The sequence below is a fragment of the Takifugu rubripes genome, chromosome 3, assembly GCF_901000725.2.
Source record: "Takifugu rubripes chromosome 3, fTakRub1.2, whole genome shotgun sequence".
Classification (NCBI taxonomy): domain Eukaryota; kingdom Metazoa; phylum Chordata; class Actinopteri; order Tetraodontiformes; family Tetraodontidae; genus Takifugu; species Takifugu rubripes.
In genome coordinates, this window is record NC_042287.1 from 7433176 (window position 1) to 7717061 (window position 283886).

The 283886-nt window shown below is 46.7% G+C and overlaps 15 protein-coding genes and 1 long non-coding RNA gene across 40 annotated transcripts in view; 7 read left to right on the forward strand and 9 right to left on the reverse strand.

The window, feature by feature from the left end:
- Positions 1-18133, reverse strand: part of prdm16 (PR domain containing 16) — a 142424-nt gene extending 124291 nt beyond the window's left edge. For 4 of the 7 annotated variants that reach the window (XM_029833458.1, XM_029833453.1, XM_029833452.1 and 1 more), the window contains exon 1: positions 17815-18133. In XM_029833458.1, the coding sequence (XP_029689318.1) occupies positions 17815-17851 (37 nt within the window). In that variant the 5' untranslated portion in view covers positions 17852-18133. The remainder of the gene's footprint in view (positions 1-17814) is intronic. The other 3 variants (XM_029833456.1, XM_029833454.1, XM_011602386.2) reach the window with 1 other exon arrangement.
- A 110-nt stretch (positions 18134-18243) lies between these two features.
- Positions 18244-28694, forward strand: LOC105416252 (uncharacterized). 2 transcript variants are annotated; one of them, XR_964452.2, is made up of 4 exons: positions 18244-19001; positions 24780-24864; positions 27225-27344; positions 27984-28694. It is a non-coding gene; the product is annotated as an uncharacterized lncRNA (long non-coding RNA). The 2 variants fall into 2 exon arrangements; XR_003887979.1 differs by lacking the exons at positions 24780-24864; positions 27225-27344; positions 27984-28694 and adding an exon at positions 19443-19808.
- Positions 28695-68932: 40238 nt separating this feature from the next.
- On the reverse strand, positions 68933-70510 carry LOC101074248 (chymotrypsin-like elastase family member 2A). Its single transcript, XM_011602385.2, has 8 exons — positions 70436-70510; positions 70256-70344; positions 70079-70176; positions 69871-69990; positions 69651-69787; positions 69427-69572; positions 69187-69339; positions 68933-69007 (listed from the first exon to the last, which is right to left on the reverse strand). The coding sequence occupies exons 1-8, from the start codon at positions 70473-70475 to the stop codon at positions 68990-68992; spliced, it is 801 nt and encodes a 266-aa protein (XP_011600687.1). The 5' UTR covers positions 70476-70510; the 3' UTR covers positions 68933-68989.
- Positions 70511-70728: 218 nt separating this feature from the next.
- On the forward strand, positions 70729-72613 carry LOC101074028 (chymotrypsin-C-like). 3 transcript variants are annotated; one of them, XM_029834491.1, is made up of 8 exons: positions 70729-70776; positions 71126-71269; positions 71417-71514; positions 71614-71736; positions 71808-71944; positions 72021-72166; positions 72259-72411; positions 72518-72613. In XM_029834491.1, exons 1-8 carry the CDS (start codon positions 70744-70746, stop codon positions 72533-72535), a joined length of 852 nt encoding a protein of 283 aa, XP_029690351.1. In that variant the 5' UTR covers positions 70729-70743; the 3' UTR covers positions 72536-72613. The 3 variants fall into 3 exon arrangements, with proteins under 3 accessions (XP_029690351.1, XP_029690352.1, XP_011600686.2); XM_029834492.1 differs by lacking the exon at positions 70729-70776 and adding an exon at positions 70870-70899; XM_011602384.2 differs by lacking the exon at positions 70729-70776 and adding an exon at positions 71030-71103 and having other exon boundaries at positions 71181-71269.
- A 99-nt stretch (positions 72614-72712) lies between these two features.
- Positions 72713-74431, forward strand: LOC101063941 (chymotrypsin-like elastase family member 2A). Its single transcript, XM_003963256.3, has 8 exons — positions 72713-72911; positions 73047-73135; positions 73211-73308; positions 73394-73516; positions 73592-73728; positions 73829-73974; positions 74047-74199; positions 74297-74431. The coding sequence occupies exons 1-8, from the start codon at positions 72839-72841 to the stop codon at positions 74312-74314; spliced, it is 837 nt and encodes a 278-aa protein (XP_003963305.3). The 5' UTR covers positions 72713-72838; the 3' UTR covers positions 74315-74431.
- A 103-nt stretch (positions 74432-74534) lies between these two features.
- LOC105416259 (putative uncharacterized protein DDB_G0292636) lies at positions 74535-78511 on the forward strand. The gene is made up of 3 exons (XM_011602424.2): positions 74535-74593; positions 77139-77389; positions 77999-78511. The coding sequence occupies exons 1-3, from the start codon at positions 74550-74552 to the stop codon at positions 78445-78447; spliced, it is 744 nt and encodes a 247-aa protein (XP_011600726.2). The 5' UTR covers positions 74535-74549; the 3' UTR covers positions 78448-78511.
- A 3103-nt stretch (positions 78512-81614) lies between these two features.
- LOC115249099 (putative E3 ubiquitin-protein ligase makorin-4) lies at positions 81615-83174 on the forward strand. The gene is made up of 6 exons (XM_029833413.1): positions 81615-81688; positions 81764-81871; positions 81962-82046; positions 82168-82210; positions 82876-82962; positions 83158-83174. The coding sequence occupies exons 1-6, from the start codon at positions 81660-81662 to the stop codon at positions 83172-83174; spliced, it is 369 nt and encodes a 122-aa protein (XP_029689273.1). The 5' UTR covers positions 81615-81659.
- Positions 83005-87256, reverse strand: LOC101063717 (transmembrane protein 51-like). Its single transcript, XM_003963255.3, has 3 exons — positions 87022-87256; positions 85552-85964; positions 83005-85080 (listed from the first exon to the last, which is right to left on the reverse strand). The coding sequence occupies exons 2-3, from the start codon at positions 85923-85925 to the stop codon at positions 84699-84701; spliced, it is 756 nt and encodes a 251-aa protein (XP_003963304.1). The 5' UTR covers positions 85926-85964; positions 87022-87256; the 3' UTR covers positions 83005-84698.
- A 2729-nt stretch (positions 87257-89985) lies between these two features.
- Positions 89986-190674, reverse strand: kazna (kazrin, periplakin interacting protein a). Of its 5 annotated transcripts, none has more exons than XM_029833551.1 (18): positions 190335-190674; positions 180097-180263; positions 159831-160017; positions 124637-124744; positions 109457-109648; positions 102279-102415; positions 101818-101988; positions 101246-101329; positions 100358-100547; positions 99010-99146; positions 98652-98763; positions 93219-93421; positions 93027-93145; positions 92029-92260; positions 91836-91937; positions 91211-91377; positions 90925-91066; positions 89986-90762 (listed from the first exon to the last, which is right to left on the reverse strand). In XM_029833551.1, exons 1-18 carry the CDS (start codon positions 190408-190410, stop codon positions 90604-90606), a joined length of 2685 nt encoding a protein of 894 aa, XP_029689411.1. In that variant the 5' UTR covers positions 190411-190674; the 3' UTR covers positions 89986-90603. The 5 variants fall into 5 exon arrangements, with proteins under 5 accessions (XP_029689411.1, XP_029689412.1, XP_029689413.1 ...); XM_029833552.1 differs by having other exon boundaries at positions 101818-101985; positions 190335-190654; XM_029833553.1 differs by lacking the exon at positions 101246-101329 and having other exon boundaries at positions 190335-190641.
- A 3408-nt stretch (positions 190675-194082) lies between these two features.
- LOC101063273 (PR domain zinc finger protein 2-like) lies at positions 194083-200778 on the reverse strand. The gene is given in 5 exon segments (XM_003963253.3): positions 194083-195508; positions 195672-197437; positions 197440-199766; positions 200330-200459; positions 200537-200778. Coding segments are annotated over 2 exon segments (3972 nt in total). The 5' UTR covers positions 199660-199766; positions 200330-200459; positions 200537-200778; the 3' UTR covers positions 194083-195508; positions 195672-195685.
- A 2734-nt stretch (positions 200779-203512) lies between these two features.
- Positions 203513-211262, reverse strand: pdpn (podoplanin). 2 transcript variants are annotated; one of them, XM_011602379.2, is made up of 5 exons: positions 210829-211262; positions 206270-206403; positions 205798-206230; positions 205562-205670; positions 203513-204970 (listed from the first exon to the last, which is right to left on the reverse strand). In XM_011602379.2, the coding sequence occupies exons 1-5, from the start codon at positions 210890-210892 to the stop codon at positions 204964-204966; spliced, it is 747 nt and encodes a 248-aa protein (XP_011600681.2). In that variant the 5' UTR covers positions 210893-211262; the 3' UTR covers positions 203513-204963. The 2 variants fall into 2 exon arrangements, with proteins under 2 accessions (XP_011600681.2, XP_011600679.2); XM_011602377.2 differs by having other exon boundaries at positions 205798-206403; positions 210829-211259.
- Positions 211263-213720: 2458 nt separating this feature from the next.
- LOC101063049 (forkhead box protein J3-like) lies at positions 213721-245674 on the reverse strand. 3 transcript variants are annotated; one of them, XM_003963252.3, is made up of 13 exons: positions 245343-245674; positions 236828-236945; positions 236056-236536; positions 226667-226741; positions 224941-225024; positions 222546-222647; positions 220407-220565; positions 218314-218539; positions 216320-216586; positions 215321-215422; positions 214306-214545; positions 214134-214235; positions 213721-213933 (listed from the first exon to the last, which is right to left on the reverse strand). In XM_003963252.3, the coding sequence occupies exons 3-13, from the start codon at positions 236431-236433 to the stop codon at positions 213815-213817; spliced, it is 1854 nt and encodes a 617-aa protein (XP_003963301.3). In that variant the 5' UTR covers positions 236434-236536; positions 236828-236945; positions 245343-245674; the 3' UTR covers positions 213721-213814. The 3 variants fall into 3 exon arrangements, with proteins under 3 accessions (XP_003963301.3, XP_029690077.1, XP_029690078.1); XM_029834217.1 differs by lacking the exon at positions 245343-245674 and adding an exon at positions 237058-237162; XM_029834218.1 differs by lacking the exon at positions 236828-236945.
- A 4885-nt stretch (positions 245675-250559) lies between these two features.
- On the forward strand, positions 250560-263786 carry rimkla (ribosomal modification protein rimK-like family member A). The gene is made up of 5 exons (XM_003963251.3): positions 250560-251307; positions 256994-257224; positions 258380-258466; positions 259267-259470; positions 259922-263786. Exons 1-5 carry the CDS (start codon positions 251145-251147, stop codon positions 260431-260433), a joined length of 1197 nt encoding a protein of 398 aa, XP_003963300.1. The 5' UTR covers positions 250560-251144; the 3' UTR covers positions 260434-263786.
- A 3448-nt stretch (positions 263787-267234) lies between these two features.
- Positions 267235-269795, reverse strand: LOC101073806 (epithelial membrane protein 3-like). 2 transcript variants are annotated; one of them, XM_029833096.1, is made up of 6 exons: positions 269670-269725; positions 269346-269422; positions 268855-268942; positions 268664-268766; positions 268455-268595; positions 267998-268173 (listed from the first exon to the last, which is right to left on the reverse strand). In XM_029833096.1, the coding sequence occupies exons 3-6, from the start codon at positions 268930-268932 to the stop codon at positions 267998-268000; spliced, it is 498 nt and encodes a 165-aa protein (XP_029688956.1). In that variant the 5' UTR covers positions 268933-268942; positions 269346-269422; positions 269670-269725. The 2 variants fall into 2 exon arrangements, with proteins under 2 accessions (XP_003963182.2, XP_029688956.1); XM_003963133.3 differs by lacking the exon at positions 269346-269422 and having other exon boundaries at positions 267235-268173; positions 269670-269795.
- Positions 269796-271022: 1227 nt separating this feature from the next.
- On the forward strand, positions 271023-281611 carry ccdc30 (coiled-coil domain containing 30). 5 transcript variants are annotated; one of them, XM_011602375.2, is made up of 30 exons: positions 271023-271129; positions 271804-271894; positions 272393-272575; positions 272665-272785; positions 272885-273069; positions 273266-273346; positions 273441-273512; positions 273611-273764; positions 274053-274168; positions 274260-274360; positions 274436-274628; positions 274721-274819; positions 274940-275071; positions 275181-275318; positions 275821-275981; positions 276300-276549; positions 276641-276763; positions 276863-276979; positions 277295-277453; positions 277683-277805; positions 278367-278483; positions 278564-278773; positions 278953-279110; positions 279194-279359; positions 279532-279611; positions 279692-279803; positions 279890-280017; positions 280202-280313; positions 280445-280497; positions 280572-281611. In XM_011602375.2, exons 2-30 carry the CDS (start codon positions 271877-271879, stop codon positions 280732-280734), a joined length of 3825 nt encoding a protein of 1274 aa, XP_011600677.2. In that variant the 5' UTR covers positions 271023-271129; positions 271804-271876; the 3' UTR covers positions 280735-281611. The 5 variants fall into 5 exon arrangements, with proteins under 5 accessions (XP_011600677.2, XP_011600675.2, XP_011600676.2 ...); XM_011602373.2 differs by having other exon boundaries at positions 271056-271129; positions 271804-272012; XM_011602374.2 differs by having other exon boundaries at positions 271056-271129; positions 271804-272012; positions 274943-275071.
- Positions 281574-283886, reverse strand: part of LOC101073435 (zinc finger protein 362) — a 7824-nt gene continuing 5511 nt past the window's right edge. For all 4 annotated transcript variants that reach the window (XM_029833094.1, XM_003963131.3, XM_029833095.1 and 1 more), the window contains exons 8-9: positions 283703-283861; positions 281574-283626 (exon numbers count right to left, since the gene is read on the reverse strand). In XM_029833094.1, coding sequence (XP_029688954.1) covers positions 283510-283626; positions 283703-283861 — 276 coding nt within the window. In that variant the 3' untranslated portion in view covers positions 281574-283509. The remainder of the gene's footprint in view (positions 283627-283702; positions 283862-283886) is intronic.

Below are 283886 nucleotides of genomic sequence, written 5' to 3' on the forward strand. Positions count from 1 at the left end.
TAGTTTGCTAAATGATGCCCCAAACTTAGCTCAAAGCAGGAAGACGTCCAAGGTTTCTTCTCATCCTCCTCATCATCATCATCATTATTCCTCGGCAAGCCCATGACTCAGCCCAAGTCACATTATTTGTTCCAGAGAAAACATCATTTTTTTCTTTCTGTCAAGCCTCTCCCTCATTCTGTTTTCTCCCTGGTTGACTTGGTGCTGGTTCTTTCCCTCCATATCTCCCTGCATCTTTATCTCTCCTCTTCCCACTGTAAATTACCCCTCATGTCATTCTTCCCCCCCTTCCCTCCCCATTGAGCCTCTCTTTTGTCCATCTCAAAGTCTCCTCTGCCCACTTTTAATTTCTTTTTTGTTTTTGTTTCTGAGGGCAGACCTTTTCTTTAAGGAGCGGGCCAAAGTAATTCAAACAACATGGCTCTAATTTGCTATGACATGTTTCATTTCTGACCTCACTTCAGATAACCATCTTCCTCCCTCACTTTCCTTCTGACTGTCTGTCTCTCTCGTGCATGCGGAGAAATGTTCTGGATGCGTCTGGCCTGTTGGGGAAGGATTCCTGTAACCGATCACTCACGCTAATGATGTTGCGGCTCGTTAAAACGATTCAAATGTTCGCTTTTTTCTTTGTAGGTTTAAACAACTATGTATAAGTCTTGGGAGCCAAATTTAGCTGAAACAACTGTTGCGCAATTTCTTACCTAGAATTCAATTCCTCCCGTGATTCTGCGTGTTTGTAGGGAAAAGACGCCGGCCGCGGTCTTTCGTACCCCTGCATGCGGCAATGAAATTTGACATTATTTGGGATTTGGGATGGGATATGGGAGGTGGTTGAGGGGGGATGACAGGAAATGACTGAACAGTTCAATTTGGGTGCTGGGCTAAAGTTGGAGTGAAAAAGCCTGACAGGCGCAGCATACTCGGCTGCCAACCCCAAAAGCCACAAATATGAGCGTGTTCCCTGAGAAGTCGGCCATGTGAAAACAAAAGTGCCTGGCAGTGGGCAGCAGGGAGAAGCGGGAGGAGGGAGGAGAGGGAACAAACTCGGGAAGTTTAATATGGGTGAGAGGTCAACCAAAAAAGCCGGTCGCCAGTGATGGGCGACCGTCCCACTCGCGCCTTCCATCCCTTCATTTCAAGTCAGAGTTGGGTTTCAAGATTCTCCTCCAGCTAACAGAAACGTGAATCTTACAGCCTTTAATCGAGTTTGATGGTCCCTCAGCAGTTGCTGAGCACAGGACAGATGCTTGATATCTGTCACACCCTCCATATTCTCCCCCCGGATAACTAGGAACACTGCAAATGGTTTGCAGCCCTAAAAACAAAACTGGACCCCCCCACCACCACCCCCCATCCCTTCCAGCACACAATCCACACAGAAAGTTTTTGAACTGTAGCGGCTAACGTCCCAGCTGCCGCCACTCGTCCCTCACGCGCACTGACAAGAGATGTGCGAGGGAAAGCGCGGGGCCTGGCGGGGGCTGCGTGCTGGAGCTTACTGCGCGCGGCCATAAGAGAGACTTCATTCACAGCTTCTGTGAGGGAAGTCAAAGGCTCACCTCACAAGATGTTCGCACTCCAGACTGGAGCCTATTGTAAACAGACTGCACTCTTTCTCTCTTTACTCTGAACCACACTCGCTCTCGGCAGGGTCCCGGGTGGAAACCCTCAGAGCTGACTCAGATTAGCGCGAGTTCGGATAACTTTTACGTTTAGCTCGGCTCAATTAAAATGTGTTTTGCGAGGATCACGCCACCATCTCTGTGTATCGAAATAAATTTACCAAAAAAAAAGCATCTTATCCACAGACGAGTTGCAGGGATTCACATTCATAAATAGTGTAATATATCCTCCCTATTCCAGACATTTCTTCCCTCATTTCAGCAACGGTATGTTAGTTTGCAGACAGCGGGCTGGCAGTGAACCAATGACCTCCGTGTGACCAGCCCGTCCGCTGGTGGCAGAAAACCTGCAGAGACAATTGGATTACGTGCCACTCTTTCTTCCGACACAGCCTCAGGTAAGGAATCATGGAAGGAGGGGAAGCCAGATGAAGTGGGGGCACCAGCAGAGGGCCAAAAATAGGAGAAAACAGACCCGTCAAACTTCAAAGCCTTCCGGCTGGACACAAAACACACATTTGGAGAAGCGGGGAAGAGGAGGGACCACACAAATCTAATTTCCAAAACGGGGACATACACCCACAGAGGAGGTGGTAAACTACTTGTGACCCTGACTTTTACCTGGTTACCCCCACTCATCTCCCCCAGCCCCCCCCCCTTCCCCTCCTCTCCAGATCTGATTAAGTCGCGGTGGAAGGGAGCCTCCACTCGTTAAGGAAGCCTGTCATGACAAATAGAAACAAAAAGCATGACCTGCCTTCAATTGGAAACGGATCCATGGCGGAGGGGCAAACACCAGTTTGGGGGATGGAGATAATTAAATCAAGGCAGGGGAGGGGGTCAGAAAGACAGATAAATCTCATTATTGATACTTCAGTTGAGCAGGGAGACAGAACAGAGAGCGGAGGGAGATCAGTCTCACGTCATTAAAAGGCGGCTCTGATCGCTGGAACACGCCTTTGTACACACAAATTTCTCTCGATGCTTCTCATCGTTGGTGAAAATGCCGAAGCGCAGAAGGATGGAAACTGGAGGTGAGAAGCAGGACAAATGTTGTCATTTTCCAGCCCTCCAGACCAACCTGCTGACGCGCTCTGCACAGAAATACCAACTCAAAGGTTTCGCTTAGCGTCAGTTTCTAGGTACAGTCGGTGTTTGTGTACAGTACACGTACTCGTGGGCCGTTCCATGTGAGCACTCTGCACCGTTTCACATGGCAGGAACAAGGACGGATGAATTCCTTTTTGAGTGCAAACTAATTTTGCCCCATTTTCAGGCAGGGTCTAAATCGCCACAGCAACTACCGGATGGTGTAAGTGCATGCTAGCTGGCAGAGCGTGCTCAACACCGGCACTCACTATTTTTAAAAGGCTGTGAAAATTCACAGATTGGGCTCATTCCGGAACATAGAAGCAAAGAGGAAGGGCGACAAACAGGCTGAGGCAATTAAATATGCATACACTGCGTGCGTAAACGTGCACAGCTGCATACAGCCATGCTCTTGAGCACAGGTTTGTGCATCGAGACGTGCACACGCCAGGAAAACGCAATCCAATTTTCCTGCAAACCTCACCCTAATTGTGACGTTGACCTTTCTATTCTTTAAAAGAGCTGCTCAATTAATATGTCACCAGGAGTAAAAACCCAGAGACCCTGCTAAAACAAACGAGCCACTTCAGCTCGTGCCCCTGGAGGAAGATGGGGGGGGGGCACAAATTGCCCTCTTTAGAGCAAAAGAGTCATCCGAAGAAGAAGAAAAAACAACCCAACAAGCTGCAAACGGGCACCTGAAAAATAAATAAATATTCCCAATGTTGCTCTTATTCCTTCAGCGCCACAAATGTAATGTTTGGAAAAATTGCATTTATTCTCTCCTCTGAAATCATCCAAAGCCAAGAAGGAAGTGGTTCCTCTCATTTGGTTGTTTTATCTCATCGGCACACTAATTACCACTAATTACCATCAATAAGAGCTGAATATCCGTTCATAGGAAGCTTATATTTGCTCACAAACAGATGATCGGGCCAGTGATTATGCGTGAACAGACTTAGTCCCCCCCTTAACTCGCTTTTTTGCAACACAAGCTTAATTAGAGTGAGACCTTTGAAGGTGTCTCCACTTTTATTCTCCTAAATTCAGTATTTCCTGAGACCGTAGCGGCGACGAAGCAGATGGCCTGGTACATTTGTTCATCAAGATAACAAAGGGTGACGCAGAGGAGCGCCGGCACTGAGCGATCAACATAACATGTGCTGCGTTCTTGTGATCTTTATGGGACGACTGCATGATAAAGTTGTTGACATGTGACAGGTGGTCACAGCGTCATGTACTTCAATAAGCCTACTAGCTTAGTGCCGCAGGGACAGGACGGGGACAGGGACAAGGACGGGGACAAGGACAGGGACAAGGACAGGGACGGGGACAGGGACAGCATGCTTTCTGCAGCTTAATCTTATTCTACCAACTTTATTATGCTAATTATTAATAAAGGACATACACACCTTCATTAACTGTATGTATATGTATAATCAGATCATTTTATAAATAGATCTTTTTTTCACTGACACGTGACTGCAACTTGTCGAAACCTTCGGTATCCCCTCTTTTGGCCGGCGGAGTTCATCACACACTCTGCAACTGTGGGTGATGAAAGACGAGAGGAGCACACCGCCGCTGTCACTGTCACAGACACCGCTGTGGCTCGCCGTTACACATCCCGTATTGTTCTCTGCTACACCTGACACTGGCCATTCCATCGGCGGTGTGTGTGTGTGTGTGTGTGTGTGTGCACATGATCTGAGCCTGAACACAATGAAGGCATGAGGAAAAGCGATAAAAGCATCCGATCAGAACTGCTAATTTAAAAATGACATGATGATTTCAGGCTTGTCTGAAGCTCCTGTGAAATCTAACACGCGTGTGGATGCACATGAGTTTTGCCAGTATGAAAAAAGGACTGAAATTTTACTCCAACACACTGAAAGTGAAGGCTTACTGCTGCATCAGCCCGTGGATGAAAAAAAATGTGTGAATGTTTTAATCAGTCATGGATTCATTGGATTACTGGTTAAATTATTCATCAGAGTTTATTCGGCTGCACTTATTTCCTCGTGGCGGACTTCAGGAAAGGAGCACAAGGTCGAGAAGATGGAGTCCAGCTATCGTGTCACATCTGTGTGATACTCGTTTCAAAGGTTTGCTTGTGAAAGACACAGGTTAGAGAGTTTGGAGTGTGTGTGTGTCTTGGCAGACACAGATGGCAGGCGGGCAAAGGGGAAGGTGGGCCAAGTGGACAGGAAGCAGTAAAGGCCAGTTCTGGTTACGAGGATCAGACTGCGGGACGAACCCAGCTCAAAGCCACTGCCGCTACCGTACACAGGTGTGGGTTACACCCCTCGACACAAGGGGCACACACACTCAAACCCACACAGTCCTGCATATTTTCTCCGCAAAGGCTGGTGCATGTGTGCGTGCGCGTGTGTTTGTCCTAATTAACATGTAAATTCAGTTGCAACAGTCATGTTTGGTTATTTAGGCCGCGTCTCTTCCCTGATGAGGACCAGACTGCTGAAAATGCAGCCACCCATTAGCCACATGTTGCTCCTAATGCTGACCCAATAAAATAACCCCCTCAACAGGCACACACACTCCTAACACTTGGCCCGCAGAGTTCATCTGGTTCGCCACACAGAGAGCTGAGGGATAAAGCCACAGGAAAATGCGGAAGGGAGGGATGGATAGTAAAGACGAGCTAGGGAGAGCGAAGAAGGCTCTCTCAAATAGAGACGCAACAGTGTTAAAAAACGACGGAAGCGCGCGGGCCTGCAGCTAATTTCCCGCCGTGAGTGCAGTAATCTGAGGGGAAGATTAAGGTGAAAGAGTTATTCTTGACTATTTTATTAAGAGGTGCTTTAGGCGCTGGAAGAAGGGGCTTTAGCACTCCTCCAGCAGCGTGCCATACAATACAAGACAAACATTTGCTGTTATTTCACCAAAGTGCTCTCAGATGTGCTGGGTCGGGGCCTTGCCTTGTGCAGCAGAGGGACTCGCCATCAAAGTTCTCTCCTGGCCCGAACCCGTGTCCGAGAGATAAACAGGGAGGTGTCAAACAGGGAGAAGAGGCAGAACTTTGCAGCACGGGATGGGATGGGATGGGGGGGGGGGGGGGGGGGGGGGGGGGCGTGGAGAACCAGATCACTCTGTTGGTTATTTTCATAATTGGCCCTAATTCATCAAATCATTATTAAACACTCATCTCTGAACCTGACCCATCCAGTGGATAGGAAATGAGTGGTTCTTCTCCCCACACACAACAAACACAACCGGCGCCACTCGGAAAAGTATGAAGGGGAATATAGCTGTTGATAGGCCGGCAGCCGCCTCACCCACCTGCCTCTTTTGTTTGCTTTGTCATTGCTTCACCGTGTCATTCTTATGCACTTGCTGCTCTGCCGGGCTGCTGAGAAACACGCACGCACGCACGCACGCACGCGCGAGTATCGTATCACATGAGCTTTTACTGCATTCAGAGAAAGTTCATAAATGTTCCAGGGCAAGGTCAGTGCGGCTGGAAAATAAAGTGGCGGCTGACCTTCGTGGCTCCAGTGGGCCTTAATTTAACCTGCAGTTTCCCGGAGCACAAACATTTGGTTGGAATCACATCTGCCCCAATTAAAAGAGCTTAATTGACATGTCTCAAAAACCTCAGGACAAAAACCTCAGAAGTGGCCATTTTAACCTCTCATAAAACACCACTCCGAAACCGGATCTTCCTCTTTCTTCCTCTGTACTTGATAGGGAGGATGTGCCATAACTCGATGAGGGAAGAGGGAAAGATTGGGAGAGAGAGAGAGAGAGAGAGAGCTGAAAACACTGAAATGAAGTCATGTTTTGAAAGCATCTGAGATTAGCAATAGCAGCTAGCAAACGCAATTCACTTCATGTGTTACAATCAAGATGTTCTTTTTTTAGGCAAATGACAGACAACAAAAACTTGATGCCCAGAACAAGCAACACTGGCAAGAAAAAATCTATCATTTAAAGGGGAAAAAACCTTGAACAGGACCAAGTTAATGTAGGGTAACGCTTTTGCTGATGGCCAGCCTGGTAAAGGAGGAGGAAAACAATAGACAAAAACATCTGTTCTTTTCCATTGGCAGTTGTAGAACATGTTGTAGGCAACAGAACATCTCTGCTCTTAAAGTAACTTCAATACGGTGGAAAGAAAGTGGGGAAAGTGCCCGTAGATTCCTAGATAACAGTGAGACGGTGACGAAAGTGCGACCTCTTGATTATGTTCAAAGAATAATCGACCTTTTTGATGCCAATCATGAAGTGGTCGGCGGAAACTCACTTTTCTAATCCATTAGTCCACTAGTCATGTTTCCTAACAAAGCAGGGAGGGGCGCAATCCACCCAATGGAAAAACCATTGTAAAAACCCAGCATACGTTCTGGGAAAGATTCGCTGATAAACTGCTAAGTGACAGTGTAAAAGGATCCGAGTGCAGAGCTTGAAGTTAATGCGTGAATGAGCTGATGGTCATTATGTTTGGGGCAGACGAAGAAGAAGCAGACTTCATGACATCATCGAAGTCCTATAGGTGATGATGTGTGAAGTGGCAGCTGTGGCGGGGACGGGGCAGCGATGGTGGGCGTATTTAAGTGGAGGTGTAATTCAATCATTTCAGATTCACAGAACTGGCGGCTACATCAGCGATTGGGTTTTCAGAGAAATCATCCAAAACCCTGAATCAGTCACATTTACCTTTCCAGTGTTCCTGTGACGATGTCAGCAGGAAACGAACAAGCGCTTCAAAAGCGCTTTTCCATTTTGTGCCGAATCTTAGCGGCGTTGTCAGGGCCAGGTTTGTCAACGTCTCAGACAACAAAGCCACGCTGGTGTAACTGGTCTGGGTGTGTACAGCTTCCTGTCCTTGCAGACGCTTCTGCCTGAGACAATGTGTCCTATCTTCACATAAAAAGATCCCAACAGACTGAAAGCCAAACATTCAGTCAGACAGTTTATAATTCCATTCATTTTGCTGTGCACAACATCTCTGATGGGCTCTGCAGGTGAGACGCGTGTTTGTCCTTTAAGTGGGGAGCGTACAATTAATACAGGCCAAATGTGTTGCCTTTGGGACACTGAGCATCGCGGGGACGCAAGCTGATAATAGAGCTATTTGTTTTCTTCAGGAAGCTGTCCAAACGGCCGCGCTGGGATCGCCAGGCTGCACGAGGCAAGCTATGAATTGGTGAAATCCACCGGGACGGAATATCGATTAGGCCGGCGGCTGTTAGAACGCAAATATGCAACTAAATTGGAGACCTGTGTGTGTGTGTGTGTGTGTGTGTGTGTGTGTGTGAGAGAGGGAGAGAGAGAGAGACAGAGAGACAGAGAGAGAGAGAATGTTCCTCCAACAACAGGTCACCAACTGTGAATCCAACAAAGATGTAATTTTAGAGCAGTTTATCTCTTGATATGATGCAACTGATGCAAACAGAATCCCATAAAATCCCATAATAAACTGGGTTTAGGAAATATTTGGGAGAATTTAGCAATAAACATGGCATATACTGTAAGTCTTTGTTTATTTTTGCTTTTTTTTTAGTCAAAGGCTGTTTTCTTTAAGTCCATTAAAACATCAAATACTTGACAGGAAATGTGATTAAGGAGTGAAGTTAATGATACTTTGATTTTAATGACGGCATTTTTCTTCAATTAAAAACTTCGGACGGGCTCGCTACCTCTGACAGAAGTTAAAATGGACCTCAGTCTCATACTTAACAACTTTCTCCTGCCTCCCTTCCCTTTTGGGTGTTTTTCTCTGCTCATATCCGCCACCCTCCCTCCTCAACAGCTCCCTTTTCAACAAGCGCAGTTTGTCAGGGTCAGACAGCAATTTAAAACCTCTAGTAATGAGAGTCAGTGAGAGAGGGAGATGTTAAAGGACGAGAGAAAAAGAGAGATGAGGTAGTGGGGTGAGGAGAAGAGGAGGATGAGGAAGGAGGGAGGGGCCGGTTGGGGTGTCAGCCATCAAAGCGGGCCAGGAGAAAAGAAGGCCAGGTGCTGGTTGTGGGAATGTGCTGTCCATGTTTCCAGGGAGTGGGGAGCTGGTGGGGACTACAAGGATGGGGGTAGTATGGCGGTAATTAGCCAAGCCTTCAGCAGAGAGAGAGAGAGAGAGAGAGAGAGAGAGAGAGAGAGAGAGAGATAGCCCTCCAGGGCCCACGGGGATAGCCCCTCCGAGAGGATAGCATTTGCACTTCTACAGGAGCCGCCAGCCCTGGGCCACAAAGAAGGGGAAAAGGGGAACTATGGCATCCTTTATCAGGCTGGACAAAGGCGCCGCATCTTTTCAAAGGAGACTCGAGAGAGAAACTCCAGTGTTGCAGAGAAGGAGGGGAAGAAGAGGAAAAAAAAGGGAAGAAAGAGTCCTTGGACCGGTCAGGAGAGAGACCGACAGAGAGATGCCAGTCTGAGGGTTGCAGAGCGAGACAGGAGGTTGCGGCAGTACCACGACGCAGTCAGTCCCCCCCCCCCACCACCGAGACATCAGAAGCGCACCCACATCCCACACCCACACTCTGAGATAACACACACAGCGCTGATGGAGGCAGAACATGAAGCGGCTCCGGCCCAATTCATTCTTTCTCAAATTCATCTGTGAAAACAAAGACAGCAAAATTGTGGAAAAGTGACGGCTTTGATGTGTCGGATAGACTTTGTAACTAACAGGATTAGCTTTGCACCCTATGTCCTTTATCGCTAAACGGTGGTGGTTCATGAGCCGGTAGGTCAAACTCGCTCCTTTTGACATTATCAGGGAATCTTAAGAGTTTTGCCCTCCTGTGGAGAGGAGGAAAGTGGAGGTCACTGACATTACTTTTACCTATTACCTTTGGAGTATGGCTGCGTGGGGGGGGTGAATAGCGGCCTTTGAGGCTGTGAGTCTGACAGTCTTTGCTGAGTGGGGGCAAAGGTCAGACAGGTCATGTGATAAGGCGTTTCAGACCTGCATATAGGGCCCCAGTCTGAAGAGTTCTGAAAACCCCCATTTCACTCCCCCCCCCATCTTCTCTATGTGTCTCTTCTTTTCTCTCCCCCTCTCTGTCCCCTCTTTCTCCCTCTCGCTGCCTCTCTCTGGACACAAAATGCCATTTGTTGTCCATCAGTCAGTAGTGCAGGGCCGGGGTCGGTCCCGACGCTGAAAGCTCCATTCACACACCCTCTCACCCAGGGATGTTTTTGCAATTCAATATTTTCACACGCAGGCAGCTTCGTCGTTACTTTGGAACCGTACACTTGGCAGGATGAGGCTGGGGGCCTCTGGGACAGAGGAGCTGAGAGGTGGAGGGGCGGAGCAGAGGGGGTCAGTACAGAGGAATCCTAGCATCGAGAGGGGATGGGCCCACGCCTGGTTAATGGGCCCATCTTGAAATGTTTTAGGCAGGACCCCTGCAACACCTTCACATATGCATGCAAGACGGGTTAGACGCCCACGCACTGGGCCCATCTCATCAGCTCACAGCCAATCTGAACCCGAGTTAATGAGGAGGGTTTTTACTTACTTTGTCAAAGTCTGACACTAATATGTATGGTCACATTACTCTGCCAACCAAGTCAATAGCTGGAATAAAATTCAACCAAAGTACAATCTGCTGAAGCTAATAATGTGTCAGGAGGAATCAAATGGACACAAAAATGGCAGTCTTGAGCTTCGGCAAACGTCACTTCATGAAAAAAGAGGCTTTGTGAGTAATTTCTAAGCAGAGCCAAAAGGAAAAAAAAAACATGAAGCGAGAAACAGCCACTAACATACGTTTTGACTTGATCTCTATCTTCAATCAAGCAAGTAGAAGATGCAGCCCCACAAGCTCCAGCTAACTGTCCAAAGTGATATGTACCACATAATGAGCAAAAACTAGAAGCTGCGGTGTCGCTGAGACGGTTTTCGTAAAGTATCAAACAAATAGTGGAGAGCCTGAGAGCCCCGTTCATGAGAACCCGGCAGGGTCGGTGCATAATGACAGCTCAGTTACGGTGAATCCACTTCTACAAACACCCACCTCCTCTCCTCTGCCCCACAACCACCCCACCCAGCAAGGCAAATTTGTCAAACTCACCAAAACGATGGGTCTGACAGTGTAATCGCTAACCGTCCCTGCTGACATGAAAGAGGTCTTTATCTGGCCAAATCAAAGGACCTGATCTAGGAGAGAAAGGGAGGTGGAAGGGGCGCGAAAGAAAAGAGCTGTCCCACTCTGCCCCTGTGAGACAGGGAGATGCCTCTAATCCTCCTTAATGAGACACTGCGTGCCCATCTCTGCGGTAATGATGAAACACACGGCGGAAGATGGTGGGAGGGATGAAGGAGCCGGACAGATAGAGGCGAAGATGGAGCGGATGCTTTGAACTGGCGGCCAGATGAAAGGACAGGCAAGCAGAGGGAGTTTAGAGCCGCGCTGTCGCTACACACCACTGAGCATTGGAGATGCAGACAGACAAACAGCCCTGGAGACAGAACAGTTTGTCTGCTTATCATATCTGGACAGGATGAGCCATCATCAGTGCTGTGAGTGTGTGTGTGTGTGTGTGTGTGTGTGTGTGTGAGAGAGAGAGAGAGAGAGAGAGAGAGAGAGAGAAAGAGCTGAAAACACTGAAATCTAGCATGAAACAAAAACATGCTACGTGTTTTCTGAGAATATTATTATCACATGATGTAAAAGGTTTTCTTGGTTATTTGATTTTAGTAATACAACATGGGGTAATATTAATGAAAATATTATTGATGTCAGTCAATGAAATATGACATGAGAACTGTCGTTATAGAAAAAAAACAAGACAAGTAATCCCCGGGAGGGACAATATAATCTTGAGTGGTAGGGCCCCAATTTTAAATGAAGAACTTCATACTTCAGCTAAACTTCCTTCTCACTGCTATGCAAATAGCAGCTCGTTTGCTAACTGTGACTAGCACCATGCAAAATGGCATCCTGGGATTGAGCGGCTTTGCTTTAACCAACAAAGAAGTGCAGTTGGCAGCACTTGTCATTTGTACAAACCTGATGAATCATATGATCACGACAAGAGCGATCAAGTTCAGCCTGAGTGAGATCGACCTCATCGCAAACACAGTCGAGATTAGAGAAAAGACTCATATTGGAGATAAAACAAAAGCATCTTAGCTCTACAGGTGGAACCTGTTCTCTCCTGCCATTGTGCAACTTACTGCCACAATGTTCTTGGATTTGTAAAAACTTCAAAATGTAAATAGCATGAAAGACCAGAAATAAATGCTACAAAACATTTGCATTCTAACATAACCTCAGAGCCGCCAGAGTGCTGGAACATTAGTTATGTGGGGTGAAAGACGCCCTTTAGAGACTCAACACATTCTGCCCATGTTTTGCAACAACAGACGTTGTTTAGCAGCAGGTGGTGTATAATCACGCAGACACACAAAGAGATAATCATTTAGTGTTAACTACAGCACTCAAGAAGCAAGAAAGAGGGGTGACTCCCGCACTCGGGGTGTATTCTTAGCCCCAAGTAGCTGGACTGGATTCTCTGGGCCCAGCCGCAGTCAGCCGTGACTCGATAAGCAGCCGCAGGTCAAGATAAAACGTATTTAACCGCAGTGTAATGGCTTTTCATTTTCTTAACCCTCTTTTTTTGGCCAACACTTTCCGCCGTTTGAGTGCCCCTCGCCTATTTTTAACAAGACCCTGCCCCCAACTGCAGGCTGAACACGAGGCTCACGAAGAGAGACGAAGAACAGGGGGACTGTTCAAAAAAAAAGGGAAAACATCAGGGATACGTCCTCAGATCTCTGGGGCACGCCACGGTCTCCACGGCCAAACGATCGGGAGATTGCTGTGTTTTTACAAACACGGTGAATGAGGTCATGGTGCAAACAATCATACTTGCCAACTGGATAATGTGAGGTCAATGTATCAATGGAATGAATGGGATTTAGAGCCATGTGCAAGAGCTTAATGCAATGGTCTTTGTATGTCAACTTAAAATTTTACTTAGCCAGCATGAGACCAGGCACAAAGCATGGGGCTGCAACGTGTGTGTGAGTGTGTGTGTGTGTGTGTGTGTGTGTGTGTGTGTGTGTGTGTGTCTGTGTCTGTGTCTGTGTCTGTGTCTGTGTCTGTGTCTGTATGTGTACAGGTATAACGACATGCCCGCCACTGCTGTGCCAAAACCAAGGTCAAGGCTCACAACAGAGACAGGACAGCCAAAAAACTGTACAAAATAGTGCACTGATCCCCACCCACAACACACACTCACACACACACACACACACACACACACTCAGCCAGCCGACACTGCCAGCTCCTGCTGTTTAGATGACATTTATGCTCAACCTTTCCAGTTTGTGATTGATTGGGGTTAAAACTGAACATTGCCCAAATATCTACCAACAAAAACGGTGTGTGTTCATGTGAATGCATTTGTGTGTGTGTGTGTGTTTATGTGTGAGTGTGTTTCCATAAAGATCCAGCCGGTGTACTCCAGGGAATGCCAGTCAAGTGTTTTCAGCCGTTCAATAAGTCTGAATTGACAACATTCTGCAAAACGCAAATAGAATTCAAACTCACTCCAAACAAATAATCAAGCGACTCGGCGGCGCTGTAGATTAACACATACACAAGTTCATCAACCTTTTCTAATCCCGAGCAGCTTGTCCTTTAAGTTTCAGCTTTTTTTTTTTTTTTTTTTTTTACTTCTGCATGCATGAACAGAAAAGATCCTGAACTTGGTCTTTGTTTGCTGTTTCAGAGATCCATGAATAGTACACAGCCTGCTGAATCGTTCAGAGGAAGGAGCCCACTCTCACAGCACATTTGATGAGACGGCAACCGAATCTGTTGGAGCCTTTGTAAGTCAACTAGTCTTCGGTGTAATGGGCCAACTTATTCCACTGAAAAGAGAAAACCCAGGAGCCTCGCAGCACATGCTCGCCCCTGTCCCACTACGTCCATGCAGGCTGGGATGAGGACGCGTTCCACAGTAATGTTCGTCTGTGCGCCGGTGCCAAATGTGGACTGATACAATTAGTTATGCTACACAATTTTTCTATTCCTCGTAATTATGCCACAATCAACCCAAGTGCTCAGACAGAGATTTTTAGAGCACGCATGAAACAGACGTGAGTACACAGAATCATCAAAATGGATGAAGGACAACAATAGCTTCCTCCTGCAGTGCCTGACCTATGTTCTCAACTTCCCCCGATTCACGTTTTTTTTCTTCTTCAAGGGCTGAAAAGCGACTGCTCAGGGGGTTAGAGGCTCTGAAACGTCGAGGTGGCGACTGTGGCGGTGAATTGATTTCACTGATTGGCTGACTAACATCATTTTCCAAATGTTTTCTGTTCGCCGGACATCGGTGCCTCTCCCAACGCATCTGTAACACTCACATATGTCGGGTTCTTGAGGAGCATCAAAGATTCATCATCTAGCATCGGATTTCCTTCGGCTAGACTGACTGGGCTGCTGTATTTGACTTTAAAACTCAGCTAACGCTAGCCAACTGAATGTAACGAAACAAACATCTGAAAAATGACGCTACACACGTATCTGTAATCACACAATCTGATGCATAACATGCAAGATGGACACAGTGCAACATAGTGGTAGACAGAGGTACTAATGCCAGTTATTTAGCCTTAGGCCATTTAGTTCCTGGTAGAAAAGTTCCAGTGGCTTTCTTTGGTCGGAAAATGCAACGATTCATGGGACTACAAGTCTCACAAATGGCTCCAGCTGCTTTACATTTCAATATAAAACTTCCAGAGTGCTGCTTCTTGATTCCAAGTGCTGTTAAGATCATTCACATCATCGCACATGGAGGCAAATTGGCTCCACAAAACCACAAGAGTCTCAAGTTTCTCCTCATGTTTTATCTCAGAGGGGGCTACAGCAGGAAGAAATAGATCTCATTTATATTTTTTATTTTCCATTCAGAATCAATATCACAATGTTTAAATGCTAAACAATTAGCCAAGCCTAAACTAGCAACCACATTAGACTTTTGAGAGGTTTTGGACTCACTGGAACCATCCGAGTGTCTTTTCCTGCAGGGCCAGGGTCTAATCTGTGAACATGGTGCCACTGCTATCTGACAAATATTATAACTGCTCCAAGATAATACGTGGGAGGCTACAGGAGACGCACAGTGTTTAGCCAGAAGTTCAAACACTGTTGCCTTTTAATGTATTATGGTTACATTTTATTGCTCCTGTCAAATATATCAGAAGCTGTTGAACAGGGCCAAGTTCATGACATTGGAGTTCATCTAATAAGAGGCGTTCAATGCACAGATCAACAGGGTATCTGGCAGCAGAGAGAGAGAATATTGGAAGTTGTGTGTAGTTGTTTAGCGAGACGGTCGGGTTTTTTTTGGTTTTCAACTCAGCAATAAAATAAGCAGCAACAAAAGCAATCAAAGTTGAAAAATCGAGGATATAATTATATCGTGATCGAGAGAAAAGGTTCTGAAAATCAATAGTGCGCGTGTGTTGGGGCAAAACCGGCGCAACACCTTGTTATTGGCCCTACTGAAAGCTGTTACATGGTTCTGCTTTAATTATCTTTCCTCTAGTTCACGCGTGCACGACGAGAAGGCAGCGTGCGTGCGTTTTCTGGTCTCACCTGCGGAAGGAAAAACACGGTTCGATCACTTGTCCAAACTGATCTAAATCCAGTTTGCACACAGTCACTATGAAATAAATATAGATTACAAAGGAGTCTAACTTTTCACGCGCGAACACATTTCTATGTTCTCACTTAATAAAGCGATATAAAATATTTGGGTTATCACGGATGTGGGCGACGACTATTTAATACTTTATGTGTATATGTTAATCCACTGTAACGATTTTGATTTAATTTTTTCAATCGACTTTGTTTTATTTTTATTTTTTTTACTTGATCTCACCTGAAATCAGACCTCAATAAAGGAAATCATATAATAAAGAAGACGTCAACACCTGAGAAAACACAGCTACAGGCCCACCCCGTGAGAACCAGATCATATTATAATCCAAACACAGAAAGAAAAATCAATTAATCCTGACCCGAAGCATATGTAAACAAAGCAGGACCACTGATCGATCAATCAATTTAATTAATAAATAAATGAAACGAGCGTGGAAACTGCGGTGTTTCTGTGTATGTGTATGTGTGTGTGTGTGTGTGTGTGTGTGTGTGTGTGTGTGTGTGTGTGTGTGTGTGTGTGTACAGTATGTCTGGACATGATGTCGGTGTGGGCCTTTTGCTGCTATAGCCTCAGAGACTTTTTCGTACCTCAGGAAAAAAAAAGCAGGGGAGGGGATTGAGGGGAAATCTACTCCCACGCGTCATATTCTAAAAGTTGTTGGCCCGCAAGCCTTAAATTAAAAAGAAATACATTTTTTTTACACTCAGCTTTTTTCATATTGAACTTGTGTTCCTGCTGCAACACAACAGACCCGAGGCCTGCATGTGGGCCGCGTTCGGTGGTCTGATGCGAAAAGTGCTACAAAGCCAGGTATTTGTGTCCATTAGCGCCGGGATCAACAGACTATCAAGGCAGAGATCAAGACCAAGTGCAATTACTGGGCCAGAAGCAGAATCCTCCACATGTTCAAGTGGTTTCACTAAGTGGACCAACTGCTCTTTTATTTTTCTTTTTTTTAAAAAAACATATTCTGGAACCTGAGCCCAAAGGCTACAAATTTAAAGGACATGGAAAAGTAATCAAGTAACGCATAAACGTTATCATTTTAAAGGTGTCAGTCGTTTTATTAAAATTGCATCGTTTAACTTAAAGCCGTTGTTTTGCCAGTTTAATTTAATATTTAAAATAAAATAAAAATAATGGCAGCATATTTGTGAAAGATATTTTCTTCCAAGCACAGCCTGATTTATGTAGTGGAAGCGATTTAGCTCGGTCTCAAATGTTGTGCACAAATATTTATTCCACTTGAGGTCTGAAATGTAAATGATATTTTTTTCCTGAATGTTGTTCGCGGTGGTTCGCATTGAATTAAAGTCAGGGACTTTGGCAAAGTTACAAAGCCTTTAAAAGGCCCGCATATGTGCAATATGGCAAAGACTGAGGGGGAAAAATAGTTTAAACCTGTCCTGTAATTTACTTCACATTTTCAGGTCAAACAAGGAGCCCCCAGATTGAATTAAATAAATCTGTTAATGCATTTAAAATAAGCGGCCACCGAGAGTTTCGGTGAGAGGTTAAAGGCTGAGAATGACGCGCAGCGAGCGAAAAACGTTTAAACGGGATTAAAAACAAACCCACCGATCGTAAACAAATGCCACATTTTTAAAATAATAAAAGTTACCAAAAAAAAATTTGGATTTTTCCGTGTGACAGGAGCCACAGTCCATTAAATCTGCGGCCGCTGTTTTTGCACATGCAGGACGCGTTATTGATTGACATTCCCAGAGGAGGACCCGGTCCACAGCAGTCCGAGTGGCCGCGCGACACAACTACATTTCCAGGCTGAGGTATATTTTTTTTTTGCATGTTCCAGTCAGGATGGAGAGTGGGCGCAAAATACAGGGAAAAATATCGCCGTTTCAGTCCAAATTCGCATCTCGGCGTCCCGATCTGTGCGCGCTGTGTTCAGTGGGAGCTGTGCAGCAGCTCGCAGCACTGTGCGGTGCCACAGCGCCCACTATTTTAAAAGCCGGGAATGTGATCTCCGAAACTTGCACGGCTCTGTAAAAAGTTACCCTCCGTTTCGACAACTTTTCTTGTAACTTTTAAAAAACCTACGCGCGCGCCGCTTCTGCCTCCGTCCCCCCAAAAAATAACAACTAATTTCAAGACGGAGCTGGGATTGTTTCTTCCTTTTCCTTTTTTCTCCTTCTTTTTTGGACGGCTGTGTCTGGAACTGGAGCGTAATCAACCCAAACACCAGCGCCGTTTCTCATCACACATGAAGCGTCGTGACGCCGGGAAGCAGCGAAGCCAAGCCCGAGACATGCGGGGAACCGCGAGCAGGCAGCCCGGAGCGGGACACGTTCTTTAGCAGAAGAGTTAACTCCGGACAAAGAGTGGCCCCCTCCTCTCTTTAAGGATATGACAAATGACAAGGACATGTAGAGACGCAGGAGCCTTCGGAGCCGGCGACTCAAAGCGAAGGACAGCGAGAGGGGAAAAGAACACTTACTTTTGGCCAGTTTTCTCGCCCTCGCCTTGGATCTCATCTTGTCGGCTTGTAGATTCCTCTCGTCGTCCTCCGTGAGCCCAGAAGCAGCAACAACACTATCTTCATCTCACCAGCATTGTCAGTTTGGACACCTTCGCACATGCGCACAGGCCATTCAATCTGACACCCTCGCCGGGGCCAAAAAACTTTCCAATGTATTCATCATCATCATCACTTTTTTTGTCCTATCGTCTCCCCTTTAGATCACTTATCTCTTCCCCTCCTCCTCTTCCTCCTCCTCCTCCTCCTCCTCCTCGCCTCACCATCTTACCCCCACCAACCTTGCCATCCCCTTACCCTCTCGCACCCCCCCCCCCCCCACCCCCCCCCCCCCCACCCCACCATCCCACCTCCCCCACCGCCACCCCCGCCTCACCCGGACAGCGCACACGCGCAGCCCGCTCCGCTCCGCTCCTGCAGGCACCTTCTTGGATTTTTTTTTTTTTTTTAAACCTCCGTATCAACGAGGCTTTTCTGCGTCCAGCGGCGGACCCAGTGAGGCAGAGAGGGGGGGGGTCAAGGTTGTACTAGGAGAGCAGAACTGCAGTGGAAAAAGGTTCTCCTCGTGTCAATAACTCTGATGTTGTGTCTAACGTTCATGGCGCGATTTTTCTGCTTCTGCAATATGATCTTCAAATATTTCCCGTTTCTGATTCTGCAGAGTAACAATGCCTGCGTGTGTGCGCGTGCGCTTGTGGCAAGAAATTCTCCTACTGCCAATGTTATTTTTAACTCATTAATGCACGTGCGAGCGTAAATACTTCCACGGCTCGATGAGAGTTGCACTTTACAAGCAACGATGTGTGTGTGTGTGTGTGTGTGTGTGTGTGTGTGTGTGTGTGTGGGCGCGCCCGCCCTCGGGACAAGCAGCGGCCAGCAGCTGTTTGACGCACGCATGGAGCTGTACACGGGGGCGAAATGCGGGCTTTTCTCCTTCTATTTCTTCTTCTTTGCTCCGATGTGTTGACGTTTGTAACAATCGCGTGTGCAGCAGGTTATTTCTGGGGATTTTTCTGCCGGTTTAGCGCAGCTGACCTGCAGGAGGTGGACACACGCCGCAGATCTCGCCGTTGCGCCTGCCTACACCTGGCTACAGGAGACGCGTTTGCGTTAATCCCTCATCCTGATACAGATCAGAGGAGTATAAGGTAATTTCAAAATCCCGTTTTACAAAGACGCCGGCACAAACACACACACATATTAGTATTTATATGTATCTATAAGTAGGCCTATGCATGTAAATTATAGACATATACAGCGACATATTTTACTCTCAATCAACTTTTTAGATTTTAAAAAAAAATCGATCTATATTATCTAAAACACAGTTATTTACATGACACATTATTTGAAATTTTAAAATAGTTTTTTTTAATTATGATACATTCAACAGCAGCAATAATAACGTTAATGCTATTAGTGATGAAGGTATTGAATTAAATTAAATTACTAAAAGACTAAATATAAGTAAATATAGGTACAAGCATTTAAACGTTTCTTTTAGAAAATGTTTTAATGCACTGGCTGCTGTTGGTCATGTTGGTGTGGGCCTGCAGCCTCCATGTCATATGGGAATGGTTTCCGTCCAGATTGGCTGAATAAAGGCGACTCTATGTTGGAGCCTATTAAATATCGGTGGTGAAGGAGCCACTGCAGAGCTCTGGAAGAGGGAGCAGCTCTGTGCACACTGAGCACTCAGCGTGGATTTGAAATAAGCTACCGGAGTGGGTCGAATCCAACGACGAATGATTAGTTCAGATATTGTGCATGATTTAATTAGTTATTGTTGCTATATTATTATTTTTTAATTGTAGAAATATGTTATTTTCATATTTACTGTGACCACATAAATTCCACTGCTTGAAATTCTTCTGAGTTTCGTTCCCGATGGATGTTTGCTCCAATTTCTACGCACGTTGGAGCAATTTTAATAAAGGCTCGATTTAATCAAACTCTGAAATTGCCCTGTTGTTTTTATACATAATGAATCCTTAATCAATAATTATCAGCCGCAATCAGCATATATTATCTAAATATTAGATTGTATTTGGCGACACAGGACTAAGAGGTTAATTTGTTGGCTCCCTTGAATCCCGAGCAGCGTGCGAGCTGTGATTACACACGAAGGGTCCGTGTCAGAGGGTGGCCAGGCACAAACCTGTTGGATTAACAAACACATTTCTTCACATGCAAATAAGGAATCGCCGTTGCAGTTTAAGTGGCCCAAAGAGGAACAGGCTTGATGAATTATTTGCGTAAAGGTGGTTGATTTCCTCCTTTGTGTTGGTGCAAGCGTGGTGACAAACTATCGATATGTTGAAATCGATGGCTGCGTTGGTGCAGCCAGCGAACCTAGAAGTCCCCCCTGAAATTCTTCCCAAAAGACACCTTCGACAGCTCAGGCCGGGCTCAGGATATTTCTGCACATCAGGTTGGACAAATGATTTCACGCGGAGCAGCACCTTTTTAAAAGGCGCAATTAACCGTGATTACGCCTGCAAATAGAAGTGTTGCTCCCCGACACTGGCCCGTTGGGAAATACTTTTATGCGTCATTTAAACATCGACCTTTAACAGGAGGAACTGGGAAAGCTGGCGTTAGAGCCGCGCGTGTGCTTTGCACGTACGGGGCTTTTTTTTTTTTTTAACCCCCCCCCCCCCCCGCTCCGGAGCGCGGACAGGCGCTCCCGCATCAGTCTCCGGGACAGCATGTCAGACGTCAAGGAAAGAAATCAGTCTGCTGCAAATAATAATGCTTATTTAGTATGGCTCTAAATGTTTTTGGTTTTTTTTAGATCTTTAGTGCGTAAAAACGGCGCACACAAGAAATCCATAATTAATCATTTATAGAAGGTGGAATTCTGCAGTCCGACTGGATTAAACCATGCAAATATGCTTTCTTGGAGACAAACTGGCATTTTTAAATGTGGTGACTGTGTGGCAGCATGTTCAATAAAGTCCATGGGATAATTCACTGTTTTCTTTTCTTCTCCTTTTCAAAATTATCCACAGGCACAGAAGAAGCTTCCTATATCAGAAGTTAAACCAATAAACAACACGAAGCGCGCCAACCTGAAACGAAAATCAGCCATAATAATTCAGTATTAACAACGTTTCATTTGGTTTTAACTGAGTATAGTTACAAAAACCGGGGTCAGAGATGTTTCTGCACTTATAAACGATGCGGGTCAAGATCAACACCAACATCAGGCGCGCACATCTCACGGTAGGTAGGTAGGTGTGCCCGTGCACGCCGAAGTTTACACCCTGTAGATTGATGTGGTCTGACTGCGGTGACTGTACACACCCCCGAGCCCCCCCCCCACCCCCCACCACCTATACACACACACACAAACAGACAAATGCGTGCACGCGCACACACGCACACTGAAACCCAAGCTTTATCCCCGCTGGAAAAGGCTCCGGGTCTGAAGATTAGGCACTGCGCACAGATAACATCAGCGCACGGTAGATATGTGAAATGGAGCACCTCGCGCTCCGGCCCGCAGATGAGCAGGACATCAAAAAGACCCTTTGTGAGCTCCGAGAGGATTGTAAATTTGCCAACTATAATTCTGTAATAGGAGAGTAAACACAGTAGGCCGCGACGGGGCGGAATACACGCGCTCAAGAACGCGCCCTATGCGTATGATGCGGCCGCACGGTCACGACGAGAAAGAGAATCTCCTTTTTTTAGGATATCGGTGGATTCGAATCCCCCAGGAGCTAATCAATGACAAATTGAAATAATAGCAAGTGGAGAAGGAGAGACGCGTCCCGCTCCGCAGCAGCAGCACCCGCCTCCCCTGCGATCAAGCCCCCAGGAGCGGTCATAGAGGAGTTGCCTTTGTAATTATTAGCCATTAATTGAGTTCAGGACCTCGCGGGTCTGTGGGAAATGGGAAAACTGACCGCTAATCCGAGACGGTTCTTTGGGGCCTTTTGCAGCGTTGTTAACATGCTGTCAGAGGAGAAGGGCGCTGCGCCACCGCTTCTGATAACACCAATACGAAGGTTAGAGGAGGGCAGTGGCTGTACACACGCACACACGGGGACGGAAGCCGCTCTGACATGGCGGAGCGCTGCTGCAAAATACGCACGTGTGTGCATGTGTACGCGCCGAATGCTGAGGATTTTATATGTGCATCTAAATCTACAGTTGCTGGATTCAATGTTTTCCTTTACAGTGATTTAATACATTAAATATGTTGGAATATTTGAGCGCGCTTTATTAATTTCTACTATATCAATTTACCCCAAAATCAAGCATCTTCCGGCTCAAATATACAACAACAACATTTTCGTTGGACAAACGTCCAACAAAGCAGGAAAACATGTTTCTAATTGTTTCGGTGACATTACTAAAAATAAATATATTTTGTTTTAACTATGCAGCTCCCAGATTACACAGGCATATTATTATGTATTTTTAAAATAAAAATGGCAGAAATAATCTAATAACGATGGCTGACGACTGTAAAACCTAATAGAATAATAATAATAATAATAAATTCAGGCGATAATGAACAAGAAATCTTTCAGAGCAAAGAAAACAAGCATTCCTAATATCATCAGTATTGATTAATTTATTTTTCATTGTTAATGAATTAACCGCTCTTTATTGTCACCAATCATCCCCGCAGATCAGAACAGCCGACCCCTCCAAACAAATACGCATCCAGATATCGCCCCCAGGCGCAAGCGAAAATTACCCCGTCGTAGAAATGACCTTAATATGATGTAATCAATCACGCTGTCCTCTGGGACACTGGGAATCATAATGTTAATCTTAGAGTTTGGAACGGGGAGGGGGATAACTTGTCATATTTTACAGCGTATAGAAAGTCTTGTTTCTGCAGAGACGGTTTGTGGCTAAAATACGACTTCGTGATATCGAATTGAAACGAGGCCGTTGGCTCGTCATTGTCTTCCTTTTGTGACCTCTGTAAATAAATGTGCCCATTTTGGCGAGGTCTCATCATTGAAATAATGTCAATTCAATTTAGCTACTTTGAAAACATAGAAATTAATTACATTATTCGGTATACATATTTTGAGAAAAAATATTTAAAATTTATTTGAGTTGAATTTGATGTATTTTCTCTTGCCACTATATGCCCAGTGCTGCCAGTTTGGGTGAGGTACGTGTTGGAGCTCATGAACTTCACAATAAAATGAAGCTGAGCTGCTCTATAAAAGATCATCACACAAATAAAAAGCTGAAGCCTCACAGCTCTTCAGAAACATCCAGAGTGTCACAGAGAACGTGCCAGAAATGCACCAAACATGGGCGCAGATTAGCACCGTGAACACAAACACAACTTGGCAGGAAGCGAGAGGATCACCAAGCGCCGGGGCTGCGTTGCCATTAACAACTGTGGACAGATCGAAGTGGCTGAGCTCGCCATTGAGCTGCTTTCACCCGAGGCTGGCATGGCAGTGCGTCAGGACTCCGGAGGGCTGTCTGCCAGCCTTTTAAAAAAGACTGCTTCAGCCATTTCTGCCTCTCATCTTTGAAGCCTTGCACAGGTCTTTCTTTAGCCTGATTGTGTTGTCACCTGCAGTAAACATCCGATCTGACGTTTTCTATTCATCGAACCAGCTTCAGTAATCTAGTAATAGTAATCTAACCTACGCATGCAGGACGCTGTAATATAACAATCACACGAGAATCTGAACAAAACCCCCAAACCTAAAACCTTCGCTGGCTGAAAAGTCTCCTCTGCCTCTGCTGAGGGAACAGTCATGCACTTTATTGCTGTATTTGGGGAGTGACATCACTGTGGTGGCGAGGAACACTGGGCCCCACAACACAATGCACACATGCTCCCGGTGCTGATGGGAATGGCTGCCGTCACTTTCAGAACCATTTCTCCTCCCAGCCCTGAATCAACGTGAACGCCGTGTGGACACCGAACACATGTTGTTAAGTATTTTCTGTGCAAATATTCATTCAGTGTATTGGAGAAAAGCGGCTGCCCCGCATTAGCAGACTTTTCATCTCTTAGCCCATACTTACGGGTCTTGTTGACATTCTTAAGCTAAATGGATCTACTTTTCAGTCAAATGTTTCCACTGCCAAGGCAATGCACACCCCTGGTCCAGGGGGCACTGTGTGGGATTCCAGTAAAAAACATATGCGTTCCACACACACACACACACACACACACACACTCAGATGGCCAATGGTGGATTGTATTCAGAGGCAAAAATGTTCATGTTTGACTGATTTCCCCATGGGAGTGGGCTACTTCCAAGAAGGGGGGGGGGGGGGGGGTGAATTTGGCGAAGCTGGACACTCCTGCCTGACACCGTATAGGAAGCTCACCATAAGACCCAAAACAGCGCTTTCCAACAAAGGGCAATAAAGTTTTCTACGAGTGCCTCGCAAACAAAGCCCGCAGCGCTCTTGTGAGGTTTCTGAGGGTTTTCTCATGGGTCCGTCCCCCTCCTGTTGCCTGGCAGTGATCAGTCACATTATTTATTTGTTTGTTTCATTTTTTGGTGGTGTTTGCCGTTGCTGTTATGTGTTGTGTGTGTGTCGCTGGCCTGACAGGATGATTAATAGAAGGTATGGGGGGTAGATGGCAATGGCGGCTGGAGGTAGGGGTGGGGGTGGGGTGGCACTCGGCACCACATCAAAAAAAACAAAATAAAAAAAAAAGCATTTCATGGGGTTTTTGCTGCCACTTCCCTTTGGAAGGATCACTCACCTCCCTGAATTTTGCTTACATGAAGGTACTAAACTGTAGAAACGAATGTCCGCAACGGAAAAAGGAGCTTGCAGGGGCAGATGGATTACTCCAGAATCAGGAACGGTGCAGTCAGAGCCCCGGGTTGCTGCAGGGCCACAGCAAAGGCTAAAATGTCAGATGGTCCTCGTGTGCAGCCTGAATAAAGATTGACTGTGGACTCGTTTCTTTTCAGAGCTCGGCCTCATAACATGACAGCAGAACAGGTGACTCACAGACGAACCTGATATCTTCCGCCAGAGAGACGTTCTATGGTTTTGGTGAGTGGCACAGGGACAAAAATCAAAGAAAGTCCATGTTACTCTGTTTCAGAGGCATGTTTGGCAACACTGAACAAGCTCATATGTTTGCATGAGGACCCACACTCATGGTTTTAGATGAAACGCTGTTGGTTTTGTACAAATCTTGAATCTGTGGATAGTACCAGATGCTAGCTCATTTACATCCAGAATATACAGTTATTTTTGACCCGATTATGGTTGACAAACCATACCTGGCTCAAATTAATCAAAACTTCCAAGCAGACAGTGAGCAGCCCTACTAACCCACAACTGTAGGGGGCGCTAATGTATGAAACAAGTTATCCTGGATCTTTAAATATTTGAGCTCAAGGTCCACGACATTGTAAAGTGGGCGCTGCCCAGAGATGGAGGACAGAACACAGCAGCCTTTAGCTAATCAGGGGTATCAAAAATGAGCATAGCAAAAAGCTGCTCTGGCGTTTATTTGTGTCTTTGTCCACCCAATCAGGCAGAGAAAAACAAAAAAGGGCATTGAAACAGGTTGCCATCTTTCACTCCTGTTGTTTCCCAGAGAGAACTGGCTGCCAAGTCCGTAAGCGAGTTTAACAATTCCATTACCAACGCGCGGAACACCCACACTACTCTTTTGAAGCCAGGGCTTTTTAGAGGAGAAGAGTTTATTGACTTCAAATTGTTACCACTTGGGCCTTCTCCTCTCATTGCTGGAAAAAAGAAGGGCGCACCATGACAGTTGCACAGTGGGACACCTCCACGAAAATGTCAGCCCGCACACCGTTGCTGATCTGTCGGATTTTATTCCGAGTGTGGTTCCCGTTAACATCAATTCTCTTGCTTTTACAGCAGAGCTCATCTGTGGACCAAATGTGTCACTCGGTAAGATGGGAAAGACTTTGTTTTTCTGGGGTCGCTAATAAAGCATGACAGATGATTGGATGGGTGATCCACCCCGTCTGTGCTTGGGTTTTTCCTAAGCGCCTGTATGTCACCCAGCGACATTTGCCATGTGGTGAAGCAGGACAGCCTGACACTCTGTTTTAAAGAATTTATTGTGACCGCAATGTCACGTCATACATATGCTGAAGCTAATGTTTTGTTCTGACCCGCGCCGCGATGATCTTTGAAGTTGTAAGCTGGAACGCGGCTACTGTGGGTTAGTTGGCAGCTGCTGGGACCTCAATGCCTGGACGACTGGGGTTACTGACACCTATAGGCCCAGGGTCAGGGTGGCAGCTCGTAGAGCGTGTGTGTATGTGTTCGTGCGTGTGTAGTCGTGCATGTTTCCCCTGTAACTCTAAACTATAACTACAGTCAATTGCAGACATGTCAGTAAATACAACTCAAAACTAAATTTCCTAAATCCTTCTAACCTAACATGGTTTTATTTTGAAATTTAATGGTCACTGTTGCCATCTGGACTCTATTTCCTTGTGGCTCTAACAAAATAAAAGGTTACTGCAATGTAAAACGGAGTTTTATCATGCTATGGAGAACCCCTTTGTGTTCACACCATCAGTCACCGCATGAATATGCTGTAGTTCCATCGACTCGACTTTACATTAATGCATTTTGCACCACTGTGCGTGACGTCAGCCAACTGTTGAGCAGCAGTTAACTTTCTATCCCCAGTGAGGAGGAAATTAAGTGACTGTTAATACCCACTGACATCATTGTAGTTCATATAAAGCGATTTTTTTTTCTGCTGTAGGTTTTTCTTTTAGGTCTTGAGAAGTGCATGTATACATGCTAACTAGCCTGAAATTGAAGTTCTGAAAAGCTGGACTAACACCCAGATAATGCGATCGAAGTCGATCTGCTCCTTCATGGACAAAGATCAGTCCCACTGGAATGTGAGCAGATGTTAATAGAAGCAGCTGGCTGAACAGGATGAAAACTGGAGTTTGTTTTTGGACAGATAACGCGACACACGTCATGCTGTCAGGTGCTAACCCGCTAGCTTGTGATGGACGATTGTGCTCTGTGATATCATAGGTCAGCCAGAACCTGTCCAACCCTAGCAAGCTGAAAGAGTGCAAATTGCCACTTAGGTTGCCAAGGCAACATGATTAAAAGCATAAATATGCTACACTTGCATGTATACCAGGATGAAGCCAACGGTCCAATAAAACAAGTAAAGTACAGATTATCTGGTGATTTCCAGTGAAGCTTCGATGGAAAAAGGAGGGAAATGGTTTTAGTTCAATAGCAGTATCAACTACTCTTGGACAGAAAACAGAATAAATATCAAACGCAGTCGTTGATTCTAGGTGTCGCAACTCCTGAGAGACGGCGGTAATCACAACCAACGCTCAGATCTGTTCCATCACATTTCTAATCAGTGGCTTTTCTGCTCCCAGCAGAACTGAAAAGGTGCCGTCTCAGCAAAAACAGTCCTTGTTCCATCTACAACTCAGCCTGCGATCAAGACAGAAGGGGACCAATGGAGTGGGGAGAAGCAACCACATGAGTGCATGTTTGAGGTGGGTGGGTGGGTGGTGGGATTCTCTGCCAGTGGGTGAGCTTATCCAGAGGATCTGTTCTGCCTCATGAGATGGGGAGAGAACTCTGATAGGAGCCGAGCTCCTGCACCGGGACCCAGGAACAGGCCGGACTTTGTCAGTTTTACCTACCACTGAGTGTATATCTATAAGCACCCAAATTAGTCTTTCAATAACAAACTCTGCCAGTTTCTCTGACTGGTCATGACAAATGTTCGCAACGGATCCGGTTAATGTCAGCCGCAAGGGGACTGACAGCCCGTCACCTTTATTGTAACGAAGCCTTACGGTACATTAAGGCGTTAACGTTGGTAATGTTTGTTGAGGCATCTGTGGTCTGACAAATAAGAGCCACAAATAAGGTCCGGCTATTAAAGCTGTTCTTTTGATTTAATTAAAAATGTACTTTCTCTTCACTGAAGTGGGCAGAGGGGGCGCGCTGGCTTAATCTTTATTCTGTCCGCCACCTTTTCACAGCGGAGAAAGCCAAACAGAAAAGCCTGTCGGATCATTATTTGAGTGCCAAAACAGCAGGAGAGGAAAAGGCAGCAGAGCCCGGTGATTAAAATTCCTACCACCTTGTTGACTGCGTCTCCCCAACAAGCTTTGCTTTCTTTTCAGGACTTGGATGCAACACGGCGGTTGAGGGAGTGCGAGCTGGCAACAGATAAGAGGGACGTTTTAAACTGCAGATGGAAACGAGCTCTAAATGCTACACGCAGAAGACAATCAGGCCGAGAGAACCTGCAAACCCGAGCTACTGTTATCTCTTGATGAGACTCTTCCATCAGAATACTGCATCAGTTCATGTGATTGTGCCCATAAGAAAATCCTTTTCCTTTTTTTTTCGGTGCGTCTGAGTCCACTAGGTGGTGACAACCTTTTTCCTGTTGAACTATTACATTACGGACAAAAATAAAGTCTTTATGTCCTCACTCTCTTTGGCCCAACATGCTTGCAGAGCATTTCCTTCATGCTATTGTGTGCATGCACTCGTAGATCACAGTTCATGACAATAATATCAGGGTGCTTGTCAGGGTTTTATGACTTAGACGGGTCTATTTGTAAAACTATATTCTGCAGTGGCCAGTGAGCAGCATAACCAGGTGTGTGTTCTCAATAGGATTAGTAGCAAAATATTGTTCTGCCAGTGTTTTAATTGTTGTTATTGCAGTTTTAACAAATCAGTGGCATTCAAATAGATTAAAATTTGATGTTTTCTAAATGATGAAAAATTTGTCCTCAACCACCACATAAAAGTAGTATGAATCAGTTATTGTTGTTAGTAGTAGATTGCTAGTTTGCCATTTTAGTGCATTAAATTACTAATAATTTGCTGTTTTGGACACAGATTAGCAGAAATCTATGGAACATATAACATTGTATTCAGTTTTTTTTGTACATGTACATTGTGTGTGTGTGTGTGTGTGTGTGTGTGTGTGTGTGTGTGTGTGTGTGAAAACCCACTCCGCCCTCAATTAGCCGCTGACGGACAGGTCAATGGCCCGTCAGCACATCCTCGCTGACGGGCGAACGGCGACACATTCCTCCTCCTGTCGCTCCGGCCGTTCCGTCCTCACCCCTCTCAGCCTCCCACTGCGGTAGGTCAGGTGGGGACGGGGGAAACATCAAAAATAGGCGTAGATGGCGCTGAAGGCACACCGAGTGAAAGAGGAGATTTTTATATTTTTTATATCTCCGCTGTTTCAAGTTCACTGATCCCCCCCCCCCCCCCCCCCCCCCCCCCCCCACACACACACACACCACCCCACCAAACCAGACTGCTCGGATGTCCTGCCCTTTCAACACACCTGAGCTCTCCCCTCTGTTCCACCACCCCCACCACCACCACCACACACACACACACACATACACACACACTTCTTTTTCTCAGCTATATCTCAGTGCTACAAATCCCTCCTTACCCCAGCAGAATTCCTTCCTTCCCACATTTGCTCCTCTCCCATTTCCACCTTCCCTCTCAATGGGCTCACACTGCATTTGGGGAAATTGGTGGGGGTGTGAGGGAGAGAAAGAAAGGAGGGGAGGGACAGAGAGCACGGCGCAGGCCTCTGGCTGTAAGGGAGAGTGCACCTGGATGGGCAGGCTTCCTGGACATGCTGTGAGGGACTATTGTCCTGCATGTCAGCAGCCCCTCTCTTTTAATGGGGCCCGTATATCATCATTCTGATGATGGCAGATGACTGGGACTCAGGGGAGAAGGGGTGGAGAGCGCCGATCTGGGAGCGACGTTCCCGAAGAAAGAAAAGGAGTGTCTTGGGGAGAGAGGTGGGATGAAGGCGAGGGGTTCGGGGACAGGGCTTAGAAACGTAGGGACCCCTAAATCCCCCATCGACTGAAATCCTAGCACTTAACCCCAGCTATGGTATTGTGTGCTGCTGTGGGGATTTTATCCCTCTTTTTCTGTGGCAGTCATTCTTTTTAATGGACTCTGGCTCTGCCCACACCTCCCTCTCCCCATTCAAACGGCAGATGCTTTAGCTGATTTGGGGGGGAAAAATTGCTTTATGGCCTATTTTCCTTTCACGGATACGACTGTAGGAGAGAAGGCTGGTCACCTGTCACGCAAACCAGAACAACCTAAAGGGAGAGGAATAGAAAGAAGACACTTCCTGCTTTGCTAATCTAGAGTGCAGATTATGTAAATCGAGGGGTCGTGGTCACAGCGATTCCTCCATGGTCAGCATGCTTTCACTCCCACCCGGGTCAGATACTGAAGTTCGGTCAGGTGCCTCGGGCCTCGCAGAAAACTGATACTATCGCTCCCTCCAGGGTCACTTTTGTTCAATACTTCCCGGTATGTTGCTAATGTATAATTACGCCGGCCGGCCCACACAGAGGCCACGGACGGGGTTAGGGTTACAGAGATGGCGTCAAAAGTTCATCATCAATCATCAAAATTCTGGTGGCTAAAATTACAGGCCCCAGATGGAGGACCTACAGCAACAATTCTATGACGCGTCAGGGTCTCACGAAGCTCCACCGGTTGCTTGTTGGGAGTGAAACCGGACCAATCCGGCTTTAAAGAGAGCAAAAACTCCCCGGGTTGACTGCTTATGGTGACGAGCTTTAAAATTGTTCTTCAAGGGTCAGCAATAACGCTGACACTCAACATTAGGAAATCACGTTGACTTGCAGTTTCAACAAATATTGCAACATCTCCTGCCATTTTTAAAATTATACTTATATGGCTTTGAAATGAAATCCTTTTTTTTTTTTTTACTTTTTTTCATTGTGACAACATAAAGGTGTATATCTTCCTAAAAAAATGTGTGGGTCAGTCTGGTCAGAGGGGATTTCTGATGTGTATAAACTGGGAAAGAAGAATAAACCTAATGGTACCATGAGGCTGTGCAGAAAAGCATCTTTATAGGCTGCATTAAGGTTTTGACCAACAGCAGCTAAGTGGCGTTTTTCAGTACTCATTGATGATGTAACTCGGCAGCGGATGGTGTGTTCATGTTGTGAGTGATTGAGGAGAGAGCCGGTCGTTCATTTCAAGGGGACAAATGGCTGCTAATTGAGTAGGTGTTGTAAGACCTTGTCTGGATACCTTTCAAATGAGTAAAGGGTCATTTCCCCCATAATTAGCTTTTGTGTGTGAGAGAAAGAGAGATTACTAAAACTCTTCATTTATGTAATTTACGTTCTTATATATATGCATTTTGAGCCTGTACCTTTGGACAGCCAGGTTGTGTCTAAATGTCTAGGTTTAAACACAACCTAAATGTATACATATGTGCTCATTTGCAGAGCTGATTAAATGACAGCGGCCATACATCACACCGCAAGCTGTGGCGCTGACCCTGGAACAAATATTTACATAGTTAGACTAAAGCAACAACCCTTTGTGCTGTTGCTTTTCCCCAGTGTTTTAAGTTTAACTACATTTTAATAAATGAGCTGAAGCAATAGATTAATGAGTATCTGACCTAAAATAGCAAATAATGCAGCGTGTGAAGACTTAAACTCCTCAGAAACAACCTGAAATTCACTTTCTAATCACACAAAACATGACTGACATGGCGTTTTTCAAGAACTAAAACAAAGTGGTAGATTTCCCCACATGAGATCACATCAGAGAACTTCCTATTAGGATAGAAATAGTCACGTAGTGGCCTCAAAGCAACGTATGATTTCTATGTGCTGTTTGAATGGGGTGATTCTTAAAACAGTGAGCCAGTGTCCGCTCTCTTCTCGGCCCGTCACATGAGAAGCAGTTAATGTGTCAGTAATTGGACAAGCGGTATATTTTGGGAAAAGCCCTTTATAAAAATATCCACCCACAGACTCTGAAAGTGAGTGTGTGTGTGTGTGTGTGTGGGTGTGTGTGTGGTGTGCACTTTTCAGCACGGAGAACAAGCAAACAAGCTGAAAATATGGAGGGAGCGAGAAAAGCAGCTGTATTCTCCAGGTTGTGTGTTTGGATGGCGCCCCCCCCCCCCCACAGGGCGGGGCTTGTGAGAGATGACATCACGGGCCAGAGCAGCCGATTATGAAACTCGTAAAGCGCCCTCCGGGTTTGTGCATCCGCGGGCCGGGTGCCAGGGCTGTGGATGTGTGGGCGGCAAGAGGGAATCGTTAGTGAGGTTTTATTGGAAGAGCGGGGAAGAACAAGGGTGCAGGCTAACAGGAAATCAGGATTCAGACGGTCTCGGCGGTGCAGCGGTTTGATTGCTCCCAGGCCTGATGGGCACGTGTGTCTGGGATAACGAGACAGAGGCGACACATCCACATTTCTGCTGTGGGATTGCTTGTGAGAGTCAGGCGTGCGTTGGTGAGATTGGTCAGCATTTGCGCGTCCTTCTATGTGCGCTCATACGCGTCTTTTCCTCTTGATGGAAACCAGAGCCGTCCGTTAGCCGTGGGGGCCCTGATCTGTGAGCGGGCAGTCTGCTGACGTTCACACTGGCTTTCCCATAAAAACACACAAGGAATTCCTTTTTCATGTCCACACCCAACCGCCCTCTCTTACCTCCTCGCAGCTCCTCCCTCGCCTCATTCTCCTTCTGAACATATAAAAGATGATTGTGGGGGCACCAAACGCCGGCCGATACGAGCCGCCTCCAGATGGAACCCAGCGGTAGCCAGCGGTCCCACAGCATCGTCTCACTCCATATAAAATTAAATCAACCACATATTTAAGGAGCAGTCATGTTCCGACAGATCTCTGAGTGATCTGAGTCTTCTGTAGTGGTGGTGGGGGGGTTGCGTAAGCCTGAAAGTAGCTAATGGGCCATGTGGTGTCCAGGCAGCGGTTGGACACAGTCTTTAAGATGGTCTCTGTCTGCACGTCTCGCCGCTGCCGGCCCGGAGGAAAGGCTAGAGGAACTGTATCCTCTTCATCATGCCACGGCAAGGAAATGAGCCATTCATTCTGACCGCTGCTGTCGGGCTGTCTGACCTTTCAGAGCTGGAAGGCCCACAGTGGTCTCATAAAAAACGCCAGTCATAAAACAGCCGGGGGGGTCACACTTGAGCTATTAGCCAGTGATACCAGATGAGATTTCAGTAGGTGTGAGAGTGTAAGACAGGACGAGGCACAGGCGCAAGGCTACATCTGAAAAATAATCAGGTTGAGCAGTGGGAAAATGGCGCATCACGCCGAGATAAACAGCAACAGACTTTTTACACCGATCTGCATGTCAAATTAAGTTTGCATTTAAGAAGGAAAACAACCTGTCTCACAGGGCTGAATGCACTTGCTGTCGCTGTTGGCACCTTTAATGGGCACACAAAATAAATACTGAGCTTTATGACTTCCGTTACCCGAGAACAACATGTGCTCGATTTCGGTTGTTCATGGTAAACCAAATAAAAGGATATGAGGCGAAGTGATACATGGACTGCACGACCCGTGAGCCACGTCGGGATGTCCACACTTCAAACAACAAACTCTTTTGACTTATTTTTCATCAGTCGTTCAGGTTTTAAGATAGCAAGTAAATAAACAAGTAGCTGAAGGTTTTAGTAGTCATGTGACCTAAGTGCAAGGAGGGCTACAATGCAGTGAGCATGTTAATTACCAGATTTAATTGGCACAAACTATTAAAATCTAGGCCTGAAATAAAGAACAGATGTGAATCTTGAAGCACTTTTTTCAGTCAAATAAAGTAGAAAATCAAAAAGTACATTTCATGCTGCGACATACGTGGAACTACAAGTGCTTATGAGATTAATGACTTTTCTTCAGGGCTTTGCTGCAAATGCATCTTTCCTCCATGCTGGATGTTACGGCGCCACCTACAGCACTGGAATGTGTAAGCCTCCTTTATGATTGAAAAAAAAAATCTGATTTTAAACAATTCCAGAATATTGCAATTACTGTTAAAAAATATTAATTATGATTTTGAATATTTCACTTTAGTGTTCACAACTGAACACACACATCGTGGAATGAAGACCTATTTTATATTGTTAAAGAACTACCAAAATATTACATAAATAGTGCATGAAGTTGTCACTACTTTTTTCCCAAGCTCTGCACTGCATAAAATTAACAATAAAAACTCACAATCAAATAGAAACTTAAGGTCTTCTTTCCCTCAGTGTAGAAACCATTGGTGATGTTTGATGGTGAGTTTTTTTAGGTGCTGAAACTTTTTTTAATCAACAATATTTATTTTCAAGATAGGATAAAGGAGACATTTACAGCAGGAAAAAATCTAAATGGAGGGATACTTTTTGTTTGGTATTTATGCTTTTTATGTTCTTATTCAAGTCTTATTTCTTTACTTTTGTTTTCAGTTCTTTGACCCCGATTTGGAAATACAGTATGTCCCCAACAAATTTCTGCAGGAAAAAAGAGATTTTACTGGAGATTTTACAAGAAGCTGTGTGTGTGTGTGTGTGTGTGTGTGTGTGAGAGTGTGTGTGTGTGTGTGTGTGTGTGTACAGTTTTTGCCTGGAGGAAAGACAGTCAAACAGTGCTGGCATTTATTCACCGCAGATTTCTGCAGCAATGAAAGAAAACGAGTCGGACTAAATGTTCCTCACTCTGCTGACTCAGCAGAAAACAAATGGTGCTTAGCTAGCATATCAGTCTGACCCTTATCAGACACACACACAAATCATTCTTGACACCCCACCGTCCTCTTAATCCCATAAATGTTTTTACAAGATGGTCTGTCACCGGGCGAGCCGGACACTGAGGTGTTTACACCACACCGGCGATGCTAGCGGCACTGAAGGCCGTATGGTCATCTATCACAGCGTGAGTGCTCTCGTAAACATACTAATTAGCCCGCGCTTTATTGTTGTTTAGCCCACCGAACATTAAGTCAGTGTAAACTAACACATTATCCTCTGATTAGGTTGGCTTTTATTACGCCGTGTCATCACTGCGCCACATTTGTCATGGCGCTCGCCAAAACATTTATCACAGGGTCAGTCACCCATAGCAGCAACCAGCGGCTCATTATTCACGCTGATTCCCCAAATTACAAGTCGAAGGCATTTTTGGTGGCAATGATGTTTGAATCGTGTTGAAGCCAAAAACATTACAAAAACAGTCGTGTGGCCAAATTACAGTCTTGACTGACTGTTGATGTTCAGATGGAAAAATATGAATCCATGTCTGGACCACAAGCTCCGACATTTTAATACTGGGGTTGCAACATTATATGATTTTCACTACAGAATGACAATTTATAAAATAGATTTTTTTAAGGCCACTTTTCAGCAAGTTGCCCAAAGTTATTTATTTATTTATTTATTTATTTATTTATTTATTTATTTATTTATTTATTTATATATTTATTTATTTAGCGGTTTAATAGGCTAATTAGATTTTCCTGTCAAAAGAAAAGAAAACATCACAAATTATTGGTCTGTAATTCCTCACAAGCCAAATGTGATGTCAGCAACAGACTATTGTAGTTCCATGTGAATTCAGCAACAGGTCAAAGGTTAGGTGATAAAAGCGTAGCTGGGGCCATCAGTTTGTGACAAACTCTGTCTGATCCACCTCAGGATCATGTGAATTCTACAGTAGATGAGGTAATCCCTTCACTGAAGTCTACCAACAATTTGATCTTCACTATGTTCAACCACAAAATTCAAATAATTTGGATTCTATGATCATGTGTCCAGTACTGTGTTTTTAAATTTCTAATACCTTTTTTTGTGCATGAGAAACAAACACACAGAATCATCGAGCACGAGCTAAAAATGTCAGCCTCCACTCGGCGGCAAACATTTTATTGATAATGTGTGTTTGCTGTTAGTCATTACGCCACAGGAAAGCCTGAGTATTTGAATCGTGAAAGGCCGGGAGTGAACCGTGCTGGTCTCCTGGAGAAGCCATCAACGAGGCTGCGTATAATTTAATTTGCTCTTGTTCCTCGTGCCAGAGACTTGCTTGCGAACAATTGGCTTGACTGCATCACATAACAAAATTTCTTATTGGGATTTTTTAGCTGTAAAGATATATCAAAATTGACAGGGTGCTTGTGTTTCATCCAGGACTCTGAAAAACAGAAGCATAAAACTAAATGATCTCCCGCTAAAGATCTTTCCACTCGTGCGCTTTCCAGAATATCGCATTTAGATTTTGCGTAGTCCCCACGCTCTACCGGCCCGTTTCTCCTTTTATGTACAGTCAATGGCGGCGCGGTGGCTCAGATGTTAGCAGAGTCAAGAAGGTTTTTCTTGGGTTTGAATTGTGTGAATGGAGTGAGCATGGTCTCCTCTGGTGATCTCCAGAGATTCCCACAATCCCACACCCAAAAGTTGACCCACGATTAAATCTAGTACAGAGATGGTTTGAACTGTAAATGTATATGACAAATAAAGTGTTTTCTTTAGTTTTAACGGATATTTAAGACATGGTAGGAACTGACAAAACACTGTCCTTTCCCCACTGAGCATCTTTTAAATTAATTGTGAGAGGTTTCACTCTCAGATGTGGCGGCATTGGCACCGCTCACATTTGTCACCAACTGGCCAGAGTTGGAATTACAGCCAGACCATAATATAATCAGATTCTATAATCTGGCAAAATGACGGTCAGCAGACTTTTTTTTTCTTCTTTAATCATCATGTAATTCAGTTTTAATGGAAAATATTTGCTTGGTTCGATGTCTGAGGGGCAGGGAGGAGCGTCTGTGAAGCCCTGGCGTGGTGTGATTGACGGTAGTGTGTAAGCTTTTGATGCGCTAAATTCCTGGTTGCCTGTGCAGCTTTCATGCAGATGTCCAGTGGGCAGCATGTGCTCATGTTTGGAGGAGCATTGAACATAATTGCGATGGTCTGCGCCATATCCCAGTTAATGCCGTAAGTATGCAGAGGGTCCGGGGAGGGGCACGACTGGGTCTTACAATTGTTGATATTTCTCCCTGACAATTTAGATCTCCATTTGTTTTACACCGAACTACAATGGAGTAGAGAAACGGAGCGAAGTGACACGGCAGTGGAGCGGCCCGGACGACCAAACAGCGAATCCAAACAAGCCCCTTTGCAGAAACATTATCAAGTTTACATCTTTCTTCCTCTAAACAATGAAATCCCCCCCCCCCCTTCCCCCCCGAAATATCTGCAGACAGATTATTGTAGATCCGAAGAATGGCTCGGTGATTACACTAATGACTTTAAATAACCCATAATGCAACACACGGCAGGAAAAAGGCTTGAGGGGAGCGGATATTCTGGGGAATATTAACAGTGCCACCAGTGCAGGCGGGGTATTTATTATTTTTATGGTTTGCTGGTGATATTAACATTGAGAGGATGGGGAAGTTACCCAAGTGTCTTCGGTTTTTTTAGCGCTTTTAAGCCCGTGAATGCAGTTGCATAAGCACGCGCAGGCAGGTAAACTGGGTTAATCTGCGTGTTTGTAAATGTGTGCATAAGGAAGAAAACTCGGAGGCTGAGCAGATCTTTGCGTGAGTCTCCATAATTGGGGGCAGAGGGAGAATCTGCGAGCAGACATCTGCAGTTGATTTTTTGGGGGTGATAATAAATCAGGTTTCTTTCTCCGCCGATGTGCTTCCACACGGCTCTGGCTCTCTCTCTCCACCGCTTGTCTCCACCTATTACACAGGCTCTGCTTCTTTCTTGTTTCCTGAAGCCCGTGGAAGCACGAAGACCTGCAGAAACAGTTCCTGAAAAACTTTGGACTCGACTTTGCTGTTTGGGTGGCCGCACGAGCTGAGTTGTGAGAGGCCCTTTCTGGCCCGGGCTGCAGCTGGACACGAAGGGAAGCAGCATAAAAAGTAAAGATGTGATTTGTGATCATGAACTCACGGAGGTGGATGGAGACAAAGAGGTGTGAACACACCACAAGTGATGGGTGCACATTAAACCTGCAATCACTGGGAGGAGTCAAATTTAGCTGACTGCACCTCCAGTATCTGCTCCGTACACAGCTGAGGGTTTCTGTCTACCTGAAACCTCTGCAGAAACAGTCTCACCTTCTTCTTTTTGAACGACCTCATGCGGGTCCATTTGCTGCTGGGGTCAATGCCAGTCGGACACCAGACACACCCAGATCATCGCCAGATACACAGAAAGTTTGTCACCAGACGCACCCATCCTTATCATCATCATCATCATCATCATCATCATCATCATCATCATCATCATCATCATCATCCTTATCATCATCATCATCATCAGACAGATACATCCTCCCCATCACTGGGCACACACATCACCATCATTAACAGTCACACAGATGGTCTCACATGCATCAACATCTACTCACACACTCACATCTAGAGGCAATTTAGAGTTTCCAGTCAAGACTGCGTTTTTTACTTTTTAATTAATGTGGTTGATGGCTCTGTCAATACAGCATGTTGGAGATGGTGTTGCTGCTGGAGTTATTCCAATAAAACCCCACATAGTGTGCGTTCTGCTGAAACCAACTGTAGAGACTGTTGTTGTGTTTATGCAATCATCTACAAAACCAGAGGGCAGCATCCTTCCCTCTGGAAACTGTAAACATTGGCCCTCAGCCTGTCATCACTGGTGTGCAGCGAGACATCTGTTTCAACCACAGCTTTGAGCTGATCGTCAGTATCATGTGACGGCAGCCTGGCGTTACATCCGCACACCGAAATATGAAATGCCGCCTATTACAACATTTGGATCTAATTCCAAAGAGTGTTTCGCGGTTTTGGTGGTGAAAGACCTATCATCTCTTGTTGTTAAGAAAATTTGTAAGCGATGGTTACCATGAGGGGAGGCGTGCGTTACAGAACTGTTTGGGCGCGTGCACGGAATGATATGAAGATGCCAGCGTCACTGCGGCTCAATTTTTAACATAGAATATCGCAAATGGGTGTCCTCAAATTCATTTTTGAGCTTCCACACCATGACAGGAAATGACTGACGAGCAGCACATCGCGCTCTGCTGGATGGCAGCCATCACCGGACCTTGAACTTTCAGATCTCACACAAATAAAGAAATTTATGACCTTGTCCAATGTGCTATTAAAGTGCACGTACTAATACCCAGTACCTTTACAGCACGTAGTGGCTGTGCTGCACTTTTATTGCAGGTTTACCGTTTGCTGGTGGAAAAACAGCTGCTTGTTTTCTTAGGTGGAAGACAGGAAAAGGCAGAGCGGCGAGAGACTGTGGACGAGGGAAGCAGGGTTGCTAAATGTGAGCAGGTACCTAAACGCCGGTCGTTAATTACTGTAATAACACCAGATTATTACAGGGAGTTTTGGGCCGGTTTTCCTGTTCCCCTCACTCACGTGTGTTCTCTCGTTTCTCTCCCCACCGAAGGGATAAAAAGGTTCTAAAGTTAATTATAGATACTGTAGATCACCGAGTTAATGCTGGAACTGTATATTTTGATGATGGATCTCACGATCAGCAGGAATGTTTTGATTCCCCGCAGTCTCACTTATTCACTGGACAAAACCAGAGCAAAACTGCATGTTTGAAAGTAAACAGGTGACCTGCACATGTCATTCTCTCAGGCAGCTGGTTGGAAATTCGGCGCATTAGTCAGATTTTGGAGCAGCATAAATCACAAATCAATTGATACGAGACACAAACAGGCAAAGACAAAGAAGATCGTTATCAGATCTCAATGTGAGCTGCTGACGATAATTGTAATCAGAATAACAGCAGTTGAGGTCCATTTGTCATAATCTAAAAACTGCTGAAAGAGGAGCTCGCTGCATGATTCCATTAGTCATTATTGGAAACAATAAAGCCGACACCACACATAGAGGAGTAATGCACCAGCACTTTCATACCTTCATAGTACTTTTTTATGATTCGGCCCATAATCTCTCCTGTGTGTTCCAGTCACACCAGTACCAGTAATTACCCACGCTACCATGTTAGTGCACTTCCTGTTTGGTTCAGATGTGCATTCCTGATATGGATACCCTGGTGTAATATCATCCAGTAATTAAAATGCTAATAAAAATCCAGACGCTGATTCTAAGATGACTCGGACGTGTGAAAGCGGACCTGGTGTCCAGCCTCCTGTATTGCTCTGCTCGTGTGACAAATAATCACATGAATCTCTCTAATGGCGACAGAGCTCACGTTACCGGAGCGACTTGGAAAATAATACCTGTTAAAAAGCTCCTACTTCCACACAATGAGGCGCTGGCACCTTGATCACATGATGGCGGTTGTTAATCTGCACAGACTTAAATCAATACTGGACCGTGGTGTGGTGGGATCAATTCGCCAGGCGGGAGTTGGCCATTGAACATGACACCGAGGGACGAGCGTGCCTAATGCACGTTTGAACTTTTAAGTGAGCGTGGACCGCTCTCGTCTTCACATGTCCCCTCCCTTCCAGCAGAGATCAGACAGCGCTGACGTGGCTACTCTGGGATCACATGTGAGAATCCAGCGGCCATGTGTGGGACCGGGCACACTTTTTCGGTTCTGTTCCCGGCCGTGCGCCAGCTCTCCGGCAGAAATGTGTTTTCGCTGCCCAGTTCCAGGTGTTTTGGTCATTAGTGCCCGCGGTCATTAGAAGCGCCGACGCTTGCTTAACGCTCCTAAGGCCGACCATCGTGCTCGGATCACACCTCCGCAGCTGTAAAGATCTGGCAGGGAAGAGGCGGGAGCCAGGGAGGCATGCCCGAGGGCGGAATGGACCCAAATGTCCACTTTGTTCTCTAGGGGCTCCGGTTACAACCCCCCCCCCCAGCACTCCTCGCAGCCTGTGTGACATTCGATACCGCAACTGTAAATTGTACATTAGGCGTGTGAAATCACAGATGCACATGTCACAGCGGTGTAATAAAATGAATTTACTTGGGCTGAATTCAGCACGCACCTTAGCTCTTTAGGTCTCTGCAGGGGGCAGTAGATGGTGGGGGGGGGGGGGTGCTGGACAATATAAGAGCAATTAATTCATAGATACCCCTCGCAATACGTGCATTCGGCATGAAGGCCTGCTCCTTTTCACCTCATTAACAGTTTGTCTTTATTTTTCTGGTGCCGCACTGCTTTAATGGCGTGCGAATGTGGATCATAATGACGGGTGAAAATTAACAGAGTGAGAACGACCTTTAACACAACGTAAACAACGCAGGAAGGGCAACGGGGAGCCTGCACTCGGCCACAAATCCCCGAAAACTTGATGTCTAAGTTGTCTCGAACGCACGGGTGGACGCTCGCTGGTGTCCACCTGTTCACTCCCAGATCATCCTCCCACTAAAAATACAAAGACACGCTCATAAACAGCAACGCAGAGACGCCTGAACACACAGCGTTCCCATACTGGCGTCAGACAGTGTGAGGAGGAATTACACTTTGATTGTATCATCTATAGATGTGTGCGTGTGTGTGTGTGTGTGTAAACTGCCTTATAGCCAATAAATTTTGAGAACACCCTGTGCCTCCTACCTTGTAAGAGTACTCCACCACTCCGAGGATACTGGTGTGTGTGTGTCTGCACGTGTGTGTGTGTCATTAAGATGGTCGCGGCTTGTAAAGTGAGCTGGGAAGTTTAATTGATCTAAAAGAATTTAATGTGGCGTAGTGAATGGCAACAGGCAGCGTGGATTTATACTGCAGCCCCGCAGAAACAAATATGAGTTTGCCAAAATTTTTATGACCATTTCTCTCCCTTTCTCTTTTTTTTTGTCAAACACGTTGCAACAACATTAACTTTGCTTTGCATAAAACTGCAATTGGTCAACACATCCGACTACTCCGGCTCAACAAATGCACATTTTGCTTCAATATTTCCAGCTAGTCTGATTAAAGTCACCCCGGGTTGGTGATTTATTTTTCCGACTGAAGCTTTTCAAACAGTTGAAAGCAGTATTTTGGCTCAAGCTGCATCATGTTGCTGTTGATCTGGTCCTGCATGGACCTCTGAGAGTGTGTTCCAGGGTTTAGAAGACAGATGTTGACCAGAATAGTACGGTGACCACACACATACAGATGCATTTCTATTATTCTGACATTCTGCTTTAAAACACTGTGTAGGTACATTAAAATCACACTTCCTATACATTACAGTATAGACACTTTTAAAGAGAGCATTGCACCACACAACCCTCCGTAACATAGAGAATATTGTAGACTTCAGTACGGTAGATTTCAGCTGTATTTTAAATTAATTGATCGTTAAATATATATATTTTTAAAACCTTTTAAAAGATACTGTAACTGTCACATAGTGAGATGCATGTTCAGCTTCTTTAACGTGTTTCCTGGTGCAGAATTAACACGTATCAATGCAATACTATAATAATGAGGGGTTCATTAGATACAAAACAGACATTTTAGAGGGAGTTAAGCTCAGAATGGCTTAGCATTAGCGTAGACTTGATTGAAAAAAAAAAAAGAGAGGCTTGTGGGAGGAAATAGTCATTAAACCAGGCCGACCTGGCTCAGACCAGATGGAGACCAGGCTATCCATCAGTCTGAGCGGACAGGGTTTACAGTGTGACCTGATCAGCCGTCATTTATTACTTTTACTGGTCCTAAGTGGAGCCAATCGCTGGCTGCTGTTTGTGAAAGATGAGACCCTCACCTGCGAGGGCTCGGCCATTAAAACAAACGTCAATTTCATTTGGGTTGGATGTCTCCGCGCTGAAGGAGACTGCGCGTTTTACTCCCATCCATTATGTATCAGCGCCTGGGCTGCTGGGAGGGGCGGGCAGAGGAGTTTCCAATCTTCAGCATCGCGGCGACACAAACAAAAACACAACTTTAAAGCTCTATAACAGGCCATCCATCACAGACCAGAGCAGCTTCGAGGTTATTTGCTTTCTTTGCTTCACGAAGTGGCTTCTGCCGCCCTCTTTAGCGATTCCACCCACAAAGATGCACAATATACTGTAGTTCAGAGATGCGTCTATGGCTACATTTGCCGTCATAATCAAGACGCTTCTTGAGTACTTCCTGCTGCCCCCACAGAGTCAAGCTGTGTTTCATTAAAGAAACACATTTTACTGCAGGTATAAAGTGGAGAAGGGATGCACACACACATTTGCACATTTAGAGTGATTACTTAACCATAATTTACATTTTGGACTGTGAGAATAAGCCACATTGTCCTTAATAAAAATGTCCATTGCAGTCAGGGGGCAGTGCTAACCTTCAGAAACCCTCCATGTTTCCCTTTAATCAAAAAAAAGGGGGAAAAAATAACAAAACAAAACAGGAAAGAAAAAAGCAAATGACTAATGACTCCCTGTTCAGATTCCTTGGAACCATGACATTTCTCATAGGAACGGTTTAAAGACCAGTCATCTGGCGCCCCATCAAAGAGGAGAGATGCGTAAGCTAATTACCATGCTTTAGCATTTAAGCGCAGCAATGAGGAGGAACTGCAGAACACAAATAAACCCTCGGACGCTCCAAACGAGATCTCGCTGTGGCCTTATCTCCTCCATCGGCCAGGAAAGATCTGAGAGAGCGGCTGAAGTGAAAACCGGCCATCAGAGCGACGGTATGAGCGCTGGCTAACGCACATCCCCCGGGGCTGTTGTCACCCTGGGGGGGTATAGGTAGCTTTGAAGTAGCGCCAATGTTGGCTTCTGTTCAGACCCATGACATGTCCTTCAGACGCTCCACTGGGCCTGATCACTCATTCAACCAGCAAATGCAAAAACCAAAGAGCAACAAAGAGGAAGTTGGTCATTGAAATAACAGGTTGGGACGCACTATAAAAAAGAGTTCACGGGAGGTCACGGCCCTCTGACCCAGGATGTAGGTGAACTGCGGGCCCGCCCCTGTTTAATCTTGCGCAGTAAAGCGTTTGGGAATAAGTCGGAGCCGAACATCTACCAACAACAGCTTCCATCAACGGTGAAATATTGCTCCTCTGATTTGAAATTAGTGATGAAAAGCCTGAGTGTGACGTCCGCGTCACCCCCGGGAAACTCTTTTTTTTTTATACGTTGTGGCATTCCAGACAGGTTCTAAATGCCAGGGGAGCATGTCCTCCTGGCTGGACGTAAAACAGCCTCACCGTCCGGGCAAATGTGTGGAAACCCAAAGCCACAAACTGGCATCACATCCCCGACAAATAAATAGCATTCCCTACCCCGACTCATCTAATTAGGCATGGTTTACCAGCTATGGCCTATTAGTGTTTCCTTTGCAAACAATAAAAAATAATGACATGATCTTTGTAGTTGCCCCGATTTTTTTTTTCTTTTCTTGCAATTTTTTCCACATTCTTATTTTTAGCTCAGACCAGCGAGAGTGAAAGGGCAACACCACCGTCTGCTTTCTCCCTGGGTCAGCATTTCACATCCTGCTGCGTTCCACTCTGAGTTTTAACATCCCCGCGGATGAATATTTGTCATAAAATAAAATTAGCCTGTTGGATTTAAGGGGAGTAGGGAATCAGAAGTATGTTTTCATACAGGAACGGTGATAAAGTTCAGAATGGATGATAAATTACTAAAAGAAAACAGCAGCGTGTCTTCCACAACCTGTCCTCCAGCCTGCACTTCTAGTAGACGTGCTCCCCCTAGTGGCAGGGGCTATTACTCCACTTTCCATTGGCGTTACAAGTCTGGAACATTAAACGTCTCTGGTATAGTTCACCCACAGCTTCTGTAAACATGTCTATGCATGATAAAGATGAATAGAACACATCTGAATGTTTCTCTTTAAAATAGATACGAGCACTCGCGATAATTGAACAGACACGTGAACAGACACGTGAACAGACACAGAACAACGATACGGTGCTTTTCTAACAACCTTTGAATCAAGTCTTTTGCATTCATTTATTCGGTTTTAGTAATAGACTGTTTAATAACTTTGTGATATAACGTGCTAATAAAATTCTAGATGAGTCACCAGCACATTTATCTCAATATAAAACGTGACTGAGAATGTTTAATTAATTTTTTTGAATGAGAATTCCTGATATTTATGATTTCTATATACATGAAACACCTTTTCAGTGACGTATCATAAACCTCAGACCCACTAAAAGTGCAGTGCAGTGTGATGCAGCTCTGTGTTAACACGCATCAAAGTGAATCTTTTCTAGATGCCACCGACCGTTTCACATTTGAAACTTCAGTGGTTAATGATCTGCCGGCAACCATGAAGCCGAGGCGGCGTTGGGACTGAACTCGCTCTCGGTTTTACTGCCGCAGGTCATGTTTGAGCTGCGCGTGAGTATCTCTGTGTCTGGACACTAAAACAGGCTTCAGTGACTTTAATGCTTGTCCTCAGGGCAGCCGTGTCGCTCTAACCTTCCAGAACCTTCGCCGACAGGCCCGGCGAATACTTTGCACGCATGTTTATTGAGGTTTGGTTCTGCATGGGTTGGGTCGGACGCAACACAATGGCAGAAAAGACGACTAAAGGTCAGCGGAGTTACACTTGAAGGAGAAATGCTTGAAAGGGACTTTCTCCCAACGGGGTTATTATTAGAGAGAATGTGTCCTGGCATCGTTTGTGTGTGCGCGCTCGCCTCCGACAGAAAGGGAGGCATGAATTTCTCATGCAGCGTTCACAGATGAGCAGGTTTCAGGTACATTAGGATTTGTAAAACGCCGTCGCTGAAAGTCACCAGCGAGCAAAACTGTCACAGAGCTTCTGTTCAGAAAACCATCCATTACCAAACGAACGCCACCGGCATCCATTAAACAAACGTCTTTGCTTGTTTGTTTACATGTCTATGCAGAAAGCCTTCGCCTCCTCACTCCGCCCAATCTGCACTCCTCCAATATTCACAATAATGTAAAACATGCGCATCTAATATATTATTTACTCATATTCCACTGTAATAAAACACATTCTTAGTTCTATCTGGTGTGATCCCGACATCGCATTTCCATTATTTTCTCTTTAAACATTAACCACGGCTTGGCTGATGTATTCCATCCCGTTCTTCTGCTTAAAGATTCAAACGGCCTGCTGGTCGGGACGGCCCGGCCTGGCCCGGCCCGGCCGGGCGTTTTAACAGAGGAAGCGGAGGAAAGAATGTTTTGTTTCAAATCTGCTGAAAGCTCACTTTTTTCCGCACTCTCTCTTTTTCTCTGCCATTAACACCGTTATGGCTGCCGCTCCGGGCCCGGTGGATGCTGGGTGGGGACCCACGCCTGATGAGAGCCCTGCCAAACTACAGGATGGATTTTTACTGCGCCAGATTTTCACGTCGCTTTTCAACAGTGTGTATATTTACATCCCTCTATGCTAGGTGTCATTCAAAAAAGTATTTTTAAAGTTTTCTTAATCTAAGCCAGAGTGTTTCCAGGATTGCTCAACGATGCCCAGGTCATTTTAGCCTCGCGAGTTGAACAGAACCTGCTGGACGAGCAAATCAAATTAAAAATGCTGAGAGTGAATCCTGAGTTTTGGTTAACTTTCTTCGGAATAACAGTCGCCTGATGGACAGGCCCTCGACCCGTTGACCTGTGAGCGCTGCGATCACAGCGTATCGTTAGCGTTCGTCTCATTAGTCTGGCTGAGAAGCATCTTGAATACTGTCACATTCCATTTTAGCTTCTTGAAAAAAGACATCATGATTGAAGGAATGGATTTATTATTTTCTAAGCAATGGGATGTACAAAAGATACCAAGATATAAAAAATGTGCATTGTGAAAGAGAGAAAAGAAAGAGATGGGGAAAAAACATGATTTCCTGAATGATTTGATTTCAGGTGGACCTTGCAAGTGTCAAGACCACCCTGCAGGTGGAAGAAAAGGACCTTGTTATCCTGAAAGTTGCTGTTCTATTTTAGTGATTCGAGCTCTCTGAAGTGCTCGGTGTCTCTTCTCCCTGCTAGCTGGCTGATTGGTAAGCAGCTAGAGGCCTTTCGCACATGGCAGCCTGGCTGTATCTGAATCAGATCCTGATTAGATCCAATTGTGGTGCGAAACCCAGGTCGCCCTGTGTGCCCACCAGTGTATCGCCTCAGTACCAGCAGTTAAATTGGACTTTTTGAAGGTAGGGGAGCTCTGTCTTCCACACCTAGGGGATATTGAAATCTATGGGGGTTTATGTCAGGGAGGAATTCAGACTTTGGGTGTCTCGCCACCAATCTCATCCCAGCAGAGAACAATATAGAGGGATGTTACAGCTCCACAAACTAGAAGCTCAAAATATTGCACATTTGGTTTCTGAGTCATTTTCTGAGATTTGGCCTGCAGTGGTTGTTGGTTCTTCAGTTCGGGCATTCTCACGTTATTCCAAGCTTGTTAGCCAGACATCCCCCTCCCTGTAGGGCTATCTCAGCATACAGTGACCATATACACAGTGTGTACATTATAATTGATCTGCAGGTTTGGGACGTATAGAAAATGAAGCTGAGGAATTAATAAGTCTGTATTTTACCTTTATTGTGGTTTATTAGCACAGTGATGATGCACAGCAGCATATTAAGGGACCAGGAATTATTTTCTGTGAAGTTACACATACAGTATATATATATATGATCCGATGTTTAACCATACAGAGCAGTTATTCAGGCTCACTATCATGGTAATAACACATATGCTACATAACCTAGATGCTGCTGTTGCCTGGCTAGCAAAGCAAAGCTGCAAAAATTTTCCTTTTTTGGCCATTTTTATATGGTTTTGTAAAAATAAACAGACGTGCACACAGGTCCTCCTGCCATTTCATTCCCTTGAATTTAGCTTTGAATCTCAAAAAGATCAGATAAAATGTCAGCGGGTCTTTGCAAATGTGCTGCGATGAAACTGCTAACCCCTAAAAACACACGTGCATTTCTGTACGTATGCAAAGCGGGCGAGGCGGCAGTGACAGGAGTGGAGGAAAAAAGATGACGATCATTAGCTTTTGATGGATGTAATGACCGGCCGGATTTATCGTGTAAAGCGCAGCTGGATAATGGGAGAGAGGCGAGAGGAAGGAGAAAATCATTTAGGGGAAGAGAGGAGGAGGAGGAGGAGGGGGAGTCATATCAGTGGCACGCTGAGGGGCTAACGACAGCAAGCTGAGGCATCGTGACCAAAGATATAGATCAATAACTCCTGCACTCTGAAGAACGCAGAGATGAGAAGAGGAGGGGGAGGGAATGGGGGAATAATTTGCTTGATAAGTACACAGAGGAGAAGAGCATGTAGGGTCACATCAACACGCTGCGGCATCGCTCCCCAGAGGACCGGCGATGATGAGGAGGAGGAGAAGCAGGAGGCCCCGATGAAGTCTGGAGGGGGGGGGTGAGCACGCTCCTGAAGCATCCCTCTCTTGGTAAACATAAAAATCAACAGGAAAAGGGCCGGCGCCCGGGCGGCGGCGTGATAGCTGCCATCCGTTACGGCTAAATTGAACTGTCAGCCCTTCGGTGTCGTTCCCATCGCCGGATGATCGGGAAAGGCAGAAGCAGAGAGAATTATGGGGGTATTCACCGGGTGATCACAGTGTGCAGCGGGAACGTTCCGGCAAATTAGCTCTCAATGGAGACGGGGGAACGATGTCAGGCCTGTCGGGGGAGATAGAGGGTCGGGAGGATAAACAGGCAGATGGGAGGAGAGAAAACATTTGCCAGCGTGTTGTGAAATAGACGCCGCTCCTATGGGCGCCGCTTTAGCACATCGGACAGTGGATGCTCTTATTTCATGTCAGCTCAAACACAGCTGGAACACACATCAATTGTTCAGCTTTAAACAGACCATTGTGTCTGATCCGAGTGCACAATGCGCCAGTGTTGCCGTGTGCAGTCAGGAGTGCGCGCAGCCCCGACCCTGCTGTCGCCTCACGCTTAAATATTTATAAAGAGCCCTATTATTGTATTAACTATTTATTGATTTATAATTTAAAAGATTTATGCCCAACGTCTCAACGACTGCGTTAGGGGAGAGGCTTCCCTGCAGGAGGGGAGCCGCTTGCTTGCTAATGTTAGCGGTGCAACATTTCAGCCCACTAACCTTTAGTTTGGATTAAAAAGGCTTTCAAAACAAGTCAGAAGTGGAAAAACCCAAAGAAGACAAAGGGTTAAATTCATCGCGGTTGCAGGTCTCAGGAGAGAGACAAAGGATGGCGGGAGGGAAGAGAGAAAAGGGTCTGAGGTGGTCAGCGGGAGCAAGGAGCGAAGGATCTGCCAGCGGCTGGCTGCTGCAGGACGGACGGAGAAGAAAGGAAGGTGTTGGGAGTGAAAAGCAGAGGGGGCTTTTATACAGTGCGTCCTGAGTGACAAGGAAACCATTAACGGAGCAGAGCCGGCCAAAGGGATTAAATCCACACATGCACGGCCATTATTCAAGCTAATTAAAGGTCCCCCGTTTTTTTTGGAGAGGCCAGGTTTACTCATACAACAAAGGCGACAGATTAAGAAGCAGGAAACAGTCCTGGCATTTGTGCTTAGCTGGCAAATCTTTAACATCCATTGATCAAGGGAGGAGAGGTGGGTGTGTGACTGTGAGTGTGTGCACGTACACGTACACGTGGCTGTTTCTAGTGTCTAGTAGACGAACAATTCCTGGTGAGATTTTCTTCTCTGGACATTTTATGGAGAGACTGAACTGCCCCAGGTGTGTGTGAGTGTGTGTCCTGTAATGGACTGGTGACCTGTCCAGGCTGTATTCCTGCCAATGACTGCTGCAATGGAGCCTCGAGACCCTGATTAGGAAGCAGAATGGATGACAGAGAAGCCTGGCGTTGTCCTCAAGGCTGTTGGAAGATGTCGCAAGGCTGCAGCTTCTTTATGTTACTGTATGTCACAGAGAAAACGGGGCTTTGAGCCCAAAATTGTGCTTCCACGACGTAAATCTCTCAATGTTCTCGTGACATGACCATATCAAGAAGGAGCTACTTCTGCTAAAGTTGTGTTTGGACCGACTCCCTCAGCTTCTACAGGATGCCCCCTCCCTCCCCCGCATTCCTCCCAAACGTCTTTATCCTGCAGTTGCCAAGAGATGTATTTAGATTAGCATTTCCAGTTGGATTGAATGACCTGCAGAGCAGCTTGGTACTCCCCAGCAACGTCGATCTGACACTGGAGTCAGGTTTTCTGTCCCTTGCGGCCTGGATGTCGGACTATCACGGTGATGGCTCCTTTGAGACTGCAGGGGGGCAACGGGGGTGCTTTCCTCTTAACAACCATTAGCTTTGGCAATGCAGACAGCCCCAGAACAGAGAGGGCGACGTGGAGGGAGCGGGCCACATTGCTTTGCTAGTTTTACACTCTCACACATGCCACAACAGATCAGTCGGCTGAGATTGCACCTGACACTCGACATGCAGCCGGCAGCGCAGACAAGCGCACGGGGATGAGAGCAGAGAGGAGAATGACAGGCAGCAGGCTGATAGGAAGGGACGGGTGTAATGGACTGTGAAGTGGAAGACCTCGGGAGACGAGGAGAGGGGCCATCTGCCTGTCAGACGTTTTTCTCTCCCCATCTTTTACCCTCTCTCTCTCGGTCTCGGGCTGTGACTCAGACACACTCGTGGGCCGAGAGCACTCGGGTCAAGAGTAATAAATTAGCAAGACAAAACCTATTCATCACCTTAACAAGCTGACACTTGTTGGGGAAAATAGGGGCTGCTGAGCAGGAACACCTGAGGCGTGGTGAAGAGACTGATGCAAGGAGATGGGCGACATTCGGCGAGCGGAAGCCAGAAATCGAGATTTATTCGAGGAGTTGTGAGGTGAAATTTTTAATACCAAGACGGATGTGAAAATACTGAATCTGCAGCTTACCCGAGGAGCTGAAAATTGAGTTTTCGGGGCTGCTTCTAGTCTTTCAACATGTCCTCCCATCAACATGGCTACATAAATCCCAGCAAATGGACCGTTGGTTCCAGCCTTCCTCTGCAGCCAAGGCAAGCCCGGAGGGGATGGTGGTACAGTGGTGGAGGTAGCTGCCTTCCACGCTGCTGAGTCAGGGTCTTCTCCTGTCTGTGGAGCTGTTTTAATCCCCCCGGTGTGGGAACCTTACGCAGCATCAGTGAAGCATGAAGTTGCTTAATGATGTGGCGTTTTCTCCTCCTGCTACGTTGAACCAGGCTGTATAATTAGATGGTTTCCTGTTTTTGTACGTTGTTACAAACGTGCCAAGTTTTTGGTTTTGTGATCTGTGACTTCACAATTTCTTATGAACCTTTCTTAAAAAACCTTCTCTTCGATGAATTTGCTACCGTGCTGCTGTAAAATGGGCCGAAAACGGCTGCATGGCGCCCACACACAACACATCAGCTTGTGCTTAAATACATATACAACAATCATATATGTTTGTTTAAAAGGGGCTGCTAACATTTGATGGATATTATGTCAGTAGAGCATGGAAACAGGCCTGGATGTGCACGGTGGCTGTATCTGGCACCAAGATGTTATCAGCATTAAATCCTGTAAAAGTTGCAGAATGGGACACTGTTGCCGTGACGATCGTTATTAATCTTCATTAATATTTGATGGCGATGATGAAAATAAGTGACATACTGTGTTTTTCATTTCAATCCATAGATCTGTTGGTCCCAAATGGACCCCAGTTCTATTCCAGAAGACTACCAGCAGTACTGCAGCAACTAGGAAAGATTTGAGGCTACAGAGAGCAGACAGACAAGAATATTACAACAGACAGGCAGACAGACAGGCAGGCAGGCAGGCAGGCAGGCAGGCAGGCAGGCAGGCAGACAGACAGACAGACAGACAGACAGACAGACAGACAGACAGACAGACAGACAGACAGACAGACAGACAGACAGACAGACAGACCAGTGAACCAGTTGCCATGGTGAGCACAATTGTGTTGTTGTTAGAGCATCTGTTGCCGCCGCACAGCCAGACACAAGTATTTAAAGAGGAGACTTTCCTTGGCCAGTTTCCTCGTCTGCCTTGTTTAACCATCCATCCACCCATGGCTTCTTCTGAGGGGTCTGTTTTTGCCTAATTACCTCTCCCTACCTTCTGTTTGCTCTCTTCATCTGTCTATCTGTCTCTGCGTCTGTAGCCGTGATAAAAAACAGTGACGTGGGAGGGGAAACAAACTGCTTCTTAATTTTCCCTGACAGCCACTTTTAAACACACAGGCCCGAATCCACACTGTAATTGAAAGCACATTCCTATTCCAAACAAATTAAGCACAATTAAGGGCCCTGAGTTATGAGTATGTATCACTGCGCGATGTTTTTTTAAAAATCACAGCACTCTGGATCAAAGTCTCGCGACCCCTCGGCTTAATTGCCTCATTAAGAGCTCCCTTCTTTGTGCTATGGGCTTCATAAATACAGGGTCTGCTCATTTCATTTGGGAATTACACTAAAAGACGCCCCTTAAACTAATCGCTTCCACGTTTTCAATAAAAGTTCATCTGTTTTTAGGTAGGGAGCAGAATGAAATTTGCCTCCATCATCTGAAAGGCCCTTTTAGTCCAGAGCGTGATATACCACTCAGGCCGCATCTGTGACACAGCACCAATGTTCGGCTACTTTACAACACGTGTTTAAAAAGGCTCCCAGAACCTTTCCTCAGTACGGGGGAAAGGAGAGAAAAAAAACTTTGTAGCCTTGGATACATTTGTTTTAGGGTTTCAGGTGGGGCATTTGACACATCCTGGCAGGTGACAGGAAGAGGGTGTCACCGCCTGGAACCAGCAAATCACATGACAGGAAAATGATTATGTGCAGCTGAAAGGGTTCCTTTCCTCCTCCTCACCACCATCATCATCATCACCACCATCATCGTCATCATCGTCATCATCACAAAATGCCATCCAAGCATGGCTGGCTTTTAATTTAATCTTATAAATGAGGTGCGCCCTCCTTGACAACATGCTGTTCCAATTTGAAATGGCTGCTTTATTGGAGGACAGCGACACAGGGCAGAAAGAGAGGAGGGGGAAGACAGAGGGAGAGAGGGGGGGGGGGGGGGAATTGGGACAAAAAAAAAAGAAAGCCAGAGGGAAGATGGTGGTATGGAACATTTGTTAGTAATCCAATTCCACATACCATATGGCTTCATTACCATTATGCGGGAGAGAAGACTTCAGTCAGTCTGAAAATAAAGACCTACTTAGCCCCATCCAAACTGACCCCAAATGAGACGTGTTTGTCTCCGTGTGACAGTGTTAGTGTTATTGCCCCGCTCTTGCATTCTTTGCGGTCGGTTTTCGGATCGAGGCTGCAGCTGCGCGCGGTTTTGCACTGCCGCGCGAGCACGCGGCCGCCCGCGTCTGGTCCGGGCGTGTGTGAGATAGAGATCGAGCGGTTTCCCGGTGACTGATTATTACGGAAGACAGTCTTTAGCCATTAGCCGGGAGAAAGAGAGGGCCCATGAGCCAGCTCCGTTCATATGTGAAGATGACTGATAACGCAGCGGCGGCGGGACCCCGTGCTGGGTTCATTGGCCCCTAAGTGTTCCTTTGCTGAATGTGTCCCTTATCTTGCCCTGACAGCAGTAATAGAATATGCATAGCTCTATTAGCATACAAGGTAATGGCACCCTTGAGGGAGGGCACTGACATAAAACTTTAAGTAGAAATCAAAACATCGGTGAAGGCAGAAGCAGAATAAAAGGGCTTATTGTCACCCAGTGCAAACATGGCCCGAGGCTTCCGCCGTGGCTGCGCACGAGGTATGTTCCCTTTACGCTTCCGTGCACATCTCTCTGGACTCATTCCCTCACACACACACGGAGACACGGAGGATCTAATAAGCCCGGTGAAACCGCACGTATATGTGTGTGTGTCATTTACACAAGATTACACGTCGAGCAAATGCACCCTGATGGTGAGAAGAGTCGAGAACGTATGGAAAGGAGGAAGAAGCCTTTGCAATTTTCATGAACGCCGTAAAGGCGGCCTGACAAAGCTCAGAGCGTCTGGGCGAGCGCCAGCGAGAGAGTCAGAAACAAAACAGTCCTCTTCGGGGGCCAAGTTTGGCCGACATGAGAGACCCACAAGAAGAGAGGCGGTGAGATGATGGGTAAAGGTGATAAGGCTTTTTTTTGGGGGGGGGGGTGTCCGGGTGCGTATTATCTCACTGTATTTTGGAGCAGACCCCGGGCCACAGCCAGAAAGTTTAAATCAAAGCAGGTCAGACAAACAACACAAGGCCTTCTGCTGAATGAACTTCCACCATAAGAAAGCAATTTACCGCTCGTCACACACACACACACACACACTGAAAAAAGAGACAGAGAAAGGCCAGGTCCGGTGAAAATTGTAATGGAGTCTTGTGGGACATACCCGGAGAGTGTTGGCTTTCCCTCATATTACCTTTTATTAAAGATATTAACCTTAAGGAAGAGACCGAGGAAGCCGTGTCAGGCGAGGCTAAGAATTAACCACACCTAGCAAAGCAGTTAAAAAAAAAGGTGTAATAGCGCTCACGTACGGCATGGCCCTTTACCTTCTCTTCCTCCTTTGAGAGAGAGAGCGCAAAACAAAATCAACACTAATAAGGCAATAATATGTGTAATTGCATCCTCAATCGTAATTACGGTGATTACGCAGTCCTCTTTGATACAGGGTGCTGCCGCGCCGTGGATACGAGCCATATGTGAACGTGGGACAATTATGCCAATCATTCCACTTCCAAGCGTGTAATTCTGAAGTGAAATAAAGTTCATCACCTTGAGTTGTGCGGTGAGGGATGCCCCTCCCCCGCCCGTCCACGTTGAACTCGGCCCATTAAGAAATAAAAATGTGGGTGCAGCCAGTCATCAGTGTAGGTCCGCGAAGAGGTAAATTTGAGCGCGGGTGACCAGTTATTGACTCTCTTATGCTAATTACCACTAAGTAGGCGAGATATCAAATATAAAGCAATGCTGGCACTTTTTGAAATAGTTAATATTCCAGGGCCGGCACATAATTAAGGACTGGCCCAACTTTTATGGGCTATTCTGGCCGCCGTGAATGGCTTTACGTTCGGACTGAAACAGACCAATAAACCATAGTTTAGCATTGTAGACACCATTAGGAGCCATCAAATCCATCTGAGAACGGGCAGCGCAATTTCTTCGCCGCGAGACTAAAGAGACAGCTTTTTCTAATCTGTGGTTTATTTAATGTGTTTATTGCATGGGTGGCCGCTTTAATGAGCAGACTCCGGGCTGCATCTCCTCAGCCGCCCAGGACATCCATTTCAGCAGGAATCCGCTTACAGCACAACAACTGCATCATGCCAAAAGTATTTTGTCTCCATAGTGACCCCCGAAGCTTTAATATACACAGACGATGTACACGGGTAGCGACTTTTTTCATTGCCAGTAAGTTTGGGAGCTCGGCTCAGACTGTGGGGTCCGGCTGGTAGGTTGCTCCTGCTGGTTGCTCGCTTTAGTTAAAGACGGACGGGAGCAGAGCGAGTAGCGGCTATCCTTCTGGCTTATACACATGGTTTGGCAGGGTGACAAGACAAACTGGGCCTGGCATCCAAACCCGACCTCTATTTCATGGTGGCTTAGCACGTTCGTTCTCAGCAGATTACACTTGCGGCGCTGCGGGGGCCAGCCCCTCGCGGCGATCCACCAGATCGACAGCCTGATCCATTTCCTGTGATGATATTGCAGAGAGCTGGTGACGGCAGACAAATAGCCCGCCTACGATGCAACTGCATTTAGTTCTGAAAGCACGGCGTTGGCGCCGAGGACGAGGAGTGGATCAGGACCACCAGTGGGAGCGCGAGCTCCTTTCAGAACGCGTAAGGCTGCGTAATGTGATATACATTGTGCAAATAACTGTGTGAGTATGAGCTACTCTTTACACGGCCTCCTTACCTCCGGGCCAAAGGCTGAGAGCTGTTAACACATAAAGTGGCCTCGAACACACAAAACACACGGAAAACGCATACACATGTCGTCTGGAGGCACCGGGGCCTCGGGTTTCCTGAGTTTCTCTGGAGGCCTCGTTGTTCGCCGTGCATGCGCATGCGGGAGCGCCATGCTAACCACATGTGCACACACGAGTACATGGACAGTTTCAGCCACTAAGGGGGCAGGCAGAGGAATGAGGTGACTCATACTGGTCTATTAAATGCAGTGGGTGGTAATGGTAAGTAATGGTGTCTCACTTCAGCTTCACACTGACCACAAGCCAACTGTGGATGTAGTAAAAATGAGACTGAAGGCTCATTTAAGCTCCTTTCACATCCAGAAGCGCAACCAAACCAACATATCGAATGCCAGTGGGGATACAAAACAGCCTGTCCACCAGGGGGCGCAGCCTCATCACCACGGCTAACATTTAGCTTCCTACTTTCTTCCTGTGTGTCATTGATCGTCATTGAAATGTTGATGACGGTGCTCGTTACTGCCTCTACATGTTCCAGTGGAATTGCAATTTTGGTGCATAATTATGAGCACTGGGAAACGGGAGAAATGGTGGGATTTCTCCCGTTTCTCCAAGTGATCGGAGGCTATGCTTATCTGGCATACAGCAAGTGGTCCCTTCACTGAAGTTTGGCCACTTGTCTACAGCCATGCAAACATGTTTAAAAAAAAAAAAAAAAAACATTCTGCATTTGAGAGGATTCCTTTTGTAAGTGTGTCATAATCGCTTTATGTTGATGAGTAACCCTTTCAAACACAAGAAAGCTTAACCATTATTTTCTTTAATCCTCTGTGATCGTATAAATTGAATTTGCGCACAACAACTGCAACAACTTGGATGCGAAATGTGCAGTCAAAAAAAAGTTCAATCGGTCTGAATTCTCAATTTGTCTCAGCAACTGTGCAAATGTGGGCTGCTTGTATCGCCCCCCATATTGTGTGTCGGCGGTTTCAAGCTTCACGTGGTTTTGCAATAGCGTTGTTTTTATTTTGTCTACCCTATATATCGTACGTTTGGATCATTTATGTCTGAGGGGGATTCCACTGAAGCACATCTAAGGCATCATCATGAGTGAGGTATGCATACACACAGACGGGACTAATTTGATTACTTATTACTTAACCTGTAATGTATTGGATCCCTTTTATGTCAAAAATAAACAAATAAATGGAAAATATTCACCGCCCAGGGCTACCGCTGAACTTCTCACTCTCTGCATCCAATTTGAAGTGGAGCTGCGGTGATGTCACCGGCGCATTGAAATGAGAGGGCAAGGAAGAGAGGGGAGGAGGACACCAGGGAGTGTTAAAGAGAGAAGAGCCGGCAACCTCCAGACCTCCGAGGTCACGCTTCTTAACCCCGCTGCTAAAAATCCAATAACACTTTATGAATGTTTTAGTTAGACGTCGTTAATGCGGCCCGAGCATCTGTTTCGAAAAGAATACAAATGAGGTGCCGTCTCGCTCGGCGCTCTCCCAGCCCGCCTCCGCGTCTCGCACATGCATGCACACTCACGCACACACGCTTGGCCTCCGGGGCGAAACGTCCCAAAGTTCCGGGAGAATGTGCCCCCTGGTTCCTGAAGACCACAATATCCATTCAGGACCATCTCCTCACTTCTGAGTGGCTGACACGTTTCTAAAGAAAGCCTCACCTGGCAGGTTAAACATCTGGCTCATACGCAGCCGTGCATAATGCTCCATATTAGCTTTGGCCGAAACAGTCTGCTGCTTAGTCTCTTTAATTAGCAGCTGTCGTTAACAGGTTAGTCCACCTGCACTTTGAAGTGGCGTTCTGTGCAAGTCGTGGGCTCCAGGTAGCCGGTCAAGGTCAAGGCGTTAGCGCGCCGACTTCTGCAGACATCCAAGCAGATTGAGCGTTAAAGCTATATTTTCACTCTCTCAAGCATTACTCAACAGCAAACAGCCCTCGACACACTCCAGGGGCTACACCCTCCGTCCAATTGCTCCAAATAAACTCAATACACCATACGAACAACTGCATTAAAGGTGGGAGTGAGTGTTTATGCCTTTGAGTGTGCACTTTGTACGAATTCACCAATGCTGAACTGAGGCGAGGAGGTTTGGTGGCTTAAATAACCGAGCCAGGTTGTGTACCCATTTATTTACCAGTGTGGGAGCTCATGGTCATAGGAGAAAAGGCTACAGGGGAGAAGGGAATAGAGGTGTCACGGTGGCAATGATCATGATGGAGTATCTACAAATATGACTCCAAACAGGGTCATTTTGATTTGCTGGCAATGCGCAAAGGCTGGCCCGTTAACTCCTGACCTCTCGAGTTTGACCTGTGGAGGGGGAGGTGGGGAGAGAGTCTACCCGCCAGGAGAGGATAGAAAGAAAGGGAGAAAGAGAGGCGCTGTGCAGTGTCAAGCCCATTATGACCCGCTAAAAACTTGGGCCGCTCTCTGGCGAGGAGCCATCCATCATCCGGGCCTCTCTAATCAGCATGTTTGTCACTGTAACTAAACAGTGGGCCGAGCCTCGTCGCAACGCTATTGGCCCTGACAAGGAGAAATAAATCTGCTGCCAGCCAATGGGCTGCAGGCAGCCGAGCGTGACAGGGAAGGTGACAGACTCCTGAGATCTCAACTAGTGCGAGATTAGGGGGAACTCACCCGGACTCTGGGGCGGAGGAAACATTCGAACAGCTTTGCTGGTCCTTGCAGCGGACGGGAGCTGAGCTGGGGCGCGTTCCGAAAGTGAGAACGTCTTTGTGCCCGCCGCATACCTCCCCCCCCAAGCCCCCCCACGTTAGACAGGTCCATTTGTTCAGTTAGGTGGAACCACGGTTGCCTTTGTAATAGGTAACAGATACGTGTTCTGTTTGCTTTCCTGGTGACATCTCAGAAGAAAAAATCTGCTCAGCAGCGGCCACACAGGCTCAGCTCTGATGAAGCTTCCAGGACAAAGCCGTCCCAAAAAAACGGTCGTATCGTATCGAGAATGGAAGGGTCAGGTTTCTTTTGCTGACACCGAACAAGCAAAGGCTAAAAATGGCTGATGATGTCATAAAAATGACCCAAACTCTCAGGAAATCCTAACTGGCAGTGTTTACGTTAAAGACTTGTTTCTGATACCGTATCGCTCTGCTTCTTGATACTCTGGTAGAGGTTCAGGACGCTGACGCAGACCCCTCAGCAACATTTAAACAGCCAACCCCAATAAAAGAGGGTCAAATCTAGATGTGGCTGAAAGTTGGAAAAATTCTCACAGCCCCTAACAGCAATACAATTTCACATGAAGACTGATTTCACGATTTCACTCAGTCTCTATGAACTTTATAGAAAAGTATGGAAATACATTGTTGTCTTAGTAGTTGGTCAGTAAAACACCTCAAAGCTGGGATCTTAAGCACGTCCTACTTTATATAAAACTTCGAACCATCATTTTAACAGGAATAAGTGCTTGAATCTATGATAGAACAGCTGTAACCTTTGATGTAATCCAGGGAGTTAAAATTCCAGCTATAAAATTGCATTTTCCATGTTCAGATTTGTCCCCATTTGCAGCACTCCAGCAACAAAGAAAAGCGCCTGTTGTTGGATTGTGCTGGCGCGCATTCGCCGCTATTTATTCTGGGCGTATCAGGCTTTGGGCCAGCGACGCTCTTTCAGTCATTCAGCGTGGCGACAATTTTTTTTAAACAAATGCATAAATGGGATGATTACCAGTCCTGGAGTCGACAGTGAGGTTTTCCCTCCAATTCTTAGTCTGTCTCATAATTCTTTGATGTAATTGCATAACAGCTGCGTAAGTGTAGGAGCTCCTTTGATGCTTTGATGCGTTTTACTGAAACCGAGCGCAGGCCAACAGTGTCGGTCGGAAATGTTTGTTTGTTGGTGTGGGTTTAGGTCCCATAATAATCAGTGTTCACAGATAATAAAGTAGAGTTGAATTTGATAATTGCAGGTTGAACATTCAAGAAATCCCAATATTAACCACGTCAGAAAGAAAACAGGATGAACAAAAATCCCAATATGGACAATATAAACGGAGAAACGTATCCACTTGTCCCGGGTCGTAGTGTTACATTTAAGAACATTAAAGACGTAATCTTCAAACGCCATCCAGCGCAGACAGCAGAAAATTATTTAATAACTTAACAGCACTAGTAATAACCCTGTGTCATATGTCACACGCCGTCTCCCTGGGTTACGGTGGTCGTGGCAGCCGGTTGCAGATTAAGGGAGGAGAGCGTGCATGTTCTCGTTTCTGCAGAGTAAAATGTCACTATATCAAATCAAGCATTTCCATATGTGGGCCGGTGCTGCCGGTGCGGCCATTCTGTGATCTCTGGAGCCTCCTGCTGCGAGAAAGCAAGCACTGTTCTCGTCCCCGCTGGGCTGTCCGCCGCAGCATATGTGGAGCGCAGCTCTGCTTGGATAATAATACACATCAGATGGTAATAACACAAACTGATCCGGACCCAACGTTACCGAAGCGCAGTCCGCAAAACTCGAGCGAGGCCCTCGCCGCCCCTGCGGAGCGGCCGCGGCTATTGTTAATCAAGAGGCTGAAATTAATGCCCGGGCGGACACAAAAGTGAGGGGGGACGCGGGGGTGGGGAGGGAGGGGGTCGGGGTGGAAGGGTGCGAGAGACAGACTTTGAAAAGTTAATAACTTCGACCATTAGACGCGGGAATTCAAGTCATAAATCTCGAGAGCACTCCAGACTTGTCTGGAGGCCGGCAAAGATAATTGGCCGGTGTTCTGCCGCGCTGGCCTTTCCGCCATAGGATGTGTTTCATGTATTAGCGAGCCACATGTTGTCAACTGTTGTAGATTAGCAGCAAAGGTCAGCGTGGCGTTTTTTGGGCTTTTTTTTTTAAAAACTCCAATCACAAGTCTGGATGAAGCCGGGGGGAGGAGGGGGGGACTTCAGGAGAACATCTGTACAGGCCTAAAGTTATAAGACGGGGGAGTTTTTTTTAGGGTAATAGAGACATTACAACCTCCTCCTCCCATTTACGTTGAATGGGAGGAAGAGATTTAAATAAAACAAATTCAATGAAACCGTTGCTGCAGAGTTGGTTAGCGGCGCTCGTTTACTGGAAGCTTTGCCAAACTGCTTTGCAGACGCGTGGTAAATTATCCCAGGAGTGTTGGCTAAAACATGTCAGGGGCCTAAATGAAGATTGAGTGATGAGGTCGAACAGGGAAGACTGAAGACCAGGAGGACCGGACCCCCCTCGTCCACATGCGCACACAAACACTAAATAAAGGAAGACGGGTCCTCCCGCTCCGCGAGCTGGCACATGGTGGAGCTCAGGAAGTCCAGGAGACGCCTCTGCCTGCCCTCAGAGCGAAACCTAAAACCAGTGACACAGCCAATACATGTCATATTCCTTCAGTCAAGAGGAGTTTATTTTTCAAGGAATTTCAACTCAAAACCTGTTCTTCATAATTACCCTGATTTGTTTAAAACCCAAGGTGGATACAGGTCTGACTCCACCGCCAACAAGAGGCCACTGTTACGTTGGAAACTAAACTAAAATATATACAGTAAACTATATTCTCTTTCTGCATGTTTCCAGAACAATGACAGAATGTCTCCCTCTGCTCTAAAAGCGGCAGGAAATGCCTTCACAGGCTGCAGCCCCTCACTCAAAAATGAAGAAAATCGGTTTAAAAACACTTTGGGATTGAAAGCGTTTTAGGGGCATTAGCATGCGCGTTGTAAAGGTTGTAAAGGGAACCGCAGACAGAACCATTCAGCGGCTGGGCTTACGGGTGTTTGGAGCTTTTTCAGGCGCTGCTGTCCATCGAAATAACCCAAACCAGAGAGACGCTCGTACACATGCTGGAGCTGCTCGTACACACGCTGGATCTATACAATCTGTCATTTTAAAGAAGGAGTCTTCATCGGCCATTGAGGCTACCGCCGTGTCTACGTGCACGCATGTGACACACAGATAAGCACTTCAGGCCTCATTCATATTTCCTAAAGCAGCTCTGGCACTGTTGAACCCTGTGTGAGCGTCACTGTCAGCAACACGAGGAGCTCGGATGCTCTCGGGCACCGTGTCTCATGTTTGACAACAAGACTCATCGTGCACGTTAATTCAGGCAGGTGGAAACACACATAACACAACACACACGGGTCACTTTGGAAAGCAGGCGCAAGAATACGTGTAAGAAATAAGAATTCAGATTTATTCCCATTATTGTGGGCGTATTATTTACTTTTTTCAATAATATCACAAAGTCAAAGTGCAGATTTTTTCTAAAAAATAAACTGTTTTTGTTTTTTCCATCCACCATAAAAATCAGTCAAAATCAGTAGAACAGCAGGGTGTTTTTTTGTTGTTTTTTTTAATTAAAAGGTAATTAATGTTGTATTGACTGGATGAGATTTGTTTTTACCGGCCTAATTTTTCCATCAGAGCATGACTGGATAAACGCCATTGCCATGGCGATTACCATGTTGCCATAAATTAGAATAAATAAGTCTTCGCTTCAGAATCGTTAAGGTTTGGGCCTAAATGAACTTAACACATTTGCTTCCTACTTCATCTTTGTTCAGAGTCATTAAGGAACGTGTCTGCTCCTTCAAAAGTTATAATTTCACCATTAATGCCAAGTTGGTGGAGCTTGGCGTATGGGTGTGTGTGGAGGGGGGGGAGGGGCGCCGCTCGTCTGTTTAAAAAAAGAAAAGAAAAAAACCCTGAGGTATTAGGGTGGACTAATCTTTAAAAGGTTAATTTATTCATAGAGATTTTGACAGAGATGTATGGCCGAACCAGCATCCCAGGCACCTCTTCCCAGGGGGAGATGACTTGCAAAGAACAGAGCAGGGAAAGGAGGGGAAAAAACATGGGGGGTGGGGGGTGGGGGGAGGAGGAGAGAGTGGGGGGGTGATATTGTTAGGTAGAAAGATGGAGTGCAGAGAGGAGAGACAGATGTGGAGGTTAACATACTCTAAACAAAAACACATAATTACCTCACAGGGGCCGACATGGGCTCAGCTTTCAGAGCCAGAGAGCGTCCGGCCCCAGCAAGAGCAAAGTTTCCCGTGTTCCTGAACACAACCTGAAACTGTGCACGTGTCATCAAACACTGGACAGAACAACTACTGGTTTTCATGGTTTTCTTTAGTTTCCCACTGTGGCATCCCCAGTCTTTGCTGCTTTATTTTGAAGGGTCTTTATTTCCTTACAGTCCCCGTTAGCCCCCTGGTATCTATATCTAGGTGTGTATCTGAAACCTACTCCTTGTTTTAGACAGATAACATATTTTCACTATTCATGACTGTTTCTTTTTAACGTTTTCGACTTCAAAAACTTCAAAAAAAACTTATTTAAAATAAGATGTGACACAATTGGGATACACTCAGCAGGCTTCTACATAAACAGAAGACAAGATTTCTGGGTCTGTGTGTGTGTGTGTGTGTGTGTGTGTGTGTGTGTGTGTGTGTGCGCGCACACAGGTGAAAAGGCTGCAGCTCCCACCTGCGTTGCCTTTGATGCAGCCATGAGAGGATGAATGTTTTATATTAATCTGATGATCTAATCTGGAGGAATGAAAGGCCGCCTCAGCGAGGAACTTAATGGTCCCTTTCAAAACGGAAGTAACCATAGCAACAGCCAAGCAATGAAGGAGTCAGAGCTGCCGCTTTGAGATGAAGAAACTAAACAGTTGTGTGCAGGAGGACCGTGGTGTAGGTCTGTGATACAAGCGCTGCCTTTGAGCAAGGCACTTAAATCAATCAGTCCAGCCACACAGGCGGTGGTGCGATGAAGCGACTGCAAGGTTTGGAGTATCGCTGCATGTTTTACTCCAACCCTTTACTCTCATTACCTTAAATACATTACTTTTTAAGTATAGGAGCTGATTCGGGCCAAAATGTAATTTTATTATTTTAAATGACATTAGGTTAGGTTTCTTTTTCTCTGTATGTGGTAAAATATTTCTATTTGAATTAAGATGCTGTTTTATTAGATTTTCTTACAATTTTAAAGATACATTTTGAAATAACATCCATAAAAGTTAAAAATATCGATACAGTTGGATGTTTTTTTAAACTGAAATCTGTTTCTGTTTCTATATATATACTAATTACACATCGACAATAAGAGAACCCACGTGCTTTAATTAGCATTATTAATGCTGTGTTCATTTAAAAGGTTTGTGAAAAGTTTTTTAAAAGTTCCTTTGATGAAATGAAGACGAATCGTCCTGATGTGGTCGTCACGGTGACGCCCCTGTGTAATGAGGACAGTGCAGAATTATGGAGGAGATCAAACTTCGCTTCTTTCACCTCCCTGTCCCCGCCGGCCCCGAGGAGCCTCTCGCCCTCCTCGTCTCCTGTGCACCTTTGCTCTGGGTGCATCTAATTAAAAGTGATATTGTGGCCGACAGAGTTCTGTTTCTTCTCTAATCCCTCCACCGGGGGGGGGGGGGGGCCACATGGTCCCAATTACCCCCACCCAGAGAACGCTGGGTCCCCTCGCTCTCTATCACTGGTCGGCTCTTCTGCCACGGCACCAGCCCTTTCTTTTCCTCTTCGGTTTACGTTATTGAGCGCACGCCGCAGAGTTCCTGTCCTTCACAGGGGCCTGGAGATGTTATCTCCCTCGCCACCGTATACAGTTACTTCCCAAATATACCATAAATCAGACTGGGAGCGGCGATTTGGAATCCAGCGGTGGATGTGGAGGTGGTCACGGAGAGTGTGGAGGTGGCGGCAGAGGCGAAGGAACAAGGAAGAGCAGGAAGACACGGAGAAGAGGTTCTCACATATGAACTCTTTTACTGCGTATCGCCACATTTATTATTATATGAAGAGGAATGCACGTGGATACCCCCCCCCCCACCACACACACACACACACACACACACACACCGAGCATGAAGAAAGCTCCTGGGTCAGAACATCCGCAGCTAAAACAGATTAAGTGGAACCTGTGAGGTCTCCAAACAATGGGTTCTTAGAGGATCTACAACAACACAAACATGGCCCCTGACACACAGCTTCAGGACTTCACAAGGAAGAATTACCGGTCTTAGTGGGAGCAGTTAAAGAAATCCAAAACTAATGAATTACACTGACCTTCTAACTGCACAGTTCAAGGTTGTTTGGTCTCCAGGAAGCACTTATAGTCAATAGAGAAGCTCATATTAGAGACAAATCATGGTGATATGGACATGCAGGTGTGTCTTAACATCTCGATTTATTGTCTAAATAGAACTGGTCCTATTCAGGAGCTGCCTAATTTGCAATAAGGATGATTGTATTGGGGAGAGTTCAGGGAGGACGTGTGTAAGTGGACAGGAATCCAGCATTGCATCGGTGTGAGGGAAAAGAGGGGTACCGGTTTGGGTCAAGGGTTCAGCTTTAACCCCGGGGCTCGACGGATCGAAATTCTGTTACAGGCTGGGCTCTATGCATGGCTAATGTAGAACACTGTCCCTTTAATTAGGGCTGACCTCCTGGAGAGGCAGCAGCACTATAGGATTTCAAGACAGCCCCTAATGAACCGACAAGGGCGGGAGGAATCAATGGGAAAATGAACCGCTAGCAACTCGCTAATGGCCAAAGTGGACATCCAGGAGGAGATTATTAACCCACAAACTTCAACTAAACAGCAGCGACGTGCAAAAGATCGACCTTCACATCAAACCGTTTTAATATCTGACCAACGAAGCCTGTTTAGGTGCCCTTTTAGTGCCGCCTTTCCAACTCTACGTCCCAACATGTTAATAACCTGTGGGTAGGTGATTACTTTACAGACAAAGGCCCCAAATGTTCATCACCAATGATTCAAATCCTTTGGTATGAAGAACCGTTCACCACAAGCACCCCTCTGACTGACAGAGCTGCCAGGCTAAACCTTCCGTATCGCTTGATCCTTTTTCCAGACACTTTGGATTTGCAGAGCATCCCGGGAGAACGGGCACAGCGTGTCGTAAAGCGGGTAATTCCGCCGACTCCGGCCTCCGCCGAGCCAAGAATCCAGGTGAGCAATTCCTCTTGATCCGCAGCCCTGCTCAAGACATCATCGCTGCCACGTGAGCGGAGCAGGGCGCATTGGTTTATTTAATCAAATGAAGACGTCTCGAAGCGAGACGGCGAATGATGTGTCAGGCCAAATTAAAGCGTTCCTCTTTCTCCCGCCCCTGCTCTCCTCACCCGACACCCATCTTCATCATCCTGCAGCATTCTTGTCAGGGACAATCTGTTCCTGATTTTGAGTTTCCTGATACGTATAAAAACGCCCCATGTTGAACGAGAGTGTTGCATCGGAGTCAAAAAGGAGCCCCCTGAGCCCCCTTGATGATAGGGGCACCCACTCCTGCAGTGGAGCTGCAGAGGCTGTCTGGGTTTGTCCGTCCTCCACTCTGGAACATGTGGTTTCAGTTACAGACTGTTTTACTGCTCAACAATGTTTCTGCCTCGGAGCTCAGCACACTGCATAAAGACTACTTTGTCCCGTGATGCCCACACGGGAAGAGTCGGCCTCGTGGTGCGCGCGCGCGTCGGAGCGCACACGCGCAAGGTGCTGATGACATCAGCGAGGCCGACGAGCCGGTGTTGATAAAAGTAATATTTTCCCTCTAAACGCCGAGGCTTTAATGGCTCCCTTCTTCCACTGCTCAACCAAAACTCAAATATTTTCAGTGCTGTGCCGGTATTTAAGCCCGCCTGTCCACACGTCCTCCGCTCGCATCACGGATCACTGCGCCAAGGCAAAAATCGGCCCAGATATGAAGAGCAACAGGACATGTGCATTTAATAATGGTACTCAAGCAGCAACAAAGGCTGATTACACATGTGATGGAAGTACCGGCTCTGCCTGAGCCCCCCCCCCCAACTGGTCAGGCTTGCAAGTGAGAGCACAAGCTTAACTGCAGCTTTCTTTAATTCACAGTGGTCTTTTACAGCACGAGGACGTGATTGTGATCTCATGGTCCTGCTCTCAGAAGGTGGTTAGCACACCCAAGAGTGCACAGCGGAGGGCAAGGGCGTGTTGGAGGACGCCGGGCATGATGTCACCGCGGTTGTCACTTGGCGCGGTGAAAACGGCCTGTTCGGAGACGAAGCGGCGCTAAACGCCGTTCGTGTGTGTTGATGGATCCGGTGCAAAGGGACTGTTTAACAGCTTCTTTTGACTACATTTCCCAGCAGCGATGCCAGGCCGGCCAGAAAAGCCCTGACCCTTTCATTTCAGAGACTTACAGCAGCCTTTGTAGACGTGCAGCGGGCTCAAGCGTGCGCACGTTTCAATGTTCCAGCAAAATCCGGGCACTCGTCTCAGCATCCGCCTCACTCGCCAAACATTTGGCGGAGACCCCGAGGCCAGCAACATGTGCAGCATTCAGAAGCGTGGTAACACGTGGATGAGAGCCAAAACCAAGTCAGGACGAGTTACAGAGTCCAGGGATTCTACAAAGGGAAGTGCCAAAAGTATCCCATCACACAGCAGAGCCTCTGTAAAGGTTACATTTGTTCAACATTAGTGTCTGTCAGGTTCAGGGCACAGACAGGAAACCTCACGCCTACTGTTGTCTGCAGCTCACACTCTTCTGTGGCAGCAAAGAAAAAGAGAGAAAAAAAACATGATATAAAAGATGTTAGATCTAAAAATGGATTTAAAACTAAACAAGTGGTGAATCTGTATGGTTAAGCCTGTACAGGTAAAATTAGCAACCCTGTGGATATAGCTCATCATCCACGGGGTTTTATGAGGGATTTTAGCTTTAAATTACTTGTGAAGCTTGAGACTGAAGATTTTTATGAAAGGCTGAATTCAAAAAAACACTCTCTCTCTTCCTCTCTCTTTCTATATATATATTTTATGTGTGTGTGTGTGTGTGTGTGTGTGTGTGTAATTCCAGCGGGATGGAGAAATGCAATGTTGTTAATCAGTTTTATAATCCACTGAGAGCTCATTTAGTCTTATATACATAACATATTCAGTCTGTTTTTTGTTGGGGTTTTTTTGGGGGGGGGGGTTTTGGACTAAAATATGGCGGTTTGTCGCCATCTAGCGGAAAAATAAAGCAAACGTAATCAAATGAGAGAGCGACGTCCCCTTTGGCTTTATTTTGTAGGAATAGACACATAGATTATACTTTAACATTAATGTTGGGTGATTTAGTATCTCAGAAGTTTTTTTAAAAGGAAGTTAAACTAAAGAATTAATGTTTTACTTGTTAATGGCCAGAGCAGTGGCTTCCTTCCAATGCCGCAGAATAAAATAAAGTTTAAAATTGCATTTCTATTTCCATATTATCCATAACTGTGCACTTACTACGATCTACATTTATGACATCCTGTTGAAATAAAACACAGTTTCTGCCGGAAATCACAATAACGATAAACAAGCAAACGCTTTGAAACAACTTCATGCGGGTAAAAATAAGAAGCTCCAAAAACAGAGAGCAACACAAGTATGTAACACTGCACTGATAGGGCAGAAATGAAAGATAAGGCTGCAGCAATCACTCGTCTTCCTGTCTTGCTAATGATCATTAACATGCAAATGAGCACTGCAAGTAAAATCGGGGCACTGCGGTTAAAAATGACTGTGGAGCATCGTGGTTATAAATGAAACCTTTCCAGGTGACACTAATTGGGGTTGTGACTAAAGAACCTGGAACAGCAAAAAATAGTGCTGATTGCGAGTATAATGACAGTTTTTCTTCCCGGGAGGGAGGGGTTTATATATGATCTTAATTAAAACTGTGTTCAGACATCAGTGAATCATCTCCGCTGACATAAAAAGCTCCGTTTTCCCTTTAAAGTTTAGATTCAGACATATAGCTATTCTTGCTGTTCTCTCGTGGTGCCATCAACCGCTCGTGCGATACCTCCACCTAGCGGCCGGATGTGGTCAGAGCACCATTATTTGTGAATGCGGTTTCTGCAATATGCGGTGGCCACTCTCAGATTTGCGGGCATGATAGGCGAGATTTGAGATTTTTTATTGATGATAATATCTGGAAACACGCAGCAGCCTTCCAACACCATAGACTTTGTATGTCTTTTTAAAAACTGCTACTTGAGAAGCCAAAAATTACCACTTAATATCTTAACTAGAATATAAATGTACACGTGGCGGTGCTGAGTATTATGTCATTTAGATGCACATAATCTGGTGCAGATGCCAGGGTGGGCAAAGACAATTCCTGATATGTGCATTCTCATTTATCATTCACAATGGATTAAATGTGGTGAAAATGTGGCTCAAAACACTTTCTGTACCACTCTTGATGAACCATGGAATGTCTGGAGGTAAAACAAGTAAACAATTAAAATAATCATCATAAAGTCAAACCACAAAGGACTGAAACAAGGCCTGTGGGGTTGAACGGTGAATCAGCAGATCTGTTTCTGACGTGTCGACATGTAGGCAGTGTTGGTGTTTCAAATCCAAAGAAAACTCCAGATTTTCTGCTAGAATCTATATTTATTTCAACGATGTAGAAGGCACAACAATTAACATTTTAGTTGCTGGCCATCACCTGCAGAGCAAAGAGGAAACATGGTGTGAGTGACAGCCACAAAGTCAGAAGATGTGTTTATAAATGTAGACCAAAGACACAAAAACATGTCCAATATTCTGAGTGACCGAATGAGCGAAAACAGCTAAATTTATTATTGTGGCCAATATTTCCGCGCTTTTGATGTCTTTTTTACTTACATTGTTGATCCAGTTGATGTAGGCGCTGACCCTGGTGAAGACGGAGGGCTTCTTGTAGTAGTTGCAGCCCATGCTGGAGCCAAAGCTCACCACGCCGTGCACGTCCCAGGAGCCATCGGCGTTCTGGCAGTTCAGGGGACCGCCAGAGTCTCCCTGAAGAATAAGAGAGAGAAATGTGCACGAGGCCGCTCGAATCGAGCTCTACGTACGTTTGTGAAGTACATAAGAAAAGCGACTCACGTTGCAGCTGGCCAGCTGGCCGTCTCCTCCGGCACAGACCATGCTGCTGGTGACCAGGCTGCCCCACCAGTCGTATCTGCTGCAGGTTTCGTGGCTAACAACAGGGAGGCGGGCCTGCTGCAGGATGTCAGCAATGGGTCCCCCAGCTAGAGAAAAGAAGAGGACTCATTTAGTCCCAACAGGACATGCCCATCGACCGACTCTTTCTGGTTTCGCGCGCTCACTCCAGAGACGGCCCCATCCGGTCACGTAGCAGGGAGAACTGTGGGGCAGGATTTCCCCAGATGCGGGAAGACAGGCGGGCATGATAGAGTCACTCCTCTGGACGGGAGTCGACAGCTTGATCAATGCAATGTCGTTGCTACGAGACAAGAAGGAGGACATTCTTGAGCGCGAAATGGTCGGCGGGTAGCACAGCGGGGGGTAAAGGTGCCAGAGGTCTACCGGATTCTATAAGAGTCCCAGGCCTCGTGGACGATGATCTTGGCGGGACTGATGGCAATGGCACCAGACTCATTGCTCCCCAGATTGTGTTTTCCCAGGTAGACCCTGTAGGTGTAACTGCTGCTTGGGCAGGAAAAACATGGGTCAGAGCTGCTGTAGGTTCAATTCTCTGCTAAATTCCAACATGTCCGACACATCGAAGGCGTACCCGATGCAGTGAGCAGCAGTAAGGACCCACTGGTTGGAGATCAGGGTTCCGCCGCAGGTGTGGTAGAAGTTGCTGCCACTCTTGTACTGCAGCGACGCCTGAGAAGAAGGCAGAAAGGTTTCTCCCACTCCTGAGAGTAGACCGAAACTTTACAAGTATTTCATGAATGAGTCTCACCTGCCAGGGCCAGCTGTTCTGACGGACATCCTCTCCACCGACCACCCTGGAGACCACGGGAGGGAAGGTGGGCACGCCACAGCTGTAGGCTAGGAACCACCGGAAGACGTTGATTTCATTACATGATGGAGACGATGGAGACGTTTGGACGTTTATGAAGATGTACAATTCAGAACTTACCGCCAGCGATGAACAAAGCCAAGATCAGGAGCTTCATCATGAACTGTCTTCAGCAGAAGCAGAGTGAGACCCGCCTTCCTTTATACAGCACTTTATCACAGCACATCGCACACCTGCAATCGTGCTGCAGCCAGGAAAAACAAACCAACCTTGAAGATAAGTGTCCGCAGATACCCTCAAAATACGCCTAATCTCCCCCGCCCTGTGCGACCGTGGCAGGTGTGGTCCAGTGGGTCGGCCTGGTCTCCACATAAGGTGTTTTCATTACTGGTCAGTGCAGTTAGTACTGGTTGAAGGTCTAGGATTGGATGCAGGTTTGCTGCACTTGCTGGTTTTGGGCTGTGAGTAGAAATCACAACTTCAAGAAAAGTGTTTAATTTTTTAAAATCACATTTCTGAAGATCTTGTAATCAGAACACGAGCATTGGGGTTTAAGGTAATCGGACTTCATGCGCCCACATTATGTAGGTCACACTTCAACTATTCAAGATTTAAAAACACTCCAAACTCTTTGACCTTGACCCTGTATTGACTTCCTGTCAGTTTCGATGCGGGACCCCTCCCCTGTGTCTGTTTCATAACAGCACAGGTATAAAACTGTCTCGCTTTACTGCAAAACTGTACAGACATGATGAAGTTTGTGGTTCTCACTCTCCTGGTTGCTGGTGGTAATTATCTATTCCACTCCAGTTCACAGGGTTTGATGCGTTGGCCGGCTCACAGGGGCAGTTTGTGTCTCCCACAGCGTACGGGTGTGGCCAGCCCACCTTCCCCCCTTCTGTGTCCCGGGTGGTTAACGGAGAGGACGTCAACCCTCACAGCTGGCCCTGGCAGGTAAAAGGAGAGGGTTCCCCCTCAGGTCGGGACAGCAGCTGTCAGACGAGTTCGCTTCAAAATAATCGATGGCAAACGTGGGACTTTGTTGCATTAGCAAGGCAAAGAAACTAATAATGGTGAACAGTGTTTGTGCGTCTGTGTCAGATTTCCCTGCAGTACAACAGAAATGGGGAGTGGAGGCACACCTGTGGAGGAACTCTCATCTCTGAGCAGTGGGTCCTCACTGCTGCTCACTGCATCAGGTAGGAAGCTACAGCCATGGTCGCAGGAATGCGCCGAATCCTCAAACACAGGTAAGGATGGAAGGTCACATCACAGCTTTTCCTTCTCTCACCGAGCAGCTCTGGCAGGGAGTACAGAGTGGCCATGGGCAAGCACAACCTGGTAGAGACAGAGGACGGTGCTGCCTTTATGGGCACTGCTGACATCATCGTGCACGAGAGCTGGAACCCGTTCTTCATTCGGTAAATAAACCAGAGTCTTGAATGAAAAGCCCCGAGTCCAAAATTCAGCGAGATTCCCGTGTCCTCGGCAGCAACGACATCGCCCTGATCAAGCTGGAGTCTCCTGTCACCTTCTCTGACACCATCATGGCTGCTTGTCTCCCCGCTGCCGACTTCGTCCTTCCACACAACGAGTCCTGCTACGTCACCGGCTGGGGTCGCCTCTACAGTGAGTCCCGTCTTTTACAAATGAAATTCAACTTGTGCCTTTTCCTCCCGCTTATCTCCATCTCTCCTGCCCACAGCTGGAGGTCCCATTGCTGACATTCTGCAGCAGGCTCTCCTGCCCGTGGTCGACCACGCCACCTGCTCCAGGTACGACTGGTGGGGTTCGCAGGTGACCACCAAAATGGTCTGCGCAGGCGGAGATGGGGTGGTGGCTGGTTGCAACGTGAGTCTAAAGTTGACTTAATGTCAGTAATCTAGCGAGAAGAAACCAAATCAGTGTGAGGTTTCTAAGATCTGTTTGTCTCGTTGAAACAGGGGGACTCTGGTGGCCCCCTGAACTGCCAGAACAGTGCTGGAACCTGGGAGGTCCACGGCATCGTCAGCTTCGGCTCCGGCCTCAGCTGCAACTACGCCAAAAAGCCCACCGTCTTCACCCAAGTCAGCTCCTACATGAACTGGATCAACTCTGTAAGCACGCTCCTCCTGTCACCTGCCCTGCAGTCATGATTGGAAAATCAATTTAGAAAAAAGGAAAAACAATTGGCATTTCGCTAACATTGATCCATTTCCACAGAAAATGGTGACCTACTGAGATGGACGAGTTTAGGGAATCGAAGACGCCGTTGCAGTTGTTTGAAGTATCAGAAGAAATAAAAGCATATTTACATCAGTTTGCGTTCCACATTTGTCTTTTCAAGGTTTATTCTCAAAAACAAGAGAAACTAAAACACAAACAGCAATGATGGGAAAGTCTCCTTGCCAACCACCTGTGACATGTGTCACATGTCCCAGTCCCCAGGTGTCCTCAGTCCCCACCACCAGTTTGCTTTTCTGCATGTGTCAGCTGTGGTTTGCACTACTTCACTGTGAAGTAGCTAACAAGTATAAATAGAGTATGAGCCTAAAGATGTGCTCACACCACATGGCAGTGAGAAGCATGCTAGTTCTCTATTTTCTGTTCGCTAGCGGTAAGAGTTTCCTACTTTATCTTTGCATGTTCAGCTGTGGAATAACTCACAATAAACTTTTTTTTTTGCTTTGATAAAAAAAGGGTTCAGTTAGTTGAGTTGGCAGTTTTCATTGAGATAGCTGTTTTATCCCAGCACACGGATGCGGTATTCCCAGTATCCCTCCAGTGCTGAGCAGGGTGGTGGCAGGGGAGGATGCCAGGCCTCACAGCTGGCCCTGGCAGGTAAACTCTCTCGTCTAATCTGCATTATCCTGCTCGCTGCTTCAACCACGGAACCCAGAATTGCGCTTTGCTCAGGTGTCGCTGCAGTCGGACAGCAGCGGGCGCTGGAGCCACGTCTGCGGAGGCACTCTGATCTCCTCTGAGTGGGTCCTCACTGCAGCCCACTGCATCGAGTACGACCGTCTTTAATGAGGATGAGTTGGTGTATACGTGCACCATATGCTCACGGTAATGTGCCGTTGTCTGCCATCACCACAGTGACGAGCACGGGCACAGAGTGTTGCTGGGGAAACACATCCTGGGGGCCAGCGAGGAGGCCTCCCAGTCCCGGAGCACTGCCCTGATCATCGCTCATGAGGACTACAACATCCTGCTGAGCCGGTGACAGCAGCAGCTAATGCTAACTTCGTGTTATCTCAGAGGTGACACCAGGTCTGTGTTTCCTCTGTGCCACAGCAACGACATCGCCCTGATCAAACTGTCCTCGCCTGTCAATGCCTCTGACACCGTCACAGCCGCCTGCCTCCCGGATCAGGGTCTCATCCTCCCCCATGGAGCCCCCTGCTATGTCACCGGTTGGGGTCGACTCTCCAGTGAGTGACCACAGCTCATATTTACATATTTAGTGACATTTGACCAACGTGCAGAGAGAAACATGAACTCAGAGATTCTTATCAGTGTTGCCATCCACAGCTGATGGACCGCAGGCAGATGTTCTGCAGCAGGTTCTCCTTCCAGTGGTCGACCATGACACCTGCTCACAGGATGACTGGTGGAGCGTCCTGGCGACAGACAAGATGGTCTGCGCCGGTGGCGATGGCATCGCCGCAGGGTGCAATGTGAGATTACTCAGGGCCAGTCTGAGAAAACGCTGTGACATTAGCGGATGATGTTGGTTCTGATGGTTGCAGGGAGACTCTGGTGGACCTCTGAACTACCAAGCGGCTGATGGCTCCTGGGAAGTCCACGGTGTGGTGAGTTTTGGTTCTGGTCAGGGCTGCAACGTCCCAAAGAAGCCCACAGTCTTCACGCAAGTCAGCTCATACATCAGCTGGATTAACTGGGTGAGGAAGCTTTTCATGTGGAGATTTGATGTGATGACAATAACAGAAGAAAAGAACTGAAACATCTGATGATATAAAATTGTCTTCTACGCTTTAGATTATGACCACTCACTAAGGAAACTGGGCTGCCTTGATCTGCATTTACAAGCATTGTTACATTAAATTTATAATAAATGCAGCTTCTTTGTGCACAGAAGACCACAGTGTGCTCAAATTAAAGTATCCATTTACTGAATAAGAAGTATTCCTTGGTTTTTACCTTCTTAAGCAATGATTTGCCCACACAGTTTTCTGTGTTGAGTGTGCATGTTCACCCTGCGTCCGTCTCAGTTCTCCCTCCAAAGACGTGCATGTGGGTGATTGGTGACCTGGAGACTCAAAATCAACCTGCAATGTGAGTGTGGATGTGAACGAGAGGTCAACAGTGTGTGTGTGAGCCGGCGACACTATGGGAGCGAGACGCCAAAAACAGGGTTCTGTAAACACAATTTAGCCAAATATGGCTAATAACTGACGTTCAAACCATGAAAATATAGTGGTCATAAACAATAATCAACATCTCCCATTAACGAGAGGGAATAATACCAGGTATTTAGAGGCTCACTGCCTATAAAAGAGAATTTCACCCTATGGCCAAAGCTCCCACTGCCACTACACCTATAGACAGATGGTAAATGGGAAAAACATCAAGTGGAGCTGCTTCACTTATTTAAAAATAAAGGTGTGATCCGTTACTTCAGCAGGAAATGATTCTCTAAGAAGTCTATAAAACTGTCAAGTGAGGGGCACAACCTGATAAAACAGTGACGGTAAAAGCAACCTGGTGAAATAAAAGGAATCTGCCTCACATCTTTCAAAGGGGAAACTCTCAGGGACAGAAATGGGCCTCTTGGAGGCAGAAAAGAATGGCTGGAAAGATGTTCTCACGTGCTTAAACAGACCAAACAGTCGTGGTCAGGAAGGGATCCAGCAGGATCTGAGGACAGACACCATCAGGGCCTGATGTAAATCTGTTGTCTGCTTCCTTGGCCTCAATCACCGTGGATTCAGATCCAACTACAGGTTCACACCGCTGGTTTTTACACGTGTATTTTATGTGTGTAGAACAGAATAAACAGTGTCAAACCGATTGTTAGTCTGTTCAGTCAAATAAGGATGTGGTAAATTCGCCTGCGGGTTTATGTTGAAAATAAATATTGTGAAAGGATTCGACCATTTTGTTTTGTCTGCAAACGTTAACATCACGCACGTTGTGGGTGCTGGGTGGGAAGTCGTGGTTGATGCTCATTGTGAAGTTCTGGGTCACTGCTTGACCCGGCCTGTACTTCCCCTACCACATCTAGCTTGACACAAATTAGGTTGAAACAGGTTTGAAGCCTGGGGATCAAAGAATACTTGATGGTCTTTGATGAAGGACCAAAGGCGTTTTGGTTGAAAGAACCATATGTTAAATACTGTGCTTTAACCAGGTTGTGTTGTATAGCAATGGTCTTATATGCTGCTTTCATTTTAATTTAATTTGAAATTAATTTACCTTTCTGACACCCGAGGCCACGAGAACGTGCACAATAAAATCAGAACATACAAGAAGAACACTACAAAATTAAAGGTTAAATTTTAGTCAGCAATTCCAACAAGATACGTTACTGAGTTAATGTCATACTAAATCCTACTACTGCAGCTGGAGCTGTGCGTTATCTAAAACCATTATACAGTATGTTTAAGTAATTTAAATTAAGGCTATATGGGCACTCAATGTGGACGTACTCTGACAGATAGGAAGGATGGGGACCTTTTATATTCGAGCTTTTGGTGCTCACAAATTGTAAATTGCTCTATTTTATAGTAAAGGAAAGTGCATTGTAGGTTTTTCTCTCTATATTGTGGATGTGATTTGTATCTTCTCAGCTCTTCTGTTGATCCAACTTGAACCTTTTTTTGCCCCTCTGTTTTAACACAATTTGCATCCATGCTTGAATAATGCCAAAGGGGTGATTCTCCTTAGTTGGTTTTGTTTGGTGTGAAGATAGAATCACATGTAAGGTGCGCTATGTGCATCTTAACCCAAGTATGACAAGTTAACTTGCGTGGATTAGTTGTGTATTTGTGACATAAACGACGCAATGACTGGGTTGTCGTGCATGACAACCCAGTCATTGCGTGGTCATGTGACCATGGTCATTGTGCTCTGTGCCTCTCCTCTCCCTCTCCCTCTCCTCTCCTCTCCTCTCCTCTCCCTCTCCTCTCCTCTCCTCTCCTCTCCCCCTCCTTCTCCTTTTCCTCTCCCTCTCCTCTTCTTTCCTCTCCTCTTTCCCCTCCTCCTCCTTCTCCTCTCCTCTACCTCCCTTCCACTCTACTTCTCCTCTCCTCTACCCCTCTCCTCTCCTACCTATCCTATCCTCTACCTGTCCTCCCCCTTCTCCTCTCTCTTTACCCAGCCGGCCATCAGCAGGAGGGTCCCCCTACATGAGCCTGGTCCTGCTCAAGGTTTCTTCCTGTTAAAGGGGAGTTTTTCCTTGCCACTGTTGCTTGTCTGGGGTCAGGCCCTGGGATTCTGGAAAGCGCCTTGAAACAATTTTGATTGTATAAGACGCTATATAAATAAAGATTGATTGATTGATTGATTGATTGATTGATTGATTGATTAGCCGATTAGCTACTTTGCTAGCCAGCTCCAGCCGGCCACCCACCCAAGTTAACACTTCGGTGTGCAACGATGTCAGGAAATGTCATTATTGTTGCTAACATTTAACCAATGTTGTCCGGTATCGGCTCCCCTTAGCAAATATTTGGCTCATATATGTTTTGCGTCGCTGCTGGAACTGAGTGTTCCCTGGCTCAGCCTTTGATAAATCGGCCCCTGGGCCCCTGCAGCACAGCTACAAGCTTCTCAGTGCAGCTTTATATTAAAATTCCACCCATTTTCTTTTTTACTCTAGATACGCTCAGACAGGTACAACCATGACTATTGAGATACCGCCAGGATTGACAGAGCTGCTGCAGGGCTTCATTGTGGAGGTTCTTCGACAAAGGCCACCGGACCTGGTGGATTTTGCAGTACAGTACTTCAACCATTTGCAGGGCACCGGGAATCAAGAGGGGACTGGTACAGGTGGCGCCACAGGGACGACAGGGGAGCCAAAGCTGACAGAGGTCAAGCGAGAAGATGATGATGAGTCCGGCCTTGAACGTGAGTTGATGCTTGTGTTCCATACTTTGAGACCTCGGAACAAAACATCTCTCGAAATTCGACCCCAAGATCTCATTTTAGGACTGGATATCGATTCAGACGATCCAGATTCATTCAATATTACAAGGTCCTGATTCAACTCTTGATTTGATTTGATTTACAATTCAGTCAGAGATGTTCCAGTTAAAGTACCAACTGTAACTTTTGACCTGGTCCGTTATTAAAAGTAGCTTTTACATCAAAGATTTGAACCCAAACCAGTTTGTGTACTATTATTCAAACATACCTGACCAACACAAAAGATTTGTGTTTGGCCTCTGCCCACTGTGCGTCTGGGAGATTTGTTGTGATTCCAGGTTATTTTCCCTTCCTGTTGCACATTGCTTGTGTTTTGTCTGAGGACGAGCATTTCAAGCAAAGGTACTATTCGATAATCCCAGGGGACACATTGACTATAGTTCCACTAATATCTGATGATATTAATTTTATTTTTATCTCTTTTGGCTGGTCGCACCAGCTAAATGTGTGGACATTGTTTGTTGTACATATTCCACTCTGAACACTGCATCAGTGTAGTGCATAAATGGACTGTACATGTCTTCTGTCCAGGGTGTGCAGAAGTACAGAAGCGAGATCAGGACAAGGAAGAAAAGGACGACAGGAAAGATGAGGACCACAAGAAGGACATGAAAGACAAGGATGAGGACAACAAGAAAGACGAGGATGAGAAGAAAGACAAGAAGGACGAGGATAACAAAGACAACAAGGAAGATATGAAAGGCAAGGAGGACAAGGATGACATGAAAGATGACGTCAAGGAAGAAGACAAGGATGACAAGGAAGACCAGAAAGATGACGTCAAGGAAGAAGACAAGGATGACAAGAAAGGGGCTGACAAGGACAAGGGAAACGTGAAGGACAAGGACGATGAGGAAGATGATGAGAAAGACAAAAAGAAAGGCGAGAATGACAAGGACAACAAGAAAGACAAGGACGACAAAGAAGGGAATGACACGGAAGACATGAAGGACGAGGACAGCAAAAAAGAAGGGATGTAAGGATTACTGGCATAAGGAACGCCATGGTTAGTATTTGGGATTAAATCCATGACTTTGAAACTCTCGTGGTGATTCTGCTCATTCCCAGGAGATGCAGCAGCATCAGGCTCTGCTGGACTGATCGGCTACATCCGGTCGGCCGATGTCTCTTTTTAGACAACTTGTACGATCGGCCGTGACGTCTAAACTGACTGATCCGATCGATGATGTCATCGTCACTCTAATTCTCCCGTTGCATCGATTACAGAGGACTTGTGCTGCCATCTGCCCGTTTTCCATCGAACACATTTCTCTGACGCGTTTGTAACAATATTTTTAAGCTAATCAGATAATTTTTTTTACAGCACAGCATTTAAAAAAAATGAAATGTGCTAGAAACACTAAAAACACTTGACCGCAATCTCGTACAATTTCATAGAAGAGTGGCGTAGTTACGCAGCTAGAAAACTTGAAAACATTTCTAAGATTGGTTATAAGTATCCAGTTAGATCACTGCGTCAACTGGACTTTCTTAAAGATGTTTGGCCTTCTCCCCAGAAGGCTTCTTCAGTTCAGAACTGAATAAAACTATGACCTGGACGGAGAAAGAAACGAGGTATCAGGTAACAGAATAAACACACCATCTTCATCATCGTCATCAGCTAATGGTGATGAGGTCTTAAACACAACATGGACCCCACTGACCTCAGGTCTTCCTGCTGTTAAGTAGCAACACTCCTCTTTGAAGGAAAGAGACCAGATTCATCCTCAAAGCTGCAGAATTCTTATGGAATTCAGAGTTTCTGGGAATAAACCAGCACTATTGTCTGTTGGGATGTGATGGTAATAATAGCTTCAACAAACAGCCTATTTGAAAATAAAATTGCTCGTTTAAAATCAAATATTTCAATTTACAGTTTTAAATTGAAACAAACATGTTAAATTGAAAAGGCATAAGCTGTAACTGATACTAAAGTTAATTACTGTCGCCACTGCTGACCACGCCCAGTAGAAAGATAAACACCCCCATCTAGTGGATAGAATGAGCAATTACATCATTATCCAAGACCAAACCGTTAAATTGACGTTTTCACTCTACCTATTTGTAAATTACCTTTATTTTATAATGTCATTTAAAAGAAAACTTCCCTTTAAATTCTTTCCTTACCGGAAGTAAAGGGTTGTTTTTTAAAGAAACAAATTGGAAAAACGACAGTGATGTTCAAGTACTCTCAGTTGCATAAATAAAGCATATTAAAAACAGAGCTGCTTGTATGTCAATCCTTTCATATAAAAAAAGAATGTGACATTAACTTTGCTTTGTTAAAGTCCTTTTTTTCTGTTAATGTCATCACATCAAATCTACGGGTGAAAAGGTTCCTCGCCGAGTTAATCCAGCCGATGTATGAGCTGACTTGTGTGAAGACTGTGGGTGTCAGCATTTTCTTGGGCTGGCCCTGAGTACCGGATAATATATGAGCTGTGGTCACTCACTGGAGAGTCGACCCCAACCGGTGACATAGCAGGGGGCTCCATGGGGGAGGATGAGACCCTGATCCGGGAGGCAGGCGGCTGTGACGGTGTCAGAGGCGTTGACAGGCGAGGACAGTTTTCAGAGGATGTGTTTCCCCAGCAACACTCTGTGCCCGTGCTCGTCACTGTGGTGATGGCAGACAATGCCGCAATTTACCCCCAACAACTTTATTTAACTCTCCAACATAACACGTGGCGGAGTACTCACCTGGAGCTCCTGCTCATTCCTCTCATCCAGGCCCCGCCTCCAGTATTTTCAAAATAAAAGCACAGAATCACTTTCTTCATGCAGAGAAACAGCAAAATAGTAATATTGGGACTAAAAAACAAATTACATCTCAAGCAATTATAATGAACTCAGTTTCTTATGAAATGAACATCATCCACTCTCTAAATTTCCCAGTCCCAATATCTGAGATTTTATCACCCGTCTGCCAAATGTGGTGTAAATGTCTTTTGACATTGTTGGGTCACTGGTATACAAAGCGTGTTAGCTGGATTGTATCCGCGAGACCATGGTGTATATCTATCATCTAAATAAGGACAAGTTGTATTTTGATGATATTTGTGGTCACTGATCTTCAAGGCTGAGTTGTTTTCCAACTAACTTTTACTAGCTGCAGCATAGTTTCCCCGATGGCTCCTGACATGTGCATGGTGGGATGAGTTTTGGCTCCAGCATGGGCTGCAACTACTGCAAGAAGCCCTCTGTCTTCACTGGGGTCAGCACTACATCAACTGGATCAACAAAGTGCAAAAGCTATCAAATCCAGTGAAATAATGGCTGTTTTTGCTCTTTCAGTCACTATTATTGGACAGCGCCCTGTCTCCATCCCCCCCATCTCCACTTTTTTGCCTCTGGTGTCTGTTGTGGATCCTTTAAGCAGGTATTAGGATTTAATGCACATCTCTGATTTGAACTCCACACCTGCGGCCATGTCTTGGAAAGCCATCGGCGGTCATAATAGTACTGTTAGTAACTCTATTATTAAGGCCACCGACCTTAAATGGCTCAAAGGCTCCTCACCTATAAATAAATAAACAAATTGGGCTGAAATAAACCTAAACTAAGGTTCATGAGCATGATATGAAGCATATAGAAAATGTTCAGAATTGGTGCTGCATAGCAGCACTTCATGCCTTGTCTAACCTGTTATTGAGTCTTTTTTTTCTATTGTCTGTTTTATTTATGAATACATTTTCCCTCTTGTTTTTAGAGATATTTTACTTCCTGCCATTGCTGCATGATTGTCCCTGAATGTTTACACCTGAACCTACAATTATATATAAATTTATCTGCTTATTCTTTTTGTTTTCACTAGGTACGGCCATGTTCTGGTCCGTAAAGCTGACCTGACACCTGACACTTGTGATGCTTCTACTCAGATAGCGAACCCAGAAGTTCATCAGGTGAACAACAAAAGACTTTGAGTCTTGTTCTCTTGCAGTGTGACCTTATCTTATTCTTTAACAACAGCTATCAAAACTGAACGCTACATTTCTCTCCCCAGGAGTTTGGTGCCAGAGTGTCAGGAGTATCCAGAGATGCTGCAGCTTCTGGTCAGGACAATCCAGACGAAACCTGTTCCATATGCATGGAAAACATTTATGAGAGGAAGCTCCCAAAACATAAAACTTTTGGGATTCTTCCAAATTGTGTCCATGCATTCTGTGAACCCTGCATCGTGACCTGGAGACGGATGGACAGATACCGTCCAGATGTTGTAAAGTACGTTTCACCAACATCTAACCTATGAAACTATGAAAAGAACTGATCACGAACCATCTTTTGTTGACCTCTCAGGGGTTGTCCAGTGTGCAGAGTCCGATCAGATTTTTATGTTCCGAGTGAATCCATGATGGAGGGAGAAGAGAAGGAACAGCTGATCATCAGCACCAAGCAGAGATGCAGGTTTGTTGTGAGCTTCAGTTTCCTGAGCAGCTGTATTCACTAGAGTTGGACTCCATGTTAACACAGATGCTTTCCTTCTTTTCCATGCAGGGAAGATTTCTGCAGCTTTTTTGATCAATCTGGCTTCTGTCCTTTTGAAGAGGATTGTCGATATTTGACAGCCCGGAGACCCGAGGTCAGTGGAGTCCATGTTGTGTTTAAGGGCTCAGCACCATTAGATGATGATGCTGCTGCTGCTGCTGCTGCTGCTGGTGTGTTTATTCTAATACCTGACATTTGAGTTTCTTTCTCAACAGCATCAAGAAGAGGAAGAAGGAGCAGAAGAAGATGATTCAGATGGTGAGGACGCAGAGGTTTTTTTTTACCTCTGTTGTAAGAATGGGTGAAGAGAACCTCGGTCGGTTTTTAGCTGCAGCACACAACAGGCCTGACGCCCTCAGAGAATTTATGATGAGATTTTTGTAACATCATTATTCTTACAGTGATATATTTTGTGTAAATTGTTTTAGAATTTTTTGAAATGTATTTTGCCAATGACAAAATGACAATGAATAGAAATATTGCATGTTGAGAAAAAAAAAGGAAATTTGGAAAATAACTTCATATTTCACGTGATTTAATTTAAGCACCTTATTTGTATCATGTCTTGTTAACAAATGAATTTATGCTACATGTGTATAATAGTTATCTTTTTAGAATTAAGATGAATCCGAAGCAAAAAATCTTTAGATTCATCATGAAAATAAAAAAAAATTAGCCCCCGAATCTTGATTGTGTTTATTCTTGTTTCAAGTGATTCAGTATTTTAGTCATATATTTAAACAGGAAGTTTACAATAAACATTAACCCCCCGTGCTGTAAATCTTTTATCTAAACAGGGTTGTGGTCGACCAAACATCTGCCTCATGACCGTTTGGTGCTCCGATTTCAGCTGAATCGGGATGAACAAGCGATTATTGAGCCCTGATTCTTAAACCTCCACCATCTTTGCTCCATGACCACAGCTCAGTGCGACACGACGGATGAGACTTCCGGCTTCTTCGTGACTGGCTGCGATCCAGCCGCGACCAAGCGCGCCACCACGTGGCCAGGTGGGTGTACTACACTTGGGAAACGGTAACAAACGTGCAAGGTGGTCATTTATCATTTTATTTCATATAAAATTACATTTTGTTTTCCGTCTTCTGAAAGAAGTTTTATAGAAAAGCATATTTTCACAGTAGATATAAAATAAATTCAGACACGAGTATGACAGCGATGTGTGAAACACAAACTCCGTCTTTCAGAGATTCAAGACTCCTAATTCCGTCTTTTTTCTATCCATGTAAAACCTGACGTAATAAAAATCAAGTTCTGTGGTCCTTTTGACAAATGAGGTAACGCAACAGCGATCGTGATGACAAATCAAAGACACTGCAGCCAGTCTCAGCTACAAATCCAGAGGAATGTAGACAGACTTTAGCCTCGTAGATTCCTGCGACATACCGAAATCCGCTGTCTGGAAACGTCTGCATCGTCTCCTTCGACCCAGCAAAACCACTGAGATTTTTCCCCCGTTGCGTGACATCAGCAAATACTTCAGCAGTTTATATCTAATTGAGTGCGTCTGGGTGCTTGTGGCTGACCGGTCAGAACCCCGGTGTCCGTCGGGGGGGCTGCTGGTCAGGCTGTGGTTGGAGGGAGGGTGATGAGTAAGCCAGTGTGCAACGGTTGCAGCTGCACACTCAAAGGCTCTCTCTGTTGATAATCTCGTCCCAGAACAAAACCAGGCCCAGAGAGGAGCTGACAGCGGCGCCGCAGTGTTCGCCATGGCTACGGGGAAAACGCTTGAAACCATTGAAGTGTTTCCTCTCTCGTGCTCTGGAGCGTCAGACCGCAGTCATTTACAGAAGGCTGGGAAAACAGCAGTCGGATCTAAAGTGCTTAGAGACACTGAAGTAAGCAGAGATAAAGAGGAAGGACTCGATTAGAATCTGCTGAAGTTACAATCCAAGATGTAATCTACCAGCCTGCTGGGAGTCTTTCACTCTCTTTATCACTGTTATAACGGATCTGACGGCTGATGTAGCATTTTAACATCAAAATGAAGCCCTGCTGGGTTTAAGTGGATTACTCTTGACTCTGGTTGGCCAGAAATATCAACACCCCCATTCAAATGTGACCACGCAGCTAACTGACATACAAACAATAAGAATGTAATACAAACAATACTAAAACTGAGAAAAAACACTGATATGGAAGCTTAAAAAAGACAAGTCCGTTCTTTCTCGTTAGTGTTGCGCAATTACATTTCCTAGCAGGCAGCGGAGATGAGAACATCGGGAATACGTGATATTCTTTGGTTACGTTGTCTAAAAAGAGAAGGACAATGCTGTGGAAGTAAAAAAAGAAACCACTCTTACTGAATCAACAAGTACAATGTCGATTCAGGGAAGGTTTCTGTGGACGCTCCAGCCACGCACAGAATGCTGAGTCACAGCCTGAGACAGGAGCGATCCAAAGCGTCCGTGCCAGCATTCCGTGTGGATGCCAACGCCAGTTGTGACCGGAGGAAACTGCCGAATCCTTGAAAGCAAAGTTCCCCCAACGTCCCAGATCGGCGAGGTCCAGCAGCCATGTTAGCGAGCTCCCAAATTAGAAACCAAACAAAGTGAGAAGAAAGGAAGAGCTGTTCTGCTGGAGCGATGGCGGCCATCCGGAGCAGCAGCTGGATTTAGTGTGTGTCACGGGAGCAGATGTTCAGATTTGGGTAGCTCCCCACCTAAAATGTGCCTGGCCCGTTGAGGAGAACCTGCAGGAGTTTCAGCACTTTTGACGCAACTTTCCGTTAAATTGGAGGCACTTTATCCTCATACTGCGGCGGCGGGGTGAGTGGCTCTATACTGAGTCCCGCTGCAGGCTGGGACGACTCAGCATTTTTCACGTGCGCCTTTTCCGACTTAATCCTGCGGATCTTGATGGGGAGGAGCTTGCGGCTATTTTTCCCAGGTCTGCGGTTTGGCGTAGCAGCGGCGGCGGCAGGAGGCCTGGTGGCGGCTTCCTCCGTGTCCTCGGACTCAAACTGCACTCCGTCGACCCGGACCAGGTCATCGTAGGAGGGCAGCTGTGAGACGCTGGGGCGCAGAGCGCTCTGAGGGGCGGGATACTGGCCGCTGCCCACTGCCTCTTCATAGGAGGGCACCGCGTAACGCTGGGCCTGTTCCTCAGCACTGCAGAGGACGGAAACAATCGGGTGTTATTGGGCTCACAGCCACTTCCTGGACTGAGCTATTGGGGAAAGGTCAAAGGTCAACCATCATGCCCCTTTATGCTAGAACAACTGGAGTTAGCATGAAGCGACAATACACAGTCCTGGTTGTGTGAGGTCACAGAAGACAGTTTGTTTTGCTCAGGAACAGGAAGCACCAGCCGGGGGGTAAATTGCAGCTGAAGCACTTATTAGTGTTGTAAGTATAATAAGTGTTGTAATAAGTAGAATCGCCGGGGACGACGGTAAAACGCTCCGATCATCTGGCTCATCAAACATTTACCAAATGCATTATTGAAATCTCGGCGATGCGGCCCACAAATTAGCGACTTGAATTACATTTCCATGCCTAAAAACCACCCTTGGAAGGACAAACAATTAAAAACAAACAAAAAAACCAGCCATCTCAAATGAACTGCTGCTCCGGACTCACCTTTCCCTGACCTGCTGTGCCCGAGACGCCTCTCTGCGGTTCTGGGCCTCCTGAAGTTGCAGCTGCTCCCGCTGTTTGTTCCTCATCCCCACGCACAGGGACAGCAGCAGCATGGCCACGCCGGAGCCCACCAGCACAAACGCCACCGACGAGGCTTTGTTCTTCCTGTTGCTGGTGTCGCCCGCGACGCTGCTGTTGCCGGACGTTTCCGCGGGCACCACGCTCCACACGATCATGACGATCCCGAGGGCCACCAGCCCCACGCCGAGGGCGCACAGCGCATACTGGGAACCCGAATTCCCGCTGCTCTCACTGCTGGTGTTGTTATTATCGCCGGCGTTCCCACTCTCTGGGCCGTTCTCATCCGAATGCATCCCGTCGGTCTGTCACACAAACTCCACAGACGTCACAACCTGTAAGGGATGAATAAAACAGATGTAAAATTGAACGCAACGGCGCCCGGTCTCAGCAGTGTCGCCTCTGCTGCGAGGGAAAGTACAACCCTGCGATCAAAGGTTTGGTCTTCATGGAAGTCCAAACCCATTTTTACAGGAAGGAAAGGTTTCTGAGAACAGGTGTGTTGCGTGGTAAAAAATTTACAGCGAAGTTACTGCAAGTCACCGTCCAGTGTCGATGTAGATGCAGATAAGCGCAGCTCTGACAACTGCAAAACAAAGCCTTTAATAAGGCAAACACACACACAGAACACAGATTCATACACACACCCCTCAGCATTCCTCTCCTCTCCACCTTTCTGACCCCCTCACCGGCACCGAGGGCCCACTTCTGGGATTAACCTTTACCCAACAGTGGCGCCCATGCAGTAAAACGTTTCTCTGAAATGCACCAAGTGTGACCAGATACTAGTGTTCCTTCCCAGCCTTTACTGGGAAACATGCCATTGATCACAAGGAAGGCCTGGAGAACATGAGAGGAGGGGCCCCGGGGGACTAGGAACCATCCCGTAAATCACCCTTAGTAGATCCTTTTAATCTGTTTCTACCACATTTTTCCTGGGTTGCGTCACCCCCGAAGCGTGTCGCCCCACAAACACGCTGGGACCTGCTGGGGGACGAGGGGCAGCAGGCGGACAGACCGACAGACAGACCGACCTACAACCCCAGGACAGCCAGGGGAAAGAATGCCTGGCACGAGACTTGACTTCCATGGCAACGGCACACGTTAGCATAGCTGCTATCGGCGATTAAAACAGAAGACCGTGGCTGGCGGAGGGGCTTCGAGCGCATCCCCCCCCCCCCCCCCCGGTGCAAGTTAGCCCGAACACACGTCCACGGAGGCGGGGGCGCGTGTGAAAAGTCGCGCCGTGGTCAGAAATAGCTCGACAAAGCAGCTGTTTCCTAAAACCGAGCACAGCTCGCCCAACGCGTACGCTTTAAACACAGATGTTAGGGGCTAAAAGACTCGGAAAGGCGACTCCTGCTCTAAAGTAACGTTGCCGAACCAACTTACCGAGGACAGACCAGGGGCTCCAGATTCCACATGGATGGACACTTAATAACCGCACAGACGCGTCAAACTTTCCTTCGCATTGTTTCACAACAAGAAATGGCGGAGTTAATGTTCGACCTCTTCGGTCAGACTTAAATGCGGCGTATTTCGGTGACAAATGCTCCGAGAAAGTGGAGCTTCCCCGAGGCGCGGATGGACCCGGGCGGGCAGATTCAGCCGGAGAGAGGGCGGGACAGGCGGGACGCATTAACCCCTTCACCCCCGACAGCGCTCTCTGACAATAGTCTAACTTTTTAGAAGCAAATACGTTTCCAAATTTACTAGTTTGCCTTATATTGCAATTAATGGCAGGTGATAAACGACGTGACTTTATTGTGGCTCATTTATTTACGTTGTCCAAAATAAAATGACATATTCACATGCCCATATTTTGACCAGTGTTAAATTTACCAATGATGAGTACTTTGTGCACAATTTTGATCCTCAAAACAGTTGCTGAGTTGTTAGAATGCTTGTAGCAGCTGGTCCTTTGCAATAGAACAGTCAGGTGAAGTAGTTCCTGCAGAACTTTAAAACAACAACAGCAAAAAAGCATGTATTAAGACTAGTCATTTGCACTACCATCTGGTAACAAAATCATTAATTGTCAGACATGCTGTTTCCCAAGTACATCAAAACCAATGATCACATCATTAATTTAAGGCCCAGTTCAATATTACCAGTAATTAAATTGAAAATGAAATGAAAGAAACTGTAGGCTCCTAAACGACAAAATTATCTATCTAAAATAATGTTTGGTTCTAGATGAGGCTCAGACACTAAAAGGGCCTAATCATGGAAAGTTGGTGCTATACTAGCCAACTTGTGGCATAGTAAAGTTAATATTTTTGAGGTTAGATTGCCTTGGGTTAGATAGTCTCAGATTATTGGCGTCTGCCCACGGCTTTGCAAGAACTGAAACAGGAAGTCCAACAAAAGTGGAACAGTGACCATGCAGGATACATTGTGTCAGGCTCTTTATTGACAGCTTGAAAAAAGGCTAATCACATGAAAACAGCAGCACTTTTGCTCTACTATTATATTATTGTTATAATAAGCATAGCTCTCTCTCTCTCTCTCGCTCGCTCTCTCTCTCTATATATGTGTGTGTGTGTGTGTGTGTTTGTGTAAAAGCTGTTGACAACTTACAATTCAACTTTTGGAACTGTAATCTCTATCTCTCGCTCTGTCTCTCTCTCTATATATATATAGTATATAATATATATATATATGTGTGTGTGTGTGTGTGTGTGTGTGTGTGTGTGTGTGTGTGTGTGTGTGTGTGTATGTATATTACAGTGCCAAAAGGTGACCAGTTGAACAGTAACTCGCAAACAGCTTTTATTATACCTGGGCAGAGTACTTGTGTAACCTACTCTAGATCAGCGTCACATAATAAAGTCATCAGGTGAAAGCCTTTATCATACATGCGCCACACCCTCCTGCTGCATCGTTACCAACAGACAAGAATTTTATTGTCGGCAGTCCGAGTCTCTCACCGCTGTCAGAACAGTTGACGTGAAGCCAGCTGGCTGGACGGCCATATTTATTCGAGCCCCTAGGACCCCGGGAGAGACTCGGACGCTTGATTTTTCTTTTGGAACAGAGGCGAAAAAAGCACGTTTGAACTTTCCACAATAAAAATTGTTGCAGCCTGCACAAACAGTGTTGCTGATGATGAGTCTTCCTCTGAGGCTTTTGTTCTGTTTCCTGTTTCATCGCGCTCACACACACGCACGCACACACACACACACACAGTTTCCCTTTATTACACTTGAGGCTGTTTACTGAAGCTGTCATTAATTAAATGATTAACTGAAAGGCGTAGATTCATACATTGTACGGATGGCCGAGGTCATTTTGCAATGTAATTTACACGGAAATAAACACGGTAGAAAAAGTCGTGGGCAGACTCTGTAGTTGGTCGTGGCTCGAGCACCTCACCTGGATGACGCACCGGCCGAGACGAAACATCCCTTATTGCGTCACAGAGAGCACAGGCTAATGTGTGCAGATTAGCACCAGCAGACTAAGTCATATTTACCCTGAGGGCGGCTCTAATTCTGGTCTGTCAAACAACACGTGACGAGGACGTTGCATCACAGCACCCTGCATGTCCAAACACACAACAAGACCAAAGGGAAACTGGACTTCTTCACGGAAATGCAGTTGAGGAATCAGTAAATATAGAGGGTTCTTCCTCCCGTCCCCTCACTCACGCAGTCACCCTGTCGGTCGCTTACGTGACCCTCGTTTCCTCTTCAGCGTCGTTGGTGGTTTCATGATTCATAGGCCCGTTCTTTGCAAAGCATCCTGTTACGATACATGGTGGTAGCGGACTCGAACGCAGGCCAGGACACAGTGGTGGGGAGGTCAAAGGCTTTATTTACAGGGAAGGGGAGCACACATTAACAGAAACAGTCCTCCTGGACCGCATGGGGATCGGGAGCGGTCCTCCAGGAGACACAGAACAGGAACGGCCCTCCAGGAAAACCGGGAGCACGGGAATAGGAGCGGCCCTCCGGGCAACAGGAACACAGGAACAGGAGCCAACACCAAGGAACCCAACCAAGCTCCCACACTAGACCAACAAACACACTTCCTACACGACCAGACACCCCGGCACTGACAGGCAAGCACAACCTGCTTAAATAGGCAGCAAGATGTAAATTGCCTACAGGTGCGCCCACCTGCAGTGCCAGCTGCACCCAATTGTGCTCAACACCACACCCTGCAGGCCAAAGACAGACACAAACCAGAAATCCCAACACATCCAGCCTGTTGCCACCAAGAAAGACATGCGCAGCAGCGTGTGTGACCCCAGTGACCCCTGGATTAATGTCACAAACGTATTTGTGCCTCTCTTTATTGTGTTTTAGAAGAAACACCCACTTTCTGTCACGAGGTCAAGATAGGCACCACAGGGACTGGACAATAAAACATCTTTATTTCACTTGGAAGAAACACTTTTCCTAAAAACATCTGCACAGTTTCTGATCTTGCAGGCTTCTGGACAAACAGCTCTGCAGTTGCTTTAGCTGCAATTGTTGGGGCATTTATGTCTTTAGAAAATGGGATGCTGCTGCTACAGGAGTTTGAACACAACTGATTTGATGAAACACAATGTCCAAAATGATATTTTGTTTGGGTTTTTTTGTCCAGTACTTTAAGCTACATCAACAAGGCCTTACAGACAGCAAAACATAATAAAGCAATTTAAACAGCGATGTTTTTACTCCATATTGTCACAATACCGCGGATTTAACAGTCACTTTTTAAAAACTCTTCTCTCCACCAGAAAAGTTGACTACAGCTAGAAAACGTTTAGAGATCCTTGTTCACAAAAGACCATGAAAACACAAAATGTTAGAAAAATACTCATTTAGCGTCTCGATTGTTGCTTTTTTGAAGGAAAATTACTGCACCGAAGGACATCAAAGTACACTACAATACAAGAGAACCTTGTAAAAAAGAAGTGTGTTCCTTTGAAAAAAGTGCTGCCTGTTCAGGTGGGCCCACCGGGTTGGCGGCGCCGGGGCGACCTCACACGTTAGAGACCTCGATGCTGGCGTATCCCCGGATCGGGCTTCCCTCTGTTCTGGGCGGGGTCTGGTCTCGGGCCTCCTGGGGCAGGGAGCCGTAGCTGCCGTGGCAGCTGGTGTCCCGCCCGCTGCGTGCTTTCGGGCTGAACCCCGTTGGCGGCTAGGAAGAAGAAGAAGAAACACATCTTGTCACTTCTTCACATTTAAATAGGAGGTTAATTATCTGTTGTGCTTTGATCCTCGAACAAATGGAACTAGTCTGGTACAAACATTGTGTAATCAAAGAGGGAGCAACACCCTTGTAATGCATTTTTTTCACCACCTTGACGGCCCTCCTTCGCAGCGAATTGTCGTCGTCCGCGTGTCTGCCCAGAGAGCTGGGCGGCCTGCCCAGGGAGTTTTGGCGAAGGAGCATTGGTGGCGTTCCAGGGCCTAGATGCTCGCCGTCCTGTTGGACATCAGCCCTGAGTGGGGACGTGAGAAAGATCAGAGTCTCTGAGACAGGCCAAAAAAAAAAAAGGCAGTGAAAACAGTGCATTTGATGAGGATAATGAGGGTAATGTGATGAAAGGTCGGTGGGGTCGGCAGCCTGGGCCCCCTCTTCTCACCAGGCGGAGCCGATCAGCGTTTGCATCTCTTCCACGAGGTGGCGGCGCACCATGTGCTTGTTGCCGGGGATCCCCAGCGCGTTCGCCATGATCTCGGTGTTAAATGTGGGGTCCAGTACCATAACGGCTCCGTGCACGCCACCATTCAGGAGGTTTTCAGCAAACTCCTGCAAGGGGAGAAGGGAAAGAAGGCTAAAGGGTGACATTTGGAACGCAGTCGTGCGGCCTGGGCTGACCTGTAATAGCATTCAAAGTGGTCTGACCCTAAACAAACAACCTATTGATGACTTTCCAGACGTCATCATACAGTAAATTGACGGTCCCTGAGGACATTACAGGATGTCAGCCTCAGTCACACCTCGTAATGGAGGCGATTGTTCCTATATAAAGACAATAGACAATGTTGACTGGCTATATTGATATCACAGAGCTGAGGCTGCAGTCTCCGACCAAACAGCAGCTGCTAAAAGCACAATTACTTTTAGGAAATATGAATCCAATAGTAAACATCAGCCCTAATCAGCCATGTTTAAAAAAATATTTGCTGTGTCCTGGAGGGATTGGTTCAAAGATTATCAGTGCTGAAGATACTCTGACTCTGTACCACCTGTCTCCAGGTTCCCACCTTCAGATCAATGTCTCTGATCCATTTGATGACGCGATGAGACGTCCAAACCAGTGGATCCACATTCTGGTGCTCACACTGTATCCGACGGGCCTGCAGGGCCTGGAGGTCAAACATGTTGACATCACACTGAAATACTTCCTTCCTCACATCCGGAGCTGGAAAATATTCTGGATTCATGTCTTGTTCTCACCTCCTTGTCGAACTGCAGCAGTTGGAGCAGTTCGATGCCAAGCAGCAGGCTGACCTGGTGGAACTTCTTAGTGATGTTGAGGTGGCGTTCAAGGTCATGGCGGGTCAGCGAGTTCAGCATGCGCCCATCCACTAGGTGATTGTGGAAGGCCTGGGAGTACTGGGGAAGGCCCACGTCGCTTAACCAGGCCTTGGCCACCCAGTGGTGATCCAGATCTGCAGCCTTGGACAACCTGTTTTAGAGCAAATATTGTATTCTTGGATTACACTGCAATCTCCGGTCAAACTTCCATATTTAAAATTCTGATATAAAGAAACACCTTTTGTCTGATTGTTTACTTGAGCAAGGACTGCTCTCACTTTATAACCATTCATAGGACATAAAATAAATGCATATTTCTTTACAATGCTAATACAGCATGATAGAACCAATCACTTAATGACTGATGGCAAATTTTAAAAGAAGACTTTGTTGTAAACAGTGGATGTTTTTAAAAAAAATGGACAGCTTATGTATGCAGACATATAGCCGAAGTGATGCATATTATATACAGTTTAACATATAATTAAATCCTTTTATTTTCTGCTATTTAAAAACTTTAAAGTAGATTTTCTACTTTTACTGAACTATTTAATAAAAGGTTACCTGCAGATAAAAATGATAATTATGACTATGTCAAGATAATATAAGCTCACTTTGGATCTGATTAGTTTATGACAACAAAAATTCTACTTATTTGACATATACCAGTTAATTTGTTTGTTAAAATATTGCAGTGTAATTTACAGGGAAATGTTAAAAAAAGATCTGAGCATTACGTTAGTTGTGTATTTTTCTGCCTAAATCATTACATTTTCTGACAGATCTTTTTAACTTTCACTTTTTTCTTGATAAAATAGAAAAATAAAAGCGCCTTTGCGTTGTTGTTGCTAGACTAATCCACTAGATGGCAGCGTTGCTCCGCTGATTAATGAGAAAGGGCAGTTTTTGTGTCTCACCCTCCACCGCTCTCAGCATCTCTGTAATCCTCGATGGCCAGCCGGAGTTTTCGGCGATGCATCAGGCTGCCGACACCTAAACCCAGCTCCAGGTCTTCATCAGTCAGCCCGAGCAAAACCTGCAAAACGCCAGAGTTTTAGCTGCTGCAGCAGATGAGGTGCTGCCTGCATCCGTCTGCGACTCTGCCCGACCTTTCCGCTCTTGACGTTCTCTGAGCAGCTGCGGATGTACATGGGCATCGCCATGACAACCTCCAGCCAAGCCTGCACGGTGCCCGCCCTCCACTGAGACATGGGCGTCGTCCTGGCCAGCTCCACCTGTTGGAGACGGTCCAGCTGGTCCTCCGAGCCGTCTGACAGGCTGAGACGGGTGGGGCTGCAGAGGCTGTCCGAGTCTGCGAGGGTGGCCCAGGGGAGGGTGATGATTGTGGGTGGAAAATGTGCAGTGGATGCGGGTGTGAGTGGAGGCAGAGGTGGCAGTGGCCGAGCAATAAAGAAGAAAGCAAAGTGAGAATTACAGTGTGAAACCAATGGAGAACTAAACATAAACGTAATCAGAGTCCTCATGGCGAGCGGGGTTGACATCCTAAACATCTGTCTCCATGACAGCAAAGCAACATTTTGGCAGTGATGCTGTAGCCATAGTTACCATTTTGGAAACAACTTGTTTTCACATCGGGCCTCCATTAACTGGGTGGATGTTACTGTTGGGGAATTTCCATGACTCATCTGTCCAAATGAGCCATCAGCATGTAAACAACAAACCCTCTGAATGATGTCGACCTCATGTTATTTTAATGCCCTGCAGGAAAATTCCCCACAGTGGTCAAATACTGTACTTTTTACTCCACTAGAACACAGTGGCAAGTCTGAAGTAAACCTGAAACTGTGCAATATAAAGAAGACAGAACATATATCCTAAAGAAGCATAGCAAACTATGAATACTGGCTTTAACATGACACTGCACACATCATACACATTTATATATTAAAACTGAAAATTTCATATACAAATACAAATCTACACTTATTACAGCAATCTTGCTTCATTCACCTCTATAGTAAGAATACTTACAGTAGAAAAGCACTTCTTTCCCATCTTCCTTTAAATTCCAATCATACCATTCAGCTTTATTAGGCAACTTAGGGAACATCTCAGTTTATTTTCATTGTTTGGAGCTGATGTGAGCACCTTTTTGGCCAATGAATGTAGTCATTTGTGTTCGGCCATCAAAGCTGGACCTGTCATCATTTAATTATGACCCACAGGGCCATAATATCAACACATCTGGGCTTGATCTTCTTTCATTTAAACCCCATTATCATGTAAAGGGTGCAAGAATCTTCAAGGAGAACTAAAGTAAACCTGCGACCGACCCCTGGGGAACTCCACATAAGCAGGTGTGAGAATGGAGGTGCAGGACTGGAACTGCTCCATGGAACTCCTGAAACTTCCCACCCCCAAATTCCAGGGTCAGCGGACAGTGATCTATGGAATCAGGCAGGATGCTGTAAACCAATGCGCTCTGAAAAGCATTTGGAGACTCAATAAGGGAGCGCAGGGTTCTCTTGTCGGGCCACTTTGTTGCCAAAATTCTTTTTTATTGAAATGTTAAGCTGATATTGATTAATGTCACCAATTGGAATCTCTTAATGTCTCCGTTCTGATGAGGAAACTCTGTTCTCCAGGAGGCTTTACTGCCCCACTGTGAGTTTACACAATAGAGATTCATGCCTGAATGCGTGCAGGGACCACAAAGATGGCTTCATAAAAACCTGAAATTCAGCAATTCATCTCAGGCTGCGAGCTTTTATGTCCCCCCATTGAGCGATGCATGAAATGAAGCTGGCCTCATGGGAGCGATTCATAAGGAACCACGTCCGTCAGCGCACGCCTGCCTGGATACCAGCTCTGTTTTTCATCCCAACAAAGGCGGCTCGCACTAACAACTGCAGAATGAACCGTCTGAGATGTGGGTGAGGGTCCACACTGTGCGAGTCTGCACTCTCGGTGACCCTGTCGGGCCTTTGGAAAAGCCCACTGAGAGCTACACCACTATCATTGTGAGGGCTTTGGTGGCCTTTATCTGAGTCGATACTGAAACTGTGACTGGCACGATGAAAAATACAGAAGTTCTACACGAGGCAGAATCGAGCCCTTGTGTCGGTGGTCCTCCATCACAGCCGCAGCTCCCTGCTTTTTGTCATTTTCTGCCCCGTTTTACCGTCATTGCCCAGAGAAACTAAAGGGTTGTTTATGTTCTGCCTCTTTGTCCCATATGCCTTTTCATTGGTTAGTTAATAACTTGGCTTATCTCCAGTCACATTGTGAGAGGCTCATCTTGATGATTACCGGGATTCTGCCTACGATTCTTGTCTTTATCCTGCACGGACCAGAACAACTCCAGGGTTTGCGACAGCTGGGGAGGTTTTTACTGCCCTCGGTGTGCAATATGGAGGATTTATGACAGTGATTGTGTAGCAGGGTCTATGTGGAACAATTTTAGACATTTATAAGTGTACAAAAAACACAATTTATCTCTTTTTTGTCTTATTAAACCCTAGATTGGATAATGTGGCAGCCTCCACTGGTTGATGCTGCAGGAAAATGCTTGTTTCTTGGTGTTGAGCAGGAATACAAACATTTCCAGCATCAACTCAACCATCCCCCAGTTAACAAAATTAGGATAGTAACTGGGTTTTCATTTATATTGCCCTTTAAAAAATGATTCCGTTCCACATTTTAATGACAGCACTCACTCGCCCGCCCAGCGGCAGATACAAAAGTAATGAAAAGGCGTTACCACCTGAACCTGACACATGCAAATTCTGAACCCCCCCCCACAATAAAAACACCCGAGTGTAATTAAAGTTTGTAGTAATGCGGTTTGGCGCTGCTTATTTGTTTTAAGAGTTCTACTGAGCGTGTAATCGTAGCAATTTGTCGCTATGTCAGAGAAAACAAGTGTGTTATGCACCACATTTCCTGACTAGGCTAAGAGAAGCTAACAGGCTAATAGGTACGGGTTAATAGCTCTGATGGGTATTTAGACTTTCAATAAACAAACAAAAAAAAAATCAAACATAACTTGAAGAAGTGCTTAAATCCAACATTCTCGTGTGATGTTAGCATCACAACTGCAAACACAGCCGGCGACCCGTTTTTAAAGCAAAGCCGATCGATAACTTTCCGGGTCACTTGACTGTGTGGAGAGTCGGGTGGAGGTGAGACAAATGGGAGGGGTCAGTGTTAGAGGTCAGGGCCCAAACTCACACAGAACACTGCTGACGGTGTTGGCTGACACATGTGAGCTCTGATCCAACAATCTGATGCTGCTTCTTTTCCCCTCTGATTGATGTCAGTGTCACAGGAAGAATTTGGGAAGAGAGGAAAGGAGGCCATTTGGAAGATTTGGGATAGAGTCTTCTCACAGATGGACTTGCAAGGCTGAGGGAGGCTGATGCATATGTTAGAAATGGACCCCCCCCCCCCCCCGCCAGGTCAGGATTAGAGCCATACAAGGAATGAACACACACACAAACATTAACACAGGGAAAGAGAGGACAGCCACATGGAAATTATTTATTTTATTTTAAAATAATCTTATTTTTAGCTCTCTTTGCGCGTATCTTTTTGTTGCCATGCCTTTAAAAGTTCTCTGCTTGGACCCTCACAGCAGATATCTACATCCCTCCCTTTAAATAAAACTCTTTAATAATATATTTTTTTACTCCTGTACTCTTTTCACACTTACAAAAAGTATAATATCTGCGGGGGCAAATAAAATAAAACAGACTCAAAACATTAAATCCATACATTTTTTCTCCAATAGATATGGTCTCTCAGCTGCGGGGCATCAAAATCTTTTGGTAAATGACCAAAAATCAGCCTACAAAGCCTATATATTCACACAGGTAATGAAATATTTAATGAAGTAAACCTTTGTGCTGTTGTTCTTATGCATACAGTTCAGTACATGATGTTTTATGGGGATAATTTTGATTCGCCCCTTAATTCAGAACCTGAGAGCCTAAAATATAGCTGTTGAAGCAGATTAGTCCTGTTCTTTTGACAAGCGTGGTGGTTAAATACAGCCCCCGGGGTCATCGGTGCCACCACAGTGGTTTCTGATGGGGTTAGTTCGACATCGGGCCGGGGAGAGGTTTCCTGGGGGCGGGGGTGCAGACTCCTGCTCCATCCAACCAAAGGATCACAATAATCCAACATCTTTTGCTTGAAGAAATGCTATTAACCTTTGGCACCAACTTAATTGCTTTTTTCCTCCCCCTTAAGTGATGGAATAAACTCTATATTGGAATATTTCCGCTGCTTTCACCAGGTCACGGGAGGAAAAAAATATGCATTTTCTATATATTTCAGCTTTTATGAGTTGGCACGAGTCGTTCTGACGGCCGCTCTCTGCTCAGGCTGCTAAAGCAAATGAAGGGGTAGAAAGGAGCCGTCTGATATCTGTTGTATTAGTGCTGGCAGCTAAACTGTCATAATGGCTTTCATGACGCTTATTTCAGAATGAGTTTCCTTTTTTCCCCCCTCTATTTTTTACATGACTCTACGCTGCTGCACGATCTCATTGGAGGAAAATTACGAAAAGCCTTTTTTTGGTGCAACGTTGGAGTTGGGGACTTTGCTGCCCTTAATTTGTATCGTTTGGATCACAACAGTGTTTAGTTGAGGCTACATTAAGCCAAATCTTGTATAAAGAAATGATCATAAATGGCACAGACGCAGCAACTGACCTCTCTTTTCATTTTGGTTTGTCCTCAGCAACCAGAAAAAAAAAAAAGACATTTCTGCAGGTTTTTTTTGTTGTTGTTCTGCATGCATGTGGGGAGCGGGGCCACGTGCATGCATGTCACACGTGCATCATACATGTCACTTCTATCTCAGCAGATAGAAAGCAAAGGTCGGGTATTTCCTGTTCGGCTTCATGTGCGCGTCCGGCGGGATTGAGGAGTCTGCATGTTGCCCACAGGAAACTGTTCTCACCATGGCAGCGTGGAGGGAGGGAGGTGGTGGTTAGGGGGGGTGGGGGGGGGGGACAACCAAGCAAGACAATTAACAGGAAGTTAAAAGGGTGTGAGGGTGGGGGAGGAGTCAAAAAGGCATTCAGGACAAGGGGACATTTACACAATGTGCACATCGACTGTTATTTACAGGTACAGCAGTCCTTCAAGTTTCCAGTTGAGCGAAAACAAAACAAACAATAAACGTCAGGAACAATTCAAAGCTCCAGCAACACAGCAGGTACGATGGAACGGGTCCGCCTGGCCGCCGCCGCCGCCGCCACGCTCTGTCCGCCGTGTTTAAAGCACTGTACATACATACATACAGGGGGCCATCCGCTCGCTAGGAGTCACCCTTCGGTGAAGTGAGGCGCGCCTCCAGCATTCAGACATGCGAACGCTCTCACGCGCCCACCGCCCCCCCCCCACCCCACCCCCACGCCGCCTCGGCCGGCGCACACGTGCCCGTTTCAACATGTACGCCGCCGGTGAGCGCAGCAGGTTCTCCCGCCAGTGGGGTTTGCTCTCACAGCGTGTTCCGTTACCAGTCTGCATCCTCCTCTATATAATACTCAGGTGTCGAAGTACCATCAAACAAACCGGGGTCGAGGGATTTGCGCTGCTTTCCGCGGGTGAAGACGCGCGACAGAGAGCCCAGCCCCATCTTCTCTTTCTTCTTCTTACGCTTCGCCTCCTCCAGATCTTCTAGGGACTGTGGGAAGAAGGAGAGAGAAGGAGGGATGAGTAAGACGGACCAGGTGGAGAGCGGGGGGTCGACGCAGGCAGGAAGTGACGCTGGGAGCGCTGCTGCTCATGCACGCGTTCGGCTACACAAAACCCACTGTTGCAGAGTGAGAGCATGGCAGGCTGAGGCAAACACGGGAAATAGCCACAACACTTGGGGGTTGGGGTGGGGGGGGGCATTGGCAGAGGACAGGGTGCGTTGGGCAGCTCTTACGTTGCAGAGTGAATGGGTCCGGTGGCGCGGCGAGTTGATGTCACTCGGCGTGGACGATCGGTCCCCCTCCAGCGCAGAGGCGTCGGAGATGATGGAGGGCTGACGCGAGTGGCACGGGCTCACCCGCACGGCTGCCACTAAAACGGGAAGGGGGGGGGAATAGACAGGCAAAAAAAGGCTTGGTTTTTTTTTTTTTTTAGGGCGTGTTTGGGTACCAAAAGTAGTGACCAGGGACAGCGATTTCAAACATAAAGAAGATTAAAACAAAAGAGCTGCAATCATTTCCAATCATCTGCAGTTGCTAGGCAACAAGGAACAGCTTTGCTGTACGTGACAGGGGGACAGAGACGTTCAGTACAATCAATTTCACAACCGTGGTTTCTGGGTTTTTTTTTTTGTTTTTTTTAAATGTTTTCTTTCTTCAGATGGTGCCAGTCAGACAACAGCAGCTCTCATTGACCTTTAAAGAGGACTGTCAAGAGTGAGAGAACAAAGGCTAATAAGTATTGGAATTTCTTGTCAGGTTGGGGGTTCCATTTGTCTGTGATTGCTCTGTTTACAGTTCAGCGTTTCTGGAAGAGGCTGAGAGCTTGTAAAGGATCTCACATCGACGTGGATAATAAGGCAAACTTAATAATTGCTCAGACGGGATTTAATAAAGGCTGATTCTTTGGGTTTCAGTAAGGGTCATTCATGCCTTTTTTAAACACACACACAAACATGGATGCAGTATTTAAGCCATGAACTATAGTTGTTCTTTTTTACATTTATTTTTCTGAAAGATTGCTGATTCGGACCAACCCATGCAGTACCACTGGTGACCATAGGGGCAGCATCGAGCCGTTTCCTGTAAGATCATTGTAAATCAAAATATAGAAATTTAAGAAGGAACTGGTAGCAGTTGGCACGTGTCAGGTACAAGCAAGATGAATGACTAGGTTGACTTTAAATAAATGTCTACTTGGTTACATAAAGGGACCATGAATAACCCTTTTGTGACACGTGTCAGCGGCAAATGTGTCTATAGAAGACAAAAGGTGAACCTGCAGAGCAAATGTCCACCGGTATAAGTCAACCAGACACATCTAGATATGTCATTATTTGTTGTGGACACAAACCGGAACAGAAATATCACTGTGACGGCTGCAGAAAGCACATGAAATGCAGGGGGAGCCGCCATTAACCACCAACACAGTCACACTGAGCGAATGGAGAGGGCGGCGTCGTGTGGCTCAGCTTCACATGAGCATGCAGGAGGTGGGGGTAAACATGGTGGAAAAATGGTGAAAGCACCCGCAGTGGGTCTGTGTGTGTGTGTGTGAGTGTGTGTGTGCTCCGTGAGGCCTACCTTGTCTGTCAGTGGGATGACCCGTGTGCACATAGAGGGTCTGCTGGCTCTGTCTGATAGCAGCAGTCAGCGGAAGGTCTGCCTGCATCACCCATTCCTGGTTGTTGCCGTTGACAACGGCGTCAGTTGGCATGGACAGAGAGTGACGCTTGGGCACATCCTTGGTCAGGGTGGCGAGGGACTGCTTGGCCTTAAGACAAGCAGAAACAATCAGACATGTGGTCATGCTTTAGACTTTTCAAGGCTGTTTTTAAGGAAAACCTCATTACTTGTGTATTCATCCACATGCTATAAAATCTCTGTGTGCGAATTTACGTCTTCACTGGAGCTACTACAGTTTCCTTTCTGGGTGGACGGTGAAGAGATTTGTGCGTAAAACTTGATAATCTCCATAATAGGATGTATTTCATGAATACATTTTAAATATTTTTTAACAACGATCGAAATGAAAGGTGCAATTTGTGCTGTTTTTTTTCCCCATTGTGTGCGTAAACACTCATGCCTTTCTCATGCTACGGTGATGACAGGCTGCGGATCAATCGACCTGCTCACAATTAGCTCCAGCTAGCAATGCCGAGCTATCATCCCGACTGACATGCAAAAGCAAACGGTCATCAGTTTTCAGAGTGTTGAAAAGAAAATGCATCCCCGATCATTACTCCAGGCCCGATTAGACCCATGACATGTTCCGATCAACCACAGCAGGAATCAGCAGGATCACGCGTGTTAGGACCACTGGGATAAGTCGGGGTTTTCCGAGGGTTAGTCAAAAACGTGCACCGGAGGAGGGGCTTTACCAAAGATCACAATTATGTCACAATTAGGGGGGATAATTGGGAGTGGGAGAGTTGACAAAGGACCAAATTGAATGCTGGTGACCCGTCTTACCGCCAAGACCCTAGGAGAGTAGTCCCTGTCAGCAACCCGCTCAAACACCCGGAACTCCATTCTCTGATTCACACAGTTACTCATCTGGGGGGGTTGGAGACATGAGGACAGCTCTACTACACATTCAAAGACTTTGTGCGTGATCAGTTTGTATTGGCAGTACAGACTCATTGTTCTGACCTCACAGTAAAGACGAGGCGCCCTCTAGTGGCGGGACATCGAATTGATTTGGTCATGTTAAAACCTGCACGCCAACCCAACTAATTAGGCATCAGTCCTTACAGCGAAAGATGTGAACACGTGTGACGGCAGCGAGGTTGGTAGAAATTGTCTTAGGAGTTTACTCAATCAGGGTGGCGTGCAGAGGCATTCAGGTACTGCTGGACTTATCATTACCATTACCTCATGAGGCAGAACGAAATGTAAATGATCCATTTAAGATCTGCTCTTTTTGTTCCTTCTTCAGTGTACATTTAAATCATTCAAACAATTCTAAAGAGTGATGAAAGGTTACTAAAACAATATCCATCTAAATGAAACATCAGCAGGCTTGGACTGTAGATCTGCCTCACCATGGCCAACTCTGCCTCCAGCTCCTTGATGCGGTTTTCCTTGAGGTCGAGCTGCGAGCGCAACATCCCCGTGTGCTCCGTGGCCTCCTTGGTCTGCCGACGCAGGTCCCACTTCTCCCTTTCCAGCAGATCTTTCTCTTTGGCCAGCACCTTCACCGCATCCTCACTCTCCTAGCACAGAGACGCTGATCACTCTCAAGCACAGAATTCAACTGGACTGGAAATCAGGATGAAATTGCTGTTTATTAATACCGAATATCTGTCACGAGATTTAAAAAAAAAAGCAGCATTTCAAAGAAGCAAAGTTTTGAAAAGTCAGTTAAAGTTTAAGGTCAATATTGGGCGGCTAGAACTGCAGAATAACCATTAACACACTCAGAAGAAAGTTTGTGCTCTTACTAATAACATGAGTCAGAAATTCGGGTTTGTTTTAAGAAAAACGGTCTCATTAAAGTGCTCACTTTTCTGTGCTGCTCATAGTTGCGTATGAAGTCGCGGAGCTGCTCCTCTCGGCTCTCCAGGGTGGCGTAAAGCTGCTGCATCTGGTTCACCAGGTCGGCCTTCTCTGCTTTCAGACGCTTACGGTCCGACTTCATGGCTGCGACGAAGCAGGAGGAGAAGAAGAGAGAGAAGAGAGCTCAACGTTTCCACCAGAGGACAGCGGGAGAGTTGAGATAGTTGATGAAGTCCGGAACCTCGGGTCACATAGGTGCAACTTCAGGCTGTAAAAATGTTTGGGATGGATGTTACGATTAATGCATTCAGTTATTTTAATGTGCCATCCCATCACATCTTGTGCTTTCTCGCGTTTGCAATTACCAGCATAAGAAAAAACAACAGGGAACCAATATTAAGTCAACGTGGGATGAAGCAATTATGCTAGCTGGGTTTAGGTTCTAGTGCAACGCCTGGCTTCATCTGCCTTGTACCATTTATTCGCCCGTACCTTCACAATAAAGACAGTTTTTCCTCAAAGAAAATGTATTGACAGCACCAAATGTTCGGAACCTCTATGGCAATTACTGCTGGTGGGGGAGGAGCAACTTTAATTACTTTGAAAGGGGTCAGCTAACCTCTAAACGCTTTCATACTTTTATTCGGACTAACTGCATTTTAATGACTTTCAGGAATGGAATGGGGCGAGACAAACGTGCCCGCTGTTTCTGCCGCGAACGCGCGCTGATAAAAGGGCGAATCAAAGGCGAGCCGTCCTGTCTATCTCTCCGCCGCACGCTCCTCTCTAATCCTCTGGCAACTCACCCACACGTCACGATGAAGAATGCAGCTGAGTGTAGTTATTCACAGAAGCTCTAATTTTTTCAGAAACAACATTTCTTCTTCTTCTTCTCCCCCCCCCCACTCCTCCTCACTTGCTTTCTCTTGAATTTCTGGCCTGGTGATTTTCCAGACGTTGGTTCGCCTAAAGCCGTTTCCCTCCAGCCATCTCTGCACGCGGTTAATATATGCTTTGTTTACATTTTATGTATTCTCGCTGCGTCTGGCAACCTTCTCTTGTTTCTCCACAGCACAGCCTCGACTGCTGGATGTCCCTCTTCTTCTTCTCTTTGTCATGACAGTGATGAATTTAGTCAACTGCCTGATGTTCACATCTCAGGGGAGAATCGTTTTAGAGAATAATTTTATAATTTTGCAATTTTACACCCGCACACGTTCAAAAAGGAAAAACCCTGACTGGCGGAGGAACAGGAACCTCCCAGCACCTGCCCCAGGAAGTGCGATGAAAGCTGTATTTGAGATGAGCCAAGGCGGCGTCACGCGCTGCACCTGCGGCCGCTTTTTGGCAGCATCCACCTTCCTGGTGGTGTCAGGCAGAAGAAAGTACGCACTGTGGCTCCACAAAAGGCTCCATTCATGCTTGTTAGCTCTGTATTTATATGTGGCGTGGAGGATCGGAGCACACAAACCAGATCCTGTGGCCAATGCTTAACCATCAGACGATGCAGGAGAGGTGGGGCCGTGGCGGCGTTCCCTCGTCGCGTCCACGCCCGACGTGTGCAAGAGGCAGACCTCATTATCAGACGGCACATGAGGGAAACACCTGGGAGCCACGCTGAGCTAAACTAATGTGTTTGGAGCTGCGGGAAAGGGAAGAAATGCGAGCAGAAACGACCCGTCGGTCTCAATCATTTCCAGAGACGAATGTCTCAGCAAGTAGTTATTTCCTTTGGTTACATCCTGGTTGCTCTCATGTCTCTGTAGATGAATTCAAGTAGGTTTGCTTTGTTGTTTTTTTAATCATGTTTGGGGGAAAAGCTCTGAGCAAGGCCAGAAGAAGATGAGCAGGAGTTGTTTTTTTGTTTTTTTTAAAAACCTTTAATAATAAAAAAAATGATAGTTCTCAAGGTGTAAAATCTCAGGAAGCTGACAGGAAATTATTAAATGATGTATTTTATGTATTAATGTGTGATGCATTATTAATATGATGCATTACAGCTAACACGATTGAATAGCGGTAATAAGCATGTTCATATATAAAAAGATTTTAGACACGAGAAACAAGTTGCTCTTGGAAGAAGAGAAACGGCCAAACAATTGCAGAGACAAGTCATGAATCATCAAAGCAAATCTATCATCCTGTGCGACATCATCAGTAGCACTGCGCGCTAGCAGTGTTCCACCTATAGCGGTCCTTTGATCATTATGGGGGAGAACAGAGAACAGTTTTAAAATAACGAGTTATGAAGGCGTTTTTTACAGGAATAACTGGTAAACTTAGCTAACGAGTTACTTTCCATACCTTGAATAGTCCTTCTGGTTGGTTCTTTGTTAACTGCTACCTCTCCTCATCAAGTCAGATAAAAACAGTGATTGTGCAGCAGCAGTCATCAACAACAACCAGTACGTCATTTCAGCGAAACGTGTCATTTATCGCAGATAATTAAATGGTTTGAGGACGTGGCAGCGTTGGAAATGAACTTTCAGTGGTTTTACTGACATGGGGAAGAGTCCTTCACATTAATGGATGAACGGCTCCGTGCTGAGCTGGAAGAGTGGCGGCGGCCTCTTAGTTGGCTTTTATCACTATTATTTGGGAAGAAAACCAAAGGGTGTTTGAGGGATTTTAAAGCAGAATAATGACACAGGACCCTACGTGCCATCATATAAAAATGTATCTGTGTTGCATTTTCCCGATATTCTGGAAATATTTGGACAAAAATGGAAAAGATTCAACATAGATCTACAAACATGAACAATATCTGACTCTGGGAGCTTATAAGCTAGTCCTTGAAAAAAGATCAAGCCCTCCCAAAGCTAATCTTCAGGGTTGCACGTGTGCACGTTTGTGTGTGGATGAGCGTGTACAAGCTATTTAAAAAGCAGAACTAACACATCAGGGGGGAGGATCACGCTTTGATCCCTTAACTGCACCTCATTACTCATCTCATGGTCTCACCTAGAATATAAATCAGTGCTCTAAAGATGGCCTCTCTGAGCAGAAACCCATTTTGGCCCAACAGTGGTAATTTATGTGTGTCTGATCACAGCTAAAAGCCAATGTATCCTCCTGAGCCCAACCTGGAGCATCACTGTGGACCTTACGCAGATCTGCAGCTGGAATCCTGACACAATTGCCCCCACAAACGCACCATCATGCAACATCATCCCAACAGGACAACAACAGTACAACAACCATTAAGTGTGGGTTCATGTTTATTAAGAGATGCACTTTTAAGACCAGTAAATGAGTACAACACTGGTTTCTACAAAACATGATAAAAGGCCTTAATTAGGTTCATGACAAAAGGTTTGACAAAAGTGCCCAAGTGTGACAGTGTGTATTTGTGTAGTTTAAGCACCTAAGGACAGACTGGCAGACATAAAAGAGCAGGCAGGCTGTTCTTTGATGACACGGAGCCGCTGAGCTGCTTCCTTTCAGATCTAGATTGACTGAGAGTCAGTGTAAGTCATGAAAATGGCTAATTAAAAGATCAAGCGCCGCGGAAAAACGTGCAGGACGCACGTCTCCATAGAGGTCTCTGGGTGTTTCTATGCCTTTTTTTGTTTGATGCTGCAGCTCCTGGGCTGCAGCGAGCGGCACAACAAAAACCGCAATCACAAGAAGTTAACAATTACCCGTGTTACAATGACAGTGTTCAGCAGCTAATAGTTGGCTAACACCCACCGTGGGCACAGGTCTTAATGCTCAAATGACCTGGGCATCGCACCAAACTGAAGAAGGCCAGACTGCGGGGACATAACAATGGGTGAGTGCGGAGAAAATGTGCGTTTTCTCTTCGAGAGCTCATCCTGAATTCATAGGCAGCGGAGGGTAATACATTTGGTTCCCACTACTTTATCATTCCAGAGTTTTTTTTTCATCTCAAGTTGAGCAGCGAGAGCACAGAGAGAGAGAGAGAGAGAGAGACACAGAGAGAGAGAGCGAGGGAGAGAGAGGGAGAGAGAGAGAGAGAGAGAGAGCGAGGGAGAGAGAGAGAGATAGGGCGCCTAAGTTCTGCAAACATTGCTCTCATTCTTGGAGGAAAAGAATTCAGCCTCTGGCGCACATCTGGCCTGACTTCCACAACAGGCCAGCCCATAATATCTGTGGGAATCGAAGACTGCCGACATCTTGTCTGCAATCAAAGAACTCACTGGCAGTCAAGGAAATGTCGGAAAAATAACTACTCAATCTTTTCTCTTTGGAGATGATAAATGTATATGTAATACAATGTATAAGGAAACAAATAATAACTGGTGGTAGGGAAAAGCACAAAGCGCCTTCTGACCATGTTATTTCACACTTTAGGGGAAAGTGGAGTGCTGCACTCTCAGGAAGTAGTTTGAGGCCCCTCCCACTGCAGCACCTATGATGCTCTTCACCTGTGCACACTGTTTGTCCATTTGTGGCGGAGGTATCGCCCTCTTTTGCCACAGACTCCCCACTGTGCAGAGGTCACATTCCTTGTACGACGCTATACGATTTACACGTGTTGTAGACAATCTTGTAACGTTTGTATAAGCTGTTTCTTAAAGCTGTTCCTAGCCACGGGCTTTTCTGCTTTTCACATTAGCCCCGCCCACTTCACCTGTCTGACTAATGATACTCAGACACTACATGAGATCAAAGTTCTGCTGGAGGACGTTATGAGAACAAGTCGCCAGAACTCCTGAAGCAGAGAGCCAGAACAAAGGTCTCTGTTCTCTCAGAGTCTCCAACAGCTTTCAGCTTTGCTTTTGTACAAAATGTTCCGGTGGACAAGCGGATGGCTAGCATGAATGCATTTGAAAGTACGGAACATCTGGTGAAATCTTTAAGAAAAAAGGCCTCAAATGTTCTGTCTTTTAATGCAGGAGGACAAATTACCACCCTCGCTGCCGTGGAGAACATTGAACATTGAACGCATTGGTAGCCGCTGGAACAGCAGCACCAGGAGAGAACACAGGCTGATAGATATGTTTTCATGTCCTGCTGCAAATACAGGCGGGTCAGAACCAGAACCAGAACCAGAACCACAACCCACTGACTGCTGCTGCTTACAATAGCTGCTGGAGTCCTGCAGCTGTCAGGAAGATGGAAGGAAAGTAAAAAGAAGAAGAAGTGGTGCTGAAGACGGTGAACAAGTCCATCCGATTCCTGACAGCACGCATGGTTCAGACCAACCGGTGGTCAGTCTTTTCACTCAAATCCACCTCCACTGAACATTTTGGGCCTCCAAACCAACCAGAATGTCTTTTGGGGGCTGATGTTCCTCAACTTCAGCCTTCATTAACAGATGTTGAGTGGTGCAAACACGATATGAAGCTTTTAGCAGTGAACACGGAGCTGAAGAACTAAAGAGAAGAGTTCATCTGCTCTTTCTGCGTTACCAGTTTATTACATTCCACTCAGTGCTTGAAAGGAGTCTGAACCAGCCTCCAAATGTCTATTTCATATTCCCGCGTGCATCAAACAGAAAGGAAATGTAGTGTTAAACAGACAAATCTGACTATATTAGCAAAGGTTAAAGGTCAATTTTAGGACCAGACGCAGTCAATTTGTCGAGTGAAACGTGTTTGTGCCTGTTTTGGTCCCAGCTATTATAACCGTCGTAACAACAGTTATAACATGTAACAACAAATGTTTGTATGTTCAAGAGTCCAAGACGGTGGACTGATGTCATTTCTGAGGGGCGGAGCTTAGCTTATGGAGCGTGGAGATGAGGCAATGAGGGATCTGAATGTGAATCTTATTGACATTATTGGCCAATTTACCACTAATGTCTTCACCTCTGAACATTTTTAGTTGGACCTTCTGAACGTGACTGTTGGTGGACACTCGTGGGAAAGTGAGACCCATTTTCTGTCTTATTGCTTTACTGTGGACCAAGACGAGAGGGCATCAATGTGGAACCTGAGGCACAACTGTAGAGTTGTAAATGATCAGCTAATCAGATTGGACCCTAACCTGATTAATGCAGTTTAAAGCTGCTATCAGCCCGGACAAAGGTCTTATTTCCGATTGTTGACTGGGAATTGGAATAAACTGTGGCTTTTCTGTCAGGTGACATAGTTTCACCTGAATTAACGATATCTAACCATCCGCCACTGTTGTCGTCAGCATTGTTGACCAAGACTCCTGGTCGATATCCCTGCTGTTGCCGGGCTAAAGCTGCAGGCATCACGGGCAGCTTCTTTTCCTTGATCCTGTAGGCATATATCTGCATTACTCCAGTCAGGCTGAGGGGATACGGACGTTTACGGTTACTACACAGCTCCGAATATAAAAAAAATAGGTCTAATGGAGCATAACGCATGGTGTTAATGGGCTTCAGTCACCACGGTGTGACAGATTCTCAATTAAACACAATATGGTTGAAAGAAATAGTTTTACACCACATATATTAGAATGTTTTCACTTGGTAAAGTGACTATTTTTAAAGCCGACCATGAGAACTACGACTGTGCTGTCCAGGATCTCCACGCGAGTTAATCTGATGAAAGCATGTTTTCTTGCCTCATTATTTGCAGATTTCTGTGTTGATTAAGGACAATTGTCCTTGACAAAGTAAATATATAGTGCTCCTCTGGCTAATTCAATAAGAATTGATTTCATGTCTGCACAAAAGCAAATGAAAACAAATGATGTCCAGATGCAGGAAAAAAGTGAAAGGAAAACTTAATGTGAACTCAAACAAACTTCAGTTCACTGTTATTCTTTCTGTTTCAAATAGAGATATTTACGGAAATTCTATTTTTGTTCTAACTTTTAAAGTGACATTAAAGTGACGAAAAGTTCATATGCCGGCTAAAAGAATAAGGAGAAGTTATGGCTGTTATACATTGTAACAAAACTATATTTCGTAATTGGACTTGATTGAAGTGGAACTAATCCACCGATTGAGGTGATTTTACACATTTTAAATGCGTTTAACATTCAGAAAACAGCTCGACTCAACAACTCTTGTTACCAGTGTTGTGTTGTGATGAATATTGCCTAAAGCACAATCCAAATGCTCAGTAAAAGTCAAAAAAAGAATTGCAAAAATGCACCCCAACACAACAAACGCACGAGGCGAGGTTTAGGATGCTTAGCTGCAGACTGAGACCAAACAGACTGAGGCTGTTCCAGATAGGAAAAGGGATCAACAGTCTGGACATTTCCATAAACCTCCCCTTTAATTCTTTGCTGGGCGGTTACCTTGCAGGGCCTCTTTGGCTCGGTCCAGCTCCTGCTCCTTCTGGGCCAGCTGCACGCGGAGCTCGGTGGCAGAGAGCACGTCGGCCGAGCAGCCTCCCTGGGTCTCCTCCAGGTCTTTACTCAACATGTCCTTCATCTGCCGCAGCAGGCTCACCTCCTCCTGGAGCTGGGCCACCTCCTCACGCAGCAGGACTGCAAACGAGAAAACGGGACGCTTAGCAAACGCGCTTCACCACAGACATGGAGCTGATCGTCAGGCCACAAGGCAGAATGCAAAAGCATTTTTATTATTTGCTCGCAGGTCATGACTGGCTGTAGTTCCCAACCTTTCTCCTCAGATATTGAACTGAATATCTGTTTCCCACAAGGCTTTTTGGCCACCTAATTTTGGCTCAGGGCGACGCGCGAGTGGCCGAGAAGATGAGCCGCCCGCTAAATGATGAAAATGAAATGTAAAAGATGTTATTAGGAGAAAGGCCAAGAGAAAAAAAATCTGGCAAATGGAGAGTCATTACCCCGAGTTGCTCTTAATGGACCTGATAATACAGCCGCCTTTTAAGGAGCAGCTGGAGCAGCGCCGACCTGACCGAGGCACTCAGGAGCGTGGCAAGAAACACACATTTGAAATAATGGCTCCCTACTTGTGAGAGCGAACCCGCCTCTGTGGAACCTTCGGAGCCACTTTGGTACAGTCTGCAGATCATGCCTCCATTGTTTACAAGCTAAAAGAGACGGATTTATCTCCCCAGGCCATGAATGAAAATGGATTTCGTCACTACAGCAAAGAGGAGGAAACTTGTCGCTGCACTTCCTGCTGCTTATCAAAGTGGGAAAGGAGCCTGTTTACTGGTTTCCCTTATGTCCTTCGATTTAGCTTTATGAATACATGCATTACATTCCCTCCATTAAAACTATGTATCTACTATGTAGATAAAATTAAAGGAACACAAAAGAGATGCCCAAAAAACAGTCAAGCAGTCTCAGCCTGTGGGAGTTTAGAGATAACTGCAGCAGAATGTATTAAATAGCAGATTTAGCCACGGCTAATAAGAATGCTCAAGCATGCCTCAAAGACAGCTGTGATGCCTTCACTGACTTCATCCAAATAATTCGAATATCCTGACGGTCCACCCGGAGACTGACTGACCCTGCGACTTCAACACATATTTCACATTTCTGATCCAATAACAAAATGCGAGGTTAGCGCTCCGTGTATGTTCCAGTGGTTCGAGGCTGAAGGTAAAAAGAGATAAATTATTGGTTGGTCCTGCCTGGTGCAGACCAGGAGAGGGCTGGAGCGCTTTAGATAAGACAATCAGAGGTGGCAGAAGGGGAGGCACCATTATTCACAGCCACCTATTCTTCCATGTCTGCGCGGCCGCCACACTGTAGCTCTGCATTACAAATATCAGGCAGAGTAGGAGCGTCCAGATAAGCCTAATCTCTCCCGCTCTTCCCTCTGGGATGAGCAGCTCATTCCCGCAGAATGTCCCCTCTGAGGCGTCTGTCAGCGCACCTCAGCAGCTGCACTCTGTCAATGCTGAGCAAACAAGGCCGCCCTGAGGGGAAAGTCTCATAAGAAATGTTCGACTTGTCGTCTCGTCGCAGCGCACGTTACATCCACCGCCCACATCCAGCCCCTCCAGCTCGGATAACAGCAGTCACGCAACGTCAACATTAAATCAAAACTTTGAGGGTGACCGATAGAAGTGATTATTTTTCACATCGGTTCAGACAGCACGCGCTTGGGCGTTAGAACGGTGAGGCCAGTGTGTTTCCATCACAACTGGTATCAGATGTTCTATTCACTCCAAAAACAAATACTTATCCCCCTCCTGAGGCACAGGTTTGAATAACTGTGGTATAAATAGGGGGGTAAAAATGTGCTTCAAATATGTGGGAGACCTCTGAAAAGGCCGAGGCTAAAACTATAGCTGCAACATTAGCTGTGACACTGGTCCAATTAGTTATTAACACAGACTTACGCATCGATTTTTCGTTAATTTTGCTGGTTTAAGACGGCTCTGTGGCTTCTGCCACATCTGTGAGCAGGACGGGGGTCATGAAAACATCCTTAACTGTCAACATAATATCTACCCTCATCCAACCCTCGTCCTCTCTCTGCTTCTGATTCATTCGGATTCTGAAAGCGGTCATCGAGATCATAATTACTCTGCCTGCGCTTATTATGATTCATGGCAACGGTAAATAAAGTCTCCTTCTCAGGCCACGGGTGCAAACAGGCTGCTCGAATGTGGGCATTTGCATAATAGCAGCCATGCATCAGCCGACATGCAGCTGGTGGCAGCAAATCATGAATCTCATTAGCATCCTTCTGTATTTGTATGAATATTTAAGCAAATGGTTAAAGCTGTCCTAGTAAATACTCCTGTCGCCGTTCTAACACACCCGCCGAGTGGCGGGAACTGCTCATTAAATTTGCTCTTCAGCGAGGACAGAAGGTCCGTCATCCTGGATTTAATAGAGCGAAAAACAACCATTTGAAAAAGGAAAGAAAATAACCCATCGCGTTTAAAGTTTCTCCGGGTCATCTCTCACTCCTCTGTGACGGACCTGGCCTGGAAACTGGTTGTTTCCAGGCCAGGTCTGGAAACAACACACACACACACACACACCCCACACCCCAATAAAACTGGGAAACCAAAGTTACCAAAGAACCAACAGCCTGTCAGACAGTTCAGTGACCACAAGGCAGCTGAAAATGAACTGGGGATGGGAAGAGAGCTGATAGGGAACATCACGCGTGTCTAGAGGGGGGAAATAGTCCCTCGGATGGGAGGGAAGCACGTAGTGGGGGTTCAGCTTTTTTTCCCTGTTGCTGGAGGGTAAAAAAATCAATTAAGTGGCCCATTGTTCCCACAGCGTTTCTGTTCAGGCAGCTGGCAGGGAGAGCAGGGACAGCACGGAGCGGTATAGAGCTGATAACAGCCGCTCCAAAGTAGGCGTGAAAAAACAGCTTCGCAGTCACAATTCAAATACTGTTTACAGCGTCATAAAGCTGTAGCGGACAGACCTAGACACGGAGCTTTTACAAAGCAGATCAGCGGAAATATCTGGAATTAGGCCGCCCGATCTTCCCTTCCCAGTGTTGTTTTGAAAAATTGCAGGAAACCCTAATTAGGCACTTTTCTAACGGACGCTCTGAGTGGATAAACACTGCTGGTTTTGTCTGAGCTGGCAACCAGGAGGACACATGAGACCTGGAAACAGGGGAAACAAGATAAAAAAGTATTTTTGTTATCAGGCACTGAGTTTGTGGATTTTATATTTCAGATTTTAAAAATTTACACAATTTCTTCTGATGTGATCGTCCACAAGTGTATGGATACGTTAGGAGGAAGCCGACTGAAGGTGACGTTTCCTGCTGCAGCGGAGGAGACAATGCCCGAGTCAGCACTTTCAGGCCTCATTTATCTTATAAAATCCACCGGAATCAGCAGCGGTCTTCCGATTTTCCGACGTTACGTGCACGAGATGGCCCTCGGCAACAGCGTGGTTCAGCTTTTTCCTAACGATTTCCTCGGGAGGGACCGCGTGTTGGAAAATTGACAGGGAGAGAAGAGAGGAGTGACGAGCGCGTTGAAATGTGAGAACAGGCTTTTGTTTTTAACACAGACGCACTTCCAGTCACCTGTACACACCTGTCTGAACATCCATCCATCCATCCACCCATCCATCCATCCATCCATCCATGCACCCATCCATCCATCCATCCATCCATCCATGCACCCATCCATCCATCCATCCATCCATCCATCCATCCATCCATCCATCTATGCACCCACCCATCCATCCATCCATGCACCCATCCATCCATCCATCCATCCATCCATCATCCATCCACCCATCCATCCATCCATCCATGCACCCACCCATCCATCCATCCATCCATCCATCCATCCATCCATCCATCCACCCATGCACCCATCCATCCATCCATCCATCCATGCACCCACCCATCCATCCATCCATCCATCCATCCATGCACCCATCCATCTATCATCCACCCATCCATCCATCCATCAATCCATCCATCCATCCATCCATCCATCCATCCATCCACCCACCCATCCATGCACCCATCCATCCACCCACCCATCCATCCATCCATGCACCCATCCATCCATCCATCCATCCATCCATCCATCCATCCATCCATCCATCCATCCATGCACCCATCCATCCATCCATCCATCCACCCACCCATCCATGCACCCATCCATCCACCCACCCATCCATCCATCCATCCATCCATCCATCCGTCCACCCATCCATCCACCCATCCATCCATCCATCCATCCATGCACCCATCATCCATCCATCCACCCATCCATCCATCCATCCACCCATCCATCCATCCATCCATCCATCCACCCATCCATCCATCCATCCATGCACCCATCCATCCATCCATCCACCCATCCATCCATCCATCCATGCACCCATCCATCCATCCATCCACCCATCCATCCATCCACCCACCCATCCATGCACCCATCCATCCACCCACCCATCCATCCATCCATCCATCCACCCATCCATCCACCCATCCATCCATCCATCCATGCACCCATCATCCATCCATCCACCCATCCATCCATCCATCCACCCATCCACCCATCCATCCATCCATCCATGCACCCATCCATCCATCCATCCATGAAGGAGCACAATCACAGGTGCATGTCATCAGTGCGACCTTTGCCCTCATCAGTTGTTTACCAAAGGCAGCTGTGCGGCGATGTCGAGTGCCTGGAGCAGAAGTTAACGGGGGCTGAACAGGCTTCTAAACGGGCATGTGATGGGCAGCACACGGACAATAGAAAAATCAATAAAATTAAATCATTTTCCATTTGTGCTGTTGGCAGATTGTGGCGTTGTCTGCAGTTTCTAAATTGGTCTGTCTAAGCTGTCTTTAATGCTCCAGTTAGCAGCTAACTGCAGCTAGCTGCTGTTTATGTGGCTAAACTCCACTTCATCATGGTGCCAGACGTCATGCCTCCACACTGCTCCCACACCACCAGTTGTCTTCAAATGAATGTCTTAAGCTACAAAAGTGCACATGGAACCATGTTAGATTTAGATTTCACCCCTTCAGATTGAATTATGGATGAAGCTGCCTACAATAGGTTCCATTCAGATGTTTGCAGGTAGATTTTTGAACACAGCAACCCTGCCAGAGGCGTTGCCACACGTCATTTTCACTGGTAGAGAACGAGACGACGGAGTCAGAAGATTTTGCTGCCGAAGCTAAAGCGCCCACTCGCTCATCTTCGTGGCCTAAACTTTGAGTGACGAAGGCAGCCTGCAACGTCTGCCCTGTCAGGGATCTGCTTCGCTCTGGATTAGCTAGTCAATTCACGCGAAGAGAGCAGCCCCCCCGCATCACCCGAGGAGATGACAGGGGGAGCTGCGATGCTCTGCATCCATGGAGACGGTGACGGTGATCGATTGGCATCCTGGGTAATGTTCACCAGGATAGATTGCTCTGTATTGATTAACCCAACAGTGAATGAAGATGGAGGATCATTAAAATAAAACCACAAATGTGTCAATGGAGGTTATCAACGTAGCCGCTTCTGGTGATAAATCCAGAATATTATTTAATAGCGGTTAGCACTGGCACCTCGCAGCCAGGATTGATGGGTTTAATTATGAGCTCCAGGCCTTTTTATGTGGAGTGAATATGCCAATATGGACAGATTAGCTGTTCCGGATATGTTATTACAGATAGAGTCACGTGATTGTGAATCAGGAAACCTGAGTTTGACGTTGATGCTGATTTGAATCAAAATCATATAAATTGCTCTGTCACTCCTTGCACAAGTCTTAGCCTGCCGGCGTCAATCAAGCAGTCCACACACTCCGGCGTGACAGAATCTGGCGTCCACATGCGGGCGAGCCTATTTCATGCGTTGCGTCCTTGGTCACTGAACTTGTGCGAGAGCGAGGAGAGATCAGACCTCGAACCCAAGCTACAAGAATAAATTAAAAAAATCTGCGACATGAGAGACAGATAAGAAGTAATCTTGACTGCATTCAGCCCCCGTCCTCATCCGCACTCTCTGAGCCCCGTCGCCCCTCTGCAGATAATATCAGTCACACCAGCCAGAACACGCAGGGCGTCTCTGACAGTGTAACACCGCTATTTAAATCAGACATCGCAAAATAACAAAGGACAATCAGACTTGTCCTCTCAGCTCTGGACTGCCCTGATCCAAAGTTGGCACGCTAAAGACGCAAACAGTGAGATTAGCGCCGCTCTTAGGCTGCAGATGGACAGATAGGTGGGGAACGCTTGGAGATTAGTGGCAGATTCTCCATGACACTGGAAGAGGCGCCGCTCTGGTCACGATGGGAAGATGGTTAGATGGTAGATAAGACAGTTATGTCATTGGCATGAAGGAAGCCACTCAGAAACAAGGGGGAACAGGTACAGACTCCAGTGCACGGTCCAACCATTCAATGGAGGTGACACGTCGCGCTATTTACCATGTTTCTGCATTTTCTGGGCAACCATGTGTTGAATAATGCAGGGAGAGTGTACACAGACAAATCCAGGAGGGTGTAAAAGTAAAGCTATAGATGTAGAGAGATGCTCTGAATGTTGATTTGTTTTGGGCCGATTGTGTCAAACCTGACAGTGTTGAAATTAGGCTACAGCTATCTTTACAGTAGCTGCTGTCCTAAAGAGAGGTGGACACACTAGCTAACAATACAAAGCTTTATACATTTAGTTTTTCTACCGTTGTCTTGATGTTAGCATGTGGTAAAGAGCTATTTTTGCTGTGCACGAGTGGAAGTCAAACAACACAGCCATTTCAGAGGCAACAAAACAATAAAGTAGCTGTGATCGAGGAAGCAGAGCTTGAAAAGTGTATTTAAACTTTCCAGATACATTTTATTCAGGAGAAGGAACGACTTGACTGAGAGGAGTAGGGCTGAAAGACACACCTGTGCTGTGTGTGTGTGTGTGTGTGTGTGTGAGAGTGTGTGTGTGTTCTTATTACATATTGAGTGCCAAAATCCCTATTCTACTCACAAAGTAAGGCCATTTCTTGGTAAGTGAGGACATTTTGGCTGGTCCTCATAATCTTCATGGCCTGTTTGATGGTTAAGACACAATTTTAAGGTTGAAGTTAGTCTTAGAGTTAAGGGTTTAATTGCAATGGTTAGGCCTTACTAATATAGAATTAAAAGTCTGTGTGTGTGTGTGTGTGCGTTCGTGTGTGCGTGCATGCGTGTGTGTGTGTGTGTTTGTAGACACAGTTGAGAAATGACCTTTAGTGTTGAAGTTTGAACGGTGTAGTTATTTATAGCGTGAGCCAAATGGAAGGGCAGACACTGTGTCACCATGGATATTTCATCAAATTGTAGATGAGTTCAAACACACACACACACACACACACACACACACACCTGATGATGTGTTCTCTCAAGGCAACAGACACGTTTGTTGCCAAGAACTAATGAAGATGTTCAGAAAGGCCAGGCAGAGCGACACTGATGGCTCTGCAGACGCGTCAAGGTGTGGAGGCGCTCCATCATCCCAGTTACTCCCTGAGATACTCCCAAAGTGCACAGGCCTGAGAAATGTAGCGAAGGGATGCATTTGTTCTCCGACTTTTAAAATTGAGTGGGCCATCTGCTGGCAGCCTCAGTTCATAAAGCTGCAACCCTGACAAGCCAGCAAATGAGTTGCCTTTATGGCAACCTGCAGAAAGTTCTGTCATCCTTCCATCCATCTGTGCGAGTGTCTTCCTGTACTATCTACATACTGAGCACCATAACGCTCATCCACTAGCAGAGTGAGGAGATTTTCAGGAAGTGAGGACAGTTCCTCGCTTGGCTGGTCCCCACAAAGAACGGGTTAAAGGTTAGGACTTGGTTTTAAGGTTGAGGTTAGGGGGTTAATTGCGATGGTTCAGATGGTGTAGGGAGATGGAGAGTGGATGCTGTCTATGGAGTACACAAGTATGCATGTATGTACTTAATTTGCACGGTTGTGATGACAGAAATATGAGACAGACGCGAGTAGCTGAGCACAACTGTAAATACGCACCTCCACCCATGAGGACGGTAGGTAAGTAGGGGCGGGCATCTGTAGCCTTGAGGATTGTTTTGCTCCTAAAGCATTAACCGTGTGACGGCCACGCCTTGTGGTTAAGATAAACAGACGTGTGTAGGAACATCCAACTCACGTACGGTGCTGCCGGGCCTCTGGGAGATTGAATTCCTGCAGAAACCACTGGGTTTATCTCCCTCATGACCTGAACTTTGGCTCCTGTTTCGAGGCTACTGAAATCCAGGCCAAGGTCGGAGAGCAGGTGAACGGCCAAAGTGTGCAGGAAAAATACGGGTGTTTGAAGGCAAAACAACAGAGGAAAAACCCAACACGCGCATCCGCGCGCCACCACTACAATAACGCAGTGAACAAGTTAGACACGCAAAAAAGAACAATATCCAGTACCTTAGCAACACCCACTGTAGTAGCAGCAGGTTAGCTGTCGTGCTAATGTTTATGACTTGACTTTAAATATAGCAAGGCCAGCAGTTTAAGGTGTGAGAGCCGACAGGCTGGTGACGTATGGAGACTACACTAGCGTCAAGAGTCCTCGGATGACGCCTCAGGACAGGCCAATACCTGACTGAAGTGAACTAAAAGACGTATGAGATGTACCTGCAGTAATAAACGGTTACTATGTGACTGAAACCAGGACGTTTTACAAACATGACAAACCGTGGCGGGTGGCGGTACCTGCATTATAGCGTAGGGACTTGAAATTCAAGAAAATCGAGGATAAGCATATTTAAACTTGCTATTTTCTCATTTTGATATACTCTGTCATGCATCTGACACTTGTAAACACAGAACAGACCTTGATGTCAACTGACACCTTCACCCCCCCCCCTCTGAGATCAGTTCAGGTTGAAGTCTACCAACGGCTCAGAGCCTGAACAGGTGACTGACCGGGCGTGCGCTTATCAGAAGCGACAGCACGCACACGCGCCGGTCCTCAAACATGAAAACAACAATATTGAGTGAAGAAGAGACTCAACAAATGATCCAGAAGAATGAAAGGTGTATTTGTTCCTTTCTCCTCACTCACCAGCCTGTCCTCGCTACCTGTCAGACCTCATCCCCTCCTCCGAGGGGGACGTTTCCAGGTGATTCCAGGATCGCTCCAGGCTTTTGCAACAGGACAAAATCCAAAACTGGTCCGTCAAGCTGGTGGGGTCCTTAGAGAGGGGACATGCTCGGGTGCTGCGACAACGTCTTTCTCTCCGGTGTAGCTTGTACCTGCTTGGACTGACTGCCCTGGGTCCGCTCGGCTCCTCCCCCCCACTCTCAATGGTCTACGAGGTAAGGTGGGGGAGGGGTAGCTAGATTTTTCTTCCCCCCACATGACTCAAACGCACACAGAAGATGAGGGGAGGAGCCCAGAGCAGGTGTGGTTTACCAGCAGGTGAGCGTAAAAGTGTTTGTAGTCCAGCGCTGACAGGCAGCGTAAAAGCCGCTCTGCCAGCCGCTCACCTGCCAGAGGGATTAAGTAACCCGAGTGCTTTCAAAGTACGGTCCCATGATCACCTGGGAAACACTTATCCAAACAGAAAACCACCTCTTTGGTCACATTGTAGATGATTTTGCTTTTAAGTGTAACCGTGCAGTATAGAACAGACCAAACCAATGCTGGACAGAAGCTAGTTTACTGGATATTCAATAAATTTTAATCAATTCATTTTCTTGTTGCATATGTGATTAATGTGGAAAGAACCCCCCCCCCCCCCCACACACACACACACCAAATCCTGCTCTCAAATCAGAAAGCAACAATAATTTGATAACATTATTGACTATTAACTAAACCAATCAGCAGTCGTTTGTCCATTAACCATCCTTAATTACGAGGATCAGCAGAGCTTCTTTAACTCTGACTGTCAACACGGGGTGGATAATGTATGGCTAATCGCCCCCACTTCAGTGACGTAGATGCTGCTAATGCACCTGTGGCGTCCGTCTGTGTCCCAGGGACGAACGCCGGCTGAGCCGCGCAACTTCGATTTGTTCCCTCTGCAGAGTGTGACATCTCATAATCACCCCGTGCTTCCGCGCCCGAGCCGACCAGCCGGGAAAAGCAATCTCTGCCCGTCTATTGTGTCCGTGCATAACAGACAAAGTGAGGAAATTGAATACGGCCGACAGAATCGAGGCTGTTTGCTTCCCCTGGAGATCCTCCGATTTCACGCGTCAGGTTAAAGCTTGGCGCGGAGGCCCGAGTCTGTGGCACAGGCTGCACTTTTGTGGCGAACATGTGCGTGCACGTAGAATGCATATTGATTTCACCTCATGATAGGCCCCCGAGGTAAAGCTGCTGAACTACTGAACCGGAATTCAGTCATTGATTTGGCTGGTTCGTCTTCAACGTCCTCAAGGCTACTTAGAAGTGCCCTTTAGGCTTCGCTGAACAGAGTCAGAAGTGCATCACTTGGGCGAGGCTGACAAAAATGCGTGATAAAATGATGTCAGGGCTAATCCTGTTTAGTAATTGGAGTCGTATCATAGCTCCCCGGCTTGTTTGGGCCTGACCGTTTAAAGTTTTAATGAGCTGAAATGAAATGTAACCATAATGTCACGTGTAAGATGCAGTGTGAGGTACTTAAGAGGGTTTTTAGTTATGACCATAAAGCCAGGATCAGTTTTCCTCAACAAAAGAATGTACTTAAAGCATTCAGACTGCATGAAGAAGGCATTGGATGACAGAGTGGGGAGCGATTCGGGAAATTAGCTTACGCTGCAGCCGAATGATGCGGCATCAATCAAGGGTGTGTGCTTTTGGGCCGGGGTGACAGTGCAGAGTCTAAATGAAAATCCATACAGGCAGCCGGTTGCTTTCTCTTCGCACAATAGCTCAGAGGACGGCAGCAACACCTCACCCTGGCGAGGAGGTGCCAGATCTTGGGCGATCTCATGAGCCGGGGAGATAAGCAATGGATTCAAAGCCGAGACACGCAGATGGTCATTGTTCCTGCACCATCACGGTGAGATTCTCCTCCTTTCAAAACCGCGTCGCGGCACATAACGGTGCTGACTGTAGACGCTCGGAGGCGTTCCTCTGCTCCCGCAACATTTCACAGCTCTGCAGCTTTTACAGCAAAGGCGAACAAGGCCGGTCGCAAACATGCATGCAAAATAAAGAAATGGGAAAAGTGCCCCTGAACAATGGTGACAGACAAACACGTAGGAGGAGAAATGGTCGAAAATGACGCCAAAAGCAACGTTTTCAGCATGTGTCGCTACACTGCAGGTCGAGACTGGGATTCCTCTGTCAGTCAAAAGCATTTTATAGGACAGGACGTATTAATGTCAACATGGAAGTTCGTATCTTTTCTAATGTAGATTTATTTTTAGAGGCTGCAGGACAATAAAGTTTCTCCTGAACTTCTAGACTTCAGGTTCTATTTATTTTGATAAAATGTGAATATAAAATTTGCCGAGTGCATCTGGCTGATTCCTGCAGGGTGGTCAGCGTATACATCTGAATATCTGGGAAGGAATTTGGAGCGAGTCGATGTCATTTCCGTCCCCCCCCCCAACCCTTCCACCCACCATCTCACTTTTGCCTTTAGGCAAATCTGGTCTGCGTGGAGGGTGGTTCAGCGCGAAAATGTCAACTGAAGGTCTTTTGTGTGAATTGACACCTGAGGGTTTCCAGCCTTCTATTGTTGAGCTCATGCGTGCATAAAGTGCTGCTCCGCTCCGGTCTCACACCTGCCAGGATCTCAGAATGCGGCCCAGACGTGTGTGTAGATGTGTCTGTGTCTAGCTTATTTCGCTTCATGTCTCGAACACAATGGCTCTTTAATTGCTGTTTGATAATCAGAAGGAGGAACCTGCTGCGTGCAGCTCAGCTCGTGTTCTGATGTGTCAGCTCTGACAAACGCTGTCCTGCTCCGCTCTGCCAGTCCCCTGCTGCCGACCGCCAGCAGATATTAGCTGCCCGTGGGTGGGTTTACCAGCCAAATGAGAGGTGAGCAGAGGGTATTAGGATCGACGACTGGCTGTACAAGGCAGCCGTTGGACTCATGTCCAGACAGAGGGAGGACTGAGACCAGCAGCGCCTCGACGCTGAGCTCTGCAGAGGGCTTCAATGCATCGTTTCTGAGTCATGTGTGCCATTATCACAGCTACGGTATCCTGATGCGCACGTGTGCACGTTGTCTCCTGGGGTTTCTGAGCCCTTTGTGTTCCCTCCTAAAGTCACCGGAAGTTCAGACCACACTTAGACCGGTCGTCTATTTTAAGCACAGAGCTTCCAGTTTGCTCCTGTAGATGATTCCACCTAAATATCCACCCTGGAAAAGCTGAGATTCCAACCATCCAGGGGGATCCGTGCCTTAACGAATCAAGCCCACCCCGAATTCTCATAGTATTTCTGTTGTTTGGAAAAATATTTGGTGTGCAACGCCTGCTGCCAGCAGACTGAAGTCACCAAATTGCACAGTCGCTGTTTCTGCCCCATTTACTCTGGAGAAAATGGCTGCTCACAACAGAGGACGGAGACAGTCTGAGACCCGGCAATTTTGGATGCATTGATAGTATACTTCAGCTGCTGCGGGAATGACAGCTGTGGTTGCACAGAACGTCACACAGAAAAACACTGCTGCAAATTCCCGGCCATTTATGGGTTTACATTTAGTTTAGCAGCATTAGAGTGATTAATAAAATCACTTGTTTATGGTAAGTAAATAATGGATTTTAGGCCTATTTGGGTATAATTTAGATGATTTTGCTCTAAACTTCAGTTCATCAGTTGCTAGTTTAGCACAGTTACTATGAGGGGGTTGAGAAAATAAAGTAAAAAATGTATTTTTTCCATTGTTTGTTCAGTGTGGGTGAAATTTTCCCATGAAGACCCACACCAAACAGCTGCATCAGCCTCAGCTATGGAACGTGAAAGCAGCAATCTGAAACAGCATCTTTGGCTGGCAGCTCATTTAGAAAGTGTTTTGATGACCTTTTTCAGCTCGTCACAATGTGACAGAAGTCTGCAGATGTTCCGATTCCCGGGCGGCTTCCAATTCTGACCTTTCGGTGACTTTTAATGGAAACGCCGGAGCCAGAACGCAAGCCGAATGTGCCGCGGCGCAATTTGTGAGATTTCGTGAAAACTGTCTGCGTAGGACAATCATCCCTCCCCCCACCGCTCGCCTCCAGTCTCTCCGTTGATGCTAACAGTCTGCCAGGATTATGTCGATGCTCTGCAGGGTATTGATCTCACTGTGGGTGTAATCGCTTCCAATTCGGATTTGGATGATGACAACACAAACAATAGCTGCTCGTTGGATCCTGACGCTGAGAGGAGCCGCGTAGCATCCAGAGCGAGGAGCTCTTTCTAATGTGCGTAAATGATAGAGCAGAGGCCTTCAGAAGGCTGCCGTGGATGATTTAAGTGCCACTCTTCCGCTGCCACAAAAGAGCAGGTGTTGGGGAAAGTGTCGGAGCGGGAGAAAGAAAATGCGACTGTTCAGCGGTGATGGTCCCACGCAGGCACCCACACGCACGTTTCACCTCCTTTTAATGGGCTTTCACAGAACACATGGCAGGAAGGGGGAACGTCCCGCTCACCTTGTTCCTTTCCTCCTCTTAAGCCCACTTCATTCATAGGATGTCCTGTTTGACCGATGTGCACCAACATCCCGATTTAAATAAACCCACCAGTCAGGCTTCAGCAGGCTGGTGACATCATCAGGGGTGCAGCAGGGGCGGCGCTCCTCTCCTGACGCCGCAGCTATGCTACACGTGTCCTTTCCTGTCTTCCTTTAGAGATATTCTCATTATAATGAAGCATTTCTCTTTCCTAAAATGTCGAGGCACGCTGGGCTGAGCTGATCATAAAGCAAGAAGGGACAAACCTCAATAAAAAAAGAACGTTTATATGAGGAGGAACTGAGCAAACTCTGAGAGACACCTACTCCAGGATTACATCCCACAATAAAGAAGTGGATCACACACCCTAAACACACATTACACACTTTGAGCTGCACGCCTGACTGTCGCCGGTCCACCGACATCCCCACCCACCAGACCGGAGCCGGGGATTCTTCCTGTTTCGTACTGTTTTTATTGTTGCACTGTCCTTTAGCGCAGTCGGTAAAAGAATCTGTGAATGCCTGCTCACAGAGTATCAGGTTCGTAAACAGCCGATCAGTCTGATTACCAATCACAGTTCCTGTCTTTGACTGCAGAGCTGAGCTGGCCTTGCTGACTGCTGCTCCGTGCGCCCCTTTTCCCTGAGTCTGCACGTTCGGGGAGGACAGGTGGGCTGCGCAGGAGCGTCTGCATCGGTGTCAACTTATAAATATGCCTGGATTTGTCCAGAAAAGTGACCCCTCCACACACAGCATCTGTTCCCCTGACTTTGAAGTGACTTCTAAAGTCCTAGATGTGCAGAACCGGAACTTTTTGTCAGTTCTTTTAAAACGTCTGCAGGAATTGTTAAATGCAGGAAAATTGTTAAATTAAATTAAAATTGTTAAATGCAGGAAAAGTTAAATGGTGGGAAAAATCAACACAAAAGTCAGTGTTGTAGTAACCACCATTCAAATCAGAACGAACTCAGATTTGGCAGCCATTTGCACCAAAGAAAAGAGAAATGGACCCCCTGGGCTCTCCAGATGACAGTGGAGAACCACTATTGAGCTGGCAGCTTTATAAAACCCATGGGCCATGTTTGTTGTGGAGCCATGTGCCTGCTCTGACCCTCTGTACCAGACTGCAACTCTCTGGGAAGCGTCTGTCCTGATGAGTCCAGAGTGTGGAAACAGATGAAAAATAAATGACTCTGTGTTTGTCTGGACATCTAAATGGTCATGCCAATGTTTAACAGCTAAACTCCACCTAGTGGTCGTTTGAGTAACAACAACCTGGGCCTCAATAGCTGCGAGCTACTCAGGATGCAAAAATAGCAGCTGGTGTATTTCAATACAGATGAAGAAAATTACTGTCTGTAAAATAATGAAAAGATCCAGAAATTGATTGAAGGACGTTGTCTGCTAAAATTTTGCAGACCACAGAAATTTATTTTGCTTTTCTGTTTACTGCAGGCAAATGTGGTGCTTTCAGAACAACTGGCTGTGCAGCAGCAGAGCTGACCTCACCTTTGTCCAGGGCCATGTCGGGAGAGTTGAAGTCCATCAGGCTGCTGATGTCAGTCTTGTAGCACATATCGGCCGCTGGCTGGTTCTGCCTCGGCTGAGATGGAGAATCTGCAATAGAAGTGCATCCAAACATTTAGGAGAGAGAATATGGAGTTTATTATCCCCTCAGTTCACTCACGCCCTCGTAATGTGAGAGCAACACAGAGTCAGCAGAAGCAACTGCATGAATAACCGATAAGCGAAAGTTCATCGGCGAAAGTTTTTCTCAGACCGCATGAAAACATTGGGGAGAGGAGTTGATTAATGCTGCGCCCTGCACCATCTTTCCCAATGCGTAATGAACTTTTACTCCGCGCTCCCTGCGCTGCGCTAACTGCACAAAAGCCCGCCATTCATCACCGCAGCAGTTGTCTCTGGGGGAGCCACAGCGCAGGTGTGCAAGTTCAAACGCATGCAAGCGCATAAACAAAAGTTGCCGCTGTGACAGACGGCTGCATGTAAATATTAGCATTTTTATGAACAGAGTTTGATTCGATTTCGGGCGAGGTTCAGTGGTTTTTAATATAGCTTGTTTCATTTTTTCTCTAACCCCCCTCCCCGGCCTCAATGGTGAAGGCGTTTTGGAAGGATTGCTCCAGGTTGGCCCTGAAAAAGTGCAGAAATTACAGTTTGCTTCAGCCGTTTTCCCCCGTCTGCATGAAGTCCAGACGTTGCTTTTTAAGTTTAAAAAAAATGAATAATTAACTTCATATTCCAGGAAGCTGCATATCATCACCTCTTTGACCTCCGCTCCCCACTGGACTCCCCGTCCAACTCATTAATAAGCCATTACTGGCTGGAATATTAATGCTGATTAATGGTGGAGGGCAGGGCTCAAGGTCAAGTTGTGTGCGCTTTCTCATCACATTAAATGACTCATCACTGAAGGTTTCTGCTGGCGTACAAAATCATTCATTTCTCTTGTATTTGTGAAGAAGCACATTTTCTTGGATACAATCCATTTCATTTTTTTAAAGATAAAGCACAATTTTAAACAAACACAAAAGGTTTCTTAAGTGATGTACGGTGAAAGAGAGAAATAAAAACTGAATTAAAAGATACGTTTCTAAAAAACACTAAAGATAAAACAAATCAAACATAATAAATAGGTAGACTGTCCACCCCAGATAAAGCAAAACCATATGAATGTTTCCTTGTTGTATTTGAACACCTTTTTATCCCATCTACCATCCTAAGATCCTTAACTATGGCCTGGCCCAGCTCGCACTCTCTCACCCAGTGGTATCACAAAACTCCTGACAGAGGTGTTTATCCCGTGGTTTCATCTATAATATTCCTAAAAGCACTGATTCTGAAGGCATGAGCAGATTAGCTTGGCATGGAAACACATAAAGGCTCAAATCCGATTGGACAATAAAGTCTAACATCCACCCAAACGTACTGGAACTAATGCAGCCAAGAGAAACACTAAGAAATGAAGAGAATAGACAGTTGGGGAAAAAATGTAAACAATTTCATGGATCGCGGCTACATCTGCTGACATACAGGAGAGGACCGGGGTTAAACTACAGAGAGATGAAGAAAAGAAAAGAAACTGCAATTGAGTCTTAGGGAATCAGTTATTGTTTTGTAGCAGACGTCTTGGACACGTACAAGAGAAAGAAGACAGACTATAATATGAAATAAAAGGAAATAGTTCATGTCTTCATTGCTGTTGACTGTTTCCAGGCATCAAGCACAGAAAACTATCCAAATTTAAGACTTCTTCACCGAGTCCCTGTAAATAATTTGTCTTCTCTCACTGAAAATACTGAGTTTGCTTCTGTACGTACAGACCTAGAGTATAACAGCTGCCCCTCGCGTTACCATGGACGTCTGTCCAGTTACCAAGCAGCCAACAGCTGAAGTCTTATGCGTCACTGTTCTTTTTTACCATATTATGCATTCTGTGCGGTCCAGCATCAGCGTATTGACTTGTCAAAGCCTCAGACCTCCGGCAGCCGAGACAGTGGAACCACACATTAATATTCATATTCACCAGTTGGACACACCTTGATCTTTCCTCTCTTCTGTCCTCACATGAGAGCAGGAATCATATCAAACCCAAATGTCTGGGTAGAATTCCTTTTTTTTTTTCCCCTCTTGTTGCCAAAAAGACTGTAGAAACTGTGGAATTTGATAACAAATCAGAACAGAAATGCAATCATTTTCAATTTGTTTTGCAAAATTTCAGTCCCAGAAAATTAAAGCTGCAAATAAAAGGCGTCGCTGTCTTCGGTAACCAAAGTTCCCTTTATGGGTTGTAAGTCAGGGGGCTGTAAATCCCCCCCATCCCATTTTTATCAGTTTTTCTAAGAAGAGCAGTGAAACGGCACAATAGCAGAATCACTGGTGATGAGAACTGATGTTGTTTTGCCCAAAGTTAAACTGTCCTCAGTTACCAATAACAGGAGATTTAACCAGCTGCCCTGGAAGTGCTGCTGTGATGAAGGACACAATGATTTAGTGCAGAGGAGAAAAAAGACAACGCTTTCTAGTCTATATCTTCACAAGAGATACATTACAGAGTTTCAGTGTGGAACGTCAAACCCCCACGTGGAGGTCAGAGGTCAAACGTGTCCCAATGACTGATGCTAACATTTACCACCCGTGCAGTAGGACTTGACTGTTGGACTCTGCTGCTGTGGACAAAAGCCTCACATTGTTTATGAGGTGAAGCAGACAATCCTGAGGGAGGGGGGGGGCGTCTCTAAAGCTGAAGTTTTCTGTCAAACCGAGGCAGCGGAGACCCCGTCTGACTGAGTCTGGAGGAGATTTTTGTTGATTCTGCAAACTTCGATGCGCATTTCTCTCCCCCCCCCCCTCCTCAAAAAAACAAACAAACATGGACTTTTGCTTCAGGGAACACCAAATATTTAGCACCCAATCAAAAGATAATCTTTTAAGCTGAGGGAAATGTTTCTAGTGCTGCTTTGATGTTGCCTCAGAAAATAGGTCTGGGTTATTATTGCCGTTCCCTCGTGGCGATTAGCTTTGCTTTGCAGTCTGGCGATAGGACCACGCTCACAGAACCACCCTGCTCTTTGGACAGCTCCAGCCACTCATTGTGGATTACTCCCAGTGAACTCCATTAACCAGGCAGAAGAATACGTTATTTTATAGAAGTAATGGTGCATTCACATTAGAGGAAACAGACTCCTCACTCTATTAAGAAGTGGAGTAATTCCATTAAAGCTCCTCAACAGTCCAGAGTTCAAGTTCAGAGACAGAACGCCGTAGATTAAAGTAAACCGCGTCCATTGGTGCGACGGCCGTGTGTCCAGCAGGGACGCCTGCCGGTCTTCATGGCTGCGCGGCTTTTCCTCAGCCTCTCCCTCTCCTGTCCTCACCTTTCCCGCGCGAGCTCTCATCTCCTCCTTGCCGACTGACCCCGGCCCCCTCGACATCATCTTTCATTTCCCTTTTTCATTCCCGGCTCTTTCTCCATCGTTTTTTAATGGGCCTCCCAGCGCTCCGCTCTCGTTTAAGCCTGCCATATTTTATCTGCAGGCGCAGCTCGGGGAAAGACGTCGGCTGGAACAAAAGACGGCCTTAATGAGCAGCGAAGGTGATTAAGGAATGAATCGGCGCCGTTGCTGGAACCTTCAGTGCGCCGCCCTCGCTCCCCGGCTCGGCCTGCAAACAGCAGATACGCTCCGTCTCCCCCCCGTTCCTGCCGCCCGCCTCTAATTGCGCTGACGTTCTTCAGTTTGGAGGCTGGAGATAAAGACCGCTCCTACCTTCCATCACCTGCTCCAAGACCCCGATTCAAGGTTCTCAGGAAATAATCCAAAGACAAATGGAACTAATGGAGCAGAGGTGCGGGTCTTTGCTGCCGCTGATGAATGTTCAGCCGCCCGCGGATTCCTCCAGCGGACCTGAAGACGACTTCAGTCAGTTCATACCGTAATGAAAACCTGATGAATACTGTCGGCAGATCATTCAGAGGCAGCGCGAAGGCTAGGGGGACGTTATTAGTTGATGTAAGGAGGACGTGGGAGGAAATGAGCTGCTGTCTGGCAGACCACACCGGGGAAGAGAAGCGGGCTATTGTTAGCCAGGGATTGTCATTTTGGCTGTGGCCATCGGAGGGGCGAACTCATCATCTCTGCACGCACGAGTGAAAAATGGAGCATTTGCCCAGAGCGGTGACAGACAGCAGACGCCTGGCGAGCGCTCCTGCTTCAGAACAGCCCCAGAACGGTCACTTAAATGGCACATTTGTCCCTGAACTGAGAGCACTTTAATAGATGGACAGCTGAGACTGCTTAGGTCAGTACACCTGTTACATCTGCATCTGCTGACGCCTGCAGTTTTCTACCTCCATCATCAATATATTATAACGCTCGCTAACAGCTAACTGCCATTCAGTGGAGGTTATTTCTATTTATTTATGCACAACATGAGACCCCCTGTGAGTGCAAAGCAGAGGAGGTACAGGCTTCCAACATCTTTATCACGGAATATGCATTAGAGTCATTTCTATCAGGTACGCTAAAGTAGAAAACGCATCTATAGGTTCCGGGGAGCACAGCACGTACGGCTCCAGGCCTTCCAGTGTGACATGTGTTTCCAGTTCCAGTTTGTACGCTTCCTCCCAGTGTGACCACTGCATAAATCCATAACCAACCCTCTGAATTCTCCTCACGCTAACCGCTGCAGCTTTGACTTTGACTGACGGCTTCAGTGATGACAAATGCATTTCCTCTGCACGGCTGCTTCCCTCGACTCCAGATTTGTCTCCTCCTACGTCTGGAAACTGCAAAGTAGATTGAGTAATAAAGTCATTTTGATCCACTGCATTAAAATTAGTGAGCTCGTTTGCATTTCAGTCTCATAAATAATTCAACAACAAGAGAAAAAAAGGTTTTATTATACTGTCAGAATCTATGTAAAATACTTCTCTTTAGTGATGGTGGTTGAATTAGAGAACGGAATCTTAATGTTCTGTTGTGAAAGCCAATATTAACCAGCGACCTCGAAATTGTTCTTGCTCCTTTTAAATCACGAGATTTAAAAATCTGCACATGAGAAAAATGCAGCAGGTCAGAAGAATTACTCAAAGACAACGTGGGGAGCAATAACACCGTGAGGAGATTAGAACAACCAGGTGGAATGATGGAAAGGGAAGAGAAATAGGAATGAATCCTCTTCATTATCCCCCCGCTAGTGCAGAAGAAAATGATCGTCTTTTAAATCCTTTTATTTTCACAAACACATCAAATGGACTTTGTTTGGGGCTCATGTGTGTGTTGAACTAGTGGATCCTGTGGGACTTCCCCAGGCCAAACGCATGCACATCAGCCCCATTGGAGTGAGTGACTGGTCCAGGGTGACCCATGACCCTGATGTTTAGGAAGGATGGATGGATGGATGGATGGATGGATGGATGGATGGATGGATGGATGGATGGGTGGATGGATGGATGATGGATGGATGGATGGATGGATGGATGGATGGATGGATGGATGGATGGATGGATGGATGGATGGGTGGATGGATGGATGGATGGATGGATGGATGGATGGATGGATGGATGGATGGATGGGTGGATGGATGGGTGGATGGATGGATGGATTTACAGGAATATAAATGTAGAGCAATATATTTTTCCCCTCAGAGGACGAAGCTCCAACACATTTTATGAAAATCATAACAAACGGCTCCGCCTGTCAATCAAAACTGGTAAATCTTCTACTTAAAAGAATTCACTGAGGAAAGCTTCGAAGCTTTGGGGGATCAGAAATAATTAGAGGGAAAAAGGAAACAGCCAAAAGTACGGTAAGATGATTTCTAAATAAAGTCGGAGCTACGTTTGTCTGGGGGAAAATAAAACGTTTTTTGCCACATCATCTCACAGAGATTCGATCTTCTGAGCGCGTCTGTCCTTGAAGCCCCCCCAACCGCCATCATTCACGCCCCAACGCCACAGACCGCGGCCCCACGTCAGCCGCCGCTTTAACGTGATGGAACGGCTGACACGCACGGAAGGCCGGCGGAGGGTTCGCCGTCGAGCGGGCTGGGCGGAAGGATGGAAGCGAGGAGGAGACAGATCAGAAGTGAGCAGATGTGAGACGGAATAAGGAGTAAATATAAAGCACAGATGATTGAGTTGCCAGCTCAATAATCAAGACGAATCAGTGCAGAGCGGAAGAAAAGGGCCCGTGGGAGTCACAGAAGTCATGTCTGCAGAAGGAAGAGAGGCCATATTTATGTTAAATGGATCATAAACATCCCGGCAGAGGGTGATGCTCCTTTATCGGAGGATGGATGTGATGTGTTGAGGAAATAGATTAGCTCCGGCTGCGAGAGCTCCTCTGCTGCTGCGGCTCAATATTTCCCCCCTCAGCTGCTGCTACCTTCTGAGGAGAGGCTCTCTTCTTCACCTCCACCATCCACTCTCACACTCATCTCCTCGCTCTCTTCCATCATTCCGCCGCTCAACCTTCCCGACCTTCTACTGTGTCTCTGCCTCTCTCGCCGTCTGCTCATCTCTTGTCCTCCCTCGCTCCCTCTATCTGCCTGTACAGTTCCAAGGTTTCCAGGCCGCCGTGACTTCTCCCTCGCACACACACACACACACACACACACACACACACACCCACACACACACAGCCACACACACACAGCCACACTTCAGCCTTTTTATCAACCTGCAACACTCGGCTGTATCGTTCATAATGAGGAGTCAATAGCTGCTGTTGACAGTTAACAGCCATCCAAGCAGAACAACATCGGACCATATGAAGGAGACCCGAACAAAGGCTGGCTAATTACACGTTCTGTAACGATTTTTTTTTGGGGGGGGCGGGTAATATGGTGGGAAGGGACTATTTGCAGTCAGCTGACAGTCATAAAAACATTTTCTTTTCATTTGTGATGGTGATTCTGGACTGGGACAGAAAGTCGGTTGAGGCTCCTCCCACTTTTAGCTACAGTCAGATGTGAATTCTTCGACCTCAAATGTTTGAGCGAAAATAACATAAATGGATTAAATCAAGGACTTTTCAGTGGAAATTCAAACATTCTTCTGTCTCCCTGGTCTCTGTTTTTTATTGGACCAGAGACCAGTGTGAACTGGGCGTCCAATCAAGCACCGTTTCTGCCTCTCCACCAGATAATGTGACGCCATATCAATGACTTTGCTGCATTTGCTCTCACACTGGGGGGTTCTGGAACAGACCAGAAGCAGCCTGACCGCTGGCCTCGCCCCCCCAGGAAGGCGTGAACTGGCCTCAGAGCCATGTTGGTTTTGGAGGCACCATCGGAAATCTTTACGTTAGATCACGTTACATCTGGACCAGAGTTTGATCTTTCAGTGCGGGTTTTTGTCACCCTGGCTCACTGTTTAACATTTTATTTGCTGGCTTTATTCTCTGTTAGCCTTTAACAATAACAGGGCAACTCCATCAACTTTATGATGCCAACACATCACGGCAGCATAATTAAATTTGTCTCCTTTTGCTCCCTCCAGGCTTGATTTCAACATCCAGCCGTCCCTGCACAGATGGAGGTGAGCGAGGCATGTCAGTCACAGCAGGAGTGTGTTTTGGTGTGTGTAGTGCAACCATGGAGATGCTTCTTCTCCTGATTGCATCAGACGCATATATTTATGATGAATGTATAATTACCTGCTGATGAGTGAAGGCGGCCCGATCAGCTCTGATGTGGCTGCCTTCACTTCAACAACCTGAAAATGGGCCAAAGTTTACATTGCTTCATGTTGGACTAAATAACTTAATGTTCCATTAGTATTCTGAGTGAGTCCAGGGACTTTTTGCCAGTTTTAGCAGATCAGAGATGTGTTCTGACATGAAAAAGGCTGCACGACTCTCTCAAATGTCACTAAAATATTGTTCCGCCCATCTGAGGGACCTGCTCCATAATTCAGTCCTTCAGTCCCTGACCAGGTAAAATCCTGCATCCTGATTGTTAAAACTGTGATCACAGCAGTCACTCGCACATCTGGAAGGTGAGAGCCACCGATGGCGTCTCTGGACAGACCCGATGAGCCTTTTCAACAGTGTAGTGCTGACATAAAAATGACTGATGATTAGCAAAAATTCCTACTTCAGTTTTTGTTGACTGTGACTGTGAGAAATGGCGGCCGTATTAAACTGATGCGTTAATAATTCTGCCCCCGATGAGCCAAACTCGACCCGTAATACGACAGTACAGCGACCCGTACGCTTCTGTTGCAACGTGCAATATTGGTGTTAGAGAGCGAAGAAGCCATTAGGTCAGAAAAGTGAAATAAAGCAAAAGTTCCTCACACGTCAGTCAGACCCCATCAATGGCCAGAATGTGGCAGTCTTACACGGATATTAGCAACACTTGATGTAAACACATTCAACCCTCCCCCCAACACACAAAACTAATCTCTGCAATAACTTTATGAATTTGTCCCTGGATCCCCAGGTGCTCCTGCGATGGTCCATAAAGCCCAGCAAACCCTCTCAATCACCTGCCGGAGCATCCGGCTGCGGCGGTGACACCGAGGTGGCAGCCATTCAGGTGTGCTCTAGCACTTTATCAAATGGCTAACGGGAAAAGGGAGAGACGGGATCTGGGGGAGGTGGGTGTTGAGCCGGCGGAGGACTCAGCAGGGGGCGGCAGGCTGCAGTCGGTGCCACTCAACATCAGAGAGTCGGCAGCATTTATGTGCATGACGGATCAATCCACACACACACACACGCTGTGCTCGCCGCTGTGGCAGATGCACTCTTTCAGGCATGTTTATACAGAACCTGCGCCACCATGGGGTGGGGGGGGTGTCGGCGTGCGTGCTGACAAGAACAAGCTTCAGAATGGCTCATTGCTGCATGAGGAAGACTGTTACTTATAATTGCTTTTGTCTACGCGGGTTGTTCCGCTCAACCATTCCAGGAAAAATTTGGTACAAGTTCAGTTTCCACATTTCCAGCGTTCGGGTCACAGAAGAGGGCGTCTGGGTCACTGCAGGTCGGCGGCTAACAAGTTCCTGAGAGACAGGTCGGGTGGGAGTTCGCGCCGGATCAAGGCCTTGATATACATTCAGTGAATGCACGCCATTTCACAGCAAGATTCAGAGGAAGGATAGGATGAGGGAAACATTAGCGTCTTTCTCCTTTAATTGTTAAACATTAAAGACACCAGTGTGGTAGACAGCCTGGGGCCTTCCTCAATTAGCTGGACTGCAGAAAAAGTCTCACTTTCTGTGTTGGGTACCAACAAGACAGCGACCAAAGTTGGCTGACGCCGCTGGTGGGTCCTCAGGCCCTCCTCGAGGTACAGACGAGTCTTCCCTCAAATCCTCTGAATAACTCAACTTCTCCTGCAGTTCAGGTACGCCAAGAACAGAGGCGTGGAGAGGCGTTCAAAATGAAACATGACAGCTATTGTGTGCACAGGAGTCAAAAATACCCCACATCTTTCTAGAGCTGGCAACATTTGCTGTTAGCTTCATTAGCACCTCCGCTGCAGAGCTGCAGTATCAGACTCCTGGTGTGGAGTCAAAGAGGAAAATCCACACGTCCCCCTGGTGGGCACATCTGAGTCAGTCAGCACGCAGCCATCAGAGACTCCAAAGATCACAACACCATCGCTCCTCTGCAAGAGTTCATGTCTGATTTAAGACAACTGGAGGGAACAGTTGTCAGCTCGGGACCTCCGGAGCATTTCCTGAACCCTTGTCCTGTCACAGTCTTCCTTGTGCTGTTTGCAGAGAGGACTGCAGCGAAAGCGCCCTGCCAGCACACTGTCACCGTGGTTACAACAGAGAGCCTCTGCATGTTGGCTTTCCTGTCTGCCTGCCGCCAACAGCCAGTTGTGTTTTGGGTAAACACAGGCACTAAAGCTGGGGGCCACTGCAGCTTGTTTTACTACACAGACGAGCTTTTGACCCTGACCGCGGTTTCCTACATGACACAATTGCAGCCACGCACAGAGGTCAGAGACTGATCTGACCTCTACGATTTCTTGTTTATACAAGCAGTGAAGCTACATTCACTACATGCATCCTGTGTGGGACCCAACACAGACGTGGTGGCATTCAGGGAAATTCTTTTTATTCGGTTTTGCGCTCGTTATGGGCGATGTAATTACTCGCTCATCCTACTGACATGTTACATTCTGTTGCTTGTTTACTACAGGTTGTGTTAACATTAACGGCTTCCTCCCCCTGCACATATTATAAATTCTTTTCTGGTGTGTGCTCGCCATCACCAGTTACCGTGGCGTTCAAATAATATTTTAAAAAAAAATGCTCACAACTGTTAACTTATGGGATCATTTTGTTCACGTCTTTAAAACAAGAAAGGAAACCATGAGAGGGTCTCAACTGTCCGTCCTGACGTGTCCATCAAGGGGGAAAAAAGCCTTAAAAAAACAAACTTTTTAAACTACTTTTCCTTTAATTGGATAAAAAAAAAATCTGCCACAAAGTCAGAGAATCTTTGGCCCAAACAAGTCCCAAATAAGCAAAACTGTTTCTCATTAGCATGAAGATCCCAGTTAAATCTCAGAACATCTCTGACACTGTGGTGGGGCATTAAAACAAATAAACAATATTACTGCACAAGCTCCAGCATCATGTTATAGTTCTCCCCCAAGATGCACGTACAGACCTAGCGGGTCCAAAACAACCTTTCAGCACCACCCACTTTTACTTCTAGGCTTCCATTGTTTTTCTTGCCCCCCCACAGCCCTCCTGGAGTCCATCTATCTTCCACATCCACGCGTCCATGTCCAGCATCTCACCTCTCTCCTTTGTGATGCTACAGGGGCAGAGATGAGTCTTTTTGCCCTGCAGCACGATGACGGCAACAGTGAAACCACCAGAGTGTCTTTGTCTGACCTGTCCTCATTAATCGCTCTGCAGCAGACCTTCAGCCCCCCCCCATCCTCCCTCTAGCCTGTCATGCTCAGTGCTACCTCGTCACCTTTGCTTCAGCCACTCTTTATATCTTCCCTTTGAGCGCGTCTCTGTCTGTCTCCACACAATCTCTGGCTTCAGATCTCATATCTGAGTCAATCCTGGCTGTTTTAATTAAAGGTGCGCCTTTTTTTTCTGTCACTACATTTATTGCACATTTTTACTTTTGAAATTACCCCAGCGTGCTGAGGATGACTGACACAGCTCCTATTTTTGACTCAAAACATGCCAGCGATGACGATTAGGGGACATCGATAAACAAAATGAAAATGCAAATAAAGGAGGCTCAGTCTTCAGGGTCAGGGCAGCAGCTCCATCAGAGAGATTCAAATGGACCTTTTATCAACAAAGTTTCATTTTACTGGCTCAGAACTAATTAAATGCAATACTTTTTGGAATCCATCTCAAAAGAAATTAAGAATGAGTGTGTTTATTCTCCAAACTTATTGGTTTGTTTTTGCTGCAGCAAAGTTGTTAATTCAGACTCTGAGAGTTTGGTTTATTAAATGCTGTAACTCTGCAGGACTTTGCCCCATTTAAATGTCACTTCTGACGTCTGTCCAAACGTCTCCAGCTCACAGCGGTTTTATCGATTCGGCCGATTCGCGCTGTTTGTTTCACTAACCGTGCAAATTTGAGATTAATGGCTTCCCCTCTTTCAAATTAGCTCCAAAAAGCCAACTGAAAAGTCTCAGCAGAATCCCCCCGCCGTTGCCATGCCAACCATGAATGGAGCAGACGGTGACAGATCCGTCCTGGATGTCGGACGTCAAGCTGACCTGCTCGGTGTGCAGTTCCTCCTTTTGCTGCGGTCAGCTGACACGTTCACACAGGGAGAACAAATCGGGGACAAAATGATTTGACAAGTTCTATAATTATTCTGACTTTAGCTGCTAAAAGGGCAATTAAAGCGGAAAAAAAAGGAGTGAAGAAACTGGTTCCTATTAACAAAATGGACCTCCTTCCAAAAGTGTTGTGAAGCAGATGCAAGAAATGCTCCTTTAAAGGGTCTGATAATCCTGTTTGGTGAGCTCTCTGGTGATCTGCCCGTGTCCTGACACACGTCTGCTGTCCTCACCTCCACAAGCCTCGCTGCCTTCACCCTCCAGGTGTGGATGATAAGATGTCACACCTGGGTCTGTTTCTGATTTGGGGCTTTCACAGAAAGAAATCGCCTAGAAATTGAACTCCGTCCCTTCATCTGTGCGTCTGACACAAGCCTGTGGAACCTTTTAGCTTTGAGGGGTTGGAATTTGGGACGGACCATTCCGGCACCGCCACATTTGACCTCCATATAGCGTCACTCGAGGGATGTTCTGACAAATGCATGCCACGATGCATGTTCCGTAGCTTAGGAAATGCTGCAAAGAATCAGAAAATGTCTTCCAGCAGCTCCAAACTGACATTAAAAAGGAGCAAAACTGCAGGTAATACTCACACCTCCATCCTAGCTGTGATCAGGCATGCAAACATGAACATTTCTGACAACATTGTTCTGCAAAATGCTGCAATTGAGTGTAAGGTTAGAGAACAGGTCGATTATTTCCCACATCACAGAAAACCCCTTTTCCATCAGCCAGGCTTACTCTGCCTAGTTCCACTGATCCAGAGTAGAAGAACTGATTTGCTTCCACTCAGAGCGCTATAAAAAAAAACACATATTTGATGTGCTGCGATGTGAACAATTTGTTCTTCTCGGAGACATCACATCCTGCTAATCAAATAGTCATTTGTAGCATTATTCCACCCGCTTGTTTTTCATTTTCGAAGGCAGCAAATTGATTCAGGCAAATGATTTGTGCACCAAATTTACCTCCGATGAATAAACAAACTTTTAATCCGGATGGAAATTGTTTGTTTACTTTACATTGACGTGCGTTTCATTGTGTAGAGGTTGTCGGCGCAGGCAGGTTAGCTGCAGTAGCAACATGCTAGTGGGAGGCTGTTGCCAAGGAAGGCCTCCCACTTAGCAGTGTTTTAGCAATAATTTATCAAATAAACATTATCACAAGTCCTGTTTCAGCGCTGACAACAAACAGCTTCATTCATAAGCAGATTAAATGGCCGCCTTCACCTCCACGGACCAAGTCCAAATAGTCCCGTTCCCCTCGCAGATGGGAGCATAAAAGACAGATTTGCTATTTTTAATGAGCCAAGGAAATTCACCTTCAGGTATGAGCTAGTGGGTATTTATTCCACCCCTCATTTAGCTATTTAATTAGCTTTGCTGGCAGGGAAAAAGTCATCTTTGCTCCACTTTGCACTACTGCTGCATCCTTTGATCATAAACCGGTCCAGTTAAATGCACTGCTCGGTTATGTATTTACAAATAACACTTAATGTGTCGTTGTCAGGCTGCACTGACTCCATCCTCAGTCTCATGCGGAATGTAAAGCTAATCTAGCTTAAATGATACACTCCCTCTATCTTGGCGGATATCAGAAAGGACACCGCTGATGTGTTGAGGGGCCACAGCTGGGGCTCCAGTCGGGCGCCATTGATTCAGCCCTCTCCACCACAGGGCAGTTTGGCTCCCAGAGGAGAGGGCATGAGGTTAATCGCAGGACTCAGCTGGCCCTTTAGCCCCCTGCATTAATAATTATTCCAGTTAGAAAGGAAATAAAGCCCCCTGACTCATCTGTTTACATAATGGACCCTCCTTCCTGTGTGTGCAGCAGACTCTGACTTGAGTGATGGACAGACGTTTGACGAACTGCATTTCAGACGTCATTTGTGTATGCGTGTGTGCGTGTGTGTGTGTTGGGGGGGGGGGGGGGGGGGGGGGGTTTACTCAGGCAACAGCTTAAGGTCCACAACTTAAGGTCCACTTAAGGATGAAGGATAAGATGATCCCCGCAACGCCATCAAAAAACAACCTGAGATCCTTGAGCAGATAAATCCCCTCCTCAGAGGTCAAAAGCCTAATGCATTCCATAACACACCGTCTCCCCAACGAGGCACATCTTCGATTCCGGAAGCGAGCAGCTTCTCCTCCCAATTTCAGATGCTTTCTTTCTCCAACCCTGGCAGATCTGTGTGTTACCGCGCAGAGGCGGCGGCAGGGTATTTTTCATTTCGCTGTTCAACTTTTTTTTTGAAACTCCTCACATCACACCACATCAAAAGAACTTTAGAGTTTAAAGTGTGTTTTTCATGCTTCTGCAGACCAGAAAAGGAGAAGGAAAAAAAACCCAGAGCCCGTCTATTTTTAAGCTCTTCCAAATGTCGCAGCAGCAGCAGAATTCAGGAACACACGAGCGGCCGCATTAAATGACTGAACTGTCTCCAGGCTGCTTATATCATGCACGCGTGACTCGATACTGAGGGAAGTTTAGGGATCATTCTGCATCGCTCCCAACTCATCGGAATGATTCGCAATGCTGTACGTGTCAGTGGCATATGGTTGCTATAGGTTACTGTTCAGGGAATAAAACAACTGCAACAGTCAGTATGTTGACTTGGAGTAACACGACTTGGAGTACACGGCGTGTGACCCCGGAACACAAACGGTCAAGAAGCCGGTGGCACCGTGACCACGGGGGAGAGTGAAGCGTACGTTACGCACGAGGTGGAAGACAAAGCTGTAGGATGTTCCATCTTTCTGTTGTTCAAAATGTAGCTCCGGTTTTTTATGATATGACCTATTAGATCGAACGGAAAGGGCGTCGCGTTAACCTGCTGGAAAGATACATATCGCCACCTAGTGGTGAGGAGGAGGACATGCTCGGTCGGTTAGTCAAATTTCTTTGTTGTTTGTACAACGGGACAAGGAGACGCCACCAAGACGCCAAAGTCCAATTCTGAGCATAGCTCGATTACGCTGTGCATTTAAACGCAGGCACCTGATGAAGAACAAATCATCATCGTCATGAGCTCCCCTTTCAGCAACATTTGCAGAATGGGTTGATACATTAAATTGCATTTCAACTGCACTAAACCCCCGGTTGAGGTCATTGTCTGCCCACTTCTTCTAGCTGCCTTCCTTTTCCTCCATTAATAAAGTGAATCTTGTTTAGATGGAATGAAGAAGGTTGCCGCTTCGCCCTCGCCACGTGGTGCGTGAAGGGAAGAGCGAGCAACACACCGGCCCATCCAGAATTCCAGGGAGTCCGAACACACGACTAACTTTTGTCCTGGTTAAAACACAGGTGAAACCACACCCACTTTTTACCCTGGGTGGATGTCAAAAGCATTGGTTTCCTCCCTTATTTGGGCAGAGGTTGGCATGGGGACGCAGAAGAGTCGTGAACGGTGCCTCTCCAGTGAATGGCATCATTAATGCTTGGCTGCTCATCGGCAGCTGGGTATTGAGGGTTCCTTTCAGCGGGGCGGGGGCGGCCAGTGCTGCGCTAATGGGATTCAGACATACCCTTTTTATAACAGGGCCTGTCCGTGTGCCAGGGGAAGCGGCTGGTATAAACTAGTGGATGATTATGTTAAACAAATGAGTGCCTCATTAGTTAGACCCCAAGAGTGATGCATGTATACAAACACACACAAACACACGTACGAACACACAAGCGCACAGTCAGACATCCACACTGACAGAAGCATTACAGCGGCTCTGCGCACAGCAAAGGGCAGCACACAAAAGCAGCACTCCAGAGGATACAAGCTCCATCTATTTGACTAATTAACAATCTCCATTTGCGCCAGAGAGCCCTCGACGGCGCTCCGGTTTGCTTCAGACATTCGCTCCACAATACATCAGAATCTGTCACCGTGAACATCCGTGTCCAAACGCCATCTGAGCCAGCGAGCTAATGACGGCCATTAGCCTCGTTACATTCGGCGTTGGGCCGTCAGCTGGTGTGTGGCTGGACCAATATTTGCTGTGTTTTGCCACAAATGAATCTATGAAAATGAGAGAGAAATGTTTTTATGCGCCAGTATAATTGGATAAGCTGCCCTGGAAGCAAAGGAACTTTAATTAGATGACCTGAATAAGCCCCAATCAGCGTGTACAGTAGAAGAATGTCGGCCAATTCACGATTTAATGAAAGTGGCTGCATTTCAAAATAAAGTGCGATGATACATTACATGCAGGGCTTTTACTGTAAGTATCTCATGCTTGGTGAGCTGTTGAAGCCCTAGCCCTGACCCTGACCCTGACCCTGACCCTGGCCTCATAACTACCACCTACAACTGTGTAGAGTCCCTCTCTGTTATGGATGAGAGCAATATATATATATTTTTTTTAAAACCCACAATATTGAAAGGTTTGTGTTTGGGTGAAGCCAGAAGCAGCGCATGGATGGATGGATGGATGGATGGATGGATGGATGGATGGATGGATGGATGGATGGATGGATGGATGGATGGATGGATGGATGGATGGATGGATGGATGGATGGATGGATGGATGGATGGATGGATGGATGGATGGATGGATGGATGGATGGATGGATGGTGCCTAAAACTGGCTCCATCACTGGCCACAGAAGACCAGTTCTCACCAGAGATGTGAAGGTAACCTTTGTCCAGCAGGACACCTTCTGTCCCCGCCATTAACTAAATAATGCATGAAGCATGTGTGAGGCCCGTCAAGACAAGCTGCATCCTCGAGGCTGCCAAATGCTGGGGGATCAAATACACACAGATCCGCGTGCTTCGCTTACAACCAAACCTCTCAGACGTCCACGGATTAAAACAGGTCCTTGAGATTATGCGTAAAAGCCACCAAAGATGTATGAGAGAAGAGTCATTCTGCATCTGAGAGGTTTAAGATGTCCCAGCATCAAAATAAGTGTGTGTGCGCTTGTGTTGTGTGTTTGTCCATGCAGATTTGTTTCTCTTCCAGCAGTCTCAGAGCTAAAGCAGAGCTCGGAACACTCAGCAGTGGGATTAATGCACAGTGGAGCTGCAACTCTCCACACACAGGAGTCCCGCTGACCCGATGCCTTCAGGAACACCTCCCCTCAGAAGGCTGCGAATGCCACAAGGGCTCTTTTACCCCCCCTGAAGAGAGAAACTGGGGAGGTGTGATCTTCGTAGCCTCGCCTCAAACGGGAAGACAGGAGGACACGTCCAACACTGGACCTAAATTTAGAAAGTAAATAACTAAAGTGTGTTTGTGAGTCCGACTTTAGCATAAATCTGCCATGAAAGCTGCGGAACGCAGAATCAGCCAAAAGTCCATCTGACCCCAGAAACCGTCGTGCACAGACCCCAGCAAACAGTGTTGAAGGTTCATCATGGGTGACATTATTTTAAGGAACGAGCCATCATAGAGATCACCTTAAATACTGTGGGCAAGGGGAGCTTCTTCTTTTTCCACCTGTCTCACCCACATGTGGCATCTGAGAGACTTTCAGGGGGGGCACCACTTCTACAACAGGGTTGTAGAAGTGGTGCAATTACATGAAAAATAGAATATGTAAAGAAAACCTTGTGGTCCTTTGCAAAAGGTGGCAAAGGAATGAAAGAAGCTGCTCACTGTCAAGGTATAGCAGGTAAAAGTTAGCACTTGCATTGCAGGGTGAAATGAAAACCTTACTCACTGAAATAAAGAGGTTTAGGATGCCGCAAGGCCGGTTTTGAAATGAAATTAAACAACACGGCAATAAATCCTCAAAAGTACCGATGACCTCCTGAAACTGGAGTTCATCTTTGCAGCAGGAACAAACCCGCACAAACAAAAAAACGAGATTAAAAGAGAAAATAAAGTTAGAAACAATATGCGGGGTGAAAACACCTCCCTCAGTCAGGTTTAAAAGTTTAAAAGTCGACCTCTGGATCCACGTAATAGCAAGCAAAGGCTTTGTCACGTGCTAATGAGCAGAAAGCAAAGATCAGGTTTGTTTGCATCCATTTTGGGGCGAACGCTCATCTCCCCCCGCGCTCAGATATTCTGTCGCCTCTTTTCTGCCGCAGTTTTTCTGAGGCATGTTCGGTGACAAAGAATCTGTCCCAGAAATGTCAGTGTGCGTCGCAACGTATTACCAGCCAAAGCCTGTTAGAAGATGCTTTCAGAGAAGGCACGTACAACAAAATGGATCCGGGAGGTGTTTACAGAGGTTTTCCTTTTTTGATTTAAGAGTATTTTTGAATCTAAGCTGCACTCAGTCTGAACTCTTAACTTTCTGTTTGAGCAGATTATGGAGACGCTAACGCCGCTATCATTCTTCCTCATTTCTGATCGGTCATTCAGGACCCAGCAAACCCGCTCGAGGACTGACTGACCCCTCACCTGAAGACCACCCGGCCACGGCCGCGCCAGTCCCACATTCCTCTCCCCTGACAGTGCGGGATTATCGGACGCATCTGTTGCGACATCAGTTTCCCGCCAACCTCACATGGGTTGTGCAGCATCAGCGTCACACCATCTGGCCTCCGAGATCACAGAGGTCCCAGGGTAATACCTCTTGTCCCAGTGCGACTCACTTAACCGGCACATCTGGGAGGCTGCAGATCCTGACTTTTTTTTTTTAACACTTCTAACATGAACAAAATTACTATCTGCAATAAAGGGGGGTAATCTTACCTGTGTTTCTGCCCATTTTGCCAGGTTCGGGGGTCAAGCATACCCACCGAGGCAGCCGGTCCCCGACGCTGTGCCGGGATGAGTAGTTTGTCATCCCTGCTTCCCTCTCTCCCCCTCCGCTCTCCTCTCTGTCTCTTGCCGGGGCTGTTTGCTCAGCTGTTCCCCTCTCTGACCGCATTTATCCCAGATGAACAGTGCGGCTTACTCTGTTAATCTCTGTGCGAGCGTGTGTTTCTTTGTGTGCGTGTCTAAAGACACGCCCACCACTCATGCATGTGCACATGCAGAGCACATAAATGTCTTATGAGGCTGAGTCAATACTGTTGACCCCGCCCCATTTCCCATTGAAAGGTGTCAATACCGATAAAAGGAAATGTGTGTACGTGGTTTAATGCCTGCTGACACTGCTGATACCAACAGAGGTCGGAGCACCATTAGCGCTTTAATGTATTTTCCAATATTGTATTGAGCCGTGTAATGAAATACAGAAGAAAAACCACAATTTAATATCCCATCATTGTTTGCCCGGTTATATTGGCCAAGTGGGTGAAAGTGGTTTCTTTTAGGTGACTGCAACCATCCGATCATAATCACCAATTTTATCACCTAATGGCAGTTCTGTTATGAGAAACACGCACCGAGAGTTCTCGGCAATGCTCCCTTATCTTCATGCTTCCATACCTGTTAATCTGATCTATTTCACAAGTTACATCTGCACAGGTGCAACAAATGGAAAACAGAAATGTGAGGGAAGGACAAAAGACAACAGACGTGGCGTATATAAGGAGAGCAGCCTATTCTGCAGCTCTGTCAGCTCCAGCATCAGCGTACGCTATATCAGTAGTCGCCCTGTCCAGACCAGACGGGATAACAGGAATCGAGAGCACTTACTCGGTCACATTTCTGGAATAAACTCCTCAGACTTGATTAATACAGCAGTCAGTGTTGACCAAAAGAATGAGTTTTCCTAGTTTGAACCCGTCATCGCAACAGAAGCAGGTCGTTAATTAGCAGCAACCCGAAGCTCCCGCTTGCTTTAATTCGTCTTTCCATCTCAACATTGCTAGCACATTCCCACCCACTCAGTCCTTCTCTTCAGACCACAGACGCAATGTCTAAGAAAAAAAAATCATTCTCTGAATATTGTTTGCTGACAATCGACAGAACTGAAACGTTTCAGTTCTCTCAGGAAACAGGCGGATAATAGGATATGTTGTTTCACAGGATGAATCTTATCCCTGTCGCTGGGTCAGGAATTTTAGCGGGGAAGGACAGGCGCCCCCTCTCCCCCGCTGCCTCTTCCAGGGGTTATGATTTATCACAGTTTGGAGCTGCCTGACAGACAAATCTGCACCAAAATTGTTTAAATTCTGTGGTATAAACTGGGGAGAGTGTGGGAATTTTCCATCCTGGCATAGGGGACGCCAACAGGACCATCCCATCCATCCGCAGAACAAGCGGCTGCCTGCTACTGGGTTGACTGTGTCCCAGCACGAGCAGATGCTGTGATTGAAGCCATCGCCAGCTACCGCTCTCCCTGCCAACGTGGGAGAGAGACACCAAGCGTGTTCCTTAAAAGACTGCTGAAGACAACTTGGACGGCATGAAAAAGACAGGATTACTGGTATCCCACCAGCCAAAACTGGAAAATTCAGAGGTGGTGTTGTGATACCTCAGTAGTTTCTTCTCCTCCGTGGAGCTCTGAAACCACGAGGAAAGGATGAGCTCACCGGCCGCCTCCAAAGGTCGCCTTCACAAACCGAAACAAATAATCCCTCTTTCCTTTGGGGGGGGCTCAGTGCACCCTGACTGAGATTTATGCCCCTGCCAACAGAACACGGTGGGCAGCCGTGGGCGCTGGAATGCAGACTCTGTTTGTGGGGATATCGGTTATTTTCCCGATGCTTGAGAGGTCACGTTTGATCCCAGTGGTTTGTCCGCTCAATTGAAGATGGTCGCCTGCTTTTATATCGAACTGCTTCCTTTTGATACCTCATGTTTAACTTCACTGGCCCTTTCTGGATTCACTTGTGTTTTTGTCACTATTCTTTCTTTTGTTAGTGATGACTGACTATCTCATTTATTTTGGATCATAAGTCGGCAAACTAATTTGAATGTGAATATCCTTTCTGTTGGTTACTAGTGAAACACAACTTGATTTACAAACTCATAAAGCCCCCCCCCCCCTCCCCACACACACACCCAAAAAAATTAAATAAAATACAAAAAAACAGTGTACTGTTGACATATTCTGGGGTTTTAACGACAGATCATTTCATTTGTTTCTAATCCACCTAATATCAAAGCAGATTGAGATGTTGCGTAATCAAAACTCTGTTAGAATTAAAAAGGTTGAGAAATCCTGCTTCCACTGACCCCCCCTCCCCCCCAAGTATCCCATCATTCCTCTGGGCCATTGCACGTTTAATAGCTTTTTTTTTCTTTCTTCCTGATACAATCCTTCACAGCTGGATGTGCTTCGAGACGTATAGCATAGCGGCGTAAACGGCCATTTTGTTGTTGCTCCGTGCACTTTAGCGTTATGGACCTCCAGGTTTTGGATCGTTGCCGGTAAAAAAACACACATTTACGCAAAGAAAAACCAGAAACATGCATGAATCACCATAGAAAACAAAGGGCCGGTGCCCACAATGATGCATCTGTGGGCTGCTGCTGTGCGTCAGGGGGACAGTACTGTTTGTTTGATCTGTAAATCTTTTCCAATGTTTGGTATGTGGGGGGAGGAGGGGTTCTGTAAAACCTGCAGGCTGTAGACTTTTACCCCGGGAGCCCCATTTTAATTCAACGGGCTAATTTGATTAAATGTAATGATTTTCTAGGAGATTCTATCGATGGTCATTTTAAAGTTGACTCTGCAGGGAATCTGTTTCATAGGTGAGCCGCTGACCTCAGGATGTGATTAATGGCATCCACTAGTCTTCAAACGGTGTGTGACCCAAGAAGAAGAGACGTACGTTTTCAGTTTTTATGGATTCATGACATCATGTATGCTTGTTCCACTTCCTTCCTTCTCTCCGTGCACCCCTGCCTCCTGTCTCCCTGCCCCGGCTTCTATCTCCACATTCCTTTGTTCCAATTTCCGCTCTCCTCATCTCTCCTCCTCTCCCTCTGCTGCAGACTGCGGTAAAGCCAGAAAATCCTCTTCATCACACAGTGCAAACACCCTCTGTATACCAAGTTAGCCCGCGGTCCCGATTAGTAGCGATGTGTGTCCTGTAGCATCTGGAACGGCATTGGCCACTTGATTCACATATAAATATACACACAAAAAAGGCAGCTTATTAAGATGTACATTTTCGTATAAACATTAAACACTTTCTCACGGTCCGTGAGAAGACAGCATGTGCATTAGCTGCCAGCCCGCTAGCATGGCAGAGTAGCACAATGTATACTGCAGATAACATGTTTTTTTATGCACCTAAAGTATCTTTGTGTGGCACGTTTGGTGGGTAAAATGAATCATGCAACTGCCTTTGAGCATTTTCGGACATGCTCTGAATGCACCTTCACACAGGAGCAATGGATATGACCTGAAGTTACCAGTCACACTGTGGGGAAGATGGAATGTGATAAAACCCCCCATCTGTGTGTGGGCAGGTGTCTCTGTATGTAATTAGCCAACTGGTAATGGCTTGTGACTTTAGCAGCCGCTGTGAGAGCAAGAGAGGGACTCGGCGCTGCAGTGCATAAATAAATGGGCTTTTTCTCTGGTCGAGAATTAAGAACATCAATAATTAAAAGGCCCAACAAATGAAGATTTCTCAGGGGATGGCGGGTGTGGGGGCGCCGACATCAGAGGAGAGGACAAACAACTTTCTGAGGCACAGCACCACCTCAGCGTTCACCGATATGACTGAGCAAAACGGGTACGCTACAGAAGAGCGGGAATTCAAACAAGCGTGCGTTGGATCTGTGAGCGGGGGTGTGGGGCGGCTGCTGGAGACACACGGAACTATTCAGTGGAAATGAAAGGACACCGGACAAAAAAATCCAAACAAAAGCACGCCGGGTTGGAGAGAAGTTTAAACAACACGGTTAGTGGCGTGTCACCACGAGGGTGGTCTGGTGGGTTTAGTAGGACGGTCCACATGTCTTCCAGCAGCCTGTCCATGTTCGATGCAATCCAAGCCCCCCCCACGCTCTATATACTTAACATTGTGTTTAAACCCATAAAATCTGTGTGACTGGTGGTGGTCAGTGTAATTCATATTTTAGAGGAACCAGAATGATCTTATTTTGGTCACTTGGAGTAAATTCCTTTTTAAAACTTGTCTATTTGAAGAAGTGCACTTGCTCCAAATTAAATGGCCTTTTGTAGTGGACTCCGCCTGAGCACTCTGTCTTCCCACCCTTCGCCACCCTCGATATTGAAATACACAAAAAAATAACCCGCAGTCCTGAGATCTATGGCTCCTCACATGAGAGGCTGTGGAGTGCAAGGCCTTGAGAAACAGAGGAGCGGCGATGGAGGCGAGCCCGGTGACAGACCAACCGCACGAAATGAGTCAAACTAATGGAGTGGAAAATAGAAGAATCATGAGCCTCTTATCTCCCCCCTAATCATGGTCAGAGGAGCTAAGCAAAAACTAGATAACGGGGAGAGGAATGTGATGGAGGGAATGAAAGGAGAGCAGAGACAAGCTCGGGGCTTTCTCTAATCTTCTTCCTTTTCCAATCACAGCCAAGAGTTCTTACTGCTATCAGCATTCCTAAATACTTCCCATCATTAGCCGGCTAGCACATTTTGATGGACCCGTATCTGCGATCCACTTCAGATGGTTCCGTTTAGCGCGCCCATCCTTCCAGGTCTAAAGTCCCCTCCTTTCTGACACCCAATGGTGCCTCCAGTGGTGTTTTGATCTATTTCTGGGCCCCTCCGCTTTGCCTCTCATCAGCGCCTCTCATCTCAGCATCTCCCTCCTGAATGCTAATGAGCAGAGAAAATTCACCGTTTTCCCGCTCCCTGCTCTCGGCGAGCTGCTCTTATCACGCATCTATGTGGACCGAGCCGCCTCAGAGGCGGAGCCATCAGAAGCACCTATAGCGAGGAAACAGGGCCGGGCGCTATTGCATGCACGTGAAGGCTCGTCATCTCATTGAGCTGTTAAGATCTTCAAAAGGGCCCGAGTATTCTTACGGCGAGGAGCTTTGATAGCGCGATCATGCGGCTGTGATCCCCGGCGCGCTGGATCGGAGGCAAGCGCCTCGAAAGTGACTTTAATCCTCAACTAAAGCTGTGATCTGGGCCAGCCAGCCAAAGCCTTGACCAGCCTGACAGACAGTAAAGATTAGCACCGCAGTGCCAGCGTTAGTTTATGTCTGCATTATTTAAAAAGACACAAATCATTCCGCTGTTTTCTTTTGTCAGTTTCATCCATATTTTTTGTGTGACAGAGATGATCCTTTTTTTGATTTATTTATTATTATAAAGCCAATAGAGGAAAGTAAATTTTAGCAAGTGTAACATCATTTTCAGATACAATAGCACTCCAGCAAGCAGCTGGAAAAGCCCAAAAAGACCAATCCACAAAGTTTTATGGGTCATCAAAGCTGGAATATTGCTTCTATTATTCTTGAGATGCATAAACCTCACTTAACTGCCCGAGCAGCAAGAGTTTGGCCCAAAACAATCCAACAATGACCACATACTGTGTGTCAGGGGTGCCCCATGGTTTAAAATAAGGAGCTACTTCTAATAGGCTCATTCCAAAAATGCTCACTTTTCATAGGGACGTCAGTCAACAGCCCAAAAGCGCCGCTTTGCATTTGCCTTTTTTTAGAATAGTGACGATGTGTCGGCAGATCAGACAAATGCACTTAGAACCGAGTGTGGAAAAATAAATCCTCACATTCCCGATGGAAGCGGAACAGTTTTGGTTTTTTTTACTTGGGCTAGTACCCCCTCCCCCCATTGAGAAGCAAAACATTGACAGGCTAGTTGGGTTAGCTGCATGCTAACGGATGATTGCCTCACATAGAGTTCATCGATGCACCTTTGATATCACATTTTTTTCAGGCTTTTGGTTGAAACATGAAACGATTGACCTGTTTGGTCCGAGTTGTGCGGTCAACGACAATGGAAGACAGTCCAGAGAGAGACACAAACACACCCCTAGACAGTTTGTTCTTTAAAAAACTACATTCAGCCCATTAGCAGGGCGGCAGCCCAAAGAGAGCCAACGATGCGACGTGGCGATGTGGCGTCTGGGCGCAGCAGCCTTGGAGGATGAAAGTCGATTCGGCGGATGGAGACGGACAATGTGCAGGCTGGCCCGATATTCTTGACCGGTATCAAATGTCCACGAGGCGACAGAGCCTGTGTCTCCTCAGGTTCTGTTTCCGCTGATCCATCTCCATCTGGAACGCAGTGATCATGTTCCAGGCTGCCGATTTATAAGACATAATAAGGTGGATGTTTTTGGCGATCCATCAGTGAATTTTGTTGGAGCTTCCAGATAAAGTCAGCATGAAGGGTGGATTACGGAACAAATGCTGAGTTGTTGTTGAACGATCTAAAGGATTTGCGATGTAATATAAGCTGCTTATAGCCGCAGATGCCAAAAACAGAGAATCAATCTCAAGATTCTTCTGACATATCAAGTTTAAATACCGCTTCTTCACGTCTCCTTACACGGATCTTCACCACAAGTCATGTTTATTGGTTGCTTGGTTCTCTAAAGGGTCTTGTTTGGTATTTATGAGGCAGGATTATGCAAAAGCAACATGGAACATCAAAGGTGAATGGATTGAAGAACAAACTGCAGTGGTCCAGCGTGGATCCAGATGAAAAGGTGGATGTAGGTGTTTTCATTTAATGGGATTGTTGCCTGTTTTCTCCTTAGTGCCCCTCGCAAAGCAGAAAAGTGGCACGCCGCCGCGGTCACATCCGACTGTTAGCGGCCTCGTTCTGTGGCGGTAACCACCCCCCACCTCCGAAACCCAGCAGGAAATATGCATATTCAGCATCATATTGAGCTACATCTCTGATACTTAAAGGCTGCATGTAGTTTGCCCACAGCTGGGTAAGGTTTAGGCGTTGCTCTCCAAAAGTCTGTGCCTGAAACATTTTGATTTTTAAAAGTAATAGATGCTAAACCTTTGCTTCTAGCACTGTGAATGTGGGTGTTAGCAGAGGAAGGCCCGTCAGGGACCTTCAGTGATCCATCTATCCATCATCCTTCGATCTCTATTCATCCCTCCACCCCAGGGTTTGAATAGTAATTAAAAAGTAAGGGTCATCATTTTGTGACTTCAGTGACAGAGAAACATCATAAATATATACAAGTCATCTTAATTACCACTAACACAGAGCAAGAAAACACAAGTGGAGGACGTGTCTCAGATTGACCACAAACACCAAAAGCAACTATTTTGCTCAAAAGTATCTAAAACGGCCCTGGGGGGGGTCAGGGTCGGGGTTTCTGGACGGTCACCACATCTCTAATGACGACGTGACTCCTGCGAGTCACAGACAGGGTCACCATCGTTACTACTAACAAGCTCGCCCCTACACCGTCCCCAGGTTGTTGTTAGGTAAAAGAAAACAAGGTGAGGCTTAAATGGAGGTACAAAGGACGAGTACTACATGACAAGCTGCTGTACAAAAGACCTGTGGGAGGGCGCACGGTCGGAGGACAAACTCCCAATTGCAGCTCACTTGTCACAAAGAAGTGGCTGATGGAGAGAAATCTTCCACTTACAGTATCTGTGACCTGATGGCATCCAATCAGTTGCTCGTCTTTCAGGTGGAGAGAGACAGAAGCTTTCGCGCTCTCGCTCTCAGCCTCCTCTGAACCTCGTCTGGAGGAGGAAGAAGAGGAGACGGAGCCCGTGGCGACTGGAGAGCTGAAGTGCCGCACAGTGTGCTGCACCATGTCCGTCTGTTGTAGCTCAGACGGCAAACGACTTCTAAAAGCAGCGGCTGTAAAACCTCGGCACAGGTTTGTCTTCAAGGGGACTTCCAGTTTGAAAACTTCTTCAAGTGTCATTTCCATAGTGCGCAGCTACGAGCAGACTAAAGGCTCTTTCCTTCCAAAAATAAACCACACTGTACAAATTAAGACTGCTGAGTGGGTTAAGGGCCTGCAAAATTATAAATTACAAGGGTATGAAGAGCGTCTCAAAGTGGAACGTTTATCGATCCAGGACGAGCGAACGACTCGACGCATCAATAACGAGTGCGAGCAGCTTGAATACACAGACGAGCTGCAGAGATTTTTAAAGGGTGGTTAATTAAAAAGAAGCTTTGCTTTTCCTTCCTTTTAAAAAAATGTGGATGTTTGCTTTAATCCCAGTGGGAATTCTCCCAACAGGTTTGTCAAGGAGAGAAAAGCTACAAGTTCTGATCACACAGACAATCAGAGTGATTTCCTGTCCATGACTCGTGTGTCCGAGTGAGATCCCGGAGTATTGATCAAACATCCACCCCGCTTCCTTCCTTCCCTCCAAGCATTGATGAAAGGTCACACGAGGACCCAGGTGGACACTTCCCACCCTGACTGAGCCCGTCCTCATCAGTTTTAAAATCCTTCCAGTGCTAAACCTGGTTTTGTTGTCGCTGCGGAGAACGTTCCAGTTTTCAAAAGCAACCGAAGAGCACGTTAATGGCCTTAATGTAGCCGAAATGAGCAATTTGGCTGCAGGTTGTTAATGTACGGCAAATGAAACAAAACACTCAGCGCACATCTGGGGTGCTTTCGTCAGCCGCCTGTTTCCCTTTCCCTTTTTATTCCATTATTGTTTTTGCCCGACTTGGCACCACGGGTGAATTTCTCGGTTGGCCTGGCAACGGATGGAGCAGGGAAATTGGACATGTTGTAACCTGCGTGTTGTGGACGGGACATTGGTGACTTATGAAACCACTTACTTCAAATATGTCTGAGAGCATCCTGCCGGTGAATTCAAAGGCTAACTAATAAAAAGACAATGAGACACATTTTGCAGCTAAATTGGGCCCACAGACAGATTTTTCTGCCCTTTTACAAGGCAGATCTTCTCGTATCAGGTAAACCCATCAACCATCCATCCATCTGGTTCCATCCACTGCTAACTCATAATTGGGGTCACTGGTGGTGCTGCTCTATCCCAGCTGGGCATCTTAATGAAATGTTTAATAGAAATGTGATGGCAGCCCATCAGCTGTTCATTTTTTCTCCTGCCGCCAGTCTCCTGTTATTATATTTGCCTTTAAAAATCCATTTTGAGGACAGCCTGCTTGAACTTGTAATTACACTCGGCCCACCTCCCCATCAGTTACAAGCGCGATCCCACAGAGAGCGTTTATCTTCATTTGCATCCTTTCTTTCCTCCAGCACGAGACGTAATGACAAACATCTGCTCTCTGGCGCCCCCCCCCCCCCTCCCCCCCCACCTCCCTCGCTGTGCCCACCCCGCCTGCTGTGCCAATCCTCTACATATGTCAGTGCTGCCCACCCTTTCAAACTGGAGCCTGTATGCAGTTTGTCATTGTTGGCATGCACGTGCCTCTCCTGGGACACGCCGTTTTCCCTCATTGCTCCGAGAGCCTGCCCGAGCGCAGCGGGGGGCATTATTGTACCTGACAAGCGGGCCCACCTGCTGCCAGGGAGGTGTTGAACCAATCTGCTGCTGCAGACCAGCAGGCACCAGCTGGACAGGCGGCCGGCGTGATGAGAGACGGACAGTTGTGGAGCAGATGATCGCTCAACCTGGCAGGAGGGGCTGAGTGGGACCTCACGGAAACAACAGCTTCTTTGCGTCGCTGCTGTTGCTGTTAGAGTGGCGAATAAAAACCTGTTTGGTGTTATTTCTCCCTGTGCACCTCAGGTTTCTATTTGGGCTGATAAACTATTTAATTCCCCTTTGTCAGTTTATTTGAAGAGCAAGGCTAACAGCAACAGTGCTAACACGCACATGAACTGGGAAAGAGATGATCGGTCTTTCATTGGTAGGGATAGACTGCTATGAACCCAGGCAGCAGATGTTCCAAAGCATACTAAAGAGTGCGGAGTCCAATAGATGTAGTTACTTTTTGACATTTAACACCTCGCTAAGCCAAGAAAACAACTTTTAAAGAGCGATGAGGTCATCTGAAGCCAGAGTCGCAGGCAAGCGTTGAATCCCTCAGTGGACGAGCTGGAGGGAGAAGACGGCGGATCCACTGATCTGACCTCCCTCTTTATTTGCCAGCTCCTAAACAGCTCAAGCAGGAAGTGAGTGAAGGGGCCACAGTGTGCGCCAAGACGAAGTGAACTGCTTCTGCAGGCTTGTGCAGTCACTCTACGCAGCCTAAAATACCGTTATCGTCTTGGGTTGCACCCACCACGTGCCCCCCCCGCAGCAAGGATCTAAAATTAACCCCCTGTCTTAGAGGAAGACCAACTGCCCCCTGTTAAATGTCCCCGCACCGTAAGAGTGTTATCATGGAAGCAACTGTCACACACCTTCTGTCTGACTGCATGTGAGCACATAAACAATCTCCATCAATCACCCAAGTAAAAGAAAAGAAGGCATGACAGCATATTTCATCATGGCTTCCCATCCCGTCTGAGAAGAACTGCTGACGAAATCTCCGGGAGCCCCCTGACGCCCACCCCCCCACCAACCAAAGCCTTCACCGTATCACAACGTTTGAAAATCACCTGGGGTGGGGCACGGCTGCCAACGAGCACAGGCTTCCCTCATGTTCTACCTGAGCCTATTAGGAGCCTGTCCTCTGGGGTGGGGGGGGGGGGGGGGAGGGGCAGAGAGGATCTGTCTGCTCTTGCTGCTCATTTCCACAGCGTGTGATGTAACGGCGATATTCCGTATTCTCGCACCGACACTGCTGCTCTCATTCATCATTACCACGGTGACCACTGGCACAAATACAGTTATAAATCATGCTCGCCTACATTATCCGGAGGAGGAAATTTGTCCTAATGTGTTTGCGTGCGTTCCCCTGAGCAGAACATGCAAAAGAAGGTCCATTTGCTGTCGGCTGCGTTCACAATATGGAACATATGGTAGAAAGGACGGATGGTGATGGCGATGCTGCTCCGAGAGACGTCCCATACAACAGCATGACGGGAAAAGCAGCGCTTAAGAAAGGACAATGTGAGGGATGCTCTCGTGTGTGCTGCCATTATTTATTCAAGACATACGGTGCTAACATGTGCTTGCCCTTGATGCTAACAGCTAAGGCCCAGATTGGCTGGTGACCATTTATTAGATTTAGTCCACTCCTGTTGGGGGAACAAAAAACAACAGTATGTACGCTCTGTCTGTTTCCTTTTACCCACTTAAAACCTTTTAGTAGAAAGAAAGCTTCAGCAGGACCTGACCCATTCCTAAAAGGAAAATGAGGATCGTGCAGGTAATAAAGAAATCATGGGAGGACCATCAAATTAGCTAGTTGTCACACTAATGTTTCCACAAGGGCTCAATCATGTCACTGCAACCACCTATGATCTGTTCTCTCTTAAACTGCACAAAAGCCTATTTTCTCCTCAACCACAGCTACCACAGTTCATCACAGCGGTCCACGTGCACTTCATCCTGGATGGATGACCAAACGTGTGGATTGTCCCAGATTACGGGGACTCTTCTTTGTCCCATCCGCCCCTGCCGTTGCCAACGATGCGAAACAAAGGACCCACAGTCATGAACGCATGATGGAACTGATGCAAACAGAAAGAAAACAAGAGTTTGAGTTCATTTGAAAGATAAATGTGTGTTGTGTAGAGACAAATGAAAGTTTTAAGTGTTGTATGAAATGAGGACGGCTTAAATCACTTTCCTGCTCTGTGTGGGGACGTCACTGCATCCGTGCTGTAATCAATCTAATTCACCTGGTCTGACACACGCAGGTGTAAATGAACAACCTTAGAGCACGTGGCTGCAGGCGTCACTCATCATTAACACGCGTTACACGTCCATAATTACCGCACGATCAGGTTGCAGCCTTAATAATTAAATTGACAAGGCGGCTCCAATCTGAAATACTGTACAACCTGCGGTGGACGCTGGTCCCTTCCAAATTTTCAGATTTATTCCAAAAGTCAGGGAGGGAGCTCAGTTGATGAAGTTTAGCCGGAGGCGACTGCGGGATTTGCATTTTCACTGGCGCTTTTGAGGGCCGTGCTGATGAGAAGCCATCTGTTGGGTAACCGTCAAATAAATGTCTATGAAACACGCCATTAACGTAAAAGATGCCGTTCTATTCCCCGGCTCGCACAATCCATTAGGTTTCAGGGAATCAAACGTCAGCTCCATCAGGACGTGCAATTGAATTTGGTGGTAATTTCAGCAGCAGGAGAAGAACAAATCGCGGACTTTTATTACCACTCTGTGAAACTTTATTTTGTGTGTGGGGGGGGGGTAATTTCTTTGTTTTGAATGCATCCAGCTGGAAAGGCGTCAAACGCCGATCCCTCTTCATCGAATCAATGACAGTGAGAGGCCAACGGTGATGGCCTGTGCGCTTATCCAGATGCTGTGCAGCCAAAAAGGCAGCAGGAAATGCAATTTACTGTAAATCCTGTAATTTACACTCAACTCTTGGTGCCTCTCTGGGAAACTGAAAAATAAAAATCATCAGTTTGCGCTTTGTTTTGTGGAAAGGGGTTTGACCCTGGAAATGCAGTACTTTATTGATTCCTGAATACACCATCTAACTCAAAGCCAAAAATCCACATTCATGATAAATCTGACAACTCTAGAAAACCCAGAAACTCGCGCGCTGGCCTGTAATAAAAACACTCGCCACTAGGGGCGCTATTGGAGAAATGTCCTGATTACAGAGGGCACGAGCTAATTTGGTACAACTTGTGCAGTGAAGCTGTGAGCCGACACAATATTGGTGAACTGGACTGCCTGTGCATCTTAACACCATACTTGTTTGTTTTTTCTGCATGTAAAATTAATTTTTCTTAATCTTCTCAACAGTGCTGCGTCATCCTCCACATAACACATATTTGTTCTAAACTAAAGGCATCAGGTATTAATCTATTAAATGCACTTTTTCTACTGATAAACAAGGTCACGAGAGGTCAAAAATCTATAAAAAATGCCCCTCAATTGTTGTTTCTGTGCAGGTGTGTATGTTGACGACCTCTATTAACTGTTCTTGTACTCACAGTATGCTGCCACCTATAGGTCAGGCATGTGTACAACAACTTCTCAGCACAATTTTGAGCAAGGACATTTTGAACAGAGCAAACCACGCCGGTGTCCAATCCAGCATTCTCTTTTAGACCTGTCGGAGGGTTTGATGTGCCAGTCAGCCTTTGAGGAGCGGACAGAGAGCGAGCGCTGGCTGTCAGAATGAAAATGGAACCGGGTTTGAAATGGGAAATTGTTAGCAAGCAATTTGTTGCAGGTTAAAAGTCATGTAGTGTGAACACTTTTCCCTCCTCTTTGACTGACCACCTTTACCTTCACCTGTTCTGTTACACTCCGTTTGTTCCTATTTGCCACCTCAGGGAATTTTTAGCTGCTGTTTCACCACAGAGAGAAAACAAAAACTCCACCATCTCATTGCTTGGAGGTGCAACAACTAAAGTAATAATACTTTTTATATTATACTAATTAAAGGCTGCATTTTTCTTTCCACCCCTTGTGTGTTATATAAATCAACTTTTAACACCCATGACTGTTTCACGTGACCACCATTGTATGTCAATTCCCAGCTCTGGTTGCTAATGAAGCATTTCTGGAGGAATGTCCCTCTAATAAAGTGACAGCAGGATGTTTGTGGAGTACAGAGGCTGACAGGAGCCCCGCTGAGCAGAGCGCCGCTCCACTCGTGCATGAAAATTAAAACCATCAAGCATTTCACCCAGTAGCAAAACAATGTGTGTAATCTGTCTATTGATAAAATCAAAAAGATGCACTTAGAACTATAATCCTGCATCTTCTTCCACCTTTCTTAATCTTAGTTTCATTTTGAATGTTAATCATGCGGCAAGTTTTTTTTTTTGAGGGAGCAGAGTTGTGAAAAACACACAGAGGTCATCGGCTCATTAACAGACTTCTCTGCTTAATGACATAATTGCGGTAAATCAGTCTGGATGTTTCACGTTGCCCTTCATGGAAGATCCGTCTTCTTTTTTTTTAAAATCCCCACTGGAATGACACAATTAAAAATGTTTTAGCCAGAAGAGGGTCGTTTATGTGCAGTTGTTTTGTGAATGAAAAAGACGTCCCTTTTAACTGATAGAGAAATTTTATCTATGAGTAACATCCAAAAGATGCATTTTCAACTGGAGATTATTCAACAAAAATCCAACTATTTGCTTGCCCCTTTCATTGTTTCCCTAATTAATGACAAATAAATAGCTGAAGAGAAAGGTTTAATTCTTCTAAAACAGTAAATAGGAATTAATATTATTAATAATTCCAACCCAGATTCTTTATCCAGGTTTCTATTTTCGTGTCTTCTCTTTTAAACAGCTGATCTTTCATATTTGGCTGCAATTAATAAGCAACTTAAAGGATCTGGCAAGAGTCCGGATTCAGGTTAATAAAGTGAATAAAAGGGCTTTCCTGCAAAACATAGCGAGGATAATGAAGATAATTTGAGATGATGAATGGGGGACAAGCCTGATAAATTCCCAGTCTCATTATACTGGAAATGAGCCAGTATCAAGGAGACACACTGATGTTATTACACAATAAATGTGAGCTACGGCCACGGCTCGTATTTAGCAACAGGGGTGTCCTAATCCTTGGGTTAAGAATCAGGATTCATGGATCGTGTCAGTTTTACCATCACGAATGTTCATGTAGCTGGTCAGAAATGTGAATCTGATAGTGGCGTGTTCCTGCCGGGTGTGTATGTGTGTGTTTGATGTAATGAATCCATCCTGGGATCACTGCTTTCTCCACCACTGCTGTCAGGGGAGGATGTGAAATAAAAGCATGTGACAGTGGGGTTTTTTTTTTAAACTATCCTGGAACAGACGGAGGCAGATGGACTCACAGTAGCTACAGTAGACCTCATGTGCTGTGCATCCGCATCCATCATGTTTCTGCTAATTAGGGTCGTCAGGGTGCTGGAATCTATCCCAGCAGGAATACACTCTGAACGGGTCCCCAGTCCATCAGAGGGCACACACACATACGCTCACGGACTCACAGTGAGGAGGTAACAGAGTCCACACAAAGAGACCTGAAAAATGGCTGCAAATGCACCAAAGCACCAATCTCTGCACCACCCATTTATAATCTGTTCACCACCCGGTGAACCTGAGGGCACCACAATAACAACCTGAAAGCCAAGGCAATGATGAGAATATAAACTGTACAACAGGCACTATATCAATCTCGTGCACATGGACCAACAATAGAAGCTCAAGTCGTGATTACATCTTGCCTTTTGAGTTCACCTTTCATGCTGCTCAGCAGCTCTCTCTGAGCAAGGCTATGCTATCATAAATGTAGCCTACTCATCTACAGACAGAATTTAATGAACCGCATGTTTGCAGGCCCAGGATAGGCAGAGAGTGCTAATTGGACCCCGTGTGTGTGCATGTGTGTGTAGGTCAGGCTTTTTAAACATTCCGTTTCATTTGCATGTTCATTAGCCGCATTAGCCTGTTTAGCACAGCCGGATACGAAGTGCCAGGCAGCATCTCCTGAACAGCCACCCACAGGACGCCAGTGAACCATGGTGATGAATGAGCTGATCCCAGCCAGTTGGATTCTTCACACTGGGCTTGTAAAGAGCAGCTGTGAGAGGAAGAGAGTGTGTGTCTGTGGAGGGGGGCTTGGTTTGTAAAGATCTAAAAAAAGAAAAAGAAAAAGAAAAAAAAGGGAAACAAATGTGTTGGTCAAATGGAGGTAGGAGTGAGCCCACTGGAGTTTGGCGTCAACAGTACTTCAATAAACTCCCCCGAAACAGCTGCTGTCATTTCAGCCAGACCACCACATTTGGATTAAACACTCAGAAACCTCATATCCCTCCGCCTCTCATGTAAGAGCCGTTCCCTGCTGATGAACACGATTTCACCACCGAGGGTGCACGTCTCAGGCATCAGCCCGGCTCATGGGGAGCAGCGAGGGACAATGACATCAGTGCTTAAACCCTCCCGGAGGAATGCGTGTCGTCACTCACACCGGTACGCACACTGCTATGGAAACAGTCGGAGCGCGAGCGCGCCTCAGAGTTAAAGAGACACCGCAGTCACGCAAAGCAGAGGGCAGCAAAATGAATGAGCCTCGTCTCGGAGGACGAAGACGGATCGGTGGGTTCACGCTGCATCAGCTGACTGTCGTGGGAAAAAGGTGGGAGGCGTGCGCGAAGGTGCGTTTGCCGCCGGCCTCGATGCCAAACGGAGTTGCAGAAAAGTTGGGGAAGAGCACGCGGAGCAGCTGCAGGATGAGCACACGGAGGACAGCATTCTGCAGGCTGGGCAGCCATTCAAGCATCCCTCGGTAACAGTAACCTACAGCAACCCCCTGAACCAGCCCCCCTTTTTCTTCCTCCTCCAGAGACACCGATCCTTGCCTACTCAAAAGAGAACTGAATGAACCTGCAGTCTTGGGTTGTAACTTAACCAGTCCGCCCCTGCTGAAGTGCAGCACCGCTCCCTCTTAAAGGTTCACGAGGTTAATTATTCACCATGAGAGGCTTCCAACTGCTCGGGGACAGAAGCCAGAAGAGACCCCCTGACCTCCTACATTTACATCTAGATATGCAAAGAATGTCCAGACTCCAGCTCACACATGCACACAGATTCACACGTGGACGCACACATGCAGGAGTGTGTGGCCTCTCCTACCGTTGTGGTTGTGCTGCAGGCTCTCGTGCATGCTGGGGGAGTCGCTCGCCCCGAGCTCGGCCAGTCTGCGGCTGGTGGCGCTCAGCTCCGACCGCAGGTTGGTCACCTCCTGGCTGGCCGACTGGATGGCCCCATCGATGCGCTGGGCCAGCTGCTTGTTGTCATCCATCATCTTCACGATCTTCGCCTGAGAAAGACACGGCAATCCAGACAAGGTGTCATGCTGACAAGTTGACCATTTCCTGACGGGGGAAGGTGTTCCCACATTCAAGGGGGGGGAAAAAGAAAGAAAAAAGAAAAACCCTCCTTCTTCCCCTCCTTCCCTGCTCAGTCTCACTCCCTTTCTGAGGGAAAGTTAAATCCTCACAACACTCTGTCCTCTTCCTTAAGTGGAGACATCCGGTGAGGAAAACGTGTATCAGCTAGGAGCGCAGAGCGCGTGTGGGGTGCGCGTTTGTGTGTCTGAGAGTTCTGTAACGGAGCATGACAGTGTGTGTGTGTGCATGTGTGCGTGTGAGTGTGGGTGTGTGTGGATGTGTGTGCGTGTGTTGAAGAGCCAGCACTGCCCCTGTGAAATGTGCTCCCTGCAGCTGACTGTTGAAAGGACACAGAGCACTGAGAGATGACAAGCACCTTTTTTAAATGGACTGTACCATTCACCAGAGCGGGAGGGGGGGTGGCACCGGGCTAGACCATCCGAGTACAGAGCCCCAGAGAGCCAACGCGCAGCCCCCGTTGTGGAGGTTCGATCGAACCCGCACGAAACGCGTCAGTTGTCCTGCGAAAGCAGAGGTCAGTGAAACACTGCGGCTTTTCCTCTCGCGGTGTTTACGCGGCGCGCACCTCCCTGTGCACACTTGTGCACAAAAGGGAAGGAAATCATTAGTTTGACAAAGAAGCGGGTGTGGAGGGAAAGCAATAATAGCAATGCAAACAAACCTTTCATCACAGCGAGGTATGGCCAGGCCGCACAACACACACTGCAGCAATGGATGCGCCCGCGCACTGTTTTTATGGGGTTTCCACTTGTTATCAAGAATGTACCAAAATAAATAAAATAGGACTTGTGTTCACTTCACTGTGTTTTATGTGTTTATTTTTGTTTTCCTGTTCCTGTTCTATTTGAAGGAGCGATGCAACCGCCAGAATAAAAGATTTTACATTCACTTATTGTTGTTTTGGTTTGCGTGGGAAAAGTGAATGCTGAAATTGATGGAACCATTTGTTCTTATGAGTTCTGAAGTAGCGACCTTTTACTTTTCTTCTGATGGTGTCTTCTCACCACTTCAGTCATTATCTCGGTGTTGCATCTTCATCTCCTGATGGCTTCTCCGCACGTTAAGTGCTTGAGAGAAAAGTAGCTCTACTCTTCTTCTCTGTGCTTTTTTCAACACTATTTCTTCGCTTTATGAACCGTTGTTAGCCAAATTAGCCTGGTTTAAACCTGTTCTGTCCGGGAGCCACAGTAGTGCTGCTAATATTTGGTGTGGAGAAATAGGTCTGCATTAAAAAACAAAAAAACAACAACAGAAACTGAGCTGAAAATCACTGTGAGGAAATGAAACAAGCAAGTAAAGTGGGGGGGGGGGCGGGGGGGCTGAGTAAAAAAAAAAAATTATACATTTTTCACACTTCATCAATTACCATCTTTGCAAAGTTTATGTGACTTTTTTCTCGTCTGTATCTTGTTTTTACTATCAACATTTCCACCTTTTTGTCACTGTTTTGGTGAGATAGAGCTGAGGGCATATATTACATATATTTTGCATACAGTGTACAGAAAACACATGTGCTAACACCAGACTTCCACTCATGGATCTCACGTTTCACCGTTGTACATACATTACTAGTGTTGTGTTCTTCACACTGAAGCAGGCTCCAAAGAACAACCGCCCTCAATATTTATTTGGAAAATGGTGAAATCTTAAATCCATGGGCAGAAGCGTCACCGTCAGCTGAATGGGAGTGGCTCTGCTACCAGCACATGTGGTCTCCCATTGAGATTGTATGCAAAATGCATCTAAATCTCATCAGCCTCACTCCTTTTAATGTCCACGCCCTCATCACCAAGCTTGTCCCCCCCAAGTGCGCAATAGAAAACAGATAAAACAATGCCCCCTCTGCTCAGTGATGGACACAACTTGCACCACTTCTGGTGATGAAGAGTCACACATACCAGCATTAGCTCAAAAGTCCTACTGTATTTCTGTCGCCTTGTTTAGATATGTAACAGCTACAGACTGGTGTGCAGCTGAGAGTGAAGGTCAGTGGTAAACAGATCAGACTGATCACTCACAGCACATAAAAAAAAGAATGCTTTTTTTCTGCTCTTTACAGCTCCACAGAGACGTCTGGTGTTAAGTAGCTGCAGTCGGCTGTGAAGGCTGTTGTTTTATTGAAGCTAAAGCACCACAAGCAAGCGATGTTGTCATGTGGGCACAGATACAACAGACAGATGGTTGGATGCTAATATACAGTAGCAGTGTATATACGTATATACTGCAGCAGTCAGTATTAACAAAAGGTTAAAATCTCCCCTCCATCCATCCATCTAGTTACATCTAACAAAAATTGCTCGAGAAAATCAGGTATTGTGTTGTAGACGATCAAGAGCCGAGCCTTAACTGTTAGCATAAAGGACGGATGTCACGTGTACGGTAAATCTGTAAAGGTTTGGCTTCTGAAACGGCTTCCTAGCTCTGATGTTACTACAGCAGCCAAACGTGCAGCACTTGCAAACTATCAATTTTTAAAAAAACGCATTGATCATAAAGTTAATGCTAATCAATGTTAGCTGCATAGAAAGATGCCCGTTTTATGGACTTACATAATGGGAGCTTTGCCAAAACCAGAGAAATGATATACCACCCCCACAACTATGCATGCGCACAAATGTCTCTAAACCTTTGAGTCAAGAGCTTTGGAAAACAAAATTATCATATTGGACGACTTATCTATCCAACCAGTTCTCCGCTACGTCGCAGAACGTTTAAAGGAGGAACCATTGTCTAAGATCGCTTCCACGCTAACTTCCCCCACGTATTACGGCAACTCAGCTATAATCTGACGTTCGGCTGTCAAAAGTCCGCCCCCTCATTTCACAGCTCAGATGTGTTGTTGATTCTAAGGTTATGTGAACTTAGCAAGTAAGTACCACCACACTGAGGAAGTGGCTACAAACCATAAGCCTCTATCACATGAGTTAATACCTGACCGCCTACTGCAGGCAGCAGGGAAGGGGAGGACCAGCCGCTCATCCATCTGTCCAGACACAAGTCACCCCCCGCTCAGCAAATGAACATCACTTTGTTATTTATAGACGACCCCACTGGTGTAAATGATACATTAGCCACAGGGGAGGACGGGCAGGGACATGCATGCGGTATTTACACATACATAAGAGCACTAATTGTGTCGATCTCATGGATGAGCTGCGTCTCTATTCATTTAGACGCCATGTCTGAGTCTTAGCAGATGATGTTTGTGTTTACATCTGTATGGTCATCTCCCTTCAGGAGTGTGTGCATGTTGGAATATGTTTGCGTACATATTTGCCTAAGGTGAGAAGGGTGGGGGGCCGAGAGGGAAAATGCTGCATATACAATGGGGCTCTTTATGTTTGTGTAATACGTTTTTGCACTCAAAAGATTCCCTTTGGCGGAATTTTCCTCTTTTCCGCAGTCCTTTTGTGATGCCCACTGGTTTATTAGAGGTTATGAACACTGTTGATATCGGTGTCGCATAATTGGCCCATAACTCAAGCTGTGAGGGTGTGCTGGTCACTGGAGTGAATCGGGGCATACTGGTCGCTGGATTGGTAATTATTCAGGGGTGTTGGCTGAATGAGCCCTATTTCTGAGTCAGTCTTTCACATCGTGACTGACTGACAAAGGAACGTATTGCTTGATGTGTTGTTTTACTTCCTGCGTTCACATACGTGTACGTCAGCATCGCTGCTGCAGAGTCACTCCAGATCAAAAAGTAAAGGCGCCTTCAGCCTGAGCTCTGTGATACAGTTGCTGCCTCTGCAATGCAGAACTTAGGCTGCACCACAATCGCCTGCTCATCAATAGAATCCAGAAAGGGCAGCCAATAAAGTGCTGTGGTGCTGGGCCCCACTGATGACAACTCCAGGATTGTTGTTTTTTGTATTTTTTACCATCCTTCAATATAATTTCACAAAAAAATTGAGTTTTTGAAGAAAAAAAAGACAGGATCTTGTTTTGCTGTCAGCACCAGAACTTTCCCCGATGAAAGGGAGCCTAGAAAAGAGCTGCACAACACTGCCTGAGAAAACTGTCACAATAACCGGTGTCGTTTTCCCATGATGCAGAAAACTCCAAAATGCTTTTCCAATCTATCGTGCTCTGACTGCAAATACAGAGCTGTTCACAAAAGATCCTTCGTGACACTGTCTGAATGCTTGGAAACTATTGTGTATCTCCCTATATGACTCACGATGTCGACAAAATAGCCCTCCCGTTCCCGGAAAACATTTGCTCTGCAGGATTACTCCCAATCACACAGCTACCGGGGACACGTTCCGATGGTTCGACCCATTTATAGTAATATTCACACTTTATATATTGGTTCATGTGTGAAAATTCACTCCAACACGTGTCCTCGTGTGATTGGCTAAGCCGGGTCACATGGTGACGTGAACACAAGTATGCAGGTATTCTCTACCACATGCAATCTAAGATGATGGCGGTTGATGTGCTGCAGCCAAAGTGAGTGAATCAAGAGAATGGTCAGAAACAGGCTGTCACTCGCAGGCTGGCAGCAGTTTTGTTCTAATGGAACGGACCGAGCTGAGCGTCACTGCATTCTACGGTTCCTCAAAACCAATCTGGAGTCTGCTGCATCTTCTTTCACTGCTGCTGATTACATCTAAATCCCCCAAGTACATCTCCCCTCGTCCCCGTCTGCACCCTAGACACAGTCGATCATTCCAGGCCGGTCGACACTGTTGACAGACCAGATGAGGGTGGGCGGGCGTGGGGGTAAATCATGCATTTTGAAAGGCTGCTAGCCCACCAGCAGGGCAGCTCGATCTGGTCTCATCAGTTTCCAACAGGGGCGGGGAGAAGTTAGAGGACAAGTTCTGCAGAGGTGGCGGGCAGCGAGCTCCCCCGGGATTTATGGGGTGGAAGCGGAAAGGAGAGTGGAACTACGACATTGGAAAATGACGCTGACGCGACGAAAGACATCACAAAACACTGTCCGGGAATGAGAGGAGGCAGAATGAAAATATTTGTCTTTATGGGGGGACTCAAGTCTGAATGAGTGATTATTTAAGTCCAGACAATTGGCCACAACTCCCCTTTCCTCACCAAAACCTCCCAGATTAGTTCCCTGCTCTTTGTTGGCGCTGACAGAAAATGACATTAATTCACAGCTCTCTCTAAATTCCCTCTCCAAGAACGGCTAAAAACAGTGTGAGCTTTTGTGTGCCTATTAAACTGTCAATATGCGCTGATACAAAATATCTGTATCCTCCAGTCTCTCCACCTCACACGTTACCTCCTACATGTGGCCACGGCAACGGATCACTGGACTGGAAATCTAGTGAACCCTGGGAGCTTCTGCAGGCATTCTGACACAAAGGGAAGGGGCTAGTGATGGTTTTTGAGTTCTAATCTTTCTGCTTTCACCACCAGGCTAAAGGTTTTGGACCGTTCCCCATAAGAAGAATTGCGGCGATATCTTTGGCCCTGGCTCAAAAACAGGGGCTTTGCTGTCAGACCGAGAAGGTGAGAAGTTCAGGAAGTTCAGGCTGCGGCCCTAAAAGAAACGCAGCGTGCTGCACCGATCGATGCGACGCTGGTATTAGACATAAACAAGCCTTTAGCATCAAGGCAGCGAGCCAGAAGGCGAGCAAATACACGAGACCGAGGCGAACGCTTCAGCGAGTCTGGGACGCTGGAACACCACCTAGAAAAGAAGACCCGTAAAAGGCAGAACCACGGCACAAAAGGCAACTGTTGAGTCCTCAGCGAGGTCATTGGCTGGTGGCCTCAGGACTCACAGATGGTCCGTCTTTCTATGGGAGCGTATTTGATGCTTTCAGTGCTGCGTTAATACGGTGTCTTTACACTCCATTAGGCTATTTGTGCATATCCACACGTGTGTATAATTATCCCTGAGAGAGGGAGAGAGCCATAAGGAGACAGAGAGCGAGTGTTTCGGTGGGAAACAGCTCCTGTCCCCTCTGCTCAGTATTCTGTGGCCGTCCCCCTGTTGGACGAGAACCGAGAGGAGCTGCTTTTAGATGCTGTGTGGGGGGGTGATGTTGGCTGGCCTGATGCATCTGTTCAAAACCATTTTCTTTCAAAGGCACAGCGCACGGACCACAAGCTCTCTGCTCTTCAACAACAAAGGGAGGGAAAATAACAGTTCCCATATCAGTGGGAATATGGGAAAACGATGAAAGTCTTTCTGATGATGCTGATAGTAGCATTCTTGTTTCCTCTTTCTTTAATCGTGAGTTTAATTGTTAAGATTTTTGAGGCATAAATTCAACATAAAACCGTTTTCGCTTGAAGAATTCCAACAGGATTTAATCGGTTTGTGGGTTGAAGGCGTGAAGCGATGCTCGCTCTGTCTGAATAAAGCGCCGCACGCTTCTCATCATGATGTCCAACCTATGCCGTCTGTTTGCTCATTTGCTCGACCCCCCTCCTTCCTGCAATTCAGGATGAAACGCCCGTGGTTTACAAGAGCCGTGGACGTCAAAGTGGGTTGAGATTGAAGCCAATTCAACCACCTTCAATCACTCTTTTTTCCATATCCATTGCCTTTGGGTAGACACTGGACAAGTGGCCAGCTCGTATCACGGTGCTAACATAAAAACCACGCTCACATGCACATCTGAGGTCCTTTCAGAGTCACCAACTCACCTGTCCCCTGAATGCATGTCCACGGTGCTACCCGCTAAAAGTGTCAACACTATGGTGACATTGCTGTACCAGATACACAGATCTCTGTAGATTTAGATAGAATTGAGGGTATAAGCGTTTGTTTGCATCGCTTCAAATGAGCTAAACCTGACCCACCAGTCACCAGGAGGGCCGGTTCTTCCTGAAATCAGAGCACCACGGCAGACACACAGACTCACCACATGGGCTACTGCCAGGAGTCTTAAATTAGGAACACACACATTTAAAGGACAATAAACTTTATATCACCTTCCTGAGCAGAACATTTGATAGCATTCTATTGGAAACAGAGTGGATAATATGGAGCCATAACATGCTTTAACAACCAAAGCATTAACTACAGACCGTGTGAAACCATCTGTTAACAGTCCTGCTCATAATGTATTAAAGAACGAAGACTGCATTCTCCAATTGGCATGTTTTAGCACAGCAAACTTAATTAGAACAAAGGAACACTCGCTGTGTACTCCACTCCAACACGCTGCCTGGGAGGGTCAGTTGGATCTGGGTTGTAAGCAGCGATAACCCCGTGCTAACATCACTTCTAAGAAGCTGAAACACGAGTCCTTGCACAGGCGCTGCTCAAGGGCCTTACAATACACTGGAAATATTATTGTTTGCAGTGCAAATATATTGAAATTACTGTGGTTGTTGGACAAGATCTCTGCTGCTAGGTGGAACCCAGAGCCATTTGTTCAACATCTAGAATGTAAATCCTGTATTATGTATCAGCGATACATAATAAATCATAATGGCATACAGCTACAGAGATGCCAGGCTGCGTATGCTGTTGCAGCCTTGTTTAAATGCTTTGCATTTGTAAAATTGTTAATAGTTAATCTACAGAACGATGCAAAATAAGAACCATATATTATTCATTGGGTTTGGGAAGTTATTGTTCAATATTTACGACTCTAGATTGCCGAACATGCCCGATTTTCCTGACACAAATTAACCTTGTAACATGTAGGATGCTAGTACAGATGTGATGAGGCCACTCTGGTCAGTGAATAGCTAACGAGGGGAGGCCAGCGTTAATAGAGCGGTGGAAGATAGGCTTAAATATGCTACGAAATCTATAATAGATTAAGGAGACTAATCCAAAGTGTTGTCAATATGGTGATGAGGCAGCAGCATTTGAGCGCGCCTCCCAGCTGTTACCACCAAGATTTCCACATGGTCGGACTTCGTCCGCTCGCTTTGCATCTGAATCTGATTTTCTAACTCAGTGAGCACGGTAAAAAAAGCACCAATGATCAGAGAAAAGTGCAGGTTTTACTTGAGTGGAATAAGCGCAGGTACAAGGTTAGTAAAAACCAAAGTGTCAATCACGCAGCTGCTCCGTTTATGGAGACGGGAATCTGCTTCCAGGAGTCAGAAGTGAGGAAAGATTAAATATTCATCACTGAAGTAATAAGTTCCCCCTCGTGCTGTACTTTGATTACGCTTTGGCTGAAGCCTGAACACAATACACAAGATTCAGGTGCTTCACATTTCCTGCTGGAGACGTCCTTCATCCGTCTGCACTGACGCCGGACTTAAATTTTTTGTTCCAAGCTTTTCTCAGGTTCTTTTATTCACCATGCGCGTTATTAGAAGTCCTGGAAGTTCTGTAAATCCAGAACTGAAATGTGGACGGCTGCTCCGAGCAGTTCCTCGCTCATCTCATGTTGCCTCAGACCTTCAGCACCGACGTTCCTTCATGTCTTCTGCAGCTCGAGCCAAAGGTTTTCCATAAACTAGACAACAGATCTGTTTCATTTCCAACTTGCCCCAGAATTGCTGGACGAGGTGGAGATCTGGACTGTGAAGGGTCGGATCCTCATCTTCGCTTCTTTCATAAACCAGAATCTGCCTTTTTATTTTAATGGGCAATTAAAGTAAAAACAGCTGAAACCTCTCAAATATAGCCAGTGTCCCAATATATTGAATAGTGCCCTTTATTTGCATAATAAGAATATTGATGCAGGTCCCCCTCTGTGGGTGCTAAAATGTTATTTCCTCATGTTGCTATGGTAGCTCAGAATGGACAAATTAGACTTGTACACAGCATGAACTTTGAGTATGAATTTCTAATTTTGCAGAATCAAAACTCAATTCTGACTCCCAGCATATATTATTGATATAGATAGCTAAAATAACTACAAACATTTGACCTGCACAAACACGTGGTGGAGGGGGGGAGAAAAAAGTCAATTTTGTTCCCCAGCAGCCACCGTAGGAGGTATAGTGTCGATTATTTGTGTGTTTTCGGCACTAGAGTCTACCAGACTGTCCAAACTGGACTTTTAAGGGAACTTTAAGGGAAGTGCTTTAGTTTGGGTGTCTTGTCTTTTTTCCCCACAATAAAAGCACCCAAAGAACGCAGAATTATAACGCAGTGGTACTGCCGGCACGTTTCGGTGCAACAGCAGTTAATAATTCCATTTTTATCCACCGTCAAATCGATTTCACCTCAAAGCAAACTTGATCACAAGCCTCAGCACACCTCAAAGGGATCAAACGACTCTACCTTTATCAGAGGGAGCGCACGTCGCTGAACCGCACGGGCGATCGATCAAGACAAGAATGACCGTGATTCATGGCCGTAATCGCCGTAATTTACTGCCCACGTCAGAAACGGCAGCACGAAGAATCATTCATGAGAGGAAAGTCCCAGATAAGTGCAGCGTAATTACCAGAGGAACAGAGATGAAGAGGACCAGAGGAGGAAAAGAAAGAGTCCAGAAATCCTGTTCTTGCATCCACAGAGATCCAAAATGGGCCCTGAAGTTTCCCCTTTTAAGGTCAAGTTCAGGGAGGTTAACATGCAGCGACAAGAGGCTTCATAATTCAAAGGCTGATGAGTGAGAAAGACGCAGAGCAGCAGGGATCAATGCAGGAAAACTCCTGTTCTTGTTCTTTAAGGTTACACCCTCAGCAAACACCATGAATAATCCATGATGGGGACGCGGCAGGACATTAGAGCAGCGTTCCGTTCCGGTCAACATTGGGGAATTTGGCAGCTCATCCATCATGTTCAGGCGAGATCTTATCAAAGAGAAGAACGGAGTCATAAATAACGTCCGCGCCGACGACGCGTCGGGAAACGCACTTCAATACGTCAAATTCATTTTAGTATTCCGCTTGTACGGGATGCGTGGAGCGGGATAGAAAAATGCAATAACTTTTCTCTCTTTCCACGTAATTTGACGATGTGGAAATGTTTCTGCCTCATTTGTTCCGCCGCCTCATCGTGTCACAACATTGATATTACCGCCGCCGCGGAGGTCGCGGTTCAGATCCTGGTCACGCCAGTGTGACGGAGCGGGTTTTGTTTGGTTGGTTTTGATCAGTTCAGCTCACAGTTAAAGATCTTGCTCATTATTATCAGACCTTTTCAACGTGGGGTCGTTCCTTTGGCCTGAATTCACCAGAGCGGTCCACTGAAATCTGACCAGAAAAGAGACATGTGGAATTCCTCCTACGGTTTACTGCCATATAAAAGTGGAAATAAATGAGCAAATGGATCATTTGAATGAGAGATCCCGACCAGAACGGGGTGTGCTGCTTCTACCTCCAGGACTCTCGGCGGCTCCTGCAACGATGATGCCTTCCCAGAGAAATCTATTGCTCGTGAATTTGGAATTCAAGCTCTCACAACGTGCTGAATACGTAACAGAGACAGACTTTTTTCTGTAACTCTGCTGTTTACATACTGCGACACTCTGACCTTTGCAGACAGAACGGCAGCGCGGCGCTGGGAGAGAGTCGAACGCCCAAACTGACCTTTTCTGATGAATGCGGACGAAGCGCGGGCTGATCCTGAAGTCATCAGCCCTCTCTCATCAGAATTAATATGAATCAAAATCAATCAGGAATTAAACGGCTTTTGTTCGCTCTCTATTCCGGCTGGGTAATCGACCTGGGCGCAGCCTCAAATAGATCCTGTGAACCTGGATGTTAGCTGGTGTCACTTCCATTTCCTCCAGTTAATTAATACATAACATTTATTATTGGATTCTTTTCGGTAAACGTCAATCATTTTACACCACAAAGGGGCTCCGAATTTGCATACGACCATAGTGTCTGTGTTACATCAAGCAATTAATATCTGGACCGGGTCCACAGCTCACCGTTCTGATAATAAATGGTATTAAAAAAGAGTTTTTAAGCTCCAATTCATCTGTTGTGGTTTGGGAGTTCTTGTCGCTTCTGGACACATCATCCGAGCAGATGTTTTCTGATGCGGCATCGGACACCTATTGTCTGATTGGTCAAAGTTGCGAAGTGGGCGTGGTCAACGCCGAAAAGGCGAAATGCGGGCTTTTCCACCGAGATTGTGCATCGACAGATCGTGTTGAGGAACAGCCGGCTTACACATCGTGTAAAACACAGTCAGAAATGCAGAGAGAGGTAGCCCGAGGAGAGGCGATCGTCTGGGATGGCGACACCATGGCGACAAATTCTCGAATTTCTCGCCACCTCGAGAAAACCCACAGGTTTCTCCGTTCTATGTAACAGCTGCTCTTCTCAGTCATGCCAGGAATGTCTTCACTGCTGACACTAAAGGGAAAGATCAGCTCTTCTGGTCATATCAGTGAGCACCATGTGTTCTTCCACGCCGGCCCCCGCACATCAGAAACGGCATCACACGATCATGCGTGTCACCCATTGGATGCGACACGCAGCCGTGACATCCTGGGGATCCACCCACCACCGCAGAGCTGAGGGCACCGACCTGGCTACCAAACTCCCCAGCTCCCCATCCAATCAAGCATTCATGGGATGTCACGGATCAAATACAGTCCTCCCCCAATCTCCCCTCGAACACTGAACCGGATAACCGGAGAAAATCCTCGGAGGTCCAAGCAGCAAGAGGTCGCCGAGGCCGTTAACTGGAGCAAATACACCGCCAGGCGGGTCAATCAAAAGATCAGCGCGATATAAAGGGATGTTGGATTTTTCCGTCTGTGTAATTTGGGACTAATGAAACAGGAGTGGAGATGCACATCGCCCCCATGTTCTGAGTTCTTCTTATTTTTTATTTTCAGTTGGAGGAAAACCAGGATTGCCTTGCGTGTTCCATCAATTTTCTGCCTCACACCTGATGTACGGCACCTCTTGATAGCGGCACACACACATAGCTCGTGCGGTGTCTCTCACTGATATCACACAAAGAGAAGTGAAACAAACAAACAAGGCAGCAGACAGACAGATGCGTCCGTTATTAAAAAAAGATCGATTTCCAAACCGCTCAAACATATAGGAAATTGCAGCCTTGCCTCAGGATATTGCTCTAAGCTGACGTCTCTTTGCCGCGGCCACGCTGAGATATGAGCCATCTGCGGCCGATTTCAAAATCCCACCACGTGCTTATCAGCAACCATCTCACAACTTGTGCCAGATAGTCAGATGCTACATTATAGGACCGACATCCAAACGCATCCCCGGGAAGCCACAACCAATCAAACCCCGTCCTGTCAACGTTAGACTCATAATATACATGGAAACAGGCTTGTAGCATAACTGTGTGAATCTGTGCTAAAAATAAAAACAAGAGGTTCATTTTTGTAAAACGATTACACTGTTAAAAACTGAAATCTATCTGTCTGCACACATACATGTACACACTGATCCAAGGACAGGTAATAAGACAAACAGACCTCTCCTTTACTCTATTAGTAACAACAGAGTTGCTGATTTGGCACGTGCTAAAAGACTCCGGGGATCAGAGCACGTCTGCCAGCAGAGAGAATAAGAGTTGTTCCAGTTTAATATTTATCTATCGCACGAGGCGGAGTTATCAGGAGACGCTAAATTTAAAGACGCTCAAGCATGCCCAGAGTCAGCGAAATACAGCTCTGGTGACAGAAAGCCAGGAAATGGTATAAGAGGACCCATCAGCAGGCGTGAGAGAAGCAGAGGAGGAGACATGAATGAAGATAAGGCAAGGAGCGGGTGGGACACCTTCACCTTAAACTCAGTCAAAGAGGCGCAGCGATTACGAAAGCAGTCAGCTTAAACCCTGACAACTCTAAAAAAAAAAAAAAAAAAAGATATAAATGCTTTTTTGTATTACATAACGGGCAAATAATAATTAAAAACCTCTTTAATAAAAACCTTTGAGTGGAAAAAGGATGCAAATATGAGGACGAGGATGTCCTATTTTTAATCCTTTAAAGGCGTAATTGAATTGGATGTTTGCCTAATTAAGACAACAGCTGCCAAGAAGAAAATACAGAAGAGCTGGAAACAAGCGCTTGCTGGCTGAAATGGGCACAATCTTCCTGGAGCAATGTAACAAAACGTCGTAAATGTAACTGAAAATACATTTAAATGCACATTTAGATGTGCAGGAGCATTCCACAACAGAACCAGTACTTCAGCATCAACAATTAACAGCCTTCTAAAATGTAGTGACAATAAGGTGCAAGTCTGCGATTTGAAGCTACATAAAAGAGCCAAAACGCTAAAGTCAGAGCTCAACTTGGGCTTCGCACCAGCAAGGATGCGATTTGTGGTCAAAACTGTCTTCATTGGTTATACAACACAGACTACAGGTCTCTGTTAAACCCAATAGTCTTCAAGGATTTTTCATTGACATGCGAGCAGATGCAGCATTGTGGCGGTGAGGATAAAAATGTGGCACGTTGCAGCTCATCTAATCCGTAACTTGGAAGCCTATAGTTGTCTGACATTTTAAAATGAAATAAAGGCAGTTAAACCGCGCAGCTACGGCGACATTCTAAACTTCCTGTTTTAATTTTTAACTTTTCTGGATAGCACGTGGCATATTGCTGCCACCCACGGGACATACCTGGTATTACACTCAAGCTCAGCTCCCCAATGGAAGGGGAAAAAAAGCTTGTTTTTGTCTTAATTGCTTAATTATTATTTTCAAAGCAAGGTGAACTAAAATTCTCTTCTGGTGGTCTTTGTAGCGACACCATAGCAACAACCTCCCCCCTCCGAAATCTTTTAAAATAGAATCCGTGATTCATCGTCCTGCTGAGGCTCTCAGAAACAGGTGAAGCCACAACAGCTTCCTTTTTGGTGTGGATGCATTCCAATGTCTGGTCAAGTCCTTAAAATCCCCCCTCACACATTTAGAAAAAAAAAAAAAGGAACTATGCCATCACTGTAGGTGATGTCGTGCCCAGAATAACTCCTGGAAAACTGTCCTTTCCCATTTCCTCTGGTGATTCAATCATGAGATGATCCCAAGATCACCAGCACGTTATGCTATGATACTAAAGTCCAACAGATAAGCAAATTTGAACTGTTTAGAGAAGAAAATGTGTTTGTCATTGCAGTCAACAGATGAAATTGAAACGAGAGGAGATCTCAGAGTCCAGAGGAGGCGAGATTTCTCTGAGATACGGTTGTATAGTTTCATTCACAGATGGACGGCTGATTGGCTGCCAGGATTATCACACACTCTGCTGACTTTGAAGTCTTGTGACTGGGAAGAATTCACATTAGGGATGTGAGCCATGCAGCGCCTCAGATCTCTGCACCAGAGGATGAGTGAGCAGTTACCCCCCTCTGGGTTATTCAGTCGGAGCACTTATTTTCCACAAAGGCGTGCTCCTCCGATGGAGGTATGGAGACACATGGAATTCTAATCTATAGGTCTTCGAAAGACACACCAGTGGATGGGTGGATGGGTGGGTGGATGGATGGATGGATGGATGGATGGATGGATGGATGGATGGATGGATGGATGGATGGATGGATGGATGGATGGACGGATGGATGGGTGGGTGGGTGGATGGATGGATGGGTGGGTGGATAGATGATAGATGGATGGATGGATGGATGGATGGATGGATGGATGGATGGATGGATGGATGGATGGATGGATGGATGGATGGATGGATGGATGGATGGGTGGGTGGATGGATGGGTGGGTGGATAGATGATAGATGGATAGATGGATGGATGGATGGATGGATGGATGGATGGATGGATGGATGGATGGATGGATGGATGGATGGTGAGCCAAGGATGTGGTACTAGTGAGAGGAACTCTAAGGATGATGAGCACTAGCCAGCCACATGTTATTAGCTTCTTTATTGATTCCTCCGACCCTCATTCAAGAGGGAATAATTGAGGAGTGGGATGGGGGCCCAGACAGCAGCACAAGTGCTTCTCAAATTGTGGATTAGAGCACTTACAGACAGGCGTCTCCAAACTCCAGCTAAATCCTAGACTGGAGCAGAGAGCTGTGCATGGCTCCGCTTCATCTTCCATAATTGGTGATCATTCATTAACAATGGGTGCTGATCGTGTCAGTCATCTCAATGGGTTATTGTGCTGTGTACTGCTAATTATATTTGCTGGGTTGTTTTGAGTTTTATTGGTTTACTGGGTAATATGGTGAGAGTTTTCTATCACTGGGTTCATAAATGTTCACGGTAACTCCAAATATGAGAAATAAAGGTGTCATTTTTTTTATTATCGGCAGAACCTCTCGTCATGATGCTCCTAATGCAGTAATCACAATTCATTACATCAGGTCTCAAACATTATCTTGGTGGAGTTTACTAAATAAACCATTGCAGTCTGTTACCAAGGATACCGTGTTGCATGTAGCAGATGTAATAGTTAGTGGAGATAAAGGTTGGAGCTAACAGTCCCAGGGCCTGGGAAGATTATGGAGACAACAGCGACTCTTACATGCACAACTAGCTTCATTATTTTTATCTGCAGTGAACCTCTGGGGTGTGCGCTTGCCTCGGCTAAACACTGTAGCTATGGGTACAGCACATGTCTGTCTCAGAGACAGAGCGAAGCAGCTCTGAAAGCATGTTTGTTTGAAATTGAGGGTAATTTGTTCGATCTTTGTGAGAGAAGTACTTGTGAGGGAAAGGAGCAGGGAGACGCAGCGAGAGGGTCTGCTGTGCGAGCGAGGTTGGGCCATTATCTCTCGCTAAGATTGTCTTTTATCATCACGTTCCTCTCCTGGTGGGCTAGTTCCACACGTCCAGTGTGGCAGTTTTAAAAATAAAGGTATATGTCTAACGTGACCACAAGCTAATTATGCACATATAAAAATAGAAGCTAAATGGAGCAGATGAAACAGAATTTTCATAATGGTTATTCTAAACATCACGTCTGATCTGTGGGGGCAGCGAGGCAAAGACAAACACAACCTCTTAATCAATCTGTTATCGTGTCTGAACCTGACTGTGCTAAAAGCACTGACCAACAATACTGCAAAATAAGATAAAATGGGTTTTGGGTTTTTATTTAACGAGGAAACAGAGCAGGTCTGTCTGAAGAAGATACCAGCATCCGGACTCCTCTATTTAAGTTCAAATCAGGTGACTGACTGAGCAGTTTGGTGGTGTTTTTATGCCGCGGTCTCCATGGAGAACAGAAAAGAATAGGGAAGACTGTTGGGGCCACCCATGAGAAAAACATGAGGAGGTAAATTTCTTTCTTTTTTATTGTACGCTTCGAGACAAAAGTTCAAAATCTTGAGAATAAAGTCAAAATACAACGCCAAGACAAAAGCTATGAAAAAAAAAGTCAGTGGGACTTTTTGTGGCAGTTTTAAAATAAAGTTTCACAAACTTAATCATGGGTGTCAGACAGGTTAATGTTACTCATAGTCACACAAACAGTCGCTCAGCATGAGGGATTTATTTTCCTTTAAGTTCACCCTTAACTGTCGACACGGACGCTACGAATCCCAAGCTACCTTCAGAGTCGTGTCTCTTCAAAGACCCATTCCTGATAACCACTCTGTTTGTGAGCTAAAGGAGGAAGTATTGTTTTGTTGCTAAAGTCAAATCCAAAGTGCAGCGTCGTCTGCGCAGCATTTTGAAGAAGCAACCACATGTGCTGATGTTGGACTCTCAAGGATGACTCTTTTGTCAGGACTTTCATTCCTTTATCCTTGACATTTCAACTTTTTTTTTTCTAAGTGAATGATGGAAAAAGAACTTTTATTTTGCTGTTTGAGTCATGCTTGCAGACGAAGGCTGCACACGTTGCATCCTTGATAGGTCTTAAGTGTGTTGCAGTGGGGAAGGGGGTTTCCCCATTTCTATACCTCCTTTAGAGACCTTGACCTTGGACCTCTCGAACTTGGCTGATCAGATTGCAGTCTAAAATGGAGGCACTATGGCAACCGTGCTGTTTGCCATGGTGACCGCTAAAGCCGCGCCGCCAACCCACCGACTGCCCAAAATTAGGGTGGAAAGTTCTGGTGATGTGAGTCAGACAGAGTCGCCCACCCAGAAGTATCAGTATTTTTACAATCTGCCCCTTTCAGATCTATTTTCCCAAAGGACATACTGATATTTACTGTCCTATAATCATCACATTAATATTCCTATCCGGAAAAGAACTAATGTTTTTTTTCCAAAATGAGTTGAGGTTTCAATAGTGCACCAACTGGACATCCAATTAAAAAAAAAAAAAAGAGTTAAAAGAGCCGACTTCATTTTTTGACAGGCACATTGAGGTCCCGGACCACTCGATAAATATTCCCACAAAGAAAATCGTTTCGAATCATTTAGATGGAGGAGACTTGGAAGAGCAACGTGAATAGCCTTACTTAGAATATGGAAATGACCGATGATAATGGCTTCCCCTCCGAGCAAGCTGCCGTCCGTGAGGAAGAATCATTCCCCAAATTCAAGCATCGCGCCGGAGCGGCGAACTGGGATGAGCTAATTTGGACTGCTGGAAAACACACAACAGATGAAGACAAAACCCACTTTGAACCAAATTACCCAATTCCCATTCTCATTTATCACACTCTGGGGTTGAGCCAGGCCCTAATAAGCTATCGCTATAGCGACACCGCCTGAGTGGCCCTCAGTGGAGCAGGACCTATTAGAGAGCCTGGTGGAGGCAAGGAAGGAGGTTGAGGGGGCAGATGGGTCCCGGGTGATGTTTAATGCATGTGGAAGAAGAGCATAGAGGCGGGTCAGCTGAGGCCCCAGACGGACTTGCCCCTCCCTCTTCCTCCACATTACGCCACCTCCATCCTTTGAGACGAGCCGGCAAGTGCCGCCCCGCGATCCAGTCCAAAGGTCGAGAAGTTCTGGCTAATCTGTGCAGAAAATATAAACCATATCTGGTCTAACAGCCACGGGGACGTGGGGACCAGGACAGGCCCTAAACGCAAGGCAGACGCCAGGAACCTGTGCTGTTTATGCAACACACACACACACACACACACACACACATATGAGCTTTTTCCAATCTATAAAATATTTTCATTGTGTGGATTTATTTTTAAAAAATAATAATAACAAAAGGAAGGAAAAGGGATCCTGGTGGGTCGGAATCAACGTCCCCTGCGCCTCGGATGAGTGGCGGCTGAGTTAATTTAGGCCCAGCCAGGTTCAGCTGGACGCGGAGGAGGTGGAGGGAGGGTCAGAGGTCGATCTCCTCCCAGCTTGACTGGAGGATGCGCGGCAGATGGATCTTCAGAGGAACGCAAGCGTCCACAGAAACTCTGTGGTGACCCGCCTCGGGTCGGCGACGATGTCACCGTGTTCCGATCGCTTGTCGGCGCCGAACAAAAAAGGACTTTGGATTCTTAAGTTTGTGCCTCCACAACAGGGGCCGCGGCCCACGTGCTCCGCAGAACACCGGCGTCGGCCGAGCAAACGTCCGGATGAAGCCTCAGCTGGTGGATTGGACGGGTCCGCTGTAGATCTTTTGAAGCTGAATTCTAAAGTACACAAAGACCTCTTTGGTCCCCTTTAAATGGACCACGGTTCATTTAACGTGTCGGCCTCCTCCAACCTTCTCTGTGTGGTGAACAGGATTTTCTGTTATTGCCCCCAGATTATTAAATGTTATTTTTATTAATTATTAATGAAAGTGTGAAACATTGGGGGTTTATTTACGTTTGACGCCTCTCTAATGGCTCTGGCACACCAATCACTTATCTCAGAAAGAAATAGTGTTTACTGTTGTTTGGCGCTGTCAGGGGATTTAATTTTTGTAGAATTCCAGCTATAATGAGGCCAAAGTGACAAGTAACATAAAGAAAAAGCAGTTCCAGCTGACGGGATCCTGCCTCCTCCCTGGGAAAGGGCCGCTGAATGTATCCGACAAAAGAGGAGAAAACAATAGAAAGCATCTGTTGCTCCTGAAGGTGAGCTACCTGGAGGAAGACTTACTTCCTGGAGTCTAAACATGAGCTGCATCTTCAGGAGACATGGCTCCAGAGCTGTTCTCACACACCACTCTTCATCTTTCACCGCTCCCACATGGCGCTACGGGTCTGCCAGGTGCTCACACAAACTCGGATTTTCTCTGTTTCCGGCATGTTTTTTTTCCTCCCAGATCACGTTATTCAGCAATTTATGAGGGGGATTAAGTGCAGCATTAGTGGATAAGCTCAGCACACATTAAGTCTGTGACAAATGGTTATTTTAAAGCGGAATTTAGTCCCAGTGGAGCCTGTATTCATTTAAATAGAAGCACCACATCAAAGTTTAGCTGGCAAAACTCTGCAGGAATGAATTTAATTCACTGCTGCCACATGAAAGTATTTGGGAAATATGTACCTAACTGTAAAGTCTATTGTTTCTTCTTTGATTTTCTGTTATTGTCTTTTACAGCCCCGCTCTCTGTTCCTCTACCTTTCCTTTGTAGATTATCCCTCTCTTTTGCACGTATATTTCAACTCTTTGTTGGGCCTCCTGCAGCTCCAGGAGCTACTGTTGCTGTCTTTGCTGATTTATGCCTGCTTGTTTTGTTCAGATGAATTAATAAAAAGAAATGACTCTTTGCCTCTGGTGTTAATAAACAGTGGGATTTTATCCTCTTCAGAGGTGTTTCACCTATAATGTCCCTGGTGACATGACAACGACCTGCTGTAAACGCGTCAGTTTCAATTTCAGTAATAAAAACGCTGAGAAATGGACAGTACTGGAGGTTCCACCAGTAGTTACGCCTGAAACCGTCCTCAGCTAAACTGGGCCTGATTTGAATCTTTAGTTCCTGCCAACAGCACAGAAGCTCAGTCATCTTGGACTGAAGCGCTGGAGCTTGTTACGTTCCGTCATCAAGCTTCATCCCAGGATCAGAAACTCTCTCCAGAAAGAATAAATCTGTCACAGTGGCCTCGGTCTGGCTTCTCTACCTGTCCCTGATGCCACGTTACCTTCTGCTTCTCGATCGGCACAACAAATAACCGCTCGGTCACAGAGAGGAGAGGAGAAAAGACTGAAAATAGATGGGATTTTCTGCTCCACACACTGTCCAAATGGTGGGAAAACAGGGGAAAAGGGTCTGTGTTCCGTGTCTTAACTCTCAGGGTAAAAATATGACACTGGCAGGTTTCAGTTTTGGAAAGTAATGTTCCCCGTACCTGTGCGTCGACGAGGAGGTGCCTCATCAGGGTCATGGACTTCTGGAGCGTCTCCTTCTCCGGAGGACAGAAGGTGCGCACCTCCTCCTCCTCCTCTTTCACTGGCGCCGGTCCAGTCACCATGAAGCTCGCAATCTGGTCGTTCAGGCTGTTGAGGGACTGCACAGCTGGAGGGGGAGAGGACGAGAAATGGCCCCACAAACGGGGGCCGTTAGTCTGATTTCCACCGGATGTTTCAGCTGGAGAATTAGCATTAATCATTAATTAATTAATTAACAGTGATCTGTAAAGGATAAATGCATCCCTTCGCTTCAAGAGTAAATCTCTCAATGTAAAAGCACCAAACACACACACACACACACTTTCTGGTATTTCTATCACTGTGGGGACTCTCGTCAACAAAATAAATGACCTAGCTCCCTACCAACCCCAAGCATCTGAACTGACCCCCGACCTTAACCCTGACCTAAACCCAATGATAACCTCGACCTTAAAACTGTGTCTGAACCCTCAAACAGGCCTTTGAAGTAGTGAAGCCCAGCCACAGTTGCCCAACCTTACAAAGATGTCCTCACTTGAAGGATTAGTATTTTAGTACTCAGTGTACCAAATGTAAGGACGCACACACACACACTTGGGGATTTAAAGGCAGCCTCTTGCTGAGCAGAAACAGTTTCCTGCTGTCTCACTGCAGACGCCCGGCTCCGTGGACGCCCTCGCTGCTCCACAATGTTCCGTGGCGGCCTGAGAGTCTTCCTGTTGTTGTTTCCTTTCCTCGCCCTTGTCCATCCTGGCAAACCTCTTCTTTCAGGTTTCCTCCCCAGCCACGCTTCCGCATTGTTATTGAGAAAAATGCTTACAGTATTTCCTCAACACCCCCCTCACACACACACACACACACTCACATATACGCACACACACATTAGCCATTAATCCCATTTCATCTTAGAAAGGTCAGCACAACTATTTCCAAGGCCACCCACATGGTGGAAACCCCGGACAGTAAAAAATGACAGAGGAATGTCCATATTTCTCGTGTTTTTCACTCTCCATTCATTATTTTCCCCCTCAGAATATGAACATTCCCAGCAGCTCAAACACCCAGTTTTGTTCTTTCTAACTGGAGACGCTGGTGCTGACCAGTCGGACAACCGTCTGACCCGTTCACGAGAGCGAGAGAGGTGAAGAGCGAGATGAACGATTCGTCTCTCTGTCTATCTGGAGGAATATTATCACCATGTGGACAAAACGAAAGAGAGAACGTACAGATTTTTGCGTTACGCAATCATAACTACAGAGGAAATCTGTCACTGCTGTTGACATTTCTGAGCAGGCCAGGAGGAGACGTGGCGAGTGTGACGGCAGCTCAGGGGAGGCTGAAGAGGAAGACTGTGGAAATGAGGAAAAGATTCATTCAATCATTCAAGAGGCCAAATTATTTTCCAGGAGCAGAAACCGTCACTGAAGCGTCGATGTCTTAACGATCAACAGTTCAGTCGACGAGCCTGGGATTGATAAACCAACACGGGAGAATCAAAATGGTTTGAAAGCAAAAACCGATGAGAAATGTCACACGTGATCAATAGATTTAGATCCCATAAGTATAGTAAATCAATAGTGTCGTGTGTAATTTGCAAACGGGAGCAGATACACAGTCAAAGCTGCTGGTGGGGCTGAGCCATGCAGAGAAAAATGAGATCTGGGCGGCTCGAGCCTCCTTTTCCCATCTCCACACCTCTTTCCGTCATGTCCACTTTTTCTGCCAGCTCCAAACCGGCATAGGAAAATCCCAAAGGGGCTCCCATGACTCCCAGTAGGCCGGAAGCAGCGAAAACAAATGAGAGCGCGAGGCCACGGCGGCACAGCCTCGGGTCTTTATCAGCTCAGGGAGGAGAACTGTGGCTGTCAGGGGAAATAAGATAAGTGAAGATGAAAACTGCATGAAAGAATGCAAGAGCCCAGCCTGTTAGGAAAGAAGGTTCAAGTCAAGAAAAAAGGGAAGCAGCTGGTGTTTGGGGCTGAAAATAGAAGTTCTGGTGCCTGCTTTTACAGTTTTATACCAAACACAAGTCAGATTTCATCATTCTGATGTTGTTTATAAAAGAAAAAAGAGTGTCACATTTAAATCATCCTTATTATGGAACAAATGTAGTAATTATTATAGGCTGCCTTAAACTTAGTCCTCATTTTTAAGCGAATTTAATGTTTTACTTTATTTGTCCTTGATTTATTATTCATCCCAAATTCTAAATAACAGAGACACATTTGGCCTAAACTTGATTGTCTTTGTAAAACTGTTTAAGATATTCTTGCATTCATTTATAAAATCTTATTAATGTGGTTATTGTTTTGTTTTTTTTAATTATCAGAAAGATTAAATTAATCTTTCCAGACAATAATCACAAATATTTTGTCTAAATATTGGTGAAAATAAAACATCCGGTGCTTATCTGGCACATTTATACTCAAGTGTCCTGCTTATTTGTGCTGAAATCGAAACAGGCATTTTAATGCATAAATGATATTCCAACAAAATAAAACAAAAAAATGTTGAATTAATTACTAGATTAACTACTAAATCTACAGTAAAATAAATGTGATATTTTTAAATAAGGGGAAATACAATGGATTTTTTGTGAGAACTATTAATAAATGTAAGACATTTAAACCGATTTAACCGAGACAACACTGCCCCCTAGTGAAAGATGCGGTAAAAGCTGTGACAGTCAGATGCGCTTCCGTTTGTGTCAGTGACGCCAAAATTACAGTCATTAACTTTGCCTTTGAGTCATAAAAGAATAAAATGAGCCCAACAGTTAACACGTACACAAGGTTTTGTCTCTTGACATTTGAATGATGAGATAACAGCAGTAGGACGTTTCTGTGTCATGCTGAGTGTGTGTGTGTGGGGGGGGCACCGATGTTTGCGGCATATTATGTCTGATCTTCTGATGTGTGTTCCCTTGGGCTTCTAAAGACTGAGAATGTGGGGGCTCTTGGGAGAAAACAAGGTGGGCAAACAAAAGAGTTGCAAAATAAGTCCCTGCGTCGAGCATCAGCACAGAATCTGCAGAGGCGAACGCGGGAAAACGAGGCCAACGTCTACAGAGCTGCGTGGTTAAAGTGAAGACTGAGAGGAGGACCGCAGTCTGATGTTCTCGTGGATCACCTGACCAGCAAGCACAGAGGATCCTGCCAGGCTCAGTGGGATATATAACCAGTCTCTTTTATTTCTCTTTCCCACCCAAACCAGTCCAGTTGTTCTCTCAATCCCACTATAACAATTCGTTTAGCCTGTCTTTCCCACTGTGAATAGTCCGTCGAGTTTCTCAGGCCTACTAAAAGGGATTAATTAGCTGATAGCAGTAAATGAGCTAACTTAGTGTGACATATCTTGAGTAGGTTTACTGATTCTTTACCCTGAGATCCTTAACATGATTAACAGCATTAATGAGTCAGTGGGGAGAGATCCAGTACCACCAAGTTGAGGCGAGGTGAACCGGGCCTGCAGGATGGACGTGCTGGCGTTAAGGAGACAGAGACAGGCACGGGAACATGGCATCACTCGCTCAGTGGAGCTGAAGCCTGGGGGGGAAGGGGGGGTCTGAGGCTGTGAAGTGAAAGTGGCGAGCTGAGCTCTCATCTCTGCAGAGCTCATTAAACTGCACTAATCGCATCTGTTACTGCTGTAATGGGCGGAATAAAGAGAGAGGAGCAGAAATGAGACGTGGCTTCCTGGAGGTGGCTCACTTTAAAGAGAAGTGTGTGTGTGTGTGTGTGTGTGTGTGTGTGTGTGTGTGTGTGTGTTCCCATGGAGGGACTCTCAGGCCGGCCCGCTTCTGCCTCCAGCAGAGTCCTCCTGTCTCTGTGCCACCGAACCTTCTCTTCATCTCTCGCTCTGGCGCTGCGCCGCCACGCTCCTCGCAACATCCTGCAGATCACAGACCAGTTTCAGCACTTGCACGGGGGGGAGAGAAAAAACAAGACATGTGATGTCTGGGTACAGTGGCGGCGGGGGGGGGCAGGTCTGACATAATTGGCCGGGGGTTGTGTGCGCACTGGTGGCGTCGTCTTCTGATGATGTCACTCTGGTCGGGGGGGCTCCAAACGGGCTCAGGCGGACGAACGCGGCGCAGACGGGAGGGCCGAGAGACTAAACACTGCGTCTTCACCGAGTGCTTGCGTGGCTTTCTGGGTGGTCTGAACTCTCCAAACTTCCTTTGTGAGCACTGTCAAAGTGTGTATGTAGGCCAAGTATGGAAGGGGGGGGGGGGGGGGGGGGGGGGCATGAGCGCCTGCCTGTGTTTGCTGGAGAAACTGATTGTCATTTGTTTATGGAGTGCACAGACACACACCCCCACGCGAACACCTCTGAACCCCAGTTCAAAGTTCCCCTTCAAAAGGGCGAGGCGCTCTTCTTCTGCTTCTCTCCACGACGCGCTCTGAATCTTAAAGATAGATGGGGGGGTGGGGGGGGGGGCAAAAAGTGAAAAAAGAAAAACAGCTCCGCTGTGAAATGATTTGCCACCACTCTCTTAACAGGATTATGCACTCTCACTGAACTCCGGGTAGATGCTCCATGCATTCCCAAACAGATTACTGCAATCGAGAGCGCAGGAAATTGCTGCCGGAGCCGTCGTGGACGTGTTGGTGCATCTGAAGCCGAGCTGGAGAAGCCAAGGACTGGATATCGTTTTATGAGAAAAGGCTTTCCTCGCGAAACTTGATAAAGTTGGATGTTTCTGGACGTTCCTTCTAAGCCTCTTCTGCTGAATGGAACAGAAAACTGGCCCCGTGAGAGTGACCTCTGGTTTCATTAAGCTCGCTTCAGCTCAGTCTGACGGCTCACCTGTCCTCAACACTTCAGTCAGAGTGAGATTAGCTCCGGCGGGTCGTGATAATTAGACTGGGAGGTGAGATTTAAAGCCTCTGCACACATCTGGAAAATACCAGAGCTCTGCTGTGACCTTAGTTTAGGTCAGGGTCTCTGTTCTTGATGAACCTGAAACTGAATGAGGCTTTTACTGTCAAAAGAGATGATAATTCCTGCACCACTGGCAGCGAGGGAGCAGCAAATACCGCATAGACAGGCAGAAAAGTTAACATATATGCTGCCCGAGGAGCTGTCTTTGCTAAATATGCTAAACATTCTGGCTCTAGCATAAATACTGGACTGAATGAACTGAAGGGCGGGTCACTTGTATTTACTGTAGCTAATGTTGGCACACAGATGCAGCACTCCTGTCTATCTTACTTAAATCCACACAATGGCACAATAATTATTGCTAATTTAAAGATGTAGTGATCATAGAATAACCATTAAGTCACCACAGTCTATTTTTTACAGTTGCTATACTACCATCTATTCTACTAGCAACAGAATGATCATTTGGATTGATGACTAACCCTCATATCAGTACAACTAACTATGAATTAATGCCTCTATATGACCGGGAAAATGCGTCTAAATGCTATTTTCTTTGTTTTAGTTTTACTTCAAAGACAGCCCGAATGCTGCAGTCTTCTCTACGTCACCACTGCAGGATCTATGGCTTTACTATAAATGTGCAACTGGCTTGTAATCCTGTATGAGATTTGGATTAAAGTCTGAGCATTTATCATCCCCGATCTCATGTCTCACAGAGCGGAGCTCGGCGGAGATGGATTGTCTCGATTCGCCTGAAGTGAAGATTTACAAGCAGAAAAGTGAAGGATTAGAGAGGAGAGAGCGACGGGATTGGCGGAACAATCACGCGCCGCCGCTGACGAATCGTCCAACCGCCTTGGAAAAGGTATCCGCCGGAAAGAGACGAGAACACGTGTCATTATGGCAGGAACGCAGAACACACAGAGAAACAAGCACTTCTGCACACATAATCAATTTCCAGCGATTAATGTGGATTACGCTGACATGCAGATGAGCCAGAAGAAAAAAATTGTTTGTCCTAAAAATACCAGGACTCCCCATTATCCCAGAAATAGACTTAAACCGGCACTTTGTCAAGCGTTAATCTGAATCTATACTGTGAATCGGCACTGTCGTTTTTTTTGGAATATGGAGTTAAAAACTGCCTGATAGGTGTCAGATATTTACCATTAGAACAGACATCAAAGCTAAAGTCCTTCTTTACATCTATTGTGTCTAGTGACACAAAAGTGCTAGCTTGCTAGCATAGCAGGCACTATTTGGTAACAAATCCAAAGGTTCTCCTTAATAAATGCAGCACTTTTCACATATTTTCATGAATTTTAACAAGAACTTGTATAAAAACACACAACTTTGCCTGTTGGAAGAGGCAACTTTTACAACTTCTTCAGCAGAAAGGACAAAGGATAAAAAGCAAATGGTTCTTTATCTTTACAAAATGGACATTAAAATATTTTTGGGGGATTGTGCCCCCCCAACATTATGTGTAGCTAGCTACTTCTGGCAAAGAAACAAATTGTCCCCCCATTTTCAGGCCAAACAGTTAGGAAACTTGACCGGCATCCGTCTGAAGTTAGCGTGTTTATTATGAGCTCCCTCCCGAGTTTAATGTGCAGTAATTTAACGCCAGTAATTCAGCCGCGCTGCGAGTCTCCCATCAGCTGCTGTGCGAATCGGGCCTTTTGGCCGCTGCGAAGCAGCTTATGCGGCGACACAGTGAATATGGCGCCGCCATGCTTATTGATTTTCTATTAAAAATCTAATCAGGGTTGTAGTAGAGCAGGAAGCCAAGAAAGTTAAAATGTCACAGAAACTACTTCTGCATGAAATGTGACATCTGCACGAGGGCTGGAGTTGCAGCTGCCGCCGACTCTAACGTCCTTGACAGGACGATTTTTCTATCACCTCCCCGATGCCAAATCTTACAGTAACTTGATCCACTGCACGTTAGATTAAACCTGTCACCGTTGCTTCCCTTTGACACCTCGAGTAAACACCGAAGGAGTTCAAACCCATTGAGAGCGTCCCGATAGGCCCAGAATGTGACGGAACGTTCCGCAACACAAGGTTCAACTGGAAAATTCAGGCGGGAACAAAATGAGTCGGAGGGGACGGAGAGACAGAATCTGCTGACCCCAGAAGCTTTCAGCAGAGCTCCTCGGGCGGCGCTCGCGCTCGTCTGAGGGTTAATGGAAGCCGGAGATGTCCGATTCAGAGCTGAAAATACAGGTGAAAGGGGATTTAAGAGAGCTGAAGGTGTCCCGCGCTCTGCTGTTCAAAGGTCTGCCCTGGCAGCAGTTTTCCTCCGGAGTGGAGGAGTTCGGAATAAAGTGTTTTCTTTAAAAACAGCTCGACTAATCGACCTGACTGAATGAACATTTAAGCGGTTCTGAGCGCCCACGGGACAAAGGGATGACTCCTGTCTTCTGCATGGTTGTCTGGGTGAACGGGTCTACAGCATGTTCCCCATGTGAGCCGGGTGAGGAAGAGGAGCCCGCTGACCGGTCACTAACCGGGCCTGGCGCTACGCACATCGTTCCATCTTATGTAACTGTACAGTAATGGGATTTTTCTTCCGTTTGGACTCAAACCTTGTGATCAGATATAAGCTCTTTGTAGGCGGTCAGTAAAGGAAATTGTGAAAAAATGACATATGCGGTGCCTTTCAACGGTTTCTGTGATGATCTGAGCGCCTGATGTCTAATAATGGTGCTACAAATGGCCCGTAGCATCGCCCGCGGTTTGTCATTGTGCTTTTCGTGTTTGGTGAAGCTGGTTTGAGGCTTTAATGTCCTGTCTGAATCCCCAGATGTCGGATCAGGGCCGGGCAGGAATAAAAGTTACCTCAGCACAACGTGACTTCGCCTACATGATTAGCAATACCAGGAGCGTGAAGCTAATCTCTCACTGCACTCAGGCCCGCTGGGTGAGGAGGTGCGGGGAAGGATGGAGCGCGCTGGAGCCTTCACACGAGCGGAAGAAGGAATTAATCGCTTCAGACGGGGCCGGAGTGTGTTGCACTGAGCGAGGAATAACCTGAAAGCACGTTCGGATCACCAAGGCAGAGAGAATACGTTGTCGTTTTAAATTCATCCTCAACCCCATCTGAGAAATACGGGAGCGGAATAAATCAGCATCAGGGCATCGGTGGAGCTTCAAAGACACGAGTCCTTCTCCACACGTGCTTCAGGAGAACAACGACGTGATGGAACGACGACGGTCAAGATTCACGTCACCAGCTGGCAAATCAGGCCAGGGAGATCTTGGCTGACCAAACAGGAAGCTGTTGCTGAAAGTGAGCAAATGCCACAAACCCCCAGCGGCGGCAGCGGCGGCGGCGGCATCGATCCAACGTCCCGTTCGTCTCCCCCGGGCGCCCTTCAAATGGTTTCGCTGCTATTGAGCGAGAACCTGTTGAGGTTCGATTCTTTAAAAAAGGGGAACTTTTTCATTTTCAGTTTTGGAGCAAGATATTGACCTTGAATGGTCTCCAGACGCACACACACACACACACACACACACACACATTGATCAAACGTTAATGCAGAAGCCTGCAGATGTGTTGAACCTACAGGCTGAATCGCTCCCGTGCGGGGACCAGGACTGAGGATCTGGCGCTGCCAGGTGAACACGATCCGAGGGAAGTGTTTATCCTGCAAGGGCGGCACCAGAAGGATGTTAATATTCAAGCGGTTCTGCATGTGCAGCAGTCATGTAATGGATTCATACAGCCGGAGGGCTCTGATCCAATGATGGGTGACAACCGCGGATAACAAAAAAAAGAAGGAAAGACGAAATCCTCAGCTAATTAGCGCCCAGATATTTCCAGTGCGGCACGGCTGTGGATTAGTCTTCCAGCAGCTGTGTAACAGTATGTAAGGTTGTTGCTAAAAATAGAGGAGAAACACCAATCTCTTCTTCACACAATGTGCAGCCTGCTCGCTTCATGAGCCCCATCCTCTCCCCTTCGCTCCCCTCTCCCGTATTCCGAATTGCAGACAGGCAGCGAGCTTCAAAGAGCATGGCTAACTGGAGAGGAAGGCTGGAATTCAGCACAACACGAGCAGGGATAATGCCGGCGCGCACAGCTGCTGCATGTGGCCGTCTTTGGTCGGACTCTCACACCTGGAGGGGCCAAAGTCGGGACTAAAAGTTGCCCCTTTGGAAAATGTTCCAGGGATGAGCCCCAGAGAGTCCATTGATTGCATTTAAAGTCTGCGTCCTTCCTCTAAGCCGCTGGGATCAGCAAAGCCGTGGAATCAAAGGTGGCCTGATTATGAGTGAGACACGCAGGCAGACAAACCGCCCATCACAGAGGAGCCTCCGATGAAACCGCTCAACAAGTGAGAAGGCTGACGCTCATTTATTGATGGCCTTAAAAACACACAAACGCGCAGCTCAACGCAAACAAAGAGGCGTTGCTGCACGATGGGCGACAACAACCACGCAGGGTTTACGCCTGAGTCTGCAGCAGTCGTGGCCGAGAGGTGTTATTTAAGGAATTACAGGGCAGGGAACCTTGGATTTACTCCTGCTGAGAGGAGATGAGAAACCGGGGGGGGGGGACCCGGTCCTGCACAAGCTGCTTTATTTATTTATTTATTTATTTAGATTGTCACTGACTGCTTACATCCCATTTGAAAACTACATTAAAACAACAATTACAAATAACATGAATTATTAGTATTATTGTTGTTGGGTTGATTGTTGTGGTTAAACTATTTTTGTTGCATTCATTAGTTGTATGTTTAATTAGACACTTATTCTAATGATGCATTGTTGGTATTCTGCTGTTTTGCCCTGACTGACGGGGTTGTGGCTTCAAATCATTTCAAGAACGATAATTCCAATAACAGGTCGCTTACAGATATACAAGAACACACACTCACACTCACACACACTCACACACACACACACACGCGCGTTCACACCTGACGCCTCACTGTCCGTCTGCATTAACACTCGTGTCAAACAGCTAAAGATGTGACATTCGCGACCTGCATTGAACATTTTATTGCAGAGAATTCCCAACAGAGGTCAGACAAAGGTTCCAACAGCCTCCGCACATAAACCCTGACTCAGGTATAAAAGAGAAGGAATCAGAAATGAACAGAAAAGCCGCCGCTGAAATTTCCTGTTTTGGAAACGAGGACCCTCATCACCTTATGGCTCCCCAAATCACCATATTCTACACAAATCTGCATCTTTACAAGAACTTTGAGGCTCCTTCTGATGAAAACATGTAACTCTCCAGGTGCTGAATGCCATCAGTCGTGAAAACAATCAAAACTTTGGTATTTTGCAGACTCACTGGCTTTCATGAGCTGACCCTGACGCCCAAACACCTGGGAGAAAGGGCTGCGGCTGCAGGTGAGCATCTCCTCCATGGCTGCGGGAGAGTGGAGGGTCAGCCTCCGAGCGCCGGGGAACCTGGACCGATCCGCTCTCGTCGGCGGAGCCGCGTCACCGCCTCCCCTCCTCGCCTCCCGGGGCTGTCGTCCCGGTCGCTGGTGCGTCTCTCTCTGACTCCGGCGCTCCTGAGCTGATGGGAAGAACTGCGTGCTGCTGCTTCCAGATGGGAAGGAACGAGGCGGGAGAGAGGGTGGGGGGAGAGAGAGAGAGGGAGAGAGTGGGCGACGAGAGGGCTGCTGCAGAGCGAAGCCTCACTCCCCCCTGGTAAAACAGAGATGACAGTGTGTGCATGGGTGAAAAGTGTGTGTCGGGGGGGGGGGTGACCTCAGCAGCTGCTGTCTAGGACAAAACACCGAAACAGAGGAGGCAAGTGCAGTTTTAGAGCCCCCCCATGTTGTTTTTACTGTTTTCTCTGCATTCCACCCTGTGCATTTGTTGCCTCCAAACTACCCCCCCCCCCCAATCTGTTGTTCCCCCCTCCCCACTGGAGCACATCTTCCCGGTACAGACTGATCCTTCATCTCTGCGTCTCCCCCTGTCACACAGGTACACGCAGGGTTTATGCGACAGTTTGCTGGTGCAGGCAAAAAAAACAACAAATAAAAAAATAAATAGAAAAAGAGCAGATTTGCAAGTCTCTTTCAAAAAACAAACATTGAGAGAGAGAGAGACGGGGGGGGGGGGGTGCACACACTCAAAAGTGGACACAAAAGTCAGATTTGGAGCTAAAGGGGCCAGCAGATCATTAAAAATGGATCCACATCCTTTATTAATGCCCTCATTAGCATGTTCTGCAGCGCGGGGGAGGACGAGCGGGCTTTATAGCCGTCTGCTGTGTGCGTTATTGCTCTGGCGCCGTCTCCCTGACAGGATCGGGTACCTTTATGGCGTCTGAGGCTTACGTAAGGTGCCGCAGATGTGCACATCTGCTCTAATGTTTCAAGATTCCTGTCAGGAGATGATTGACGGGATGTTTTCAGATTCTGGACAGGAGCGACGAGGATGTGGAGCCGGGGTTTCTGGTGGTGCACCCTCGTGTCGGCCCCTTAAGGAAGGAATCTGGATGAAATGAAAATGGTGAATCATAGTTAGAACTTAGCGTCAAACCAGAGTGAGGATGCCTCACAATAGAGGGGGGGGGGGGGGCGACCATAAGGGGTCCTTGGGCCACACTTTGGCCTCATGTCAATAATCTCCACTCAAGGTTTAGGTTAGGAAGAAGGAGATTTTTTTTCCTGTGAGACTCACTCAACCCCCCCCCGCCCCCCGCCCCCGACCTCGCTCCCCAGTCTCACACCGTCTCGTTGTTGCGCTGCCGGCCAGGTTCAGTTCCAGGTCAGCCACGCGGAGCCCAAACTTCAGTATGAATGATGACATCAGTGGGAAGGACATCAAACGCGTCTCTGATCATGTGTCCTCACATCTCACCATCACTTCCTGTGAGGACGGGACGCCGCCCCGGGCACAGACGTATTAATGTGGATGGTCTGGAACACTGTTTGAGTGCATCCTGGGGATGGGGGGGATGCATTGTCCTTCCCTCCGCCGTCTCATCTCTGCCTCCTTTAACCAGGTGTCCATCAGCAGGAGGGTTGAGCCTGGTCCTGCTCAAGGTTTCTTCCTGTTGAAAGGAGGATTTCCTGCCACCGTTGCTTGTTTAGTGGGGGCCTAGCTCCGGTTTTACGTACATTTTTGATCTTATCAGATGAGATATAAATAGAGTTGTGGTTTCATTTTGGTTTTCTTCATTCTCGTTGCTTCAACATCCAACATTGGACTGGAAATAAAGACGGGACGCCAGGTGGACGCCTGCCAGGGCAGCGGCTTTGGGGCAGGGGTGGCTGCACCATAACAGGAGAGCATGATGGCAATTCCAACAGCATTCACATACTGATCTAGGCGGCAGCTACTGGAATTCTTGAGTGTTGTAGCCCGTCAAGGTTCTCTGGGGAGGACAAAGAACAACAGAAATGTCCTGACCTCAGCGGCGCCTGTCGTCTTCACACCTCACCTCTGTTATTATTAAATTAATGGGTGTGTGTGTGTGTGTGTGTGTGTGTTGACACCAGCAGTAAAGTATTTTCTCTGCTACTGCTTGTACACTGTCTAGAAATGATATAAAGGTGAGTAACTCAGAGCAGGACTTTCTTCAGCAGGGTGCTGTGACAGTAGACTCCCTCACAGACAGAACATGTCTGGTAAACATGTTTAATATTAATGATCTGCAGTCTGAACTATTTGGAGGAGCATTTGTGTCATTTCAGCCTTGCAGATTATTATTTTCTGGAGTTTCGTCGATCTTCTTTATCACTACTGATTTAAAGTGTCTGTGTGTTGTTCTACATGCTGAAAAGGTCACCAGGACACCAGCACCAGGACAAGCATTTCACTAGTAAAGTGAGGACATTTTGGCCCTAGAAGGCTGTGTGAGGACTAAGATTTGAGGTCAGAGTTGGGTTAGGTCAGATTTTGGCAGGTAGATGTGGGGGGTGAGGCTGGGGAATGCATTATGTCATCAAGAGTCCTCAGAAAGATGTAAAAAGCTGTGTACGTGTGTGTCTCCGAGGGTTCATTTTTGCGGATGCGGTGCAATCCGTTTGAGTTAGAGTTTGCTGACAATAACAGACCTTATTTAGGAGACGGATCATTTCTGATGCAAGAGATCCAGGTTTATAAAAAGACATTCTTGGCTTTGTACCTCCCAGCAGCCCCCTCCTCCATCACAGCAGGATCCCAGCAGCAGCAGCGGCTCCTCAGCCTCTCTGACTCTGCATCGCTCAGAGTTGGAGGGATCTGTTGAAAGAAGACGCCTTTGACTGCAGGTGGGAGCAGAGCCACACAGTGGAGGACGACTCCATACATGCACACATCCATGCTCCCGCTGCTGCTTTGGTCCGTTCAAAGATTCTATTGGATCAAAGGGAAAGGGGGATGGGGGGGCGAGAAAGGATGAATGTACAGTACATACATGGATATATGACTATAGTCTTTACAGTTTTATTTTACAAATGGTTTTAAAAAGCCCTGCAGCCAGTTTATTCAAGTTAATTAGGACTGTGGTTCAAAGAAATCGTGTTTTTAATTACAATGTGACGCAATTCATTAAAGGTCCAGAACACCGTTTCATCACTTTTATGTAAGTGTATTTATTTATCCATAAACTGCAACTATGTGAGAAAATCATTTTCCAGAAATTAGCACAATGGATGCGAAGATGAAGGTTAAAATCAAAAGTAGCCATGGTTTATCGTAGAATGTTGGGGGGAAGAAATGAGTGCATATTCTACTGTGAATGCTGAAATGTGACTTGTTCCTTCTACGATGTAAAAATAGGATCTTTATTTTAGCATTTAGGGAATGAATTAGAATATGATTTTAAAACTGCAGTCACAGCAGCTTCAGCAGGAGAGATGCAGCACTTTCACCAGAATTTTCCCGCTGGTTTAAGTGGGGAAAGTGCGCCCCCAGCTGGGCGCTTTTCCGAAAAGACAATACATCAACATATATAGTATAAATATATACGGTATATATATATATATATATATATATATATATATATATATACACTCCCCTTTTAATCCTTCGGTCAATCGTGACCCTGCGTGTTTGAGCTCAGTGAAATCATCCAGACACAGTCAAAACCAAGATTATCTGCATTTCTTTATTAACGAAGTTTAACACATTTTCACATTCTCCATTTGTTGAAAAATCTTTAGTGCAAATCAAAACAGAACTGTTCAGAGAACCATCACATGATTTTAAATTATTAATAAATATGCACGGCTACATTGACACTTCAATGCTACAAGCACTTTTCACAGTTGAACGACAGCCTTCCTGTACACACCATCCAGCACTAACTCAGCCAGCAACGGCTGACAAGGTGGATGTTTGAGTTCTATTTCTGACTCTTAAATATAGATTATTTATTAGACCAGCATACCCAGATTATCATAACTCAGATGAATTAAATATCTACCCTGCTTTACTTTATCAAACTAGTTCATACAAAAAAAAAATCAGATTCTCAAGGCATTCAATCAAAAATGTGGGTTTATACATTAGATATGACAGACACTGATGTTAATATTAATTTTTTTTTAACAAAATCAGATTTATAAAGTGTATTTTGGCAAAATAAAATAAAGCCTATAACACAAACTTGCAGTCAGGCTACTGAAAACTTCATTAACATTGACCTTCAGCCTGCAGTGCACACGGAGCACTTTTTCCTCTAGGCCTTTATTTTGGCGGGAATCATCCCTCTGGCTCCTCACAATAAATTCCACGTTAGAAATTACTTCTTTTCTTCACTACTTGTGTGCCGCATTCATTCATTCATTCATGTTATTATACATTTAACGCCAATTCTTCAACCCTCCACACAAACACCACCTTAAATAGAGCCAACCAGACTCTTAAAGGCTACATGTTATACATCCATTTAGGTTAATCATGACCTCCCTAAACACTCTCAACATTCTGCCTTTTACCCTGTGCACATTGTGATTCCTGTATTTTCACCCAAATGAGACACTTCTTTTGTTGCTCAGATTTTTGTTCAATCAGGTCAGATTCGGTACTCAGGTCTGCTCCCACCGACATAATCCAACTGCAACGAAAACACTAACGAGGCTGTCAAAACAGCCTGCAACATGCAGTGGTACACAACTAAAAAGCCACCTACAACAGACTAGCAAAAGTGCAAAAAAGCATGCTAATGATTGCCACCTGCAGCCCCTGTAATGACAAATGTAACCCCCCCCCCCCCCACACACACACACACACACACACACACACTCGAACCGCCTCGCTTCCTCTCCAATTTACAATGCAGAGCTGCAGCTTCACTTCAAAGTGCAGAAGCGTGCGGCTGACAGAAAGGTTGTGAAATGAAGTGAGGAATCGCGGCGCTCCGAGCCACTACAAAGGCCTTCAAATATCCAGCGGAACGCGTCCACTCACGGCGGGGGCCTCGCGTGCTCACTCATCCGCTGTACAGCCAGTTTGAGGGTTGAGAGTCAGTTCAGAGGTTCCCTTCAGTGCCGCTTTGAAGTTCCACCCAGCAGGTATCTGAAAGCAACAAATTTCGGACCCTGAATATTAAAAAGTGACTAATCTGGATACTGCAGTCGCTAACACTGGAGCAACGCGTTACCGGTCTCCTTTGAGTTACTTTATTAATAATTATGATGAATTATTTGTTATTTTTAGGAAGCTAAGTGTGATAAAGGACCTGTTGCGCGGCCTTCAGGGAGAGGGGCTCTGCTCAGAGCGGCTGGCTGCTTTTTCCTGGCTCTGCGTGGACGACAGCTCCCCCTCCGGCGGCGCGCTCTGCTGAGGTTTCACGATGGTGATTTTGATGGGGATCCCTTTGACGTTGGGCTGCACCCTGCTGTACTGACGCATGGCGGGGTTGAAAGTGCGAACCATGGGGAGTTCGTTCAGAGAGGGAGCCTCCGCTTTGGGCTGCATGCTCTCCTTTATGATTATTTTACTCCTTTTGCTTGTGAAGACGGTCTGCACTGGCAGGATGGCGGCTCTCTTCCCCAGTCCGGCCGTCTGGAGTCTCGTCTTGTGCTGCGGCGACGCCTGCAGTTTGTCTTCACCAACTATGCGGAGCTTCTCGTCATTTTCCTTGGTCACGGAGATCCCTCCTTCTTTCCGTTTCTTCACCTCGCTCAGTTTCCTGGGGCAGACGGCCATGTGTTTGGTTCTGCTGCGGCGCATGGTGAACTCCCGGCTGCAGTGGGGGCAGACAAACACCTCCTGCTTGTCGTGCACCTGCGCAGGCGCCGTTCTGTTGGAGTTATGGTCCGACTTGTTCCTCTGCGGCATCACCCTTTGGACCAGCTTCTTCTTCCTCTTCCCGAGGACCTTTAACCTCAGCTTCACCGCAGAGTCCTGGGTGGGTTTCGACCTGGTTGGGTGGTCGCTCCTGTTGGAGTCGTTCAGCCCGTGAGCAGAATTCGTGGCGGACAAGACGCCGTGCTGCGTTTTTGCGAAATGGCGCAGCGGGATGGGGTTCTTCTTTGGCGTGTACCTCTTTTTGTCACTGGCGGTTGCACACGCCAGGATGTGCTTGTGCAGCTCCGGCATGTTGTCAAAGCTTTTGCCGCACTTGGTGCAGCGGATAGCCGTGCTGAAGGTTTGTGGGATGTTGTGGGTGGTGAAGTTGGTGGCTGACGTCACCGAGCTGGCAGGGGACCTGTTGTGGTAAGGGAAGGGAGGGGGCTTGAAGCTGGGGTAATGCTGGTTAATGCCAAGGCGGACGTCGCTCCCTTTGAGCTCGTCTCCGTCTGAAGCCTTGATTTTTACTGTTGTGAAGAACTCTTCAGCGGCCACAGCTTCTCCTCCTTCCTCCGTTTTCGCCGCTTTCTTAGTTTCCCCCCGAGCGTCCGGCGCCGGAGGCTCTGCGCCGACTCTCGCCGAGTTGTTGTAGTTTTGAGGTCGGAGTTTGCCCTTTTCTTCCTCGGCGTATGTGCACTGTTGACCCGGGTGCAGTTCCTCCTGGTGCCGTTTCAGGTTGCAAAGGTAAACAAACTCCTTCGTGCACACGCTGCACGCGTAAGTCTTTCCGACGCCGTGGAGGCTCGAGCGGTGGTCCAGCAGGTCAGACGGTTTCCCGAAGAGCAGCACGCAGAACTCGCACTTGTAGGGCCAGTCGTCCGCGTGGGCGCCGACGTGGTCGCTGAGCTCCTTCATTGAATGATAGAGTTTCTCGCACACGTTGCAGATGAAATTCTTGGTGAAGGTCTGCACCTGTGCATCAGCCCCGGTGCTGCCTGGGGAGGCGTCTTCTTCTGCTGTCGCGGGTGAAGGGAAGCTGGTTGTTTTGGGTGAAGGAATGTCACAATCAGCAACTTCCTCTTTTATGAGCGTAGGTGGTTGCGGATCAACGACGGGCTCCGACTCAGCTGCAGCAGCATTATCAGAAACTGGAGTCTCTGGTTCTGCAGGGTCAGCGGGGTCCGCGGCCTGAAGACCCGGCGCTGATGCCATCTGTTGTTCCGTTTGATTAACCCCACCTCTGCAGGGGCTGCAGGATCTGACGCGTGCTCCTGCAGCGTGCTGACGGCAGGGGCCACGCTCCGCGGGGGCTCCAGGGCTATTGTGCATTCGATCAACACCGTGTTGCTAATGTTGTAAGAGTTAATGAGCGGGTCGTTTAAGGTCACCGCGGGCGTCAGCGTCACCTCAGACACAGGGGTGGATTCAACCAAAGGTGGATTGAGGGTTATCTGATCAGTGAGGAAGACGTGGCTGGGTAGATTTAGTGCCGGGTCCAGAGGCTGGGAGAGGGCCACGAGACTGGAATTAGCTGCGAACGCAGTGGTTAAATTACATTCGGCAGCATTTAAGGGGTTCTCCGTGCAGATTACCAAACCCTCGGGCGATATGTTGGGAGCCAGGACTTGGACCGAGTGGCCTGAGGGGTTGGTCAGGGGTGGGGGAGCCAAAACTGTGAGCAATGAAGGAGCGGTGGGGAGTATGGCGTGGGAAGCTGGCGCCGCAAAGGCGATCGTGCACGGCGAAGCTGGCTGCAGCGCAACAGGGGTGAGAGAGGCGGGTGACGGAGTCAGGGAGTTGGAGGGCAGGGTGAGTCCGTAAACAAGTCCTTCAACAACAGGATCCACCGGGGCGATCAGATCCGGGGCTGTAACTATGGTGAAGTCTGTTACTATGGGATTGTCCTCTCTGATATCCATTAAGGTGCTCTGACTGGTGCAAACCTTGGAGGCCTCTTCATTCAACGCCGCCAGTGACGCTAAATTTGACGTACCCTCACCTTCACCCAGGATCTTTTTTTGCAGACTCAAATCCAGCACAGCATCGTCTCCCGTCTTCTTGATGGTGTTAGAGAGATCCAGGGGTTGTTGGTTGCAGGGATTACCGCCCGTCACGAGGGGCCAGCTGTCGGCCTGAACGTCATTCCTTTGTGCCTCGGACAGAGACGTGTCATCGGGTTCACCGGCCGGCTGGTGCACAGGTGACGAACTGCACTGGACTTCCACCTGGTCTGCACTTACGAGCTCGCAGTCCGCCACCTCCGCTTCCTTGTTTGTCGTCGGGTTTGTTGGGGAGCTCAGCGGGGATCCGGTCCTTCTTTTAAACCTCCCTGTTCCAGCAGGAAGGACAGAGAGAGAAACGGGAGTGCAGGAATTCTGCCCATCTGCGATGAGTGCGAGTGTAGGTTTGAGACCATCCTCTTTCTCCAGGAGCTGCTTCAGCTTGGGGGACAGGAACACCGTCCGCTCCTTGTGGGCAACGGTAGATTCTGCTCTCTGCGGGAGAATCGTTTCTATTAAAGAAGTCACAATCGATGAGGACGATGAGGAGACAACCACCTCAGACTCCAGTTCCGTTTTGATTTGCGGTAAAAGTGGTGGTGTCGCTGTTCTTCTCTTGGTCAGGGTTTGACCAGGTAACTCTTTGCTGGGATCTAGAATCAGAGAATCCAGTCTCAATAAAGTGGGGGACACAGAATGACCCTCGGTGGATTCACAGCTAGCGACCGTACTTGTTGACACTATTTTTCCATCGATATAAAAGCTGAGGTTCTCCGAGGCGTTGCTCGACACATCCAGCATATATCGCTCGGCGGAATCTTCGTTGTCCTGACCCGCAGCAGGTTCTGTCCTATCGCCAGGCTCCGTTTTGTCTTGATTCGAGAGCGAGGAATCACAGGTTACCTTCTCAAGGTGCTTTTCCGGGTGCAGCTGCGGTTTCACCGCAGCCACTTGCGAGTTCTGCTCGTGGACCCTGTGCTCGTGCCGCTGCCTGCTGGTATGTGTGCTGAACACTTTCTCACAGTAGCTGCAGGCATGCTGACCGTCTGATACCCTGCGTTTGTCCGGCTGTTCGATGGAGTCTCCAGTCGACGAGGTTGGAGTGTTGGAGCGAATGAGGAGTGAAGAATGAGGCAGCATATCCAAGCCTTCAGAATCCAGTTCTGTCTTTTCATGTTGCAGCTGATCTAGATTTGAAACCAAAGAGATGATTTTGTTATTGGTCTCATAGGCATGTGTCATGTGAATGTCCATATGTCTTTCCAAGGCTTGTATGCTGCAGAAATGTCTTTCACAGTGCTGACATGAGAAAGAGATCCCGTCCTTCCCAATATCCTGACCGGGATGTTGATGAAGATCCGATTTGTGTGCTATATTCACGTCTGAGGAAACATCGGTCTCCTCCTGAGGGATGTCCTCCTCCTCCTCCTCCATCTTCTCATTTTCCTTCACGTCAGAGATGTATAACAGAGGTGAATCCTCCATCAGGTGCAGAGGCTGGATCTTGTTATATCAGTTCACACAGGTGACTTTTGACATCTCTAGAGATTGAAAAAAAGAATCTCCTTTAGGAAACATAGCCACACAGAGAATCAGCAGCACCATGAAATGAACCCGAATCTCTACAATAATGATGAAAAATTACATCCGTGAATGCCAGAGTTTAATATTTGAAATATATAAGTACATATATAAAACAAGGGAAGGGACTATGCTACATCACAGCTTCTTCTTTTTTCTGAATAAAGAAAAAAAACCATTTAACATGGCAAATGATATTAGGGACGCAACTATATTAAAAAAATGTATAAATAAGCTGCTTACAGACTAAAAAGCCTAAAGAATTAGCAAAACATCAGATGCATTTAACACACATCAACTTTAAATGTCTGTAAACAGCTCAAAGAAAGCAGGAATCATGAGAAGAAGGTAAAGGCCCGACATAAAATACTTAAGTAATTGGGCTAGGTTCGCAAAATTATCGTCGATAATGATTAATTAGCTGGTTTAGACATTGGATTGGCAAAAACTACAGGACTGCGTGCATATTTTTTATTCTTGCAAGTGTAGATTAGCGCTGAATGCGCTCACGCATCTGTTTCACCTGATTGACGCTCCTCCGTCCTTGCACCATTGCTAGCTGCTCACACTACACGTCGTCACTTCACTGTTTTGCTACGGAGGTGGCAGCTAGCTGGTCACTTGAAATGTCACCTAGTCTCCCCGGAATACCGCTGTTATAGACACAACGAAGATTCTTGTAAATTAAAATCCAACAAGAGGTTAGCTAAAAGGACAAGACTTCACTTACCAAACGGGGGGAAAGCTGTTATTGCCAGTGAAGCATTGACAAAATGCAGCTAGCTACATTGCTAGCGGACAAGTCCTGACTATATTTTGATACAGTGTTTATATCAGCCGTGTTATCAAAACTTTGATATATTTTATAGTTCGTGCTTCTACTTCCAGAACAACATCGCTGTGAAATGTTCCTCTTCTGCAGGTTGCAGTCGGTGTTTTCTTCCCTAATGCGCCACTGAGAGTCCAGCGAGCTGATTGGTCAGATAATCCGACTGTCTAATTTTGACCAATCAGGAAAAGGTTTGTTGAATACAGGAAGGAAAAAAACATCTCTGCTGCTGTTGGCTCCCTCTGAAGAGCTCCAAGCATTAGTATCTAATAACCTGATATTTTAATTATAACACACCGATATAATCTTCTCTCTTTCTCTTTTTGTTTGCAGCTAAGAGTTTACCAGTGAGTCTAAATTACAAAAGCTGGTCGGTCTTTGTCACAGTAAAAGTTATATTTCAATATTTTTTAACCTTAATCTCACGGAAGACTGAATTGTTCCAGTTTAAATTTGTATTTTTAATGCAAATTAAAAAAACAACAACAAGGTTTTCAGAAATTAAGATTTTTAAAAACATATAATTATAATAGCAAGTTGGGTTCTTGCACTACACGCATTTTGCCTGTAGAGGGGGCAGTAACGCAAATAAATGAGACACCAAATAATAATTCGGAAAATTTTCATGAAGTTTGGCCGTTTTTTGTGATTGTTTTTTTAAAAATTAAACCACCATTTGTAGGCTCATATATGGTGTTGTGCAATGAATGGACAAAAACCAGACATCTTAATCATTTTAATTGTAGTTGATGTTATTATTGATGTTTTCAACATGGTTTACCTTTTCTGGGGGAATGGTGGTGGTATCATAATCCAGAGTTGCCCTTCCTCTACCAAAGGCTCCAGCTTGTCTTTGATTGCAGCTCGGCATATAAACACGTGGCTTGAGATTAATCAGATATATAAATCAAAATATAAGCAGTTGCTGATGTCACCATGTTCTGATACACAGACACATCATTAAAGCACTTCTAAAATCGTCTGATGGTGCCAAAGAGGAGACCTTGTTCTTATCTCATTATCCAGCCTGCGGTATTTGAACAGGCACCAAATATCTGCTGATGCTTGAAAAAGAAAGCAAGAGATAATTTTTGCAGCTTTTAACGGCAGCTTTTTGTACATAGATTTGTGATCCAGGTATGTCGAGTATGCCTGAAGAGTCTTTATAGGACTGAAGGTCAAAATTAATTACTGCTTGGAGATTATCCAAGCACATTCAATTCGACATTCACAACTAAATCACATCTTTCACTGCTTTCCAGCCTCTGCCATTCAAACACACACACACACACACACACGCGCCAGCTGCCTGTCATCCAACTGTATCCCATCCCTCATTCCCCCACCTCTGCGCTCTGGCCTCCATCAGCTGTCCAATCAGCTGTCATTTATGTCACGACATCAGACCTGTGGCAACCAGACATGTGGCACGCCGAGCAGCTCCAGCCACGGAGGACGTCAGCACATCGTGAGCACGAACATGCCGACATGTGTGTTCTCATTCCAGTCCGTTCAAAAACACTTCTGTTTCCATTCCGGTCGTCACCCTGTCATGTTTCCGCTTCCAACAAGAGAGCTTTTGTTTTAAAACTGTTTCTAACATGACGAGCTTACGCCAGCTAACTGCCGATGTGATCAATATTTAGTGGTGCTATTTATTTCACAGGATGGAGATCTAAAGGGGAACTTGGCTTTGAAAAATGATTCAAAACACGGCCAACGGCATCTATTTGCTGTAACACTGTTCTTTTATGGTCTAGTCCAAAATGAGGGGTGTTTTCACAGAGACGTTAGTGTATCATAATCTCAGCCACTCTAGGTCAGTAAAACCTTCGTACAAATATTGATGGGGGTCCATTTGCAACTTAGATCGCAGTCGCTGATGAATTTTACTTACATGGGCCAGTAACTGATTGATTTACCTGTGAAAGTTTTCTCCCAGTTCCAGTGAGAACCTGAAGTGCTTCGATGTCGGACATTTAGTTCTCTGCTTTGTGTTTTGTTGTGAAATTTCTTTCATATTTAAGCATTCCTGTATATTTTCCCGACCTGCGTGTTGGGAGGAGGGGGGAGCAGCACGTTTTAATAAGTACCCTCATATATACAGGACACACGAGGGCGTCCACACAGCCGTATTTATGTCTGCAGTATTTAGAGGCAGGTAATTAAATACGAGACTAAATCGCAGGCTTTTTTTAGGGTCTCCACGTTGCTAGGAGATTTCTGCTGGATGACTGTCACGAGGGGGACTCGGGCCTTGTTTACAGTTTCATTCCTACATAAATGATCGATGCTGAGCCCACCCAGGAAGTGAGTCCACCCAACGATGCTTCCCAGCATTCCCCCCTTCCCCGGAGCACCGACGGTGAGCCGCTCCACAGCCGATGCCGTGGCCCCGCCATCTGCCTCTCTCAATAGACTCCATTGTTCCCAGCGGTGGGAGGTGAGCGAGAGAGCTAAACAGTTATGAAGCCGGGGAGGTGGGCATTGGGCCGCTGCCTAAAACCACACGGAGGAGAGGAAGTCAGCTACAGAGCATCTCTGTGCGGCTTGCAGTTTTCTTCAGGAGTTCCTGGTTTCGGCGTCGCAGGAACAAAAACAAGCACTCTGTGACATAAAGCAAACACACCTAACTGTCAGAGGGCCCAACGGACTCAACGGTCCCAGGCTGTGTTGCGCCATATTTGGTGCTGAAACAGGGGGCTTGTTTTCCTTCTTACATTTTTGAAGCATTTCATGAATGGGCCAATCAGAGTCAAGTGGATGGACGCTGCCAAATCATGTGAGTGGAACACCCTCGGGAAGCGGCTAACGGAAGAGCGAAGCCGTTTCGTAAAACCACTTCACTTTTCAAAGAAGAAGAGCGGCCCGTTGAAATTTGGTGGAGAGTTTCTGCCTTTTTTATTGAAACGGTACGAACAAAACCACTGCATTTAAATTACAGACAAATGAGACAGAACAACTAGAACTTATTCATGATGTGTGGCAAAGCAGAAAGGTGGAAACAAAACGCGTCGTTGCAAATATCTGCAGAGTCGACAGCCAGCGGGGGGGGGTCATTAATTCTCACTGTAAAAACAAACTCACTGGTTCCACTCAGGGAGAAAAAGAGTCACAATGCCTCGAATAAGTCAAAAACCTACTTCAAGTTGTCCTTTTTTCACACACCCCCCCCCAAAAAAAGGGTGAAATTTCACAGAAACCTGGGGACTTAAGCTGGATGAATGATTTTATTTTTACAGTGCACTCCTCCCGCGCACATTTAAAGAGCAAAGATAAGCCGAGGAACACTGACAACCGGAAAAAAATATGGACGCCGTTGCCGTGCCCTGAAACTAAGCGCAGCTATCTAACATCATCCACACTATCGCTGTTCTGGTAATCTATCTATCAGCAGAATGTGCTATGACTCCGCTGTCAAAACAACGCTATCGCTGTGGTTAATATCAACTAGCTGTGTGGGTGTGCCTGTGTATGTGTGCGTGTGTTATGGATAGCAAGCCAGCAAAGCTGTTCTGTTTTGGGCCTTTTTTTTGGAATGGGTGGTGGTTAATAAGTCAATAATAACGCGGTGTAAATGTTAAAATGCTCCTAACTAAACAGGAATACCAGAGACAGTGGCACAAACCCTTCTGCTAAATTTCACAGATATGTATTAGCTTTTTATACGGCAGTGTCAAAGTGGGCAGAATGTGGTGTTAACTCTTCCAAAAGGGGGTGCCTTTGCTTTCTGTCAGCCCCGTGCTAGTCCACGGCACACGTGTTGAAACAACTTCTGCACACGGTGCTTCAACAGTTGGACAACGCCTGGATGTGACGTGGGGCCCGGGGCTGCTCAAAATGTCCGTTTGCCTCGGCAATGACCCGGTGGCTGCCTGTACTCTGATGGTATTCAGCGTCGATCGCTAGCCTACGCAACTGCAAGGTATGAAAGTGTTATTAGCATTATGCTACTGCGTGTAGTCCCCTTGGGTTCTATATACGTTCTTTCTCTATGGGTTAAATTTCAGATGCTTTAAGGTTCATGCAAATATAAATCAATCTATTCGCAAAACATGTCAGGCCCTCCTCTATTTTGAGGGTGGGAGTGGGCCTGGGGGTTGGGGGGTGGGGGGGTTGGGGGTTGGGGGCGGCGAGGGCATTTGCCCTCCTGTTCTGCACACATGCAGTACATACATCAACACACAAAAGACACCCCCCGTCCCCCCCAAAGTCTTATTTTGTCAATAGTCCAGGTTGGATGTAACTCCGCCGTCCTGCTCGGCTTGAAGCTCGGAAATGACGTCACAGCTCAGTAGTTCAGAACTCTGGATGGTTCTGCTGCTTCTTCAAGGGCTGTGTGGTTACAGAAAGAGAAGGTCGGCAGGTTAATGCAAGCAGATAATCGCATGACGATATCTGTGCCATAACTGGAGTGTGGGGGTCCAGCGGACTGAGGCAGCCACAGTGGAAACATAAGCTGCATCACTGCCTTCCATAACATCCCATAGTGGCCACCACTGCACTGCTGATCACAGTGGAATATCTATAAAGACTTTAACCAACGGGAGAAAGAGCTGATGACGCCCTGCCAGGACAGGTTAAAAGGACAAGACGCTTCCCTTCTGGTGGTTTTTAGTCTTCTGATGCCGAAAAAAGACGAGATGAAACTAAGAGGACAGCTTTATCATCTCTGGACTCCAGCATCAGGTTCAGACAGCCAGTCCCTAAATGAACTAATTTCAGGGCCAAACGCAGCGGCTCCACAGGGGCGTCTTTATCTCCCTCCTCTCTGAGTGCTTACGTCACTGCTCGTGTTCGTGCATCTCGTGTAAAAGTCTACGTGCACTCGCCGTCTCCCAGCGCAGCCACAGAAATGCCAGAACAGGTGACTCACCACATGGCATTAGTAACACCGTCTGCTTCCTCACAGACCAAGGTACTCACGAGTATTTGCCCATCCTCCTCGCCACGAAGATCGCCACGGCGATGACAAAGGCCACCGCTAATAAGACGCCAATGACGATGCCGGCCGCCTGACCGGAAGTCAGTCCTTCTGTAGGAGAGAGGCCAAAGAAACCGAAAATAAGAGTTGGTCCGTTATTCCGACGACTGCTGATAACTATCACAGTCACTTGCTGTTTTGACCCCGTGCATGCATGCATGCCGTGCACGCTCCTCACCTGTCTGTTTTTGAAAGCCAATGGACTCGGTCGTGGCAGCTGCCGTCCCTGATGTCTGGACCACCTCCGCCTCTTTGGTCGGAGCTGCAGTCTCCGCCGTGGCAGCGTGGGTGCTGAGCAGCTGTCCGGGTACTTCCGTCTGCTTGCTGGTGACCATGGTGTCATTCAGGTCCACCTCTGGCGTTGCTTCCATGGTCACTTTCTGGGGGACCTCGGATGTGGCTGGTGCTGCGGTTATTTCAGGGGGGACCTCGGCTGTGGCTGGTGCTGCGGTTATTTCAGGGGGGTCCTCGGCTGTGGCTGGTGCTGCGGTTATTTCAGGGGGGACCTCGGCTGTGGCTGGTGCTGCGGTTATTTCAGGGGGGACCTCGGCTGTGGCTGGTGCTGCGGTTATTTCAGGGGGGACCTCGGCTGTGGCTGGTGCTGCGGTTATTTCAGGGGGGACCTCGGCTGTGGCTGGTGCTGCGGTTATTTCAAGGACGAGCACATCTGGCACCGTGGGAGGAGGGCCGGTGATGACAAAATTGCTTTTGGGGGGTGCTGAGTTGTAAAAGGTGGCGGGCTGGATGACTGAAGAATCGGTGTTTGTCAGGATTAGTGTTGGGCCTAGGGACAGAAATCAAACCTTAGCTCACCAACATGAGTACAATCTAAGACACTAGTGGATGGATGGGTGTTTGCTTGCTGTTTTGCCCACATTTTTATGCTACTTCCTGTATTGTTTCTCTACTTCCTGTCATTGTGCATTTCCTGTCTCACATGCTAACGTGTTTTGGATTGAATACGCTTGCCTGTCCAATTTATTTTAGCATCGGAGAGGCAGAATTTAGATAAGATCTTCTTGTTTAGGCTTCCTTTACAACCAGAGACTTTCCGGTCACGCTACCTGTTTTCTTTGAACAGTAGCCCAGCTGCTAGCATGTCTGGTGGGGGGCAAAACGTGTTGCGTTCCAACTTTGTTCAAGTATTGAAGTAACCACAATGAATCGACGTGATTATTAGATCCACTGTCATATTTGCACAGCAGAACAAACACTTCTACTCTTCGTTCTTCAACTCTTCATAATCACCAGCGCACGGGCACCATGACATCATCACTGCCACACCCCATGACTTCATCATTAGACGGACAACTTCCCCCACTGTCCTGTCTGTGAGAATCTGCGCTGCTGTGCTGGCGTGCCGAAATAATGGCTCATTTCCTGCAGCAGGCGGCGAGAGCGTGGAAAGAAAAAGGTGGACCAGTCGTACCAGCTGCTCGGTAACTGTCCAGCATTCGTAACGAGGGATATCAATTAATACTCAGAGCTTTGAAGTCCTCTTTGCTCGCAATAAAATGGAGGTTTGAGCGTGGCAGCCCTGTAAAGAAGAACACTCTTTCATCATGGTTTGGACTGCGACGAAGCCTTGATTCTAATCATTCCCCTCCAATAACTAAGTCCCATTTGCCGTCCCAGCAGCCACAACTGAAGGCTGGACGTGGCTGCTTCAGATTTTGGGACCTGCCATCTGCAATGTGGCCATGAAATTGCTGTCTCCAGTTAAATCAGGAGAAATTTGGTCCTGAAAAAGACTCATTAATCCTGCCCCTGGGAGCATTCCTGCTCTAGAGTCAACATAATGTCTCTAAACTTAGCCGCTGACGTCGCGCCCTCCCCGTCTCTGTTTTGTCCAATTGTTCTAAATACTTGAGATTATTGAAAATGCGTAACTGAGGTAAAAATAAAGCTGTGTTTTACGACCTGTGCAGCCCCCTCTTAACTACCCTATTCATTAGCAGGTTGGACAAATATACCGTAACATTTGTTCCCACTCGTGGCAGAGGGGTGACGGTGACTCGGACCGTTTGTTTGGAAGGCCTGTGAGGGATGATGAATGCTGCGCTATTTGTAATCTCCCCTCTTAACAACTGCTTCAATATGTGACCCGTTCCCACAATTAGCCCCCTCCCCACTGCGCTCACATCCTAAATACAGCGGAGCAGGACCGTTGCTCTCCACATCCTCTTTTTTGGTTTTGTTTAATCCCTCTCACATCTGTACTCCTCTCCCCGCCGCCGCCACGCCCCCAAAATGAGTTTCTCGCTGCAGAGACAGTGGACACAATTTATGGATTTCACATCGTCTGATCCCAAATTTGAATTTTTCTGCAGCAGGTCCTTTTGAGCGCCACATGCGTGTAAATAAACCCACAAAGGTCAGCTGGAGAACAGGATCTCCTCTGCTGATGAGGCCCTCTTCCAAAACCAGAGCTTCTCTCCGGGTCAGCACGCGGCACTCGTGCTTCTCGTGTGTCCTCCGCTCAAACCCGTCGCCGACCTCGGCCAACTTGGAAGAGGCCTGTTTCATTTCCCTGCTCCCAGACTGAGAGACGTTTATGTAACTGTGGCGCTGTCCTTATTATTCCAAAGTTCTCTGCAATCCACCCAGATCGTTTCCCCCACGATTACATCAGTTTGACCACATGTTCCCTATCATGAAACACCCTGAAATCATCCGCACGATAAACAAACGGTAGCAGAAAGCCAGTGAGTCATTGTGTCTGTAGCAGGATGCGACAGGGCTGCAACTGTATTTAAAGCAATAAAAGGGGATCAGGAACGTGGCAAATCTGTAACAGGAAGATGGGAAAATAAACCGACAATACTGTACAAATGCATCGTTGCCCCTTTTGTTTCCATTTTTAATTGAAAAAATAAAAAAAACACACAGTTAAGCCCCGCCCACGTCCCAGTCCCTCCAGTACCTGCCTGGCACTGAGCTGCTGGGATGAACAGAACTATATGCAGCAAATGTGTGTGTGTGTGTGTGTGTGTGTGTGTGTGTGTGTGTGTGTGTGTGCTTGTGTAACAGAACTGGTAATTCACACGGCAGTGTGGGAGGAAAAGGGTGTGAGGGAGTGTGAGCTGTCCACCTGGAGAGTCCAGGAATGTTCCTGCTGCACCAGAGGAGCGAAATGCCCCCAGATCCTCCCCTCCCCCTCCCCCACCCCTCCCCGCGCTGTGGTGAGATGCCATGCCGCGATACTTTCCCCACACTCCCACTCTGAGATACTGGGGTGTGCCATGAGCTGCACCCAAGGAAGACTTTAGAGAGGAGCCAGTCGGGAGTGGAATATTCCCAGCTGGGCTTATCACAGATGCAACAGAGGGAAGGCTGGGACTGTTTTCCGAATCATGCAGCAGGTCCCACATGAGCTTTATCACTGTGTGTGTTTGTGTGTGTGTGTGTGTGTGTGTGTGTGTGTGTGTATGTGGGGGGGCATAAGGTGAGATCACTGTGGAAAAAACCTACATAAACAGATCATGTTGTGGAATCCGTTCATAACACTTTCTCTTAGCCTTTAAATACAACATAAATCACCCTGTCGGAGGCGAGGGGGTGTTTCTGTATCAGCAGCTCCACTTTCTCAACTTGAACCCACGCAGGTGCTGTGTGGACGTTAATGTATTTCTGAGTATATGTACAAATGGAGAAACTTCTATTTTCATTTGAGGTTCAACTCAAATCATTCTAAATAATCTGGAATTCACACCCGATGAGCGAATCCTAATTTGATTGCGCTTTAGTGGCCCGGTTAATCTCCCAACACAGACCTTTTTTGTCCAGTGAATTATATAACTGTCTCCTTAAATACAGTATTTTACCAAAGCATTTAAAGTCTCAGCTTGTCCAAACACGCCTGCGAGAGCTGCCTGCGTTATAGTTTTTCAAGTGCTGGGCCCGGACAGAGGTCAATGACCTCTCGCTTCAGCAGCCAGATGTAACGGAGGTGTTATTGGGCTGGGGAGGCAGACAAAACTCATTAAAGCGGAGGGGGAGGAGGGCCGGGGAGGAGGCGGCGAAGGCTTTTACAGGATACGCCGGGGTCTGTCGGTTAAGTGTACAGGCTCATGGGAGTTAACAGACCCCCGTCTGTGAGGCGGGCATGTGACGCGAACCCTGTTTCCACTCTTTCCGACTGAAACCCGGGAAGAATATCAGGGTTTTCAAAGGCAGGATTATCCTGAATTTGTCTTTTATGTTGAGTGTAGAAGGTTTTTTTTTTTCTTTTAGTCTCGTCAATATCTGCCCCTCTTGCCCTCAGGCAGCGGCTCTCATGAGGTTGTGAACAATGAGGACGCAGCGGTCGCACAGGGCGAACGGCACAACACGTGCATAAGCATGTTTGCATATCTGGGGAATACATTTGGCTCTTTTATGTGGGCCCTGACCCCCTTCCCCGCCCATTTAGTGAGTGCTAAACGGCTGATAACCACCCTAAGATGGGTAAACGCCAAGGGGTGTGGCGCCTCATGGTCTACCGACTCGTGGGTAAGCAGCGGGCGGGGTGCCTCTCAGAGCACATCTCGTCCCCGGTGCTCCCTCTCTTCTCTCCATCCCTCACTCCTCTCCTGTCTATATGACCCTCTCGTATATATAGAGCCTCTCTATTAATACTCACATGCAACCCGGCCCTACCCTGCCCTGCAGTACCCCCGGCTTGTCCCCACCTCCCCCTACCAATACCAAGCCTTCCTGCTTCCCCTGGGCAAATGCTGCCGGTCGGGGTGAAGGCAGGAAGCAGAAAGGAAGAGAAAACAGGCAGAAAGAAACAGGAAGAGCTAAAAAGAGGGAGGCAGGGGGAGACAGCAGATTAGTTTACAGATGAATGTGCACAGTGTAAGTTACAGCCACCTCCCTCCATATCTCAGCCCCATGTGGAAGTGTCTTTTTTAACTGTCACTGCCAGATTCCCCCACACCCTCCCCCCGAAAATGTCCAACATTCTGCTAATTATCCATCCTGTCCAAAAGTCCAGCGAGATGAGTACGGGTTAAAGCGCTCAAAGCGGCATATTTGATCATATTTGTCATTTCAAAGGGAAAAAACTGGTTTTAAATTACGGAGATCAGATAATGCGTTGATGTGAGCGCTATATAATCGGGGTTTATCCGGGCCGGAGCAAACGGCCTCCAGAGGGTGTTTTTGTTCCATCAGCCGGGATTAGACGCAGACAAAGAGCCGCGCCGACGGCAGAAAGTTCACTTACTTGCACGTGTGAAGGCGCAGAAGGGGCCAGCCAGGGCCAACAGGAGCAGCAGCTGAGCGTTCATGGCGGCGGGGATGTTTCACGGCCGTCTGGAGTCCACAACAGCAGAGAGCTTGCACACGCTGTAGAGCACACACACACACACACACACACTCACACACACGCTGAGCGCACGCTGGCCAGAGGGTGAAGGGTTAAGTACCCTTCCACGTCTCTCCCCCCCCAAAAAAACAAATAATTTTTTTTTAAAAACAAAAAAACAGTGGCAACCTTCAGGAAGAGTTTGAGCGGGGAAAAAGTTTAGATCCTTTTTGGGGGGAGGACGGGCGAAAGTGAGGATGACCACAGGGCAGAGAAGGAGAAGAGGGAAGTCTGGCACTGAGGAAGTCGACAGAGAGGAGGACTGGCACACAGCAGGAGAGGGAGGTGTGTGTGCGTGTGTGTGTGTGTGTGGAGGAGGGGTTCTGGTGCAACTGGTGGGCAGGGTGGGAGCAGGTTGAGTCGGAGGGAGGGAGGGCGGCTGGGCTGGGGTGGAGAGGTCCGTGTCAGACGTGTGGTGCAAAGACAGCGCTCCTGTTTACACACACACACACACACACTCACTCACACACACACACACACACACACATACACAAAGACCGTTGACTTAATCTTCAGAAACTGGTTGATACTGGCTAACGTGCACAAGCTGCTTTAAATGCTTGGTGAACAACCAGAGACAGAAAAACACAGTCGGGAGCCCCAAGAAAACCTGCACCAAAACCCTCATCCGAGACAGAATATTAACCCCCCCCCAGTCAGAACGTTGTGTGACTTTCAGGACTGGTGACTATGGGTGGTCCGGGGGCACTAACCTGGGCCCGGCGCGAGGCTGACACCTGTTGGACAGCCAGTTATGAGGGCCAATGAAAAAACACACACACACACACACACACACACACACGTGGGCCGCTCCAGGAAAAAGAGACAGCAGATCTCTGGGTAATGCAGTAAAAATGGTCAATGACATTTTATTAAACACAGAAACAGATTTCCACCGTTGAACCGCCACACACACATTATTTATGACACACAAATAACGCCAAAGCCATCACGTGTTTTTTTTTTCCCCCTCCTACTTATGTACAGTAAACTGAAGGTATGTACACACCGTGTCTCCAGAAGGACAAATAACAAAATACTTTCTCTCCATTTTCTTTGTTCTTTTTTTTTCAATTTGTTTTTCAAGGGCAAACATAGGAGTAATGTACGGTTATTTACAAGGACAACAACACATAAACATACACAATATATATGCTGGTCACTGCAATACAGCATTTAATGTCAATAATAGACACGGGTTTCTCTTTTTTTCCTCCCATGATGAGTTCTCAGACCAAATTCACTGTCTTTCTCCTCATTTCTTGACACAAACAAATTTGTCTACGTGATTCTTTTGCTTATATATATATAGGTTTTTTTAGCTGTACTGAACTCAGGACTATACACGTGTACACAAAGACAAAATTAAACATCACAGTAATAAAAACTCTGGTCTGTGTCCCTCGGCCGATGCGCTCCTTTCCAAAAGAGGTTAAATTAAATGTCCGTCGTTTTGATTTCCGCTCCCCAAATCATTCACATTTGTGCAAAAACCGCCCGTCGTCTCTTAAACGAGGCATCCCGAACTTCGCTGCCCGTCGTAATTGATATGCACTTCCCCGAAATTATAAAAGAAAGCCTTAAAAACCAAGTTATACTTTCAGAAAATGATGTCCTAGTGCAGGCCAAGTCCCAGTTTAACCAGCGGCTCCTTTCCATCAGACTGGCGAATTAGTGGTGGGTTTTTTCTCTTTGAGAGCTACCGGAGAGCTGACTCCACAGTATTTTGTATCCGTTAGCTTATAACCTGGAAAAGGAAGGTTACCCTCTTTCTGGAGATTCAGGCTCGCCGTTAGCTAACAGGAGAAGTTGTGAGCGGACTGTCAAACATGCAATAAGCGTACGCAGCCTGACATGTGAACGTTAACACCCTGAGAAACGTGGCACTGTAGTCTGTCCGACACGCAAACACAAACTGAGCAACAAAAACAAGGAGTTGTGGTGCATAGTACTTTTTTTTTAGGTGAAGGAAGCTGGAATGGAGCAGTTTATGGTGAAGTTTACCATTTTCTGTGTTTTTGCATATTTATGGTTGAAAGCATCTCAGTTTTCACACCTTCCACTAATGGACAACAAAAGCTAATTAAAGTGTTTGAGTGGAAAAATTTGGGTTTGGATACACAAAACAAATCAAATTCTCAATTTTAAGGCATTAACTGATTTACTGTGAAGAGCTACAATGACAGTCGCTTGTAGATGTTTACAGATGTTGACCACTAGGAGGCGCTCTTTTGCAGAGGGCCTGATCACGCTGCCTGTTGTTCATCATAAATTGTGTAGGAACATTATAAAGAGCAGAACAAAAAACAGCGGGAATCAGATGGGGATAGCTGCATTTTCTTTTAGGGCCAAATTTACACAGAAATGCAGAAAATGGTTTCCCCCACTTTAAAAGTCTACCCACGATGGTACCTGCTCTGACCAGCAGGTGGAGCTCCTCTCACCCGTTACGCCCACAGAGACCCAGAGCTGAAGCGAACAAAGAAAACCTGCTGCAGAAGCCGGGCAGCTCCAGTTTTTTAAAGCAGTGCAAACGCGAAACACAAACAACTGAAACTAATTCACAGATGACGTGAAAACGGTTCGGAGACCCGCGACCCTGGGAGGACCAAGACGTTCCAGCGAGCCGCAGGCGGTCCCGTTGCTTTACGACGAGGCGCGTTCATGTCCCGGCTCGGTCCGATCCTCTCCTCACCTCTTTTCATCTTTTTTTTTAAATGATTGTCTTTGGACTCACCATCGCTTCCATGGGGGGGGGGGGGTTTCCATTGGATTGTCGTCTTTTTTTGTCTTTATCACGCAGGTAAAAAGGAGCAGTTTGACCACCTGTCTCTATCCGCTGGGCTTAGACGATGGAGTCCCAGTCAAAGTCGTCCTGGATGTCGTCTGCAGTCAGCATGCGTCTCACCTGGAAGTGTCCCAGAGGAAGTCTGTGCTGCTGCTGGCTCAGCTGGCTGAGGTGGCCTGGACACAGAAGCAGAGACGTCAGGCAGAATCCCTTCGCTCACTCCGCTAACGCGCCGCGGTACCGCTGGACACTAGAGTGCCAGACATGGCGCCACAATAACGCACGCCGCGCGCTATAAACATGACCGCGGGCATGCTCCGATACCAACATTTGGAATACTGACACCCGAAGGACGTAGGCGGTGGCGGTAGGTCACCTGTCATGGCGGGGGCCGTGTTGCTCATAGGGGGCATGTGGGGGTATCCTGGTGGGCCCATCAGAGAGGAGATGTTCTGTCTTGTATCCATGTACATGTTCCCTGTAGGAGTAACCACAGTGGCTGTCAGATTTGCGTACACACGCACATAAACACACGCGGTTTGCCTGACCTGTGTTGATGTGTTGGTTGTGTTGCCCGTGCTGGCCACCCTTCGCATGCATCGCCCCGTGCTGCGGCGCCCCCGGCGGCGCCTGATGCTGGACCTGAGGTTGCGGGTGGGCGGAGCCCTGAGGGGGGATGACCCCCGTGGTTGTGAAGAACTGGTTGATGGAGGAGCACAGGTCGGCCATCTGGGCGGCGTCCAGGGACCAGTTGTTGAGCTCGGCCTGCCTCATGTTCTCCTTCAGACCTGCGGACACGGCGGTGGCGGATGAAACCGGCGGCACGTGGCGTCCAAATTATAGCAGATGTCACTGTCTGCAGTTTCCAACAGAGATATCATTTTCCACATTTTTATCAATCTGCATCTGTTGTTATTAGCCAGGTTGTCTCCCAACAGTGAATCACATGCATCCAAGCACAATAATGTCAGATCTGTGACGCGTGTGGCGAGCGGCTCGCCACGTGCACTTTGGAGGTGGTCCAGCGGCGGCAGAGGAAGGCGGCGCGGCCGGTTTGAGGGAGGTCAGACACTGCGGAGTGACAGCAGCAGCCCCGGTGTGGGTGTTTTATTAGACCGGCCGTTGTCATCCATCGCGTGGATGTGTGCCGGCTGTGCTGTGCGCTGACCGTGATAAGAGGCTGTTACTGAGTCGGGGCCTAATTGGATTATTCACATCATGCAACCGAGAGTGGAGGGCTGGGGGGGGGGGGGCTGCATGACGAGCGTGTGAGGGTGAAAGAGAAGGAGAGGCAACCTCTCAGAGGCAGGATAATGACTTTTATTAGACCAGGACTATTACCACGGTGGCGCCTGAAGGGCGAGCGTATATGAAAGAGAAGAGAGGAATCATAATGGTTTAATCAAAGCGACTGATCTGCATCGCAAACACCCGATCAATTCTCGCTGTCGAAAAAGGCTGCAGTCGACGGCTTTATTAATGTTCGCTTCAGATGCTGTCTACACCAAGGGTACCAAGACTCATATAGCAATGTGTGTGTGTGTGTGTGTGTGTGTGTGTTACCTTGAAATGGGGAGAGATCTACATCAGCCCAGTTGTAGCTGGTAGCTATGCGGCAGCTTTCCTTCAACCAATCCAGGTTGGGGTACCAGTCGGCTGACAAGCCTGCGAGGGATTCAGAGTTGCCTGGGTGATAAAATCTTCTATATTGCCGATGATTTGCATCACAATTTGTCATGACATTTTTTTTTTGGTTTAAAAACGATATTATTGTTATTCTTTTCCTTTGAATTAATGAAAAACCTGGATAAAAAATCCAACATACACAAACTGGAACCAGCAAACACACCAAACACGTCACTCTCATTATCATTATGAAATTGTCTACGTTAGAATTGCTTAATTGCTTAATCTCGAGTCTTATTACATCCAGACAACAGGAGTCTGTCTCTGACGTTGGCCACTAGATGGCGACATCTCACGCAGAAAAATTCCCACCGCAGCTCTGCCTTCAATTCTTTTCTGCACCTTTATCACCATCAAACTATATAAAAATAAATAAATAAATAAATAAATAAAAGAAATGCATCAAATATCAAGAGATTACTTCCATCATCCCCAGTTTGGTTGAAAGGAACACTAACCTAGATAATAGTCCCTCTTTTTGGCCTGAGAGCATCATTGCAGAGGCACAAAGAAAAGCAAAACAAAGACTGGGAACTGGGAGAGCAGGAAAAGCCTCAGAGAAGCTTTGGAGGGGCCCGTCTGTATTAGCCGGGCCTCTTCAAATCAAACGCTCCCGGATCTTAGGGTGGGAGGACAGTGGAATATTAATGCCATTACCGTGTGCAGGTGAGTGCGGCAGAAAAACAAAAAGCTCCATGTTTCTATACTGGTTTCGTGGCCTCTGCTGGGGGCAGGGAGGGGAAACAGCGACTCGCATTGTTGTAGCAGAGCTGCACCAGTAGCAGCTTACTGACGAGGCTCATAAACACCCTTCATATGGAGCCTCGCCGCAGCTGGGCGACATCAACCAGCAGAACACAGCAAACAAGCGTCTACCTGTTGAGGAGCAGGTCTGTCCACCGTGACCCTGGTGGGAGACGGAGGAGTGCTGCTGGGGATGCGCGGCGTGCTGAGGGTGCGCCTGGTGCTGGCCGTGGCCAGAGTGGGGGAAGAGGTGCTGCGGGTGGTGGGCGTGATGCGATGCCTGGCTGTGGTTGTGTTGGTGGAGGCCGCCGCCCGAGCCGCCTCCTGCACTGGGGGAGTGCTGGTACGAGCAGGCGGTCCGTGTCGGCTGGGTCGACTCGCCGACCATACCCAGCAAACCTGGGGGGGGGGGAGGAGTCACTGCACACTCATTGCTTCCTGTTTTTTTGTTTTTTATTTTCCTTTTTCCCCCCTTTTTTACAAGTGTAATTCAGCGGTAATTTTCTCGTCTGTCAGTGTCATCATCTCAATCATGCTGTTTCCAAGTAGAAGTAGAAATCATGTGATTTACACGCACGCACGCACACACACAAACACACACCCTTGTACTTCTAGCTGTGATAGACATCATACATTCTCCAGCCCATAACCATCCCCACAACCCCACTATCCCTAAACATAAATCCAGCTCTAACCTTAAAACCTCAACCCTCAAACAGCCATTTAAATGTCCCCGCTTCCCAAATATGTCCTTATTCCCCCAGTGGAGCTTGATTTTGGTGCTCAGTATGTAGCAAGTACAAGTACACACACACAGTAACAGTAATGCTCTGACAGGGACACAGCAGGAAAAATTTCATCAGTGTTTTTTTGTGTGTGTGTGTGTGCGTGTGTGTGCGTGTGCACGCGTGTCTTTCATCTGTTTCACTTTTAATCACGGACTCCGGCAGCTGTGGAAGCTGTAACACCAGGCAGCTCCCTTGCTTGTTACACTTTCAGACAACGGTGCATTGTTGTCTCTACATCAGGAGCACGCTCAGACCTCGTCTCCGCTCCTCCCGCATCTGTGCTGCACTCTCATGAATACATTTTAGCTTAATGCACAGCGGATCTGCTCTCCACCACCAAACAATTTGTTTTTGACTTTTGCATGTATTCACAGCTCCAAAGTCAGCGACCAGAACCTTTCGGAGGAGCTATAAATCACCAGGAAATCCATTAACGCGCTGGGTCTGCCAAGGCACCGCTGTGGATTTTACCCTCGGCCATCATGGAGTGGTTATGCTTTACCGGCCTGTAAAGTCCGATTCACTGACCAGACCTTCATTTAAGCTCCTCAGGACCTCCTTTGTCTGACCGGCTGATTGAGGAATGTCACACTCATAAAAGCAGGAGTCTGTCTGAAGGACACCATCTGGGATGCTCTGGATGCAGAAACCCACCTGGACCCCCTCCCCCCCAAACCCTTCCTGCAAGTCTTTACTGACCACAAATTGAAGGGGACCTCGTCAGAGAGCGAAGAGGGTCGGCGGCCGCAGAGCCAACCGAGTGCATCAATCTCCCAGACGGCGGAACCTACGCTGGGATGTGCAGAGGGGAGGTGGCACAAGAGCGGTGGAAAGGCGGCGTTTGAGGGGGAGGGGGAGGTCTGCTGACCTGAAAGCTTCAGGAAGCAATTAGCGAGATGCTACGCAAACTTTAGAAGCAATCTAATTAGCCGCTATCAAAGCCGCAGAAGCCTCTGCTCTGCTCGACTGCAGACGTGTTCGTGAGGGCTGCTTCCTCCTTCTGGTGAATTCCTCCCCTTTAATTGCCTTTACTCATTTGACTGAGCGAGCTGTAAAAGGCAGATATGCGGAACAACATATTGTTTTGTTTATTGAAACACAATAGAATCAGAGTGGTGGTAGAAGTTAATCGCGGCCCGCTTTAATGTTGGGAATGCACGGGTAAATTGGTTGCCATTTCATCGGGAGCTTAAGGTTGACAGTTAATTAAGCACATGAAGACTGGCATGGAATTTTACTTTCTCTTTTCCCCGAACCCGTGTCAATTAAGATGCAGCGCGGGCGCTCGCAAGCGGATTATCCGCAGACAAAAAAAAAAAAAAAAGGGCTGACACCCACCTGGCTGCGAGAAGGACTGCTCAAAGACGCACTTGTAGAGGCTGCGGAACGAAGCGCTCAGGTCCTCGAAGTCTGAGAAGCACAGCTGCTTGTCCCGCAACTCGGGGACGGGCAAACTGTACGCCGGCTGTGCGGGGGGAGGGGGCGGGGGCGGCGGCGGCGGCTGCTGCTGGGCGGGCTGCTGGAGGCTCAGGGGCTGGGAGGACGAGTCGGAGTGGCTGCTCACCTGGGAGACGCACGCGGAGAGGAAATTAGGGACGGGGGCGAGAAATCAATAAAAAGATTGGATTCAATAAAATCACACACAGAAACACGTGCACGCTCCAGGAAACACGACGTGACGGAGTCCATGCTGTTGATTTATGACTCATGAATCCATATTTGTTGACTTATTTCAATAATCCTCATTTAATCCTTGAGGAACGGTCCAAAACGACTCACGTCAGGTCCTGTTTATCCTGGAGTTTGGGTGTTTTATCAACATTGTATACACACACAAACACACACATACACACGTGTGTACACACACATACACACACACCATGTCAGGGGCAGAAACCATTGATTGCGCTCGCACTGTTTAACCTGGAGTTTGAAAACAGGAGCGGAGGTTTAGCAGCGCCGCACCTTTACCTGTCGGTCCAGCTCAATTTAAAGCCGGACAAGCTGTTTCCTTTAAAAGACTCCGCTTTGTTGTATTGTGGAAAATCAAAAGGGAAGGAAGGCCGCGTGCGCCACCTGTTCCAACGCTCAGGTCAGCGAACTCGCCGTCTCGGGCGGACCCTTCGCCCGCGTGGGGTAATGAGGCAGAACTGACCTTGATCGCTCCGGACGAAGCCGCAGATGAGGTGTGAGGCGGCGGGGGGAGGGGGGGGGGGGGAGAGGTGGGTGGGAGGTAAACAAAAAGATGGCCTCCAGGTTACAGGAGGTTAACGAGATGAGACCCCGCTGACCTTTACTAACGCCGGGGGGGGTGATTGATGCTGAGAAATGTGACCAGCTGTTACAGGAGGAAATATAATGGAGGGTGGGCGGTGCGTTCAGGGCCCAGCGTAATGTAGGAACACATTTTCGTGGTTCAAACTGGAGGTTTGAGTTTTGGTTAAAGGGGGTCAAGAATGCAAAGGCGGAAAAGTAAAGAGGCGACGCAAACACAAATTTAGAAGGGAGAAAAGCTGAAGAGATAATGTGCAGATGGAGGCGATGGATGCATCCATCCACTTCCTGCCCCCTCCATTAAAATCATTTCAAATACGAAACACAAAGACACGTATAAGAGGTTTAATTTTGATGGATGTGGTTACTAAGGGAAACGGTTCTGAGAGGAGCGGCAGCAGACCTCAAGGACGCTGAAAGTGATGAAAGGCGACACGAGGGGCCTGATAACGGTGCAGGAAACGTTCGCACCGCTCTGATCAAGGAAACTCCAAACACAGCAGAGGGGGCTGATAGGACCAATGAAGACGCTGAGTCTGTTACTGTTAGCTGAGAGCAGAGAGTCTGATGGGCCATTAACAGCACCCCCGTGTGAGCCCAACAAACGGTATTAACAGTTGCTGTGAAACAGAAGGCTGAATTATCCGCACAGACTGACTCCTGCTTAACACACGTCTGCCCTCACTGATGGGGAGTGTGATTTTGATAGCGTGCTAATACTTGTTTATGCTAAATAGGATCACGATTACATAACTCAACCACCCCCCCACCTCCCGAGGGTTGCATGTTTCTACAGCAGCCACCATGAAATGTTTCACCTTCACCTTCACCTTCGGTCCGTCCATCCTTTTCCTACCACTAAAACACATTATTTCAAATTAAATTAGCCCGGTCCGATAACACTGTAGCCGATGGGCTGTAAAAAACTAGAAGAACCCAGCGGATCAAAGAGGGAACCACGGATGGGTCCTGCTTTGGCCCCCGCTGTTCCTCTAAGCAGGCTGACCTTGAAGCGCCTCCTCGCCCAGCTAATCTTCAACTTCTGCTTGAAAAACAAACGAGCCTCCAGATCAAATTAGCCCAACCCGGCGGCGCCGTCGGGTCAACTGTTATCAGGCAAAGGAAATGTCACGTCGCTGCCAGTAAAGACTTCTTACCGGTGTGTAGCTGTGCACGTTCCCGCTGCTGCTGATGCCCGTGGTCAGGCTGCTCAGGTTGACGGAGGCCAAACTCTGCTCCGACAGGCTGTTGCTCAGGCTGCCGGCCAGACTGCCAGGACTCTCGCTGCCCTCTGCCTCGGGGCTGTACAAGGCGACCTACAACACAATTGGAATTTAATTCGTTTTCTGATCTACGTGCAGGTAAACCTGAACACCATCCACCTTGAGTACGCAAGGTGTGGGGGGGTGCAAATGCAGCCGCCTCATAAACACAAAGATGCTAAAGTAGCAAAGACACCTTCCCCTTAAAAAGTCGGGTTCATTTTTGTTAAATGTCTCAACCCGGAGACAGGTAACTGACTTCAGATGGGATTTTACTGACTGAGATTTGGGCGCCAATTAAAATGCAGCGCTCAGAGTACAGTTACAGAGTCGGCGGGAGCGGGTCGCTCGGCTCCTGAATAAAGCGCCTCAGGAATCAGAGTGTGTTCATTTGCCTTCCTCTTGTTTTGTTTCACGGTGAGTCCTGGTGCAGCGGCGTGCTAGCGTTACCTCCGGGCTACATTTAATTGTAAAGGCGAACGTGAAATCGTAGCCTACAGGTGAGACGGCAGCAAAGACTCTCTGGGGCGGCGCTCCACCTGCTAGCACAGCTGTCGTTTTTTTGGGTTTTTCCTGCCAGAATCGCCTCTGTTTTAGCGGACTTGGTGACACCTGAGTGAACCCGCAAATCCCTCCGATGTGTTACTGTAGTATCGAGGAAATTTAAGAATGTGATTTATGAGAACGTCCGAGTTTAACCCCCCCTGGCTCTTGACAACCTTTGCACGCCGTCTTGCAAACTCAGCAGGGCTTTAATTACAATCCCAGCGTAATGATGACTGTGCTGGAATAGCTTCCCGTCATCCCGTCAAATTATGCCTTTCAATGGCGCAGAAACTCGAAAAGAATGAAGCTAGCGGGTAATGGAGGCGACCCGACACGCTGCAGTCCGTGCAGGAAACCACCAGCGTGCACGTGAGCCTGTGACGGAGGTGCATTTATCAAGATGTGGCAAGTCGGCGCAGTGTTAAAATGAATAATTTGAAATCAATCCATATATTTTTAATATAATAGATGAGATAAATGTATGTTAGCCCCTTAGATCAGCCAGAGAACGGCAAATATTGAGTGTTAAACAAACCTCTGTGAGGCCTGGGTGGCATGTTTCCAGACAAATGTGTGACTTAGTCAACAACATAAGCAAATATCCAACTAATGGACACGTCTGGTCCAGATTTCTGGACAGATTTGTCTGTATAAGTGTTCACATTTGCACGTTGGAACGTGTTTACGAAACATCGACCCGCTGGCGAACACACCTGCCATAAACAAGTGCGCCGATGAAACGGACCTGAAAGTGTTTCGCCTCGACTTTTTTTTTTTTTTTCTTTCTTTTTTCTGGAAAGTCTGAGTCAAGACGAGAGAGAAGCAGAATGGAAAACCGGAATAAAACCTTCACATGGCGCTGAAGTGTTTACGGACAGATGTGAGAGGGAGGGGCTGGGCCACGGAGGGACGCGCCTCCTCTGGTCAGGGTCAAGCCTCCTCATCGCACACAGGCGTGTGTGCGTGCGTTGGCTGGTCGCGGTGGAGTCAGAGGTCCCGCTCGTGTGTTGACCTCCGCTCCGCGTCACGCCCTCGTCTGTGAGAACCTGTGGAAACGTGGTCCGCCGGTGCCAAAAAGCGTGACTACGCGCTAACGCCCGAACATTCCTGAGGTGCGTATCACCAGGAAATGCGTCCTTCGATCTTTTTCTTTCATTTTTTTAATCACTTTCACGTTTGGGTTGGCGAGGATCAAACTATGATGCTGCTGTTGACCCCCGTCTCTGCTGCCGCTAGGTTCTGTGGCACCCTCTAGTGGAAGGCTGCAGTAAATGCTTACACTGATTTCCCCATGGCTCCTTGACCACCCACAGAGGTAAACCCCTGTTTCTGTCGCATCGTGTAATCATCATCATCGCCGCAGATGTGCGTTGCACAGCGACACCGCTCCGTTACACAGCTGCACGACCCACAGATCTGCTGGATTTGGTCGGTTCGGGCCAAAACCCGCCGCTCCCGTGCGCCGCGCTGCTTTCCCGGGCGTCCTACCTTGTTGGTCACGGCGTTGATGGCCAGAGTGGGGGAAGCCCCTCCCGACATGATGCAGTCCACCCTCAGAGACTCCGACTCCAGGCTGTAGGGGGTGGACGCCTGCAAGGAAAGGTCAGATCAGGAACAACGAAGGTGGGCGGATCCAGGCTGCCGCGCGGAAACGTGTCAGAAAACACGGAAGTTTCGTCCCTGCCGCATCAAGTAAAAAAGGAAAGTGAAAAAGAAAGAAATGCGCTCATCGCAGGTCACTGCAGAGGCCTCTCGAATCCGCTCCTGATGGAAATGTGCTGAGGGGGAGGAGAGTAATAATGAGGGGGGAAATGAAATGTGACGAAAGTTAGGAAAAATCGGGGGTCGTCACGGCGCCCCGGGCTGCAGCTGCGCGGATCAGCGGAGGCGCCGAAATCGCCGGACATTGAAACTGAACAGCGTGGATGTTAGGGTGAAACCGGGTAAAACCGCACGACCCTCGCGCGTCATTGAAGCGTACTTTTAAACTCGGGCTGACCGGGGACGCGAGGAGGGCTTCGCGGATCGACGAGGGGCTAAATCGATGGCCTCCAACTGGTGGAAAAAGCAGGGGAAAAAGTAGGACAATGTTTTTCCCTCACTTGTCTGACTCCTTTCAGGGTTCAAGACGGCATCCCTGCCTCCCCAAACTGCTTACAGTAAGAGGATTGGTCGGTAACAATGCAATCTTTAATTTATGATAAACTCCCAGCGAAAACGGGCCGTCGGCTCGCTGGCAGAGGCACTTAGAGAGGAGACAAGGGAGAGGTGAAGAGAGGAAGGCTCGGGGGGGGGGGGAGGGCGGGGAGAGTGGGAATTGAGTGGTGACAGACAGGCAGACAGACAGGCAGGCAAGCAGCAGGCAGGCAGGCAGGCAGACAGGCAGACAGGCAGACAGGCAGGCAGGCAGGCAGACAGGCAGACAGGCAGACAGGCAGGCAGGCAGACAGGCAGGCAGGCAGGCAGGCAGGCAGACAGGCAGGCAGGCAGGCAGGCAGGCAGGCAGACAGGCAGGCAGGCAGGCAGGCAGGCAGGCAGGCAGGCAGGCAGACAGGCAGGCAGGCAGGCAGGCAGGCAGGCAGACAGGCAGGCAGGCAGGCAGGCAGGCAGGCAGGCAGGCAGGCAGACAGACAGGCAGACAGGCAGACAGGCAGACAGGCAGGCAGACAGGCAGGCAGACAGGCAGGCAGACAGACAGACAGACAGGCAGGCAGGCAGACAGACAGGCAGGCAGGCAGGCAGGCAGACAGGCAGGCAGGCAGGCAGGCAGACAGGCAGGCAGACAGACAGACAGGCAGGCAGGCAGACAGACAGGCAGGCAGGCAGGCAGGCAGGCAGGCAGACAGACAGGCAGGCAGACAGGCAGGCAGGCAGGCAGGCAGGCAGGCAGGCAGGCAGGCAGACAGGCAGACAGGCAGACAGGCAGGCAGGCAGGCAGGCAGGCAGACAGGCAGGCAGGCAGGCAGGCAGGCAGGCAGGCAGGCAGGCAGACAGGCAGGCAGGCAGACAGACAGACAGACAGACAGGAAGACAGGCAGGCAGGCAGGCAGGCAGGCAGGAAGACAGGCAGGCAGGCAGGCAGGCAGGCAGGCAGACAGGCAGACAGGCAGGAAGACAGGCAGGCAGGCAGGCAGGCAGGCAGGCAGGCAGGCAGGCAGGCAGGCAGGCAGGCAGCCAGACAGGCAGGCAGGCAGGCAGGCAGGCAGGCAGCAGACAGGCAGCGAATAAAGGAGGGTGATTACGCTGGGCACAGGTACTAAACCGAGCGTACGCGCTCTCGTGGCTGACGTTTAGCCCCGCTGTCATCGGAAGACTTGAAAGATTCCGGCTCAGCTCAACGGAAAACCCCCACATTAAAACACAACCAAACAAAAACCGCACGCCGTGTTTGGCTAACCTTCCTTTGTTTCTTCAGACGGCAACGCCGCCGTAAATCTCGACGCTTGAGAGCGGCCTCTTTCCTCCTCGGCCCATGTGACAGCCCAGAGTGTGTCTGCCAGCCGTGCAAGCCAGGCGTAAAAAAAAGGGGTCGAAGGGCCCATCCGTGGAAGACGAGATGACAAGGCTCTGAATTAATTAATGTTTGTAGTAAAAAAAATAAAAACGGTGGAGGAAATATGTCTAACGGCAGCCCCGGGGCTTTCTGTGGTAATTAAGTGGAACGCTAGACTAGAATCCGCTCGCTCCTCCCTCCTCTCCTCGCTCCTTCCTCCTCACAGCTTGACGTTTCCCTCTCCATCATCTCTAATCGCATCTCTAAATTTCCGTTGCACTTCTTTCTCGCCCCCCCCCCCCCCCCCCACACACACACACGTTTTTACCTCTGCTCCCCGTGGAGGACCAAAAAAAACACAGAAAGAGAGAGGACAGGGTTCAGATTTACCCTCTCTCCAGAGCGGGGTCTCTTCTTGGGCCTGCTCGGAACCGTGTCTTCTTTAGGATTGGTATCGATGGCCCAGTAAGAACCCTGAGGAGAGAAACCACCACAGGCCATGACAACGTTTTTCTCTCGTGAGGCAAAGAACACACACTCATTTGCTTTCCTGTACACGTGCAACGGAACTGACAAATGTACGTCCGGCAGGCCCGAAATGTGGTGCTTCTTCAACTCTGAGGCTGGCCCTCCGGCGCCACGGACCACGCCGGCACAACTCAATCGTCTGATCAATAGCGGCGGCCATCTTTATTTTTCCGTTCGTTCGAGCCAATAAACAAAGGTGCGGTTCTGAATCCTAAAGAACTGGTGTTTCTGTTGGTATTCGCCATAAGTACGAGGTCGGACTGTCAAGGTTCCGTGTTCCACCGGCGCAGCATCCTGGCTCCTTCCCTGAGAAAATCCACCGCAATCCTTTTGATACACCGCAGTCTCCGAAAAATAAACACCCACAATGTGAGAGGAGGAAATCAATTGCTTTTAGGTCCTTGATTTCCTCCCGGTCTGACTTTATTTCTCCTCTTTTCATTTTCCCCTCTCCCTCCTGAGGAGCACCAGAGCTGCAGAGTGAATTCAGGAGGTTCATCTAGGCCACACGCACACACACACGTGCGCAGCAACACACACCTCGCTCCCCGCCTCCTCCATCCCGGCCTCCCCCCCACCCCCCACCCCCCCCCACCCCCCCCGTCTCCCAGTCCCACATCACTGAATAGTACACAGCCAATTAACGTTAGCACATGCATGATTTAGCTTCTCCCCTCTCTCGCCTTCAAACGCGCCTCACACCTTCGACTTCTCCACACGTGCACTTGACCTCCCCCCGTGCCGCGCTATCGACCGCTTCGATCTACGGTGCGAATTAAGGTGCCGGTCAGGTCCACGTCGGGCTAATCGGGCGGATCTTCCATCTTTGTGCCTTCGCCGACCACAGACCTTAACCAAAACTCAAGGATTCTTTTTAAATTATTGAAAGCTCCTTCCCCCGTAATTCATTTTTCAATGGCTCCAGAGCCCCACGGAGAGGCCCTCCACCGCCCCCACAAATAAATAAAAATAAAGGCAGTAGCTCCGAGTGCTCGGTGGAAAGCGGCGGGTTTACGGCAGGCTGCCTCTCGCGTTAACCCTCCGATGAACCAAAATGCAGCCGTTGCCGCCCTTTATATGGAAAAAAAAAAGTTGCTCGGCCAAGCTTCAGTGATCAACTGTAATTACACACTTTCCCCATCTGAGCAGTTTCTTTGATTCAGCACAAACGAGGACTTGACAAATTGCTGTTATCAAACCGGCGGCTGTGGCGACGCCGCTTCCTACCCGCAGCAGCAGCACTGGCGAGAAATATTAAATGCTTCCATGATGCTTGTTTGCGCGCGTGCACGAGAGGGCGAGGGCCGACTGAAACACACGGACGCGTGTACCTGCGTACGTGCAGATGCTATAATGGCTTCATACACTATGCAGCACATTATTACCGGGAAGAGTCAGAGGAGGCAGGGAAGCGCGTTTAGCATTCCGCTAGGTAGCAAGCGACAAAGTGCACTGAAGCGCGGCTACTGCGCTCGTGCACGTGGCCCGGCAGAGAACAGCAAACAAACTGTGAGCGCACGTGAGGTCTGAAGGCAACTTGAGGCTTCGTTCATTCTGTTTCATTCTGTTCCGTTTGGGAAGCGCTTACCTTTCCAGGGTCGTCTTTGGAGCGAGGCACTTTGAGAAAACACTTGTTTAGGGACAGGTTGTGTCGTATGGAATTCTGTTGGGACAGAGAGAGAGAGAGAGAGAGGGAATTTCAGGTCAAACGAGGCAGACGAGACACAGGATTGTGCCGATTGGGTTGGTTGCCTGTTTCTGTGTGCAGAGTAACTAAAGCGACTATATCATAATGTATAGGAAATAAGGCGTTTGCTTAAGACGCATCAACACCAGCCTCCTCTGTCGGCCGTCTCGCCGCCGAGGGAAAGCGAACACCTCGTTTCGGAATTCCACAGGACTTCGTGCTGAAATTCAAAGGTTGTGAATTGAGCGTGAAAAGTTAGAAATCTAAGCGAGAGAGACGGAGGGAGAGTGTTTGCTAACCTGACATGAACCTATTCTCCCTTCAGGCTTCCCTCCTTCATTCATGTGTTGCTGCTAATTAATACCACCGGGGAGGAGGAGAGGAGAAGACGAGAGAGGGAGGGGGTGGGGTGGGGGGGTGGTTCTCGGCTTGTTCTCTCGCTGCTCCGTTTTCTCAACTCGCAAAAAGGCATCTTCAGTCTCGACCGATCGATCACCACGCCAACGGGTGGAACGAGTTCAGGGAGCCACGGCGACCTCCTGCCGCTGGAGGTTCCTCTTGAGAGAACCTGCTCCTTCGTTAACGCCCGTTCTGGATGTCGCCACCCAAGTCAGGATGCTCCTCCTTTATCGAAATCTAAAAGTCTCCTTTACTCCTGTGGCATCTGCCACAGTCAAGATCGTCTCCAGAAAACCCGGAACCTAACCAGCGAGCACGCCACGGCGGCAGGACACGACTCCCTTTTACCAGGAAGAAACCTCGATCAGGACCAGGCTCATGAAGTTCAGTTTTGTGACCCCAGGATGCAAACCAGGGAACAGGAAGTGACACAATAATTGCTCTTCACTTTCCTATTACAGCCCAGAGAGGTGGGTGTCCATCTGTCCACAACACCAAAGCCCGCCGGCGCCAGAGCGGCTTGGTCAATGTCTTTCTCCTGTACATTTCTGGAAAGATGAATCTTTTCTCCCTGAACGGACGCGCTGTAGCCATCATCAATAGATGTAGCCATTAGCAGCGGCGCGATGTGAGACGATGAGATTCACGGCCGCGTCCTCCGTCCACCCACTCCTCACCGCGCCTGATTAATGAGCTTACCGGGCCGGGACGTGGCCGCCCAGCCGCTGATGGATCGCGCGTTCGTTTTGTGTGATACGGAAGACAAAACAGAGATTTGGATTTCGAGAAATAAGGTTAAACGCGGGAGCTGCCCTTAGTCTTGGTTATATAAGGAGGGCTGGAGGAGCACGGGCGACTTTCTGACAAAATGCAATGTGATATAATGTGATGTGTGACAAAAAGTCGAGATTTAGAAACATGCTTTCGGTGAGGAGACAGCAGAAAGGAGTGTTTGTGTGTGTGTGTGTGTGTGTGTGTGTGTGTGAGGGAGAGATACACTCAAGAAACAGGTCACATGGAGAAGACTGCAGTTATATAAGCTGCGAGGTTTGGAGGATCTGGGTCAGCGCAGAGCAGAAACATGAGATGGCATTTCGTTTAGTTCCATTTCGCTTCGGAGAGGAATTAGACGGCCTCGGAAAAAGGTGTCGGACGGTTGCGGGAGGGCGGGCTGCGCTGACGGACGGTCTCCTGAGCCCGGAATGGGTGCGAGGCTCAAAGCATCGGTTTGAAACGTGTCCGTTAGGAGACAGACGTGTTTGAACAGGCGTGTGTGCGATGTCTAAGGCCAGCGCGAAAAGCTGTTGACCCGTTTTAAAGGGTCAAAGGAGGTTTTGGACTCTCCATCCAGGCAAGCGCCGAGAACCTTTCGCTCCCTACTTTCCGATGCTGCTCAGTTCTAAAGCCGAATATATGAATATTGCAGCAGATCTGTCTGTATTCATAATCAGTATTCTGACGATCTACCATCAGGTCTATGCAGGGTCACATCAGGGTCCATTCAACACCCCCGGAGCATTTTGTCAAAACAAATAAAGTGTTGGCGTAAGGTCTCCGGTCCGCAAATGATCAAAAATGGAAGACAGATGCAGGAAACTCAGCCCTAGATAACAAAGCTCTGGAAAGGCTCTGATGGCACCAATCACCTCGACGGAAAAACAGCGCCGTTCAGTTTCCAAAGGGAAAAATATTTCTCAATCAGACGCTGAAATCAAAATGCCTCGTAGAGACAGCAGCGTGGATGGAGCATTGCTACAACCACGCCATCTCATATAGGACCTCCAGCAATTACCGCCCAAATATCATTCCAAGGACTTCTCTTTGACGGAGTGGCTAAATGTTGCTCCATTGTTTGACATCAACAAAGGAAAGAAAGCCGCCATAAACGCGATAAAGGCGCGGGAATTGTATTACCGTTCTCCGAGCCCATTGGGTGCGTGTGGGGAGGGTGAAATATGGTAAATATTGGAGCTGAAGCAGCTCAGAGAAGAGAGGATGCACAATATAGTACGGAACTGGAAGGGGAAGGACGGGAGTCTCGGATCTGAGAGGCTGCTGGGTTCTGAGCGGTTCTGAGCGGCGTCCTATTATATATATCCTGGCGGCTGTGGGGTGACAGACTGCAGCGTGCAAGGCTCGATACCAGTGACGTCTTCCAACTGCATCCAATTTTCGTTTGATCGGCCCCTCCCCCGCCCTCCTCTCTCCATCAGTTCTGCACATGTCTGTTCACATTTCTATAGGATCAGAACCGGGTCCTTGTACGTTCCACTGTGCATATATAACCTGATGTAAACACACTCACACTCAACCCGTCTGCATCCCTAATAAAGAGTTGAACACAGCCAGGTCAAGGTCAGGTCAGGGCCGATCCGTGCACGTACACGTCAACAACATTGTTGCCATTTCTGCGCGCTGGGATCAAGCCAGTATGGACATGCGGAGTCAGAATCATTCTCTTCCGTTTCATCAAACAAGGCCGGGAACAAACCGGAGGTGGCGAGAGGTCGCGGCCCCGCTCCCTGTCCGGCAAAGCGCTTCAGCAAAGTGACAGTTTGTCGGGAGAGCGGCAGAGTGAGTGGGTGAGGAGGGGGGAGAGGGGAAAGGGGGCTGGACGCGGCTCTGCAGCACATCTGACAATCGCTTTCCTCTCTTTGGACTGACTTGATGAAATGAATCCTTGAATGAAGTCCAGGACTGTAAGCGGCGACACCTTTAACCCTCCCTGTGATTAAATGACACGACTGGTCGCGCTAGTCTGGATTCCATTTACAGGAAGCAGACTTCTCTTACGTGCTTGATACACAAACAAAAGGTGGCAGAATAGGTAAATGGAAACGACAACAGTGGAACCCGGCGATTTAAATGTTGAAAATGTCTACAACAAATGGGTTTCAAACCAATTTAGCTCGAACATGACCTCAATAAATGAAAAATAGTGAAATGCTCCATCCATGAGTCCATCCAGTCAGGCTTTACAACGCACAATTAGACAAACAGCATGTTTTCTGTTAGCTTAGCTGCTTGTTGTTGGTCTACCAAGAGGCTTTAGCATACAGAGCACAAGATGAAAGCTGTTACAGCTCTACAGCCACATGCGTTAAGACCCTACAGACACTGTTAATGCTAACACCAGCATCAGAATTAGCACCCGTTGAAAATGTCCCATTGGAAATATGCGCTAAGTATTAGCATGCTGCCGTGCTAAGTCTCAGCACGTTGCTTTGCAGTTTCCAGGGCAGGGTCTGTGTTCTGAACAGACCCGCCACCAACCGCAGGGCTGTTCCTGATGTATCAGTCCTCTGTTGTGTGTCAAAGTTAGATGAATGCACCTCCGCTGCCTTTCTGCTGAATTTTTAAACAGAAGCACACGCTAGCGCCACTTCGAACTCGTGTCCAACGGAATTCTCTGATGCTATTCAGGGTCTGACAAAAGACAGGCCCATGTCTCTCTGTGGGATATAAAAACCAGCAAACGGGGAATAAGCTCATTCCGTGGTATAATTGTTGCATTACGGAGTGCTACAAAAAACGGCCTTAAGCCTATTATTAGCCATATGGAGAATGCTACAGGCCAGACTGGTTTAAGACAGAAAGGCGCAGCTGGATGGGCGCCAAATCCTTGAGGAGTTAGTGAAAATGCCGTGCTTTTAATTAAGAATTTAATACTGAGACTGCTCTTAGTGATTAGTGTGTAATTAAAGGCTGGAGCAATGTTTCTCCTACAAGTATAATTAATAGTTGCTCGTGTGTATGTGCCGTATACATGAAGGGAAGAGAAGAAGCTAAAAAAAGAGAGACATATTGCCAGTAATCCAAGTTTTCATCTTACAGTGGCGGCTGATTGTGTTAGAAATACAAATGGTGTGAAGTGAAGAGGCTCCTCCTGACATTTACTGCCTCATAAAGAAATGTCATCACGGGAAGAGAGATTATTGCTATTAGCTCTTCTCTGACATCTGGCTGATTTAAATGATAATGCACAGATGGGAAATGCTGGAGCTGTCCCTACACCCCCCTCCACACCCCGCTGCAACAATAATGCCGGGGGGGAGGAAATTTCCACTTTGCTCAGAGGACGCAGCTCAGCTTGGCTCTGACCACCTGATGAAGTCCAGCAGCCAACGCCAGCGTCCCTCCTCCACATGCCTAAACACACTCGACAGCGTCGCCGTCCTCCGCTGCTCCGCCGCTGATCTCCCACAGAGAGAGGACGCGGCCCCGTGCTGAATCATCGCCAGTCATCATGCGCGCGACGCTCAACGAAAGGCCAAAGGCCGTCGTGGAAGCGCTGCCCTTTACGGAGGCACATTAAGCCCCGCTAAACAGCGTGTGGTTAACCTGGCTGCACGAGGTGATGCCCGATGCTGCGCGTCTTCATCTGGAGTTCAGAGCAAATCCTCATACTGGCTCACAGCCAGGAAATCCAATCATGCTTCAAGGCTACAACATATTCAATCCGGTAAATGTGAGGTTGTAGCAACGCACACATAAAACAAGAGAAAACCTAAAGCTTCAAATAAATAAATAAATAAATAAAACACCAGATGTCGAAGGCCGGTTCTGGCAGTGGAGGAAAAAGATACTGTGAAAAAGCCAAATTCTTTTGATTCAGGGTGATTCAATGACAAGTAGGAACGAAGAGCAAGAGCAGAGAGAGAGAGAGAGACCTCTGTGTGGCTTTAAACTCCTTCTACACGCTTTCTGTGCTTTAGCTGTGGCAAAGGTGGAGCGTGAAGTGGAGGGAGACGTGGGTGGGAAGGAGCTGAGGAGGGCATGGGAAACACAGCAGAGCAGCACAGGAGCTCCGCATGATCAGAGGCGGAGGAGAGGATGCTGTGTCAGTGACAGAAGGGCACCATTAAAGATGGAAATGCTGTGCAACCATGCAGCTTTGCATTGGTATGAGGCCACGCCCCCACTGCTCGGTTGTGAGGCCACGCCCCCACTGCTCGGTTGTGAGGCCACGCCCCCACTGCTCAGGAGAAAGGTTCTGATCATTCTTTCTCATTAGACAAACCTCAAAAAGAACTTGATAGGATGACCTTGGGAAAACTGCGTGATTGTAAAGGCTAACAAGACTTAGGCCATCTGAATGTGTGTGTGTGTGTGTGTGTGTGTGTGTGTGTGTGTGAGTGTGTGTGTGTGTGTGTTAATATGCACGACAGCAAATCCCTACCACAACACATGATACCAAATTACCCTTCCACTGCTGAACTTCTGCTTGCTTTTTAAGGGTTAATTTCAATTTTGCGTGCGTGTGTGTGGGCGCGTGCACGTGGGTGCGAGCGTGCAGTGAGTACATGACTGAACGGTGTCCTGGTTTCAACCCTGCTGCTCCTGCACTCTCACATTATCATACAGAGCAGACGGCGTGCGTGTGCTGGGTAGTAAAAATCTCCTCTGCTCACTCTCTATTCTCCAACTCACCCCCCCACCCCCCCACCCATGCCCTCACCCCACAACAAACACACACGCAAATACACATGCACACCTCCTCCTCCTCCTCTCCTGCTGAGTTCCCCCACGTGTTATCTGCAGACTGCACACGTACACCGCCGACCTGCGTGGGAGTCTCTCTGTGGCTGTATGAGACTCTGTGTGTGTGTGTGTGAATGAGCGCGTGCGTGTGCACGTGCATGGCAAAAAGTGAAGGAGACATCGAGGATACGGGGCCTTGTATTAAGGTGTTCTCTGAAAGCCGGGGTTTATTCATAAAATACGCAATTTAAAGTAAGGGCTTGTGTTGTGTGTGTGTGTGTGTGTGTGTGTGTGTGTGTGTGTGTGTGTGCGTGCGTGCAACCAGACAATCTGTGTCTGCATCCCCGTGTGTACAGCTGACAACAATCACCTGAACCAGAATGAACTGGACTTATGTAACTTTTCTTGCGACGGCCACAGCTGATATAAAACAAGCTCTGCCGCGATGAGTCGGGTCATTCAGGAAGGAAAAGTGCTTCCAGCCTTCTCCCAGACGCAATTCAGCCATCCCAAATTCCAATTGCTCAGCGCCGACTGCTCTGAAATGTCAACAAAAAGTCCAAAATGCCGTAGAGCCACGGCGCTTTAAAAAGTGCTTCAACCGCTCCGTCTACAATGTTACACCTTTGGAATGAACATTCCATTAAAACCATATGACATGACGAGTCACATGACGTCCTTCTTGAATTCTGCAGTCAGATTTGGGACGTATGCCCCTGGAATCATAAATGTTCTTGAATGCTAGAAAAAGGTTGTCGGCGCTTCCCTCTCGGCTGCTAGCATCTGCGCTAGCAAAGCTCCACTTTGTACCATTCAAATTAAATAACCTTTATTTCAAACGAGACACATTCAACGTCGGAACATTAATCACAAAATGGAATGATGAAAAGCGTTGCGAGCGTCAGTAGCTGTCCTTGATTCCCTCAGCACTTGTAATCAGCGCTTTGAGTGGGAATAGAAAAGGACTCGCGAGCCGGTGAATCAGGCAGACGGAATCATTGTCTCGGATTAAGGTTTTTACATTGAATCCAAGATAATAAAAGACATTGCTGTTTTCTAAAGGAAGTCAGCGTTATGTGACGCTCAGGAGGAGAGCAAGTGTCAGCCCTGAGTGTGATCATCCTGTGTACTTTAATCACATCTGTCCTCCGCAGCCCGTCACTCCGATCGCTCTGGACTGTTAGCTTAGCATTTTTTGGCAGAATTTGCTTCATTTTTGTTGAAGGGAACGCGTGATTGGGCAGGACAAAAGCGCTAATGGTCCCCTTCAGCTGACATTGAGGAAAGGGGCGGCGTTTGGATTCACTCCCTAAGAGAAGTGCACCAGGGTTCACTTGCCACATTTACAGGTGGATCAAGGTTTGATCAGCACCAGCATTGGGATCAGCCTTCACGCCCGCCCAAAGGAAGTGGACTATCTGGAGAAAAAAGGTCCGTTTATAGGAGAGCGGCCGCTGCGGCCCGAGATCGACCTAGGAAACGCTCCCATCGCATCTGCCCGCGTCCGCGCAGCCCCAAACACGGCGGGGGCTGTTGTCTGAGCCGTTCCTATGGCTATCACAATTTAGCGCAAGGTCACCCAGATCTCACAGGGATTGGCTGGATTTCTGTCAGCTCTGCTGATTGGAGCGGCGGGAATTCCTGCAGGAGCCGTCTAATTATCCTACTAGAATGCTGCCACACACAAACACAATCAATGAATCTAGAGGTGTAATTATGGGATACTAACAGATCCTGGCACTCGAATAAAACCAGCAAGACAAAGTCGTCATGAGCTGCAGCGAATGCTGAAAGGTCCTGATAAGCTCTATCCTCCCTCCCTCTCTCTCTCTCTCTTCCTCTCTCTCTCTCTCTCTTCCTCTCTCTCTCTCTCTCCCCGTAGAAAACGAATGCATGCAGGTAAGGAGCGCAGCCAAAACAAGCTGGCTTGTATCGTAACCTTCTTGTCTCCATTTCTGGCGTCTATCTCAGCTCGGGGAACAGTGTGTTGAAGATTATAGAGGGGGAACAAACGCGCGCTGGTGAGAGGGAAGAGAAAAGGGGAGCAGTGAGTGAAGAAGTAACAGAGGAAAGGGGTGGCGGTGGAGTGCAAGCACTTGCGAGACGGAAATGGAGAGTGAAAGAGAAATAATGAGACAGAGAATCAGAGAGATGAATTGGCTGATAGTTTGCAGACAGCCTTTTCAGCGTGTCAGTGGCGGGACTATTTCCATCGCCTTTTTCCACTAATAAGGCAGAGAATCCCCAAGACGCCGCCATGCGGATCTATTCATTGGGCTCCGGTAACACAGCCACCTTTCTGCTCATATTAGCCAGGATTTGCACGGTTACATTTACATAAGGATGAAATAATGTCACCCCCGATGAAACAGAATGCATCTGTCAATCACCGAAGGTAACAGGGAGGGGGGAAGAAGAAGGCTTTCGGAGCCGCTGGGTCGAATTCGTGCATTTTTCAAAATCGTTAACAACGGGGCTGAGGTCTCATAGCGCCAGATTACGTTTGAACGCAGACCCCCACATCAAATCCACTTTCAGATTAACGTGGGTTCACCAATTTGATCCCATAAAATAGCAATTCAAAAGGTGTTATCATCTATCTTTACTTTAAGGCTGAAACGACACATTAGCGGGGTGACCTCATAGCAACAGTATAACACCACAGTATAGAACAGCGGTGTAGCAGTGAAGGAGGATCTGGGCTAAGCTAGCTAATCCTGCAGGAAGGAGATGCGCGATTAAACTAGAGAAAGCACAACTCTCACATCTCCCTTTCTATAGGGTAACTTCCTGGCCTCGAGATTCTTTTCTTCCTCTGGGGAATGTTTAAGTTATGGGATATGGAGAGGGTCCCTTTCTTGATCCACTGCAGAATGAGACATACTGACACACGGAAACAACAGCGCAACTTTTCCAGTCCTGATTCTTGCATTTTGGACATATGTCAAGCCTTATAAAATCAATAACCAGCAACACCTTCAGTTTGCTCTATAGACTCGAGTCATTTCACAGCCGAACTCGCTCGCTGACTCAGTTCCTATTTCAGCGCCCAGACCAGAAACGGGACGCTATATGAACCGGCAATTAACACGGATTCAGCATCTCAAAGATTGGATCCAGCCAATCAGAGCATTAAAACCCGGAAGATCAAGTGATCTCCGTAACAGCTCTTGACCAATTTCCGGTTTCCCTTCATGCACGCACAGTGCCGAGCCCTCTGGTCTGAAGACTTATTGCCTCTAACGCGGGTGCAGAATGTGGGAGCTACTTGACTGTTGGTTTTAGCCCTGGCCTTGGTTTCTGTCTTCACTTCCGCCCCACAAAATCAGGTTATCTTTGTTAATGTCTGAAGTTTAGAAGCAGCTGGGGCGACCCTGGAATAAAGATCCAGATAATTGCAATTCACTTACCTTCCAGCCGCTGCCCGCCTCGCGATAGTAGGGGAAGTTGTCACAGATCCACTGGTAGATCTCGCTGAGGGTCATCCGTTTGCGCTGCGAGCCGTTGATTGCGAAGGTGATGAGGCTAGCGTAGCTGTAAGGGGGTTTTCCATCTCTGTGCTGCGCAGCTTCTTCCTGGTCCAGCGTCGTCCCAGGGTCCAAATGCACAGTTTTCTTGGCGGGCCCGTGGCCATGATGGTGCATGTGGTGGAGGTGTCCGTGATGGTGCCCGTGGTGGTTGTGGTGGTGGCCTGCATCTGCCTTCTGGATGGCAGCTCTCATGCTAAGCTGCGGCAGCCAGTCCATGGAGGTCAGGCTGCTCTCCAGTTCGGAGGTCATGTTTCTCATAGGTTGAAGGGTGAAGAGGAAATGGCGAGACGCTCAGCGGTGGGGTGATCGGAGGATCACCTGGCTCACTGGACGGGTGCTGTGCAGCAGCCTTGGCTCAAGTCTGGAAGAGCAGGAGGTTTGTTTACTATGTCTACTCATCTTTAACTGGAGCAGAAACACACAGAGGTTAGCTTGCGCATTATTTTCCACTCACACTAAAGCTATATATCCTGGGGGGAAAAAAATCTATATTTTGGCACCTTCAACACTTGGTCTTCACCACCTCACTCCAGAATGAGTGTGCAAGAGCGCTGAGGCTAACGCAGCACTTGAATCAAAGAGCAGCTTTTCGCTACCTGCGCAGCGAATAAGCAAGAGAACGCGGCGTCGAGGTATGATTAAAACGTCTTACGCTTCCTTTCCATCTTCCTCTTGGCCAAAGCATCTGGGCACGTCACCCAAGTGAAAGGTAGAATTCTCCCCTCGCGCATGTTCACGAGTTCTTCATTTAGTCGCCGCGATGGCTGTTGCTGCAACGCACAAACACAAAACCACACAAGACGGTGAGCACGCGTTGCCAGACAGCCTTCATGAGATATTAATATCGCACAAGCGCTCAACTGGCCTCGGCATCTGTCCAACCTGATTAAAACTCTGCTCTCCTTCTCTCCCTGTGTTCTGTCTATCTGGATTGCCTCTCGCTCTCCTTCCCTCCAAAGTGGAAATGGCTATTGGATCTGCAGAGTGACTAAAAGCTGGGGAATTGTTTTCACAAGTGCCTGCCAAATGGGGGGAACAGCTCAGGAGGAATTCCAACCCTCTGGAGGAGCCGAAAGACTCGTCCCCTTTCCCTCGCTGCGTAACCCCCCCCCCCAACAAAAACACACGCGCACACACACGCAGACACACACGCTCACGCATCGTGTCCCTGTTCTCGGACTCCCAAAGCGCTTTAAACTCTTGTCGAGTCCGTGCCACCGCACCTCCCGACCCTCCTGGCAGCTATTTTTAGTGTGGTGGTTAACAAAAGAAAAAAAGCGCTAGGTCCCATGTGGTATAGATCGGAGTAATTCCTGTAGCTTTGCCACTTTTTGTGACATTAAAAAAAAGACAATTGGGAACAGAACTTACTCATCGATTGTTCTGAACTTCAGTCAGCCACAGATTATTCAAAGATGTGTCACCGCCGGAGTGAGAATGTCACGCAACTGTTACTCATCACCGAGGCCGTGAGCGCGCAGTCGGATTTCATTTTTAAAAACGTCTTCCTTGGCGACCGTTGCTTCTGGAGCAGAAGGATCCGACGGACTTGGAAATGCAGGTGCGTTTCAGCTAGGAGACGATGCAGATGGAGTCCGTCATTATCAGCGCTGCCTCCTAAGGATACACGAATCTACATCTGAGCCTCCATCCTCCATCCCATGCAGTAACCTTCGCGGGTCCTTGAACAACAAAGAGCCCACTGGCCCACGCGTTTTCCATTCACGCTCGCTGTATATAATCAAGGTGGGAGAACTTCAATGTGCTTTCCTACCAGCAGCAACACAAACCCCTCTGTTTCTCTTTCCTCTCCCTGGAGAGACGGGCTGGGGAAGGAAAAGGAGGAGGGGGAGGAGAGGAATATTCTCCTCCTGCAAAAAAAAATCGCTTAATTACTGTTTGAGAGAAAATTCGTAATAAATTTAGACTCGCCGACCCGCGAGCGAGCCGTGAAGACGGCAGAACCGAGACCTGACCTGGGAGGCCACATGCGCGCACGCCGCCCCCATCTGCTCCTCAAGGCTCCGCCACTGTAAGAGTCACAGCCGACACCCCCTTAAAGTCCCAGGAAACCATCTTAATTAGTGCACCTTTTTCACGCTCAAGGGGAGGCGGCATGGCTCACCGTGGTGGCGGTGGCGGGGAGGCGGGGATGAGGGCCGTGACACACAAAGCGCAGAACAACAAGTACTTATTTTCCCTCATTAAAAAAAAGGCCGGGGCTGCGAATCAGATCGCCACAAGCCCTGACCCGCTGCACGGCCGTGGCTGCCGTGCTTGAGAAGTTGGAAGCGTGGGATGGCTGCGCAGCGGCGCGGCAGAGCTTTGCACCGCTTGCTCGGTGATGATGAGTGTGGGGGGGGGGTTAGGGCGTGACTTCGCTTCTGGGGAGAGAGGCCCCGGGCGGGGAGACGCAACCAATTACCTAGTCGACTCAGTCAACCGGTCCCACAGCGACTTGGCTAACCTCCCCTCCGTGCCTTTTGTTTCCGATACCTACTGAGCTTGACATCAGCCAGACATGGTGGGGGGGGGGGGATCATCACCACAGACAGCTTGCATCCTATTTATCATAGAGCTGTGAGTCGTCTCCAGAAATGCATATTTATTAGCAGCCTACGATTAGCAACGCAAAACGTAGTTCAGCGATGATCAATCATTTGGATCTATTATTAATCAGACCGGATGATGCCAGGCAGCAGTGAGACGGTCTCCTCATGCGCTCCTCTGGGTTAGAGAGTTGGCAGCGTTGGGGCCATGTAAACAGAACTCCCCAGAGCCAAAGTCATGTTATCTTCCTGGCCATCGGACGGTGACCTGATGACAATCAGAAGACACCGAATGTTGGATCAGATTACACCGCTGTGCGGCGTTGCTGATCGTCTCCCTACGCCGAGACGGTCGAGTCCGTAAAACCAGAGGGACTTGTGTTACTTATATAAACGTTAGGCAGAACACTGAGACACCATTCTCATTATTGAATCATGAAAGATGATGTCGTTCATCTCATGACTGTTGGAAACTGTGCACCATCGGGAATTACAGGGGACACTTGTACAGGTTCCCGTAAACTCCCCTTTCACCTCTGATCATTTCTACCAAAATCAGCCAGGAAAGAACCCTCCCCCACCCCCAAACTTTCCCTGAAACCAGTTTCTCATAGGCGCAGAATTCCTCAGATTCACTAGAGTTCTACGAGAGGGGCGAGGCTTTGAACGTACGGGTAGGTAGGAATTTCCTACCCATATTCCTGGAAATAAAAGATCCTGGTAGAAAAAAGGGTGATTTCCTGAGAGGTTCCTGCTCAGGGGACGACTCACAGCTCCATAATTATTACAGGCTGAATTTAATCACGATTTGCGGCCTGCTGTTCAAACACAAGGAAGCCGCGGACAGATGGGCGGATGACTGGGTGAAGGGCCTGATAAGCTTTCTGTGCGCGGAGAGAACAATGACCAGCAAATGGTGACATCACTGAGGCTGCCGGGGCTGCTCGATATGGTCGTCGGCTGTCTTCACTCTACCTACACGCACGAGCTACGAGAGAAGTCCCAGCACCAACGATCAGGGGCATATTTGGTCTAAAGGGGACTTTTCCTGTCTGGAGATCATAATTTAACGGCGCCGATCGAGTAGCAACAGGACTCATTAAATTTCTGCATGTAAACGAAAAAGATTGCATTTCACTGATGAGGAGACATCAACCAGGCTGGTTTCAAAGAGCTGCCGGTGAATACCCGACAAAGTTAGAAAAGGGCAAATACACTGGCGGTCCACAAAATCAAAAAAAGAAAATGTTCCAAATCCCGAATCCTCAGACGCAGGCATTTGCAGCGCTCCACATTTGATCGGCACCGAAAAGAAAGAAGTGAGAGGATGTGGCGTCTCACGTTTCCATCACGGGCGTGTGAAAAGTTACAGTTGGCGACCTCCTGGCAAACGATTACAGGCGCCGCCGTGTAAAGAGGGAAGGGGAATTGGAACGGAGAGGAGACCTTTCTCGCCAGACGAGCTCAAATGGATCCCTCTCTGGATGGGGCGTCAGTGAATGGGAACATTGTCCCTTTAAAAGAGTCGAGGGTCTGCCCGTGATTGAACGTATTCACCCATTAGACTTTGTAGCTGCGATGCACTCACTCAGGCTGTATGCATCACTAACAGCTAACAGTCCCCCGCTGCTAGCAGGCTTTTAGACCGGAGAGAGGCATTACAGTTCTGCATTTTAATAGAGAACTTTCAATGGAGTGACGGGGGATGGGTGAGGGTGGGGAGGGGAAGGGAGGAAGCCCAAAGAAAGAAAGAGGCATCAAAATATTTTCTGAGCAGAATGAAGTGACGACAAAATACCCACCCGGAGTGTGCCGAGGAGACAGGGTTTGCGGGAAGGACTGCCTCGGTGAGGGTAAGGCTAATGTGTCAAAGGAAAGTATGTAGGCGTACTGAGCGCTGTCATGTCTCACAGTGTGGGCCATTCAAAGCGGAGAGGAAAAGGTCCAAAAAGCAGTATTGAACGCCTTAATTACTTTCTGCTTCAGCGGCAGAAAACATGCCCCTGAAAAGGTTCAATTATAAGATATCAAGTCAAATCAGCTGCCCTTATGGTGGCTGCCTGTTCCTCTCTCAATGCAAGTGGGTTAAGCAATTATCGTTTGATACTGTCTACTTATTCTGAAAGGAGACCTGGAGAGGCCTGGGTGTATGCTCCGTTTCACACTGGGATGCATTCTCCGTCCTTCCTCCTTGTATCGAGTGGTCAAGAAAGGTACCGCTTGAAAGGAGATAAAATAAGAACGCTAATTTACCTGCTTTATTTGAAAAAGAAACGTTCCCGTCGAATGAAACAGCCATTATCCCCCCCCCACCACACACACACACACACGCAAACTTGGGAAGAAAAAAAAAGTGATTTTGAGGAGGAAATCTTCCGCCGAATCTCGGAAGGGAACCGGAATAAAATATTTAACTTGCAAGCCCACACAGAAGTGAACACCTGAAAACATCTGCCAAGGTAGACGCAGTTAGCGACCCAGAAGACTCGGCGCCGGGAAGGAGCTATCGCAGTCCCCCAGTCTGACAACGGCAGAGTTAAAACGGCATATTTTGTCATAAATAAAACATAGGAGTGCACCATTTCTGCAAACTCCCCCAACGAGCAGTCCCAGGGGAGGGGTGGGATGCTGTTTGTGAACCGATGCTTCGCACAGTAAAGGGGGGCTACTGTATCACAGCGCGTCACTGCGACTCAAACCGCAATCCCACATCCAGCTCTATTCAGCGCGGACTAGTCTTCTTTAAAAATTCATTAATTTTGGAGCGAAAATAGATTAAAGCGCCCAACTGCAACAACCTAAAAAGTTTGGCTTGTGAATAGCATTAATAATGGAAAGCAAGCATCCGAAACCTAGAGGCCCTGGCTCCGAGGCAAGGCTTAGATTCTGTTGTGCTTTATAATAGAATAATTTACATTTTTAGAGGCATTATGGGCTTTTTGATGGTTGTTTATAATTACACATGCAAATCGGCGAACAATTGTTCCTCATTAAATCTTAACCTGTCGACTGAAACAACATCCTCGGCTGGTGTAATACACGGGACTTACATCAGATTCCCCGCCGCAGCTCCTCTCTGAGCCCGGGTGGAGCTGTGACCTCTGCGACTGATCCCCCCCCCCCGCAAAACGCCGTCTTTACCAACAGAACCAGGGAGGATTTCGAAGAGATAAAAAGGATTTGCCGCATTTCGATTCAAATGTGCGCTTTCCTGGGACGAGGCGAAACAACGCGAAAAAGGTCCCAGAATCAGAGAGAACCTTGGCCTCAAATGTCTGTCAGAGTTCTCTTTGTATCTTGTTAGGGCAGAAATCCATACCTGCAGAAAGGATTTGACTGATGGGACGTTTCCGACCTGGAGACAATGAAATAAGGGAGGACAACACGTCCAGAGGATGGCAGAGGCAGGTTAGGCGGCGTCTGCTGCTTCGTTCTGCTTTCGATTCTAACCCCACAGAAAGAGGAAGAGGCGTACCTGTTGGGGTGTTGCAGCAACGCTCAGTATTCTCCAGCAGTGAGCAGCTTGGAGCATCAGATCTACAGGAGCTGCTGTAATAAACATGACTATTGACCACCGGGCTACAGCGTCCACGATGAATCTATTAACAGCTTGTTGAACAGTGGGCGCACCGAATGACCTCGTCATGTGGGGATTTACACTGAAACGGTGTGATGTTATTTAGCAGCTTGGATTAGAGCACAAGCTTCCTGGTGTCGGTGGCGGGCGAAGGTCCTGTCACACCACCTTCGACGCAGGCGAAGAACCCAGGAAGGTGGGGAGAAAAACAGAACAATCCACTCATGGCAGCTAACAGAGTGGAGACTAGTTGGGTGGTGTCGGACCACTCTAACGTCTGTCCCAGGTGTGGACAGAAGGAAACCTCCAGGACGCACACACACACACACACACACACACACACACGCACACACACACACACACACTCACAAACACAGGGCGGGTTGAGGTTTGGCCGCCTGGTCCAAAGCCTGATTGCCCTCGTTCCCAAACAGGGCGCCGGGCGGGATGAGTAGCAATAAGTAATAACCAAACAATTTCTGCATTTAAGGGGTTTAATATTCACTGGACGTCTCTCTTGAAGCGCATGCATGTGCAGCAAACACCTTACGAGGTTGTGTCCCTCGCTCGTGTCCCTCGCTCTCCTTAGCTGACTCCTTAACATGACCCCCCCACACACACACTTATATAAAGTTATTTTACAACTGAGCTGGAGGTGCATTCAAGGCAAATGGGACATTTTGCTTCAGTCCTTTCACTACCTCACTCTCACATTTCAGTTACTTGGTGTTACTAGCAGACTTTATTTTCATTTTGAGGCAAAAGACCCTTAAAGTTGAAAACTTTATGGGTTTTTATCTAAGCGCTCGGCTGACAGCGTCATTTTTACCGTCGCCTCCTTGCAGCATCACTGCATCGCTGGAGGAGGGACAAGCGGCGGCGATGGTGATCCAGATGTGCGGCGACCATCCCCGAGACCGGTTCGACACCTACACGACGTCCAGAGCATCGCCCGGCACGAGGAACTCCCCAAGAACCCCGGGGGCGCGTCCACAAAGAGTTCTTAATTCAACTTTCAAAAAGTCATTACCCGTCTCCCGCGACGGAATTTGCTGACATTGACGATAATTACGGCGACCTTTGCGACGATAAAACCAAAATCAGGCCGACATAACGAGCGTTCCTTCTCCTCACATTTCACGTGATTCTGCATAACATTTTAATGAGGTATTTAGGGGTCCGTGAGTGATCTGCTGAGAAAGTCTACAATGGCAATCAGCAGTAAGTGTGGCAGCTGTTCGGCAATTAAAAAGCCAAATTACCCTCAATCAACACCATTTACAGGCCCAAGTAAATCTCAGAGCAAATAATGATGAGGGAAATCTGTTCAGACAGCTCTCATCTTGATAGGAATTAAGAGGAGCCTCCAAATGAAGAGCAGGGCAGCCTCTCAAATGCATTTCCAGCCAGTAGCCCGGAGACGTGCACGCCCGTGCGCGCGCACACACTCCAGTGTGCTTTTTGAAGAGATGAAATTGTATAGTATTGGCTGACTCTCCACGCTGCGGCGTGATTAAAGATAATGACTTCTTCTCCAAGACGGGCACCATTTGTAAGGGTAGGGTGTCATAATGGCGAGGCAGCCTATAGAATTCTATAGTGGGTGTACACAAGTGCGTCGTCAACAAACTCAACTTGCCAGGAAACGGGAAAAACAGGCGCGCAGTCGACATGACGGCAACTTATTGGCCGGCATTAAAAAAGCTGAAGGTTGGCAGACAATACCGGAGGAGACAACAGCTCCTCGGCCACTCCGGAAGAGTGACAGAGGCTCTTTCAGGGGGGAAACCTGTCTTCTGATGCCAGGCTGAGCTTCCTGCTGCTGCTGCTGACCGATGCCCACCGCTGGAGAACGTCAGGGGGCAGTAAAAGGAACCCCGGGAGAAGTGGTGACGCTAGCGGCGTTCTCTCTAGTTTAGGAAGCAGCTCAGACGAACTGCGCAGGAGGCGGCGATCCCCCGACAATAAGGAACGCTCCTTAAATGTGTTTGGACCACACACATCTGGAGACACATTTAAGGTTCTGATGCATTTTCTCTTTGCACCAGTGTCCCAATGAGAGAAAGACTTCATCTCCATCCAGGGAGGAAGAAATATTGATTCTGAAGAAACTCCAAATATTCTTTTGGTTGGCTAAGGGGCCACCGCTCAGACAGGTTTGGATTTTTTGTTTTGAAAAACAGTAATAAAGATCAGACTCAAAAGTCAAACGCTCCTAAAATGCGGGATTTCTCCAAACTGTCTATTTCACACCCACCAGCATCTGCTGCAGGGAAGCATCCACAGCACCGCGACCCGCGGCGGGGGGGTGGGTTTGGGGTGTTTCTGCCGGTCAAACGTCCACCACTTGTCCTCCCCTCTGACTCCACAGCCAAGTCTTCCTCCTGACACACCCGCCTGCATCACATGCACCCTCCCAGGTTACAGTGAGAGCACCCACTGTCCCATCGTGATAGATCATCGTACTAAAACCTGAACAGTGACAGTGGTGAATGGTCTTTACGCTGACCCTTTTGTCACTGATATGGATCCAAGAAAAAAAAAAATAAAAGGCTGATTAACTATAAAACTCACGCAAACACGGACAAAGAATGAATGAACCTGGAAGGAAAAAGCAAAACCCAGGCACCACATTTCCACCATCAATGCAACGCCTAGAAATACTTTGACCCTTTGGAATGAAGTTCGTATATTCATGTTTTTTGGAATGAATATCTGACTTTGTCCACGTTACTGTTATTTCCATTTAAACACTTTCTGATTCCAAACCGCTCCAAAAGTGTCGTTTGCACGCATTTGCACCACCTGCACAATAGTTTGTCAGAACTTTATGTGGTCCTGATACCCTGATGCACTGTTGCAGCGGGGTCATTATTACAAACTTAACAGGCTTTATCAGACAGGGTCTGCATCCACACACACAAATACGCACACGCGCGCACACACGGTGACAGCCAAAACTTGTCACTTGGCAGCTTAAATGCAATTATCTGTCGCAAACCTCCGGGACATGCTCACATTCTTCCACACACAATACTCACCGTCGTGCGCGAAAGCAAACCGGCTGAATTTTTTTTGTGTGCGTGCGTGTGTACTCTTGCTTCACAAGCTCCAGACGTCTGTTGTGCACTTGGAAAGAAAAAAAAAATCCCCCCTCAAAGCTCCGGTGCTGCTGTGACGCCGTCAGTCCGGATGCGTGCGCACGGGTGGGGGGGCTCGGCAGGGCAGTGACCGCGGCTGTGGTCAGCCGACCCTCATGACAGGCGAGCGGAGCCGCTGTTCATATCTGCGCCCGGCGGCAGCGGCGGCGGCGGCGGCGGCGGCGGCAGCGGCGCGGTGATCCCTGATCTGTGCGCTCCGCTTCAGCGTCAAAAGCACCGGAACTACTTCCAGCGTCAGCCGGAGCACGCTGGAGGAAAATTCATACACCACAGCGGGGAGCAGCAACGTGCACATGCGTTTAACTAGTCCCTCGTATCAATATTAATGTGGGTCTACCTGTAGATAATAATGGTATGATAATAATTTGATAACGTGTCATTAATATTCCAGCTAGTGATGAATGGGGTCTTGATTTATTTTATTTTTTGCTATTGATGGTAAATCTAAAGACTAAAGAAGCAGGGGGAAAAGCCTTTGGCGGGCACAGTGGTTAGTAGTAGTAGTAGTAGTAGTAGTAGTAGTAGTAGTAGTAGTAGTAGTAGTAGAATATTATTGCTAAGGAGTACCTGATGTGGTGGCGGTATCTGCTGTATGAATAAAGTATTCATGTAAGAATCTGTTGATGACTGCTGCATCCAGATGAACTATCGGTTTAGATTATATTATTCATTATTTCCCAAATATATACTTTTTCTTTTCTATAGTTGCGTCCGACACAGTGAGATAAAGACGTGCCATAAAAACTGTGCTTATTTCATGCGTCCGTGGTTGATAAACGTGTAAAACAATTACACTTTAACCGCAAGATTGTTGAATTATAGTTCTGACCGAACAAAGACTCATGACCACTAGAACAACATGTATATTCTGAAAGAATCTTGAATGTCTTGCAAACATGGTTGCTCCATTCAGATCGTGCCTATTTGATAATGCAAATAAAAATCTTTATGCGGACACTTTAATAACAGATCAAATTTTCTGAGGGGATTTAATTCGGAGCTCCTGCTGTAATGGATTCATTTGCCACTAGATGGCGCGCTAAGACCATGTGCTGCCGACGTGGCCAAAACGTTGCAGCTTTTTCTTCAAAAAAAAATAATTTCAAAGAGGAGCAGCCACTTAAAAACACATCCTCATTCAATGCAACTATAAGTACTGTATAATAAAGAAACTCACCTGATGTTGTCGGATGTATGTTTATTTTCCACACAATGTTAGCCATCATTGATACGCCGACTGTATTTTAACCTTGTCTTGATGCATATGACACTCTGTTCGGCTGTTTTTTTCGCCTTAATCCATGAAATGTGTGTGTATATAAAACTAATATATAACACTAAATCTCGCATGTCTTTTTTCGGATCTTCCCAGGTCAAAATAAATATTGAATTTTCTTTTATTTCAGCTGAAAAGGTGCCCTTTTTGGCACCGTTGAGCCAGCAGGGGGCATCACAGCACCGCAGTGAACGCTGGACCATGTCACATCATTGCTATGGCAACGGCTCTGTTAACCCGAAAGTCAATTCTATGCAAATACTTTGAGTAAATGACAATTTTAAAATCTAGTTTTGCTGCATTATTTAAAACGTAAGCGTGTATGAGACAGTTATTAGGTTTAATCTTTTTTTTTATGTTTAACAAACTTAAAATTTCAATATTTACTTCAGGCCATGGTGCTGGTGGCTTTCTCTAATGTTCTCAAAGCAACTTTCTGCCTGAACAAGGTAGTTTTATCTGTTTATGTTGGAAACATTTCCAATATGAATCTTGTACATTTCATTGAGGTGAATATCAAGCACTGGATAATTGAGTTTAACAGGGTTGTTGGACAAAATCTCACAGAAGGATTTTTGGGTGTTCCTGGTATGTCCAAGACTGATAGAAATTAAGAGGAAGACAGAGGACCTGTTTTTTCTCCTGATATTAATGATAATTTATTGTTCACTTTATCCATATTACAAAAACAATTGTCTATCTTTCCCTTGTTGCATTTATAACCTGACATATGACACATGTAAGTGTATGTTATATCCCTCTGCAGAGCATGGAGCCAACACCTATCTGAGGCCTGCCTGGTGCTGAGGACTTCCACTCATTCTTGGAGATGATGCATCCCTATTCTTCACGAGTAGTGAGTAACATTTTTTGATTTGTGTTTGAATATATTGTGTCATTCTCTTATGTTTTACTCATTTGTGATGGTTTATGATAATCACCAGTCCAATATTTTTCTTTTCTCTTGTTTCTCACCTATGTAGAATCCTAATGAGAGAGACACTGCTGATATTCCAGCGGGAATCATCTGCTATGATGACAATAACCTGCCTCAGGCATCTCTTGTTTGGATTCACTCCTTCATCTCCATTCAGTAATGCTGGAACAAAATTATAATGTGCTTCCTCCACAAGTTCACGAGCTTAGGAATGATCTTGCAGTTTTCCCTATTGCTCCTTTTCATTAAGCTACTGTTTACATTAGATGCTGTTATTTAAGCCACTGTTCTTAATGCTGCTATTAACAACTATTTCTTTAGTGTGTGGCACACAAATCAAACACTACATTTGATTTTTTTTCTTCATGCAATTGCAGGACTTGCTGTAAATGCAGTGTTGTTGTTTTTTTTAATTGAAAATGTGAAAAGAAAGAGGTGGCAGTTATAAAAAGTATTTTTATTTTATTGTTTCAAAACTGCATAAAATATACTACACTAGGTAACAATTGAAAAATAAATAAATAATTCGATTTTATTCAAAATATCAAACTTTTATATTTTTATATTTATAAGAAAACTAATATTTTAAGTTTATTTTCACGTTATTGCAATTTACAGTTGCGTTTATTATACTTGAAGAAATACATGTCAATAACTTAAAGCAGTTGAGGCAATTACTTGACACAAAATGGTTTGAGTACAATCAAGTTATTAACTAATAAGACTGGACCAAAGAATGTCATAAAAGAGAAATAGTTAACAAGGCAGTGGCTCAGCCTGGAGGTGAGAGAGGGTTCTTAGTTCCAGCCCCAGTGCATAAGAAATATTGAAGGTGCTCTCCCGCCTTAGGGGGGAGGGGGCACCAGGACACCTCCAGAGCACTGCTGAGGTACCTACTCAGCACCACTGACACCCCCACCCCCAAATGCCTGCAATGAGCTGGTGACCTATTCAGGGGTTTACCCTCCCTTCCTCAATATGCCTCTGGGATAGGCTCCAGCACCCTCCCCAAGACCCTGATAGGAAAAGAGAGGTAGAAACTGCACATCAGGAGCATCTTCAAAACATGCGGCTGTTTTGCAATTGTTCCTGTTTTTAATGTAGGAACAATGCCAAAACACCGCCTACATTGCAGGTGTTTCAAGCCTGGCACTCAGAGACGGAGTTTCGTTCCACCCAAAGGAGAAACCCCCCAGGTAAAAAACAGAGCAATGCTGTGTATGTGGTGCAGCAGAGAATGCAGAAACGTCTGCATTGGAGAAACAAACAAACAAACAAAAAAATCTCTTCAAGCACATGGCTCAACACAGAGGAACCAACTCCTCTGCACAGGAAGCAGCTGTTCGCATTCCTTATCAATCCACGACAGCAATGTAAAAGTTTTAGCCAGAGTGGGGGATGGTAGCCACCTGTTCGACGGTGCTGAGCACCCCCCCCCCCCAACAGGTAAACACCCCCTCATACATCACTCTCTCCTCGGCCATGTGACTCCAACAATTCACCTGAAGGGCACCCATCAAGTTGTTCCAACAGGCTTCTGTCAGTTGCAGCACCTATAACGATCCCATTTTCAGTGCATGCTAGTGCACAGATAAATTACAGTTTTGAAAGAGTCTGTAGTAATTCTCTGTTTGCAGATGACATTATTAGGATTTTGAGAAATGGACCCTAATCACAATTGGTTGCCTGAATTGATGAAAATAAAGTTATTGTTTTTTTAAATGTAGATATGAACAGAAATATTGCTTAATATAAATGTGAGATATATATGTATATATATATATATATATATATATATATATATATATGTATAACTTTATTCTTTTAGAATGTTAGGAACGTTAAATAACACTGTCTTGTAACCCAAGTAATTTAATGACATGTTTGTTAGATTCCAAAATAGCATTATCGGGGCTGTGAGCATTTGTGACTTTTTCCAAGAAAAATGTGGTAGACATCTTAGTTGATGGAACTTTTTTTTTAGAAATAATTCTTCCAACTTTTTTTACTAGATAGTGACAAAGCGAGAATGTTCCGATTGCTCGGGCATTTGCTGTTGTTTCCTTCCAGTTCAAAAACATGCACACGAGGTTCATTGGACATCTATTGGTTAAGCAAGACATCTAATAGGAAAACAAATATCACTAAGCAAAAAAAAAAAAAAAAAAAAATTAAAATTAAATACCACATACTTAAACTAATGTTAAAATTCCCAGACTTCTCTGTAAAATGTGAAGGGGCGGGGCTAAGGACCCGTCAATAACCCCGCTGTGCATTCTGGGAAACAAGGTGCATTTAAAATAATGGTTTTGTTTATCACACGGAAAAAGCCCAGACCTAATGAATCAGAACAGAAAATAAAAATCTTTCGAAGATATTGCCACGCACGGTCGCATACTGTGATCTGAGAAAGTTAAACTTCAGTTAAACCGCATGAATGACAAAGAGACTTTACTCCCCTCAAGTTAACAGGAGAATGGCTAGAGAGGCTCTGTGTACTTTTGACGTTATTCTTGTCACATTCACGTCAATATTAGCGTCTAAAAAGAACAGGTGAATTGTCCAACGCCGACGCGAACAACAGTGGTTGACGGTGCGGCCGTGGACGGTGCCCTTCGGCGTAATTCACCACCGGAGCCCGCTGTCACCGTCTGGTCTGAACCGGTTCGGAAAGTGCGCGGCCTCGTGCGCGGATGCAGCCACAGCGACCTCCCGCGCCTTCGCGGTGAACCGCCCACTCGGCTCTCGATTGGCGGTGACATCACGACACGCCCACGCCACACGCGCTCCGTTTCGAAGCTGCGGCACAAGCTGCGCTGTGATTGGTCGGTTCCCCTCTGTAGCTGTTATTTTGGGGCGTCACCCTCAGCCGACCACGAACACTGGAGTAAAGCAAGCGCGCGCACATTTCAGCCAGAGCATCTCATTTGCGAGATTTTCTCACAAATTTCGGGCTCTCGCAAAAGCATCGCCACCGCGGCAGCCTTTTCAAAACTTTGGAATAAAAAAGCCGGACTTTAAAGACTTGTTTAATCCGGCGGGGGACATTTTCCGCGAACTCCGCCGCCGTTGAGACCCAACCATTTACAACAAGTTTCTTCGGGTAAATATTGTTATTTTCGCGTTCGAGCTCGCTCGCATGCGGTCTGGATCCAGCCCACTCCCCTCGGGCGAATACATGGCAGCAAATGAAGGAAGGCAAAGGTGATAAAGGAGATTACTCGTCCTAGCCGGTAAGGTCCAGCCAGTGGTGGTGTTTTTAGCCACATCTCAGCCTGCTCGTACCGTTAGCCACCAGGGTCTCCATTGTGTGACCATCTCTGCGCTGCCGCCCGACCTCAGGACCTCCTGCTGCCACCACGCATCCACCCACCCCCTCCCGCGGCCGCCAAAGTGTAATCTCCATCGTCTCATTTTAAATTCTCTTTGAATCCACGCGTCCTCCTCCCCCCACCCCCCCCCAAAAAAAATGTGTTTTCGGGTTTGGTTCGTGACCGACCGGCGTATCAGCGAGGAATACCCCCAACTTCAGATCCTCCGGGCGCTGAAGGAGCGCTGCGCCGACGAGGACGTTGAATTCCGCTATCTCCTCATGGATCAGATCGTGCTAACCATCAGCGAGGGGCAGCTGGGTAAGTGCCACCGGTGAATGGCGGCAGGGTGCCTGGCAAAAAAAATAGGCTAGGTGTGGGGTGTAATTTGGGTGATTTGAGAGCAGTAGCCGCGTTTGGACGCAGGTGGTCATTGTCTCCGGTCTTCCTGCTCGGAAGGAAGTCAAGTGTATACACAGCCGTGACCGCCTAACCCACTTTTAAAGCTCCTGCCTCCAGACGCAGGGAAGTGATGGTGCCTGATTTCATCTAGCCATGGCAATCCAATGAAATGATGTACCTCTGCTACGGGAATATATTTAAAAACCTGACAGGGAGTCAATAAGAACAATGCACTTTACCTGCATGCTGGGCTTAAGGGAAATGTTGATGCCCGGTTCTGCCATATTGGGCTGCATTGAGTCAGAATTCAAAGATGTTTTGCATAAACACCCTTTAAGAATCACATCGGCTCCTCGGGTGAAATGAGAAAAGCGAAGCCGCATCCGTGTGTATAACCAGCTGTTCCACCAAAATGGTGGTTTGATCATCAGACCTGAAAAGAAATTACGTTTATCAGATCTCGTGCTTTGCTGTATCAGAGCTCTCTAAATGCCAACATTCTGCATTACAACATTGTATTTTGGGAGTGTGCTGGAGGCATTGGTATATTGATGGCAATGGGAGAGGCGCGCAGCAAAAAAAACCCACGTGAAATTCATCACAACAGTGTAAAGTGGGGCCTTGTCACCAGCTAAGAGGTGGGCTTTCTCTGTCAACACCTAACCTGTTTTCACACACAGAACAGTGGCCGAACAAGGGATAGACAGGAGCACCTCATAGATTCCAAATGCAAGCGCGTGCACAGCATGGCGACACCTGAAAATTACACAATGATACAATTTTTGCTGTATTCACCCAATATTTTACAGTCGGGGTCAGGAATATCTTCCTTTGTAGCTTAGCAAGTCATTTAGCATGACCTGTAATCCACGCTGGCTCCCAGTCTGCACAGCAAATGTCCTCTGAGCCTTGTCGTTGCAGATTAACAACCAGTGGACAGATTGGTGAGGCTGTAGGCTTCCTACACAGGAAGCCAAGAAACTGTATCAGGGTTTATAGGCTGTATTCAATTCTATCTCATTTGAGCTTATGGTGTCATTCATTCCTGGTTTCAGTACGGTTATCAAAATACTCCTGTTCATTTCCTGAGAAAAGCATGTCAGGGGTATTCGCTAGAAAAAAATGGTAATGGACAATGAGATCAGCAGGTTTGAATTTACTGGAAAAATGGTTGAAATTCGTATTAAATATTTGGTTTTTTTTTTTAAATCGTGAAATGATAAATGTTATCGAGGCAAGAATGATATCGCGGCGTGCCAATTTATGCATTTTTGTGTTGAAAAGTAGGTGATATCAAATAAAATGTGGGCAGTCAATCGGCTCACCTGCGTATAATGAATATTGCACAAACTCTTCTAACATGAACTAACAAAAGCCCATCTCGACTGGCTGATACTATTTTAATAACGCAGCGTGCTGCCGACTTGAGATCAAATAATGTGAACTCCCTCAACATGCATGTTGCTGGTTAAAGAATTTAACTTTTTACCTATTGTTGCTGTTGTGAAGTGTGCGTCAGCTGAATCGAAAACAAGTGTCAAGAGTCTCTGCGCAAGTTGTTTTGAAATGTCACACGACCGCCAGCAATAATGAGAATCCTACTACAGTGATGCCGAATCTCTGCCTCCTCGCTTTCTGACAAGCCGTCCTAGGCCCTTAATGGCTCCCACCATGGTAATGGTTCCCACCATGGTAATGGTTCCCACCATGGTAATGGTTCCCACCATGGTAGTGGTTACCACCATGGTAATGGTTCCCACCATGGTAATGGTCATCACCATGGTAATGGTTCCCACCATGGTAATGGTTCCCACCATGGTAATGGTTCCCACCATGGTAATGGCTTCCACAATGGTAATGGTTCCCACCATGGTAATGGTTCCCACCATGGTAATGGTTCCCACCATGGTAATGGCTCCCACCATGGTAGTGGTTACCACCATGGTAATGGTTCCCACCATGGTAATGGTCATCACCATGGTAATGGTTCCCACCATGGTAATGGTTACCACCATGGTAATGGTTCCCACCATGGTAATGGCTTCCACAATGGTAATGGCTCCCACCATGGTAATGGTTCCCACCATGGTAATGGCTCCCACAATGGTAATGGTTACCACAATGGTAATGGTTCCCACCATGGTAATGGCTCCCACCATGGTAATGGTTCCCACCATGGTAATGGTTACCACAATGGTAATGGCTCCCACAATGGTAATGGCTCCCACCATGGTAATGGCTCCCACCATGGTAATGGCTCCCACAATGGTAATGGTTACCACCATGGTAATGGTTACCACCATGGTAATGGCTCCCACCATGGTAATGGCTCCCACAATGGTAATGGTTACCACCATGGTAATGGTTACCACCATGGTAATGGTCACGCAACAGTGTGACAATTTCAAGTGTAGCTGCACCTCAAGAGCACCTTTTTTCATGAAACACACACAATTGTCGTCTGTCCAACTCTTGACATTTTAGTTGAAGCATTTCAATTTGGCACATTTCCTATTTTAAAATGTTAGCGTGGCTGCCCGGTCGAACCCCGGCTATTCTTTCTATTGGCTGATATGGAGGCGGGAGACGTTTTGGGAGCATTGTTCGTCACGAACCACCAATGCGCGCCACACTTGGCGATTTCCTCGGCGCCAGCCGCAGCACCAGTGGCTCAAACTGGTCTGGACCACCGTGGTCATGACCCCTCGGCGTCGCCATGTCAGAGTCGCTCGCCACCAGTTCGTGAATGTCAACGTGTGTTTGATCTTCTTTTCCCGTTGTGTTTTTTTTGCTCGTGCGTGAGTGTAGTGTTGGTTGAGGGAGAGCCGTCGAAGAGGTGCTGGGTATCTCTTCACTTCAGCCTCGCCCATAAGCGAGGCTTTTTTTTTTGCATGTTGGCAAAAACCCAAGGTTGTAGTTTCACTTCAGTACTTCCACTGACATGTAAAACCATGATTTCAACTCTCATGTTCTTTGTCCTTGGGGGCTGTATGAGAAGGTTTGTACACCCTCTTACATTGTTCTGTGTAGTGTTCTTTGTGCTGATTATCTAAATAAATGTTAGGCAAAGTTTACAGCTACAGCTTTTCTATATGTAAATGAAATATATGGGTGAATAAGCACACTCTTTAGTAGAGCACCAAGCCAATCAGGGTCCAGTGGAGGTGGGTCGGAAAGCATCGCCATCGTAGGATTGGAAATATCTACTCCTGTTATTATGGTGGTACTACAAATGTGACAATTTTATTTATGGGTTTCCGTTTGTTGTTCGGCCTTGTTTGTTGTTTTCCCCCTTCAAAAATCAGTATAAGTCACGAAACTGGTATAACGCCCAGCTAGAGGTAATATTTTTACTGAAGGGGTTAAAAAATAAATGACTGGGGCAGATTTTATAAATCAAAGTTATTAGCGGATAACGGAAACCCTGGATAATGTGTAAGCTTAGAGACTTAGCTTACTCAAACACCAACCGAGACAAGTAATAATCAATAGCAACTTAGTCGGTCAGTAATTTTTAACCACTGTCAGTGTATTGAGTGTGCTTGCCTTTGACTCACATAGCTATAGGGTGTATTTACCATTCTGCCTTCAGAACACTTGAGTAAATGATAATGACAATATTGATTAACGCAGCAGGAATGGCTCCTGTGGATAAATACTTAAACGCAATATGACGTGCAGGTGAGGACAATCCGATAACATCTGAAAAGCTCTAGAAATAATTGTGCAGGATTTATTTTGTCATTAGATCTGTAATGTTGTCAACAAGACCTCGTCAAATAAAGCTGTGTAAGACCAGCCCCATTTAAAAGTTGAACTTTCCTCTGGTGTCAGAGCCGATATTGACCCCCAAACTTTATTTGCCACAGTAGCTGTTATGGGAAACCTACAAAACCATAAAACAGATAAGACCCGCACAGCTCGCCCGTTTCAAAGGCTTATGAGTTATGAGTTTTTCAGTTGGAGGCCCTTTTTTTCAAGTTTGAAGTTAATGGGTTCAGTGTGTCCCAGCAGGAGAGGCGGCTACATCCATGCGGTAATTTGGTGACCAATGATGGCCCCTCGCATAATACAGCCAAATCCAGCATTCAGTCCGACAGAGGCATTTCGCTCCCCATGAGATGTGCCTCGAGGCATGTAAACAGGCCCTGGATATGAAGTGATGAGCTACCATGAGATCCGTCCTTGTGTTTAGCTGGGAGACCACAAATGCAACACTTGTGTGTCTGGACATGCTGGAAATGTGGCGATATTCATTAGTTTAGCTTGACTTGTTAAATTAATTAGTAGATTTCAAACCTGTATGCTAGATGCTAGTGACAGGGGTTGCCTGGCATCTATGCCTATGAAAAAATGACATTTAATTTCAAAGATTCCGTATGTCCCATGATTATTTGTGCAAACCAACCATCCCCAACTGGGAGAGCCCTATCAGGCTAATTTAGACACAGCCCGAGAAAGCAGCAGCCAAACACTGGCCTTTGTTGGCACTGCCCGCTTTCTGATGTAGTAACGGCATGCGTAGAATGCCTGTTATGTGTGTTAGCTTTGTCAGGCAGATACATGGCTGAAGCACAAAAGCATTACAGTATTTCAAGAGGAAAGAAAACAGTTATTTATGAGCTTTGCCCCGCACACACCCTGATGAATAAAATGGATTATTTGAACCGCCTTATTGGTCTCTGTCCAGTTTCTTTAGACATGCAAATGGACTCTGTGAAGGGAGGCGGCGGCGGTGTGGGACCACGTCCCTCGTGTTTCCGAGTGTAACGGCATTGCACAATCAAGAGTAGTGTGGCAGTGTTGAAAGGAGACGGGGAGAGATGGCGTGTCTTGTTGCTTTCGGAGATGTTAAACAGGCAAACAATAAAGGAGGGACGTCATTTAAGCGCTGCAGCGGTCAAGGATCTCGTGACCCGCCGTGATCTCAGCCGGCCGGTCTGTCACCGCTCTGATCCCGCAGATTCTAAGATGGCTGCGATTCAGGTCACAGCCTAACAGCGATGTGCTGCTGACAAACGCACCTCCTCTCTTATGCCCAAGCACACACGGGCTTATTTTGTTCCTACGCCGTCTGTTGTTCCCGAAGAGCTGTTGAATCACTGCGTCTGGCGCGCACATGCTAGGCTGTGCTGAAAAACACTCCCCTTTCAGCGTGTTGCACTTCATTAGCGCACACGTGGACGAGAATCAATATTACCTCTCAAATTACCGGGCGCGTCATCTTAAAAAATATCGCCGCGTGTCACACGGCCGACACTTTGGTGGATGAGCACAAATAGTCTTGTCTTTGAGGAAGAGTGGGAGGGGAGCGCTGGGGAACTGCTGGAGTCACAGGCTGGATTGTCTATGTAAGGTGGTAACCAGAGTTGTTAGGCCCCGACCATGTGAGCGGTTTGAATCACAATGGCCAGGTTTGACCTCTCGTGACCTTCTAGAGTCCGGAGCAGATAGACCCTATTGCAACCTTATAAACCTCTACTTCACATTAACACTACATTCCCTGTGTTAGGTTTTAGACAAGAAGGGAAAACTGTCATCCGTCTGTACTTCACTATCTAAAATGATCTTATCTCACATCCACTAATCTCTCATTTCCCCACAGGTCTGCGAGTGGAGCAGGAGCTGGTGACATCTTATCCTCAGGTGGTGGTGGTGCGGGTGCCCACGCCCTGGGTGCAGTCAGACAGTGACATCACTGTTCTGAGGCACCTAGAGAAGATGGGCTGTCGGCTGATAAACCGGCCCCAGGCCATACTCAACTGTGTCAACAAGTTCTGGACGTTTCAGGAGCTAGCCGGTCACGGGGTTCCTCTCCCTGACACCTTTTCCTACGGTACGGTTCAATATTTAATATGCACAGTAAGGCTTTGCCTCCTCCTCGCATGGGTTGATAAATGCTGAGACGGCATTAAGGTTGACATCAATTGCATGTACACCTGCATCACATGTCCCACCAGCCTCAATCAGCCGGATGTGAGGTTGTCTTCTACAGAGCTTCCTTGTGTCCTTTTTCTTTTCCACAATTATATTTTTGCCCTATTTACAAACATGGATATGAAGATCTTGCTGATAAAGGCTGATGGAATGCAACCCTCACAACGTGCCACACACGCCCCACTGCTGGTTTTAATCTTTTTTGTGTGATTTAATGAGCCAAAACAAAGGCTTAAAACCAATGTCACACATTCTCTCTGTTTTCCGAACCTCCGCCGTGCTGTAATGTTTGTGACAAAAAGGGATAGAGACAGATAAAGAAAGAGAGAGGTGGGGGGGGGGTGTTTGGCCTACATTCCAGTCGGCTTTCTGCACAGGCCATGCATGCAAAGTGGCTGGAGGGCTTATGTAACACTCCGGGACACACCCCCACCCACCCAGCTCAAATGCCCCCGCGCCGTGCCCTTCTCCTGATTTTTCAAAATTAAAGATGCCACTGCCTCCCTCCTGCCTGCTCAGTTGCTGAGCACATGAGCGGGCCTCCGTCTCCCATCCGGCCCCTCCCCTACACTGTTTCCAGGGCACCCCTGCTGGAAAAAAACTGTGACAGGTTTAGTTCACATCTGTGCTTCTTGCCTGAATGTTGCATAAAACCAGACTAGCACACAAAGACTAAAAATCCATTACAGTAAAAAGCCGACACGACATCAGACATACACACATTTACCATGCACATGACAATAAAATGAAGCATAAATATAATACACTCATCATAAGGTTGGCAGCAAATCTACCCGTAAGGCTATCATTTGGCATCTAAGCGCTAACTAGGGTAGCCCTGGCTTAAGATCCTTCCTGACATATCTGCTCAAGCAGCAGCAGAAGCAGAAGCTCAGGACATCACTCTCTCGCAACATTGCCATAGCAACAAGCTACACACCTTCCCCCCACTCTCCGCCCAGCTAGCCTCCTTGTGTGAAACGTGCTGTGAGACAAAAGCACATTTTTCATGACTTGTCTTTCCTCCTCATCCGGCGGCATCGGTGGTTTCCAGGAGGACACGATAACTTCCGGAAGATGATCAACGAGGCGGAGCCGCTGGGTTATCCTGTGGTGGTTAAAAATGCTCGGGGGCACAGAGGTGAGAGGACTGTTGACCTTTAAAATCCACACAACCGGCCCCTGACAGCAGCTTGAAATTCATTGGTAGAGTGTTAATGATTAGGACTGTAGTCCTACAAAGCGGGACACGTCTTTGTCTTCACATCATCCATGCTGGTCAGAGCTAGCTTGTAGCATTTACAGACTGACCCTTCACAGTATATTTGTGTGGGAGCCTTGTAACGTGGTGTTCCCGTAAGATTAACCCAGTGTCTCCTGACCTAATAAACCTTTTCCTGTTCACAGTTGTTCAGAGCAGCTCTGTCATTGTTTTTAGGGCATAGCAATGGACCTTAAATGACAGGGAATGCCACAAAAGTCTATTGTTAAGGAAATGGGGCTCTGGAAACTCAATTGAGACGGTTAATAGAGTTTGATTTATAGCATTGAAATTGACTGAAGTCCAGTCTTTCTTGTACATAAACGGCAACGATATTTGGTATCAAAAGGTTCTGCAGTCACAGCTGCTGATCTGCCTTTGTAAAAATAAGAATATGACATAAATACATACTGACACATCAATGAGTATATGAGCTAAAAGGTGCTAATTAACACAGACGTTCTTTCCTCTGTGCGAGGCACCTGTGGGTGCCAAGGGAAGCGTCTCAGATGAGCTACAAGGGCTGACGCAGGACTCCCTCAGTCAGCAGAGACAGCCACTTGTCAGAAAAGCTCCCAGAACCAATTCATTTAGTCTATAAACTGATTTTTAAAATCCAGATCATCTGGATTAACAATGTTTAATCTCAACATTTCTGCCGCGCCACTCTCTCCACGCAGGCAAGGCCGTGTTCCTGGCACGGGACAAACACCACCTGACAGATCTGTGCCACCTGATCCGCCACGATGCTCCCTACATCTTCCAGGAGTACATCAAGGAGTCCCACGGTCGGGACGTGCGGGTGGTGCTCGTGGGCGGACGTGTCATCGGCTCGATGCTCCGCTGCTCCACCGACGGTCGCATGCAGAGCAACTGCTCACTCGGTAGGCAAAACACCTTGATATTAACAGTTTAGTTACAGTGCTGTTTATTTAATATAAATACATACAAATGAGGTCTGTGCTGATATAAATACAGTTGCTGGAACTCTCACGTCACTCATATCCACACTGTCACAATGAATTTTTGTCACAATGTATCTATCAAATCAACTGTTTTGAAAAATGAACTGCTTGGGAAGCGTTTGGGATTTGAAGCCACTGGACCAAACCAGCACGCTTGTGCTGCGTGGGCCCTGAAGAAGAGTTTCAGCTGATAAGCCTGATTTTCAGCGTCATGGACGAGAAGTTGCCGTCCCGCTGGAATTGTAACTCACGCTGGCATATTTAGGACAGCGGTCAACAGCTGACGGGGACACCGATGCTAGCTCTGCCTCTGTCGTGGCAGGTCGTGGTCAGTCATCTGTTTGTTACTAATCACTGTCTGCATGTCTAGGTGGCGTGGGGATGATGTGTCCTCTGAGCGAGCAGGGGAAGCAGTTGGCCATACAGGTGTCCAACATCCTCGGCATGGACGTGTGTGGCATCGACCTCCTGCAGCTTAACGACGGCTCCTTTGTCGTCTGCGAAGCCAACGCCAACGTTGGCTTCATCGCCTTCGACCAGGCCTGCGGCATCGACGTGGCGGGCATCGTGGCAGACTACGCCCTGTCCATGCTCCCCAGCCGCCTCACCCGGAAGATGTCCCTGCTGTCGGTCGTGTCGAGCACCAGCGAGACCAGCAGCGAGCCGGAGGTGTGCCCCGTACCCACTGGCGGCGGCTCCCTACCGGAGGCCGTGTGCAACATGAGCGTGGGCTCCGTTTCCAGCGAAAGCGACCCGGAGCTGGCCGAACCCCCGCAGTCCTCGCCCTGCAAGTCCACAGCCCCCAGTCTGGCCAAACTCCCAGATCCGGCCTACAACTTCAACGACCTCCTCGCCAATGAGATCAAGCTATTGACTGAGTGAGACTGCAGCTGCTTCATGTATTCTGAAAAAGCACACACACACCAACACACACACACACACACACACCATCACTCACACAGTGTTTAATTTAGTACGAGGGGACTGATGAAGTCCAGTCGCACCACACCCAGAGACGCATTATCTCCCGCAACCCAAACAGAGTAGACAGATCTGAGGCTGCTCCCCTGACCCTCCTCAAGCTGCACGTCTCACTCTCAGTCCCAGCCACCCACACGCTTCAGCTGGGACCGCTTTCTCGAACGGTGCAGGTGATCACAATCTGAAAACTTTATTCACCCAGGGGAGGGAATTGTAAATGAGCTCCGACAGTTCCAGCAACGGAGGTCAAACAGGTCAACCGCCGGCACAACTAATGCGAGCTGCCGTAAAACCTGAAACATGCTCCTGAAGCGGCTTAAGCTGGGCACCTCTTTGTGTTCAAGCATCCCTTGAAATCAGAACCCAAACCTCCTTCTATCCACATATCAACACCCCATAAGATATGATGAAATGAATTGTACTTCTCATTAAATCCTGGATAGATTGCTTGATGAGCCTTATCAGCAGTAACAGTCTGCTGTTTTTTTTATGTATTCAATTAGTTCTGCAGCACTTTAATAAACTGACGACCTTTTTCTCTCTCTGAATGCATCTTTAGAAAAAAAAATGAGACAGAATAAGAACAAATTATACCTCAAAACGGTGACCTTTGACTGGGTTAACTGATAATCAAACAGACATATCAGCCAGGATCCGCCTGTTTTTCAACTGGACCCTGTTTTTTTCCCCAGGCGTTCACTCTCTTTATGTCTAAATAGTTTTACGGTTGTTTATAGTTCTACTCCTTTTTGTAAATATATAGGTTGTGAATTAGTTGACAAAACTGGACCGAAGGCTACGAAGCTTTTAACATTTATAGAAGCTACTGTGGGAAAAGCGTGTTTGTACAGATCTGCAATATTTGAAATATGGTACTAACATATCTGACTTTAAATAGATTTCACTTCGTAGTCATTTGCTTTGTTGAGTTTAACTTAAAGGGGCAATAAGTGAATTTTCTCACCGCTCGGTTTGCTGTTGTGCACCGTCTGCAGACCAATAAAAGTGTGTCGTGAGCCACGCCTCCCTCTGACGCTGCTCCCTCAGCTTCTCCAACGACTCCTGTGTCTTTGGAGGCAATGTTAGCTCCTGGTCCAGCTCAGGTGAACATTTCGTACCGCTGTCCGCCATTACGCCTCGAAAATACGCCAAATGGCTGAAGCCCTCTATGGCGAGGGAGGGTCAGGAGCTCCAAGAGGAGGGAAGAGGCGATTCACAAGCACGTTCCTGAAAACATAGCTGCAGAAGGTTTGGGACATCACGCTAGGAAATTGCACCTTTAGATCTTCGCATAGTGATTTTTAAATTCCTTCTATCTAAAAATTATGAATTTGGCTTATTGCCCCTTTGAGTCTTTTTTTTTTTTTTTCAATGAAAATGAGTTTTCCTCGGAAAAAAATGTTGGCATTAGTTCCAAATACAACACAGAAGATATATTTTTGCAACATCTTAAACCAGAACGCTGCATTCTCCTCCACTGACGTCAGCAGTGGCCGGTGACTTATTTTTTTAGTCCTGATTTATGCTGGGATGAGCGTAGGGGTAGACGGCGCCGTGGTTCGCCGCTCCGGTCTGAAGCACAACTGTCCTGTAGCCCTTTTCTGTTTAACACAACTCAGGGAAGCAGCCTGGATCTCACCTCCCGACCCCCCCAAAGACACAGGCACATATCCATCTCAGCTAGAGACGTGAAACAACACCACACAGGCAGGCACACAAATGACAATGAAACAGAAAACACTTGCCACCGACCTCCCGCAGCTCGGTGACGGCTCCTCTGCCTGCGAGGCCAGCGGGCCTTCGACCAGGCCCGGGCATCGTGGCAGACTGGGCCCTGTCCATGCTCCTCAGTCCCCCCGTGGGTTCCGTTTCCAGGTGGTTCGGGTATGGCGAGCAGGGGACCCAGCATACAGGTGTCAAACATCCTCAGCATCCACGTGCGTGGCATCTGCTACCGACAGCACGACGACGCTCCTTGGGCGTCTGTGCTTCAAAGCGACCCGGAGCTGGCCGAACCCCCGCAGTCCTCGCCCTGCCGGTCCACAGCCCCCAGTCTGGCCAAACTCCCAGATCCAGCCTTCAACACCCTCCTCGCCAATGGGATCAAGCTATTGACTGAGTGAGACTGGAAAAAATGGAAGAAAATGTGGCTACAGCACATTTGTTTTATACTGTTCCTTGTTTTGCTTCTGATATATGGGGGGGGGGGGGGGGTCTGTGTGCACTAACCAAACAAGGTGAAATCACTGTGACACTTGATTCATCGTGGGCCCGCTTGAGAATCGAGCACCACGACGAAATACAATTCTGTGAAATCTGCTGTCAGGTGATCACAGTGACTCCACTCCAACAGTAACAGTGCTCGTATCAGAGAAGCTGTAGCGATGCTGAGGCCCAGTCTGCCGACACCCACACTCAACACACCCCCCAATCTCCTCTTCCCCTTTATTTTCCAGATATTGGTAACAGTGTCATCTTTTATGTCCATCCCTGTAAATCCGAGGTCCAGTTTTCTTTTGTCCATACCAACACTAGAGAGGAGGCAGGGAGGGTTTTAGCTGCGCTAACAGCTCTTAGAGTGACCTCTCTGTAGGGAGAAATCAGGTTCAGGCTACTGGAGGAAATGGGCACCCGCTGATGACACCAGAATGGTGGTTTGCATCAGACTGGACCTGTGGACGTTACTGTCCACAAACCAGAACATACGGTTCTATTCCAAACAGCTGCTAATGTATATTTCAAAGGGAATAGATGGAAAGTTTGAGCTTTCCAGTTAACACTGCCTGTCAACACACACACACACACACAAAAAAATCTGAATGCCAAAAAAAATAATTATTGAGTTGTACAAATCATTACTAATAACATTAAGCTGAATTGACTTTTCCGAATGGCTGTTGATGAAATGGGGACACAATGTTTCAGGATTGTATATAATAGGCCATAGTTCACTGAAATGAGCAGGTTCATTTCCCGTCAGTGTTTTAACCCCCAACCGGATGTTTGCGGAAAGGTTTACGAGACGCAACATCGTCGCGTCGTGCGGATGCACAAACCATCGACGATATCATCCACGAGCATCGGAAGGTTCGGAGAAACTTCCCTCACTGTCATTTTGTCCCGTGATCCTACAGACTTGATCCCAAACTGATGATTCACAAATGTGCAAAACGGTGTAAATAATCCTGTTTTTTTTTTTTGTTTGTTTTTTTTCTAGATGAAAATAAAGCTGAGTCATGATTCCGGACTGAGGAAACTGTGTCTTCTTTTGTTCCTTTCAAATAGGTGAGCAAGAGTATAAAACAGAGCATCACGGGTTGTAAAACTGCGTTCGGATCTGTCCGAGTCCGCGTGTACAGGAAGTTCACAGGTACAGGCCCTGGACGGGGTCAGACAGGTCACAGTTAGGCAAAATGTTTGCGGTTAACACAGCAGCCGCACCTGGGACGCATCAAAACTATCAGTGAACACACAAGGGGAACCAAACAACCGTGTCCCATCTTACCGGACACGCTGGATTTACCTCTAGAGTCACTTACGGTCGACGTGCAGCTGCGGTTGGTGATGGGAACATGAGTTCCTGCCCTGTCAGCGGCTTAATTTCTCCACGGCATTGATATAAGTAATGACACTGGTCTCTCCGTGGATGCTTGGTCTGTCATGTTTCTACGGCAGCCCAGAAAGGACAAACACAGCGCAGGCAGAACGGGGTGAGCAGGGGTCAGAGGTCGACGATGGTCCAAGGTGAGGGGGATTTTCTGGCGGCGCTGTTATGTTTTATGGGTCTACTTTCGTGGTTATACAGCCAACGCAATGACATCCGTGTCGCCGTGGGTTTAGCCTGTTGATGAGAGCGAGGCCACCTGCGCTTAAGCCACCAAATCTCTTCATGTAGAGACGGGCTTTACGTCTGTTCCGGAACTTCCTGTGTGAGCCTGGATCGGTCACCGCAGCATCACTGCCACGCCGGCGTTGCAGAGAGCGGAAGGGCTGAGACAGACGTGCCAACAACTAACACAACCTCAAATTTACGGCTTTGCCAATTAGCCGTAATCCTACTTTGAGACGGTCCGCTGAAGGGGTTAAGAGGGAAATGTGCCACTGTGTCAACCTGAGGCTTAGGGTTAGCACGGTCAGCCCACCTCTCCCCCCCCCCCCCCTCCCCTCCTCCTCGCAGGCTCGTGGATTCCAACCTGTTTCATCACATCCCATCCTCTCTGACCTGATGTCATTTGACAGTGAGACCAGGTGACCTGTATTTTCTGGATGTTTCGTGGCTGGATTCATCCACTTTTTTTCCCCACCCAGTGTTCCAGTTTTTCCGAGTAGCAGCATTGCTGTACAACAGGCTTAGCATCATATGTAGGCCAACAGCTGCGATACGGAGGGCGGCGGCACGGATGCCGCGCAGCCTGAGATGTGTCAGCATCCATCTCCAGTCAGTCCTAACCTTGGCTGCACAAATCTGGGCTTTAGCTTATGGACCACACGGCAAGGCATCTCGGCTAAATATAGCCCCATTGACCTTATTTCTTCTGAGGTAGCACCATCGGTTCCATCTCCTGTTGAGTGGGCGGGGTCAGTGGATCGCCCATGGCGTTCTTTGATTCGGGCAGCATCTTTGATAGTCGCTGCCAGGGGGGTTCCAGCAAGGTCAAGGACGTCCCGCAAGCAGGTCTTGACCAGCTGGGGTAACGTGGCAGGCAGAACCTCCCAAACACCTGCTGAACCTCCAGGCAGAAGCTCCAGTTTCCCTGTCTCTCTGCCATCGATCGGAAAACTCAGTTAGCTCGCCCATAGCGAGAAAGGTGCTTTAAATCAAGCTGTAAATCCCACATTCAAGAGTCATACATTTATTTTTGCGAGATAAAATCAAGAAATGAGCCAGTTCACCATTTGATGGATCTCCTTCAGGGCTTTTATCCAAAATCCCCAGATTTACAGAAAGATCTTAGCCAGCTGAGAAACTTACAACCGATCGATGAGCTAATATCAGCAGCCTCCAGTTAAGAAAGCAGTTTACATGACAACAATTATATAATTTCTATAAAATCACAGCTGACTCAGGTGCCTCAGCTTCTTTCAGAGCAGGTGGGACTGAATGGTGAGGGGGACCTGGCCTCTGTGTGTGTGTGTGTGTGTGTGTGTGTGTGTGTGTGTGTGTGTGTGTGTGTGTGTGTGTGTGTGTAACATGTATACATGTTAACAATATTACAGTCTCACAGTCATCAACATAATAGCAGAGCATCCACGTGATTACAGGAGTGGGCTAATTAGCATGCCTCAAAGCATTAGCGATTAGCAACGCTAGCTACCTTCTCTTTAATGATAAATGGCACTTTAAACTTACTATGTTGCATCATTCAACTTCTTTTAAATATGGCTTGAAAAATGCCTACAAACATCTAATTAAATCACTATATTTCTCAATATACTTTATTATAATGATTACATAATTCAACATGGTCAACATGCTCTTCTTTTCCCCATTAAAACACCCAGAGGGCTGAACTGACTCCTCAAACTAGTCTGGGTTTATATATATTTTAATATGGCCAGTGCTACATATGGATTCCTCTCCGCTCCCAGTTTCTTGGAGACAGAACATTGTCTCTGTCTTTTTTCAGTGAGACCGTCCTGTCTCCTGTCCTCTGAATTTTCAACGAATTTCATGTTTTATTTAGATCGGCCTCACAGTCAACTGTTGAGACAAACTTAAGGAAACTACACTGTCAAAAGCTTAATATCACATCAGTAATGTGACCTCAGGCCAAATCCAAACAACCAGAGACAAAATACTCTGAATCCATCTGAGCTGGGACATTTATTTAGTCTGTGTTGGGATAAAAACTCCTTTGTTTTGGGTGTGAGGTGCAGAATATTCAGTCCTTGGCGCGGGCTTCCTGCTGAACGGAGAGAGTCGAGCTCCGTAAGTGGATGTAAGCCCCCTCTGAGAGAGGCTTTGCACAGACTCATCCCTTTACACAAATCCCTGCAGGGGTGGATGATGCCACATGCTTGGCTTCACTCAAACTGGGGACATTTGGCACACAAAAGTGTGTGATTTAGGCACCACCAATATTATAGAACAGTAACACCAGTGTGATAATAATAAAGCAATTTCATTTCCAGCTGGTATGTCACACTCATCCACCCAAAGCCGCATGGCTTCTTTTTGATTTCTGCTCTGAAATGATATCAAACACTGCCACCTACTGTCCAGCCAGATGTCCAACATTTGATTTATCATATAAAAACAATAATTAACATACAGTTCAAATAGCAGCTCCCCCTGAGGTACATGGTGGTTGTTAACATCAGTTATGCTATTGGAGGCCACACACTTGCAACCATACACTATGAAATTCTAAAATTTTCAAACATACGTTTCCCTGCGTGCTTGATATTACTTGATATCAAGCATTTGATATTTATGTGCTGTTTATACCCCTCCGGTTCCTTTCGACATAACATTTATCTCTGCGGTAGCCTTGAAAATGCTCATCGCAAGAGGTGAGCTGAGAAGCGTTTCCTTGGCTGTCCAGCTGGGGGCAGTATACACACTATTGAGCTGGAGATCAATGCGAAGTAAACAGAATAAAAAGACAATGGTTTCTTTTATAACATTCATTTTGTAAATATTCTTTTATCACATCAGTAATGATGATAATGTCAGTGACATAAGGAAAAGTAGCATTTTTGCTGCAAATTGGTAGAATGTTTTAGAATTTTTCATTCAAACTTCACAAAACGATGAAATACAGACAACAATTTAAGGTCCTTTTGTAAAGTTTTAACAAATCTTTCTTTCAGACCATCAATCCAACCATATATTTTTCAATGCATGATACTGGTTTGACGAGTGTATGTGGCAACATCTAGTTTAGAGCATGTTTGGAAACTTGTCATTAGAAGTGATTAATGATATAGCTGGTAAGAAATGTTTTAAAAATAATAATTTCAAGTTTGTGTTTGAGGATCGAGTCTGCAGAAACCTGATGTAACAACATTCTAATGCCCATGCAGGTCAGTCCACATCAATATTTACTGTAAATAGTTTACTCCTAAGGGAACAAACCCTATTGATTAGGGCATTATTACAGACATTATCTCTGTATTTTATTTCTAAGAGTATATTTTCAGGAATGTTTCTAAACTCTGAATCCTCAGGCATTGAAACTTGAACAATTACACAGATTTTATTTCTTTGTATGGATTTCAGATCAATAATTTGACTGTACAGATTCTACTCAACAGTATCAATATAAAACAGTTTATTCTAATGTCCTACATCACTGATGAACAAAATGTAATTACATATACAGTCTAAAATGCAATCCAACACTTTCCTACAGAGCTCAGAATTTATTTTTTGTATTCTTTGCAGCAGTGAACAGCAACATAAAATTTGGTGGTTTTGATCATGATCAAATGCCGTTACTGGCACTGTTTTTCTATTTTTCGGTCATTCTTTTTTACGCAAATGGATGTAGATGACCCCGCTGCAAAGCAGCAAGGGGACGCACACCCAGGCCAGGATGAAGCAGTAACCAAAGCGTCCTGATAACAGTTCTCTGGAGTCCTGGAGGATTTCTTTATGGTGCAGCGTGTAGATGAGAGACGCAGAAAACACAGTCAAGCCTTTAAAGGAAAAGAGATCGTTTCCAGGTTAGAGAATTTGCACCAATTTGACGGTTGTAATGGAGGCTAAACTGTAACCAGGTGTAGGAAAGTCTAGTATTTAGTTTTGCCACTTTTAATGAAAAAATGTCACAGTGTTGCATCAAAATGTTCTCTACTAACATTGTGAACTCCTCAGTTTTGCTGTTCCTCAGCAATTCAGACTGAAAACAGCAACTTATTTTGAGATGCTTTCTTTTTTTCACAGGGTTTAGCGGCACATTGTTAAACTCAGCTGATACCTGCGAAGACTTGACACAGTCCAGTGAAGTAGAAGAGTCCTCCCTTGGACATGGTGAAGAGCTGGCCCAGGAACACCAAAAAGGAGACCGAGGAGAAGACCACTGAGAGGACCATCAGCACCTGCACCGCCTGAAGCCACTCTACAGAAAAGAAATCCCCTGATTTCAGGTGCCACCCGCTGCATTTTATGGAGTTCTTCTTTCTTTACCAGTTTCTTTGGAGGACGCACACAACCAAATTCCTGTGGCGTTGTCAAACCGGCAGTTGTACCACAGGTCCGAGTTCTCCAGTCCGCCCCACTCCCACCAGGACTGGAAAGAGAAATGAGACACAAAGCACAGGACAGCTGACACGCTCCGTCTCCACACGGACATGGCCTGTCAACCCCCCCATCACTACCTTCTCCATGGTGGCTATGAACAACATCGCCAGGGTAAGCAGATGCAGCAGGATCACAAAAATGAGCAGGTAGGCCATTTCCAATTTTCTGCAAAAAAAGAGAAACAAAAACATAAATATTCTCAGAAAAAAGGTCCATTTGTTTGTATACGGTGTTTCTGTTTTGTCACAAAACACAACACTGGAAATGTGAATGACAGAACACAGTGTTCTCTGTGCTGGAGGTAGAGAAACACCCCTTTTTTCTTCCACCTTCTTTAGGCCGGAATGTGTTGACCATGACACGACAACCCTGCTAAATATTGACCCGGTTAAACCCTCTGACCATCTGAAGAGATGTTTCACATCGGAGACGGAAAAGAAAACTGCACACAGTTCATGGCCAAATCCACCTTAATCCAAGGAAAAGGTGGCGATTTTTGGGTGGAGCTGGAGGGGATGTTCAGTCAGAAATAAAAATGAGGGAAACACGAGGATAAATGTGCCTGTACCCTGTCGATGTTTATCAGGAGTCTTGGAGGGTGGAGTCACGATTACCGTCAAATTATGTCATTATCCCAGAATCCATCTATCACATCAACATCAAAGTTTCAAAACACTGTAAGTCTTTTATTGATTTCTTTTTTAAAGGAACAGAAAGTGGAAATATTATACAGTCAGCCTTGATTAATGCTGGAACAGCAATGAACATTCATGCTGTATTTGTCTTTTTTTTTAGAAACAACATGATGGGACATCATTAAACCTATTTTTGTCTAATAACTTGTCTAATAATTCACACTTTTATATAATGAGCTAAGTAAATGTGTACTTACTTCAAATGTTGCTGGTGAATCAGAAGCAGATCTCAGTAGCAGCTTCACTGGTGTTCAACTTCGTGCCCCTCTTGGTGGTCCCCTCGTTTACCACACCTCTTTTTCCAGGGTGAACGCCCATTTCCTCTGCGCAGAACAGAGGCCCCTTTAACTCTGCCTCCTAGTCCCTCAACACAACATCTCCATCCTGAAAGGCCCCTCATGAGACCCTCCCAGGGGTGGTGGAGGCACAGGAACCCGCGTGAAAAGGGCTGCTAAATTTCACTTTGCATCGTGGGTGTTGCACCATATCATATCTGAGCTCGGCCTGATGAAATAAATAATGGAGTGGCTGCATCAGAAAACTATTTAGAGTGCACATGATACATTCATGTGCTCTGGTTGCTCACAGCATCAGGGTGGGCTGTGCAAACAAGTTTTAGTTCACTGAGGGTCAACCGAGGCAACAACAACTTCAAGTAGAAAGCATGCTTCCAAGAACACACATTCTTTCTTTTTTTTTCTGGGAAAATTGGGTTTATTTATGCAGCATCGCCGCTTCATGAATTATGAATATTTTTAAAAAGCTCCAAGTTTTGGTTGCGTCTAGTGGTGATGAGAGACACTGCATGAATAAAACACCGCCCACCTGCCGGGATGTTCATTTTCAAACATTCTCGTCTTGCAGTCAATAAATGTGTTATTAAGACTATGCTATTAAACTAAAGCTGAAACAGTAAAGGAAATGAGGCCATTGCAGTAAAGGTGTAACTCTGTTTGAGCCTTGGAGGGTAGGGAGCTGATAAGCATGGTGACGCACACTGGACCAGTCCAGCACATGAATAACAAGCGGACAGTGAAAGTGTTGCCAGAGGAAAAGCTTGAAAGTGGCTTTAACACTAAATATAACGACAATGGTAATATATGAACTGGTATATATATGTGTGCCGTTTTCACATCATTTGAATGGAGACTGATTTCAGTCTAGCACCATCAGTCTTGTGTCCACTAGGAGACATTTTTCATATTGAATGCACCAGTTGTTATTACAATATTCAGTCCAGCATTTATACTAACACTTCAGATGTTTTCTTTCTTTAGCATTTCATTTATTATTTCCCCTATTTATCACAAACAGGTGGAACAGACCAATAAGCTGTTCACTTAATATGACAACGTGTCTGTAATACACAACGCACATATACAACATTTTGCCAGGTTGATTTAGTTATTCACGTCATATTGAAGTGTAAAATTCTGGTTCTCGTTATCATTTTTGCTTTGTCTACATTTGTCACTGTTTTTTTTTAAATAGTTCAATTACATTGTGCCTGCATAACGCGTTTTTATTGTGTGTTTTTTTTTAACCGGCATCTCGTAAATGGTACGGTCCGTTGCCAAGGAGCTTGAAGAAGCCAAGTCCGCTACGCTCCACTTGCTAGCTAACCCGGGGTTTCTTGTTCCTTCTTCTCTTTTGAAGGGTAAGAAGAACGCCAGTCACTCGCTGCATATTTACTTTAATCCCTCGAAATAACTGAACATCAAAACAGGGAACATTATCCGTGGCTGTCGGGCAATTACAGGAAAAAGCTATCGCTAACGTTAGCGAGTTAGCATTAGCCGAACTTAATGTATAAGTTTTTACCAACTTTGGAAAGTAATTCGTGTTGCTGGTAGTCATTACGCCAATGCTCCCAAGTGTGTTAGAAGGCTGGTCAATAAATCATGAATACCATGTCCAACAGTATCTATGTGAGTGATGTGGATGCTGTGGCCAGGAGGAATGCAAGCGGCTGGTGTCCTAAAAAAGCCCGAGTCGCTCCTCCTCGTCAGACATTTTGGGACGAGGACTTAGCAGAAAAACTCGGGTTTTTAAAACCGTACAAACCCTTTACAAACTATTGCTTCACATCGAAGATAAATCACCAGAATCACTGGAGAGATTATTGTGCGTATTCTCCGTTTTACGATTCCCATTTGAAAGCACGCGTCTTTTTCCAGTGATGGCAGAATTAGTTATGTTCCTCTGACAAGGCATTCAAATTTTCATGATAATGCAGTTTGCACGTCTGCATAGCAAGCTTAGTTTTGCATGGTGACTATGTTTTTTGCACATCCTAACAGGGCCTGACAGTATCATTTCTTTTTTTTACAGGGGAAGAATGGACAAGAGGCATTTCAATGGATGACTGCAACAGCAGAGACATAAGTTTGATGATAGTTCCACAATGCATCTACTAATCAATGTATGTTACCTTGCAACGTGTCCTGGAACTACAGGAGCAGTGTTGTTTAGGTTTTGTGCTTTCACCAGTGTGGAAATTCTGTAGTCCATCATTTATCTCGGCAATGGATCATAAAAAGGTAGGTTTGATTGCTATTAATACAGTGTATTTTCATGATAGCCAATGCTGGCAAGAGCAATCACCAGTTGGTGTGTTGTTAAATACAGCTGACATGTGAGACGTGATGTGCAGCTTGTGACGGTGCACGTAGTCTGAGTAGTGGAAGCTCTCGCAGTAAATTAAAGGCTTTGTAGTGGGAGCGCTCAAATTACAGGCACCAGAATGTAAAGTATTGAATACAGCAACAGGTGTGTAGTGCTGGCAGGCAGAACTATTTAACATGGGAAATAATTAGCTTATTACCAGGCTGCCCCCCCAAAAAGACCTGATTCAGTTTGAAGGAGTTTCTGGTTCAGTGTCTGCTAGTTATACCATTCACTTTCTTTTCTGGATTCTCAGATGCAGACAGTGCTGGGCCAGATCTCAATGCGCCTTTTGGACAATGGCTTGCCTGCAAAGGCCAGTGTTGAGGAGCAGCTGCTCCACCTGTGGCAGCAGCTGCTCAACACTGAGAACAAGCTTCATTCAACCACAGAGGAGTTGGAAACCCTGCGTGCCCAACAGGCTAAAGAAATGGAGGAGGCGAACACTCGTTCCTTGGAAATTTAACTTAAAACCATCTGGCGAACTTGATGACAGGTCAGTGACATTTTTGTCTTTCCCTGTGTTAGGTGGAGAGCTATGTCGCGCATATTCGTGGGCTTCTGGAGGAACGCGAAGGTCTGACGGCGGAATATGAGAAAGACAATGAGCACTTGCGACAAGAGCTTCATCAGATCAGGCAGCAGCAAGGTCAATTCATTGAGAGTGACTGCATTTACTTCATTTTATCCTGTATTTGCTGATACATCGATCATTTGTTAGATGTTATTTTGGTGTTCTCTCTTACAGAAAGTGAGAGTAAAGAGCTTGAGGAGATGTTGGCTCAGGAGGACCTTGGAGAGATGGGTTTGAACAGCCCTGGTGAGCAGGTTGCCTACTTACTGGTGGAAAGAGCCACGCTACTGGAGAGGCTGGAGGCTGTTGAGATGAGGCTGGAGAGTCGGAGCATTGCAGAGAAGGAGGACGCACAGCTGGTAAAGGGATAACTGACTTCCGTAACTGTAGTGTTACACCTGTGTGATTGCCTCTAAGTGGAAGCAAAGTTATTATAGTTACTGACTAAAAAAAAAATAAAAACAACTCAATTAACATGTCCTATTTTAATTATTGTTTATTGAAGGTAGATGCATAGACCATGTAGGTGTTCTTAACTCAGTTTCTGTGATACAGGAGCCTGTTTGTCACACAAGGATTGAGGAGCTAAGACAAGCGGGAAAGGATGAACACAAAACTGTAGATTACGTGTCAAAGGTGAGAGTTACCTGACAGAGCTGCCTCTATTATTTTTGATTGTTTACCAGGAACAAGTTGGTTGTTGTCAACTGTCTGTTGTCATTCCACGCAGTCATCCTCCCAGAGTCCACTGAAGAAGTTGTTTGGGCTGCGCAAGTCTCGTCAGAGAAAACACATCACCCCTGTAGGGTTCCAGCTCACGCACATCACACTATCTGACTGAATGTGTCACGTGTCATAACCATGCGCTTCATTTCTGGCTGCTCTTGTCTCTCTGATTAGGCCCACAGCGAGATCTCTCTGGAGAAAAATGAGCGCCAGTGGCTGGAACGGGACCTAGAGGAGGCATCTAGAAGGCTCGCAATGGCTCATCAGGACATCCGTAGACTTACTAATGAGCTGGATGCTGCTAAAAACAACAACCTTGAACCAAGTGGTGTGTTACAAAGGTTTATACATGAAATTACACTGAGTTTAAATATCACAACTGTCGCCTCCTTGAACTAAACACAACAGGGCTGATTTCATTATAAATATTATTATACATCGAAACTTTTTAAGATAGAAGAATGATTTCACCATTTGCATTTCTAATTTATAAATAGCATCTTATGGTTGGTTATAGATGATTACATAGGCCCATTCCAAACCTAGCCACGAAATCGGCAAACATTATCATCCAAAATTATCACTAACATTTGATTGTGGTTCCACCTCCTCATAGATCTGATTAAGCTGCAACGTGCCAAAGAGCAAAATGAGAAACTAGATGCTGAGAACAGAGGGCTGAGAGAGAGAATCCACTTGTTAGAAGCTCAGAACAAAAAAATTCTTGTGCAGGTCGGTCTGTCTCTAAATATTTGATGCAAATAGGAAAAAAGAAAAATTATTCTTGGAAGGGCCTAATGGTGTGTGATCCGTGTTTGTCCAGTTAGCAATACATGATGCAGAGCAAGATGCTGCTAAAGAGCAGCAAAAGGACAAAAACATCAGCGGGGACGTCCAACACGAAAATGATACCATTCACAAACGGTAAATATGTTCATCCAACAATAAGGTTCTCTCTAAAAATCTGACAGATGACCTTAACAAGTTCATTTCTGTAAGGTGCCTCGAGGCAATGGAGGATGGGTTTGTGCAGGTGAGGGAGCTGCAGAGGCAACTCCAGAGGCTGCGCAAAGACCAGGGAGAGTTAGAGGAGAGAAATGAGGAACTCGAAGCTCTTCTAGGGGAGGCCCAGAATGCCAGCAAGGAGGACAGGCATCGCCATGAGGCAGAGCTGGAGGGACTCCACAGGCGGGTACGAAGCAGCCCTCAACTCTTCCTCCAAGAATCTGTCGTATTCCCTCATTAATGATTGAGTAATAACATGAAGGGGCTGACATGCTGCAGATCAAAGTCCTGGAGGCAGAGCTGAAAAAGCAGGATGCTCAAGATAAAATGATGACAAACAGAGAAGAAGTCAAACATCCTGAATCTTATTTACAGCTGGTAATACAGGACTTCCATTTTAAAGATCATTGTTTTCCTCTTTGTTTATAGTGTTGAACATATTACACCCTTTCTGTCTGCTCCTTCCTGTAAACGTTCTGTGTCATCACTTATGTAAAGCAGCACCTCAGGGACAGCAGCCAGGAGAGGCTCGCTCTTCTGGAGGCCCGTCTGACAGAGGAACAGGACTGGAGGAAACAGCTGGAGGCAGACCTCAGCGCTGCACAGACTGCTCTTAGGAAAGACAAGGAGGTACGGTACAAAGTGCACTTATCCAGAGTTCTGCCTTACAAAAAATAATTTCACTGCTGTGTCCTTTTGAAGTAAAAAGTAAAGTAATCCATGATTCCGTCCATTAAAGGCTTTGCAGATAGGTGAGCGAGAGCTGAAGAAATTGAGGCTGGAGGTCAAAAGTCTCCAGACAGAATGTCAACAAGGGAAGACACTCATCAAGAGCCTCACCCAAGTAAAGGCTGAGAAAGCTGCTCTGGAGGAAAAGGTTAGTACGTGCTCCAGTTCCACTGCGGCTCTTTTAGCTCTTCTAAACGCAGTCATTTTCAGCATCTTAAATATAAGTTTCAGGTCAGAATTTTGAGCTACAGTTGCTTTATATAGTGATTTTATATCAAGCCTCAGGGCCTTTTTATGCAGGCGAATGTAAAATGTGGCTCCTTAACTTTGTGGCATTTCAAGACTGATCTCACCAGAGTGTTTATATCTCTGACAATGAACAGGATCTTCTGTAATAAACACAAAGAAGACCTACCTTTGTTTTATTATCAAAAATCTTTTTCTGTTATTCAGTGAGCTCTGCCACGCTAACTTTCATAATATCCCATGCTCAGTAACTGGGATTCTGGCTTAGCTTCAGTGGTGTTGAGAGATGTCAGCCCACTGTCCAGCACAAAACAAAGAGGATGGTGTGAAAATAGTGGACTTCATCGTCAGCCTCGTCAGATTTCTCTCTACATCTTTACTTTTCTTGCCTCTCTCCCTGACAGTTAAATGAGCTGCAGAAGTCCCAGAACCAGCTGCAGTCCGAGCAGGGACACAAAAGTCCCGGCAGTAAATCCACATCGGGCAATTCAAAAGACGACAGCCTTGACCAGCAGAGGGACGACAGGGTTTTTGAGGGACTCCAGAAAGCCCACCTCGTTTTGAGGTTACCAGTGAATTGCATGGCCTGAAATAACTGAGCTGGTGTCATTTTTTTTGATTGTTAGACACAGATGTGTGTTGTTCTCTGTAGTACAAAGCTAATTTTGCCAACATGCTAGTGGCATTTTGACCATCAGCGTACCAGGTCTGACAGAAAACTGCATATATGGAAAAATTAACACCAATGAACCCATTTAATTGATGCATTTATTAATTATTTCATTGTTGTATTCATCTTTTATCATGGCCAGTCACCAGAAAGGTCTGTTAAGCTCCAGAGTCGGTCTGTTTTTATTTAAAAGCATGTGTGTCTATCTCACAGGTCTGAGCTGGTTTCTGAAAGGGAGCAGACCGCAGAGCTCCAAGCCAAGCTCAGCTCTTGTCTCCAGGAGAAGCTGACAGCTGAGAGGAAAATAGAGGCCCTAGAGCTGGAGAAGCGTTCTTTCAATGAATATCAAAAGCAATATCAGGAACAAAACTCTGTCAAAGATGAAATTTTCAGTTGTCAAAAGCCAGAACAGCCTCACAAATTAAGCATCATTTCAGAAGACACGAGTCATTACTGTGATCAGGTAAATGGAATTACCCCTCAGTTATAACAAACATTGCACGTGATTACTGTATTATTATGTATGCTTCATAATTTTTATTTTGTGGCTGTAGGTTGCCACTTTGACGGTTAAATTAAAGCACATGGAGACGGAGTTGGTGAAGGAGCAGGAGACAGTGTCTCAGCTAGAGCTGAGCCTGCAGGCTGAGGCCAGTGAAAGCCAAGCGTTAAAGAGGGTACAGTCGCTGCAAGTCAGCTGTCCATTTAAGCCCTGCTGGTCAGTCAATTTTAGCTATAAAGATGAATCTGTGCTCATCTGTAACGTGAACCTGCAGGATCTCCAGAAGTCTCAGAGTCTGCTCGCATCAGCACAGGCAGAGCTGCATCACATTAAGGAGAAGAACGTGGACCTGAAGAGATGCAATGTCCTGCTGGAGCAGGAAACACTCAAGGTTGGATCTAAATACACAAACACACACTTTGAATGTCCTTACTGCTACTGTTCCAACTCTTGGGCCCTGAGAATCATGCGTGAACATCTATTCATAGACAACAAACAGAATAAAATCTGCTTTATGTGTGCTTGACATATTAGAGACACTCTGCTGGGTGTGAGAGAGTTTGTCATCTAGGAATCACTAAACATGCTCCTCCATCTTGTTGAAACGTGGCCATATCCCTCACAAGCTCCTCCATCTGATTTTTTTAGCCTCGCACTGGACTTTTTTCCCTTCATGTCTCCAGCTGTCTTATCTGTGCTAATGCAGGCCGAGTCCAAACTTCACAGTCTCGTTTCCAAGTGTGAACAACAGCAGCAGAACATCAGAGAACTGGAGGTGGAGCTGGCAGACAATTTAACAAAACCCAGCAGTCTTCAGGAAGAGCTGCAGTCCGAGAGGGCCAAGCTGGCTGCTGCTAACAAGAAGGTAACTGCTAACAATAGCAGAATTCCTTTAGGGAACAATGTAGAATCTGATGGAGAATTTCCTGATGGACAATAACATGTTCCGATTGCTTCAATGTTGGTGTGAGCGTCTTAACTAACCTATGTTAACAGGGCTATTGGGTGGCCAGAGTTATTATATACATTAAGGCCGTAATTTTTCCATATTTTCGTCTGAAAAGTATCTCTATAATAGTGTGTTGGATTTGTAGGTTTCACATCTAAAGCAGGAACTGGAGCAAAAGGAGAATAAACTGGTGGAGGAGCAGGAGAAGAATTCTCAGGAAAAATCTGTCCTGCAGGCTCAGGCCAGCGAAGGCCGAGAATATGTTAAGGTTTGTTAGTTCTGTTGATTTGGTTTTGCTTTGATGCCCCTTTATTCCAGATTAAAAAATATCCCCTATTGAATAAATCAACTGAATGAATACATAGAAAAGCATATACTTAGTTGCCTTTGACGTAGCCTTTAAATTAATCTCAGTTGACATTTGTACATATTCAAAATAAGATTTTTTTTTCTGAACTCACTGTGGTGTCCATATAAACGTCAAATCTGTTTGATTTACGTTGCACTTTTTATCTTGCACCCTGAAGTTAAATGACATTGAATATTTTGGTGCAGTGTTTTGAATGAATATTTGGTTGGGAACGAGCTCTCAAGTGGTAAAGTGTGCCATTCTTGCACATTTCACATTTTTATTTTAGGTTTTGTTTGGTTAAAACTATGCACAATATTTAACTTTGTAGAATTTCAGTCTAAAGAATACTGACCTTTGGTGCCGGCGTCGTGTTTGGAACATAATGTATCTAAAACAAGAGATTAGTCGTCCTAAAGAGGAATGACGGTCACAATCAGCGTTACGAGAGGATATTTATACATTTGTGCTCTACTGCAGGAACTCCAGAAGTCTCAGAGTCTGCTGACATCAGCAGAAACAGAGCTGCATCACGTGAAGGAGATGAATGTGGACCTGAAGAGACACAACACCCTGCTGGAGCAGGAAAAGCTCAAGGTCTGCATCCAAACACACATCATCTTCCAGGGTCATCTTTCTTTCACCTGTACGCTAACTTGTTTTTGGTCTTCCCTCAGCTTTCTGCAGAGCTAAAACAGGCCCAGACCAAACTTCACCAGGCTGAGGAGACCATTCACAGTCACCTATCCCAGTGTGAACATCAGCGGCAGAAAATCAGGGAACTGGAGGCGGAGCTGGCGGACAATTCCACAAAACGGAGCCTGATCGGCAGTCTTCAGGTGGAGCTGCAGACAGAGAGGGGACAGCTCACTGCTGCTAACAAGAAGGTAACTGCTAACGGTAGCAGAATAGCTCTACAGGGAACAATGGTTTACTCCAATAAATATTATCTTCTTATAATATCTAGTTCCACCAATGTTATGGTCTTCATTTAAGAATGGTAAAAAATAATTCTATTGCTTTTGATGAAATTCCTCTGAGGTCAAGTTTCTGTATTCTTATGCAGGTGTTTGAGCTGCAGCAGCAGTTAAGCAGGGTTGAACTCCAGCTGCATGAGCAGGAAGTCCTGATCCAGAAGATCAACAATCTGGAGAGGAACAACAGGGACCTGTCTGACACCCTGTCGGTCCTGAGAGAAAAACACCATGAGGAGAAGACCACCAGGTGAACCGGCCCACTCTGTACTGAGCAAATACGCAGCGTACGCTGTAATTACTGACATTCTTCTGTCCATGAACACATTTCAGAACTCTCTTAGAGAAACGTGTGGAGGAGCTGCAGCAGCAGGTCACCACACTGAAGGTGAAGGAGGCCACTCTGACCCAGAACAACGCAGAGGTCAACCAGCTTTTTCAGGAGCTGAACGCCCGTCAGACCGACGTGGAGGCTGAGAGTAGAAGGACCAAAGAGGAGGTTGGGGGCAGCAGCTCTTCACATTTTGAAGGGTTTTGGAGAATTATTTAGTTTCCTTCTTGTCAGCAGGCTTTATGTTTTCAGTCCTGGCTCCTAAATGCACAAATGTGATGTATGATTGTGATATTCACCTGGTGAGTGTGAATAATATGTGGAATCGTGTGTCGAGCAGGTGAAAACCAGCCAGGAGCTCAACCATAAATTGAAGGAGGACCTGCTGCACAGTCGAAGGGAGTACAACCGGATACACAGGTTTCAAACTTCACTTCCAAGAGCTTCCTTTGTTGGACAGCGTAGTTCGTCAGTTCATAGTTTCCTTTGCTGTCATCCAGCAAGTACATGGAAAAGCAGATCCAGGCCAAGACCATGCTGCACCAGACCAAGCAAAAGTTTTTCAAGGAAACGGCGCAGAGGAACAGCGTCATTCAAAAGCTGGAGAAAGAGGTAAAAAAACACGGACGTCACCTTCACCCCACGGCTATGGGAGTACCGGTACTTCAGGACACCGGAAACGGGTTTGTGTTTTTCAGGCGAAACGGTTAATTTGCACATTGGCGGAGGAGAGAGACAAGTTTCTAGAGGAGAGGAGGGAGCTGCTGCAGAAGATAACCAAGCTGGAGGAGGAAGGCGCCAGGACCACGTCCGCTGTCCAGCACAGGTTGGTTTTATGAATCACCCTTGAGATGGTCGCTTACGTTTGATCAGATAAATGGCTTCATGTCTAACTGCTGCTCTCATTTACCGGGATCTCATCATTGTTGCTCAGTAGCAAAGGTCAGCGCGTTCTGGCAATAATTGGACATTTAATCTTGAGTGTGTTTGGATAAATTGTTGCGTTCTAGGGTCAACATGTTGGAAGAGGAAAAAAGACTTCTGCACCACCAAATCCAGATGCTCTCCAGGCAGAACTGTTCCTTAGAGAGTGCCCTGAGGAAGTCAGGCAGCACACTGGAGGTAACTGTTCACACCTTACTGGGACCTGGGGGGTCACCCTTTTCTTCCCAGGAATGCTGGGTGACATGTCCCCTCTGCTGCTGCTGTAAGAACCACGTGTTACTTAAAGAACCTGTCCGTGTTCTCTCCAGAACACCAAGACGAATAACGGCTCCATCGAAGGACTCCTGAGTGCTTCGCTGCGGTAAGAGTCTCTGTCAGCATTCCAAGTCATGTCGCACTCCCCCTCTCTAACGCTCCCGTTGGCGCCTTCACCAGCCTGCCATCTTATGTGGACAACCTGGACAAGTGCCACGTGAAGGTGATCGAGCACGCGGTGATGAACAGCACGCAGCTGTCCGTCTCCACGCTCCAGCGGTCAGAGCAGGGCTACCTCAATCTGACAATGCCATCAGTTCCTCCTGAACCCGGAGACAAGTAGAGGACCCTTAAAGCACGCCAACTTTTGTAGCAGTCTGAGGCATAACCAGAGCCTATTGCAGTGGGAAAAAGGTTGGGATGGGACCTTTGAATAGTTCCTTGTGTCACCTCTAGGTGGCGCTGTCTTGGAGGCCTCTTTTCTGTGTCAGTAATGGAAATATTCCTCCCCGTTTGTTTCCTGTTTCCTGCCCACTCCGTCCTCGCTTTGTTTGCAGCGGACGTTTCACCCTTCAAACCTAATTGTCCTCATTATGTAAAGTTGTAAACGTGTTACATTTCTCTCGATTATAACACCAGACATTATAAATGTCAGGAGGAGGGGAATTTAAACAAGCCTGAGCACTTTATGAAACCACAGTTTATGTTTACATTTTATCAAATTGTAGCAGTGCCGTTTAGTGTGTATACTGCTTTATGAGTGGTACCTTTCCCATAAGTTACTGTAATTGTACGTTTTTTTTTAAAAATTGCGAAACATACCTATGCTATCACCCACAACACTGCCGATTCCACAGCTGCTCCATTTCCGTTGACTTTGTGTGATAAACACTTTTGTGGTTCCTTCTAGATTTGCATGACATCGTTGCTTTCATTCAGTGGCCAAGTTCCCTCTTATGTACGCCTCTGACCATTTTAGGACTGGTTTTGTTCTATTTTTGTATTAACGCTGCCCTTTTTAGCCATGTGCACCCACCTGTGCTTTCTTAGCCACGATGTGTTGACAATCACCTGTTCATTGTGCCTTCTGCTGGGTTGTATAAATGCATAATGCATATTTATATGAGCATTTTTAAAGAACGACACATCTGTTGGGTTATATTACAAAACTGACCCCTTCTGTATTTATAACAGTCTGTTTATTAAACAAGGTAAAGATACAAAGCTTTTTTTTTCTCCTTTTTTTTTTAATCATGACCTTAGTTTACCTTCTCAGTCTTGGTTGTGCATATTTAGTTGTCTAGAAACTTCATATGAAACCACAATGCAAGACAGGGAAAAAAAGTGTAATCAATCTACACGATATCTTTTCATAGAGAACATGGGTTAAACAGTTATAATACAGATTACAGCTCAGGAACTCCATGCGGAAAGAAAACAAAAATAAAAGAATGTATATACGGCTGAATACTGCAAAAAACCATACAGGGTAATGAAACGGGCTGATAAAAACATTTAAGGCTTAAAAGTAAATGTCAGATAAAACATGAATATTAATAACATACGGGTAAACTAAAGATAATTACAGTAAGTTCATACACGAGCCAAACAGAACATGTGGATGAAAACATAAAAGTAGATACTATGAATGAGTAACATGTATTACAGTACAGCAACATGTACATTTTCCCATTATCTCAAAAAAGAGAGAATAAGAGGCAGGGTCTGTTGTTGGCGTTAAATGTCTTTTCAGGCCAGTGGCTTGAGTAATACGTCTTTATTCTTTTGAAAACATACTATATACTGTATATATATATGTTACATTATTATCACGAACGCACCTCCAAGGTAATGTCGAGCTGTAGCACCTCTTAGGTGCCCCGAAGAGACGCGGAGAACCCTATTTGTACCATCCGGAAGTTAAAATTACAGTAAAAATACAGAGAACGCTGTAAAAGATGGTGGAGGAGAGAACGCAACCAGAGCGGCCTGTGTGACCTGTGGTAGTCGATACTGCAGTTAATCCCAAACTGGTAAAGCTTATTCAGGATGGATTTAAACACAAAACAAAAAAAAAAAAAAACCCACTTATCTCGGTCGATGTAGCTGTACAATTCACATTTTGGTCCAATGTTTGGGTTTGAAATTTTTACCGCTGGGTTGAATTTCAGCTGAGCGGAGGTGACACTGATACACGAGCCGGGAGCGAAGCGAGGTTCATGTATATATGGCACTATAGTTAAGGGGGAGGGGGAGGGGGGGGGTGGATCATATGCTATGATCAGAAAGGTGCCGTAAAAGGTTTGCATCAAATATGGAGTCCAAGATTGTGAAAAATTAAAAAACATTCATTTTCCCTTACACGCTTTTAAAACCCCTTAAAGTCGACAACACAGCTGCTTTATACAATCAATAACATTGTCATCTGTAGATTGCCTTTTCTTTAAATTTAGATGACCCTGTAAATTTGAGTACAAAAAAAGAAGAGAACAGAAAAAGACTTTCTTTTTCTTTTTTTTAAACACAGTCAGTTCTCTTAGCTGCCAGGAGTAATGCCCTTTGGCATTCCCATCCTACTAGATTGAAACGATTTAAGCCACACGACCTAAAAGTGCTTTAAGATTATCTTTGGATGTTTCCAGAACACACCCAGCATTTATTTATTCCTCTCTTTTTTTTTTTTTTTGGAAAACCTTCTCATTTTCTATTTTTAGAATAAGGGCAAATATCATCTGGCACGTTTTGGAACCCATTTCATGGAAGAGGCAAAAGAAACGTAAAGTATTTCTCGCGGCCAATGCATCCGGGAGGTTTACACGATGCTCACCAAAGTGCTTATTAAATCTTGACGCAAGACATTCTTCGCTACGCAATCCTTCCGGACGACATCTGGCTGTGCTGTTACATTCACAAAAAAAAAAAAAAAAGAAAAAAAGGAGAAAAAAAAGAAACGCTGTGCTCGGATTTTTTTTTGTTCCTCCACAGACGGGCCTTCGTCGGGGTGGATGGAGGCAGCCAGTTTACTGAATGCTCGTGTCAGCCTTGTGTAGGTGGGTGGCTCCAGGGGCAGGGCCTGGGAATCTGCCCGGGCGGCCAGTTGAAGTGGGGGGGGGGCGACTCAGATGAGGGAGATGCGGATGGGGATGCTGGGGGACTCGGTCCGCTGAGGTGACTGGTGGGTCACTAAGTGCTCCACGACCGTGTGTTTGGACATGTGCTTCATGAGATAAGTCTCCTGCACAATCAGAGGGACGCAGGTTAACGCGAGCGGGAACACCCGTGCATCAGAGGTGTGGCGTGCCTGTACTCACTGAGGTGTAGGCCCGGCCGCACATGCTACAGCTGTACGCCTTGGCGTTCTTGATGGCGTGCGCCGACAGGTGGATCTGCAGCGACGCCGAGTCCGAGTAGGCACGGTAGCAGTTGGGACACTTGTAGGGTTTGTCTTTGTTGTGTTGCCTCTGGTGGGACTGAGGGGGGAAACACAAAGACGTG

Bases quoted from the DNA above. Each gene is read 5' to 3' on its own strand.
- rimkla (XM_003963251.3), top strand. From the start codon at position 251,145: ATGTGTTTTCGGGTTTGGTTCGTGACCGACCGGCGTATCAGCGAGGAA. The intron at 257,225-258,379 runs GTACGGTTCAAT...GGTGGTTTCCAG, and splicing joins CCCTGACACCTTTTCCTACG to GAGGACACGATAACTTCCGG. The intron at 259,471-259,921 runs GTAGGCAAAACA...CTGCATGTCTAG, and splicing joins GCAGAGCAACTGCTCACTCG to GTGGCGTGGGGATGATGTGT.
- kazna (XM_029833551.1), bottom strand. From the start codon at position 190,410: ATGGAGGAGATGCTCACCTGCAGCCGCAGCCCTTTCTCCCAGGTGTTT. The intron at 180,264-190,334 runs GTGAGTCTGCAA...CTCCCCCTCCAG, and splicing joins GGGTCAGCTCATGAAAGCCA to CTGTGCAGTCCCTCAACAGC. The intron at 91,067-91,210 runs GTGAGAAGAGGG...GTCCCCACTCAG, and splicing joins ACGCTGATCGGCTCCGCCTG to GGCTGATGTCCAACAGGACG.
- ccdc30 (XM_011602373.2), top strand. From the start codon at position 271,893: ATGTATGTTACCTTGCAACGTGTCCTGGAACTACAGGAGCAGTGTTGT. The intron at 274,629-274,720 runs GTACGAAGCAGC...GACATGCTGCAG, and splicing joins TGGAGGGACTCCACAGGCGG to ATCAAAGTCCTGGAGGCAGA. The intron at 280,314-280,444 runs GTAACTGTTCAC...TGTTCTCTCCAG, and splicing joins AGTCAGGCAGCACACTGGAG to AACACCAAGACGAATAACGG.
- LOC105416259 (XM_011602424.2), top strand. From the start codon at position 74,550: ATGTGGGTGATTGGTGACCTGGAGACTCAAAATCAACCTGCAAT. The intron at 74,594-77,138 runs GTGAGTGTGGAT...TTTTTACTCTAG, and splicing joins ACTCAAAATCAACCTGCAAT to ATACGCTCAGACAGGTACAA. The intron at 77,390-77,998 runs GTGAGTTGATGC...TCTTCTGTCCAG, and splicing joins TGATGAGTCCGGCCTTGAAC to GGTGTGCAGAAGTACAGAAG.
- LOC101063717 (XM_003963255.3), bottom strand. From the start codon at position 85,925: ATGCATTCGGATGAGAACGGCCCAGAGAGTGGGAACGCCGGCGATAAT. The intron at 85,081-85,551 runs GTGAGTCCGGAG...CGTCCTCTGCAG, and splicing joins GCACAGCAGGTCAGGGAAAG to TGCTGAGGAACAGGCCCAGC.
- pdpn (XM_011602377.2), bottom strand. From the start codon at position 210,892: ATGAACGCTCAGCTGCTGCTCCTGTTGGCCCTGGCTGGCCCCTTCTGC. The intron at 206,404-210,828 runs GTAAGTGAACTT...TTCTGTCCCTAG, and splicing joins CTGCGCCTTCACACGTGCAA to GCCCAACACTAATCCTGACA. The intron at 205,671-205,797 runs GTGAGGAGCGTG...TCTCTCCTACAG, and splicing joins TGGCTTTCAAAAACAGACAG to AAGGACTGACTTCCGGTCAG.
- LOC101074028 (XM_029834491.1), top strand. From the start codon at position 70,744: ATGCAGGTTTGCTGCACTTGCTGGTTTTGGGCT. The intron at 71,515-71,613 runs GTAGGAAGCTAC...CTCACCGAGCAG, and splicing joins ACTGCTGCTCACTGCATCAG to CTCTGGCAGGGAGTACAGAG. The intron at 71,737-71,807 runs GTAAATAAACCA...TGTCCTCGGCAG, and splicing joins TGGAACCCGTTCTTCATTCG to CAACGACATCGCCCTGATCA.
- LOC101063049 (XM_029834218.1), bottom strand. From the start codon at position 236,433: ATGAGAAACATGACCTCCGAACTGGAGAGCAGCCTGACCTCCATGGAC. The intron at 225,025-226,666 runs GTAAGCGCTTCC...TTCTCTCCTCAG, and splicing joins CCAAAGACGACCCTGGAAAG to GGTTCTTACTGGGCCATCGA. The intron at 216,587-218,313 runs GTGGGTGTCAGC...CCCCCCCCCCAG, and splicing joins GCAGTCCTTCTCGCAGCCAG to GTTTGCTGGGTATGGTCGGC.
- LOC101063941 (XM_003963256.3), top strand. From the start codon at position 72,839: ATGAGCCTAAAGATGTGCTCACACCACATGGCAGTGAGAAGCATGCTA. The intron at 73,729-73,828 runs GTGAGTGACCAC...TGCCATCCACAG, and splicing joins CGGTTGGGGTCGACTCTCCA to CTGATGGACCGCAGGCAGAT. The intron at 73,975-74,046 runs GTGAGATTACTC...TGATGGTTGCAG, and splicing joins GCATCGCCGCAGGGTGCAAT to GGAGACTCTGGTGGACCTCT.
- LOC115249099 (XM_029833413.1), top strand. From the start codon at position 81,660: ATGGACAGATACCGTCCAGATGTTGTAAA. The intron at 81,689-81,763 runs GTACGTTTCACC...TTGACCTCTCAG, and splicing joins TACCGTCCAGATGTTGTAAA to GGGTTGTCCAGTGTGCAGAG. The intron at 81,872-81,961 runs GTTTGTTGTGAG...TTTTCCATGCAG, and splicing joins AGCACCAAGCAGAGATGCAG to GGAAGATTTCTGCAGCTTTT.
- LOC101073806 (XM_003963133.3), bottom strand. From the start codon at position 268,932: ATGGCCTACCTGCTCATTTTTGTGATCCTGCTGCATCTGCTTACCCTG. The intron at 268,596-268,663 runs GTAAAGAAAGAA...TCTTTTCTGTAG, and splicing joins TGCGTCCTCCAAAGAAACTG to AGTGGCTTCAGGCGGTGCAG. The intron at 268,174-268,454 runs GTATCAGCTGAG...TTTCCTTTAAAG, and splicing joins ACTGTGTCAAGTCTTCGCAG to GCTTGACTGTGTTTTCTGCG.
- LOC101074248 (XM_011602385.2), bottom strand. From the start codon at position 70,475: ATGATGAAGCTCCTGATCTTGGCTTTGTTCATCGCTGGCG. The intron at 69,991-70,078 runs GTACGCCTTCGA...CTGCCCAAGCAG, and splicing joins ACTGCTGCTCACTGCATCGG to CAGTTACACCTACAGGGTCT. The intron at 69,788-69,870 runs GTAGACCTCTGG...CTTGTCTCGTAG, and splicing joins TGGGACTCTTATAGAATCCG to CAACGACATTGCATTGATCA.